Raw genomic sequence first — 281,111 nt, 5'->3', positions numbered from 1 at the left:
ACCACTAGGGGGTGCACCAAGAAAGCATAAAAAATGCGGAGACAAAGAAACAGGACAAAACTGTCAATGGAGGATATTGAGTTCAAAACCACACTTTTAAGGTCTCTTAAGAACTGTCTAGAAGCCGCCGATAAATGTAGTGATATCCTCAAGAAATCTAATGAGACCCTCGATATTATGATAAAGAACCAACTAGAAATTAAGCATACACGGACTGAAATAACGAATACTATACAGACTCCCAACAGCAGACCAGAGGAGCGCAAGAATCAAGGCAAAGATTTGAAATGCAAAGAAGCAAAAAACACCCAACCAGAAAAGCAAAATGAAAGAAGAATCCGAAAATACGAAGATAGTGTAAGGAGCCTCTGGGACAGCTTCAAGCGTACCAACATCAGAATTATAGGGGTGCCAGAAGATGAGAGAGAGCAAGATATTGAAAACCTATTTGAAGAAATAATGACAGAAAACTTCCCCCACTTGGTGAAAGAAATAGACTTACAGGTCCAGGAAGCGCAGAGAACCCCAAACAAAAGGAATCCAAAGAGGACCACACCAAGACACATCATAATTAAAATGCCAAGGGCAAAAGACAAAGAGAGAATCTTAAAAGCAGCAAGAGAAAGAAACTCAGTTACCTACAAGGGAGTACCCATACGACTGTCAGCTGATTTCTCAACAGAAACTTTGCAGGCCAGAAGGGAGTGGCAAGAAATATTCAAAGTGATGAATACCAAGAACCTACAACCAAGATTACTTTATCCAGCAAAGCTATCATTCAGAACTGAAGGTCAGATAAAGAGCTTCACAGATAACGAAAAGCTAAAGGAGTTCATCACCACCAAACCAGTATTATATGAAATGCTGAAAGATATCCTTTAAGAAGAGGAAGAAGAAGAAAAAGGTAAAGATACAAATTATGAACAACAAATACGCATCTATCAACAAGTGAATCTAAGAATCAAGTGAATAAATAATCTGATGAACAGAATGAACTGGTGATTATAATAGAATCAGGGACATAGAAAGGGACATAGAAAGGGAATGGACTGACTATTCTTGGGGGGGAAAGGGGTGTGGGAAATGCCGGAAGAGACTGGACAAAAATCGTGCACCTATGGATGAGGACAGTGGGTGGGGAGTGAGGGCCGAGGGAGGGGTGGGAACTGGGAGGAGGGGAGTTATGGGGGGAAAAAAGAGGAACAAATAAATAATCTGAACAATAAAGATTTAATTTAATAAAAAAAGAAATGAAGTACTGATAACATGCTACAATACAAATGAATCTTGAAAATATGCTAATATCAGTCACAAAATCATATTATGTAATTTCATTTATATGAAGTGTCCAAAATAGGTAAATCTATAGAGCTAGAAAGTAGATTAGTGGTTGCATAGGGCAGGGGTAGGGAGTTATGAGGAGAGACTACTAATGGATACATGTTCTAGAATCGATTGTAATATGGTTGTACAACTCTGTGAATATCCTATATAATAAAACCCTAATATGCAAATTGACCAAACAGTGGAACGACCAGTCACTATGACAAGCACTGACCACTAAGGGGCAGATGCTCAATGCAGGAGCTGCCCACTGGTGGTCAGTGCACTCCCACAAAAGGGAGCGCCACTCAGCCAGAAGCTGGGCTCATGGCTGGCGAGCACAGTGGCCATGGCGGGAGCCTCTCCCACCTCCATGACAGGACTAAGGACCCTGGGGGAAGTGCAGGGAATGGGCTTAGGCTGGCAGTCAGACATCCCCCCACGGGTCCTGGACTGCAAGAGGGCACAGGCCAGGCTGAGGGAGCCCTCCCCCCCAGTGCGCGGATGTCATGCACCAGGCCTCTAGTTTAATATATGTTTATTGATTTCAGAGAGGAAGGAAGAGGGAGAGAGAGATAGAAACATCAATGATGAGAAAGAATCATCGATTGGCTGCCTCCTGCACGCCCCACACTGGGGATCGAGCTTGCAATCCAGGCATGTGCCCTTGACTGGAATCAAACCTGGGACCCTTCAGTCCGCAGGCCGATGCTCTATCTACTGAACCAAACTGGCTAGGGCATGAATATATTTGTAAAAGTCATTGAATCATATACATTAAATGGGTCAATTATGTAATACATGAATCATATCCCAATAAAAATGTCTTTAAACAGGCTAACAACCTGCTTCTAGGCTGCTGTGCTGATAGAGATATTGCACAATATTTGAATGGGGGGCAATATGGCATTTTGCACCCAAAGAAAGTCCCATTTCCCCTCAAATGTCTGCTTGGTGCTCCTCTCACCCCACTCAGGGGCCTCTGGGCACCAATGCCTGGCCTCCAGGGGGCCCAGGGGAAGCTTGTGCACACTGGGGTTGCCTGTGGGGAGCAGAACCTCCCTAGTAACTGGGTGCATCTGGGCCTGCAGTCCCACATTCCCCTAAACCCAGTCTCATACAGAGCTTTGCAGGCATGAATGCGGGGCTCTGGAGAAGGTTGGGGGAGCTGCCAACACAGCTCTGGGTTCAAATCCCAGCTCTGCCATCAACCTGTTCTGTAACTTTGGGCAGGTCACACAACCTCCCTGAGCCTCAGCCCGATACTGATACCACCACTGCCAGGGCGCCCCACGTGCCAGACCCAAGCAGGCTTCATTCAATGGGACCCCCTCAGTGACCCCCACCCCCGGGGCTCATGCATTCATGTCCTCGCTTCACAGACCCTGAAGCAGAAGCTTAGGCCCATGACTGGGAAGGTGTGAGAGCTGAGGCCTCATCCAGAGCCCGCCCTCAGCACGGGCCCTGCTCTAACTGCCATGTGACAGACGCCAGCACTCACGAGGCTGACCGTGCAGGCCCGGCCTCCGGGTCCAGCTGATGGAGGTGCTGGCCAGGCACAGCCTAACAGCCTAACATTTTACATCCCTGCATTCAGCCTGGGAAGCATGCTGGCGCCGCTGTAGAGATGAGGAAGACGGTGCAGTCAGGACCTAAACCGGGCAGTCTGAGCCTTGAGCCCCAGCCCCTAACCACCTTACCATCCCAGCTCTCCTGAGCAGGAAAAGGGGCCTCCTGCACGGGCACCTGAGCTGGGGGCCCAGAGGCGAGGGGGGAGCAGTGCTCACACTCACAGGGCCAGAATGTCTGCGTGGTGCGGGGCCAGGGCTGGAGGAGCAGGTAGCAGGGGCAGGGAATGCAGCAGGAAGCAGGGGGAAGGGAGGGAGCCCTCCGGCCTGAGTGGGCAGGAGGTCAACGTCATAGGAGGACTCAGGAGAGCCCTGGCTCTAGGGACAGGAGCCAAGGCCTCGCTGGGAGTGGGGCGTGATGGAAAGGACAGGCCACCTCAGGCTCAGCGGGGAGGACAGCGGGGGACACAGGCAGACATTTGCCAAAGGAAGAGCCAAATCTACTTGAGTTGAGACAGGGCCCCCTACGAGCTCCCTACCTTTCATTCCTCCTTGGCAATGGGGCTCTCCAGGCAGTGTCCATCCCCCCTCCCCCCCGCCCCCCGTGGCTCCCTGAACTCACTCCCCCACCACCACCCTCCCGCAGCATCTCCTGAACCTGCACCAGGCGGGGCAGGGCCCCAGCAGTGCTTCCTCTGGAGGAGAAGTGTCTGTGGGGAAAAGGCAGCTCGCACTGAGCACAGAGACCTGCCAGCACCGGCCTAGGCACTTCATGTTCCCGAGATTTCACTCCCACCAGGGCCCTGGGCGAGGGGAGCTGTTACTCCTCTTCCTGCGCACGAGGAGCCCGAGGCTCGGAGAAGTGGTGATGTCTAGAGTGGGAGCCAGGTTTGAACAGAGGCCGTCAGGAACCTGAGCTCTTAACCACACTGCGACGTCCTGCGGGGGAGGGCAGGAGGAGGGAACAGCCAGGGCGCGAGAGCCAGACCAAAGAGAAGCACACGGAGAGAAAGAGTCGCCTGTGGGTTTGAGGAGGAGAGTACTCCGGCTCTAAGAGGCAAGCAAGGCTGGCACGTGCCAGTCTGGGTGTGGGTTGGGGGATGGGAGTGAGCACATGGCCGAAGACGGGTGCCGAGCCTGTTTCAGGGGCTGCACAAACATGATTCCCTGGAATGGTACACCCCCGGCAGCAGCCAGGCGGGACAGACTACCCCCACCGCCACCCAGCCACCATCAGAGCCAGGGTGCCTGGGCACCTCTGAGCCCCCCACCCCCGCCTTCTCACGGCTACCCCTGCCCCTACACACACAGGCTCCCCCAGGCTCTCTGGCCTCGGTGTGCAGTTCTGGCCTCTGTGGCTCCAGGCCTACCTCCTACTTATTCCTGGATGTCGGAAACCTCCTGGCTCCCTCCTGGACTCCGCTGATGCCTGTGGGTCCCCATTTCAGTTCTTATTTCTCTTCTGACTCCTCTACTCTCTCTACCCTCCACATACCCCCGACTCTGTGCCCAACACAGGACTTGGCTGGCAAACAGTGAAGCTCAATAAATGTTTGATGAGCTCAATTCACCATCAACTTTAAAGATCAGGCCAATAACTCATAGTCCTTTCTTCAGGCTGCACAGGTACCTGTCACACACACCCTTTCCCCGCCCCAGGCCAGTGGGGACGAGGCCAGGACATTCCCACGGCCTCAAAGAACTTCAGCTGCGAACAGCCTGCCCAGGGAACAGAGGCGCAAAGGAAGACTGGTTCATTCCCTAGGTCTTTGTGCTTCCAGAGAGGAATGGTGGGAGGACCTGGAGGCTCAAGCCTGCTTCTGCTGGGTGACGGTGAGCAAGCCATCACCCTCTCTGGTAACCTCGTCAGGAGAAAGGCAGGGGCCAGGGCAGCTGGGAAGGCGCTGGGCCGGCAGGGGCACGAGGTGGGGCGCACAAGGAGACGCTGATTCAGGGGATTGAGCAGTGGCGGCGGCAGGGTGGACGCGGTGTTTGGACAGCTGCAAGTCCTTAACGGGGATTTCCCCCCTTTTCAACAAATCTCCGTAAAACAGCATTTTGTCCAAGTCAGCGTTTTGTGGCAGCCTGGGCCTCCTCCCGGGCCGGCCAAGGAGGCTGGCTGGGAGCGGGTAGTGCTCTGGGGGTCTTTCAGACCACGGTGGGGGAGGAATAGGTCCCGGGCAGGAAGAAGTGGTATGAATGCAACACGCCCCCCCCCAACTACACACACACACACACACACACACACACACACACACACACACGACTTGCGGCTGCAGGAGTGGACCGGGCACCAGCTAACTGACCTCTCTCCTCCAATCTCCTCAGAGGGTCCTGTCCCGGGGTGACTAGCAGAGGGGGCCCAGGTGACCCTATGGAATTTCGAGGCCCGCATATTCCCTACCCCATTTCACAGATGAGCTCTCAGAGGCCCAGATGATAAAGGGGGCCGGAGGGAGGGGGCTCCCAGTGGACGGTGCAGAGGTGTGGCTGGGGTGGCCCTGGTAGCCCCCTCCTGGGCGGGTGGACGAACCATAGTCCTGCGCAGGTCCTTCAGCTCCAAGCCCGGGACCCCAGGCGGGCAGGCGGCTGCAGCCGAGGGAGCAGTGGGGAGTGCTCAGGCAGCCCCAGGGCCTGGCCAAGCCACAGGTATGTTATGAGACGCTTCCTGTTGTGGAGACATTTCGGCGGGATCGGGATCGGCTGCCCCACTTGCTCCCCGTGCCTTCTGTCTCCCTGCTCTCCCAGCCTGCTCTCTGCTCTCTCCCTGGGTCTCTGCCCCTGATTAATTCCTCTCTGTGTTTCTGTCTGTCTCTCTCCAGCCCTGTCTCTGCCACCTCAGCAGGTGAACAGCATTTCTTGCTCAGTCTCTCCCTCTCTGGGGTCCATCCTGGGAGTCCCTAAGGCCCTGGCAGCCCCTGGACGCCCCTTCAAGCACGGCTACTTACCAGCTGGTGATCTTGGGCAAGTGAATTAACCTCTCTGAACCTCAGTGTCCTCATCTGTGAAAGGATTAACTGAGACAGCACCCCCAGGTGTGCTGCCCTGTCCTGCTACCCTGGTGGCCAGGAAGTTCTATCTTCAGTCTAACCTCAGTTCCTCCTGCTGTAAAGCAACGTCTCCTCCAACTCTTACAAAACTCAGGTGACTTGTTGCCAAAGGCCAGGACCTTGTGAAAGTTCCCTAACATCAATTTCCTGGCCTTCTAGGCCTTTTCTCAGACTACTTCTGAGATGAGACTGACCAGGGTCACATGGCCTGCTCAGGACCAGGATGGAATTATGGATCTTGGAGAGAAACAGAGACACTGCCCTCCTTGCTCACTGGGCAGGATGCCCACCCACAAATGCCTAACCGGGCAGCTCCAGACTTCTCCAGGGTTCCTGAGCCCCCACCCCCCACCTCTCTCCCAGCTTGGGAAATTGGAGAGCCTTTCCCCGCCCTCCTTTACCGAGTCTCAGCTGAAGGAGGTTCTGTCTCCCGCTCAAGGCCCAGGCCCCTCCACACCTCTTCCTCAGGGCCTCTCGCTGTCCATGGGTGCCTCCCTCCCCTCCCCAGTCTCCAGCCCCTCCAGCCCACGTCCGCACAGGCCTAACTCCGCCGCCAGCCCCCAGCCACCCTCATCTCTCGAAAGCATGTCTTTACCCCTCAGTCCCACTCGGGCTCACTCCCACCCTCTGACCCTGGTGCTTCCTTCCCTCCAGCACTGAATTCACCCTGGGACTATGCTCCCCTCCTTCCTGGGAAGGTTCCTCCTGGAATTCCCGTCTGCCACTCTGCAGACCCAGGCTTGCCCCAAGGGGCTGGCTCTGGCCTCATCTCTCCTATCTCCGTGTTCCTCCTGCACTTTGCAGCTCACACCCATCCCACCATCAGGGACTCCCCCATCTGTCTGGGCTGCCACCACTGCCCTGAGCCCAGACTCTGTGCTCAGTGATGAGCGGAGCAGGTTCGCCTGGCCGGCCCTCAGAGACCTGCACCCAAACTGCTGTCACTACTTGCTTGTCCCCTACGCCCAGGTGCCCAGGCCAGACGCCCAGGGGCACTTCTGACCTTCCTTCCTCATAGGGCAGTCAGGAGGCCCTCTTGCCGGTGCAATGCCTTACTTAGCACAACAGGAAAGGCCACTCTCCCTCCTGCCAGCTCAGGCCCCACTCACTGCCGTTCCCGGGTGGCCTGTACGGGAGCCAACTGCACAACTGCACGTGACAGCCCCGTCCCTTCACCCTCACCCCCCAGTCCAACCCGCCTTCCCTGCTTCTCTCACTTCTGTTCCCTCTCCTCTTGCCCGCAGTCTCGGCCCTAACATAGACCTTGCACTCTCCCAACACGCAGCCCAGAGCCTAGCACGTCCCACCACTCCATAAACATTTGTTCAGTGAGATGGCTGCTTCCTCCCCTGGGCTGTCACAGTAGCCGGTCTCCCGCCCTCGCCCTCAGCGGCTCTGTTCTCCCTGACGCATCCTGTAGGTACTGCAACAGCGCGTCTCGAATGTCAGTGTGCACCAGACGGTGGCGGTGGTTTGTTTTGTGAGTCCTCACCCAAGGACATTTTTTCCCATTGATTTTTAGAGAGAGTGGAGGAGAGGGAGGAAGGGGGAGAGAGAGACACATCGTTGGTTGCTTCCCACATGCGCCCAGACCGGGGCCAGGGATCAAACCTGCAACCCAGGCACATGCCCTTGCCCAGGAATTGAACACCGTGACCCTTCAGCGTGCGGCCAATGCTCTAACCACTGAGGCACAGTGTCCCGGGCGCGTCAGACAGTTTTTTGAGACGCAGGTCCTTAAGCACCACCACCCTCCGGACCCTGACTCAGTGGGTGTGGGCCGGGCCCAGCATCTGCATCTCTAACAGCTCCGGCTCCGTATCTGTGGACTCACTTGGCTCTGCGCTGCCAGGCCCCTCGCCTGCTCTGGATTCTCCAGTGGCTGCCTGACACCAACACAGTAAATCCCAGGTTATTCTCATGGGCTTCCTGGAGGAGGAGGCAGACTTTAAACTCTGTAGGATGCGAATCAATTAAGATGGGAGGCGGGTAAAAAGGGTGGAGAGAGACTGATGGTGAGCCCCACAACGCCCTGAGGTCACGAGGGGTGCGGGGGGACACACTAACAGTTATGTGTAAGGGAGCCCTGTGGGTGGGTGACACGCCCATCTGTGTCCCTTCCTTCCGTCTCTGTCCCTAAATCCAGGTCCAGCTGCCTGTGATCAGGCATCTCTTGGTGGGTCTTGCCTCCTACCTCTGTGTCCCGTCCCATTTGTCTGCTGGGCTCTGTGGCCCTGCTTGTCCTTCTTGTCCTCTCCTATATGCTTGTGCCGAGATATCTGTCTGAGTTCCAGGCTCTGTAAACCCCGAGCTGTTGGTCACTTGATGGGACCCTCGGAAAGACAGCATCTATAGCCCCGATGCTTGTGCCACCTTCAGGTCTGTGTCTGGCAGGCGTGGGGAGGCAGCCCCACAAGGTCCGCATGGGGGTTTGTGGGTCCAGTCCCGCGGGATCAATAGGAGACTCTGACCCCCTCAAATCTCAATGTGCAGGTGTGAGGACTGCTCCAAAGCCAAAGAGCTGCCTGGAATCCGGGAGCTGTGGGGTAGGGGGCGGCAGGCTGGGCCAGGGCTGCCTGGGGCCACCTCATCACCCAGAGTTCTCAGCTCTGGGCAGGTGGTGGGACAGGACCATCAGGCTTCACTTCCACCAAGAGTCCCAATGTCCTCGCCTCCCAGACCCCAGGGGACCTCACTCTGGGAAGCAGCATTGGAAGGAGGCGTGAAGGTCAGGTCAGAGTTCAACAAGCTCTGAGGGATGACAGTGGAACGTTTGAAACTGAGAGCAGAGCAAACAGCAGGGCAAGGAGCCTGGGGTGGGTATGCAGGAGGCAGGAACCTATGGGCCAGCAACTTGAGAGAGACTTTGGCTGGAGATAAAACTGGGCTTCACTGACAGGGTTCCTGCAGCCTGGATGAGGGCCATGGACTCGCCCTGGGGGAAACATCCACATTTAGGGGGTGAGAGGAACCCGCTGCACCCGAGCCCCAGCATTCTGATAGCCAGACACTCCAAACTTCGCAGTGTTTCCTTGTACCCGCCTGCCTGCCTTCGCCTGCATGTGCTCCCCTGATTGCCCTTTCTGTCTCTCTCCTCCAGGCAAACATGTTATTCCTCATTTAAGACCCAGTTCAAATGCCTCCTCCTCCAAGCAGCTTTCCCTGCCTCCCTCAGGGAAAACCTTCTCCTCCTAGGCATCTCTCCCCACACCCCCACCTCATCCCTGACTGGGCTTGGCACATAGTAGGTGTTCAATACAGTAGGAGCACAGTAGGTGCTCTGGCTTTAGACCTCTGACTACCCACCTCCCACTTCCAGCCAAGCCTTCAGGGTGACCACTCACAGGGCCCCTTTTTCTCTTCCAGAGTTCTCAGCTCTGGCTGGAGCGGGCAGGGCGGGACCTCCCTCCCCACAGGCAACTAGGTCCACCACCTGGGCCCCAGCCTCTACCAATCTCTGAGACTAGACACCCAACTGACTCCCCTGGGGAGGAGCATCTTGGGGCACCTAAGTGGCCAGGGAGGTAGGAATAACTAGATGAGGGCAGATGACCCAGAAGAGGCCCAGCAGTGGGCAGGACCAGGACAACAATGTACCCTCAGGAGTTGGCCAGGGAACTGGCCCTTCCCTGCCCGGCTCAGGCCTCAGCTGGTGCCATCACTCACTTCCCAGCAGAGGCCCTGAGTTTCTAACCAGGCCTGGACGTTGAAGGGTCCCCCCAGGCCCAGCCACCCCCGGGCCCCAGGCCAGGCCAGGCAGGGCCTCTCCGCTGCCAATCCCTCGCCTTCTGGTTCACATTTGCAGCCTTTTCCGGAGCGCCACCCGCCGCCCGCTGCCTCCCCACGCCTGCCAAAATTCCTGGGCCTTCGTGGCTTCCCCACGCGGTGGCGGCAGCGGCGGTGGCGGCTGGGCAGGGAAGGGGCCCGGCAGGAGCACAGCCAGGCGGCTGCACCCGGGCAGGCCAAGCAAACACAGGCCCACGCCAAGGAGCCGGGGAGAAATAGTTCACAAATGAGAAAAAGCTGCTTCCGAGTTGGGCCGAGATTTTAAAGCCCGGGCCGCAGGGAGCTGAGGTCACCTGCAAGAGGGGCTGCCTGCTGGACACCCCGGGCTGGGAGGGGCTTCCGCGCAGCAGGAGGGAGCAAGCTTAGGCAGCAGCCGGCAATGGCCTCAGCCGCTGGGATGTTCCTGCTGGATGCCCCGAGTCTAGCTTACCTTTCGGGTTGAGGGGCCGCTAAGGTCCCAGCAGAGGCGCGGCCTGAGGACGAAAGAGAGAAACGGTCAGGAAGGTGCCAGAGCCCGGGAAGCCTTCTGCCCTAACTCACAGCCACCCCAGTGCCTGCCCTGGGCGTCGTACCAACAGCCCCTGCTGGAACATTGGCCCCAACCTCAGTCGCTCTCCTCAGGAAGCCAGGAGGTGGCTCCCTTCATTCATTTCATGCATACTTAGCCGTGTGCACAGGGTGCCTGGCCCTGACTTGATGGAGTGCCTCCTGTCCCAGGCCCAGGCTTAAGAAGCCCCTTCTGTGTGCCAGCGTTCATGCTAGAAAAATCCCTACTACGTATCAGGCCCTGGGCTGGGGTGCCCCTCCACAAGCTAGGGTTCCTGCCTGGAGGAGCTCCTACTGTGTGGGGGACCCTAGGCTGGGCTTTGGGACACAGAAATGGCCTAGCCCCATGCCCTGTCCTGCCCTGATTTAGCTGGAAGCATCAGACAAGTGGCCACCACGCAATTGGCAAAGACCTCTGGGCTGCGGGACACAGAGCAGGGAACAGTGCCTCCCCTCTTGGTTTCCCCAAAGGGATTCACGTGGAAGGGACACTGGAGCTGGATCCTGAAGGGTGAGTAGGAGCCTGAAAGGCAGACAAAGTAAGAAAAGAAATGTCTGGCTTCTTGGAAGTAGGAAGCTGCTTGGCAGATCCAGGGAAGATCCAGAAGTGCTGTGGGGTTGAAAGGACAAGCAGCAGCTGAGAAAGATGCGGCAACCTAGTGAGGAGCCTTGAATGCCATGCTTGCATTCCTCGGGAAGGCAATGGGGAGCCATGGAAGGTTGTTGAGCAGGGAGGTGATATGGTCAGGACCTTCAATAGCCAGGTCCCCATTTCTGCCTCAATCAACCATGATGCCAGGTGGTTGCAAGCCCTAGTCCAGGTCACACAGCTGTCCACAGGGGAGCTGAGGCTATAGGCCAGGGCCAGGTGTAACTCATGGGTGGATGGGGAGGGAACACCCAGCCAGCCCACCTGGCAGGAGACCTACTGGCCGCGTCACTCTCTCCCTCAGCTGCTTGCTCGCCTCTGCCTGCCCCCATGGAAACTCTGACATCCTGGCCCCGTCTCTCACTGTACAAGCAGCCAGATGCTAAAGCCAGCAGCACCTAGGCCTTCCCTCCAACTCGGCTGAGCCTGCCTCCCTCCCTACCACTCTGAACACCGTGACCGCACAGGTAGGTCTGAGGGCCCAGTCTGGCTGATGGAGCTGGGTGGGAGGTCCTACTGCCCAACTCATCCCCAGCTTCTCTGGCCCCCACCCCCATCCCACCATGAGGCTAGGGGAGGGAAAGTGACAGATTGGGTCTGGGTTTTTTAAGAATAAACATGGGTTTAAATGAGTGATGACAAGGAGAGGCAATCAGTCCAGGCCATGGAAACAGCATGTGTGAGGGTTTGGAGGTGTGAAAGCTCAGGGTGGAAATCAAAAATAAACAAATGAACTGACTAAACATTGCTAACATTTACTGTGCATCTACTACATGCCAAGTACTCTCCCGAGAGCTCTCAGGGAATTATCTCATTTATCCTTACAACAATCCAGTGAAGTAGCTACTTTGTTTTCCCTTTATACCAGCGGTTCTCAACCTGTGGGTCGCGACCCCTTTGGCGGTCGAATGACCCTTTCACAGGGGTCGCCTAAGACCATCCTGCATATCAGACATTTACATTACAATTCATAACAGTAGCAACATGACAGTTATGAAGTAGCCACGAAAATAATTTTATAGTTGGGTCACCACATGAGGAACTGTATTTAAAGGGCCGGAAGGTTGAGAACCACTGCTTTATACAGATGTGGAAATCTAGGCACAGAGAGGTTAAATAACTGGCCCAGGGTCACACAGCTCATAAGGGGTAGAGTCTGACTCTGAACTTAGGCTGTTGACTCCAAAGCTTGGGTTGTTAACTTCTCCACTATACAGGTGATGTGAGACGAGGAGGGCTGGCTGGGGTCGGCCTGAGAAATGCCTTGAATATCAGGATGAGAGAGCCGGGGCCCAGCTCAAAGCTGGCTCCCCACACCCTCCACCCACGTTAGCCCTTTAAATCCCAAGTACATGTTTTGTACCAGACACAGCACTCGGCATGCTCCAGGCGTTCCTCTGTCACACTCTCCCATTCCCGCGTAAGGCAGGGATCACTGTCCTCTTTTCCTGGGGAGCAGGCGGCATCCATTCTCCAAGATTACGGGACTAGAAAGTACTGGGGCTTGCCCAGCCCCCGAAATGGCCACACCCTGTGCACTCGGGCTTCCTGGAGCCTCTGCTCCAGGTCCTTGTCCCTGCTTCTCCGCCCCCACCCCGTGCTGCCTCAACCCAGATGGCAGCACGGCCCTCAAGGCCGGGAACGGTGGGCAGCTCCCATCGGGGGCTTCAGGGGCCCACTCCAGTTGACCAGGGTTCCCTCCTCGGTCCTACACAATAGGAAGCTGGGGCGGGTTGGTGGGCCAGGGCAGTGCCTGAGCCAACTTCAATGGGACTCTGTTCTTAACCTCCACCCCCAGCTGCCTTCCCTAATCTCCTCCGTGAGCCTCTCCCCTGGCGATATCCCCTCCTTGCACAGAGCCTGCCACCAGCTAAATTCCAGGCCAGATGTGGGTGGGACAGTATGCACCCCCGGCCCCCCCAGCTTCTATGAGCTGCAGGGCTCCCAGGGAGGACGGCCAGCGCCCCAGTCCCGCATCCTCATCCCAACTTTCCAAGCTGAGCTGCTGATGGCCCCAAAGTCGGCCTCTCCCAGAGGGAGAAGTCCCCGCTTTCTGAGTCGCTACCTGGAGCAGGCCCTGGGCTGTCTTGCCTGACAAATCACACGATGGGTTAAGAGCCCAGCCTCATGCGTTCTGCTCCCAGCCCCACCTCTGACTAGCAGTGACCTCACTCATCTGTGCCTCAGCTTCTTAGAGCATCTGTGCGGATGAAACGAGTTGGTTTCATACGGTGGACTTCAAGCAGAGCTTGACATAAAGGAGCGGTTAATAAATGTTCACTAGAATTATATTGCTATATTACCATGACACCTCCCAAAGCCCTGTGAGGTGAGATTATTAACCCCTCTTTTACAGCTGAAGCAACTGAGGCTCGGAGAGAAGTCACGCCCAAGTTCGCCCAGCTAGCCAGGGGAGGATGGTCCCAGAGTTTGGACCCAAGCTGTGAGTCCACGGATGACCCACAGATAATGGGGACAGCCTCCCAGCTCCCTGGAGCTGAGGCATAGTGTGCCTGGGGGTGGGGCTGAGGGTGGGGTCCTCCACACGCCTTCAGCCCCTCCTGCCTCCTCCCAGGTGCGCCCCCACCCACGCCCCTGCTGCCGCTGCAGGGGGGCGCTGTGCATTCCTGGCTAAGCGGGGGATTTGCTGTGCTCCCGGAACTATGAGAAGAATGTCTGCCACGAGCTGAGCCGTGGTCGCCTGTCAGAGGGCGCGTGGCCTGAAGGGCTCACACAGAGCTGCTGGGCGGCCAGGAGCAGCCACAGCGGGAGGAAGGACAGAAATCCTCTGGGTATTGAGGGCTGTGATGTTAGACGTGGAGAGACCTCCTGAGACCTTTCAGGAGAGGAGAAGTGACCCCATCCCCCACCACCTCCGCTGCTCCTCACCCCGGGCTCTAAGGAGAGCCGGGATGGCTTCACTGGCCCATCTCGCAGGCGGACTATGGAGACCCAGAGAGTCACCTGAGGCCACACCGAAGGGACCAGGACCCCTTCCTCCCGGAGGCGGCCTCCCTCCCAGGGCCCACGGGGCCAGTGCCCAACCCTCACTGTTCTGGGCTCTCTCTGGGCCTGACCTTCTCATGCCTGCTGTTCCCCTGTGCCCTCCTCCCCAGAAAAGCCCTTGTGCTGTGAAAGGGATTGGTGCTCTGTGCATGCTCCCCACTGGGCTCCCTTTCCTTTCCCACCACACCAGGCAGGGAGCAGGGACCGGGGGCTCAGTGGGAAGAACGTGAGCTATGCGTGCTCACAGACCTGGGAGTGAATCCCAGTCCGGCCCTCAGCACGGTGACACGTGACCAGTGACCAGCCTCTGGGAGCCTCCACTTCCCTCTCTGTTAAATGGGTCACCAAGCCCCACAGCGCGGTTACAAGGACTAAATGAGACAGGGACCTGGCACACAGTAGGTGCCCAATAAACTCTTATTGGTCCCCTCCCGCAATGGGACAGAGAGAAGAATGGAAATTAGGGAACTTCAGTTGACAAGGTTCCCTCCACCCCAAGTGTTGAGAGGGGGGGCAGGCTCTGGGAGGAAGGGGGCCCTGAGCCCCGGGTCCTGGCCTTGGGACTCAATCCTCCCACTGGCTGCTGAGTGACCTCAGGCAACTTCCTCTCTGAGTCTCTATAAGCCCATCCATGAAGTGAGCCCAGCTCTCCCATGAGGCACCAGCCCTCTGCCACCCCCTTCTTCTGCCCTCCAAGAGCCAGGACTCAGCCCAACCAGGTTACATGGGGCGAGTCACCTCCCAATTAAAAACTTTCCAAGGCCCTCCCCAGGATCTCATCGGAGTGTTTAACACACTGATCAGAAGTCTGGGTGAAAGTGCTGCATCCCGATGACTGCGTGAGCTGGGACGCTCCTCACCCCTCTGCAGGCAAAATGACCCTAGATACAAGTATTAACATTCCCATTTGGTAGGTGGGGAAACTGAGGCACAGAGCTGGAATGTCCCTTACTCAGGGTCACAGGAAAAGTAACCCCGGTCTGTCTGGCTCCCATGGCCATCTCTTCCCCTCACTGCATGTACTGCCTTCACTCAAGGCCCGCTGTCCACACACCACCACCCCGTAAATGACCACAGAACAGTCTGGGCTTTCCTATTGGAGTGTGGCCTCCCTAGCTGATGTCTGGGCAATCATGTGTACACACGTGACCTCCCACTCCCACCTGGGCTTCTGTACACACCCCAGGCCTCCCAGACACTACTCCCCCACCCAACTCATGGCCACACTCAACACCCAGACCCCTGCCCTCCCAGCTCAACAGACTCTTGAGTCCAAGCCCATGCCTCCCTTTCATCTGCCTCCTCTGGGGACAGACCAGTCACCCCAGGCAAAGCTCCTGGCCTGTCCTCTGTTCATCCTGCCAACCAGTCGCGGAGGCCTGTCTAGTCTCTCTTCTTACTCTCCATCTATTTCTTCCTCTCATTCCCATGGCAACCACCCCTTCCTCCCAGGACAATAGTCTCCTTGACTATAAGATCCCCTTTTGTCCCTGACCCCCAAAGAAACCAGAGTGATAGCCAGATTGTACCCCTCTGCAGTTCACAGCCTTTCTCGGGACAAGGTCTTTGGAAATCTGACCTCAAAGTAGTCGTCAGTCCCTCTCACTCACTCCCCCGCTGTATAAGCCAACAGCAGCTCACTGCCCCTGAGAGAACTCTGCAGCTTCCCACCTCCGCGCCTTTGCACATGCTGTTCCCTCTGACTGGAATGCCCTCCCCTTCACCCTGTCCATCCCCTGCACCTGTCAAAGTTCTCGTTCTTGAATGCTCTAGCCAGCTGCTGCCTCCCTGACCACCCCTCCCGCACACGCTTCGTCCTGCATGGTGTACCTGGACGGACACCCTGAGACACGGCTGCACCCCACATGAGCGGTCGCTGTGCCCCAGGTTCCTCCACCCCAACTTGCAAGGGCCTCAGGCCATAGATGGGACCAGTTCATCTGAGGCCCCACTTCCTACAAGGGAAGCCCCAGGCTTGCCCCTGGAGGCTAGGGGTCTGGAGTGGGGGGGCAGCAGGGCAGGGAAGCTGGGGTTCCGCCCATGTCTGGTCTGGCTCAGGCCCGGGGCAGGGGTGGTAGTGGGGGTGCTCAGGATGACGGCCCTGTTTAGTATCTTTCCCTTCTCTCTTGCTAGCAGATACATTCACTTCCATTTTTTCTTTTCCCTTCCTCTGAGCCAAAGAGCGGAAACACTTATTTTCTCTGTGGTAGACAATGTGAAACCAGAGAGAGAGTCCCCGGTGAGCGTGTCTGAGTGTGAGTGTGAGTGAGGGGATGTGCGTGTGTTGTCCTGTCTGAGTCTGTCTGGCAGGGCTGTGCGGGCTGCCATGTGTCTGTAGGAGCCTGGGTGTGTGCCCTGCCGTTGTTTCAGCGTCTTTGGTGGAGTGTGTTTCAGTAGAGCACGTTCACCTGTGCGACTGTGTGTGACTGTCAGTGGGAGGGAGTGTAGCTGTGCATGACTGTGTATGCCTGGTGTGTCCTCACTATCGTTGGGGGGCGATTGTGCGTCCCAGGGTCTGGCGGTGTTCAGCAACCCAGCAGGAGGCCAGTGGGACATCTCCCCGCTAACAGAGATGCCGACTCCCCAGGGTGCCTCCTCAGACCCACCTCCTCCCCTGGGCTCAGGACAGGGGGGATCCGTTCCCAGAGAGGGACCCCAGGCTGCCTGCCCCTCCAGCCACCTCAGCCCCTCGGCCCCCAGACCTTCCACATGTGCCTGCAGCTCCTGGAAGGCTAGGGCTCTCTGAGTGGCCACCGGACGAGGCAGGCCTAGCACCAGGCACGCGGGCAGCGGGAGGAAGGATGTGAGGGCTGCCAGGGTCCCCCTGAGGGAGGTCAGCAGCACTTCCGTGTCAGGACCTCGCACGCTCTCACACACACTGAGGGTCTCGCACACTTACTGACACGCTCATTGAGAACATCCTGGCTGACACTCGCTGTCCCCGCTCACCCCACAAGTGCACACACTGACAGGCTCATAGGCAGCAGCACACACACACAACAAGCAGACTCAGGGGGCCTGCCTGTCCCCAGCTCGAAACTCCTGGGCTCCGCGGTCTGAACAGCATTTCTCCGTCCAGGAACTCCTGGGGCCACTGTGTCTCCAGCCCCAAGACAGACACACTGGGCCGCCGGTCCCCCGGGCTGGCAGCAGCCCCCTCACCCCTGCAAAGTGGGCCTGGGGCTGGGGAGGCCGGAGCCTCCGGGAGGGGCATTCCGCAGAAACTGTCTCCTGTTGGGGGAGGTGCGGCCAGGACACCTAGAACAGGAGGGACGCGGGGACAGAAGCGGGAAGACGGGAAACGGAGAGGTGGCCAGCGGACCAGCCAAGGCAGAGCGAGGCCAGGGGAGGGCTGGGGGGCGTCCCTGCCCACTGGAGGGCGCTCTGAGGCCCCTCGCGCCACCTCTCCTCCACCTGGCCAAGGAGGCTGTGTCCCTCCCCGTTCTCAGGTGGGAAGACGCCCGGAGGCCAGGTGACAAGCTCAAAGTCAGGGAGCCCACCGGGTCGTCTGATGGGGGAGCCCGGCTTCTGGGAGAGGGAGGGCGGAGGGAGGGGACGCATCTGGGGTTCTGCCTGGGCAACTCCGGTGGGGAAGGGGCGCAGGGAGCTGCGGGGGCGCCCTCACCCTGTGCGCATCCAGATCCAGCCCCACCCCGTGCCCACGGAGGCGCCCGCCCAGCCGCCCGGACAGCCTCGGGGCAGCGTGGGCTGGGTCCTCCCCCGGGAGCCCCCCACACCCGGCAGCCGCACCAGCCTCCTCGCCTTTACCTGCAGGGTCCGCCAGGCGCCGCTCCGGACCCTGGAGGGCAGCCCAGGGCGCGGGCTCCGCGGAGGGGGCGTCGTCGGGGTCCGCGCCGGCGGGGCTCCGCGTCGCTCTGCCGGCCGCCCTCGCGGCTGCCGGAGTGGGCGGGCGGGCGGGCGGGGGGGGGCGGGGGGAGGCCGGGCGGCGGGAGGGGCGCGGCGGGGCGGGGCCTCCACCCTCCTCTTTCCACAGCCACGGCCAAGGCCCGCGCCCCGCCTGGCCCGCGCACCCGGGCCTCGACGTCAGCCTCCCTCCCCGAGACCCATTCGGAGACACCCCCAGCCACACCCCGCGGGCAGCTGGTCCCCCGTCACCCCACGCACCGTGCCCACGGGCCCCCGCCCTCTAGAGCTCGGAGGGCCCCGATGCGGCGCGGAGAAGGAGGGCGCGGGGTTTCGGTGCCGGGAAGGGGCCGTCACAGAAGGCTCCCTGCAAATGGTGACCTGGGCTGAGGGAGGAGGGTGGTCCTGATCGGCACGTGGGGGTGGCGGGAGGTGAGGCTGTGCAGGAGGCAGGCAGGGGCTGGAGGCTGCCGAACGTGTAGGCATGTGAAGCTGTTAGGCTTCACCTCCAGGAAAATGGGAGCCACAGAAGACTCCGTAGCAGCTCAGCTTTAGAAAGAGACCCTGCCCGGCCAGCGTGGCTCAGTGGTTGAGCATCAACCTATGAACCAGGAGGTCATGTTTGGATTTCCAGTGGGGGCACGTGCCCGGGTTGTGGGCTCCACCCCCAGTAGGGGGTATGCAGGAGGCCGCCAATCCATGAGTCTCATCATTGATGTTTCTATCTCTTTCTCTCTCTCTCCCTCTCTGAAATCAATAAAAATATATTTTTTACAAAAGATAAGAAAAGAAAGAGCCCCCTGACTTCTGTGTGGGAGAAGATGGGGGCTGCTGGAATAATCCTGACTGGTCCAGGGAGGTGGGGCCAGACGGAAGGGGCAAGTGTGAGAGGAGTTAAGGAGGTGGAGTGGGCAGGATTTGAATGTGGAGGTGAGGGGCCTGGTAAAAGGGAGGTCTGAGGACAGTGCCCAGCCTTCTGGTTGGCCGTGGGGAAGGGCGGACCAGGAGGAGGGTGCTAGGATGTGTTGAGATGGAGGTGCCTGTGGGGCTTGCATGTAGCCACGAGGGAAGTGAGACTTCTGGGCTAGAGATAGGAATTCATGCTGTGCAGAGGGTGCCTGGTGCCCTGGGGGCAATGCCAGGGAAGGAGTGCAGGGAGAAGAGGAAGGCCAGGCCAGGATGTGGGCACGACCAACATTCAGAGGAAGAGGGTCAGCAGAGCAGACCAAGAAGGTGCTGCTGGGAAGTGGGAGGAACCAGGAGACTAAAGACTCAAAGGCAGAGGCAGATGTTGCGAGGGTCAGAGAAGCCCCCAGGGTGAGGTGTCACCGAAGAGCATCCTTTGGGACCAGCAGTTAGGGACGGGTGGGAGGCAGGGGCAGGAGCCAGGCTCCAGGAGCCAGAGGACCAGCCACAGAGGTGGACGTGAGTGCAGTGGGGGAGTCTAGAGGAACTGAGGCCAGGAGAAGGGGGCTGGGAGGTGTGTGTGTGTGTGTTTGACACGTCCAGAAAAGGAGCAGGGAAGGCCCACGGCTGTTGTCTCTGGGTCTGGGCCTACCTCCATTGCCCTCCGAGGGCCTCCCACTTTGCTGTCCCCCTGCCAAGGTACACACCAGTCCCACCACTTCTCAGCGGGGCCTCTCACCCTCGCCCACCTCCAGAGCCTGGGCCCACTCCTGCCCTCCCACTCAGACTGGGGGGATAGAAAGGGGTCTCAGGGTCTGGTCTCTTGGCCTGAGCCAGCCCAGAGGGACTACAGGGAGCCAGGCTGGGGCACTGCCTGAGGAAGGGGAGGGACCTGGCTGCCAGGTACTAAGAGGACACTGACTGGGGTGGAGAGCCCGGGCCGCCCCAAAAGCTGGTGTGAAAACCAGGCCCTGAAGGGGGTCAGATGGGGGTTGAATGTTCAGGGAGGGGCGGGACCTAAGGCCAGAGACTGAAGGTTGATAGTGTGGACTCCAGTTAGACTGCCCGGGCTCAAGTCCAAGAGCCAAAGCTGCATGCCCTTGAACAAGTTACCTACCGCTGGAGCCTCAGTTTCGCATCTGGAAAGCTCTCATAGGCTTGTTGTGAGGATTAAACCCATGAATCCACGTAGAGCAATTCGCTCTGAGGTGAGCGGTTCTCAGGGAGGGGTGGGGAGCTCAGTGAAGGGGAGATGAAGCAAGCAGGCAAGTGAGGGGTGCACTGTGCTGAGGAAGGGGCTCCCACGGGCTCTGCACACAGACACTCAAACATCCTCAGCCACCTCCCCCCCCCCCCCATACTCACTCCCGGTTCTCCTGACTCACTTCATAAATTGTCCTGAGGCCCCTGCCTGGTTCTGGGTGGTGCACACCCTCCCCACCCATCCCTTGTCTTTCCCGGCCGAATGCCCTGCAGGGGCCGAGGGCTCCAGCTCCCTCTCCTTTCAACCAGCCTAGGAGGCCTGACCTATTGTCCTGTGGCCCAGTGTTCACTGGACCCTCCAGGTGGGCCTCAGCTGCCCACCCTCCAACAGAGGCTGAGACACCATGTCCTGAGCCACCCCCCACCCCCCCACCCCCCACAGCTGCCTCTGCGTAGCAAACCTCAAGGCAGGAAATGAGTGTCCTGGAGCCAGCAGTCTGTAGCCTCTCCCGCCCAGGCTACCCCTGGGCTCAGCCAGCCCAGACTCCCAGTCAGGCTCCCCATCCACCTGCCAGGGGCTTCCACCTTTGGTCTGTCTCTGGCGGGGCCTGGATTTCAAGGGTTCGGCTTTGTCTGTGGTTACCTGCTGTGTGGTCCTAGACAAGTTTCTGGTCTCTCTGGGCTTCAGTTCCCTCCGCCACAAGAATCAAAGACTGGCCAGAAAGGATTCAAGATGGTTCGAGGTCTGAGCAGAGGTATCCAATGGGGAGGGGGGTTAAACTGAACCAGATGAGGCATGTAACCTGCTCACGCAGGCCTTGGCCGAGCCGGCGCTGGCACCTGCCCGGTGGTTCCGAACATGAACTGAGGAGTCAAGCCGACCAGGGTTTGGATCCGAGTTCTGTCTCTCTGTGGGCAAGTGACTTCATTTCTCCAAACCTCAAATTCCTCCTCTTTAAAAGGGGGATAATGATAGTCCTTAATGACAGCAGCTAAACCGCGCAGGGCTCTCACTCAGGCACTAGTCTGAGCACTTTACATAAATTAATTCATTTAACACTCACAGCAACCCTTTGACATTGATATTATTATTGTCCTCACTTTGCAGATGGGAAAACTGAACACAGACAGGTTAACTGACTCGCCCCTGTCCACATAGCCAGGAAGTGGGTAAGCTGGGAAACCAGGCAGGCTGGCTCCCTTGTCAGAGCCCTTCCCACGGTGCTCTAGGGCCTCTTAGAAGGACAGCAGCCATAGCCGGGTTGGCTTGGTGGAGAGCGTCGGCCTGTGGACTGAAGGGTCCTAGGTTTGATTCCAGTCAAGGGCATATACCTCAGTTGCAGGCTTGATCCCTGGTCGAGGTCAGGGCATAGGCAGGAGGCAATCAATTGATGTGTCTCTCTCACATCAATGTTTCTCTCTTTTGCCTCTGCCCTCCCTTCCACTCTCTCTCTAAAAAAATTCACAAACAAACAAACAAACAAAAATGGAGAAAACATCCTCCGATGAGGATTAACGACAAAAAAGAGAGAGACAGTGAATAGAAAGGGCTTCACACAAGACTGGCACATAGGAGCAACTAAATAATTGTTATCCCTGTTACCACCATCCTCCCATTCCTCCTCAATTTCTACCTTTGGAGTTTCTTTTTGTTGTTGTTGTTTTATTGATTTGAGACAGGGAGAGGAAGGGGAGGGAGAGAGAGAGAAAGACTGATTTGTTGTTCCACTTACTTATACATTCATTGCATTCGTTGGTTGATTCTTTTATGTGCCCTGACTGGAGATTGAACCCACAACCTCGGTGTACTGGGATAACACTGACTAACTGAGCTTCCTGCTTTCGACTTCTGTCTTGATCTATAGAAATAAGAGAACGCAGGGCTCCAACCACCCTACCCTGGGTTGGAGCCTGGGGAGGGTCTGGATGGAACCTTCCTCTTGCCACCCTTCACCTGCCTGGCAAGCTGAGGGGAGGGAGGGGTGTTTGCACACATGTGTGGCCAGGGGTGTGCAAACCCTCGGGGGGGGGGGTGCTGATAAATTCCTGCTCCACCAGGGCCTTGCTGATCCTGCACCCTCCATCTAGCCCTCCTTCCTGCTTTTCAGTCTCCAGAGGCCTCGCGTACAGGACCAGAGAAGTGAAGACTGCCTCCTGCAGCCGCCGCTCTCCTCACATCCACTCCAGGGGATCTCCCAGCCCCCTCCTCAAAAATCCCAGTAATGCAGTAGAAATTAAAGTTACCTTAAATAGTCTAATCTTATAACAACTTTGCTTCAATCAGCATCTAAATGTGACCACATGTGCCCAGACCACCCAGCAGCCCGGCTGGTGGTTTGGGGGGTGGTAGGGGCCTCGCTGGGGGAGAGGTCTGCAGGTCATGGGGTCCCTCCCTCTGCTTCCTCCTGACCTGCCCACACGGAGCGGCCCTTCCCCTTCCTCACCTTTCCCAGGCAGCCAGGGAGCATGGCAGGCCAGGTGGAGTCTCACCCTCCCTCCTACTCAGCTGGCTGAGGGCTGCGGGGGCTCCGCGGCAAGGAGATGCCAGGCCGCGCCAGGGGCGGGTGGCCTGTGGAGTCACACAGAGCTCCACAGAGGGCTTGGTTTAATACTCTGCTGGGTCAACTTGAAATTTGTAATAACTTATTTCATAGTAATTTTTGAACAAAGGGGCTCTGCATTTTCATTTTGCCCGGAGCCCCATAAATTATGTAGCTGGCCCCAGTGGAGGCCCGCATTGCCCACACACCCCTCCCTCTCCGGGCCCTCCGCACTCCATTCTCACACTCAATAAAAACTAAGTGGGGATCTACTTTGTGCTGAAAACTAGTGCTAGATACTTGGGGGTTCGGTGATGAACAACACAGACAAGGCCCTGATTTCACCCAATTGCCACCTGCACACACTCAGACACTCATATGTTCACAGTTTTACAAGACAGCTCCCCTAATAATAGTCATAGTAACGACCAATTAAGGAATACTCAGCCCATGCCAGGAAGTATACATACTTCATCTTGTTTCATCCTCACAACAGGCAGCCAGGTAGACATGATGATCCCCATTTTCCAGATGGAAAAACGGAGGTTTTGAGTTCAAATCCATTGTCCAGGGTCACATAACCAATCAGCAGCACAGCAAGGACCTGCCCTGGTCTCTCATTTTCAACTTCTCCTCTCCTCCCCCACCACACACACATTGGATTGAAGCTGCCAGCATTTCCATGTCCCCGGCCCCCAGCACAGAGCTACATTTTTTATTAAAGGAAAGAATTCAGATACAGACATACTTCCCAAGAAACATAAGGAAAGAGACACACACTGAAACACAAAAATATATGTCTGTAACACATAGTGTACTGGATGAGAGGTGTCCAGTTCTGGACTATTTGGATTCAAGTCCTGACTCTACTATGTATTAGGTGTGTTTCTGTTTTCTTATCTGCAAAATGAGAATAGTGACAGGGTTGTTGTGAATACTATGAGAAATGCAGGTGAAGTGCTCATACTAGCATTGGCGCAGTCACTCTTCCATAAATGTTAGCTGTTGCCATGAATAACATTTGGGCGCACTCACGCATGTTCTCAAGCCCATCACACCATCTTCCCAACCCTCTCTCAGCTTAGCTCGGTCCAGATACCCTCATGGCTGACAGTCCAGGCCCCAGAGCCAGGAGGGCAGAGCAGCCGCTTCTCCCAGCATCCTCCATCCTCCAGGGCTTTACCTGGGCCCACTCATGTGTGTGGAGGGGGAGCAGGAGGGCCTGGGCATGTGATGCTCCTCACCAGCTCTGGGTCTATCAGAGAAGGCTTCCTGGAGGAGGCCTCCACCCAAGCCGGTTGAGCCAGGCTGAGGCAGGAGGGTGTTGCCCTGTGCCTTGGCTCCCTCCACTGTTCCTCACAACACCCACCCCCCAACCTCGAGGCAGCGCCCTCTCTCCACCCCCTTCCCCACAGTAGAAACTTTCCTCTCCTCCTGCCAGAAGCGTAAATTGCCCCCAGGAATGCACTGCATCCCACAGCTCCCCTGGCAGTGGCCGGCTGCAGTCCTGGGGTCAGGCCTGGCCCTACATCAAAGGCTAGGGATCCATAACAGCGAGGCTCCTCGCCTGCTGCCACCCTCCCCCGCCTCCCACCGGCCCTCTGGCTTCCAGGGAACAGCACATGGTAGCACTTAAGCTCTGGGAGAACAGGGAGGATGCTTTTCCTGCACCACCACCACCACCACCACCCCCCCGCCGCAACCATCCACAATGAACTACTTGTTAGGAGACTATTTTAATTTTACTTAATGCAATTTCTGCTCCTGGGCCTCTGTTGCACCTCCTTCTCAGACCTAGATGCCCAGTACAAATGTAAGGAGGCCAATGCACCAGGGACAGGCACAACCCGAGTATGGAAATATCCCTGGTGGGAGCCAGGCTGGTGCTCTGGTGTGCACTCAGGAGGTAGGGGGTTAGTTAGGGGAGGGCTCGAAGCTAGCTTGTGCAACTCAGCAGTCAGCCTGAGAGTCTGGGGTGTGTACGGGGGCCACAGACTTCTTTCCAATGCCCTGGGCGTAGTAGGCAAACCCTCAGCCTGGCAACCCTCTGAGCTTTGCATTCAGGTCCAGCGGGCATGACTGAAGGAAGGGGGCGCTTCCTGGCTCAGACCAGCTTCTGAGATTTGCTCCATCAGGTGCATCTTCTAGCAAATTCTGAAAACCAGGGGTCCAATGGTCACTTTCTGGAACAGTAAGCAGTGATCTGGAGACCCCTGGTGGCCAAAGGCTACAGAACAAGGCCTTTCCTTAGAGGTCTGCCCAGCCATTGTCAAGCCCAGCAGGACCCCTCCAGCCCCAGAACTCCGCTGTGACCAGGCTCTTTGGGAACCCTCCATAGTCAATCTTCCCAGACACACCCGCCCCCATCTTGCATGCCAGGACATCAAGGAGAATGGGAATCGCCCAGCCTCACGTCACAGCAAAGCACAGGGATATGGAATCTACGCTAGTTAACTCAGGGGTGGGGGACCAGCAGTATGTATGTTTGGCTCATCTGGGAAAGATGACGAGGTGATGTTCCGAATAGCTCTTTCCTTTCCCTCACACAACTGCACATCACACTGTGGGGCTGGAGCTGGGAAAGGCACTAAAGGGCTTTGTTTCCACAGCTTGCAGACCCGGTAAGGTTGCCCAAGATTAACTCTGGGAAAGGAAATATCCAAAACCTCACGCCATACAAACGGCTGCTGGAAAGTAAGTTGTGGTACTGGGAGGGGAGGAAGGGGGAGGAAGGGCGAGGGCCCCCCTGGAGAGGGGAAAGGGTGGTGCAGCTCACTTTTCTTGGCAGGGTCTGGACACCACACAACGCTTTCCATGTCTGGGTCCCAGCCTTCATTTCCTTCACTTCTCCTTCATTCACTCAAAACCTAGTGCAACTGGACCCAGCCTTATACTGCGTTCTAAGAATACAGTTGGCCAAAATGAGGTGCCTGCCCTGGGCCCAAAATTGTACCTGGAGGGAGAAGTACAAACTTAGAGAAGGGTGGGATCCCAGAGAAAACATGAGCCCCCCTATACTTGGAGACACAAAAGTGACCTTTCCTACTCCTGGCCCAGTGGCTCAGTCAGTTGGAGCATCACCGCATCCACCAAAAGGTTGTGGGTTCAATTCCTGGTCAAGGCACATACCTAGGTTGTGGGTTTGATCCCCAGTCGGGGTGTATACAGGAGGCAGCCAATTGCTGTTTTCCTCTCTCTCCCTTCCTCTCTCTAAAATCAATGGAAACATACCCTTAGGCGAAGATAAAAAAAATAAATAAATAAAAAAAAGTGAGCCCAGTCAGTGTGGGTCAGTGGTTGAGCATTGACCTATGAACTAGGATGTCACGGCACATGCTTGGGTTGTGGGCTCCATCCCCAGTAGGGGGCATGCGGAAGGCGGCCAATCAATGATTCTAATTGATGTTTCTATCTCTCTCTCCCTCTCCCTTCCTCTTAAAAGCAATTTTTTATTTTTTATAATATATTTTATTGATTTTTTACAGAGAGGAAGGGAGAGGGATAGAAAGTTAGAAAGATCAGTCAGCTGCTTCCTGCACACCCCCCACTGTGGATATGCCCACAACCAAGATACATGCCCTTGACCAAAACTGAACCTGGGACCCTTCAGTCCCCAGGCCGATGCTCTATCCACTGAGCCAAACCGGTTAGGGCGAAAGCAATTTTTTAAATCTATAAAATAGCCCTAGCCGGTTTGGCTCAGTGGATAGAGCATTGGCCTACGGACTGAAGGGTCCCAGGTTCGATTCTGGTCAAGGGCACATGCCCAGGTTGTGGGCTCGATCACCAGTAGGGGGCATGCAGGAGGCAGCCGATCAATGATTCTCTCTCATCACTGATGTTTCAATCTCTCTCTTTCCCTCGCCCTTCCTCTCTGAAATCAATAAAAAAATAAAAAAATATAAAAAAATTTTAAAGTGAGATGGAAGAGACAGGTCATGTGCAAACTGCCTCTCTTCCTGGTGTTCCAGTCCCTGGTCCTAACCTACAACCAAGAACTCTTCAAGCACAATGCATCATTACCACACCTCATCTCAGGCCTGTCTACTAACCTTGGGGAAGGCCCAGGGGCCCCGTTCCCCAAACCCCAACAACCTGAGTATCTGAACCTTAAGGCCCTAGATATCGCCAAGAAAGGTGCTACCAAACAAGGCCTGACAACTCTGATCCCCCAAGCCCTTTGAAAGCTATCCTAGGCTCTGTAAGGCTGAGGAAGCCACAGGCCTGCTCTCCTCCTCCCACACTGCTATCATTAAGAACGTGGGTTTTGAAGGTTGGCTGGGGCTTTGAACCCTATCATCTCCTCTTACCAGCTGTCCGACCTTGAGCGACTTATGGCCTCCCCTCTACAAATGGAATTACTGTGAACTAGATAATACATCAAGGGTTCAGTGGAGTCTGACACATGGGAAGCACACAATAAATGGTACGCAACACCAGGGATTACGTGGTCTTTTTAAGCCAAAACCCCGAATTGGTGGCCAAGAGCCCAGGGTATGTCTGGGAGAACAGTCTGTTTCTATACTTTACTGCAGAGTAAACCCAAACATGACTCTGAAGGGGCCTGGTTTGCTCCCAGGTTTCCCAGGCTCTCTGGTCTATCAGGACCAGATAAAATCAAGGCAGGGCCCAGGAACTCAGCTGGTCTCTTCGCCCACTGTAACACAATTCCCAGGGCTGAGCAGAAAGAAAACAGGACAGGGTTGGGACTTCACTCAAGAATGTGTCTTTATTGCAGAATTTGTAAGAAAAAGGATGAACCCTCTGTAAAAAGAGGAGATGTTGCCTCCAAACAGCAGGGAGGAATGAGACCTGGGTGGCTTCCCAGAAGTCAGTGTTTCCAGCACAACGGGCTCCCCTCTCCTAGCGGCACTAGACGTGTCACACCATCACTAGCAGCTCCCTCCCACCCTCCCCACCTCTCCTCCCCGCCCCACAACCCTGGGTCCCCCACAGCCAGGTTCCAATGGCTTTCTGAAGGCCCAGGGATAGATGTGCCAGGCTTGCCTCTTAATGGGTGAAAGTGGGTTTTGCTTCAGGAATGTAAAATGGTTGAGCTCTTTCTAGTCCAACTAAGGATGACTACATCCACCCCTTTGAAGGGAAAGGGAGCAAAGGATTTCCCTCCCGAATGTACACACTTGTGGGGTAAGTGGACTATATCACAGTCTAGCAGGAGAATGGAAACAAGGATAGAAGAATATATAACATCCGTGTTCAACAGTCACTGAGTTCTAGAGGGCAGAGGAAGCACTGAGGCTTTCTGATTCCAGCCAGTGCTCCTGCTGGCAGCCCTAAGTCCTGGGGATGGTCATTCCTCTCCAACTGGCAGATTGTCCTCAATCCGCCTGATGAACCTCATCCGGATTTCTGTCACGCCGTCTCCTTTCAGGATGTCCTGGACAAACTTGGCCTCCACAGCCATCTGGACCTGGGGACAGTGGGGAAATGAAGGGTGACTGGCCAGCCACAGCCTCTGGGGAGCCTCTGGGGATGGGGCTATAACTGGCTCCTCCACAGCAGCCAAAACAGGGGGCTGGTTTCCACAGGACAAGACTGTCAATTCCAACGCTCTCCTGCAGAAGGCAGTGGCCCCGGCCCATAAGGAGACTTAGCAAAGACACCGAGTGAGGCTGTTGCCAAATAGGCCAACTGGGAAGGGATGCTCGGGGCTCTGGGTGCTGACAGCCCCGTCTCAGTCTGGCAGGGAGGGTCGCCACCATGTAGAGACGCCCAGCGTGCACCCTACACTCAACAGCATCACCACCCCAGGCAGCGAAGTGCCAGCTGAGCCAAAGGCCTTTCTTCTCTCCCTCTCCCTCTTATTCATTCAAGCATTTTTTTAAAAATATATTTTATTGATTTTTTACAGAGAGGAAGGGAGAGGGATAGAGAGTTAGAAACATCCATGAGAGAGAAACATCGATCAGCTGCCTCCTGCACACTCCCCACTGGGGATGTGCCCGCAACCAAGGTACATGCCCTCGACCAGAATCGAACCTGGGACCCTTGAGTCCGCAGGCCCGACGCTCTATCTGCTGAGCAAAACCAGTTAGGGCTCATTCAAGCATTTATCAGGCCCCTACCACATTCAGGTGTCCCAGAAGGTAAAGAGCTGTACTCACCATCTCCAAAGCTCCCCGCAACACCCCACACAAGAGATTGGAATAAATAAGGGACGAGTGGTTATCAGGAAGTTCTACAAAGTCCACCAAGGGGTTATTTTCCAAAATGAGGGAGAATTCGTCACCAGCTGGGCTCCAATTGGTGATGCTTGGAGTGATGCCCAAGTACATCTTGAATGCCACCTGTCAGGGAACACACAAGAGCACCATGGGAAGAGCAGCAGGGGCTGCACATAGGAAGGTGATGGGCTGGCGAAGGGGAACTAAGTGATTCAGGAACAAAGCTGTGGCTCTGGAAGACACTGAAGCTTTAGGCATTCAGGGCAAAAAAGGCATCTGTGCACAATTCCCTACTCCTCTCTTTCAAGGTATCATATAATCAGGCAACAACTTGCTGTCCACCTGCACTTTGTAGCGGAAGGAAGCACTGGCCTTCTGATTAGGATGCCTGGCCTGAACCAGCATCTGAGCGGACAGAGGCCCCAACCCACCGCCCTGTCCTGTGTCTGAGCCCTTCTTTTTGAATGGGAATACAGGTCACTGGGGCAGAATTACTCTGAAGAGCGCCTTCCCTCTATCTACCCTCCTAATTCCAAACCCTCACAATACTCTCCACTGTCGACCCTCTCTTGGATTTGGGCAAGATAACTGACACTACAATGCTATAGGTGTTTTTTCGTTTATTATTAATCCTAGAGGCCTGGGTCTGGCCAGCATTGGGGCTGGGCTGGCAGGGGGGAGGAGCTGCGGGAGATCAGCCGGCCCCGCCCCCAATGGGGGGGGGGCAATCGGGGATGGGGCCAGCTGGGGGGAGGGGCCAAGGGAGGTTGGAAGGGGCTGATCTGGCCGGTTGGCCATCATAGTGACCAGTTGTTCTGTCATTCAGGTCACCTGGCTTTTATATATATAGATATTATGTAATACTAATATTATTAATAGCAAACATTTACTATACGCACTACATTAAGTGCATTCATTTTTCCATTTACTCCTTACAACAACCCTGTGAGGGAGCTCTTATTTTCTTCATTTTAAAGATGAGGTAACTGGTGATTAAAGAGGTTACAGTAAGTTACCTAAGAACTAATGAATATTCTCTTTTAAAAAAATATATTTGTATTGATTTCAGAGAGGAAGGGAAAGGGAGAGAGAGATAGAAACATCTATGATGAGAATCACTGCCTCCTACATGCCCCCTGGGCATCCGCCCTGACTGGGAATCGAACCTTGACCTCCTGGCTCATAGGGTGATGTTCAACCCTTGAGCCACACCAGCCAGGCCAGGTGTGTCTGTATTTTTTTTTTTTAATTGATTTTTTACAGAGAGGAAGGGAGAGGGATAGAGAGTTAGAAACATCGATGAGAGAGAAACATCATCAATCAGCTGCCTCCTGCACACTCCCTGCCAGGGATGTGCCCGCAACCCAGGCACATGCCCTTGACCGGAATCGAACCTGCAACCCTTCAGTCTGCAGGCTGACACTCTATCCACTGAGCCAAACCGGCCAGGGCGGTGTGTCTGTATTTTTAACTGCCATGCTACTCTGCTACATCTTCACAGTTGAGACCTGGCTCTGATTTCAGTGGGGCTTTAATACACAGGGATCATCCCAACTACTCTTCCCTTTTCATAACCTGTGCCATTCCCAAGCCACCAGGAGGGTTTCTTTGGCCCAAACAGCTGCCTAGATAATCTTGTGGAATGCTAAGGGTCTCTCTAAGGGCGACAAAGAGTGGTCAGCTGTGCCTCCCAAAGACAATCCTTCCACCCAGGATAATGACCTTGGCGATGACATCTGCAGTTTCCCGAAAGTCGTGGCACTTCCCCACATTTGACCGTGCCAAGAAATCTTCAATCAGTCGAACTCCAATGTTATAGCCCCTGGGAAGGAAACAAGAGAACAGACTATATTAGAGAATCTGAGTGCTTTATATCTGTATAAAGGCTTATATCTGTATATAAGGTGGTAAAAGGAAAATGGAGGTAATTCCAAAACATCCCAATAAATGAGCTCAGTGGAAACCAAAATGTTGGTTATAAGAGTGACGACCCTGTTCTGAACGCCAAAGGACCATGTAGGTTCATGTTCGATGGAGCCCCATTCTTGCTGCTCCCACAGAGGAGCTCACTCACATTTTGTCCAGCTGCTTATTCACATCTTCGTCATTTTCATAGTCCTTGCATAGTTGGGTGACCAGAGCCCCATAGGTCAGGGTGAAGAGCTCAGAGCTCTAAAAGAGATTCAAAACGCAGTCAGGACACACACAAGAGAAAGTTTGGTGAGAGTCTGGACGGGCCTCAATGCAACTGTCAGGATTCAAAGGAAGGTCATTGTGTCTGGTGGGAGGGAACGTCCTCCCCTGAGGAGGGGCCAAGGAATCTGGCTCGCCAGGGTCAACGTGGCAGCCAGACCCACTATAAAGGCTGTAAGAGGCACTTTCCAACACACCGAGGTCGGCTTCTGCAAATCCAGAACCCACTACAGCTACCAGCCCTAAGCTCCAGTCACCAGAATCCGGTGTGCGAGCAGTAGTCATTCCCTAGCTCCTGTGAAAGGCAAACCCAAGCAGACATTTACAAATCACCCTCCGTGGGTTGGCAAATGTGACCGAGGGACTCCCACTCCCAGGGCCCCACCCAGGAACAGCAGAGGACCCAAGGGGCCCTCCCCATGGGGAAGAAGGAAGTCTATGATGAAGTCCATCGCATGATGATAGCCCTCTTCCAAGGCATGGGAAAATAATGTTCCTTGTGACACACCGCTAGACTGTTCCCAGGAAAGGGGATAATTCTGAAAGGAACACTCTCTGCTGTGTATCTGCACTGGTTTCTATTATAATCACAGTTAAAAACCACAGACACTCTTTCTCAGATAAAGAATCCTGTCACCTTCCTACCAAGAAACAGAGAGATGTGGAAGGTAACACTTTCAACAATAAAGATAAATTTAAAAATAAATAAATCAATAAAAGAAGTACAAAACCAAAGACTAATAAAAGACAGAATGAAAGCAGCAAGTTGGGGGAAAGGCATTGTCAGAATTAAACAAAGTGAGATGCATGTTAACAGTATATTTGGACCAATGGATTCACACAGATCCGAGGCTAAAAAAATAAGACTGAAGGGAGGCTTGTCAAACTGGGAGCGGAGCATCGTTTTGTCTTTAAGTATTCTGGGGAATAAAGTCCAACTCAAGTTAAGACCCAGGCTCTCAGGACCCAGTGCTCCTCATCTCGTCCCCATGGCAAGAATAATATATGAACGCCTTTTGCTTACATACTGTATTCTATTTTTCATCACCTCATTTTCCACTCCACAATAACTCCATAAAGCAGAGAGGGCAGGAATTAATCTCATTTTAGAGATGAGAAAACTGAGACTCAGAATGGTTAAGGACAAACAGCTCATTATTGACAAAAGTAATTTTGGAGGACAAAAACCAAGAGCTTCTAAACCAATGTTCATTCTATACACTGTTCCCCAAAACAATATTAATAACCCCCCTAAAACAAAACAGAACATTTAGCTGCACTAGGAAGTCAAAGAGCATCAGTTTCAGAACTAGGAAGTTCTTTGAACTCAACTAAAACAGCCAAATCAGGGTATCTCCAAGAGGGCTTTTACCAACTATGGCAATTCAAGAGAAGCTATTGAGGAGGAGAATGATTTTTCTAGTCAGGTTAAGGTTTGGCACTAGAATGACTTGGGCATGAATGGATGGAGACAATCCAGCAGTAACCAGTCCATAGAATTGGCATCGCTGCATTAAGTCAAGAGAGCTTTCCTTCCATTATTAATGAGCCCTTGGACAGAAACGCCAAGAGCCTCAGCCCACCATGATGCCAAGTAACAAGCATATCATGATGTTATCAAGCTCCTTACAGATGCAACAGCCCCCAATTTTACTGATGAGAAAAATCAAGGTCCTAGACAGATCAGTGCGTGGTCACAGAATCAACGTTCCTGGGATGTGGGAATGGGATCCCTGACCCAGGCTCTCTGCACCCTCTGATTTGCAGGTCTGTCTCCATCTCCCATTGTGAACCAAGCCTATTTGCAACATAAATATGTAACTTAAAGGTCTTCATACTTTACAAATAGGAATGGGGCTGTGGTATAGAAAAGAGTCATTCAGTGTTTACTATGTACCAGGCACTATGTAATTGGAGAGAGACAGATAATGAACCGAATAAATAAAATATATGGTTTGCCAGATAGTGATAAGTACTGTGGAGGAAACCGAGCAAAAAAGGAGATTAGTGGGTATTTATGTTCCTGCCAATTTTATTTTATTTTTTGTTCATGTCAACTTTAAATAGGGTAGACAGAAAAGGCCTCATTAAAATGACATAAAAGAACAGGAGGAAGTAAGGATAAGCCATAAAGATAATATCCTGGTGAAAAGTCCTAGGAAAGTGTAAAGGCCCTCAGGTGAGAGTATGCTTGCCATGTCTGAGAAACAGGTAGGAGACTAGTGTGATGAGAGAATCAACAGCCCTGGCTGGTGTGGCTCAGTTGGTTGGGCACTGGCTGTCCTGCGCACTTTAGGGTTGGCAGTTTGATTCCCAGTCAAGGCATATGCCCAGGTTGCAGACTCTAGTAGGCAGCATGCAGGAGGCAGCCAATCAATGTTGCACTACCATATCAATGTCTCTCTCTCCCCCTCACCCTTCCTCTCTGTGAAAATCAGTACTTTTTTTTTTTTTTTTTAAGAAAGAAGTGAACAAAGAGAACTGTGGAGAAGTCAGAGAAATATAAAGGCGTTTGCAGTCTGAAGACCTGGGTTTTCAGTCCTGTGACCCTTGTAACAAAAGATTCCATGGGACCTTAAAGGTCAGCTATTCAACCAGTTCAATTTCTTCACTGATCATAAGCACCACATTCTCCCTCCCAACAGAAATATGAATCTCTTCTGCAACACTTCTACTTTACAATTGCTTTATGTTCAATAATAATGGTCATTAACATTTATAAAACTTTACTTATCCCCATTTTACAGGTAACAGGTTAAGTAACTAAGACTCAGTTTTCTTCTTTTTTTTTTTTGTTTTGTTACTCCTCACCTGAGGATATTTTTCCCATTAATTTTTTAATGGCAGCACTCAGAATTTCAGAGCGTGGAAGGGACGGAGGGAGAGGGGGAGAAAGAGACATTGATCAGTCATGTCCTGCAGGCACCCCGACCAGGGCCAGGGATGAACCTGCAACCCAAGTACGTGCCCTTAACTGGGAATTGAACCCACGACCCTTTGGTGCACAAGACCACGCTCCAACCAACTGAGCCACACTGGTCAGGGCTGAAATGCAGTCTTCTTATAGTTGAGCACTGTCTCATTAAAACTTATGTGACCCTAATCCATTCCTTAATATCTCTGAATTTCAGGTTTTCCCATCTGTACAATGACAACAATACTGTCTGCCCTTCAAGGTTACTGTGAGATTCCAATAAGAGGCTTGCATAGCGCCCGGGGCATAGTATGAAGTCAAGTAGATATTAGATATTTTTAGATAGTAGATATTTTTATTCTTAAACTGGTTCTCTGTGGTGTGGTGTCAGAGAGCACCCTGAATTTTAGGCTCAAAGAGGGAGGTCTTGATCCACATAAAGAACTTTGTAGTGCCCTGACAGATTTGGCTCAGTGGAGAGTGTCGGCCTGCGGACTGAAGGGTCCCGGGTTCGATTCCGGTCAAGGGCATGTACCTTGGTTGCGGGCACATCCCCAGTAGGAGGTGTGCAGGAGGCAGTTGATCGATGTTTCTCTCTCATGGATGCTTCTAACTCTCTATCCCTCTCCCTTCCTCTCTGTAAAAAAAATCAATGAAATATATTTTTTTTAAAAAAAGGACTTTGTAGCAATCAATAAGGCAAGTAGAAAGAATACTGGATTGTAGGAGAAGACCTCCTTCTGGGTCTGAGCTTGCCACTTAGTAGATGTGAGACTTTATGTCAGTCACTTCAGGAAACCTCAATCTCCTCACACAGAAACAGTAACAGGAGAATGTGTCATGCTAGTCACAGGGTTGTTAGGAGGATCTAATGAGATAATGGACTTAAAGGTGCTTTCTTTGCAGACCAACAAACCATAGGAGCGGTTTCACAGAGCCAGGTACTTCAGGTACAACCTGAGCAGAATAAGCTAAGCCAAGCCCTACACTCAGGAGAGCTCGTGCACTTGGTATTTTCAGAAGGTTTTTACTTAGCACCCCCCCCCCAAAAAAACACCAAATCTCCTTTAAGGGGGCTGATTTTTGGAGCTAATGCTAAAAGAGTCACACTTACTATTTTTGTCAAGAGAAGTAATCTAGTGTGACTGCTCCCAGCAGCTGGAGAAGGAAGGTCAGTAACAGGACAGAGTCCACCTCTCTCTTCCTCTCCAGACTCCTGTCATGGAGGTTCTGAGTGCTGCTGTTAAGTAGTAATTCACCTGAGTAGCTGGGGTTGGGTTACTAGCAACACAACACAAAAGAAGGGCAGGCCTGATTGTCCACGAGATTCAAGAACCAAACACTATGCAGACACATGAAGGCTAATATCTTTACTAATAAAAATGCTAGCTGACATTTACTGAGTGTCAACTATTTTCTTCTTTTAAAAAAAAATACTTATTATTTTTTTTTAGAGAGAGAGAGAGAGAGAAAAGGAGGGAGCGGAAGACAGAGGAACATAGATGTGAGAGTGAAACATGGGTCGGCTGCCTCCTGCATGCCCCCCACCAGGGATCAAGCCTGCAACCTGGGCCTGTGCCCTGACTCGGAATTGAACCATCCTGGGACAGGATGCAATATCTATCTCAATTAATACTCAGAACATCCTTATGATATAGATACTATTATTCCTTTTTAAAATTTATTTTAAAGCTGGTGAAACTGATATTTAGGACAATGAATAAACTTGCCCAAGGTCACACAACAAGCAAGCAGGGAATTCAGGACTCAATCCCAGACAGTACTATACTCCTATGTTGGTATTTTTCTGACTTTCTCATAAATTATGTGCCTCTTGAATTAAGGGCTAGGACTGCATCTCTGCATTTCCCCAAACACCTAGCACAGAGCTTTCCATAAAGTTGGGACTCAAGAAAAGTTTGCTGGACAAATGGCTGTTTCTGTTTGCACAAACTAAAAGCAGAGCTCTAGTTACTTGGGCAAATTAAACCATGAAGTCTTGAAAGGTTTAAGTGGGAACACAGCAATTAGAAGACTGGTGATTGCAGCAGATTGGGCCGACAGGGAAGACCTCTGCTGGAGGTGGGGACGCCCCAAGCAGAGAGGAAAGGAGCATGTGAAAACCAGGTGGCTACAAAGAGGATCATGTAGTAATTCACCTGAGTAGCTGGTACAAGCCCCAAGCAGGTACCAGTAGGAACTGAATGAGAGGACACACCAAACCCTCCAGCCATTCATTCAATAAATACAGACGGCCTAGTGCCAGGCATCCTTCAGTTGCCGAGAATGGAGCAGTGAACAAAAATTCCTACTCTCACGGAGGTTATATATTCATGGGGGAGACTGAAAATATACAACTAAATATATAATTTATAATGAAATATTTAACACCAAGTAGACAGTGCTATAAAGAAAAACAGTAGAGTAACAGAACAAAGAACTAATCGTGTGATCAGGGAACGCCTCCCTGAGGAGGTGATATTTGAGTAATTGTGCATGAAGCAAGTTCCAAGCAGCAACAGCCGTTGCAAAAGCTTTGAGGCAGGAGTGTGCTGTAGCCCCTCCATAATTCCCTCACTTCAGAAAAGTTGGAAGTGAAGACTGCAGGTTCCTACTGAACTCATATTAAAGATTTCAATACTGATTTCAGGTTCAAAAAAAAAAAGTACAGCCCTAGCTGGTTTGGCTCAGTGGATAGAGCGTGGGCCTGTGGACTGAAGGGTCCCAGGTTTGACTCCAGTGTGCAGGAATCGAAGGGGGTGTGCAGGAGGCAACCAATCAATGATTCTCTCTCATCACTGATGTTTCTCTCTCTCTTCCTCCCCCTCCTCTCTCTGAAATCAATAAAAATATGTATTTTTTAAAAGTACAAAATAAATGCAAGTTATGAAAACTAAGCAGGAAGACCTTTCATATCTGCTCACACATTAAGGAGGAGGAAACATTTACCATGCCGCCTGCAATTTACACTGAAATCTAATTTAATCCTAGGTGAGCATTATTGTCTCCATTTTTTTAAAAATATACTTTATTGAATTTTTACAGAGAGGAAGGGAGAGGGATAGAGTTAGAAACATCGATGAGAGAGAAACATCGACCAGCTGCCTCCTGCACACCTCCCACTGGGGATGTGCCCGAAACCCAGGTACATGCCCTTGACCGGAATCGAACCTGGGACCTTTCAGTCCGCAGGCCGACACTCTATCCACTGAGCCAAACTGGTCAGGGCTATTGTCTCCATTTTATACATAAGGAAACTGAGGATCAATTGAGAAAGACAGAATTCCAACCAATGCTCACACTTTTCTCCCTGCATAATTTCCTAGCAAAATATTCTCTTTTCGCCCTAACCGGTTTGGCTCAGTGGATAGAGCGTCGGCCTGCGGACTGAAAAGTCCCAGGTTCGATTCAGGTCAAGGGCATGTACCTTGGTTGTGGGCACATCCCCAGTAGGGGGTGTGCAGGAGGCAGCTGATCGATGTCTCTCTCTAATGATGTTTCTAACTCTATCCCTCCCCCTTCCTCTTTGTAAAAAAATCAATAAAATATATTAAAAAATATATTCTCTTTTCCTTCTTGGTTTAAACTACAGTGGGGCCTTGACTTACGAGTGTCCCGACTAAGGAGTTTTTTTAGATACCAGCTGTCTCTCAGCCGATTTTTTGCATTGAGTTGATAGAGCAATTTGAGTTAACGAGCTCCTTAACGAGCTCGGTCTCGGGACGAATTAAACTCGTAAGTCAAGGCCCCACTGTATTTGAGATTTCCTCCAAAATAGGAATTCTTAACCTGTAATCCATGGAGTCTCTTGAAATGTAACTAAATGTCTGTGTATATGTTTTTCTATTTAATATTTCTGGGGAGAAGCTCCATGACAGTTATCATCAGCTTCTCTAAAGGGGTCCGATTGAGAAAAAAAGTTAAGTCCTCCTCAAGAGCAATAGGGTCGGTCTCCGGCGGCACATGCAAAGGTGCGAGGGAAGTTTAATCCTCCCCTCTAGAGCTGAAGATAACAAAAGGCCCCTGACCTGCCCGGCAGGCAACCTGGAATACACAGTTTTTGAGCTGGAAAACAAAGGCAGCATGCGGAACCGGAGGAAGTAACAATATGCCAAAGAAAAGAAACACTTGTCAAGAAGTCCCCTGACTTTGGAGAAAAGTGTCATCTACCTTCCTTTCCAGGCCCAGACCCCATCCTGGGCAAACCTTATGGGGCTCTCTGGTGTCCCGCTGTTCCCAGGACAAGAAGAGAGCCTGCCCCTCCCGGAGGGACACCACCGGGCGCCTGCTGGGCCCACCTGGCTCCGCGGAACACAAAGCTCCTTTCCGACAAAAGCAGCCTCTGCGCATCTCACAGCGCCCAGGCAAGTGCGCGAGCGCACGGCCCCGTGGTCGGAAGCAGAGAGACAGGGGTTCACATTCTGATTCTTCCTAGCTGTAAATGTGGGCGCGTTAGGTAACCTCTCTGAGCTGCAAGATGGCAATAACTGCTTCCATCTGAGGGGATTACTTCGCGGATTAAGTGAGATGATACACGGAAAGCGGCTGGCCCAGGGCCTAACACACAGGGTACTAGGTGCCCACGACTGTTCTTCCGTCGCTGCTGTTGGCCTAGCGCACAGTTGCTCTGCTGCTCGCAGGCGAGGGGAGGGCTCTCTGAGCCACTCCAGCGGCCCTCCAACCGGCCCCGGGCCCGGGCCGCCCCCGCAGGGACGCTCCCCTCTCAGCCCACCAACCTGCGCCTCCTGCCTCCAGCGGAACCACCTCCTCCCGGAGCTCAAAGGAGGACACTTTCCCAACTGCGCTCCACGCCGGACCCCCTTCCCCAGAACGCCTCTATTCTGCCCCGCCCGCCGAAGTCACACGCTCCAAGTTACCATTTTCTTGCTCTCAGTGCCACGGTTCGCCTGCCTCGACATGGTGCCGGAAGCCCCAACCCACCTCGCCACAGGCCCACTCAGCGACCCCTTCTAACAAGGTTCAACCCAGCCGCGGCCCCTCAGCCTTCCGGACTGACCGGCACCGACTCACCGCGCCTGCGCGGCCTGCCGCGAGGCACCACGGGACTCGTGGTCCGGCCGACGAGGGTAACTGACCCCTCCCGCCCAAAAACGTGGGACTACAACACCCAAGAGCCCCGCTGGCAGCACCGCCCCTTTAGTTCAGCTGGACTACAACTCCCAGAGTACTCCGCGCGCGGTTAATTTGCAGAGCCTGTCTTCCCCTAGGCTGCATACAGGCCACTGGGTGGCGTCCGCACCTTACGGTAATTCTGTATCAACCACATACTTCCCCCCTCCTCCCCACACCCCAGCCCCCACTCAGAAATGCTCCGCAAATTCCTCTCTCGCCGGGTTTGGTCTCGCGTACGGAAAGTCCCTTTTTTCAACTAGCTTCTTATGCTGTTGCTGCAATTCAGAGCTAGAAGATCCCAGGATGTCCCAAAAAACTAGCAATGGCTCACATGCAAATCTCTCTCCTTCACTACAAAAATATTTAATGACCACCTACTATGTGTCAAACATTCTGCTAGTGGCTTTCTCTTCAAACTGCCATCTGTCCCCAAACTCCAAACGCAGCCAGCATCTGCATCCTACCACCTGTACCCTGTGATGGACTATCTGGTGTATTCCATAAAGTTCAGGTCACATTCTTCTGGCTCCCTCCCTAGAACAACTGCCTGGCTTCCAGAAAAGACCATCAGTGTTGGTGGCAAGCCACTGTGGGTTATGATTCCAGTTTTGCCATTTTAGGCAAGTTACTGGATCTCTCTCAGTCATGAAGACTGGTGAGCGGCGTATACAGAGCACTGGGACACAAAGTGTGTATTCCCTTTCTTCTCGCCACTCTCAAAATAAGTAAGTAAATAAATAAACAAACAAACAAACAAACAGCCCAAGGAACAGGTCCCAGAAACACCAGGGGAATGTGTTGGCCACACCCGCATCCATCACCAAGGGGAAGTCCTACTGTCCCTGACCAGAGCTCTTTGGTTTGAGCTCCAACAATTCCTCCCTGGCTGGTCATTTCTGAGGGGCAGGGCTGGAGTAGCTGAGCACCCTCTCCTCACGTCGGCCTGACTCTGCAGAAGCAGCATTCTAGCCCCCAACCTTCATCATCACAACCAGCCTGTCCAGACTTGAGCCACCCAGGCTGGGGAAGACTGGTGGGCTCAGCTGCTCAGGCTGAAAGCTAGTGCCCAGGACTCCCCTGTCTCCCCTCAGGGTGCAGGCCAGATTATTATGATACCCTGCTCCCTGTGGCACAGACATTCTGGGGCCTCCCGAGAGGCAGTGCCCCTCGACTCTCCCTCCTGTGTCAGTGCCTAGGGGAGAGGGCCAAGGGCTGAGGGTTTTGGGAGGAACACGGGGGCTGGGGGGAGGCAAAGCAGGGGTCAGCGATCCCCAGAGGCCAGCACGGCCAGAGAAGAGCATCCCGAATTCCCAGGAGAGAGGACAGCTGAGGTGAAAGCTGCAGTTGGCTGGCCTGCCTGTTGGTCTGGGCTCCTCCCTGCCGGCTGCCTTTGGCTGCCCACAGAAACCTGAGTCACAGTCACGGACAGCCACCCGCCCCACCCCACCCAGCCTGCTGTCAAGCAGGGAGGTTCTGGAGAGACTGGAGGTGGAGCCTCTCTCCTTGCCTATCTTTCAACCTCTGGGATTCTTCCTCTCTGCCTGTGAAACCTTTTATTTTATTTATTATGTGTGTGTGATTCCTCCTCTTGGCATCTTTTTTTGGGGGGACTCTTCAAAAGTGTCATCAATCTTAAATTAAGGGTGGGGCAGCGTCCATCTCAGGCTGATCTATAGGGTCTCCTCCTGGCTTACATGAGAATTTAAAGGCTCCTTATAAGCTCTGGCCGGGTAGCTCAGCTGGTTAGAGCATCGTCCCCATATACTACGGACGCCACCCCCACCATCCCACCCTCCCCACCACAGTCAGGGCACATACAAGAATCAACCAATGAATGCATAAATGAGTGGAACAGCAAACTGATGTTTTTCTTTCTCCCCCTTCCTCTTTCTCTCTCTAAAATTGATTTAAAAAATTAAAACTTAATAAGTAAAGGCTCCTTAGCCACTCCAAGGGCTCTCAGTGCCGCTTCCATCATTTTCCCGAATTCCAATTCCTCCCTACCACCCCTCAGGGCCAGGATTTAGGAACATTTTCCCTGAATCCCAATTCCTCCCCACCCTCATCTCCTTCTCCCTGGAAAAGAACACAGCAAGGACAACTTCCCATCGCTAGCAAGGGCTTTAGACAAAGACCTCTTCCCAGGAACCCAAAGGGTTGAACCTATTTAGTCTTGGATCTGAGTTTCTGCCCCTCCCATCCCTCTCTGTTCTTCTGCATCCCAAGAGCTGGAGAGAGGGAGGCCTATTGCAGCTGATATCACCAACATCCTTGAGGACATTCTCCACCCCCAGCGCCAGGGAGTGGGCCCTCGAGGCTATGGCTCCCCAGGAAAGCAGTCTGGGTTAGACCCCCTCATGCAGTAGTACCTTGGGGGTGGGGTAGGAGAATCTGGTGACTGTTCTTCCCTGCTGTCCCCACCCCAAATGAGGCCCCTCCCACTTCCTACTTTGTGGGTGTGAAGGCAGCCTCCAGGGCCTTGGTCCTGATTCATAGCTCAGTGTCAAATCCAGTGATTTCCTTCCCCGCTCCACCAGGCTCATCCTGGACCCTGCCTCACCAAACCTAAGAGGTTGTATAAACTCCTGCCCTCCTGTAACAGGATCAGAAAGGGGACATATTTCTGATCCCCATTCAAGGACCTGTCCCGGAGCCCAGGCTGTGGTGAAGCTAACAGCTCACTCATACCTGTTTCTGTACAGGGGACGAGCCCTGGGTGGTAGGGCAGGCACTGGAGAGGCCACACAGTTCCCTGCCCTCATCTAAGAGTTCGAGCTTTAGCTCTGGATGTTGCAAGTGCCCCATCTCCAGGATGTTTAATATTTGGGGGGGAAATGGGGGCCCTCAGGTACTGTCACTCAGCCCCAAACTCAGAGAGAGATACCCACTCTAAACCTCAGTGGCCAAGGCCTGGGATCTGCCAGGGATCCTGGTCAGTTAGGGGGAGAATGAAGAGAAGTCCACTCCATCTATGTTTTCTGACGACAGCAATCTCAGGACATGTACTTTCCAGACTCCATCCTCCCAGTACTCGCTGTGGAGCCCTCAGCATGTAGGAAGCTGCACCATTAAATCTTGTGAGGGGGTGCAGGTGCCCACGCCCTCAATCTAGGGAAGGGTTCCTTCCCCTTGGCACCATTGATGTTTTGAGGCCTGATGATTCTTTGTTCTGGGAAAGTGCTATGCATTGTATGATGTTAAGTGGCATCCCTGGCATCTAAGCACGGGATTTCAGTAACACCCCCAGTTGTGACAACCAAAAGTGCATCTAAACATTGCCAAGTGTCCCCTAGGGGGATAAATTGCCTCTGATTGAGACTCACTGATGGAGTCTAATACCATACCCTGTCTCTTTGCAGTGAGTTCTGCAAAGTCAGTCTCAGATCATTAGACACAACAGAGGATTTCCAGCTCTATAGCACTGCTTACCCTTCTCCTGAAGAATCTCCATGATCTACATCATGTAGAATCTACATTGTAGATCAAGCATGTCAAACTCAAAGGTTAACACGGGCCGCAAAAAAAACAAACCTTGAATAAACAAGGTTTAAGTTTATGTGGGCCGCAAAAAAAACAAAAGCTTCAATTTTCATAGAAACATAGGTTTATTTCCATAGAGACATGCTGAATATAAAGGGCTGAAATAAATGAGTAATCGTTAACATAAATAAAATAATAGAACATTTTAATAAAAATTAATATTTTTTTCTTGAACATTAACTTACCAGATACTGAATAACTGCGCAAATTAATAAGTGTAATGCAAGTAAACTTATTTTTCTTGATCTCTGAAAGTGAAATATTTCCTGTTGTGCACACCGAACAAGTCAGTTCAAGACTAGTGACATGGCAATTGGCTGCTAAAATATTCACTGCTAGTATTAGTGGAGAGAAATGGTGTGCCTGCGAGTAAGGCGCATAAAGGAAATGAATGCAACACGATTATAGTAATCAGTCATTAGCGAACATTGTAGTTCATTATTAATTATTATGTATAACAGAATATTGTAAAAATTAAGTTATGAAATTTTTATTAAAATGTTTCTTACATACCGTTATATTGGCTGGGCCACAAAAATATTTGTTGTGGGCCGCGAGTTTGACATGCTTGATGTAGATTGTAATGTCAAGCTCATTCGTGCCTGTTTTGTTCAGGGACCCTGTTTCTGTACATTCAAATCCAACCCTGGCCTATCTTTTCATTTTTAGCTACCATTTCCCCTTCACTATTCTTGAGCATAGCCAATGAGGGTATCTTACTACCCCCACCTAGTAGTATATGTCTTTATCCTTGCAGTCAGCTCAAGATCAGAGGTGGGGGTGGGGAAAGATCCATCCAAGAGGGCTCTCCCCCTCTTGGATTCCATTCATGAATTCTCCTGAGTCTAGTTCACTGCTTGGCTCAGGGTGGGCCTGTTCACCTGTGGAAGATGCAGGCCTTGAGGCCTCTCTGACCTCACGAAGGACAGTCCTCATCCCCGCTGTCCACGTGGTCCCCTCACCCTCACCCTGCAGATGGAGTAACTGACAACAACGATGGGGAATCTGCTCCTCATCATAATTTGCTTTCACCTTTGAAGCCCCATCATCATCATCATCATCGTCGTCGTGCTGATTAAGCGTTTCCTATATGCCAGGCTCTATGCTAAGCACTTCATCTGTGTTACAGTCTTTAAGCTTATAACCACCCCATGATACCTCACGATACCATTATTTTCCTGACTTTATAGGTGAGCACACTGGGTTTCAGAAACGTTAAGACACTAGCTTAAGGTTACCAGCTTCATCCACAGGCCTTCTATCATCTCCCAATGATTTGGGGCTGGAGGGGGAACTATTCCTTCTCCATCCCCTCCCCAGAGGGTTCAGGTCCCCAACTACCACTCTTAGGTTGCCCGGGACCCAGAACCCTTTGTTCTCCACCCTCCCCCTTGAAATGGCTGCTCTCTGGAGATGCTCAAAGGAAGGAGACACTGGCGAGAAAGAGGAACAGGAGGACAACTCACGGGGCCTAATCTCTGGACAATGGAGAACTGGAGAACTGACCTTCTAGAGGTCAGGACAAAGGGCAGGGCTGGGGTGGGCAGCCCCGTTGCACCTCCTCCTTCCTCTGTCAATCTCTGCAGCAGCACCTCATCGATCCACCTTCCCAGCAAGCTCCCGGTCTGCCCAGGCTGCAGCCCGACTTGGCTGGAGGCCCCGCCTCAGCTGGCACTAAGAGGAATTGGGGGACCCACTTTGGAGGACTAGGAAGCAGGGTTCCTTGGTGGAGGGGAGTCAGAAGGGGTCCAGTCCTTCCTTCAACAGGCCACAGGGGGAAAAATCCGAGGAGATTCAGGGGTCTGAGGGGGGTGGGGAGTTTCTGGGCCAGGACCACCCAGTTTGGAGCTGGGAGGGACCCAGCGGATTAGAGACCTGGGTAAGCGGCGCTGCAGGCCTGTAATTACCCGAGAGGAGCCGGGAGGACACCGGCCAACCGTAGGATGCTGGAGGAAGGGCGGCGGCACTCCCGGCCTCCCCCATCCCAGCCAGAACGCGGGGAGAGAAAGCCTAGCTCTTTTAGGGGTCGCCCTGTGCCCCCACTTCAGGTCTCCCGACGTCCCCCGGGTGGATTTCAGTCGAGGTGGGTTTGGGAGAGAATTTAGACTTGAAGCTACCGCCAGGGCCCAGGAGCCAGAGCTCCCGGGCTCCGAGGAGAGACTGGGGGCTCCCATCCCCGCTCCCCCCACTCGGAGCGGCGGTGAGTCACAGAGCGCTCCCTACATAGTCCTCGCGCGCCGCGGCGCGTACCAAGGCGCGGCCGCAGGGGGAGGCGGCGCGATGGGGGTCCTCCCGGAGCCCTAGTGGCCCCGCAGCCGCGACCACAGGAGAGGCGTCCGGAAGCTGGAGGCCCGGCGGTGCAGGCGGGGGGGCGAGGCGGGCGGGATGGGCGCGCGGCGGCCCGCTCCCCGGGCACTGCGGGGGTGACTCTCCCCGCGTCGCACTTGGTACGCGCCAGCGGCGAGGCGAGGCCAGGCCCAGCCCGGGCGGTACAATAGGGTTGGGCCGGGGCCGGGACTGGGCCGGCGCGGGGCAGAGAGCAGGATCGCGGCCGGGCCATCAGACTCGGGGCGGCCGGCGACTCTGAGCCTCGCAGGCTCCAGCTGAGCCAGCCTCCGCCTTGGCCGGAGCGCCCCCCACTCCGACCGCTGCCGCCTGGGCGGGCTGGGCGTGATGTGCCGCGGGATCCCCGTCCTGGCCGCCGGCCGCCGCCGCCGCCGCCGCTGAGACCCCGCAAGACACCCCAGTGACGCTGCAGCCATGGAGAGCGGCCCACATGCGGAGCCGGGTGCCGGCGCGCCTCCAGGTAAGCGGGGGGCCACGTGGGGGGAGATGGAGGGGCCTGGGGAAGCCGAGGACAAGGCTGGCCCGCTGGGCGGGGACCCCTCCCCCTCCGCGCCCTCCGCCCGCTGGAAGTTTAAAAATAAAGGTGCCGCCGCGGCGGCGGCTCGGGGTCACCGGTGCATCTTCTGACAGCTACCCCTTCCCCCAGCCTGGCGCTGGGGCGCACTGGGCGGCGGGATCCGCGGGGACCCCGCGCCGGAGCCGTCGGGTGACCCTTCCGCCCAGCCCAGTGCCACCTCGACTTCCCCGCCCCCACCCCCTTCCCATCCACCCGGCCCTGCAGAGCCTCCTCTCCCAGCGGGGCGTCCGCCCGCGCTCTACCCCCGTCGGCACGTGTGACCCCAGCCTGAACGTGTGTGTGGAGGGTCCTCCAGAGTCTCCGGCCTGGAGCCCCGCATACCGCAGCGGAGGCCCGGCGCCCCCCACGCCCAGGCCCGGGCTCAGACCTCGCCCCCACCCCATCCCTCCAGCTGCCGCGCAAAGGGCCTGTTGCTGCTGCCGGCGGGCGGGCGGGCGGGCGGGCGGGCGGGCGGGCGGAGAGGGGAGGGAGGGAAGGGGAGGTCTCGAGCGGCGGCTGCCAAGTAACCCGCCGGATAAAGGCGAGGGGGAGGGGGAGGCAGCATTGTTTGGGGCGAGGGCGGGAGCTGGGGAGTGGGCCGTCTCCCCTGCAGCCGGGCTTACTCCGGAGCCCACCCAGCCCGATACGGGGGTGGGGGGTGGGGGGAAGGGGACAGGAAAATCTGCTCATCCCACTCGTCCTCCTTCCCAGCCCCTCTGGGCCTCAGCCTCCCCCTGGAGAATGAGATGAAGGCTCCAGGCCTGCACTCCGGGGACCTACCACATCTTTCCTCGGCCTGAGGCTTCGGATACATACTCCCTTACACACACATACTCTCTCTCTCTCTCTCTCTCTCTCTCTCTCTCTCTCTCTCTCTCTCTTTCTCTCTTTCTTCTCTCTCTCCAGGCCCCTGACCATCAAAGCTATCCCTCCCCTCACCCCACCAACCACCAGCGCCTTGGACTTCTGCAAATCCCATTCGGATCTGGGAGCAGCTGATGAGGGGGTGGGGACAGATTTCTGGTTGGGCCTGGCGTTGGAGGGAGGGATTTCTCTTTCTTTTTCTTCCTGGAAGGGGAGGGAAGAGCATGATTACTGAGTACCCAAGTTCTGTTCCCACTGAGTCAGGGGGGAGGTGGCCCCATCCGTACACCTCCATAGAGTCCTAGAACCTAATCCCCATGGGCCACCTCCCTGGCCCCTGGGGCGTGGGCCCAGGATGAGACAGTGTCTGTGGGTGCGGAGAGCCCAGGACAAGGTGGAGCCGCTTGGCCGTGGGTGGGCACCTCCCCATGCCAGTGTGGGTGCTTCTAGGGGGACCCTGTAGGCGTGGGAGCTGGAGGACGCAGAGGGGAGGCTATTAGACTGGTGTGATTCGGAAGGTTTGTAGGCTGTACTGAAACAAGGGTACTTGGGTCTGTCTTGGTTCTGCTGAGTCTGAGAAGCGACACCCAGCGAGGCCCAGCCTGGGTCCATTCTTTCTGGTGACTGGCCCTCTGCACCTGAGGGTCCCCATCACTGGTGTGTTCATCGTAGCCTGAATGGGGGTGGTGACTAGGCCGTAGATGAGGGCCTGAGTGGCTGGCTCCTTTATAATTAGGGACATGAGTGGGATGCCCGGACTGAGTATGAGGGAATGGGTGGGTGCTTGACTGTACTGGGAACGTGCCCGGGGCCTGTAGGAAGACCATTCTATGTCCCGGGGTCTGGATGGAGTAACACGAGAACCTGGATCATAATGTTGCCTGTTCCGTACACAGAGAGAAGGCAAAGGTGATAGAGGCCCCCCCCTGAGCCAAGGGCTTCCTAGGAATAAAGGTCCTGCCCACTCCATGTGCCTGTGAGAGTCTGAGACATGGCTGCGTGGCGAGTGCACGTGACACGATCCCTGCCCTGAGTTCCTTTTGCACAGGAGGCAGCCTGGGATAGGGGACAAGTGTGGCACCCGCCTTTGGGTCAGAACCGGGACGGAAACCCCAGCAAGCCATTTACTGGCAACTGGACTGGAGCAAGTGACTTGCCTGCTCCCCACACAGTTTATGCCCCTGAAAAATGGAGGCAGTGTTATCAATCTTGTGGGAATGAGGTCAAGTGAGGGTTAGAGATGAGGTACCTAAAGGGCCCTGGCTCACAGACACCCCCAGGACAGTGTTATCACCATAATTATGGTTATGCTCATTGGAACTGGTGCCAGCAGGGAGGTATGAAATACATATAGGGGAGGAGAGGAGAGGGCAGGAATTGGGAGTCAGTTTACTTAAGAGTGTAGACTCTACAATCAAAGATTGTAAGTCTCCACTTCATAATTTATTACCGTGTGACCTCAGGTTAAGTTGCTTAACCTAAGTCTTCAATTTTCCCATCCATAAAATGAGAATAATGCTAGGAATTATTTCATAGAAACATCATTAGGGTCATTAAATTAGATGAACACATAAACAGTTTTTCTAGGCCAGTGATGGCGAACCTGTGACACGTGTGTCAGAGGTGACACACGAACTCATTTTTTTGGTTGGTTTTTCTTTGTTAAATGGCATTTAAATATATAAAATAAATATCAAAAATATAAGTCTTTGTTTTACTATGGTTGCAAATATCAAAAAATTTCTATATGTGACACGGCACCAGAGTTAAGTTAGGGTTTTTCAAAATGCTGACACGTTGAGCTCAAAAGGTTCGCCATCACTGGTCTAGGCCCTGGCACATAGTTAGTGCTCAGTAAACACTATTAGTTTTCTTGTCGTTATTATTTTTAATTCCTTCGGAGGCCTGAGGAAGAGGTTAATTAGAACTTCAGGAGGTAAATGTGAGACAAGGCAAGGGGGGTAGGAGTTCTAGACGGACATGAGGCAGGGTGTGATGGGGCAGTGGGAGCAGGAGAGGACACGGGAGATGGTGCAGCCCCCATCCAGCACACCATGCTTGCCATGTGCCAGCTCGCTGCTGGCTGTGCTGTCAGCAGGGAAGTGAATCAGACAGAGTCGCTACTGACCCAGTGTGGGAGGCAGATGTGTTCACTGCAGGGAAACCCAGGTGCAATGATGGTGCTACAGTGGCCAGAGGGCTCCACTTGTGGAAGGCTTCACAGAGGAGGAGGCATTTGAGGGGACCTGAAAGGATGAGTAGCCATTGGTGAGGCTGGCACAATGGTCCACATCTCTGCATACTGCAGCCACCCCCGTCAGTGCCAGCACCTCCCACTGATGGCTGGTGGGCCCAGTAATGAGGTCTCTAATGAGCCTCTAATGTGTAGTCACGCAAATGCCAAGGAGAAAGAAAGGGCCCTAGGCCAGTTCACCCGCTTGCCCGCAGGATGGGCATCTGTTGTGAATGGGGCAGGGCTGAGGGAGTGGAGAAGAGAGCTGAAAGCAGGCCCAGAATAGAAGTGGTGGCACTTGAGGGCAGTCAGGACAGGTCTCAGGCCTGACCTGGGCTGGAAGTTAGACCGCAAGCAGCTGGGAGCTGTGTCCTTGGGTCCCCCGCTGGGCCTTGGGGCCAGTGAGGGAGCCAAGGAGCCAGGCCCAGATAATGCAGCTTTGTTGACAGTGGCAGCTCTGCCTGGCACCCCGGGCACAGCCTTCAGCGGCTTCTCCATCACCTCTCAGCTGCCCCCATCAGCACTCCTTGCCACTTATGAGAGCAAATGTGGACCAGTAGACTCCCTGGTGAACCAACTTACCACCTACTCCTATCCATGAAGGGTCTTCTCTGTGCCTGGCACAGTGCTCAGCAGGTCACATGCATTGTCTCATTTGATCCTCAAAATGTAAGTGGAAACTAGCGTTACCTCCATTTTGCAGATGAGGCTCAGAGAGGCAAAGTCACTTGTCTAAAGCTACACGGCTAGGACTCGAACCCAGGTCTGTCTGACTCAAAAGCCTGTGCACCGCACCTCTATGCTGAATGATCATGGCCAAGCTAGCTGGTGACAGTCTGGCCACTTCCCTTGCATGACCTGTCTTCTGTGGGCATCTTGGTCTTGGGGACCCCATGGTCTTTTTTCTCTGGCAGGCAGAGGTAGAGCATGTGCCTCTCCCTCCCCCCACTTCCCCCCCTCCCCCCAAGAACACACATACTGCCAGGTTGGTGTCTGACCAGAGGAGGCCTTGGCCCTTGGCGGTGGTGACAGCCCAGCCAGTGGATCATCCTTAGGCCTTGGCCTAAGGCTGGGCCTCTGCCCTTAGCACCTAGGCCTCAGTGTGGCCGTCCTTGCCGCCCCTGCCGGGGCTGAGGGAGGGCCATGGTGGAGCCGGACTGCGGGATGGGGTCATTTCCTGCCGCCTAAAATAACAGGAAGTGGGTGCTCCTGATTGGAGGCTGGGAACAATGGCCGCCAACCCGGCCAGAGAGCTCCTTCAGCTCCGCAGTCTCAGTTGGGTTCCCGGCTTTATCATGCACAGAGTCCCGTGGCCTGGCCCAGTGTCCTGCCATGGGTCTGTGGCCTCGGTCCTCAGGACCTAGAGCGGGCTGCGCTCCGGCTTCACTCCCTCAGGGCTGGCTCAGCCGGAAGTGAGGCTGCCCCCTAAGGGCCTCTCTGTCCCAGCCCCACCGGCAGCCATCCCCCAGGGTTTGTCCTTCCTGCCTACCCCCATCCTCCCAGCAGACCTCTCCAGAAGGAGAGGAAGCCCAGGAGATTGCCCCTTAGGGTAGCAGAGTGAAAGTACAAACTGTCCCACCGACGCCTGTCCAAACCCCAGCTTTGCTACTCACCCGCTGTGTGACTTAAGCAAGTATCTCAACCTCTCTGAATAGATGTCCTCATTTGTAAAATGGAGTCATGGTGTCCACCGCATAGGACTGTGGTGAAGATGAAATGGACTGATGTGCTTAAAGTGTTCAGTGGTAACTGACACAGCATTAGCTGCTGCTGCTGCTAACTGACGTTCCCTGGGCCCAGAGGGGCAAGGCAGAAGTGACCTGGATGTGGCTGTGTAAATATACTGGGACATTGTGTCTTTGAGAGCTGTGTGGGTGTCTCTGAAGCACATGGAGGGGATCCCTGGCTCTGTGTGTGTGTGTGTGCATGAGCATGTGCGTGTGTGCATGTGTATGTGTGTGTGTGAGCATGTGCGTGCGTGTGTGTGTGTGTGTGTGTGTGTGTGAGAAAGAGAGAGAGAGAGAGAGAGAGAGAGAGAGAGAGAGAGAGGAATGTGCCTTGTCTCTTGCCATTGTGTGGGCTCTGTCCACATGGGGTGTTTCTCTCTGTGGTGTGTACTCTGTCTGTGTGTCTTTGCCCCTGTGTCGGCCTCACTGTCTTCATTTGTCTGGTCCAGTGCTACCACCTAAGGAGCTTCTGTGAGAGCCAGGAGGAGCTCTGGCTAGAGGTGCTGATCTCTGTCCCAATTCCTCTCTCTGCCTCATGCCTCTGCCTCCCCATGCGCTCCCCGCTCAGGGGTGCTATCTGTGCACCCCCTCCCTGCCAGCTCTCCCTGGCTCTGCCCCCTGCAGAAGGGGCATTCTCTCCACCCTCTGCCCTGCTGCCTCACTTCCTGCCTCCTGGTGGCCAGCCTGGGCAGGAGCCTGCCTTCCCTGCATTCTTGCACTCTGAGCTCAGTGCCTGCGGGCCCCACCTGCACCCTTCACCCACCCTTCACCGTCTGGGGGAAACCTCCCTGGGGAACACCGAATCATTTCCTTCTTCAAGGAACAGGCAGGAGCCTGAGGGAGGGGTGATGCCTATCAGCAACAGTGTGACATAAGGGTTTTGTCATCAGCCAGCTTGGATTTATATCCTACCTCTGACACCGACATGAGCAATTCACTTAATCTGTCTATGTCAGTTTTCTTACCTGCAAATCGAGGGCCATCTAATTACTTCCCCTTTAGGGTTGTCATAAGAATTAAGTGAGTGAGGGAGAGTGCCTAGTGTACAGTAGGGCTTCAATAAATTCGTTTATTTCCCTTCCTGGGCTTAGGAGCTGGCAGGGCATACACAGGGCTCTGATATGATCAAGATGTTAGGATTGGAGAGGCGAGGCTTTGGAGCAGCTCGGGGTTTGACTGTGTGCTGGCTAAGTAGCTTTCCGCAATCTGTCCACCCATCTATCCATCCATTCATCTAGGTGTTCAATAAGCAGACATAGAACTCCCTACTCCAATGATGGCGAACCTTTTGAGCTCGGCGTGTCAGCATTTTGAAAAACCCTAACTTAACTCTGGTGCCGTGTCACATACAGAAATTTTTTGATATTTGCAACCATAGTAAAACAAAGATTTATATTTTTGATATTTATTTTATATATTTAAATGCCATTTAACAAAGAAAAACCAACCAAAAAAATGAGTTCGTGTGTCACCTCTGACACGCGTGTCATAGGTTTGCCATCACTGCCCTACTCTGTGCTGGGCAGGTGCTCTATAAGGCATGGGACTGAGAGAAGGATCGAGACCCCCCTCTCTTCTCTCCACGAGCTCTCACACGGGCAGGGAGGCAAACAGAAAAGCCAGACTGAGTGATCATGTTGGGGAATATCTGGCCGGGCAGCAGTTGTTGGGGTGGGAGGAGAGAGGGACAAGAGGAAAGGACTGCCAGCTCCCAGGGGGTGGAGAAGGCGAGTCATGTGACAGGCCCTCTGAAGACTCGGCTGAGTCTTCTGCAGACCCCAGGGTCAGCCCTGCCTGGGGCTCTTGAGAAGACAAGCTTTGTTGACCCTATGACCAGCGCCTGCACCTTTGCCCTGTGAGTTTGTGCCAGGAAAGAAATACAAACTGTCTGCCTCTTATCTAGTTCTTAACAAATACTTCTGGGAGATATCGATGTAGCTGAATAAAACTAACAGTGGCTAAAAGCCCACATTTTGACACAAACCAAACATAAAATGAAGGATCACATTTCAGGATCGACAATGGGGATAACCAGAACTTGGTTTAATCGTACCTTCTAGATAACTAACCAAGGAAATAATTTGGCTTAGTATCATTTGTTCCGATAACACTGTCCCAATGACATTTCGTTCGGGTTGGCATAATTCTGAGGAAAATATTTGTATTCCAGGTCAATAGTCCGCCAGGTCCAAAAAAGAATTCCAAAAGTCCTGTTTGCCTCTCGAGAATTCTTTCTTGTTGAGCTGCTGGAGTAAACACTCATTATTCTAGTAACTTCTACCTGAGTGCCTTTGTCCAGGGAACTGCCCAAACTCAACTGAGATGGAATTGCCTGTTGTTTTGCTTTCCTTCCAGAGTTCATTTCTTTGCAATAAATTGCCACCTGGATTGAGTCTTTGTTAAAGTAAAAGTCTCCTTCTCTATGCACCCGCTTTAGGCAAGGGTGACTTCCACTCTAGCACTTGATCCCCATTCAACAGCCTTTCGTGACTGTCTCCAGGTACCTGGCGATGTGGTGTCTGCTGCTGCAGCAGTGAGCGAAGTAGACATGGCCCAGCCCTTGTAGGGCTGACAGTTTAAAAAGAACCACACGAGCCCTGACCGGTTTGGCTCAGTGGATAGAGCGTCGGCCTGCGGACTGAAGGGTCCCAGGTTTGATTCCGGTCAAGGGCATGTACCTTGGTTGCAGGCACATCCCCAGTAGGGAGTGTGCAGGAGGCAGCTGATTGATGTTTCTCTCTCATCGATGTTTCTAACTCTCTATCCCTCTCCCTTCCTCTCTGTAAAAAATCAATAAAATATATAAAAAAGCAAACAAACAAAAACCTATAATAAAAATAATAATAACATAAAAAGAACCACACGAGGATGTTTAAAATTAAAACAGTCACAGTGCGCCAGACAAGGGGCACATGAAGCCATGACCGTATATAATGAGGGACTTTATCCTGATCAGAGAAGCCGGGGAAGGCTTCCCTGAGGAAACAGTGACTGAGCTGGCTGGGATCTGAAGGGGACGTGGGAGCTGTATAAGAAAAGAGGAGGAAGAGCATGTGCAAAGGCCCCATGGCTGGAGGGAGCATGAGTGGTTGTCTGATTAAAAGGTCAGTATGGCCCTAATCAGTTTGGCTCAGTGGATAGAACGTTGGCCTGAGGACTCAGGGGTCCCAGGTTCAATTCCGGTCAAGGGCATGTACCTTGGTTGCGGGCACATCCCCAGTAGGGGGTGTGCAGGAGTCAGCTGATGGACGTTTCTCTCTCATTGATGTTTCTCTCTCCCTTCCTCTGTGTAAAAAATCAATAAAATATAATTTAAAAAAATAAAAGGTCAGTATGGCTGGAGTGCAGAGAGCAAGTGGGTAGGTGACATGGAGTGCAGATTCAAAAGGTTGCGTGTAGTTGGCGATAAACTATGCCAGCCTTGCAGCTAGGGTTCAAGAATTTTATCTTTATCTTCAGAGCAGCGGGAAGCCACTGGGAGGTTTCAGGTGGCAAGAGCACCCTGATCAGATTTGCATTTGGGAACAATTGTCCTGGCTGCTCTGTGGAGAGCAGAGTGAGAATGGGTGCGGGAGAGCAGTGGGAGGACTTTGCAATCATCCAGGTGAGAGAGATGCTGATGATATCTGGCAGGGGGAGATCATCGATTTATTCATCCAACAGATAGTTGTGGAGCACCTGTGTGCCAGCGTCTTGGGGCCTTAGATCTAGAATGGCTAACAATACAGACACAAATGTGTCCCCTCGTGGAGGGTATCTTCTGCCAATGGAAGAGAGTGTCAAAATGGTGTTAATTTGTGCAGAATAATAGAGTTGGAAAGAAGAAAGTACTGTTGGAGGGAAGGAGCCTCCACTGCAGTTTGTCATTTTATTTTATTTTATAAATATATTTTATTGATTTTTTTACAGAGAGGAAGGGAGAGAGATAGAGAGTCAGAAACATCGATGAGAGAGAAACATCGACCAGCCGCCTCCTGCACATCCCCCACCGGGGATGTGCCCGCAACCCAGGTACATGCCCTTGACCGGAATCGAACCTGGGACCTTTCAGTCTGCAGACCGACGCTCTATCCACTGAGCCAAACCGGTTTCGGCTATTTTATTGATTTTTTTACAGAGAAGAAAGGAGAGGGACAGAGAGTCAGAAACATTGATGAGCGAGAAATATCGATCAGCTGCCTCCTGCACACCCCCCACTAGGGATGTGCCCTTGACCAAGGTACATGCCCTTGACCAGAATCGAACCTGGGACCCTTCAGTCTGCAGGCTGATGCTCTATCCACTGACTCAAACCGGTTAGGCCTGCAGTTTGTCATTTTATTTTATTTTATTTTATTTTTTTTAAAAAATATATTTTATTGATTTTTTATAGAGAGGAAGGGAGAGGGATAGAGAGTTAGAAACATCGATGAGAGAGAAACATTGATCAGCTGCCTCCTGCACACTCCCTACTGGGGATGTGCCTGCAACCACGGTACATGCCCTTGACTGGAATCGAACCTGGGACCCTTGAGCCCTCAGGCTGACGCTCTATCCACTGAGCCAAACCGGTCAGGGCTGCAGTTTGTCATTTTAAATAGGGGGTCAGGGAAGGCATCATCGAGAAGGGATACTGGAGTCAAGACCTGAAGAAGGAGGTGAAGGAGTAAGACCTGCATAATCCAGGGGCAGAGGATCCTTGGCAGAGGGAACAGCAGGTGCGAAGCCCTGAGGCAGGAGTGTGCCTGGCACATTTAAGGAACAGTGGCTGGAATAGACTGAGCAGGGGCAAAGAGACAAGGTCTAAGAGGCAATGGGCTGGAGGGGGAGGATCCTGACAGGCCCCAGAGGCCATGTGATGCCTTTGATTTTTCCTCCCCGGCAGATGGGGCATCTTGGAGAATTTTGGCAGAGGAGTGATTTGATCTGACTTATTTTAAAATAGAATCACTTGCTGCTGTGTTGAGAAATGGCCAAAGGGGAACAAAGAGTAGCACTGGGTGGGCTTTTATAGGGGATGGTAGTAGCTGAAACACTAGAAGTGAAGATAGTAAAAGCGATTGGATTCAGAATATATTTTGCACATTGAGCCAATAGAGATTTATTGAGAGATTAGATGTGGGATGTGAGATAAGAAAAGATTCTAAAATGACTCCAAGGGTTTTGGCCTGAGAAACTGGAAGGACAGGGTTGCCATTGACTGAGGTGGGGAAAACGGGGTGGGGGGGGGGGCGGAACTCAGTTCTGAATGTGTTAGATTTGGGGTGTCTGTAAGACATCCAGGGATATGAAGTAGGGAGTTGCATGAGCGAAACTGGAACTCAAGGGAGCGGTCTTGGCTGGAGAAGCAAATTTGGTTGTCAGCAGAGTGCTGGTATTTACAGCTGTGAGTCTGGATGAGGTCACTGAGGGAGTGCGCGGAGACAGAAAGGAGATGAGGTCCTCCACTGAGCCCTGGGCACTGGGCACTGAGAGCTTAGCACGCTAAGGAGGGATCAGCAAAGAACTCTGAAAAGTCATAGCCAGCAAGAGAGGGAAAATCAGGAGAGTATGTGTCTTGAAAGCCTAAGCAAGGAAGTGTTCAAGGAGCAGCAAGAACCCACTGTGTCAGATGTGGCTGATGGGTTAGATTGAACAATGTGGAGGTCACTGGAGACCTTGAGAAGAGCAGTGTCGTGGAGCAATGGGAGTGGAGGGCTGACCCACCTGGGTTCTTGTGGCGGAGATGGGAAGAGGTGGACAGATTCTATCGGGCGGGTGCCAGACACGATATACCTACTCACCGTCGGTCCCAACAACTTGCCGAGGAAACAGGTTCGGGGTTTGCCCAAGGCCCCACAGCGGAGCTAGGATTCCCCACTCAGTCCTCTCCGACTCTAAGACCTTTCTACTCGGCTGCGTCAAACACCAGGTCCAGGTTATTCAAGCCTCCCTCTCGCCCTCCTCCCCGGTTCCCTTTACACGGCTTATCAGGACCTAGTTGGAGATTCTCTGTCTTGCCTGGTGGGTGTGATTTGCCTAGGTCTAGACAAACATCCGCCTACGAGTTTTCCTTGCAACACCTGTAGCACGCACAGGTGCTAGGAGAATGGCAGCATACGGGCCTCACCCTCAGCCTTCAAGCTTAGTATTTACAAGCCAAGGCCTTTTGGCCCCAAACAGTTCTGGGTTCAAATGCTGCCCCATACTAGTTCTATGACCCTGGCAAATGTGCTCAGTGGGGTAAGCTTTGATTGTCTCATTGTATAATGGGGATCAGAATCTCTGCCTCTCAGGGTTCATGTGAAGATGCAGGATGGAGATACAGAGGGTCTAGCTCAGCTCCTGGTGGGTAGTAAGCACTCACCGGATAGTTCCCACTACAGTAAGTCCTCAACGCCGTCAACAGGTTCTGTGACTTTAAATGAAACACCATACAAGGAGGCCAATTTTACCATAGGCTAATTGATATAAACAAGAGTTAAGCTCCTGTGGTGCCTCATCAATATTATAGCAAAAGGATGTTGTATGAAACTACATTATTCCCGGACCTGCGGTAGTTTTGTTGCTGATGAGAGCTGGAAGGGAGTTTGCAGGTGGCCGGGAAATAGACAAGCCATGACCAGGCAGCCAGGAGCTGGCGCGGGGAGCGCTGGCTGGACTGGCATGGAGTCTCAGGGCTCTTGGGGAGACAGGGCCTCAGCTGAGGCTCTTGCCTGGAACCCAGGAAGCTAAAAGGGGAGGAATGAGGGGAAAATAGCTTACATAATTTCATTGTGTAACATCTATGACCTCATACTGCTTAAACAGAGGCAGGCTGGTGAAATGAGTAAGAGCATGGGTTCTGGTGACAGATGCTGGGTTCAAGTCCAGCCTCCGTCACTTACCAGCTGAGTGACCTCAAATCACTTTACTCAATGTCTCTTTGCTTTACTTTCCTCATCTGTACAAGAGAGATATTTATAGTGCCTCCTTCATAAGTATTTTCAGTGAGGACTAAACTAATGTGTAAAGTGCTTTCAATTTAGGAAGCTCTTGGGAAATATATATAAGCGTTAGTGGTTGTTCTTATCACTAACACTCCTCACAATCCTGTGAGGTAGGGACTTTGCATTTTGTAGAAGAGGAGCTGTGGCACAGAGAGGGTCTGTAACTAGCCCAAGGTCACACAGTTAGTGGGAAAGCCGGAATTCACATTCACATAGTCTGCCTTTACAGCCCATACTCAACCACGGGACACCTGTCTCCTCCAAAAAAGGCACCCCCTCCCAAAGGCGGTACCTTGGGAGTCCCTGCACACACATTGCCACCCATAGGGATGGGGAGTTTGCCACCTCCCGGAAGGGCCAGAGTCCCCAGAAGAGAGAACCTAGTACAGTGAGGGCACCTAATCGGAGCAAGCAATGCTTCCCTAGGTTCACCTTCCCATGGACCCTGGCCCTGCTGCCTAAGCCCGGGTCAGTGGCTGTGTCCCCCACTGGTCCCTTCAGTGCCCAGAGTCGCAGCAGATGGCACTAGGGCTCAACACGCAGAGGCTTCTCTGCGGGAGCTTTGTAAGACCCACGGGGAAAGGGAGGGAAGTGCTGTTTCCTGGCACTTTACTGACATCCTGCTGGCTTGGGATCATTGCCCCATTTTACAGATATGAAAGCTGAGGCTTAGAGGAGTTGATTCACTTGCCCAAGGTTACCTGCCAGGGAAGCGGGCCCTCCCGTCCTGTCTTGGGATACTGACATCAGAATTGGGCCCTCAACTGACGCTGAGGCCTGTCTTTCAGCTGCCCCATAGTGTACATGTGCTCACATGTGTGCATACGCAGGTGCATACCAAGTCATGTGGCTTCCTGCCTTGGCTCTTTGGTATCTTGTACAGGGTCCCTGAAATACTAATGTCTTAAAAGAAGAAATCTGAGGGTGGTTGGAAAAGAAGAAAAGATTACAAAGTGGACATAGCTGGTTGCCCATCCAGTTGGGGATCCTACTTGTGCCCATGTTATATCCCTCCTCTTCTCCAGTCCCATGTGCCCAGCACTGGCACCCTCTGAGAACCAGACCTGGGGTTGGGCACTGTGACCCTGAGGTAAAGCAGGAAGGTGAGGGAGGCAGACGAGGAAACCAGTCATTACCATTTGGTGCGTCAATAAGTGCTACAAACTTCTCAGGTGTTTTTGTTGTTGTTGTTTGTGGGATTTTTATTTTATTTTTTTTTAATATATTTTATTGATTTTTTACAGAGAGGAAGGGAGAGAGATAGAAAGTTAGAAACATCGATGAGAGAGAAACATCGATCAGCTGCCTCCTGCACATCTCCCACTGGGGAAGTGCCCGCAACCCAGGTACATGCCCTTGACCGGAATCGAACCTGGGACCTTTCAGTCCGCAGGCCGACGCTCTATCCGCTGAGCCAAACCGGCTTTGGCGGATTTTTAAATTATTATTTTAGAGAGTGAAGAAGGGGGAAGGAAAGAAAGAGAGAAACGTTGCTTTGTTGTTCCACTAATCTACGTATTAATTGGTTGATTCTTGTATATGCCCTGGCTAGGGATCAAACCCACAACCTTGGTGTATCGGGGCGACACTCAAACCAACTGAGCTACCTGGGCAGGGCTCCTCTGTTTTTCCAACACACAGCCTGCTCCCTTCTGCCCTTTTGCAAACGCTCTTTTTGCCAGAACCCTCTCCTCCTGATTTTGCCAACTCTAGCTCATCCTTCAGAGCTCAGCTTCATTGTTACCTCTTCAGAAAACCCCCAAATGTAGGTTAACCATCTCTGCTATGTTACCCCTGACAGAGTACTTATTCCTACTGTAACTGCCTGGCTCTTTGTCTGCCCTGCCCGAGGGTGGGACCATGGCTATTTTCTCACCATTATATCATTAGTGTCTGGAACAGTGCCTGGTACATAGAAGGAACTCATTGAACATGTTGGGTGAATGAATGAACAAGTCAGTTGGGCAAGGAAAGAACTTCGAATTGAACTGATGGTGCAGATGTACTGTCTGACTCTCCTCTCTTGTGTTGGTGTTCCAGCTATGGCAGCCAGGACGCCCCCAGAGCCAAGACCTTCTCCAGAAGGTGATCCCTCTCCGCCGCCGCCGCCACCACCGATGTCAGCCCTGGTGCCCGACACTCCCCCAGACACCCCTCCCGCCATGAAGAACGCCACTAACTCTGAGCAGCTCCCACTGGAACCAGAGAGCCCCCCGGGGCCAGCAGGGCCTAGACCAGCCCCTCAGCAGGAAGAGTCCCCTTTCTCAGAAGCGAAGACCAGGGGACCCACCCCACCAGCCACAGGCCCACGGGATTCCAGGCCTCCTCGAAGGAGCAGCCAGCCATCTCCAACGACAGGGCCAGCCTCTGACAGCCCTTCTGCCAAGCAAGGTGTGTGTGATGCCCTTGGTCCTGGCCCAGACCCCTTAGCTCAGGGTCCCAGCCCTATTGACACCACCAGAGGGAATCTCTGCCCAGGAGGAGATGGGAAAGGGATGGGGTGAGGTCCTAGGGGGGCGGGTCCCCGAGGCTGACTATCCTTCGGAAGAGTCACTTGACCTAAATCTATTCTTGTTCCCTCTACTAAGATGCGAAGAAGGCAGGAGAGAGACACAAACTGGCAAAGGAGCGGCGAGAAGAGCGGGCCAAGTACCTGGGTGAGTGTTTAGGAAACATCATCATCTTCCTCAACATCCTCATCATCATTAATGCCCTATTAACATTAACACTTCTGGACACTTAATTATGTGGACTGTGCTGAGAGCAGTACCTGCATTATCCCAGCTGATGCTCTTAACCCATTTTGAGGACGAGGAAACTGAGGCTCAGAGAGATGAAATCATTTGCTGAAGTCACGTAGCTCATGGAGTACCCACGATTCAGACCAGAGGCTCATGCTTTTAATCACAGCCCACAGAAATCAGTCCAACAGGCCCCAAAGTCAGACAGGGGTCTGGCTCTAAAGAACTCAATTGTTCTCAGTGCCAAGTGACTGTGAGGCCAGTGGGGGCGAACTAGGCCTCCCATGCTAAGGCCGGAGCCCGTCAGCAGGAAACCCTTTAATTTGAGGGGGAGTCTGAGAGCAGAGGCACCTCCCCACCAAGCAGGCAGGAGAAGACCCAGCAGGGCCGGGTAACAGGGAAGGTCCTCCCTCTGCAGAATCCCTCACACGCCTTGGGCCCCTTTCCCGCAGCGGCCAAGAAGGCAGTGTGGCTGGAGAAGGAGGAGAAGGCCAAGGCGCTGCGGGAGAAGCAGCTGCAGGAGCGCCGCCGGCGGCTGGAGGAGCAGCGGCTCAAAGCCGAGCAGCGCCGAGCAGCTCTGGAGGAGCGGCAGCGGCAGAAGCTGGAGAAAAACAAGGTGCGTTTACGTTGACTTCTGGGCGTGGACCTGCGTACCCGTGTGCGCACACATCTGTACACTGGCTCAGTGCACACACATCTGTGTTTGCGCCTCTGCGTCACCTCTGTCTACATGGTCATATCTGTGTTCACACCTATCACTGGGTCTCTGTGGCTTTGCTATCTGGCCATCTGTGCAACTGCAGACATGGTGGGGTCAGTACTTGCCAAGGTGGGCACCTGTAACTGTGTGCTGTCAGACAGTATTTGTGTGTGTGTGTGTGTGTGTGTGTGTATGTGTTTGCACGCTTGTGCACGCCCTGTGTGTGGGTGTTTGCATGCAGAGATGAGTCTGGGTTAGTGTGCTGAGCGCTACAGGTGAGGAGAGCCTTGGCTTGAGCATCAGTGAGGAAATGAAAGGAAAGCGTGGCCTGGCTCTGCCCATCGGCCTCAGACTGAAAGGAAAACATTGCCTCAAGGTCAGGACCCACAGTGCCAACGGGACATGACCCCACCTGGGAGCCCCAGCAGGGAGAGTCCCACCCTGTGCTCGGAGAAACAGCTCATATGCTCAGGAAATGACTCAAGAACAGTGAAAAGCTCCCCAAGAACAAGGGATCTGCTGCAGATGGTCCTTAATCATAGCAAGGATTCCGTAACCTTGGTTACCTGCAATGAGTCAGAGAAAACTTCTGGGGAAGGGCACTGTCCCAGGAGAGAGAGGGCTCTTCCTCCCAGGTACGATGAAGGATTTTGAACCCAGACTTCCCTCTTCTCGCCCTCCCCACCAGGAGCGCTATGAAGCAGCCATCCAGCGGTCAGTGAAGAAAACATGGGCTGAAATCCGGCAGCAGCGCTGGTCCTGGGCAGGGGCCCTGCATCACAGCTCCCCGGGACGTAAGACCAGTGAGTGGGCTGGAGGGGCTGGTGGGTGGGTGGGTGGGCGAGGCTGGGACCTGAGGCGCGTGGGGGAAGGGAGCAGCTGCAGTGCAAGGACTGGCAGCTCCCTGCAGCAGGTATGCCTTGCTTCGTGTGACTTGTGGCTTCTGGAATGGTCTGTGGACCAAACTGTCCCTTCTCAAGGACCTGCACTATCCAGTCAGAGATAGATTCTCTTCATTTGGTTTGCTCGTCAAACCTGTCATTTTAGGTTTAGCCTTCTTTGCTCCTGACAATTATTATTAGTTGATGATATGTAAAAGAGGACTCTAATGCCCTGTAGACAAGGGATATTTAAAGAAAACTGTCTCGCGCCCCCCCCCCCCCCCTTATGTACCTGTCTTGGAGGGTAGATTTTTGTCTCTGAGTTTCCTTCACGTAGGGCCATCATGGATTTTGGTCTGATTCTTTGCTGGCATGTTTGCATATCTTTATGTAATGGCAGGGTTCAGTGTTTCCAGCTGTGTGTATCTTTCGGTGTATGTGCTCATGGATCTGGGCATTGTGTGCCTTAATATGTTTGCCTTGGTGTGTTCGTGGCCTTATGGACCTTGGTGAGGACTCCCAAGTCAGACAGAATTGGGTTAGGACCCCAGCTCTGGCTCTTGTGGTGTGACCTCTAACTTCTCGATGTCTCACTTTCTTCATCTGTAACATGGGGATAACAATACTACTTGCCTCCGAGGTTGTAGGTAGATGTTTGGGAGGATCAAGTGAGGTAACATGTGTGTGGTGCCCAGCACAGTGCCTGGTACATGGTAAGCATCCAACAAATGTTAGCTGTTACAAATACCATAATTAAGTTGCTTCGATGTGTTCGTGCCTGTGTGCATCTGGGTCTGACATGCTCTCTCTCAGTGTTTGTGTTTCTATAACTGTGCATGTCTGCACACACGTGTGCATGCAGAAGTGCCTATCACTCTATATGCCTGTGCCTGCATGTCTTTTGTGTCTGTGTGAATATGTGGATTTGTGCAAATGACTGTGACTGTGGGTTCCTCTGTTTAGGAACGTCGCTGCCTCGTCCCAGTGCGTGGGTGCTGTGGCCAGAGCGCCTTGGCTGGGCAGTGTCAGCAAGTGCAGCGCTGGGTGGCTGTGGGGGAGAGCTTGCAGCGCCCAGCCCTAGGGAATGGCTTCTGGGCCAGGAAGGCTGTAGTTTCTCTAGTTTTACTCCATCTCCTCCCTCTGTTCCTTCTCCGTCGGCTCCCCCAATACAGGTTGTCCCTGATCACCTACCCCAGCCCTCCTCCCAGAGCCAAGTGTGCCTCCTCCTCCTCTTCCTAGCCTGCCCACTCCTCCCTTTCCCACCTGCCCGCGGAGCGTCCTGCATGGGAGGCCTCAGTGTGCCCGGCTCCTGTGTGGCCCGGCCCTAATGCCGTGTCTTTTCCCCTCTAGGTGGGAGCAGGTGCTCTGTGTCGGCAGTAAACCTGCCCAAACACGTGGACTCTATAATCAACAAGCGGCTCTCAAAGTCCTCTGCCACGCTCTGGAACTCCCCCAGTAGAAGTAAGAGAAGGCCCAGCCCTGCTCCCTCCAGAGTCCCTGTAGCTCCCAACAAGCCTCCAGAGCTCAGCAAGGACCCCCGGTCCCCAGAGCCCTCACAGACGCTAGGTCTCCATCCCCACTCGACCCCTCCTGGGGTCTGTGCCCCTCGGGGGAGCCGGCATTTGGGTCTGGACCCTGAGGACAGAGATGTGCCCTGCAGGGAGGAGAACAGAGACAGAGGGCAGAGAGAGAGCCTGGCAGGGGCCTCGAGAGCAGGTGGGGGTGGGGGTGGGAACGGGCAGGCAGCCGCATCTCCAACCACAGCCAGCTGGCTGGGCCAGCCTCAGGCAGGTGGCCTTGCCCCGAGTACCAGACTAGCTTGGGTGCTATGTGTGTGGAGGGAGCCCCTTTTTCTGGCTCCACCCTAGAGGGTCCATGCAATCCTGCCCTCTCTACCTTAGACCCCCAGCCATGGTCGTGGCTGGCTCCAGAGCTGTGGCCAACCAGGGTGGCATGGCCCCTGCTTCTCACTGCCCTGGTGCTCACATGTGAAGGGCCATGGTAGGAGCTATTTATAAGTTTCTCCAGCTTTTATTTGGTTGCTCTGTTGCCTAGCAACCAAATCAGCTGTTGTACCAAACCCACCTGACTGAGACTTAAAAATAACTCAGCAGCTGAGGGGACAGAGGAGGGTGGCCCAGGGCAGCCAGGCCCCCAAGCAGCCTCACCCTGTCATGGGATGCGTAAAAGTTAGGACTCTCCTGAGTCAGAGGAGCACAAGGACCCTTACTGTCCCAAATCCTTGGGGTCATGCCCCCCCAGCCCTCTGATGGCAGGAGGGAAAGGGCCCTACAGTGGGACCCTTACTGGCAGCTCCTTGCTATACTCACAGTTCAGAGCCCTTCCATCTGCGGGGAGTGGTAGGAGCGGACCCTCATGCTATACAGCGCTTTGTCTTGTTGCCTTGGTCTGCAGTGGGGGTCAGACCTGAGGGCGAGAAGTGTGGCCAGGGTGATCAGGATAGAGCCCTCTTGGGGAGGCTCCGTGGGCTGCCATGGGATGGTACCCGGCCACCCCCTTTTGCATTTGTTTGTTCCCTGCGGCTCCCCTGCGGTAACCAGCTCCTCCTGGCATTCTCCCCCTAGATCGAAGCCTGCAGCTGAGCGCCTGGGAGAGCAGCATTGTGGACCGTCTCATGACGCCCACCCTCTCCTTCCTGGCACGGAGTCGCAGTGCAGTCACACTGCCCCGCAATGGCCGAGACCAGGGTAGGGGCAGCGGCCCTGGGAGAGCCCCCATGAGGGGCCGGGCAGTGGCCAGCCCCACGTGTGGGCCACATCCCAACCGCACTCATCCTTCTGCAGCCGTGCCGGTGTGCCCGCGCTCGGCCTCTGCCAGTCCCCTGATGCCACCATGCAGCGCCCCCCGCAGCAGCATGCACCGCTGCACCCCCTCCTCCGGGGAGCGTGGGGAGCGCCGCAAGCCCAGCTCGATGGGCAGCCCCACCCCGGTCCACCGCAGGCCCCAGTCCTCACCGGTAAGTAGCCGTGCAGGTGGGCACAGGGAGCCCAGCTTGGGACTGTGGGCACCACTCACTTCTGTTCCCTGCCTCCCACTCTCCATCCCCTTCCTCACTAGGTGCAGAAAAAGGAGAAGAAGGACAAGGAGCGGGAAAATGAGAAGGAAAAGAGTGCCCTGGCCCGGGAGCGCAGCCTCAAGAAGCGTCAGTCACTGCCTGCCTCTCCACGCCCACGCCTCTCTGCTGGCGCGGCCTCTGAACTCAGGTGGGCACAGCCTGCATGTCACCAGGCCATTCATTTATTCATTCATTCATAAATATTTGTTGCCGAAACCGGTTTGGCTCGGTGGATGGAGCGTCGGCCTGCGGACTGAAAGGTCCCAGGTTCGATTCCGGTCAAGGGCATGTACCTGGGTTGCGGACATATCCCCAGTGGGGGATGTGCAGGAGGCAGCTGATCGATGTTTCTCTCTCATCGATGTTTCTAACTCTCTATCTCTCTCCCTTCCTCTCTGTAAAAAATCAATAAAATATATTTTTTAAAAAAATAAGTAAATAAATAAATAAATATTTGTTGGTCACCCACCTCTAGAATGAAAACTCCGTGAGGGCAGATTTTCTTTTATTTTTGAGTGTTTTGATCACCGAAGTACCTTAGCACCCAGAACAGTGCCTAGCACCTGGTAAGCTCTCAACAAATACCTACTGAGTGAATGAATGGACCTGCCCGGTACTGTTCTGGGTGCTAGGGACACTTTGGTGAGCCAAACCACACCTCATTCTTGCTCTTATTAATCTTGCTGACTATTGGGGAAACAACGTTAATCAAATGAATGTGTAGCCCTAGCCGATGAAGTTCAGTTGGTTGAGCGTGTCCCATGCACAAAGAGGTCCCCATTCACTTCCCAGTCAGGGCACATGCCTAAGCTGTGGGCTTGATCTCCAGTAGGGGGCGTGCAGAAGGCAGCAGATCGATGTTTCTCTCCCTTCCTCTCTCTTTCTAAAAACATATATATATTTTTAAAAGAATATGTAATTGCAAACTGGGATATATACTCTCAAAGGAAATACTATGGTTATGTGAGAGCATATAAGGTGGGGGTGCTGGCCTCGCCTGGAAGGGGCAGTTCCCTGAGGAATGACATGCCCAGGGTGTGTATATGTATGTGTGGACTCTGTGCCCTCCAGGCTTAACATTTCCCTTTTCTCTCAGTCCCAAATCTAAGGCCCGGCCATCCTCTCCCTCCACATCCTGGCACAGGCCTGCCTCTCCCTGCCCCAGCCCAGGGCCCAACCATGCTCTACCCCCAAAACCACCATCCCCTCGAGGCACCACTGCATCACCCAAGGGGCGGGTTCGGAGGAAGGATGAAGCAAAGGAGAACCCCAGTGCGGCAAGACCCGAGGACAAGAACCAGAACAAGGGCAAGGCCAGTGAAGAGAAGGAGCCTGCAGCCCTGGCCTCACCGGCACCCTCGCCTGTGCCCTCACCCACCCCAGCCCAGCCCCAGAAGGAACAGCCCACAGCCGAGATCCCTGCAGGTGGGCATGAAGAGAGGAGGTGGAAAGGTGGGCAGGGCAAGAAAAGACAGCTTGACCTGCATGGGGGAGGTGGTCAGAGGTGTGGGCCCAGAGATGACTGCGGACTGGGTTTTGGAAGATAGGACCTTCAGCAGGTCATCCCAGGGCACAGGTCAGAGAAGAAGAGCTCATGTCTAAGTTGATGGCAGAAGTTGAATGGGTGGGTCACCCTGAGGTCCAGGAAGCAGGCATGCAGGGGTGCTGGAGGTGCCTGAGCTGACTCCTGGACCTTGTTTCCACTCCAGATACTGCTGTCCTGACCTCACCCCCAGCCCCGGCCCCCCCAGCGACCCCCAGCAAACCCATGGCCGGCACCACAGACCGCGAAGAGGCTACTCGGCTCCTGGCTGAGAAGCGGCGCCAGGCCCGGGAGCAGCGGGAGCGCGAGGAACAGGAGCGGAGGCTGCAGGCAGAAAGGGACAAGTGCGTGCACCCGTGGGACTGAGGGGGACGAAGGGAGCCCATATGGAGGCTGCTAAAGAAGCGCGGGACCGAGCACGAGTTTCCTTTGTCCCCCAGGCGAATGCGAGAGGAGCAGCTGGCTCGAGAGGCAGAGGCCCGGGCTGAGAGGGAGGCAGAGGCCCGGAGGCGGGAGGAGCAGGAGGCCCGAGAGAAGGCGCAGGCCGAGCAGGAAGAGCAGGAGCGGCTGCAGAAGCAGGTGCCCTGACGGCGGGCAGGGCTGGGCTGGGCTGGGCTGGGCTGGGCTGGGCTGGGCTGGGCGCGGGCGCCTCCTGCTGGTGGGCCGAGAGCTGGCCTGGAAGGAGGGCTGGAGTCCAGCTGCTTAAAGCTCACTGGGGTCTTTGGCAGAAAGAGGAGGCCGAAGCCCGGTCCCGGGAGGAGGCAGAACGGCAGCGTCTGGAGCGGGAAAAACACTTCCAGCGCGAGGAGCAGGAGCGGCAGGAGCGCAAAAAGGTATTGGAGCCGGAGCACGGGCTCCGGTGGGCGGGGCTCCGGTGGGCGGGGCGGGGCGGGGCTTCTCGGGGCGGAGCCTTTCTGGGCAGGGTCCCTGTTTGGATTAATGGTACTGGTAGGGTTACGGGAGTGGGCGCTGCCTTGGACTTGTAAAGGGTAGGACACGAGGGTATTGGGGTGAGTTCTCATCCCTGGCCTGTAAAGGACTGGTATGGGCTGGAAGGGCCCTGAGACCCCAGGCCTGGGCCTGGATGGTGGGAGGTTTAGGATTAGGGCGGCGCTTGGGCCTAACCTGTGTGGGGCTTCCAAACAGCGTCTGGAGGAGATCATGAAGAGGACTCGGAAGTCAGAAGCTGCTGAAGCCAAGGTCAGGGTTCCCCAAAGGGCAGCGTAGGGAGTGGGGGTCGGGTGAGGAGGAGGCTGGGGAATAGCATTCAGGGTGGAGGAAGGAGGCTGAGGCAGGCTGCTCAGGCCCTCGGGTGGGGGAGGGAAGAATTCAGCACCTCAGTCAGGTGGGGCCAGATACACCTTGAGTCTGATTGCTCTTCCTCTTCACAGCAAAAGCTGGAAAGAAAGGAGGCAAACACCAACAATTGTAGCCCAGGTAAAGGCCCTATTCCCCTCGCTCTGTCCCTTTCACCACCCATCATCATACCCCCTCCTCTCACCAGCCAGCAACTGATGGCCATTCCTTCCCTGTGATAGACCCTGGCAAAGCCGAAGACTCGCGGTCCTCAGGGCTGCAGAAGGAGGCTGTGCAGAAAGAGGATCTGGCCCCCCAGGAGCCTCAGTGGAGGTACCAGCTCCCAATCCCAGGGTCCGGGCAGGAGTCGGGGGCCGGCTGGAGCTGTGGGGTGCCTGGGCTGTCCTAGGCTGTGAGGTGCCTGAGTGTGTCCCTGCATCCACAGCCTGCCTAACAAGGAGTCCCTGGTGAATGGCCTGCAGCCTCCCCCAGCACACCAGGAGAATGGCTTCTCCCCCAAGGGACCCTCTGGTGAAAAGAGTCTGGGCCGAACGCCAGAGGCTCTCCTGCCCTTCGCAGAAGCAGAAGCCTTCCTCAAGAAAGCTGTGGTCCAGCCCCCACAGGTCACAGGTAGGGACCCCTGACTCCCTGGCCCACAGCCTTCCCTCCCAGCAGCCTTCCCAGGACTCCCCAGCCTTGCCCTCTGTTCCAGCTCTGCCAGAGGCCTTCTCACACTCCATGTGCCACCCCCGACCCCGGCTGGCCTGGCTTGGAGGCATAGTTTGCCTGACTGTTTCCCCTCCTGTTTTTTCCCCAGAAGTCCTTTAAGGGGTTGCCTTGGATCTAGGCACAGCTATGAGGGCTCCTCTGCATCATCTACCAGGATGTCTGGGAAAGAAAGAGACAGAACAAAGCCGGAAGTGGCCTGGGCCCTGGGGGTGGGCCCTCTGTTATTTTTAATCAGCACCTTATAGACTGTTGTCTCTGGCTGGAGCCAGGCCCTGCCCCTCAGTGCATTTGTGTGCTCACACGCTCGGAAACCTCCCACACACACATACACTCACAGCCTCTCTGGCCTCCTTCCTTGGGGAAGGGCCACCTGTAGTATTTGCCTTGGTTTGGTGGGGTACAGTGGATGTGAATACTGTAAATAGCTTGTGCTCAGACTCCTCTGCCTAGAGGGGGCGGGTGCAGGAGGCAGACCCTCCCAAGACTCCCTGGGGAGATCTTCCTCTCTATTTAACTGTAACTGAGGGGGAACCCAGGTTTGGGGATGGGGCCACAGGATGCTGGTTGCTTTAGGGGTACCCATGCCCCTGCCCTTGCCTGGAATCAGTGTTATTGCATCTGATCAAACTTCTCCAGAAATAAAGTGAGAATAATCCTGCCAGTCCTGTCTATCCTTGGGGCTGGTGGTGGGGGTGGTGGCAGGTGACCTCCCGAGTTCTAAGAAGAACTTAAGGAGCCAGGGCCTGTGGATATCTACTCCTGCCTGACAGTAGTCCTAGTGGCCTTCCACTTTCGTCATGAATTCATTCATTTATTCATTCACAAGGGTGGTTGCATCTGCTCTGTCCCAGGCAGTGGGTTACATGCTGGGAATACAGTAGTAGGAAAAGATGTAGCCTTTCTCCGCAGGGAGCAGGTGAGTGTCATGGACACTGAGTTGCCAACTCAACATCCATTCCCATCCCCACTTCCTTATTCCAAACAGAATCCTGACTTTGTTCAGGTGGCCATCTTCCTCTTGGATCCCACTCTGCTCCAGTGGACCCTAGCCCCAGGGTGAATCATGCTTGTAATGAGCCAAAACTGGTGGTCCCAATGCCCTCGTGTGTGATGGTTTAGGTATGGGCATGTGACACAATTCCAGCCACAGACATAAAGAAAAGCCTTCCAAAAAAAGAAAAAGGAAGAAAAGCCTTCTGAGCTTCTAGGAGAGGCTTCCTCACTTTTATTTACTTGGTTTGGGTTTTTTTTAATTATTTTTTTAATCCTCACCCAAGGATATTTTTCCATTGATTTTTAGGGAGAGTGCGAGAGGGAAAGACAGAGAGAAATATTGATGCGAGAGAAACATCAATTGATTGCCTCCTGCACAAGCCCTGACCAGGGCCTGGGCTGGGGAGGAGCCTGCAACCAAGGTACCTGCCCTTGACCGGAATCGAACCCTGGACCCTTTGGTCAGCAGGCTGATGCTCTATCCAATGAGCTAAACCAGCTAGGACTTCCTCACTTGTAAGAAAGATTTCGTGTTAGCCAGCCTCGGTTGACCCTTCGGTGCCCCGCCTCCTAGGGTTCACACCCTGTGTAGTCCCTCCCATGCTGTACCAGTGTTGGGCTGAGTGACTGACAGAATACAACAGAAGTGATGGGTGTCCCACCCAAGATTTGGTCATTAAAGACACCGCAGCTTCTGTCCTGGTGGCTATCACTCTTGGATCACTCCCTCTGGAGGAAGGCAGTTGGTACATCATGGCAGCCTAGTGGAGAAACCCAATCGAGGGACCGAAGCCCCCTGCCAATGGCCACGCGAATAAGCGTGGAAGCGGGTTCTCCAGCCCCAGCTAATCCTTCAGATGACTTCGGCCTGGCCCACAGCTTGTCAATAACCTCCTGAGAGACCCTCTGCCAGAACCATCTGGCTAAGCCACTCCTGGGTTTCTAACCCTCGGAAACTGTGACATAATAAAGGTTGTTTTAAACTGATGTTTTGTGATAATTTCTTACACAGCAAGAGACAACTAAGACGCATAACGATGGGAAAACCCTGCTTGTCTGATATGAGGTCGGACTATGATCCCTGGAATTGCTGCATTCATCCTGCTAACCAACCTGAGGATAGAGCCAGCAGCAAGGGTGGCAGAGCAGCAAGAGGGGAAGAACCTAGATCCACGAGAGCATCATTGAATTAACCAACCTCAAAAACAGTCCTACCCCTGCACAACTTCCTTCTTCTTTAAGCCAGTGGAGTTGGATTTTCTGTTATGGGTGGTCAAAAGCTGCTAATGCATCTAGGGACACAGACAATAAGTATATAAATGTACTTCCATTGTGAGATAGATACAATGAAGGTGTCCTCTACAGATGCAGCAATTTAACTTGACCTGAAGGATGTGGAGGAACCAGCCATGTGAAAGAGTAGGGAGGAGAGTTGCAGGTACAGGGGTCAGTATGTGGGAAGCCCTGGAGGAGTCAGCATGGCATCCAGAACAATGGGCAGAGATGGGTGGGGGAGGAGGGGAAGGTGGGGCCAAGTCACAGGTGTTGGGGATGAGGTGGGGCGGGGAATGGACTAACAGAACAGCTTCTAGGCCCTCTCCATGTGTGTGAGCTCCTTTACACACCCCTCCCACCCCCAGCTCATATTCACAACGAGGCTGAGGCACCAACATGTCCCTGAAGGCAGCACCCTCTGAATACTCTGCAAGGGAATCACTTATTCATTAATTCATTCAATAAATTGTGGAGGACCAGCTAAGCACCAGAGGGATGGGATGGGAAGCAAAAACCAGACCGGGAAGCTCCTGGAGCTCCCTGGTGGGGAAGATGGGCATCAGCCAAATAACCACACAAACATGTAAAACTAAAAATGTGGTCAGGGCTCTGAAGATGGACTGTAAGGAGCAGTAAAAGCATCGAACTCAGGGAACTAACTACACTGGGAGTCAAATAAGCTACCCCTGAAAAAATGGTGTTTGACCGGATATCTGATAGGTTGCTGGGGCAGTCAGGACAGGGAAAGGAGAGAGAAGCACTTCCCAGATGAGTGGAAAGCATGTGCAAAGGTCCTGCATGACAAGGAGTTGTGTTCAAAGATCTGGAGGCTGTGAGACCTGAAGGAGCCTGTTTCACTCACCATTGAATCCTCAGTGCCTGGTAAGACGGGCTCTCAATATCTGTGGAATTAAGAAAGGTTCGTTGAGGAGTTGGAGCTGGGCATGAGGTGAGCCAGACCATACATGGCCTTGTAAGGCTGCGTCAGTAGATTGGATTTTATTCCAAGAGTCATGGGAAGCCACTGAAGGCTATTAAAAAGGGGGTGGGAAGGGTGACATAGTCAGATTGGCGTCCTTACTAGACCGTTCTGGCTGTTGGGTAGGAAACCAGTAGGGACTTGACTGTACACTGGGAGATCAGTTAAAAGTGATTGCTGGGGTCCAGATAGGAGATGATAGAGGCTTGGGCTCAGGAAACACAAAGTGTGCAACATGCAACATTAATTTATTTATTCAAGAATACTGAGCACCTACTGTGTGTCAGGCACATGGTGCAGGAGATTTAGAAGTGAGCAAAAATTGATGTAGTCCTTACCCTCATGGAATTTAGTCTAGTGGAAGAAACAAACATTAATTAAATAATATTACAAACAAAAGGACAATTATAATTACAGTAGTCCCCCTTATCTGCAGGGGATACATTCCAGGACCCCAGTGGATGCCTGAAACTACAGATAGTACTGAACTCTGTATATACTATGTTTTTCCTATACATACACCTATGATAAAGTATAAATTAGGAACAGTAAGAGATTAACAACAATAACTAATAAAATAGAATAATTATCATGAATGTGGTCTCCTGTCAGCAAACTAGCACGAATTTCTTTTTCCTTCAGAGATTCCCAGACAGGTTAGCTCTTACTGTAGATCTCAGCAACCTCAGCTTAGGATTTTTTTTCTTTCCTTATTAAATCAAACACTTCCACCTTTTCACTTACAGGAAGCACTTTACAGCTTCTCTTTGGCATATCTAAATTGCCAGCATCACTATTCTCATGCTTTGGGGCCATTAAGTAAAATAAAGGCTACTTGAACACAAGCACTGAGACCATGACAGTAGGTCTAACCGAGACAGCTACGAAGTGACTAATGAGTGGGTAGCACATACAGCGTGGATACACTGGACAAAGGCAGGATTCATGTCCCAGGCGGACAAAGCAGGGTGGCGAGAGTTCATCGCGCTACGCAGAATGGCATGCATTTTAAAACTCATGAATTGTTTATTTCTGGAATTTCCCACTTCATATTTTTGGACCACAGTTGACCGCAGGTAACTAACTGAAACTGTGGAAAGCAACACTGCAGAAGTGGGGGCGGGGTGGTAACTATGACAGACACATAAAGGAGAAGTATGGGGTGCTGGGAGAGTCAACAATAAGGGGATCTGGCCTGCTCGGGGAGGCCAGGGAGGGTGTCCCTGAGAAAGCAATGCTAGAGCTGAGATCTGAAGGAGCAGGAGCCCGTTACCAAGGCAGCCACGGAACAGCATTTGCAAAGGCCTGTGATGAGCACAGATAGTGTAGTTGGAGCAGAGAGAGAAGGAAGGTGGTGCCAGAAAGGACCAAGCCATTTAGGGCCCTGTGGGCCCTGCTCTGAGTTTGGAAAGGTATTGAAAGATGTCAGCAGGGGGTGAAGACGGGGTTGGAAAATATTATCAGGGCTACCACCCCGAGAAAGGATTAAGAGGAGAGAGGACGAAGCCTGGAAGTAGGGAGTCCAGACAAGAGCACCAGTTCTGGCGAGCGATGATGGCCACGGTCAGTGAGCGGTGGATGGAAACCGAGAGGTGGAAAGAGGAGGTGAAAACGTGGATTGGACGTGGGGAACGGAAAAGAAAGGTGTCGAGGATGATTCCCAGCTTTCGTGGCCAAATAACGACAGGGATACTGAGAGGGCAGATCCTGGCTCTGGCCTGGAAGTGGCTGGAGAAGGTCTGCGGCGCGGGGCGGGGGCAGGTCCCGGCGGGGAGGCGGGCGGTGCAGGGGAGGGTGGAGGCGGGAGCAGGCTCAGGGCTGCGCCGGGGGCTCTTCCGGGAAGCCCCGCGGCTGGGCTGGCGAGAACTGGCCGGGCTGCAGGAGGCGGCCTCCGGCTCTATTTCCAGGTTTTCCGCCGGAGACTTAGGAATGTCCGGTCTGTTCCTGGGCAAGACTGAGGAGCAGGGAGGCGGAGGCAGCGGCCCTGCTCTCCGGAGAGTCCTCCCTTTCTTCATCGCTGCCCTTTCCCCAACAGGCCAGACAAGGCAGGGCCAGAGGCGGCAGCAACTGCCCTTCCCTCGCCTCCCTCCCTCCGCCGCCAACGCTCCAGAGCTGCGGCGCTTACAACACCCCTGCCCCGCCCCCCGACACCCTTTCTTTACCCGGACTCCCCAGCTCCACCGGCCGGCGCGAGTCCCGTGGGCCTCGCTCAGAGCAGTCGCTCCACCCACCCCCGAGCCCGGCTTCCCCAGGAACGTGCGTCCGGCGCCCCCTGGTGGTTAAAGGAGCACATGGCCCGGTCGGCGAGGCCGGAGCGGCAGGTCCAGGCGCGGGCTCTGCGGATGGAGGTCCTGCCGAGGGTCCGGAAGTGCGCGTCCAGGCTTGGCCCACTCGCTCGGTAGCTGTGGGCAATCGCCCTGCCTCTGTGAGCTGGTGAAAACGAGGGCCGGTGCTATGGGCGATCCATTTCTTAAGCTAATGCCTCGAAGAAGCGCTTTGTTAGTTGCGAGGCCCTCTCTCCTGTGCAGCCCAACCCCTGGGTACTTCCTACCAGCCCTTCCCAAACCGCTTCCCTTGGGTCAGCCCCGTAGACACATCCTGTGAGGCCATAACCTTGAGCGCTGATGGATCCCTGCAGCGCTCAGCCTAGAAGCGAAGGGAGACCATTATAATACAACCTAAGAGTTAGGTGACAGAACCAGGCATCGGGTCCTATGGGGACATGCAGGAGAAATATTTCATCCAGATTCAAGGAGGTGGAGAATGTCAAGGGAGGCTTCTTGTGGGAAACAACACCCGAGAAGTCCTTGAAATTGAGGGCTGAGACCTTGAAGGACTCCAAAGGGCCGCCCCTGGCACTCAGCTACTGTTCACGGCTGTGATGGGTCCACAGGTGGAACTGGATTTCATATTGTTGGGAGTGGCTCCCAAGGTCGGGTGATGGCTGGGTCTGCCCCAGTGAAGGGCAGTACAGGTCCATTGTCTGTAGGGAATTTAAGCACCATAACAAAAATGACTAGAAGTGGGTCGCTTTTTATTATCACCATCCATTGGCAATTTTAAACAATGTCAGTCAAAAAATATTTCTCCCTGAAAGAAATATTTTATTGGTCTAAGTTCTAAATTGCTGCTACAGATACTGTCGAGTTTTAGCAAAGAAGTTTCAAATTAGCACAAATTTATTACTTACCTTTTAAAATAAACATTATGGCCTTAGCCGGTTTGACTCAGTGGGTAGAGTATCAGTCTGCGGACTGAAGGGTCCCAGGTTTGATTCCAGTCAAGGACACGTGCCCAGGTTGCAGGCTTGATCCCTAGTAAGGGGCGTCCAGGAGGCAGCCGATCAATGATTCTCTCTCTACCTCTCTGAAATCAATAAAAATGTATTTAAATAAATAAATAAAATAAACATTATGTTCCACAATGGAAGTTAATAAGGAGAAATCTCACTTAACCCCCTCTTCACATGCACAGACTCAGATATACATGTACATTTTGAAAGTAATTTCTTGCCCTGGCTGGTTTGACTCAGTGGTTACAGCGTCGGCACAAGGGTCTCAGGTCTAGGGCATGTACCTGTATTGCAGGTTCAATCCCCAGCCCCAGTCAGGGGTGTGCAGGAGGCAACAAATCGATATGTCTACATAGATATTTCTCTCCCCCCCCCTCCCACTCTCTCTAAAACAATGGAAAAATATTCTCAGGTGAGGATTAACCAAAAACGAAAAAAAAAGTAATTTCTTAATAGTTTGGAATCACTCCAGCTTGCTCTGGGCTCATTTGGTGTCTCTAACTCTATGACCTACATATTTCTGAGTTTAAACAGTAGTTTCAGAATAAACAACAATGACACAATGACTGCAAAGGCTAAGAAACAGAACTTAAGTTATACTTCAATTCTATCATTCTATGTGATCACTTGTGCTAATTCAAAGCTTACAAAACTTAACAACCAAAATTTGGGTTTAAAATTTAAAACAGTGGGAACTGTAAAGTGTAATTTTTGTTTGGAATGTGCAAATTTAATTCAAACACAACATGTTTTTTCAAAATATAAATATCTTTAAAAGCAAAAGTTATCCTTTTATTTCATCCTTTTTTATTGTGGTAAAATATACGTAACATAAAGTTTACCATTCAAACCATTTTTGAAGTGTATAGGTCTATGGCATTAAGTATATTCAAATTGTGGTGCAACCATCATCACCATCAATCTCCAGAACTTTACTATCTTCCCAAACGGAAATTTTGTCTTTATTGAACACTAACTTACTGCTACCAACTCCTTACCTAGTCCCTGGCAACCACCATTCTATTTTGTGTCTCTATGAATTTGAGTACTTAGGTACCTCATGTAAGTGGAATGTATAATATTTGTCCTTTTGTGACTGTCTTCAAGGATTATACATGTTGTGAGGTGCCAGAATTCCATTCTTCCTTAAGGCTGAATAATCTTCCATTGTTTGTAAATACCACATTCTGTTTATCCATCCATCTGTCAATGGACATTTAGGTTGGTTCCACCTTTGACTACTGTGAATAATGCTGCTGTGAACATGAGTGTACAAATATCTGTTCAAGTCCCTGCTTTCAGTTCTTTTGGTAAATACCCAGAAGTGGAATTGCTGGATTATATGGTCATCCTGTTTAGTTTTTTTAGGAATTGCCATACTATATTATTTTCCAAAATGCTATACCATATTTTTTTTATTTTGCTTAAAGTATTACAAAGGGTATTACATATGCGTCCTTCCCCCCCCCCCCTTGACAATCCCCTGGCCTTCCCTACCCCCCAGTGAATGCTATACCATTTACATTCCCAACAACAGTGCAAAAGAATTCCAATTTTTCCACATCCTCTCCAACACATTTTTTTCTAGTCGCCATCCTAATGGGTATAAAGTGGTATCTTATTGTAGTTTTGATTTGCATTTCCCTAATGATTAGTGATGTTGAGCATATTTTCATTTGCTTATGGGCCATTTGCATATCTTCTTTGGAGAAATATCTATTAAAGCCCTTTGTCCATTTATTAATGGGTTATTGAGTTTGAGGAGTTCTTTATATAGTCTAGATATAAATCACTTATTAGATATATGATTTACAAATATTTTCTCCCATTCTATCGGTGGTTTTCTTCACTCTGCTAATAGTGTGTGATGCACAAAAGTGTTTATCTGTAATGAAATCCAATGTATCTATTTTTTCTTTTGTTGCTTGTGCTTTTGGTGTCATAACCAAGAAATCATTGCCAAATCCAATGCCATGAAGCTTTACCCCTATGCTTTCTTCTAAGAGTTTATAGTTTTAGCTTTTCTGTTTAGGTCTTTGATCCATTTTGAGTTAATTTTTGTATGGCAATTCATTTTTAAGGTTGCAGCCTTGGCTTTAGGTGCTAGTATTCCTCACAATTCAGAAGTTCATCTCATCCATTTCTGGGGCTTAAGCTACTGTTTAGGTTTGAGACTGTATGGTGTGCTTAGGAGCTTGGAATCTGGAGCTGGGCGGCTAGGGCTCGAATCCTGGCTCTGAAATGAAGGCACCTCATTGGGTTGTTGTGAGGAATCAATAAGTTAATGTATGTGAAGAACTTAGAAAAGTGCCGCACACCTAGTAAGTGCTCAATAAAAGCTAGGCAGCATGTGTATTGTTATCTTAAGTTGATAGTGTCAAATAAGGATCTGGTCCAGACCTCTTTCCTGAGGTTGACAGCCTGCATATCTAACCGTCTACTTGACATCTGGCTTGGACATCTTGCAAGCACCACCAGTTCATCAAGTCCAAACTGGACTCAGAAATTCCATCCCAAACAATATCAGGATCCACCAGTCTCCCAAGCCAGATAGATCCCTGGGAAGTCACTCCTCTCACTGCCTCGCCTCTGAAATACCTTTGACTTGCCCAGTCGCTGTGGCTCAGTGGTTGAGTGTTGACCTATGAACCAGGAGGTCACGGTTAGATTCCTGGGCAGGGCCTGGTTCGCGGGCTCTAACCCCAGTAGGGTGCATGCAGGAGGCAGCTGATCCGTGATTCTCTCTCATCATTGATGTTTCTATCTCTCTCCTCCCTTCCTCTCTGAAATCAATAAAATTATGTATTTTTTAAAAATGAAATATCTTTGACTCTGTCCCCAGCACCCTCACGCCAGCCCAGGCTGCAGTCAGTTCTGCCATCTCAGGAAGAGCAGCAAGGCCTTCTCCAACCTAGTCTGCCCAGAAGCCACAAATCTGCCCACACACCCTCCTGCTAAATCCCCCTCAGGCCTTCTCACGGCCTCAGGACACATGCACTCGTAGAGCGGCTGCTGGGGCTTCTCACCCTGTGGCTCTCTCTCTCCTCCTCTCTTCTCCGTGTGCCCCCCACCCTGGATTGGTCACTTCTCCGGTCTCCAGGACTTTGCAAGAACTGTTTCCTCGGCTTGGACACTCTCCCCTGCCTGCCCCACCCCCAACCAGCGGCTGGGTGATGACTGTTCAACTCTTAAATATCACCTCTTCCCGGAGGCCTTTTTTGACCCCAGAGCTCTGTACCTACACTAACTCAACAAAGGCTTCATTGTAACCATTTGTCCATTAAATGCTCCTCTGCCAGAACCGGAATCACAAAAGCATGACCATTCAGTCTGTTCGCTGTGTCCGTCCTAGCCCCCATGCCTGGCACACAGTAGATGCTGTCTGCGTGCAATACATGTCTGACAGGGAGAGACATGAGCAAGAGCATGGACGCCAGAACAGGTGGGCGAGTGAGGGAGACTAATAGGCAGGTCACGTTTCGGTGGCGCCATGTGAGCCGGGCTGGGGGGCTGCCAAGTGTCCCGGAAGCCGGACAGGAATTAGGCCCTGAGCGCCGTCTGTCCTGGGTGGCTGGGAAGTTTGTTCTTTCTCCCACAGCATGGAAAACCCACAGAAGGGTTTTATTTTTTTAAAAGTATGTTTCTATTGGTTTTAGAGAGAGAGGAAGAGAGAGGAATAGATGGGAACGTCTATTGGCTGCCTCCTGCATGCCCCACACTGGGGACCAAGCCCTCAATCCGGGCAGATGCCCTACCAGGAATGGAACCGGTGACCTCTTGGTGCATTGGATGGCGCTCAATCCACTGCACCACACCAGCCGGGTAGAGAAGGGTTCTAAGTCAGGAGGTAATCTGATTGGAAGCAGAACACTAGCCAGAGGCAGGTGGGCAAGGCTGCAGGCAGAAGACAGTTTTAAGGCTGTGGCAACAAAATGTCTCTAGAAGGAGACAGAAGTGGGGAAGGGAGCTGGGTGTCGGGGAAACAGGGGCAGTAGGGGCATTTCATTGCATGCTCACTTGTTTTGAATCATGTGACCATATGACTTAGTCAAAACATCATTTTCAAGAGTGGACAAAGGGGTATGTTGCAAAATCTAGGCAAGACATAGAGTCTATATTATTTAATTTTTAATGGTACACGAATGCTGACCCCTTAAAGCAGGGGTCCTCAAACTACGGCCCGCGGGCCACATGCAAATACAAATACTGTATTTGTTCCCGTTTTGTTTTTTTTACTTCAAAATAAGATATGTGCAGTGTGCACAGGAATTTGTTCATAGTTTTTTTTTAAACTATAGTCCAGCCCTCCAATGGCCTGAGGGACAGTGAACTGGCCCCCTGTTTAAAAAGTTTGAGGACCACTGCCTTAAAGAAAATGAGAAGATACATAAAAGTAGAAATAATAAAAATAAAAGTACTATCCCCTGAATTTTCTCCTACCTGAAAGTGAGCTGTGTTAGAAATACTGTTTACTCACCCAAAGGTACTAGAAAAGAACTGGGGTGAGGGCTGGGGGTGAAGCCTAGTCCCTGATTGGGTTGCTGGCTTTTATAAATCAGAATACAGGACCCCTGTTAAAGCCAGATTTCAGATAAACAGCGAATCATTTAGTACAATAAGTAATTTTTTAGTAGACGGATGTGCCAAATATGGCATGGGGCATACTTACATTTAAAAATTTCTTTGTCCTGGCAGGGTAGCTCAGTTGGTGCCAAGGCTGCAGGTTCCATCCCTTGTCACGGCACATACAAGAAGCAACCAATGAATGCATACATAAGTGGGACAGCAAATCAATGTTTCTCTCTCTCTCTCTCTCTCTCTAAAAAAAATCAATAAAATTAAAAACAAAATAAAAAATCTTTGTTGTTACCTGAAATTCAAATGTAGGTGGGCAGCCTGTGTTTTATCTGGCAGCCCTATGCCCTGGCCTTTCTCCTCCCTCTGCCCTTTCCCCAATTTTTATTTTAAATCCTCATTTGAATGAGTCTTACTTTTAAAAGTCACTCACATTTGTTTTAAAAATATTCCCACCAGGCCCTACTGGCGTGGTTCAGTGGTTGAGCATCTACCTATGAACCAGGAGGTCACGGTTCGATTCCCGGTCAGGGCACATGCAAGGGTTGTGGGTTGATCCCCAGCAGGGGGCATGCAAGAGGCAGCCGACCAATGATTCTCTCTCATCATTGATGTTTCTATCTCCCTCCCTCTCCTTTCCTCTCTGAAATCAATAAAAATATATATTAAAAAAATAAAAATAATAAAAAGTAAAAATTTCCACCAGGCTTTTCTGCAGGGTCCTTGGCTCACCCAGTGCCCACTGTGGGTGCTGCTGACCCAGCACACAGCAGCCCAGGTCGCCGGGGAGACTGCCAGGTGACGTGATGGGAGGGGCAGGGATGGCAGGTCTGGCAGCAGGCACTAGGGGCTGGGTCCTGGTCCTGGTCCTGGTGACGGGCATTGGTAATTGAGCCTGGATGCGGAGCACTGGGCTCCAAGCACAGAGGACCATGTCCTGGCTCTGAGTGCTGGACTAGGGCCAGGGCAGAGGCCACTGGTCACTAGGCAGAGGGTTCTGGGCTCAAAAGCAGTCATGAGCCTGGTGTCCCTTACTGCCCAGGGCAGGACTGCAGATGAGGAGCTGCCCAGCCCCCAGTTGTTTTGTAACAGCTGCTGGACGAGGCTAGAGGAGGAATTTAAGAAGCTGGGTGGGGAGGGAGGGGTCTGTGGGCAGGGCGAGGCCACTTAGGCAGGCTGACGTTGGTCCCAGGCCCGGAGGCTAAAGAAAGAGAGCAGGCTGGAGCTACAGGCCTCTGGGAGGCAGGCAGTAGGGCCCTAAAAGTCAAACGCAGGATAGGTGGTGGGAGAATGGGAACCTTTAGGCCCCCTCCCCTTGTCTTGTACCCTCCCCCTTCACCAACCTCCTGGCCCATTTCCCAGACCAAGGCAGCCGGAGTGATTAGTGTGGGCTGAGGGAGGACGAATGCCAAAGGCTTGTCTCATGTCTCAGAACACAAGGACCCAGCCAGAGTCGGTGGCATGACTGAGAGTGAGTAAAAGAGACCAAGAGATAAACAGGAGATAAACTGGGACAACACCAGGGACAGACTGGAGAAGCAGGGCAAGACACAGAATCAGAGACTGAATGACCCACACAGAGAGATGGGTGTCATGGGGAGGAAGAGATCAGTAGCTACCAAGCAGGCAGACCTTTTCTTTATCTCTTCCTAGACCCCACCCCCACATGGTTCTCCCAGGACCTCGGAACTTCTCCCCACTGTGTCTCCTACCCCAAGGTTTCTCAGCCTCAGCACTACTGATGTTTGGGGCAGGATAATTCTTTGATGTAAAGGGGATGGGGGGCTGTTCTGGGCACTGCAGGGTGTTTAGCAGCTTCTGCCCATCAGATGCCAGTAGCACCCTTTCCCTCAAGTTGTGACAAATGAAAATGTCTCTAGACATTGCCAAATGTTCGCTGGGGAGGAACGGCCCCAACTGACAACCTTCCTGGCTCCCACGTAGATCCATGTGCTGAGAAGAAGCAACTCCTGGTTCTCCCATCAGCCTTTGTGCATCGCCTTGCCCCCAGCATGGCCTCGGAAGCCAGAGGAACTGGGGAAATTGCTGAGACTGAGAAGGGCTCCGAGGGCCTGCTAAAGCCGCAGCGAACAGAGCTCCTGCCCTCATGACATTTCTGGTCTTGTTCCATTCAGAAGGCGCCACAGGCATATTTAGGGGTGCTTTGAGAGTGGTGTGCACTCTTATCTCTAACGGAGGAGGAAGAGATGAGCCCCCAAGTATTTCTGGACTAGGTATTTGTAGCAAGTATGCATTTTATCCACAATATCCACCTGTAAGACATGTCTCATTTATTTATTTTTCTAAATCACATTATCTGCTCCAACCCCCGCACCCCCAAAACTCAATCCCAATCACATTTTTGGAATCCTCTACCCAGTGGTATAAATGTTGACAAACAGCTTGGGGGAGGGGGCATGTTAGGAAGAAACTTGATTTGTAGCATTTGCCAATTCCTATGGTGTAAATACACCCAGGGCCAATTTCAAACTGCCAATATGATTTCACTGATAGTTTTCCTGGAAGAGGTGGGCAGCAGGGCACCATTATGTAGTATTTCCACTATACAGATGTGAAAAACCCCAAGAGCACAGATAATAGCAAAATATAGTAAAATAATTAGGAAGTGATGCACTTTGAATGCTATTACCTCTGAATATACATTATTTAGTTTTATGTTTACACAATTTAATTTTTTAAAGATATATTTTTATTGATTTCAGAGAGGAAGAGAGAGATAGAAACATCAATGAGGAGAGAGAATCATTGATCGGCTGCCTCCTCCATGCCTCACACTGGGGATTGAGCTTGCAACTCAGGCATGTGCCCTGACTGGGAATCGAACTGTGACCTCCTGGTTCATAGGCTGACACTCAAGCACTGAGCCACGCCGGCTGGGCCATAATTTAATATTTCATAATGCCCCACCTCTCGGAAGCCCCTGAGGGCTTCTCCAGTCTAGAACACCCAGGGGAGGACTCTGATCATCCGTCAGCTGTGAGCTATGCTCATGGATCTGTGTGGCTTGGCCACGGTGCTCTTTTGCTGTGACTCTCCAACCGCCGCTCTCAGCACTCGCACATCCATTCCCTCCCCCGAAACAGCAGCTACGCAGGCCGATCCAAGGTCCTGGGAGACCCGCGTGGGAGTGGTGAAAAGTTGCTGTTACTCAAGTGAAGACAACAGCAGCAGCAAAGACACCACTTTTTCAGCCTTGGGAAAACTCTTCAAGCCTCCTTTGATGGGCCCACTTCCCCCCTCCCAAGCCTGGGAGCCCTGTGCTCTGGAATAACCCTGCTCCGCGTCTCCTAGAGCCCAACCTCGTAAACAAAAGCCCTCGCTGAGGGCTGTCTTTCAGTGCCTGGCAACCTCAAAGCCTGCAAGAGCCTCAGTCCTCACCCCAGGCAAAAAGGAGGAAACCTACCGATAGCAAGGAGACCAAAATGCAAATTACAACCTCAGTATGTTTCTCAGCAGCATAGTCAGACTATTGTGGTGGCAACAACCTGCTGAGGCACTGAACTAAATAGAAGGAAAAGGAGAGGTTCCAGCTAGACTGCAAGAAGGACTTTCGGACCTTCCTGGAGGGAATTAAACACAGACACTGTCAGGGTAAGTGGTCTCCCTTCCAGCTGCCCCAGCAACCACTCAAAGCTGACACACTTAACATCTTCTGTCCTCTGCTGGCTCCCCCACAGCCTCAGGGGGAAGTCATGTTACCAGCTGAGTGCCTGGACCTTGGAAAGTGGGAGTGGTTCTCTTTTACAGATGGGAAAACGGGCTCAGAAAGAACCACTTGCCTGAAAGCACACAGCCAAAGTAGTCAAGGCAGGAATGTGAACTCAGATGTGACTCTAAAGCTTGTGTGCTCACTTTGTGACCCCCATCTCTCATCTCCACCCAACCCTAATCTACCTCTGCAGCACCCCCCACCCACCACCACCTCCACCATCTCCCCATACAGGAGCTGGGGAAAGGAGAGCAAGTACGAATTTATTGATGGCTTGTAAAACAACAACCTTGTGCTAGTTACTGCTGGTCAGATATTAAGAATATTTTAAAGCTCAATGTTTCTGAATTTTTTCTCTCTAAGCAAGATAAAGGGTTTCCGAACCTTGGCACTTATTGCTGTTTGGGGCCGGATTATTTTTTGTTGTGGGAGCCACCCTATGCATTGTAGGATGTTTAGCAGCATCCCTTGCCTCTGACCACCAGATGTCAGTAGCACCTCCTCATTCCCCCCCAACCTCCTCTCCGGGTTGGGACAACCAAAAGTGTCTCCAGACATTGTCCAGTATCATCTGTGGGATAAAATCACCCCTGGTTGAAAAACGCTAAGTTAAACCAAAGATAAAAAGGCAGCTGTTTCAAAGAAGCATGTCTTAGGAGTAATTAAATGTGCCAATGAGGTCCTGTTCTGTTTGGGAGAGTAAGATGATCAAGGTCCAGGCTTCTGCTTCTGATGCAAGAGGGGGCAGGGAGGGCAGGGGAGGCAGGGGAGGCAGGGGGGGCAGGGGAGGCAGGGTCTACGGCCTAAGCCCCAGTCTGGAGCGGGGCCTGTGTTGATCCTGAGGTCTGACTTGGACTTTCCTGGAAATAACTCTCTTTTGAGTCCAAGAGGGGTCATTGATGTTTCACTTACAGTTACCCCAAAGGGGGACGCCCCAACTGCTGGTGGTTGGTGTTACATCCTGCTTTTCCACAGGACCTGTTCCATGAGCCTCTTTTCCTTCTGTAAGGGTCTGGCTTTCAGTGCCCAGTCTCCATTGCTCTGCCCACATAAGCGGATTGAAGAGAATTGAAGTGAACCCCTTCTCTCTGGTTCACTCAGAGATGTGTGTGCGTGCGGGTACCTGTGTATGTGGGGATGTCATACAGAACAGTCTTCACAAGTTTCCTTGGGGGAGTACAACATCCTCTTGAGTGAACCTATCATAACTCCACACCTTTACCCTTTCCTGGCAACGCCCCTCCCATCCTTCAAGAACCAGCTCAAATGCTTCCTCTGTGGGAGGCCTTCCCTGCCCCTCTGAGGCTGTCGGTCACTGGAGACCCCTGAGAACAGAAATTATACTGCATCTCATCTGTATATTTGGTATCCCTTCCTATTGCGTGAATGGGGCAGGAATTCAATCAAGATCTGAGCAATTGATATTATTTATGTCGAGAACTATGGCAGTCTCTGTGCCAGGGGGCTACAGAGGACACAGGACATGATACACAGTCCAGTTCTGTGAGAAGAGCCCATGACCAGAAGCTGGCACAAATGCTAGTATTAGGATTTGAGAGTGATACTTACATCTCACCTCTTCCCCACCCTCTCCTGAGTTCAGGCCAACTCTTACCCTGACCAAAAAGCTTGGTGTGGATCTTCTGCAAGCAGAGAGGGAGGTGAAGGTACTTGGATGGTCTGAGCAACAGCAGAGGCAACGGCTCCTCTTTTCCACGAGGTCCTTCAAGTTGAGAGGGTCACACATGGTGCTGGTCTCGGTCTGTCCTGATTCCCCTTCCCACCTTCCTTGTTGCCCTGAAAGCCTCTTGTGCACCAAAGATCGCTCCGACCACTTCTCTCTGCTAGTCATGGCTTGAGCTTAGAAGTGACAGAAACCCAACTCAAATGAATTCATTTTTGGCTCATGCATGGAAAAGTCCAGAGGTGTTGCTGACTTCAGGCGTGGCTGAATCCAAGGGCTCAATGGTATTACCAGGAATATGTCTTTCTCAGCTCATGGCTCCGCTTTCCAACTGTGTTAGGCTTCATTCTCAGGAAGGCTCTCTCCAAGAGTGGCAAAGGTGACCAGAACAACCCCAGAAGGAAGACAGGGTCCCTTTCTCAGTGTTCCAGCACAGGTCTCAGGCCGATGCTCATTCCCCTGCTTGCCTGGCTTGAGTCACCTGCCAATCAATGAAGTCCAAGTGATGAAATGTGCTGATCAGCCAGGGTCACCTGATCAGTCTGGAGCCAGGGTGGGGGCAGGAAGGCTTTCTGAAGCATTATTAGAGTGCTGTTACCAGAGGAGGAGGAATGGAAGGATGCTGAGCAGGCACAGCAATAGATGGCCACTCTGTTTTTCGGTTAGAGGAGGAATTGAGGTGCAGAAACCACAACAATGTACGGGAGAATCTGACAAATGCAGAAGAGAGGTTGGTGTCCTACCCCGTTTGGCTCAGTGGATAGAACATCAACCCACAGACTGAAGGGTCACAGGTTTGATTCTGGTCAAGGGCATGTGCCTGGTTTGCAGGCTGGATCCCTGACCCTGTTGGGCATGTGTGGAAGGCAACCAATGGATGTGTCTCTCTCACATCGATGTTTTTCTCTTCCTCTGTCTCTCCCCCTCCCTTTCACTCGCTCTAAAAATCAATGAAAAAATATCCTGGGGTGATGATTAAAAAAAAGTGAGAGAGAGAGAGAGAGAGAGAGAGAGAGAGAGAGAAGTTGGGGTATACAGGAGAGAGGGGGATCCTGAACTGATGAGATAAGCCTTTGATAGGTGGGGCAACTGGGAGGAAGGGCATGAGCTGTCACGAGGAGGCAGGAAGCCCAGAGTACCATCAAGAATAGCACACATGCCCCTAACCAGTTTGGCTCAGTGGATAGAGCGTTGGCCTGTGGACTGAAGGGTCCCAGGTTCGATTCCAGTCAAGGGCATGTACCATGGTTGCAGGCTCGATCCCCAGTGGGGGTTGTGCAGGAGGCAGCTGATTGATATTTCTCTTTCATTGATGTTTCTAACTCTCTATCCCTCTCCCTTCCTCACTGTAAAAATCAATAAAATATATTAATAAAAAAAAGAATAGCACACATGATTGGACCATTGTGTATGGAGGAGCTGAGGCTGGTGAGATCATGGAGGCCAGATGGTGGAAGGCCTTAAGCTTACCCTCTATCCTGATGGCAATGGAGAGCCTTTGGAAATGAAGGTAAAGCTGGAGATTTAGTAAGAGGTTAGACCACATCGGAGATTTCGGGTTTGATCCTGAGAGCCCTGAAGTCAGGGAGCAACACGATCAGAGCTGCACATGAATGACAGCACTCTGCCTTCCACAGGATGGACTGGTTGGAAAGAGGCAGGAGGCAGGGAGGCTGGGGAAGAACTCGTAATCATAGCCAACACTTACATACCACTAACTGTGGCTCAGGCACGGTTTTAACCACTTTACAGTGATAAGACATGAGAAGGCCTGAAAGAGGGTGGTAGGAGATTCAACACATGTCCTGGGGACAGAATACATTGGACTTTGTGACTGACGCCATACGGTGGATGAGGCAGCACGAGGAAGCCAGGATTCCTCGGAGATTTTGAACCTGAGCAATTGGGAGAATAGAGGAGCCTCTATAAGAAAAAGAGAAAGAAGAACTAAGAAAAAGTCCATATGCATTTACTACTGCCAATTCTGTGCCTAGCCCACCACCAGGCCCTAGGAAGGCATGAACAAGCTAGTTAAAAACAGAACAAAACACACACACACAAAAACAAGCTAGTTGTTCCCATTTGAGAGATGGCTCTCTGCGGGAGACAAAGGAATATAATGGAGGATTTCAGTACCTTGTGATGAATGTGCGCAGATTTGCACAAGCACGGCAGGGGAGGGAGGCAGTAATAGTGCTTCCATTCACATAGCAGCTCAAGCTAAAAACCTGGGGGTCAGTCTTGACACCCCCCCCCCCCACCTCTTCCACCCTGTCAATCACCAAGTCCAGTAGATTTGATGCCCTAAATACCTTTTGAGCATCTTTTGAATCTCCCTTTTCTTCATCCCCATTGAAAACATACTAGATCAAGCCACTGTGTCTCCTCATTTGAACGACTGTAATATAATTTCCTAATTGATCTCTTCACTTTCACTCAGATTTGCCCTAATTCATTCTCACAGTGTGCCAGAATAACCCTTTAAAAAAGGAAATCTGGCCTGGTCCGTGTGGCTTGGTGGTTGAGCATCAATCTATGAACCTGAGGTCAAGATTCCATTCCCAGTCAGGGTTCGATCTCCAGTGGGGGCGTGTGCAGGAGGCAGTCTGTCAATGATTCTCTCTTGTCATTGATGTTTCTGTCTCTCTCACCCTCTCCCTTCCTCTCTGAAATCAATATAAATATCTCTTTTTTTTTTTGAATCCTCACCTGAGAATATTTTTCCATTGATTTTAGAGAGAGTGGAAGAGAGTGGAAAAGACAGAGAGAAATATCTATATGAGAGAAACACATCGATTGGTTGCCTCTTGCACGTGCCCTGACCAGGGCCCAGGCTGGGGAGGAGCCTGCAACCAAGGTATGTGCCCTTGACTGGAATCAAACCCATGACCCTTTAATCTGCAGGCCAATACTTTATCCCAGTGATGGCGAACCTCTGACACGCGAACTTCATTTTTTTGGTTAATTTTTCTTTGTTAAATAGCATTTAAATATATAAAATAAATATAAAAAATATAAATCTTTGTTCTACTATGGTTGCAAATATCAAAAAATTTCTATATGTGACATGGCACCAAAGTTAGGGTTTTTCAAAATGCTGACACGCCAAGCTCAAAAGGTTCGCCATCACTGCTCTATCCACTGAGCAAAGCGGCTAGGGCAATAAAAATATATCTTTAAAAAAACATACTAGCCGACACCGGTTTGGCTCAGTGGATAGAGCGTCGGCCTGCAGACTCAAGGGTCCCGGGTTCGATTCCGGTCAAGGGCATGTACCTGGGTTGCGGGTACATCCCCAGTGGGAGATGTGCAGGAGGCAGCTGATCGATGTTTCTCTCTCATCAATGTTTCTGACTCTCTATCTCTCTCCCTTCCTCTCTGTAAAAAAAACAATAAAAAAAAAAAATACCCCCCCCCCCCCCAAAAAAAAAAAAAAGGAAATCTGAATCCCTCTCCTGGTTATAAACCTTTCAACGGCTTCCCATTGCTCTCAGAGTAAGATCCAATATCCCGGACCTGGACTATCTGGCCCAGAAGGATCTGGCTCCTCAGGACCTCACCAGGCTCATGAGCTTCAGTTGCTGTTACATTCTAGCCGTGGGCAAACTACGGCCCGCGGGCCGGATCCCGCCCGTTTGAAATGAGTAAAACTAAAAAAACAAAAAACAAAACCGTACCCTTTTATGTCATGCTGTTTACTTTGAATTTATATTAGTTCACACAAACACTCCATCCATGCTTTTGTTCCGGCCCTCCGGTCCAGTTTAAGATCGAGTCAAAAAGTTTGCCCACCCCTGTAAGAGTCAATGACAGGCCTAACAATATTTAGGATGTGCCAGGTTCCTTCAGACCGCAGTGCTTTCCCGTGTGTTCTTCCTTCTGCCTGGAATGCTCTTCCCCAATTCTTGGCCTGATTAACTACAAGTTTATGGGCCACTTTCTCAGGGAAACCTCCTCGGACCTTCCGACCTATGTCAAAACCTCCAGATTCTATGCCAAGAGTCAGCAAACTTTTCCTGCAATGCTTAAATAGTAAACATTTTAGGCTTTGCCAGTCATAGAATATCACAGCTGCTTTGTATGATAGCAGCCACAGACAATACATAAATGAATTTATGAATGCTGAGCTTTGAATTTCATAGGCGACTTCACTAGGACAGGAATTCCAGCGCACATCAGCCTGTGCCAAACCCTGCTATTTCCGGAGAAGTCTCTTTATCATGTAGATTCCAAGGCTACACTCCCCGGGAAACTTCTGGCACCCATTTTAAGAAGCTTCACAGGACCACACTTTATCGGAAAACCTCTTTCAGGGTTCCCATTGTTACCCAAGGCGGGGATGGGGAGGAGGCGCGGTGGCGGGCGATGAAGCCCATCCCGGCTCCTGGATCTCGGAAGGTCACTATCACAATAAAAACAACTCCATTTTGAATCGCGCTTCCAGGATACCAGAAGCTCTCACGAGCCTTACTTTGTGAGAGCCTCACAACAAGTCTGTGAGGTCGAAATAACGAGTCTCGTTTCATGGGGGAGGAAACTGAGGCTCAGAGCAGGCGGAGGATTTGCTCAAGGTCACAAAGCGATAAGGCGCCCGCATAGAATGAAAGCTAGGAGACCGGATTCTCAGCTCTGAGACTTTCAGCAGCTAAAGCAGGCCTCGTGTGGGTGGGGTCCGGCCCTCCCTCCAGGCTGGTTCCAAAATGGTGCGGGCTGTAGCGTCAGCAACACCTCCGCCCCTTCCGTCCACCTCCGCCCTTCTTCCCCAGGCCACCCAGGTGGGGGGAGGGGACGGAACGGGGCAACCCACGTGACCACCGACGACCTGGCGCGTGACGCAAAACGGCGGGCCTAACGCTTGATCTGCCTTGTGGGAAACGTAGTTCAGCGCACCGTCAAGTGGGCAAGGAAAAGCAGGTCTCCGACTACATTTCCCAGGAGGGAGTGAGGCGACGCTGCCGCTGCCGCCGTCGCCGTCGGAGAGCGGGGACGCGGGCGCGCTGTCGGGCGGGGGCGAGGCTTGGGCCGGTTGTGCCGTTGCGAGGCTGCAGCTGCGATCGCGGCGGTGGGCCCAGGTGAGTCCCCGGGTGGGATGTAGGGCCGTTTGACCGGTTCCAGTCATTTCATCTTTTATCTTTTCCTCGCGGTGTCCGGGTCAGGGTCCCCGGGCTCGCCTGCCGCGGAGCAGCTCCCCGGCGCTTACCCCCTGGCCTCCGAGCGGGCCCGCGTCCTCCGGCTCCTCCCCCTCCCCGCCCTACTGGGCTCCCCTGCGCTCCGGCCTAGTTCCTCAGGACGCTCAGGGCTGCCTTTTCTCCGGAGCAGTTTCTGCCTCCCTTTCTCCTCCTCGCAAGCTGTCTGGGAGCGCCTCCCCACCCCTCAGTCTCATGAACCAGGTTATTTGGTTTTCTTTTCCCGGAACTCTTGCGTGCCCTTCTCCCCCCCTCCTCCCCGATACTCTCCATTGGCCTGGTTCTGTCTTCCCCTAGGGCGCATGTGGCTGGCGCTCGGTAAATGTTAGTACCTCTTCCGTCCTTTCTGCCGCGTGGCCAGGGGAGGCAAGGGCCAAATTGATCTGCCTCGGGAGCATCTGTACGCCCACGTTTATTTCCATCCCTTGAGCTGGAGGTGAGGCCGACTTGACTTGCGTTCCAGTGATAATCTGCGTGTGTGCTGCTTACGTGAGGCAGTTTTTTTGCCTGCCTTCGCATCTAACCAACTTTTTGATCAGCTGTTCTTTTTGCCTTTGTGAGCCTGAGGGGAGGAGCATGGCGGCAGAAGCTGGCGAGTAGCGCTGGCGCCCCGAAGTTGGAAGCCACCAGGGCTAGTACAGTGTTTACGGGGAGGCTGTTCATTGGCCAGAAAGAAAGGCCTCGGGGAGTGTGGGAAGCCTGGGGCGGGGGGGGGGGCGAGCCCCGAGGCTTCTGGTGGCAGCACGAACAGAAATCCCCTAGATTCTGCGCGCCCGCCGTCAAAATTGGGCCCTGCTCGCTTGTGGTTTTAGGTCAGAGGGCTTCGCTTCCAAGGGCCCCGGTTTCCTTATCTGCTAAATAGCGGTGAGTAACGGTGGCCACGTCGTAGGATTAATTGTGAAGGTTAAATTGAAAACCGCTTAGCTCGTTATCTAATATGTATTAAACACTATTATTTTTGTCACCGTCATTTATAGGATTTCTAGGTTGTGGGTCCAGAGTGGAAAGGCGTGTATCACACCATTTTCCTTCCCTTTCAGGTGGTCCTCCCTTTTTTTGTTTGCGAAAATACTGTCTGTAGTAAAAAATAGTGTCTGTAGTAGTCTGTCCTGTTATCTCGATGCTAGACAGCCTTATAAAGAAAGATCCAAAAACGGCTGCTGCCGTGAACAACCTGTGGAGCGAATTGGGCTTAGTTTGTTCTTCACTGGGAAATGCGTTTCATGACCTGGTGTACACCCTGTAGCGATATCAGAAACATTTTGGCAGCTGTTTAGGCTTGCTTGGATTTTGTAGAAGAGGTGAGTTGGAGTTCCTATAAGAAACTAACAAAAAACCTTTATGTCCAGTACAATTCCATCTTTTTTTTTTTTTTTTTAAACCTTTCACAAGAGTGAAAGCTCTTCAGTTTTGGAAACTACAGTCCAGTTTGTAAAAATATATTTCTATTGATTTCAGGGAGGGACGGAGGGAGAGAGGGAAACATCAATGATGAGAGAGAATCATTGATTGGCTGCCTCCTGCATCCCCCCCAATGGGTATCCAGCCTGAAACCTGGGCATGTGCCCTGATGAGGAATTGGACCTATGACCTCCTGGTTCAGAGGTTGACACTCAACCACTGAGCCACACGGGTGGGGCTACAGTCTTTTTTTTTTTTTTAATATGTCTTTATTGACTTCAGAGAGGAAGGGAGAGGGAAAGAGATAGAAACATCAATGATGAGGGAGAATCATTGATTGGCTCTCTCCTGCACATCCTCTACTGGGGATCAAGCCTGCAACCCAGACATGTGCCCTTGACCGGAATCAAACCTGGGACCCTTCAGTCCGCAGGCTGACGCTCTATCCACTGAGCCAAACCAGCTAGGGCTACAGCCCAATACTTTTTTTTTTTTTTGAAGGGCATGATAGTTTATTTTAAAAACCGGTACCACACTGATACAGTCCAATTTTTAAAACTTCATTTTAGCACAGCCATTTTGCTCAGTGTTTGATCATCAACCCATGAACCAAGAGGCCTCTGGTTTGATTCCTGATCAGAGCATATGCCCAGGTGGTAGCTGGATCCCCAGTAGGGGGCGTGCAGGAGGCAGCCAATCGATGTTCCACTCATTGATGTTTCTATCTCTATTCCTCTCTCAAATAAATTAATAAAAATATAAAACATTGTATTCACAGATTTCTTTTAAAAAAATGCATTTTAGAGAGAAAGGGAGAGAGAGAAACATCAATCAGTTGCCTCTCACACGCACCCCAATTGGGGGATGGAACCCGAAATCTGACCCAGAACAAAACCATTGCTATTTTGGTGTACAAGAGGATACTCCAACCAACTGAGCCACTGGGCCAGGACAGATTTATTCATATTTAGCATTCCCTGTAGCTTGAAGTAGAGCACATTTTAGCCAAATAATAATGAGATTATTTAGGAATGTTTATCACTAATTTCATAAGGCACATTAACGTTTTCCTTAGGTCGTAACTGGCAAGAAAAGTCAGAAATCAGAGTTGACTGGATGGAGTTTGTGGCTTAAAGTTCTTTAACAGGTAAAAGGTAGCATGATGATGTGAAAGAACTGCGACACAGAGTCAGGGCCTTGGGTAAATTCCTTTTTTTGTTTTAATTTTATTTTAAAAAGTTTTATTAAGCTTACTGAATTTTTAGAGAGAGTGGAAGGGGAAGAAACATTGATTTGTTGTTCCACTTTTTTTCCTCTGTCCTCCCCATCCACGCCCCCCCCTCCACTTATTTATGCATTCATTGGTTGCTTCTTTTAAGTGCCCTCACCAGGGATCTAAACCTTGGTGTTTGGGCATGATGCTCTAACCATCTGAGCTACCCAGCCAGGACCCCCCCGCCCCCACTTTTTAAAATATATATATATATATATATATATATATATATTTTTTTTTTTTTATTGATTTCAGAGAGGAAGGGAGAGGGAGAGAGAGAAATATCAATGATGAGAGAGAATCACTGACTGGTTGCCTCCTGCACGCCCCCCACTGGGGATGGAGCCTGCAACCCAGGCATGTGCCCTTGACTGGAATCAAACCCTTCAGTACACAGGCTGATACTCTATCCACTGAGCCAAACTGGCTAGGGCCCCCCTTCCTTTTTGGGGGGCTGTTTTTCTCCTGTAAAACTAGGGTTGTGTGAAATATCCCTAGGAGTGCTTCCAGTTCTTAATTCTCTATGACTGTAATCCTAGTCATATTTGTTCAAAACTTTGTTCTGGTTCAGTTTGTTTGCATCTAGATTGGGTTGCATCATGGTCTCTTAGTCACAGGACTCTCTAGATCTTGGATTAAAGCTAGTTGTATACCCCTCAAAGCTATACACCCTATCCATGATCTGAAGATAATGAACTTTCTCTTTATTCTAGCACTTCAAGTCACAATTCTTTTACAAATAACTATTTCAGTGAGATTAGAAATAGATTCATAAAAGTTTTAAGTGTAGACTAGAAGTTGTGTTGGCCAGGTTCTCAGCAGAATATTACTGAGCAGAGATAAACTCCTCTGTTGCATTGTAAGTACCTGGGAGGTTTTCTGATTCATCTTTGTGCTTTCAACAGTGCCCAGTGAAGGAAATTAACAATTAGTTATTATTTTAGTGCTTGCTATATTACTAGGAACTGTAGTCAAATTTCGATGTTCTCATTTAATCATTGTAGCAGCTTCTGAGGTAGTGTTACTCTTTTTTTATAGATTGAGAAACAGGCTTAAAAGAGTAAATGTGTTTTATTTTGTTTTTAATGTCTTTAAAAACTGATTTTAAAGAGAGGAAGGGAGAGGGAGAGAAACATCCATTGGCCTACTGAGGAATGAGCACACAACTTGGGCATATGCCTGCCCAGGAATCAAACTGGTTATCTTTGGGTGCAGGGACAATACTCAACCACTGAGCCACACTGGCCAGGGCAAGAGTAAAAATGTTTTAAATTCGTTTTTCTGTGACACCAGAGCCTATAATCTTGCCTCAACATACCGCTTTACAAAGACATTTTTCATAGAGTGCACTCAATGAATGTTAGCTTAGTGAAATATTTTTAAAATGTTTAAAAATCTTCTATGTGCATTGTTTCAGGCTTTTATGTTAGTATTTTTAGAAGAGAGAATAGCCAGTCCTTACAGGCCAACTGAATATCTTATTAAGAGGACATCTCAAGGCAACCAGTGGTTGGTAACTGTTCCAAAATAAACTGTGTTCCAAAATAAAACATTAAAACCAGCGAGGGGGACTAGAAATTGGGGATAGGGAGGGAAGAAAGAGATCTCTTTATTATATACTCTCCTACAGTTTGAAATATTTGCTGTGTATATTTTTTTCCTTTTTTTTAAAATATATTTTATTGATTTTTTACAGAGAGGAAGGGAGAGGGATAGAGAGTTAGAAACATTGATGAGAGAGAAACATCAATCAGCTGCTTCCTGCACACCTCCTACTGGGGATGTGCCCGCAACCAAGGTACATGCCCTTGACCGGAATCGAACCTGGGACCTTTCAGTCCGCAGGCGGATGCTCTATCCACTGAGCCAAACCAGTTAGAGCTTTTTTTCCTTTTTTAAAACTACATATGCGACAACATAGATGAGTCTTGACATTATGCTAGGTGACATAAGCTAGACATCACAGGACAAATATTGTATGATATGACTAATGAGGTACTAGAATAACATTCATAGGGACACAGTAGAATGGTGGTTGTGGGCAATTACTATTTAATGGGTACCTAATTTCAGTTTGGGAATATTAACGTATTCTGTAGATGAATGATGGTGATGGTTGTGTAAGTGTGAATATACGTAATGCCACTGAACTAAAAACTATGCACTTAAAAATGGCTAAAATGGCCGAAACCGGTTTGGCTCAGTGGATAGAGCGTCGGCCTGCGGACTGAAGGGTCCCAGGTTCGATTCCGGTCAGGGGCATGTACCTGGGTTGCGGTGGGGGATGTGCAGGAGGCAGCTGATCGATGTTTCTCTCTCATCGATGTTTCTGACTCTCTGTCTCTCTCCCTTTCTCTCTGTAAAAAATCAATAAAATATATTAAAAAAAAAAATGGCTAAAATGGCCCTGGCCGGTGTGGCTCAGTTGGTTGAAGCATTGTCCCAGGCACCAAAAGGTTTCCTGGTCAGGGCATATACCTAAGTTTTAGGTTCAGTCCCCAGTTGGGGCACATATGGGAGGCATCCAATTGATGTTTCTCTCTCTCTCTCTCTCTCTCTCTCTCTCTCTCTCTCTCTCTCTCTCTCTCTCTCTCTTCCCTGTAAGCATGTCCTTGAGTGAGGGTTAAAAAATGTTTAAACGGGTAAATTTTGTCTTAGATATATTTTATGATAGTAAAAAGAAACTGTAATTAATTTATTTGTCATTCAACACACATGTATCTAGACCAGCCGTGGGCAAACTACGGCCCGCGGGCCAGATCCGACCCGTTTGAAATGAATAAAACTAAAAAAAAAAAAGACCATACCCTTTTATGTAATGATGTTTACTTTGAATTTATATTAGTTCACACAAACACTCTACCCATGCTTTTGTTCCGGCCCTCTGGTCCAGTTTAAGAACCCATTGTGGCCCTCGAGTCAAAAAGTTTGCCCACCCCTGATCTAGACACTGGGAATCAAAAGAGTTTAATCTGGTAGTTACTACCAATATTAGCATAGTAATATTGCCGGACCAGTAGTTTTCTAGAAAGTAGAGGCTTAAGTTGTAGGGAAATGGTGGTAGCTTATAAAAGTTTTGTAATGTGATTAAAAAGATGATAAATTCAGGGAAGATAGCTGTTATGGTTTCAGATAAGATAGTCTTATCCTCTGGTGGATGACTAAAAGGACTCAAATGAGATGTTATTTGGTCCTGAGTGTCTCTGCATTGTGTGAGAGCATGATTTTAAAAATCATCAGTCTAAGTAGAAACTGTCATATGCACAGATGGCATGTTGATCCTTCTCATGTAAACTGAGAACCTGTGGTACAGAATAATGGTATCATTTAGGAGGCAGACTCATTCAGCCTGCAGTCAAGTATAGGCTTGTGTTTATTACCAGAGTATATTGCTTAAGAGGTTTTGAAGATGTAATAAGCATCATATATTCTGATTCTGCCATAAAACCAAGTTCTGAATTGTCAAGAGAAAAAAGGGTAATTGTTTAATTGACCATACAACTGACTACCCCTACCAGCTGGTTGAAGTCTTTGTCTTTTTTTTTTTTAATAGATTTCAGAGTGGAAGGGAAAGGGGGAGAGAGAAACATCAATGATGAGACAGAATCACTGCTTTCTCCTGCAAGTCCCTCACTGGAGATTGAGCCCGCAACCCAGGCATGTGCCCTTGACTGGAATCGAACCCGGGACCCTTCAGTCCGCAGGCTGACATGCTCTATCCACTGAGCCAAACCAGCTATGGCTTGCTTTGTAATTTTCAATAGAATGGATTTACAGACATCAAATCTGCAGCTTAAGCTAATTTCCATAGTCATTCAATATTCAATAATAGTGTTTAGGGGCCATTCCTTTTGTTCAGAAAAATTTGAGGTTCAGCCCAGAGCTAAAAAATAGAATCACAATAAAATTTTACTGCTGTTAACACCTTATGCGCCATGTTAATCACCAGTGACTGACACTATCTATAGTTTCTGTTTGGACCTCGTCACTCTCCAGCCGCCAGCATATCGGTGAAATTGGATATCGAGGGCTAAGCGGAAAGGAAGATAAAACAGGCTTGGCGCTTAACATGTTAAGCCAATCGAACTGCTCTTTGGTACAGCAGTTTAAGATTTACCTATTATTGACTGATGGTAAAGTCTACAAAATTGAATTGAGAGTGAATGAGTCACTCTTGACAAAACTGGCTCAATATGGGATAGCTTAAAAATTTTTTTGCAGAGTACCTGCTGACAGAAATAGTACAGAATAATAACCATATGCTTTAAATACTGTGCATTTTAACAAGCTTTGTAAATTTGTCTAACTAAGCCCTCCACACATTTTTACCACCATCATTTCTGACACGTTTTAGCAGATCAGGTTGTATTGAATTAGTGTTTTCTCAACTTAACTATATATATATATTAGTATATATATTAATATATATGCATACATGTACATATATATTTCAGAGAGGAAGGAAGAGGGAGAGAGGTAGAAACATCAATGATGAGAATCTGCCTCCTGCACACCCCTTACTGGGGATCGAGCCCACAACCTGGGCATATGCCCTTGACCGGAATTGAACCTGGGACCTTTCAGTCCACAGGCTGATGCTCTATGCACTGAGCAAAACTGGCTAGGGCTCTCAACTTCTTTGAAAAAAATTCTTGCCTGTTGTTGTAACATACAGACTCTTCATAGAGGCTAACTCTTCTGTCACCTCAAACTCAATATTAACGTTTCCAATAAACAACTGAGCAGTATCAAAAATTGCTTTCGGCCCTAACTGGTTTGGCTTGGTGGATAGAGCGTCGGCCTGCGGACTGAAGGGTCCCAGGTTCAATTTCGGTCAGGGGCATGTACCTTGGTTGCAGGCACATCCCCAGTAGGGAGTGTGTAGGAGGCTGCTGATCGATGTTTCTCTCTCATTGATGTTTCGAACTCTCTATCCCTGTCCCTTCCTCTCTGTAAAAAAATCAATAAAATATATTTTAAAAAAAGATACAAGTTGTTTTAAAAAAAAATTTGCTTTCAGATCATCAAGAGCCAAAGAACACCACTCAAAATCATTTGCCTTTTTTTCTTTTTAAACACATGCCTAATTTTGGAACAGTTTCAGATAATCAGAAAATAGTACATGTATACCACCCATGCATTTCCCCTGTTAACAGCAGATAGAGGCCGAGAAGTATACCTATGACTGTCCAAATGACACAGGCAGGACAAGTTGGGGTGGTGGTGCATAAACACTGTGGTGGCAGGAATGACTCAGGGCTTCAGGTGTCTTCTTTTACAGAATAACAAAGTGCCAGAGCCTCATTTGTATCTCCACCCATTGGGACAATGGAAAATTGAAGACTTGTTGGGATGATAAAGTTCTTGCCAATGTCCAGGAAGAGGTTAATAAGAAAGAAACACGATGGGATACTAAAATGGAAGATTTGTGTGTGTTTGGTTAGGATTTTAAGGATGGATGAATTGGAATAGTTCCTTAATTCAGTGAGTTGTAGAGTAAGCAGTTCTCAGTCCTATAACTGTCATCAGGATTCCCCTCAAACTGATGTGAGTCCCTGTGCCTCTGCAGTTAGAAATAGGGAAAGAGGTTTTGGATGCTGTAACCTAGGATGAATTCTAAGAATAAGCTGCAAGAATATATGCAAAAGAAAAAAAGAATATATGCAAAAATATTTTGTATGAGTTTTTGAAAGTGCTTTATTTTTACTGTTTATCAATTAAGTAAAATATAGACCAACACTATCATTAAGTTGGTAACAGGCTGACTGAGTGATAATTTCATCCATATAGAACAGTTTTATCCTGTTAGTTTTAAGGGTAGGTTTTTGTTGCCTCTTTGTAGTGTAAATTACCTGGTTACATTTGGTATAGGTCAAGAGTTTATTGCTTGGGTTATCAGCAGCTGTATCACTGTTAGGAAGATTGACATATTAACAGGTAGAATGAGATGAGTGTAAGGAGAGACATGTCTAGGATAACACAGAAGCAATACCTAACCCAGCCTTGGTAAGCCAGGGACAGCTGTCTGGGGGAGGAGACCCTCATAGGAATGGGTTTGGAAGAGGCTTTCTAAGCTGAGGGTTCCGCATGTACTAAGAGACCATACTTTAAGAAAATACATTAATTTCTTTCCGGGCTAAATAGGCATGGGTTCAGCCGTATGTAAGCTACAGGTTTCAGAAAAAGCTAAGTTGGGTATCCTTAATTGAGTGAATATTAAGTGAAAAAAATTAATGTCAAGCCTGCATCTTTAGATGATTTGAATTTCGGTGCCTTCCTACTTTATAGTAATGTGAATGCGTGATAAAGCTTTAATAAGCTAGGAGTGAAGACATTAACTACATACATGAGCTTGTTGATCTTAGATTTCTTGTTGTAGATAACTGCCTACATAGCTTTGATGTATGTCCATGTTAGTTTAGGTCTGGGAATATTTAAACAACTGGATCAGAAGGGGTTTTTTTATGTTTGAGGGATGAGGATAGGAAGTTATTTTAATTTGAAATGTATTTATTAAATTTAGCATACCTCAGGTAAGTATTTTTGTTTCAAATCTAATTATTCTGAAGTAATTTTCCAGGTTGAATTAATGGTGTTTGTGAATTAGTCTTGCATAATGCAAGCTAACACCTGAAATGTTGCCAGTGAAAGTATCAAGTTATAAGAGGAAGGTTTTGGCTTTCTGTACTGTATCCTTAGTGGAAGATGTTGAATGGGTTAAAACTTCTATGAGAGACAGGCAGAGACTCAGGCCAGTCAGTGTACTTAGAAGCCTGCGTTCACTTGGAGTGAAATTCACGGCTGAAATAGAATTTTTGCTTATAGATTTCAAGTGTTTGCATTTCAAGATGGAATCTGCAAGGATTGTGTAGCTATTTTATCACTGCTTATTTCTTATCATTCCAGAATTGTATCCTGACTTTGTACATTGGAGAAGCCAGCGGCATTGCCCGTGTTTGAGGTAGTGTCTGTTTGGGATCCATTGCAAGTCGAATTATTGTTCATACAAGGTAAATGCATGGTGGTGAAAGGAACTAATAATAACTTCACTGACTTCTAAAGCCAGTCTTATATTAAGAGTTGTATATTCATAAAATTCCTTAATGGGACTTTCTGGGTTCTTATTAAGCAGTGTTTGTTTGTCAGCTTAACCAACTGAAATAAGATGGTAAAGTAGCCAGCTCTCCTCTTTGATTCCTTTCTAAGTTGTAGAATCAGCTTGTGCTCTGACAGGGAATCGAATCTTGACCTTTCGGCGCATGGGAGGACGTTCAACCAACAGCTATGCCACCCAGTGCCTAGCAGTTACATATATATATATATATATATATATATTATTGATTTCAGAGAGGAAGGGAGAGGGAGAGAGAGAGAGAAATATCAGTGATGAGAGAGAATCATCCATCGGCTGCCTCTTGCACGCCCCACACTGGGGATCTAGCCTGCAACCCGGGCATGTGTCCTGCCTGGACTGTAGTTACTTTATTTTTTTTAAAATTCTTTATTGTTGAAAGTAGTACATATGTCTCCTTTTTCCCCCCATTGACCTCTCCTAGCCTGTGTAGTTACTTTTTAATTTTAAATAAGTTTTCAGTTCTTTACACATTTATTCATTTGGAAATACTGAAGAAAGGTCATCTATAAACTTGACGTATGTAATTATGGTTAATGTTTTGTTGCATCGTCTCTTTTCATGCATATGGTACTGGTATATTTGTATGTTTAATTAAGATTGGGATTGCACTGTCCAGGAATTGAACCTGCAACCTTTTTTGGTGTATAGGATGATGCTCCAGCCACACAAGCAACCTGGCCAGTTTCATGTTTTCATGTTTAAATGACTGATGGCATTTCATCATTGATGTGCCGTATAATTTTAACTAGTTCTTTTTAGTAGACATTTAAGCTTTTCTCTCATTTTTCCTTGTCTTAGATAGCTATGTGATGGATATGAATAAATTCATGTATACAGGAAAGGCAAAAGTAGGTTTATAATTTTGAGCAGGCATATCAAACTCAAAAGCTAACACGGGCCAAATAAGATTTAAGTTTATGTGGGCTGCAAAAAAACAAAAGCTTCAATTTTCATAGAAATGTAGGTTAATTCAGTAGAGACATCCTGAATACAAAGGGCTGAAATAAGTAATCGTTAACAAAATAATAGAATATTTTAATAAAAATTAATATTTTTTCTTGAACATTAACTTACCACTGAATAACTGCACAAATTAATAAGTGTAATGCAAGTAAACTTATTTTTCTTGATCTCTGAAAGCGAACTATTTCCTGTTGCCCCCACCAAACAAGTCAGTCCAAGACTGATGACATGGCAATTGGCTGCTAAAATACTCGCTGCTAGTATTAGTGGAGAGAAATGGTGCGCCTGTGTGTAAGGCGCGTAAGGGAAATGAATGCAACATAATTATAGTAATCAGTCATTGGCAAATGTTGTAATTTATTATTAATAAGTAGAGGTCCGGTTCACGAATTTGTGCACAGGTGGGGTCCCGAAGCGGGTGTGGGGGGTGGCCGGGATGCAATTGGCCCTCCGGGCAGGTGGTGGGATGCCCTTGCCGGCTCATGTTCCGGATCCATCCCGCTGACATTCGTGCTGGTTATCAACAGCCAATTGGTGGCCACTTTTATTTATTTATTTATTTTTATCATTATTTTTTAAAATATATATATATATTTTTAAATATATTTTATTGATTTTTTATAGAGAGGAAGGGAGAGAGATAGAGAGTTAGAAACATCGATGAGAGAGAAACATCGATCAGCTGCCTCCTGCACATCTCCCACTGGGGATGTGCCCGCAACTCAGGTACATGCCCTTGACCGGAATCGAACCCGGGACCTTTCAGTCCGCAGGCTGACGCTCTATCCACTGAGCCAAACCGGTTTTGGCTTTAAAATATATTTTTATTGATTTCAGAGAGGAAGGAAGAGGGAGAGAGAGATAGAAACATCAATGATGAGAGAGAATCATTGATTGGTTGCCTCCTACACACCCCCAACTGGGGATAGAGCTCACAACCCAGGCATGTGCCCTTGACTGGAATTGAACCTGGGACACTTTGGTCTGTAGCCAAATGCTCTATCCACTGAGCCAAACCAGCTAGGGCTGGTGGCCACTTTTATATCCTTTCTTCCTTGTGGAGTGTCTAGGGAGGGGAGCGGCTGCAGTGTCTGAGGCCAACTTCCAGGAGGCCAGCGGTGCAGTGAGGGTCGTGCAGGTGGGGTGGCGCTGGTCCATCGGTGCCTGGCCCGTTCTCCAGAGATTGGACCTGCAGGACTACTGAGGGAGTGGCTGCCGCCGGGTTGGTTGGCCACCGGGATGGATATGTCAGCTGAGCGGTGCTCCCACTGTGGGAGCGCACTGACCACCAGGGGGCAGCTCCTGTGTTGTCTACCCCCTGGTGGTCAGTGCGCATCATAGCGACTGGTTGGTTCGTTACTTAGGCTTTTATATATATACTAGAGGCCCGGTGCACAAAAATTTGTGCACTCGGGGGGAGGGGGTGTCCCTCAGCCCGGCCTGTGCCCTCTCGCAGTCTGGGACTCCTCGGGAGATAACGACCTGCTGGCTTAGGCCTGCTCCCGGGTGGCAGAGGGCAGGCCCAATCCCTAGGTGCAGCCCCTGGTCGGGCTTAGAGCAGGGCCGATTGGGGAGTTGGGGTGCCGCCCCCTGTCATACACAGAGCAGGGCGATTGGAAGGTTGTGATTCCACCCTCAGTCACGCTCAGGGTAGGGCCGATTGGGGGGTTGGGGCCAATCAGGGGGTTGGGGCATTTCCCCCTGTCACTCGCAGAGCAGGGTCCATCGGGGGGTTGGGGCTCTGTACCCTGTCACGTACAGAGCAGGGCCAATCGGGGTTGGGGCGCCACCCTCTATCACCCACAGAGCAGGGCCGATCAGGGGGTTGGGGTGCCGCCACTCTCACACTCAGGGCAGGGCCGATGAGGAGGTTATGGCTCTACCCCGTCACACACAGAGCAGGGCCCGTGGGGGGGGGGGTTGGGGTGCCGCACCCTGTCACACAGAGCAGGGCCGATCAGGGGGTTGGGGCGCCGCACCCTGTCACACACAGAGCCGCAGGGCAATCAGGGGGTTTGGGTGCTGCCCCCTGTCACGCTGATCCCGGTGCTGGGAGGCATATTACCTTTTTACTATATAGAGTAGAGGCCTGGTGCATGGGTGGGTGCCAGCTGGTTTGCCTTGAAGGGTGTCCTGGATCAGGGTGGGGGTCCCCACTGGGGTGCCTGGCCAGCCTGGGTGAGGGGATGATGGCTGTTTGCAGCTGGTCACACACCCTTCAGGGTGGGGGTCCCCACTGGGGTGCCTGGCCAGTCTGGGTGAGGGGCTGAGGGCTGTTTTCAGGCTGGTGGGTGACTGAAGCTCCCAACCGCTCCTTTTTTTCTTTTTTTTCTTTTTTAATTCTGGGCCAGCTTTAGCTCTGAGGCTCCAGCTCTTAGGCCTCTGCGCTGCTGAAAACAGGTATCTGGTTTGTTTCAATTCAAAACAATGTATAACTCCAGCTCTGAGATCCCAGCTAGCTGAAAGCTGGTTTCTGGTTTTTTTTTTTAGCTTCTATGTTTGTTAAAATGTTTCTAACTGCAGGCTCAGAGGCCTGCAAGGCAGGCGAGGAAGTCCGTTACTGAAGCAAGCAAGCCTCATGTTAGTTTCAAGCTGCCTGGCTGCCAGTTACTTTGCATATCGCCCTGATTAGCCAATGGGAAGGGTAGTGGTCGAACGCCAATTACCATGTTTCTCTCTTATTAGATAGGCTATAGGATGTCCCTATTTCCCCTCTTTTGCCCCCTGTACCCAGCTCTTGCCCCCCTGGTTCTCCCTGGCCATCACCATACTGTTGTCTGTATCCATGGGTTGTTCATATATTTTCTTTGGCTAATCCCTTCTTTAAATTCACTTCTTTAAATTTTTATTTTCAGATAAGTGCTTATAACTGTACTATTATATATTTTCTATTATATCATTTAGAATTAAGAAATTTTTTAATTGAACCTTTGTAAATTTTAGCACAATTTTACAAATTATGCTGGAAGCAGTTAGATTTTTCATGTAATGCAGATACATTTCAATTAATACTTCATTAATTTTTAATTTTTAATATTTTAATTTGAAATCTCATACATGTAAAAAAAACCTATAAAATACTACAGCATATTATATGTACCCTTCACCCAATTTCTTAGGTGTTAATAATTTAAACATAACCATCATACAACTAACAAAATTTGGAATATATTTCTCTTATAATCTCTTTAATGTTACTTAATCCATTTACTTTGTTTTTGTTAATTTTCACCCAATGATATTTTTCCATTGAATTTTAGAGAGAGTGAAAGGAAAGGGAGAGACACACTGATTGGTTGCCTCCTGCACATGCTTTGATAGGGACTGGGGATCAAGCCAGCAACTGAGGTACATGCCCTTGACTGGAATCAAACCTGGGACCCTTTAGTCCACAGGCTAATGCTCTATCCACTGAGAAAAACAGGCTGCAGCTTAATTCATTTACTTTTAATCTATATGTGTCTTTATATTTAAAGTGGGTTTTGTTTTTGATTCATCCTCATAATCTGTCTTTTAATTGGGTGCATTTATGCCACTGACTTTCAGAGTGCTTACTGATAGAGGTTATTACCATATCCGGTGGCTCCTGGGGCTTCTGGAGCGGGGCTGCCTTGCCGTCCAGGACCCGCCAATTGGGTCCCGGGTGGCAAGGCAGGGGCAGGCCTGCCCTGGATGGCAGCTGGCTGGCGGCTCTCACTGTCCCACCCTGCCTGCAGCATGCAAATTAGCCGCCATCTTTGTTGGTGGTTAATGTGCATATCATGCTGATTAGCCAGTGGGAGGTGTAGCGAAGGTATGGTCAATTACCATGTTTGTCTATTATTAGGTAGGATTATTTTTAATTTTTTAAAAAATATTTTTATTGATTTCAGAAAGAAGGGAGAGGGAGAGAGAAATAGAAACATTGATGAGAGAGAATGATTGATTGGCTGCCTCCTGCACACCCCACACTGGGGATTGAGCCCGAAACCCAGGCCTGTGCCCTTAACCAGAATCGAACCCGGGACCTTTCAGCCTACAGGCTAAAGCTTTATCCACTGAGCCAAACTGGCTAGGGCAGAACTTTAAGCATTTTAGCTATATTGTAAATTTCCTTGGAGCTACCTTCTGATCTGCTCTGTCTGAATGTGTACTCTAGGTAACTGCCCAGCATGATGTTTCCCATCTCTCTCATACTGGATCCCATTTTCTTTTCCCATATCCTTCTTGATTTGATCTCTTGTTCTAGAAGTGCACCTTTCCCACTGGCTTCCTGTGAAAAGGGTATAAAAGGTAAATTTGTATACAGACATACCTAAAAATGCTCTTTTAAAAAAATATACTCCCTCTGTCCCATAATAATAGTAACAGTTGATGAATGTAATTTGTCCCATAATAATAGCAAAACAAAATAAATATAGAACGCGACATTTACTATCAAAAAACTAGATTAAATTAAACAATAAATTAAAAATAGTACTCCTAATTTTTATTTTGAGTGTTCAGATAGTTTCTGGATTTTTCAGTAATTTCATTACTGCATTTTACTTTTTTTTTTAAAATATATTTTACTGATTTTTTACAGAGAGGAAGGGAGAGAGAGAGTTAGAAACATCGATGAGAGAGAAACATCGATCAGCTGCCTCCTGCACATCCCCCACTGGGGAAGTGCCCACAACCCAGGTACATGCCCTTGACCAGAATCGAACCCGGGACCTTTCAGTCCGCAGGCCGATGCTCTATCCACTGAGCCAAACCGGTTTCGGCTCATTACTGCATTTTAAACGTGTAGATAGGATCCCTTGGCTGCGAAGCTTTGCTTTCCCTATATGCGTAAGCTTAAAATTATTTGAGCCATCGTTCTTCATTGCTTCCAGCATAACTTGTTGAAGTGACAGAAACGTATTATTCAGTATTTCGGGAGAAATATTATCAAAGGCTAATATGGTGCCTCTTCTGCTAAGAGGAATATGCCTAAGTTTTTCTCCATAATCTTTGCATTTACGTCCACAGTTTTGTTTTTTTAAAGAATCAAGATTAGCATAAGATTCTCCTTGACAATTATTTTTGGAACCATATTTCCAAATTCTTGATATGGTAATTCTGTTGCACTTAAATTGTTTTGCAGCTAATGTAATTTCACCTTTCTGCAACTTTTCCTTTTTCTTTTGATGCATCAAGAACTGGACAATCACAACTCAATCTTTGCTTGAAAACTCTCTTTTTTTCATCTTACTTTTACAATGGGTTGATATTCAATTGAATTAAAACAATTGATTTCGATCAGCGGATGAAATTCGAAAAGTAGTTATAATTCATAATAATTAGATTAACCTAAAAATTGAAAGATGTGTCAAAACAAATGACAGATGTCGTGAAAGATTGATTTTGATTGAAGGCTTCACAATTTAGCGCTACAACATAACTTACAGCTGCATTCGCCAATAATTCCCGTTTAAATATTCACCTGCTACTATTACTATGGGACAGAGGGAGTATTTTATTTTTTACAGAGAGGGAAGGGAGAGGGATAGACAGAAACATCGATCAGCTGCCTCCTGCACACCCCCTAACTGGGGATGTGCCCGCAACCAAGGTACATGCCCTTGACTGGAATTGAACCTGGGACCCTTCAGTCTGCAGGCTGATGTTCTCTCCACTGAGCCAAACCAGTTAGGCCTAAAAATGCTTTTATTCTATCTGTATATTGATCATTGGTTTGGTTTGGGTATAGAATTCTAGTTTGGAAATAATTTTCCTTCGTAATTTTGTAGACACTGCTCTATTGTCTTTTGGCTTTCATTGTTGGTGAGATGTCATTTACCTTTGCATATAACCTGTATGTAACTTCTGGAACTTTGAAAGTTTTTCCCCCCAATGTTCTGAACTTTCATAGTGATCTGGGAGTGGCTCTTTTCATTTAATGTGCTGATCACTCAGTGGACTGAAATTTTGTTCCTCAGTTCTGGGAAATTTTTAAGAATTATGTTGTTGATTTTTCTTGCCTTTATTTTCTCTACTCTCTCTTGAATTATTGTTTGGGTGTTGGACCTTTTGAAATGATCTGGCACATCTCTCTCTCTCTCTCTCTCTCTCTCTCTCTCTCTCTCTCTCTCTCTCTCTCCCTCTCCCCCTCTCCTATTCCTTCTCTGTATTTTTGCTCTTTCTGAGAGATGTCCTTGGCTGTTTTCTAACCTTTGTTGTAGATATATATATATATATATATATATAGACACACACACACACACACACAAGTTTCTTTATCCATTTCATATTCAGCAAGAATTTTGTTGAATCAGTCCTGATGATTCATGCAACCCTAAACAACTTTGGTCACTGCAAGATAGAGTTATGCCCTTCATACATTTGTAGAAAGTTGTTCTTCTACATTTGCTAGGACAAATTGGTAATAATTGGTTCTTCAAATTTTCCCATGTGAGTCAGTGATTCAAATTGCAATAAATTAAAAAGCACTTCCTCCCCATTTCTCATATAGGCTATTTAATTTGCTAACATCATGGATGATGAGTTATTTATTGTAAGAACACTTAAGATGAGATCTACCCTCTTAACAGATTTTAATTGTGCAGTACGTTGTTCACCATAGATACAACGTTGTACAACAGATTTGTAAAGCTTAACTGCAACTTGGTGCACATTGAGTAGTAACTGCCTATTTCCCCCTCCCCCAGACTGGCAACAAACGTTCTGCTCTTTGAATCTGTGAATGTGTCTAGTATTTTAGATACATCATATAAGTGTAATTGAACAGTATTTGTCTTACTGTGACTGGTTTATTTCACTTAGCATAATGCCTCATGGTTCATCCATATTGTCACATATTGCAAAATTCTTTTTTAAGGCTGAATAGTATTCCATTTTATATGTATACTAGAGGCCTAGTGCATGAATTTCATGCACGGGTAGGGTCCCTAGGCCTGGCCGGGGATCAGGGCCTTCCTTCATTCTGTGCCGCCCCCTGGTGGTCAGTGTATGTCATAACAAGCGATCGAACTGCTAGTCTTTCGGTCGAACTCCCAAGGGGACACTTTGCATATTAGCCTTTTATATATCCTATCTAATAATAGACAAACATTAATTAGCCGTAACTTCGCTACCCGTCCCATTGGCTAATCAGGGCAATATGCAAATTAACTGCCAACTAAGATGGCGGTTAACCGCCAACAAAGACGGCGGCTAATTTGCATACTGCAGGCAGGATGGGACAGCGCCATCCTGCCTGCCCCATCCTGCCTGCCCCGCCGCCATCGGGCCTGCTATTTGTGACCCGGGTGGTGGGCGACCCGACCCACGGCTGGCGGGCGTGACTGCAGCGATCCGCCACCGGCCAAGCCCCCAACTGGCCCTCCCGCAGGAGATCGGGGCTGGTGGGGCGACCGCAGCGGTCCGCCAGCACTCACACCCCCAACCGGCTCTCCCAAGGGGAACAGGCCTAAGCCGTCAGTAGGACATCCCCTGAGGGCTCCCAGTATGTGAGAGGGGGCAGGCTGGGCTGAGGGACACCGCCCCCCCCCCCCCGCACGAATTTTGTGCACTGGGCCCCTAGTATAGATTATAATTTTCTTTATCCATTCATCTGTCGTTCTTTGCACATTTTGGCTATTTGTGTGCTGCAATAAATAAGGGAGTGCTAATATCTTCTAGGTTTTTATTTATCTTTTGGATAAATACCCAGAACTGGAATTGCTGGATATGTGTTCTTATATTTTTATTTACTGTTTAAAAATATATTTTATTGATTTCAAAGAGGAAGGGAGAGGGAGAGACAGAAACATCAATGATGAGAAAGAATCATTGATTGGCTGTCTCCTGCATGATCCCTACTAGGGATTGAGCCCAAAACTTGGGCATGTGCCCTGGCCATGAATGGAACCAGTGAACTCCTGGTTCATAGGTCAACGCTTAATCACGAGCCACAGCACCAGAGCCAAAAAGTATATTTTTAAAAAAGGAGTAATGGTGTCCATATCTCACAGTTTTGAAGACCAAGGTAGACAGATAACTGGGAAATCCCTGCTTCCTGGAAGGGAACCGAAAATCCCAACACACAGTAAGCAGTGAAGCTAGGACTAGAATTCAGATTTCATTCAGTGTTTTCCATAATATGTTACTTCAAGATGTGAGCATAAAAGTGGGTATAAGTGAAGGAATATGCTGAAGCAAATACTCAACCTGAAATGCCCTGTTCCAAGTGGACAGAACCCTTATTGAGTCACTTTATAATACTGGACCAGGTTCTGTTAAGTAGTAGTGTCTTTGCCACCAAAAAAGAACTGGGTTCAAATCTTGGCTCTTCCATTCATTAACTGAATAAAATACTCTCCCAATCTTACAAAAAAGGGACCTATACTTCACAAAACCGGCATGGGAATTAAATTAATATTTGTATGTAAACTGCCTGGCATGTAACAGGTGATCTCCATAAACTATGTTTAGCTATGACAACAGAGAGATTGAGCTTCTCTGAGAGCAGATTTTACCAGTGATTCCATTTTCTTAATATTAGTAATAAGCAATCAGATCTTCCTACACAAAGTGTTTTATACCTTTACTGGCTAAGTTGTCGTGTGCTACACTGAAGAGGTGTATAGAAGCAAGAGGAGGGCATATTCTGAGGTCATGACCTTTGGAGAACAAATCCCTTTGCTGCTGGGTGTTAGCAGGGAAAATCAACAGCAACCTGAGGGGCCATTCATTTGGAAGTCTTCATCACAATATTCCCAGTGCAGGTAACTTGTATCTTCTGAGAATTTGCTCAATTGAGGTCTACTATGCTCAGGATCATCTATGCAATTAAACTCTCATCATTGGAGAAACAGAATGAACCACCTAGCATTGTCAGCAGTTTAAATATCAGTTCACTCCAGACACTCTTCTCCTATATCTCTAGGGGAGGATCTAATTATTTCCTAGGGTAACTTATATGCATACATTTTTTAAAAGGAACAAAACTGAGTTAACCATATTATACATCCCTACATTTACATATTTAAAGCAAGTTCTACCAAATTCCATATAATTCAGTATTTAATTATTTATCATTATTTAAAAAAATTTTATTTTAGAGAGGAAGAGAGAGAGAAACATCAATTTGTTGTCCCACTTATTTATGCATTCATTTGTTGATTCTTGTATGTACCCTGACTGGGGATCGAACCTGCTACCTTGGCATATCGGGATGACACTCCAACAAACTAAACTACCTGGCCAGGGCTAATCAGTATTTAAAGTTTGAAGATTTTAGTACTAAGCCGCATAATTTTTTTTTTTATGCTAAAGATTTGCACAGTTGTTCTTGATTCTGTTTTCTCTCCCTCTTACACAGGAGAGGATAATCTCCTGAGAAAAGCATAAAACAGTAAACATGTTTAATATTTCACCTGAGCTTTGTCTCTCCCCCTTCCCCCCCAACTACCCAGAGGCATACAGAGCACAAGTCGGCCCACTGCTTTGTCTGTAATCCTTTATGAATAGTGAATTTCTTTCTTGGTTAATTTGTGCATCTAATTTTTCTTTATCTTAGTCATTTGTGTCTTTTTCACCACAAGATTTCTAAGGGAACTAGGATAGCCAAAACTGTCCTGAAAAAGGACGAAGTTGGAGAACCCACACTTTATGATTCAAAATGTACTTTAAACCTATAGTAATCAAGATTGCATGACAGATCAATGGAATAAAATGAGAGTGCAGAAATAAATCCTCACATTTATAGTCAGCTGATTTTTGACAAAGATGTCAAGACATTTCAGTAGGGAAAGAGTTGTCTTTTTAACAAATGGTATTGGGACATACAGATATCCATATCTAAAACAGTGAAGTGAAGTTGACCCCGTACCTCACATTATAACACAAAATTTAAATCAAAATCGATCATGGATCTAAATGTAAGAGCTAAAAGTTTAAAGCTCTTAGTTTTCAACTTATGAGTAAATCTTTGTGACTTTGTATAAACCCTTCTTAGACATGACATCAAAAACAAACAAGAAAAAATAAGATAAACAGGACTTCATAAAATAAAATTAAAAAGCCCTTTTGTTTCAAAGTTCAGCATCAAGAAAATGAAGACAGCCCTGGCTGTTATGGCTCAGTTTGTTGGGCATCCTTCCGTGCACTGAGAGGTTGCTGGTTCAGTTCCCTGTTAGGGCACATGCCTCAGTTGTGTGCTGGATCCCCAATAGAGGTGTGTGCAGGAGGCAGCCAATCAATGTTTCACTCTCACATCGATGCTTTGCTTTGCTTTCTCCCCCTTCTTTCCTCTCTACAAAATCAATAAAATAAAAAAAAGAAATAAAATGAGAAGACAACCTAAAAAATGGGAGAGACTTTGCAAAGCATGTATGTAATAAGGAACTTATGTCCAGAATTTATAAAGAACTCTACAGCCCAATAAAAGGACAATCCAATGATTCGAAATTTAAAAGTGAAGGATCTGAATAGACATTTCTCCAAAAGTAGTTGTACAAATAGCCAACACACACGAAAAAATGCTCAAAATCCCTAGTCATTAGGGAAATAAAAATCAAAACCTCAGTAAGATATCACTTTACACCTACTAAGATGGCTGTACTAAAAAGACATAAGTGTTGGAGATATAGAGAAATGGGAACCCTTATGCAGTTCTGGTGGAAATGTAAAATTGTATAGCTGCTTGGGTATAATAGCCTGGCAATTCCAAAGTTAGGCGTAGAGTTATCATATGACTGAGCAGTAACACGCCCAGGTATGTACCCAAGAGAGAGAAAAACATCTCTGCACAAAAACATTACATGAGTGCTCGCTTCGGCAGCATATATACTAAAATTGGAATGATACAGAGAAGGTTAGCATGGCTCCTGTGCAAGGATGACTCGCAAATTCGTGAAGCATTCCATTAAAGAAAAGAAAAAGAAAAAACAAACAAACATGTACATGAATGTTTATAGCAGCATTATGCATAATAGCAAAAATGTGGCAACAATCCCAATGCCCATCACCTGATGAATGAATGAATAAAGTGGGTTATATTGTGGTATGAAAAAGGAATGTACTGATAACAGGCTACAACATGGATGAATCTTGAGAACATGCTAAGTGAAAGAAGCCAGTCACAAAACCCCTGAAGTATCAGGCATAGGCAAATATGTAAAGACAGAACATGGATTAGTGGTTGCCTAGCACTGTGGGGTGGGGGGTGTACATGGAAACCAGTCTACTATTTTAATTTTTCACACTCTATTTTTCTGCCCTTTTCTGATTTATCTTGAGAGCAATGCTGCACTGAAGAGCCTGGTGCAACAGACAAGCAAGAACCATTTTTATGTTCATTTTCTTGTTATTAGTCTCTTGTTATACAAAGCTCTTTGTTCTCTACAATTGGCTGTAGCATTCTTAGTTTAGGCTCTCTGAAATCATCTATAGCAGAAATATTCCTGCTGTCTTTGGCAAGGGATGTGTTTTGCACTGCAAGTTCTGAAAGATTTCAGGCAGAGCCTGTTTTCAATTTTTGCATATGTTATGAGTTAAGAGTTAGGGGTTGGGGAAGAGAGCTGTTGGCTGCTTTAGTTAAGCATCTGGACTCTCCTGGTTCAAGATAATCATGCTTCTGAGATTGATTGATTTTTTTTTTATTTTTAACTGGTCAAATTCACAAGAGACTGATGGGTGGATATACCATGTGTAGCCTGTAAGGTAATAGCTATTCTGACATAATGTCTGTGTTTGAATTCTGAACTTAACCAGCTGTAGAACTTTGAGGCAAATTACCAACTCTAAGTCTTCATTTTCTATTCTGTAGAATAGGTACAGAACATAGTACGTAATGAAGTTTGTGTATATAAATGATATAATGCTGAAGGTTTATAGCTCCTTGTCTGTCACATCTTAGTGTTAGCAATTGTTATTGATAAAGTGTCAGGGAATCAATTTCCAGTGGATACAGATCTACTAGGAAAGCCAATATTTGCCTAGGGTAGTCTTTTCTGGTAGGCAGGTCCATCCAGAGTCCAGATTCTAAGTTAGAAGGTGTTTGAACATAGTCAAGATATAGAGCAAGAGGAGCTAGATGTTCATAAGTAAGTCCATCAAATCAGGGTAGCTAAATTATCCTACTTGAGGAAATTATGTATCCTGGCCTTTCAGGAGAGTCCCAATTTAAAATACTTTTTCCCATTGTGAACATAAATGTTTGATAAACTTTATGTTGGTAGATATTAATGTCACCCCCAAACCCCCAGTCTGTCTCAACCAGAAACAGGTAAAAAATCTTGACTACGTTAACTTTTAGGTTGAAGGTAGCTATTTTTCTTAAGGTAATTATTATGGGTCATTAAATCATAGCATTCTTTTTCTCTGAACTGCAATTTCCCACTTTCAATATTCAGTATTTGTCACTAAAACTTGTGTGTTTATAAACTCAGGTCATAGATGACACACAATTAATGTATCTTAATGGTATTTACATCATAAATTAGAGACCCAAAAGGATTCTGTCTTATGTTGAGATTTTTGTGTTTCTTTTTGTAGGGTTATTTCTTGGGAAGATTTCCATAGGTGATTGTTGTTCTCCATTGTTTTGACCATTAGCTTCCTTTTATTTATGCTTATTATTTTAAAATATATTTTTATTGATTTCAGAGAGGAAGGGAGAGGGAAGGAGAGAGAGAGAGAGAGAGAGAGAGAGAGAGAGAGAGAGAGAGAGAGAAATATCAATGATGAGAGAATTATTGATTGGCTGCCTTCTGCACGCCCCCCACTGTGGACCAAGCCTGCAACCCAGGCATGTGTCCTTGAGCGGAATTGAACTGGGACCCTTTAGTCTACAGACTGATGCTCTAGCCACTGAGCCAAACTGCCTAGGGCCATTAGCTTCCTTTTAAAGGGTGATACTTATTTGTCCTGTCCTGAAATTCTTTAGGCTTAGGTCTTATTTGGGTCTTGTAACTCAAACATTAAAATAAATGTAATATTCCTGCTTCTTTGAATTAACATTTGGCTTTTCTATCTTGATCCCTTGGAAGTTTCGTGATGTTAATGCAGTCTAATAACCTAAGAAAATAAGATAACTTCTATGCTTCATTGCTACAGGGAATTAGATGTTGCTAGAAAAAGAGGCTGGTGTTCATTAGAATACCTTGAACTTCGTTTGGTCTTAAATTGATTGTAATGTGGGGATTGAAATGAGAGTTAACACCATGAGAAATGCTCTGAAAATGCCCTTTAAGGTACACAAGATCTCTTGAAGAAATTGAATGTATCCTGTGAGATAAGTTGTGAGATAAGTTTTGATATTAATGGGAATGAGAAAAGGAAATAAAAAGAGTGATTTGCCCAGCAAAGTCTTGTGCAGGTGTTAACAACAGTGAAGCTATTCAAAACATTTAGATGTAGGGAGGTGGGAGAGGGTTATGAGGGGAAAATGGTGAAGGAGACTTGGGGTGGTGAACACAAAATACAGGTGTATTGTAGAACTGAGCACCTGAAACATAATTTTATTAACTAATGTCACCCCAATAATTCAGTCAAAACAAAACACTTAGGAGTTACTATCAAGATCTCAGAACTATACCATAGGCCAGTGATGGCGAACCTATGACACGCGTGTCAGAGGTGACACGCGAACTCATTTTTTGGTTGATTTTTCTTTGTTAACTGGCATTTAAATATATAAAATAAATATCAAAAATATAAACCTTTGTTTTACTATGGTTGCAAATATCAAAAAATTTCTAGCCCTGACTGGTTTGGCTCAGCGGATAGAGTGTCGGCCTGCGGACTCAAGGGTCCCGGGTTCGATTCTGGTCAGGGGCGTGTGCCTTGCTTGCGGGCACATCCCCTGTGGGGAGTGTGCAGGAGGCGGCTGATCGATGTTTCTCTCTCATCGATGTTTCTAACTCTCTGTCCTTCTCCGTTCCTCTCTGTAAAAAATCAATAAAATATATTAAAAAAGAATTTTCTATATGTGACACGGCACCAGAGTTAAGTTAGGGTTTTTCAAAATGCTGACATGCCGAGCTCAAAAGGTCCGCCATCACTGCCATAGGCATTAGTTCCCTGGCCCATCTCAATTTTCCATATCCTTCCATGGGTTGAGAGAGCTTTAAAAGACTTTGTTTTGAGTTGATTTCACATGTTAGGGTGGCTGTGGGTCTGTTTTATGTTATTATTTTATTTTCAGGTTATTTTTATTTATCTTTATTTTTACTTTTGAGAGTACATTTATTAAAACTGGAGACAGTGAAACAAGGAAGGGCTCAGTGGTTCTCAACCTTCTGGCCCTTTAAATACAGTTCCTCATGTTGTGACCCAACCATAAAATTATTTTCGTTGCTACTTCATAACTGTAATGTTGCTATTGTTATGAGTCGTAATGTAAATATCTGATATGCAGGATGGTCTTAGGCGACCCCTGTGAAAGGGTCGTTTGACCGCCAAAGGGGTCGCGACCCACAGGTTGAGAACCTCTACAATAGAAGCAGCAACGGGAGAGATTAGGTGGGCTGCTTTGGTTCTCTAGAAATGTTACAGGAAATAAATGCGTCTATGGGGGCTGCTTTGGCTCACTGAGAAGTTAAAGAAAAGGGGGCCTTGGAGAAAGGTTCAGGGGGTTGCTTCCCTGGTTGCATGTCTCCTAGGGACCCTTAGAGTTTAGGAGATGCAGGACTGTGAGGGAAGAGGAAAATGTGGGTGTGCTCCTGGCAGGAGGAGCCACCAAATCTATAATAATAAAAGCATAATATGCTAATTAGACCAGACGTCCTTCTGGACCACCTTCCAGATGAAGCTGGCCAGGGCTGCGAGGGAAGCCTGGATCCCGGGTGCCAGAGGGAAGCCGGTGTCGGCAGCTGGGAGAAGGAAGGCCTACTCTTGCATGAATTTCATGCATTGGGCCCTTAGTCTTTCTGTAAAAATAAACAGCCCAGCTGGGTGTGGCTCAGGAGATGAGTGTCGACCCAGGAACCAAGAGGTCACCAGTTTGATTCCCAATCAGGGCACATGCCTGGGTGCAGGCTCAATCCCCTGTGGGGGTATGCATGAGGCAGCCAGTTGATGTTTTTCTCTCCTCGATGTTTCTATCTCTACCTCTCCCTTCTTCACTCTAAAGTCAATAAAAACATAGTTTTTAAAAATACAGTTAGGTATTTTCTGAGAAGACATTTTAGAATATGAGCTTAGTATTTAGGGATTGAAGGGTACTTGCGTAGTTTCTATATAGCCTGGCCATTTAGGCTGCCACAGTTGGAACAACCCCTGGGGTGGTCAATTGAGAGGCTTTATTTGGCACTACTTAGTTTTAGGAACCCAATGTCCTACCAAATATAACCCACAAGGTTCCAAACATGGGGCAAACTGTAGTAAATACTCCCAAAATGTTTGTTGTGGTGAATTCAACAGACATCTACCATGTGCCAAGCACAGTGCTGGCATAACACTAGGGACACTAAGAAGAAACTTAATCTGGAGTGAGAGGGGAGAGGAGTAATTTAATTCTTTCTTATCTTTGAGGGTTTTTGATTTAGAGAAGCTTGCGTTGGCTTTCTCTGCCAATATTCCTTTTTCTTGGAGTTGAAAAATAAGATCTGTGTTTTTAGTGATATTAAAGCCAAGTAATTATATATCTTAGTACCTTTGTTGTGTTTTGTTGTAAGTAAAATGGCATCTGTTCTCCCAAGAGCTATGTTCTTTCAAGGACCGTTGAGATGCTTGGTAATTAGACAAGTGGTGGGGAGGGCTGGTCTTTGAAAGGGTGATGGGTTGGGAAACTCCTCTCAAGTGGCTCTGCAGAATAGTTTGAAGACGAACCCTTGCTCCAAGTGACAAAATTGTATCTGAAATGATTTCAAAAGGCTACACTTGGATTTTAAATAAAAAAGGTGGAGGGATAAAACAACAGTTGTATAAATGTAAGATGGAGGAGTAGGACATCTTGCAGCTGAAGAAAGGTTTATGAAAAAGGACTTCAGGGTTTAGTGACTCAGAGCTCACTCTGAGTCAACATGTAGTGTGGCTGCCAGAAAGAAAAATCTTAAACATACTAGTAGTGTCTAAATAGTTCTATATTAGGCCACATTTCAAGAATCACATCCAGTGTGTCCCAATGAAAGAGAACAAACAGGAATTGATTCCATGGCGAAGAGGGTAATAATGTGAAATATGAAACCATGACATCTGAAGAATGTTGGAAAGTTGAGGATATTTGGATCATACCAGGCTCTTTTTTTTTTTTTTTAAATATATTTTATTGATTTTTTACAGAGAGGAAGGGAGAGAGCCAGAGAGCCAGAAACATCGACGAGAGAGAAACATCCATCAGCTGCCTCCTGCACACCCCACACTGGGGATGTGCCTGAAACCAAGGCACATGCCCTTGACTGGAATCGAACCCGGGACCCTTCAGTCCGCAGGCCAACACTCTATTCACTGAGCCAAACCGGTCAGGGCCATACCAGGCTCTTAATTGGGAGTTTAGGAACTAGGTCGTCTTATATATCTGCATTCTAATGTAATAGATAGTAAGTATTGATCATTACTATCAATAGATATTAAGTATTGGTCATGCCTTTCAAATTGATTACTGGGTGGATTCTTTCATAATGCTGATGTAGGAACATGGCTACCTTACCTTAAGTGTGAGAATCTTTTTGTCCAAAATAGTTGTTTGAGGAGACATGTTTTTACCCCACGCACATTTCATTGCCATGAGCGGTCATACTATTCCATATTATTCTGTAGGGACTCCACTTTTTCATAATATTCTAAATGAAACACCATGGTCAGCCAGGAAGAGTAGGCATTGTTGAAGAAGCAAAACTTACTTTTAGGGAAATTATAGTTTGAACAGAAATTAAATAAATACCAGGTACTTGTAACATGTAAGAGGTGCTAAATTGATTTCCAAGGTAGTACTTGTTTATTTCACTTCCCTTTATATTTTTAGAGCACCAACAATGAAGAAATGTTAGAAATAGGAAAAACTGTATGTATATGAAGTTTGAAGGTCTTCAAAATAGAATTGAGAGTTGTTTTGAATGAATTTTGGTAATTTGATCAGCTGGTTTTAGTTATGATCATCCTTACCTTATACGAATATACACTGAATGGCCAGATTATTATGACCACGTGACATTTGTAGGCAAATTAGCTATAATTTCACACGGAAGTTGCTAGAGGGCCAGACCATTATAAATAGGGAAGCAGGTTGTTTACCACGACAGTAGAAGATATTTTTTTCTGAAGATATGGGTAAACAACGCGATTTAACAGCCTTTATACATACACACACACATACATACATAAACTGAGTGGCCAGATTATTATGGCTGCTCCATCAGTACTTGGTTGGGCCACCTTTTGCCTTCAATACTATGGTGATTCATCTTGGCATTGACTCTACGAGATGTTGAAAGGTGATGCGAGGAACCTGACAACATGCCTGATGAAGAGCACTGTCCAGTTCTGTGAGATTTGATGGTTGTGGAACCAGCTGCCTGATGGCTCTTTTAACTTCTTCCCACAAATGCTCAATTGGATTGAGATCTGGTGATTGTGGGGGCCACCTAAGCAAGGTAAAGTCTCCCTCATGTTCTTGAAATCACTCCTGCACAATATAAGCACAGTGGCATGGCACATTGTCTTGTTGGAAGAAGCCATCTCCATTGGGATATGCCATCAACATGATAGGATGAACTTGATCAGCAACGATATTTAGGTATATTGTGCCATTCGGACGTTGTTCCACACAAATTAAAGGGCCCAAATCATGCCAGGAAAACATGCCCCAAGCCATAACACTGCCCCCACCAGCATGAAGGGTTGTATTCATGCATGTGGTGTGCATGCTTTCATGCTGTTGCTGCCAAATTCTCACTCTGCCATCTGCATGATGCAACTGGAAATGTGATTCATCGGACCACATGACTTTTTTCCAATGCTTGACTGTCCAATCCTTGTGTTCCTGTGCGAATTGGAGACGTTTTATCTTGATAACTGCAGACAGCAAAAGCGTTCGAACAGGCCTTCGGCTTCCACATCCCGTACGATGCAGTGTATGGCTAATTTGCCTACAAATGTCAGGTGGTCATAATAATCTGGCCACTCAGTGTGTGTGTGTGTGTGTGTGTGTGTGTATAATATATATATGTATATATGTATGGCACTTTAAAAGGCTGTTAAATCACGTTGTTTACCCATATCTTCAGAAAAGAATCACTTCTGTCGTGGTAAACAACCTGCTTCCCTATTTGTAATGGTCTGGCCTTCTAGCAACTTTAGCATGAAATTATAGCTAATTTGCCTACAAATGTCAGGTGGTCATAATAATCTGGCCACTCAGATTATTATGTATATTTGTTGAGAGAAGAAACTTCATGTCTTTTGGACACTTCCCTTTTCATGTGACTTGCTCTTAATCTTCAGGTGGCAGCTTAAATACCATCTCTTGACCATACTATCTAAATAACTACCACGCTGCATATATATGCCAACATAGTATTTTCTTTGTCTTCTTCCTAGTACTTACCAGAATTTATAACTACAATGTTGCTTGCTTGCTTATTAGTCTAAGTGCGCCTAGTTTATAAGCTCCATGAAGGCAAGGACCAAGTCTGCTTTAGCTTACCCACTGTCTAGATAGAGTCCTCTTGAATGAGTTAAGTATTTTATTGATTTATTTCCAACTGTTGTTTGTATCATCCAAAGTTATTCCACGTAATTCTCAAGGTATAGTGATGTTTTTACTGTTAGTTTCAATTCACATTAAAGAAGTTCCAGGAGTAGGAGTGGGGATGGTATCACAGTATTGCCACTCTTCAGTGTACTTGTCAATTCTAGTAAGTTTAATATATGTAGACGTATTAACTTTGGCTCTGTATGTATTTAATTGACAACTTTTTCTCTGAATGAAATTAGCTTCTTAATTTTCCAATTTCTGATGGTTGTAATGAGTATTTCCTTTTTCACAAACTGTTGCCTCTTCTTTTTCTTTTAAAGTCTGATATTGTCCACCTGTTGTATAAATGATCTAAAAGGATTTTATTTCTGGCTCAAGCTAAAATTGAAGATTGGACAGAGATGTTGCTAGGCAAGACTATCCCTAAACTTGTAACAGAAGAAAGCCATTCAGCAAGCGTGAACCCAGAGAGAAAATCCCAAAATATGTTGAAGGCCAACTAGCAAAACAAAATGTATTTTCAATATTCAGTTTCTATAAATTGTTCATATACATCTCCACTTCCTATCCCTGAGTAACTTATTCTTCTACCCTGGCTTTGTATAATGATACTGCTGCCAAAAATCAGTTCCAAATTGAAGTATCTTTGACCTTGGTAGAGCACACAACAGTTTGATCCTTTGGCAGGATCAGACTGTAGGTCTTTGGTGTCCTCATTACACAATCTCTTACTCATCACCCTTTGTCTCTGGCTTCCTGGCACTTTCTCGGACCTCTCTAAATTATGTCTGTGGGATTATGGTTGTTTCCTATGAACTGGAGTTATAGTAGCTTCCTGGACTTTTGCCTTTCCAGAAGTTATTAAAATTATGAATGCAATAATTAGAAACAAATACCATCTTTCACTTTTCCTATCTCTTGCTCTTTTACCAGATCCTAAACTTGGTAAGAGCGGAGAAAAGACTTAGCTCTATGAATGACTTCTGCGTGCCAGACATTGCTCTACAGAGGTGGAATAATAGTGGTTGAGAACACTGGCTTAAAAAACAAAAACAAAAAACCAACACTGGCTTGAAGCCTGGTTGGCTGGGTTTAAATCTATAAAATGGGACATAATAATGCCCTCTTTGTGCCCTGGATGGTGTGCTCAATGGTTAAAGTGACGGCCCATTAACCAAAGTTTTCTCAGGTTCAATTCCCTGTCAAGGGTGCCTGGTTTGCAGGAGTGCAACTAGTCAATATGTCTCTCTCACATCAATGTTTTTCTGTCTGGCTCGCCCTCCCTCCCTCCTTCTCTTCTCTCCCTCCCTTCTCCTCTCTCTAAAAATCAATGGGCCCTAGATGGTTTGGCTTAGTGGATAGAGCATTGGCCTATGGACCGAAGAGTCCTGGGTTCGATTCCAGTGAAGGTACATGCCCGGGTTGTGAGCTTGATCCCCAGTGTGGGGCGTGCAAAAGACAGCCTATCAATCACTTTCATAATTGATGTTTCTATCTCTCCCTCTCCTTTTCTCTCTGAAATCAATAAAAATATATAAATAAAAAAAAATAAAATAAAAATGGGAAAAATATCCTCTAGTGAGGATAAAAAAATGCCCTCTTTTGAGGATAAGTTTGTTAAAAAAACCACATTTTAAAGCATTTGTTAACAATCCTATATAATAAAGAGCTAATATGCTAATTAGACTGAACAGCAGAATGACCCGTCCAGATGACCTTTAGGACAAAGCCGAACAAAGCCAGGGCTGTGAGGGCCAGTGCGGGCCTGTGCTTGCATGAATTTCGTGCATTGGGCCTCTAGTAGTTCATAAATAGCAGAAGTAAAACCAGTGAATTACTGAAGCAGTTATTAGTAAAAGTTTATTGTGCACACACCAAAAACACAGTTCATAAACTGGCAGAACTAAAACCAAAACATGGAAGGAGACTCAGGTCTATGTTGTTATGAAGCAGCTTACTATATAGTGAGAAAGCAGTGAATATGATTCACAGTGATTGATTATAATAATAGAATTTTCAGTGATTACTTCCTATTAACCTTGGGAAACAGTTCGTTTTTGTTTATGATTTCCAGAGGCATAAGCAAGAAATGCACATGTTAAGGTAAATGCACATGCAAAATAAGCTAAATTAAGCTTTATTTGTTTGACCGAACAGGTTTTGTTTGCTTAGGGAAATTTCAAAACTGATTTCCCTTTTGTTTTTTATTTTAACACTGTTCTGGGCATGAAGTAAATAAGAAAGTTGAGATTTCTGCTGGTGGAAAGCTCACCTTCTAGTTGGGTAAAGATAGAAAACAAAAAAGTAAGCAAGATAGTTTTCAAGTACTGAATTGAGTTTTCCGAAGGGAAAAAAAAACCAGGTACGGGATTAGATCCTAGAAAATGACTGGTGGCTACTTTTGATTGGGTGGCCAGGGCAAACCCCTGAGCAGATAGCTTTTGAGCTGAGATCTGAATAACAAAATCTGTGAGTAGGAGAGGGTGAAATATTTGTTGATGATTATTTTTCCCTTACAAGCTGGGAGCAGCATCACTTAAAAGAAGTCATTGCTAAGCAGTGAGATGGCGAGGTGTGATGAAAAAAGCCCTGGTGTTTTGGCTATTTACTGGCTTTGTAATCTTTGACAGATCCCTTATTCTTCCTGGTCTTTGGTAGACACATACTTTAGCACTGCAGTGTTTTGTTACTTGGAAGATGCCCAAAGTTCTAGCAGGATATAAAGAGAATAAGTGAGTTAGCTTGACAGTGCACCTTACTGACCAAACCCAGCAGTCAGGGCAACTTTGAGGTTCTCTATTCATTCCTGTAGAGGAGAAAGAAAAGGAAAGACATTTTGTTTTTTTATGGGAGAAAATGACCCTATAAGAAAGTTGATGCCGAAACCGGTTTGGCTCAGTGGATAGAGCATCGGCCTGCGGACTGAAAGGTCCCAGGTTCGATTCCGGTCAAGGGCATGTACCTGGGTTGCGGGCACATCCCCAGTAGGAGATGTGCAGGAGGCAGCTGATCTATGTTTCTCTCTCATCGATGTCTCTAACTCTCTATCTCTCTCCCTTCCTCTCTGTAAAAATTCAATAAAATATTAAAAAAAAAAAAGAAAGTTGATAATAACTAGCTAGAAGAAAGTAATGGATCTTCACTTTATAAATTATTTTAGTCCTATGTTTATGGATTAATATCCTGTATTTTACAAGATGTACATATATGTTGTTGTGGTATTAAAATATTTGAGAACACTTGCACTTTTAAAACCTTTTTCTTGGAAATAAATATTAAGGCTATGCCTCATGACTTCAAGGTCTGGGAATTAGAGAAATGGTCAGATGTGTACCATTTCCAAGATAGACCATAACCAAGATATCATTGCGCATGGTTTATTCTGTTAGAACTGGGAAGCCTGTCTCAGGTCATTTCAGGTCAGCTAACTTAGTTGGCAAAGCTTGTTTGCTTATTGCGAAAAACTGTGCACTGAATATTGTTAGCTCTCCTCATTTTGCCAGTATTTTATAGTGTTACCCAGTTTGTGTGATATGTCAGGTTTTCCATCTGCTGCTGTGGCTTGGGTCTGTTGGGATTGTACTGCTTAGAATTCAAATCCTTGATGACAGGGGAGAGAGAGAGGGAGTGAGTTAATCAGTTATTTCATCTGCATTAAAAAAAAATGTTTCTAAGAGAAGTTCAGGTTTGCAAAGGGACTCATTTATTTGAACCTGTTTTCTTACATTAGGTGTAATTGAAGAGTGACTGACCCTTTCTTCAGAGATGTCAAAAACAAACAAATCCAAGTCTGGATCTCGTTCTTCTCGCTCAAGATCTGCATCAAGATCTCGTTCTCGTTCATTTTCGAAGTCCCGATCCCGAAGTCGATCTGTCTCTCGTTCAAGGAAGCGAAGGCTGAGGTAAGTGAGTGTGATTGTCTGTTGAGATGATAGTTGCATTGGGCCAGATGGGTTTTTGAAGATCTTTTGTTAGATTCTTTCTGTGAAAGTCGGATGGTGGTGGTGGGGGAGCAGGGTTTGGCTTGAGGTGGAGGGACATTGGGTTGTAAGATATTCCAGGTTTCTTTAAATGCTACAAATCTAAATCAGCTCTTCTTGCCATATTGTTTGCCTAATTCCTTTTCTCCTCTGCCAGAGCACATACTATTTCTCATCTACTTTGGAAGAAAGCATTTTGTATTTATTTGAGCTGCTTACTTTAAATCTCTACATCTGATGATTTTTCATTGAAGTGTTTTTGGAGTCTTAGACCAAAGTTTATTTTCATCAGGAACGAAAAGATAGCTAAGAGGATTAATAGTATGATCAACATTGCAAGGAAAAGAAGCCTTAACTCACTAAATAAACCTTAAAAACTATATCAGGAGTTTGTATACACCGGATGTGCCAATTACAAGCTGCATCTATTTAGTAAACACATTTTAAAACTAATCTGAAAATCACTATGTAGACATCACCTGGTCTTCTTACCAAATGTGCAAGTAATTCTTTTAAATTTATTACCAATATTCTTTAATTCAGTCAGTTTTCACACCTTTGGGTGGTATTTCCCTATTTCAATTATGTCCTGGAATAGGATGCCAAACCTCCGGCATCTTTCTCTTAATGTGTTGTGAGTTGGGTTTTTCAGACTTTAAAACTGTTTTAGTTTTCTTTTGTGAATAGATAAGAACCTTTCAGTAGATACAAGTTTCTGTATGTGCATTAGGAAAATATTGATGTATTTAAACCAAAAGGGGAATCTTTGCACAATTTCACTTTTTGTCAGAATTGCATTAGGCAAGGAGGTAATTTCTCAATTTTGCCACTTGGAACCCTTGCTGTTTATTTCTGATAAGTCTTTATAATCCTTTTCTTAAATGAATTGATTATGAAATTTAAGCCTCAGGAAAAGGTGCTATTAAAAGCTTTATTTTTGATGGTTCCATAGTACTTCTATAAGAGTCTTAAACAAATGGTTGGTGGGATTCCCCCCCCCCCCCCCAACAAGAACAAGTTAATTTCTTAAATGGAATCTGTGAGAAGCTACCTGAAAATTAATTTCAGACCAGAGGATGAACAAAAAAGTAGGTGTGCATAAGTATTGATGACTCCAATACAATATAGAACAGGAAGTTACAAATTTTTAGTCTTTCCTCCAAACAAATACTAGATATTTTTTCTTCTTTTTAAAGATAACATTACACCTTGAGGGTAAGCACTCTTAGCCTTTCTCCCTCTCATGTTTTTTTGGCATGCATTTTCCCCCCCAAACTTTGTTCAAGCCCTACCAGTGGTCGGCAAACTCATCAGTCAACAGAGCCAACTATCAGTAGTACTTCAAAATAGACTTGCCCAGGCCGAAAATGGACTTCTGCGCATGAAGTTTCAATTGCACTGTACGTGCGTACCTGCACGTGGTATTTGTGGAAGAGCCACACACAAAGGGCCAAAGAGCCACATGTGGCTCGCGAGCCACAGTTTGCCGACCACGGCCCTAGACTAAATAATGCCTGTCTGTTGCCCAGTCGTGTCAGAGTCTATATAAATAAAATTCTATCCCGCCTTCTCAACTCCTCCAAAAAACAAGAGGGAAAACCCACTAAATAAATTTATATCTACTTTGGGAAGTTACCATCAAGGCCTTGGGACTGAGCAAAGACTCTTAGTAACTCCTACCTAGCACCCAGAGTTTTTTATTTGGGCTGATTAAATCTATTTTAGCCTCTTTGGTTCTGAAAGGTAACATTTTAGAACTTTATTTAGTAAGTAAAAACTAAGTAATTGGTTCAAAAATAAGAGGCTATACAACCAAAACTCAGGGACAAAATAGAACTGACACAAGTCAAATTGAAAAATGTTAACCACCTCTGAGGTATTTGTGATAAATAGAACTGGGAGGATCTGTCCGGACAGATCTCTTCCGCTTATTCTACAAATCATTGGCATGGTCATCAACTTGGCAAATGAGGAAAAAATATCATAGGCAGGCAATATGTGTTGGGGTAGTCTAGAGCCCCTTTATGTGCTATCTTATACCTAGAAAATTATTGTTTTGGAGGAATTTCTCCACTAGAAAACAAGCTTTTAGACCTGATGCTAGTGTGACTTCTCTTTTTAGAAACAGATAAATTTGCCATGGATGTTCAGTTCTTATTTCTGGCTTATCTGTTTCATAATTTTTTTTCTTTTTGTTTTCCTTCTCCTACAAGGAAATTATACTATCCATCCAGAGAGTTTGAGAAACCATGCCTTTAAATTAACTTAATTGCTGAGTTTTATAGAATTGGAGAAAATTGTTTCCTTGTATTTCACAGACTGTATCCTTTTAAGTGACTTTTTGTAAATAACTTCATTTGCAATCTGCAGAGACTCATGTTCCTGCATCTGTGCAGTGACTGCGGGTTTTGGATGCAGTATGCCACAGGGCCGTCACTAGTAATTGGTGACAGAAGCAACAGTAGCCTCTGAGGATGGCAACATGAATTAAATCCTCCTTAGTTTGGTTTTACAGCACCTCCCTCAAGTGTAGTCACTTAATCTGGTCACATTCAGTTGCATAGCCAGCATCTGCCTCTTCCTTCTTTTTTTCTTATATTGTACTGTTTTCGAATGAAAAGTGTGGAAGGTAAGTTTGTTTGTTTTTAAATTGTACTTAAATAGCAACCATTAATGACCAGCATTATCATGCACCTTGCTAGTTGCTCTTGTTCTTGGGATAAAGAACCTGAATAAGTAGTAGAAAACTAAGCCCACTTTGTCTTTATATTAAATTAAATGTAAATTTATTTTTTAAAATGTCATTTTGTTGTTAAAACCTGTCACATTTGCTATAAAATAATTGGTTTCCAGTCAGACCTGCTATGAGGCCTGCTGAGTAACAAGGGTTTTTATTCTATATGTAAAGAAAATATTTTTGGAAAGCGTTTTCTAGCAATTTTACATATTTCTAGCTAACTTCTTATGAGTAGTGGTTAATGTTAATGATGTGTATTATAGTTGACAAGACAGGTGTTATCTAAGAACCCCAGTGGATTTTTACACCAGCAGATACAGTTTTTGGCTTTTTGATCAACTGATAAGCCTGGTATTCATGGACATAAAATTTTTACAAAGTTAGGTTACTGTTGAATACCCGTGATTCTGGAAATGTACCTTTGCCAAGTTAGAGTTCTATATTTTTAAACAATAAAGAACACAATTTAGGCATTAGGTTGACTTGAAAGATGTGCATGGGAAGGAAGGGTTGTTTTATAGTTTCTCTGCTAATCTCCGGTGTACTTGTGTGTCTTACAGTCAGTAGTGCCCTCTTGTGGCACACAGTTAATCTCCTGTAGTTCACAGAAACTGATCTAGTGAGACCATTTCCAAGTCCCCAGTAAAAAATTCATACTTGTATGCCTTGCTGATATGATTTTAGTTAAAAATCTTTTAAGCTTTGAACAGATGAATTTTCTAAGTCCCTAGTTAAGTGGCTTAATTTAGATCTGTTACTGTGTTTTACAATTCCAGGTCTTAGTGGAATCTAAGAAATTAGCCCTGCACAGACAGAGGTGAATAGGATGGGGAGTAAAGTGTTATAACAGCATAGGGGCCAAAGAACCTGAACAGTTAACTGTATGGATACCGTAGTTTGTAGTTCTTCCTTGCTTCCAATGATCTAGGCCCATGGTCGGCAAACTGCAGCTTGCGAGCCACATGCGGCTCTTTGGCCCCTTGAGTGTGGCTCTTCCTAAGCTTTAGGAGTACCCTAATTAAGTTAATAACAATGTACCTACCTATATAGTTTAAAAAATTTGGCTCTCAAAAGAAATTTCAATCGTCGTTCTGTTGATATTTGGCTCTGTTGACTAATGAGTTTGCCGCCACTGATCTAGGCTCTTGTAAAATCCCCTGTGCTGTAGAATCATAAGCAATTAGTATACTATATTAAAATGGCCTTTGTTTAGTTTACTGCATTAAGAACATTTTGCTATTCTTTCACTGCAGAAATATATCTCTACTTAAATGTGCTATACCTGGAGTGAGGGGCAGGGGTGGACTATAGGTGGTCAATGGAAGAAAAAAGGGGACGTATGTAATACTTTCAACAATAAAGATTTATAAAAAAATGTGCTATAATAAGTATTCTTGGCATCTTATTTGTTAAAATGATTCTTATTTGTATTTTTATACTTAACGTGATTCATAAGCAGTGGGATTAAATATTTAAGTGTGCTCCCTTTGAGCAGGAATTTCAAAATGTTACATTTTATTGACAGGTTTTTCAAGAATAAATATGTTTGTGTCAAAATTCTAACATTTCTTCTCCCTTTATCCCCTTTTCAGTTCTAGGTCTCGTTCCAGATCATATTCTCCAGCTCATAACAGAGAGAGGAATCACCCAAGAGTATATCAGAATCGAGATTTCCGAGGTCACAACAGAGGCTATAGAAGGCCCTATTATTTCCGTGGGCGCAACAGAGGCTTTTATCCATGGGGCCAGTATAACCGAGGAGGCTATGGAAACTACCGCTCAAATTGGCAGAATTATCGGCAGGCATACAGTCCTCGACGGGGCCGGTCCCGATCCCGGTCCCCAAAGAGAAGGTCTCCTTCACCAAGATCCAGGAGCCATTCTAGAAACTCCGATAAGTCTTCCTCTGACAGGTCAAGGCGCTCCTCATCCTCTCGTTCTTCCTCCAACCACAGCCGAGTTGAATCTTCCAAGCGCAAGTCTGCAAAGGAGAAAAAGTCCTCTTCCAAGGATAGCCGTCCATCTCAGTCTGCTGGGGATAACCAGGGAGAAGAGGCCAAGGAGCAGACATTCTCTGGAGGCACCTCTCAAGATACAAAAGCATCTGAGAGCTCGAAGCCATGGGCAGATGCCACCACATACAGTGCTGGTTCTGCATCACGGGCATCGGCAGTTTCCGAGCTGAGTCCCCGGGAGCGGAGCCCTGCTCTGAAAAGCCCCCTCCAGTCTGTGGTAGTGAGGCGGCGGTCTCCCCGTCCTAGCCCTGTGCCAAAGCCTAGCCCTCCACTTTCCAGCACATCCCAGATGGGCTCAAGTCTGCAGAGTGGTTCTGGGTACCAAGCTGGGTCACACCAAGGTCAGTTTGACCATGGCTCTGGGTCCTTGAGTCCATCCAAGAAGAGCCCTGTGGGTAAGAGTCCACCGGCCACTGGCTCCACATATGGCTCGTCTCAGAAGGAGGAGGCTGCTTCAGGAGGAGCAGCCTATACAAAGAGGCAAGTATCTTGCTTCCCTGGCCTGGTTGTGTTTTTATTTCACCAGCTGGCAGTTTGATTGTAATGTAATCTAAGTTAGAGCTGTGATTAATGGTAAAGAGATAATCCCCATTTCCTAAACTTTTCATTAGCAAAATTGAAAAGCATCACCTAAGGACATCTTAAGCTTAACTCTAGCTTTCCTACCTTCCTGAATTTGTATTGCAGCATAAAGTTTCTTTAAACTACTCTGAAATGATGTTTTCACATTTAAAAATTTGCCTTGGATTCTACCAATGTAAGCCAGAGAACAGTAGAGATTTGTGGGTCAGCTATCAAAAAAATATGATCTTTGCCAAAATGAATGGCCATTGGAGCTGTTAGACCCGCTAAGAACCACCATCTACTGTGATTGATCTACATCAGCCCATCATGGTGAAGAGCTGCACCCTCACACCCTCCAGTTGAGGAGACTGTGCAGAATGGGAAAGTCCAAGGCTTAGACCAGGAAGGCCTTGTTTTAAAAATCACAAGGTGGGTGTATTCCCAGTAGAAGCCAACTGGGCTGCATGTTAGGAGAGGATGGGACAATGCTTTCGTCTTTATACCTTGGGGGACATGGTGAGTTGGAACCTGAATCTACGTGTGGTTGGATGGATTGGGACAGCAGAGACATAACAGGGATGTTGGCTTGGGACCAGGTTGTCAAGAGGGATTTACCAGGCAAGGGGTATTTCCCTTTTTCTTTTATTATTCTTTGATATCCTGCTGTCCTTTAATTCTGTTTTACCATATTTCTCCATTAATGGTACAAATGAGATGTTAAGAATCTACTTTCCAGCCTGAATTCTGTAAGTCTACTTTAAAATGTAAGTTTGGTTCCTTGCCAGAACTGTGAATGTCTTTAGAAGACTTGGGTATGAGCTCTGCTTTTCCATAATAAAGAGTAGGATGATTTCCCCCCTGCTCTCAATTAACACATGTTTTGTTTTTATTTGTGTTTGCAGTATATTTCATATTTAGATCTTCTAGGTGACTTGAAGCAAATTTGAAGTCTCTTTTGAGACTTGTATTTCCAAATGTGAGTTGTATAAAAGCAAAACAGTCCAAGGTTGAACATTCTATGTTAATTTTGCTGAAAGCAGATTATAAGTGACTGAATGAAGGTTGGATAAGACCTTAATTTTTTTTTTCCTAGAACACTTACAGGTAAGTAGGTTTTTGTTTTTTAGTATCCTAAAAATTACCTTTGTTATTTTCTTTTTGGTTGCTTTTGTAAGACACAACTCCATGGACCATGTATTTTTCCCTTAAATTACTAGAAAGTAGCCCAGGAGAAAGTCCTTTGGTAACACTGGAACCCACGAGACATGTTTATTCAGAGATTCAAAAACCCAAGACCAGTGGCGCTATTTTAGATCGGGTTGCTTAAGAAGCCTCTTGTGTGTCTCCCTTTTGTTTCTATAACTAGGTATCTAGATGAGCAGAAGACAGAGAATGGAAAAGATAAGGAACAGAAACAATCAAATACTGATAAAGAGAAAATGAAAGAGAAAGGGAGCTTCTCCGACACAGGCTTGAGTGATTCAAAAATAAAATCTGATCTGTTTGCTCCCAAAACTGATTCTGAGAAGACTTTTCGGGGTAGCCAGTCTCCTAAAAGATACAAGCTCCGAGATGACTTTGAGAAGAAGATGGCTGATTTCCACAAGGAGGACATGGATGATCAAGATAAGGACAAAGCCAAAGGAAGGAAGGAATCTGAGTTTGATGATGAACCCAAATTTATGTCGAAAGTCATAGCCGGTGCAAACAAAAACCAGGAGGATGAGAAGTCAGGCAAATGGGAGGTGTATGCACCTTCAGGGAAGGAAAAGCAAAGGAAAACAGAGGAGCTGGAGGAGGAGTCTTTCTCAGAGAGATCCAAAAAGGAGGATCGGGGCGGGCTCAAGAGAACCGAAAGTGGGCACAGAGGGTTTGTGCCTGAGAAGAATTTCCGAGTGACTGCTTACAAAGCAGTCCAGGAGAAAAGCTCATCGCCTCCCCCAAGAAAGACCTCTGAGAGCCGGGAGAAGCTAGGAGCCAAAGGAGACTTTTCCACAGGGAAGTCTTCCTTCTCCATTACTCGAGAGGCCCAGGTCAATGTCCGGATGGACTCTTTTGATGAGGACCTTGCAAGGTGAGGTTTAGTCCTTGATCGGTGACCTAAATGGTGTCTCCTAACCGCTCTTCCTGAGGACATTCTGGAACCAGGACAGGCCCCTCTCATATTTTCCCGCTGTCCAAGCTTCAGAGCTGATACCCTCGGGTCCACACCTGTCAGTGGGGAGTGTGTGTCACTGAGCTATTACATGTTGAAGTCAGGGTGGTGAAGGGTGTTTCTTCAGTGACTTTTTTTTTTTTTTTTTTTTTTTGTGTTGGGTCCCCTCTGCTGTTTTCTGGCCCTCTATCCAGCCCCCAGCCCCTCCTCACCTTCCCAGCCTTCATCCTGTTTTTTTGTTTGTTTGCTTTCCCCATGAATTTGCTTAAGGTGCCTTTGGCCTGTAGAGCCATCCAGGATCCAGTTCTCCATTTTCAGTAGGCTCCTAGAGTCTTACTATTACAGGCCTTCACCAAGAAATAATATGGCAGTTTTTAGAGTTGGGGCTGTGGGTAAGAGGAGAACTTCAGGAAAGAGTGGTGATAGCAAGGCTAGTTTTGTTGTTTACTTTTATTAGTATTTATTTTATGTTGAATTTACTCCCAGGCCATAAGTTTTGTTTCTTCGGTTTCTTCTGGAATATCTTTTTCTTCTGTGCAACCTCCTCTTCTGGTTTAGAAACAATCTGCATGTTTTCTATAAGGATCCTCTCAATGAGGCAAGAAAAGCTCCTGTATGGGTTAATATGCCCATGAGCTCTGTATGTTCCACAACACATCTTGGGAGCTTTGTTCACCTGGGTGTGCTCAATGACCAGAGAACCTACATCTAAAGCCTTAAGTTCAGCATTAGAGGCTTTCTGCGTTTTTAAGCATGCGCAGCAAAAATTCAGCACTCTTTTTGGGTCACCGACCATGTATCCAGACCCACTGTTTCACCTGGGCACACCTACCAATTCCACGTTGCAACGACGGAATGACACACATTGCTTCTGGAAAGTGACATCCTTCAGATACTTGGTGGTTTTTTTGGACATGAATACCCTTGATGGCCTGGGCAGTTTCACTAGTGTTCTTAAAGTGAACATGAAGATTTGAACCTCTTGATTTGCATGATTTTGTGGGGGGTTTCTGGGCCAAGTGAATAGCAAACTATTTTCAGAAGTCACCTCTGGCTGCATTCTGGAGGAGGAAGAAGCTAGGCTTTTTTAAAAAAATACATTTGTTTTGTGCTTTTTAAAAAAATATATTTTTATTGATTTCAGAGAGGAAGGGAGAGGGAGAGAGAGATAGAAACATCCATGATGAGAGAGAATCATGGATTGACTGCCCTCCTGCAAGTCCCCCACTGAGGATTGAACCCACAACCCAGGCATGTGCCCTTGACCGGAATCGAACCTGGGACCTTTCAGTTCGCAGGCTGATGGCTCTGTCCACTGAACCAAACCGACTAGGGCGAGGCCAGGCTATTTTTTACTTGGGATAAAAACTCTGCAGCCTGTTGGAAGTCAGCGGAAGCCACATTCCACTCCTGCTTCATTGTGTCGATTCACTGAATGGCTCTGGCTGGCCAAGCTAGTTGATCTTTTAAATACATTCTCATTTGTTGTGTTTGGTAAAGCCAGCAGTGACCCCAGAAACAATCACTGAGGTTTAACATTCATCCTAATTTGTTTCTATTAAAGATTGCCAGTGAAAAAAGGGAAGCAATAGATTTTGGATACCTTTTTCCATAGTTGTGCATTGAGGTTACTTTGAAATTTGGTAGGGAATTAAAAAAAAGGAACTTTGTGGATAAAATTAAAGCTCTTTGAACAAATGCATTGCATTTTTAGGGTTTAAATGTTCTGACTTTCTGTATATCTTGTTATACTGAGCCCCTTGTGGTTTTTTTTCCCTCCAGACCCAGTGGATTACTGGCTCAGGAACGCAAGCTTTGTCGGGATCTAGTTCATAGCAACAAAAAGGAACAAGAATTTCGTTCCATTTTCCAGCACATACAGTCAGCTCAGTCTCAGCGGAGCCCCTCGGAACTGTTTGCCCAGCACATTGTGACCATTGTTCACCATGTTAAAGGTGAGTCCCAACCCCAGTCTGCTCAGGATCCCTTGCCACAGCTTAGCTTCCTCTAATATAGTGGTTCTCAACTTGTGGGCCGCGACCCCTTTGGGGGTCGAACAACCCTTTTACAGGGGTTGATATCCTGCATATCAGATATTTACATTACGATTTTTTTTTAATTTCTTTTTTTTTTAAATATATTTTATTGATTTTTCACAGAGAGGAAGGGAGAGAGATAGAGAGTTAGAAACATCGATGAGAGAGAAACATCGATCAGCTGCCTCCTGCACATCTCCCACTGGGGATATGCCCGCAACCCAGGTACATGCCCTTGACCGGAATTGAACCCGGGACCCCTCAGTCCGCAGGCCGACGCTCTATCCACTGAGCCAAACCGGTTTCGGCTACATTACGATTTATAACAGCAAAATTACAGTTATGAAGTAGCAACGAAAATAATTTTATGGTTGGGGGTCACCACAACATGAGGAACTGTATTAAAGGGTCACAGCATTAGGAAGGTTGAGAACCACTGCTCTATTACAAGCAAAAGGATGAGCAGATGAATAAAGGAGCCTTATGAGGCCCTTCATCTTATTGAAAGGGCCTTTGAAGCGATGGACTGACTGGAAGGAAATCAATTTCAGCGAGGAGTTTCCATTTTTTAATTACAGAGCTGAACATTCTGAATTGTTAGTAGTGGTCTTTGATCATGAGAATAGGTAAAATCTTCCACATGAAGGCTTAAAATGCTTGCAAAGAGAAGTATGAAAAGTGGCTTTACCTGCAACTCTGTCTTTTCTTGTCCAGTAAGTGGAAGCCTCTTGTTGACCTTATGCTGTGAATTTCTTCTCCACCATAAGGGCAAATGGAAGTGGATGGGTTGGGGAATGGCAGAGAGGTGATGTAGAAGCTGGGTTGGTCCAGTTATAGGTCTCCTCTGAAATTTAAACTTAAGCAGGAATTGGTGGTGTGATTCAAATGACAGTAAGCTCCAGGTTTCTCTCTTTGTATCCATGTCCTAAGATAGATAAGGTAGCTACAGTGGTATTCTAGTGCCCAACATTGGATTGTGCAAACCAACCTTTTTTCCTTTCTCTTCGGTATGTTTGTTACATAGATTTGAGTATTTTAGTCACATCTCTGTGGCTGCAGGTTCATACAAAAGAGTTGAATATTATGTCTGCCTTTGATGGCATAATGTGTTTTTCTTTGAATCCCCACAGAACATCACTTCGGGTCCTCAGGAATGACATTGCATGAACGCTTTACTAAATACCTAAAGAGAGGAACTGAGCAAGAGGCAGCTAAGAACAAGAAAAGCCCAGAGATACACAGGTGAGGACCTCAACCTTACATTGGAGGTGGTCATAGAAGACTGATCATCAGATATTAAACTATCCTTGCCTAGCAGTAGAATTTAAGGTAACATCCTGCAGATTCTAGGAAAGGAGTGGGTGTTTATAGTTGTGAATGGAAAGGAGTAGTCAACTCTTGAATGTGTTGTATAGTAGGTAGGACCACATTTGTATAGTCGTCTTGGATTTAGAATCATGCCCTCGTTGTTTCTCCTCTAGACCTATCTCATTGGTGAATAATGGGCCATTACATTCTAATTTCCAAGGTGAAACTTGTTAGTAGGACATCTAGATAGTCCTTAAAAAAACAACAACATAAAACCAATTTCTTATTGATTGATTGGTTTTAGACAGGAAAGGAAGTGGGTGGGGAGAAACATTGATTTGTTTTTTTCACTTATTTATGCATTCAGTTGGTTGCTTCTTGTATATGCCCTGACCGGGGATCAAACTCACAACCTTGGCTTATCAGGACGATGCTCTAACTAATTGAGCTTCTGGGCCAAGGCTCTATAGATAATTTTGATATGAACTTGAAATCATAAGCTTGTCTGTGAGTCTGCCTTCCTGGATGTAGCATTACTGTTTGAGAAGTTTTAGATTTTAGATTTTGTGTGCTTTGTGCATACCTATGGGAGAGGGTAAGAATGCAAAGAATATAAGTAATATGTATGTAAGTTATGAAACATAATAAAAAGGAATGCCTATGATTCCATTACCAACTTATAAAATATTACCTATATTATAGTCACACTGGATATTTAAAATTTTTTGTGTCTTAAATTTTAGGAGGATAGACATTTCCCCCAGTACATTCAGGAAACATGGATTGGCTCATGATGAAATGAAAAGTCCCCGGGAACCTGGCTACAAGGTGAACTGTTGCTTTGATCAGTAATTCCGACAAAATGAGTGCGTTGGGCATGAACTTGACAGAAATGTGTTTGTTTAAATTACTCTCTACTTAAGTTTGTGTTTTTCTTTTAAGGATGGGCATAATTCTAAAAATGAACTACAAAGGGTTAATTTTTATTAAATGTATCAACAACCTTTGTGAAGTGGTTAGAATATGGTAAATGACCCCAAAGTCTATTGAGGTGAGCTTGAGAAAAAAAAAGGAGTTTTGGAACAAGTGCCCATGATGAGAGAAGAAACTTTTTGTGATATTTTTCTGCTTGTAAGTATTATCAAATCAACTATATACATGCACTATTTCCAACCATGATTTAAAAAAGACATGCATGTCAGAGGAGAGTGAAATATTCATATCTTAACTTAGTAGACTGTTTTAAACAGCTAGTCCAGTTTTTCCTAACATTGTACCATATCTGTCATCTGTTGGTTACTGTTACTTTGAAGCTAAACATTACTTTGATAGCCCAGCTACATTTGCAATGATGTGCACGTAAAAACTCTGTTATTAAGAGGTTAAAGCTTATATGCACTCTTTTAATGTGAAATACTAGATTTGAGGCTTTAAAAAATCTTAGTATTTATTGACCTTCATTCACATATACAGTTGAAATTTAAAAATCCGAGATGGTTCTTCCAATGCTGCTGAAACCTTTCTAAAAATTTTAATTAATCTTCAAGTTTTCTAAACAAATTTGTCTTGTTGGTTGAATGTGATGAGAGGCACTTCTGCACAATCTCTGTTCTCTCCCATCCCCTTTTCTTTTTCTCGAAGTGTCCACCAGATTGACACTAACATGTGAAAAGCAAGGTTTTGAAACCCAGAAGACATCTCATCTGTCCCTCACAAAGCCAACTCATTAGAGATGTTGTGTGCACCGCCTGAGGGAGCAGCGCCTGCTTTTGTCTTGCTTTTCTTTAGTCTTTGGAGGGTGCAGAGACGCCCCCCCCCAAAAAAAAAAAACCACCCAAAACAGTGGAGATACAATAAACTTAATACCTACCACTCCTGTTAAAATTAAACTTTTATTTCAACAAAAAGCTTAGTGTAAGTGAAATGTTTCTAATACAGAGTGAACTGTTCAGTTCTTGCTCTTTTAGGGAGGTGTTAGTCCCATGAGACAAAGTCCTAGTGGGTAATGTTCTTGAAATCACCTTGCATCTCTGCTCTCACTAAGTTTCCTGAGAACTGTGGGACCCTTGCAGTGCTGGTCATATTGTCCCTGCCCTGATGGTTACACTTCCTAGAAGAAGATTCTTCTTCTTCTTCCTTTTTTTAATTTAAAAATAACCTTTGACCTCGTTTTGCCACTTTATGAAATTATGGTACTCCCTGCATTATTGATACTTCCTCTCTAGAGAAATTCTCAGTATAACCAACCATTTAGGAAGGCTGTTTAAGGTTCCCACTGTCTGTCTTCGGACTCAGTACTCAGACATGATTCCAAGTCTAGGATAAGCTTGGGGTGGCTGCTACATTGTAGGTAGGAAAAGGGTAACACATGCATTTCTACTCTTGTTGGTGAGTAAGCAGGAGCCAGCCTTAGCCAACCACTTTCTAGCTCTGATTTGGCCGCCTCAATTATAGACTAGCCAGTTCATTATAGGGCTGCGGAGGAAACGAAGCAAGATCAATATAGAGTATTTTTAGAAGGCTACCATTATTACATTAGAGAACTGGTTTGGGATCTGAGGGAGGGATCCTCATGAAGTGACTTCTTGAGACATCTGCATCCCTCCCAAGCTTGGGTGAGGTGCTCACACTCCCAGTTCTCCCTCTGCACCACTCCATTGGAGTAGTAACCACAGTTTATGGGGTGGTTGAGTTGGCAGCCCTGAACCCCAAAAACCTTCATTTTGATTTTCTTTTGGCAGGCTGAGGGAAAATACAAAGATGATCCTGTTGATCTCCGCCTTGATATTGAACGTCGTAAAAAACATAAGGAGAGAGATCTTAAACGAGGTAAATCAAGAGAATCAGTGGATTCCCGAGACTCAAGCCACTCGAGGGAAAGATCAGCTGAGAAAACAGAGAAAACCCATAAAGGATCAAAGAAGCAGAAGTACGTGAGCCCGTCACCTCATTCAGATTCCTGAGTGGAGTCTCTTCTGCCCCCTTTAGGCTCTTCGCCAAACCTATCGAAGTGGGTATGAACCTTCTCTAAAGAAGGCCTGCCCTGGGAGATGGCCAGCTCATTGGGCTGTGGGAGTGTGGGAAATCATTTGGGATTCAAATCTTCATGGGGAGGTTATGTTTTAGAAATGGCTCAAAATCATTATCGGGTAACAACACTGGTCAAAACTGTGTGGAACTAGATAGGACAAGATTGTTGCTCTTAATGCTTTTAAAACTAAGTTAGCAAACACTTCTAAGAGAGGTTATTTGTTTTTCTTTTTTGAAAATGACAAGCTTTTATTTTATTTTTTATTATTATTTTAAATATATTTTTCTTGATTTCAGAAGGGAAGGGAGAGGGAGCGAGAGATAGAAACATCAATGATGAGAGAGAATCACTGATCATCTGCCTCCTGCATGCCCTTACTGGGGATCGAACCCGGGATCCTTCAGTCCTTAGGCCAACACTCCATCCACTGAGCCAAACTGGCTAGGGCCAAGAGAGGTTATTCTTTAAACAAAGGTAGCATTGTTGAACTTCATAGGGCAGCATTTATGCTAAGGTCCTGTTTCTATGTGCATTTTGACGTTCCATGACTTTCTTTTTTTAAAAGTACATTTTTATTGATTTCAGAGAGGAAGGGAGAGGGAGGGAGGGAGGGAGGGAGAGGAACATCAGTGATGAGAGAGAATCATTGATTGGTTGCCTCCTGCATGCCCTCTACTGAGGATCCAGCCCGCAGCCTGCTGCAGCCTGGGCATGTGTTTTGACCAGCAATCGAACTGTGACCTCCTGGTTCATAGGTCAATGCTCAACCACTGAGCCATACCAGCCTGGCCGTTCCATGGCTAATCAATCATGTCTCATTAAATGTAGGCAAGTTGAAGCCCCACACCTTCCCATAAGAAACAATGCCGCCCTAGTTGCTTGGCTCAGTGGATAGAGTGTTGGCCTGCGGACTGAAGGGTCCCAGGTTCGATTCCGGCCAAGGGCACATGCCTGGGTTGCGGGCTCAATCCCTGGTGGGGGTGTGCAGGAGGCAGCCGATCAATAATTCTCTCTCATCATTGATGTTTCTATCTCTCTCTCCTTCTCCCTTCCTCTCTCAAACAAATAAAGAAATATTTAATAAATAAAAAAAAGAAACAATGCCACCTTTGCTGTTTCTGAACTTCAGCTGGCAAGCATTTTTGCATCCATTTGATTATCAAATCCTTTGAGAACAGTTGGATAGTTGGTGTGAAGGTAAAGAAGCTACGCTCGGGACAATTTGTCCAAGATCGTAGAAGTACCAGCTGACATTAAAACTCAAGATCTTCTGTTGTACTTTGTCTCTTTCCAGTGTGTTACTTGTGTATTAGGAGCCCCAGCAGTTTCAGGGCTGCCATAGATAAAGGACCTGCTACTCCTCAATAGGAAATGGAAGTGGTAACAGTTCTCAGGGCTGCCCTGGTGGAAAGGGAGCAGAACCTCTCAAGTGTTTCGGGTTGGTTGGGATTATGGACTGATTCCTTCCCCTGGAACACAAGGAGAGGGAGTGCTAGGATTCAAATCTGGAGCCTTTTGGAAACCTCTTGATTTCTAGAAGTCAGTTCTACCTCTGAGTTATATGAATCCTATGACAATAACTTAGATTTCCTTTGTTATGAGTAAATGCTAGTAGGATTCAAATAGTTAAGTTCTTGAGTTTGTCACATGTGGAAAGTGGGGGAGGGGCAAGGTGCTTTTCCTAATGGAGGAGGATGAGGGAAGGGAGGACAATGATAGGCCACTGCCACTTGGCTGGCTTCTTCCTGTAAGTCCTTTTCCACCCCTGGGAGCCTGGCCTTTTGCCACCTTAGAGGCAACCTCCCCTAGACGCAGGGCTGGCCCTGACCTTTAGTACACAGACAGTGACTCATGGCAGTAGTCTGATTTGCTATAGTCTGTAATTTCCACCAGATGAAGGGTAGGTAGGGAAATAACTGGGAAGAGTTCTGCCAGATTTTGTGCTTAATAACACAACCTGTTTGAGCTCAGTGTGAGGCGGAATGTGGAGCAGTAGTATAATTAGAAGTAGGTTTGAATCCAGGTTCTGCTCAGCTCTGTCACCTGAAAAATGAGGGAATACTACTGAATACTCCGAGTTGCCATTTACTGTGTGCCTGCTATGTCAGTGTAAAGTGTTCGATCTTTAGAGCAACCCCAAGAGATAGGTAGTGTTTGTCCTAAGAGAATAAAGTCCTAGAAAGCTCAGACAGATGCTAATATATGAAGCTTCTGTCCCAGTACCATACACATGGGACTCTCAGCACAGTGTTAGTGTTCTTCTGCCTTTCTGTTTCATGCATATGCATTAACTGAGCTGCCAGAGGCTATGGACTGTTTTGTTCCTTACGTGTATGTCCTATGTTCATCACAGGCTCAAGTGTAGATGCGTCAGTGAACATGACTGACAGAATTGGGACCTCCCCAGGTACCCTGGGTGGGTAAGGTGGGATGAATTGGGGTTTTTTTTTTAGGTTACTCATATCAATGCCTTCATCACACACACATCCCTGATAGTCCCGTGCTTCTTATTCAGGAGGCCCAGCCAAGGGGTTTATTGCTTTTTCCTGGCTCTTCTGTTTTCATAGGAAGCACCGGAGAACACGAGACCGGTCCAGGTCATCATCCTCTTCCTCCCAGTCATCCCACTCCTACAAAGCGGAGGAGTACACTGAAGAAACGGAGGAGAGAGAGGAGAGCACCACCGGCTTTGACAAATCAAGACTGGGGACCAAAGACTTTGTGGGTCCAAATGAAAGAGGAGGCAGAGCTCGAGGGACCTTTGTAAGACCCTGCCGTCACCCTTCTCTCTAACCTCCTGCTCCCACCAATTCTAATTATGTGATTATCAGAATGCCAGTTTGGTTGCCCTTAATATAAGTAATCCAGTCTACAGACCTCAGAATCTGTGGTTCCCCATTACCTAGGCTTTCCACTTGTAGTTATTTTACTAATCGTAATCGCTGAGCTAGACACCAGAAAGCCTCTTAGGACTTCTAGTCTCAGAACTTTCCAACTTATCTTGACTCTTGCTGTGCCTGGAGGCCCTGGTGCCATGTTGTCCTCTGTCTAGGCTATAGACCTTAGGTAAACAGGAAAGGATTAACTAGAAACCAGTAGACCTGCATATTGACTGCAGGACAACTATTCTGTGCCAGAAATGTGCTTGAACAGAATGCAGGGCATTGTTTTTCTCCATCCCTGACATGGTCCTATGTTCCTTTTCCCCTCTTTATGCCACAGCAATTTCGAGCCAGAGGTAGGGGCTGGGGCAGAGGCAACTACTCTGGCAACAACAACAATAGCAGCAACAATGATTTTCAAAAGAGAAGCCGAGAAGAGGAGTGGGACCCCGAGTACACGCCCAAGAGCAAGAAGTATTACCTGGTATGTGTCGGGATAACCAGGAAGGGCCGGGGCCTTTGGCACACATAGTAGCTGATACCAACTTTGGTTGGTATGTTCGGTCTGTTCAGAACTGATTGAATATGTGAGGAGGCATCTTGCACTGGGGGGATGTGTCGAGGGGCAGTAGAGTGCTGGCACGATGAGTATTCTCTAAGAGGCAGCCCTAGCCTCTCAAGGGTTTATCACCTGAGATATATATGGATTCTAGGATAAACAAGAAGGGTTGCTCTTCCCTTTTTAGTTTGTGACTTGTTTTATTGCTCACCCACCCCCGTCTCGGCCTCCTTTCAGTCTCTACTCAGGGATAGAGCTGTAACCCTTCCTTTAAGCCACAGTTCCACTCTGTCACTTGCTGGTGCAAGATGGACAGGAAGACACTTGCTCAGAATCTCTGTCTCCAAAATGAAATGCCACTGGGGCTTCTCTCATCTAGGCTGTTGGTCAGTGTCAGGTACCAGGCACCTTCTGCACCTCGCTCCCCTCCCTCAGGTTAGGGCTCTTCTAGGCTGAAATTCCTGGCTAGTGAGTGAACTCTCTTGGCCTTGCTATGTCAATAGCAGGCTTAGATCAAAGCAAAGAGATGTGCCTCTGAGTGTTGTGATCAAGGTAAACCTGGAGCTGAGTCTCCATCGTCTAGGAGAAGGGCTGGCATGGGTCTGAGTTGTCATTTGCACAACTAGGAAACAGGCTGTTGTGTAGATGGCTCTGCACAGCCACCTTCCCTTTTCTGGGGCTGCTGGGAGCTGCTTTGAGACTCCTCGAGGACCCTTGAGTCTGTATTTAGGGAAATGTTGACTGGGCCCAGGATAGGTCCTGGAGTGGGATTGCTATAGTGGGAGCCCTTTTTCCTGCCCCTATATGCCACCTAAGGGAGCATCACCCACCTGATGCATTTAACCGAGTAAACAAGCAACCCTGGTAGGAAGCAGCTGGCCCTTTCACTGGCTGACCCCCAGGAGCCTACCCATATTGCATGGGTGGGTGGTTCAGACTCTTTGAAGCCATGGGGCTGATGACTTAGCAGCGACTCCTACTTTTCAAAATTCTCATTCATTCTTTCATTGGATGCCTCCTCTCTGGTGAAATGGTCAGAGCAGGATTGTTTGAGATGTAGGTTGTGTTTTTCCTACTCTGCCACACGGCCTCCTTAAGTAAAACTAAAGATGGAAGATACAAGACAGGAAACTGGGTTCTGGTCCTAACTTGGCCACTAAGTCTGAGACCATGAGCAACTCATTGACTCTTGGTCTTGCTGTCTGTTCTTGGCTGAGGGTGGGGTGGGAAGAACTGCAGCGTAGCTATGTGTATTTGAGTGCTGCTTCTTCTGTTAGCTGCCTGACAACCCAGATCAGACACAGTTTAATATTTTGGTGTGATTGGCATTTTCAAACCCATCCTTTGAGGTGGTGTACTAAATAAATAATGAGTTAAAGTTCCTAAGCCTGTTTACTCATTTGCATAGTGGAGGGTGATAATGATAGGGTAGATATAAGGATTAAATGAGATAATGCATGTACAGGTCTTTCCGTGCTCAGTGAAGATTTTATCATCATTATTATTATAATGCCCAAGCTACTGCCTTAGCATTCCCAATGTACCCAACTGAATATTCTGTTGGAGCTGAACAGTAGTGTCTTTGGAGTGGGGAATAGGGAGGAGGACAGAAAAGGGGGTCTGGACATAGGTTTGAGGAAGTCACATTTGGGGGTAGGTACAGACAAGAGGGTTCTGGCTACTTTTAACTCTGGCATTGATGGCAGTTTCCTTTCCTTTTAGCATGACGACCGTGAAGGCGAAGGCAGTGAGAAGTGGGGAGGTCGGGGCCGGGGCCGAGGAGCCTTTCCCCGAGGTCGAGGCAGGTTCATGTTCCGGAAATCCAGCACCAGCCCCAAATGGGCCCATGACAAGTTCAGCGGGGAAGAAGGGGAGATTGAAGACGACGAGAGTGGGACAGAGAACCGAGAAGAGAAGGACAATTTACAGCCCACCACTGAGTAGGGGCCATTCTGATGGGAGCTCCTACCCAGGGGGACAGGCGCTAGGAAATGGCTGGTGAAGAACTAAACAGAAGAGCCCCAAGAAGATTCTGAAAATCCCCCCACCAGCCATGCAGAATGCTACTGTAGCCAAAAGCATCCCTGGCGCAGTGTCCCACTGGACGGAGGCGGCTGGCCATGGAGCCTGGGGTCAGGCCCAGTTTTTGAGCAGAACACAGCACATTGGGCTTTAGCTGTGTTTCTCATTTGTTGTTGGTGTGTGGGGTGGGGACTGGGGCAGGGAGGGGAGAGCGATACTTGGATTTTGGTTTGTTCCCTATTAGAAACCAGTTTTGTTCTTAATTTCGTTTCATTTGGAGCTAAGAGGACTAATTTGATGATTTTTAATTTCTTTTCCTGGTTTTTAAAGCCCTCTTTTTTTAGGCATATATAGTAACATTAGCAGAAAGATTTAATTTGGACAACTTTGATTCTGATTCTTAAAAGAGAAAACAAAGCATGTGAATAAACATTGAAGTGTTCATCTCAGTTTGGGACCAACTGCTTGGATCTTTGTAAAAATTGGTTTTGTATGTAGAGGAGGAGTTCAAGGCTTTTCTGACCACCTTGTGTTCCCCTTTTCTGCGTAGCCATGTATCACATGGTATTGCTCCTAACCACACCCCACGTGCCCCCTCCCCCAATATTTTCTGATTTCTGGGCTGGGCTTCCCATTCTCCACCAGCAGCTCCGGTGTCCCAGTTTTCTAGCCCTGCTGATCTCAGCAACAGTGATGGGAACGGTGACGGTTTCTGGTCTGTTTTCTAAGAAACTTCTGAATTCTATTATCTTTACAAATATAAGATGAGAAAATAATTTTTTCAATATTTTTTATTAATCTTTTTATAAAATGAAAAGAAACTCCTATGATTGATTAAGGAAGGTGGTTATGGCTGGGTGGTTTGTGGGGTTCTCTTTTTTTTTTTTTCCTTTTTAACCTTAAGCTTTAAGTTGAAACATTCTCAGATGTTTGGGGGGGAAAACATCCTCTTAAAATGGGTCCTTGTGCTTGCCTTCTGGGGAGGCGGTCCTGAGCAGGTGAATCATATGGCACTTATGCATATGGTATATGCGGACTGCACCCACCTCTCCACCTCCCCCCCCCCCCCCAACCTTAGCCTCTTGGGTTGTTGTGCTACTTTTACCCTTACTTTGCTACATTTCTATAGTTAAGTTGGTTTTACTTGATTCATGTTTAAGGGGAAACCCCCCTTAAAGATTTGTTTCAACTCCTCCTACAAATAAAAATAAATAAATGAAGTGGCAGATGTAAATGGACTCTGGTCATTGTCGCGCTGTGTGTGTGTGTGTACACGCATGTGGGGGCGGGTATCTCCCATAGCAGCGACAGGGAACCTGGAAGATAAAATGTCTTTGGGGGCTCAACTCAAACTGTAGCCCAGCCTGATCTTCACCAGCCTCACCCTCACTTGTCCTGGGGAGGAGCTTATGCCTGCATTCTCCTCCCAGTGGTTTTACTTTACCCTGTGTGTCGGACACCCCAGGAGAACCAGGTGCTTTCACTGTGGTGTGTCATGCATGAGCAAGGACTTTGGCTTCCAAGGTAGTGGGGCGGTGCCGAGGGGTGTGGATAACAGACGCGGCCTTGTGTTTTCCATTGAGCAGCAAGCTTACCTGAAAGCGCCGGGCTGGCGGGGCTCAGTGCTTGAGCGTGGACCTATGAACCAGGTGGTCATGGTTCGATTCCCAGTCAGGGCACATGCGGGGCTTGTGGGCTCGATCCCCAGTGGGGGGTGTGCAGGAGGCAGCCAGTCCATGATTCTGTCATCATTGATTCTATCCCTCCCTTCCTCTCTGAAAAAAATAAAAATACATTAAAAAAAATACCTGAAAGTGAGCCTAGCCCACATGGGATGGGCACTAGGTGGACCCTACCTTTCAGCCCTTGCCAGCTCTGGGCTGGCTGTAGCCAGCAGAGGCACTGAAAGGAGAATCTGAAGGTGTTTTCTGAAACCAAAGGAAGAGTCTGCGCTCTTCCTCCTCTGCACTAGCCGGGTGCCCGGAGGGTTATCCGCCTCCCAGGGAAAGCAGAGTACACCCGCAGTAGCTTTGTGGGCACCAGAACAACCACCCCTTCCACTCACCTCCTGCCAAGGAGCGGTTCCTACCTGCAGGGGGGACCCCACCCAGGTATGTGCCTCTCCCCACCTTTCCCCCTGCAGCTAAAGGCTTGCCAGCAGGGAGAGGATAGGCCAGGAAGGCTCTGCCAAAGGTGGGTGGGAGCCTCAGGGCTAAGGTTTGGAGGACCGGAGGCAGCTGGACTGAAAATTCAGGTGAGAGCAGGTGGGGGAGCTGTGACCTGGGAGCTGTAACCTCAGCGCTGGCCGGAGACCTTGGATTCCTCACCCCTGGGCTGGGGGCCGAACCTGCTGAGCCAGGCCGCCCCCTCTCCCACACCCACTCTCAGCACCTGGAGCGGGACCTATCCTATCCGCTTGTGTCTCCGCCTCCTTGGATTCAGTCTCAGAGCTCGTCCCAGCCTACCCAGCCCAGTACTCGGCTGCCCGCGGGATCGCTCTGTCCTCCCTGCCCGGCTCTGGAGGGCGTCGCAGAAGCGATGGGTATGTGCGGGAGGTTTGGGGTGGGTCCTCTACACAACCGTGTGGAAATGGCAACAAAAACCTCCACCACCACCCCGCTCTCCCCAACACGAAGCCCGGACTTGCGCCATGGCCAGGCGGCCTTGACTGGGCCCTTCTGAGCCGCGCTTCCGCCCGCAGAGGTGCTGGTCCTGGCCGGATACCGTGCGCAGAAGGAGGGTGAGCTGAGTCTGGCGCCTGGGGACGTGGTCCGACAGGTGTGCAAGGGACCCGCACGGGGCTGGCTGCGCGGAGAGCTGGGGGGCCACTGTGGCTCCTTCCCGGAGCGCCTGGTGCAGGTGAGTCCCGGAGGTCTGCTTGGCGGGGCGTCTCAGCCCTCACCCTCGGGAGCTGACAGCCCCCTCTCCCGGGCCCTCATTTCCAGGAAATCCCGGAGACTCTGCGCGGCGCGGGAGAGGCGCCGAGACCACGCTGTGCGCGCAGCCGAGGTAAGCCCGACGGGCTGGAGCGCGGAGCCATCGCTGTTCGGCCAGCCCACTCTTGCCCTGCGGGCGTCTCTGTGGGCGGAGCTGCTCGGCCGCTCTGTGGCCTGTGATTGGTTCTCAAGCACAATGCTCCGCCCTAAGTGGGCGGGGCTACGCACCTCCCCCAGCTCGGCGGACTGGGGCACCTGCCTCAGCGTTCTCACTCACTTCCCATCCCAGGCCGCCCTGCCAACTCGCGGAGCTCCCCAAAATGGTGCAAAGTGAACTTCAGCTACAGCCCGGAGCAGGCAGACGAGTTGAAGTTGCAAGCTGGGGAGGTTGTGGAAGTGATAAAGGAGGTGAGAGGAGAAGGTGATGAGAGGCTGTGAGGGAGGTGATGGAGGACACCCACGGGTGAGGGGAGGTGGGTGAAGTGATGGTGTGGGTGATGGGAATGGTGAGGGGCGCAGAGATGGGAAAGTGAGGCAGCAAGGATGGAGGGGGTCATCGGACAGAATCGGGCAGAACCAGGAGTGTATGATTTCTAGACTCTTGGGGGCAGAACCAGAACCCCCTGTGTCCTCCCTCTCCCCAGATTGAGGACGGCTGGTGGCTGGGAAAGAAGAATGGGCAGCTGGGAGCCTTTCCATCCAATTTTGTGGAGTTGCTGGACAGTGGGCCCCCCGGTGAGACCGGACCCTGTGACCCCGTGAAACCCTGTGACCAGACTGCAGTCTCCAATGACCCTCCCAGTGGCTGAAGCCTGTGACCCACACATCTTGACCTTGTGACCCCTTTGACCTCTTCTATGACCTAACCTATGAATTAACACACACACCCTCTAACCTCCCTTTCCTTCACCAGGCCTTGATAACCCAGGCATGCCTTCACTCAGCCTTGATCCCCAGCAACCTCCCAAGGTAAATTGGGCGGAGTGGGTAAAGAGGTGGGGCATTGGCACGGGTTGGGGAGGAGGGATTGGAGGTTCAGCTTGTTCCTCCCTCTCCCTGCCCCCACTAGATGAGCAGCCTGACCTGTGACAACCCTCCAGACTACCTGCGGACAGGTGAGCACCCAGCCAAAGAATCCCTTGGGTAGCCCTTCCCAAAGCCGCTTTCACTTCCAGAAGTGAGGATCCAGCTAGGGCCTAGCTGGAGGAGGGATCTGAAGACTGATTTGGGGAGGGGATTTGGCTTCAGAGGACTGACCTCCCCCCAGTCTTCTACCCTGAGACCTACAGGGTCCTGTTTGACTACCAGCCGGAGGCCCCAGATGAGTTGGCACTGAGGAAGGGGGACGAGGTGAAGGTACTGAGGAAGGTATGAAAGGCACAGGCAGGGGAGGGTGTAGGGAAGGGCGTGCTGAGAAGGGATGGGGCCTGGGGAGGAAGGAGCTTGGGGACCGGGCACACCTCTCCCCAGCATCTTTCTCTCCCAGACCACAGAGGATGAGGGCTGGTGGGAAGGAGAGTCTCAAGGCAGAAGAGGAGTTTTCCCAGACAACTTTGTGATCCCACCACCCCCAGTGAGTACAGAGCTAGACACTCAGGTGTGTGCATATGGAGGGAGACGGGACGGACAGGCTACTCTGGACAAAGTCGGGGGTCATGGTGCTCACTGAACACAGCTGGAAGGTCACCCCTAAATGAGGGTGGACCTAGAAATGTGGGGGCTTCTCTTCAGATTCTGATACATCTTTTTTGCACAGATGAAGAAGCTGCTCCCACGAAAAGTGGTATTGCAAGATTCAGGTGGGTGCCCTGGAGGCCAGGGATTGGAGGGGCATTGTCTGGGAGACCCATCAGTCCATAAACACCCACAGCTCCCCAGAGGTCCAGTACACCCACGTAGGAGCTACATCCTGGTGGGTTAAGGATCTGATAGGAATGTATGTAGATCAATGTTTGTATGTATCAATATGTTCGTGTTTCTCTGTATGTCTTGAAAATGCAGCTATCAGTGTATTTAGATCTTTTTCATTGTTTAATAACATGCTATTTAACCTCCATGTGTTTGGATGTTTTTATTGTAGTTGATTTCTTTTTTTGTTAATCCTCGCCCCCCTCCCCCAATTGATTTTTAGAGAGAGTGGAAGAGAGAGGGAAAGACAGAGAGAAACATCGATGTTAGAGAAACACATCAATTGGTTGCCTCCTGCACAAGCCCTAACCAGGGCCTGGGCCGGGGAGGAGCCTGTAACCAAGGTATGTGCCCTTGACCGGAATCAAACCCAGGACCCTTAGGTCCATAGTCCGATGCCACTGAGCCAAACCAGCTAGGGCAACTGTAGTTGATTTCTAATTTCATTCCACTCTGATCTGAGAAGATGCTTGATAGGATTTCAATCTTCTTGAACTTGTAAGACTTGTTTTGTTGCCGAAACCGGTTTGGTTAAGTGGATAGAGCGTCGGCCTGCGGACTGAAAGGTCCCAGGTTCGATTCCGGTCAAGGACATGTATCTGGGTTGCGGGCATATCCCCAGTAGGAGATGTGCAGGAGGCAGCTGATCGATGGTTCTCTCTCATCGATGTTTCTAACTCTCTATCTCCCTTCCTCTCTGTAAAAAATCAATAAAATATATTTAAAAAAAAAAAAAAAGACTTGTTTTGTGTCCTAACATGTGGTCTATCTTTGTGAATGATCCATGTGCACTTGAGAAGAATGTATATTCTGCAACTTTGGGGTGAAATATTCTATAAATGTCAATTAAATCTATCTGATCCAGTGTATCCTTTAGAGTCACTGTTTCCTTGTTAAGTTTTTGTCTGGAAGATCTATCCAGTGAAGTCAGGGGGTATTAAAGTCCCCTACTATGACTGTATTGTTGTCGATCTCTCCGTTAAAATCCTCTAGAAGTTTTTTTTATATAGTTAAGGTGCTCCTAAATTGGGTGCATATATGTTTACCAGGGTTATATCCTCTTGTTGGATCGATCCCTTTAATATTATGTAGTGACCTTTGTCATCTCTTGTGATGGCCTTCATTTTGAAACCTATTTTGTCAAATATGAGTATTGCTACTCCAGCTTTTTTTTTTTTTCCATTTGCATGAATTTTTTTTTTCCCATCCCTTCATTCTCATCCTGTATGTGTCTTCTGTTCTGAGGTGGGTCTCTTGTAGATAGCTTATAGTTGGGTCATGTTTTTGTATTCATTCAGCTACCCTATGCTTTTTTTTTTTTTTAAATATATTTTATTGATTTTTTACAGACAGGAAGGGAGAGAGAGAGTTAGAAACATCAATGAGAGAGAAACATCGATCAGCTGCCTCCTGCACACTCCCTACTGAGGATGTGCCTGCAACCAAGGTACATGCCCTTGGCCGGAATCGAACCTGGGACCCTTCAGTCCGCAGGCCAACGCTCTATCTACTGAGCCAAACCAGTTTTGGCTACCCTATGCTTTTTGATTGGAACATTTAACCCATTTACATTTAGGGTCATTATTGATAGGTACTTATTTATTGCCATTTTAATTCTGTATGCCTAGATTTCTCTCTCTATTTCTTCTTCTCATTACAGCAGTCCCGTTAGCATTTTTATTTACTTGTATTTTAATTGACTTGAGAGAGAGAGAGAGAGAGAGAGAGAGAGAGAGGGAGAGAGAGAGGGAGAGAGAGAGAAACATTAACATTGATCTATTGCCTCCTGTATGCACCCTGACCAGTGATGGAACCTGCAACCTAGGTATGTGCCCTGACCAGGAATCAAATCTGCAACCTTTTGGTACATGGGATGACGCTCCAATCAACTGAGCCACCTGGCCAGGGTAACTTTTTACTTTTTTTTTTCTTTTCTTTAAAGCTCATGGCTTTCTTTCTTTCTTTTTTTTTTTAAATATATTTTATTGATTTTTTACAGAGAAGAAGAGAGAGGGATAGAGAGTTAGAAACATCGATGAGAGAGAAACATCGATCAGCTGCCTCCTGCACACCCCCCAGTAGGGATGTGCCCACAACCGAGGTACATGCCCTTGACTGGAATCGAACCTGGGACCCTTTAGTCCGCAGGCCGACGCTCTATCCACTGAGCCAAACCGGTTCGGCAACTTTTTACTTTTTTGATGGCGTCCTTTAATGCACAAAAATTTTAAATTTTGATCAAGTCCCATTTATTTATTTTTTTCCTTTGGTTGCTTATGGTTTTGGTATCATATCTATGAAACCAATGCCAAATCCAATGTTATACCTCAAATTGATTGAGTTCCCTTCAACCATGACAGTGAACCTTCCGATCCTCAATCTGCCCCACACTCAAAAGTCATTGTGGGCTGGGGAATGGGGAGGAGTCTGGCGGAGGGGAGGAGTAGGCAAGAACCCACCAAGCATAAATGCTTCTCAGATTATTTTAGCCTTTGGTCAATTTCCAGAGCACTGAAATAGTTGCTTTGTCATTTCTGTCCAGTTTTATAGCCGTGTGGGGCGCAAATTTGTCCACTAACTCAGCCATAGTCAAGCCCTGTTTCTATTATCCATTTTTTTAAAACATTGCTTTCAAGTTTTTTACTTCTTGTCTCACGATACTTCTAGTTTACTGATTTTCTCTCTAGCTTTTTGGCTATGTTTGATCTGTGTTTAATTTATACATTGCATCTTATTTCAGGAGTGCTGTTTTCACCTCCAGTAGTTTAGCTTTCTTTCTTTCTCTCTCTTTCTCTCTTTCTTTCTTTCTTTCTTTCTTTCTTTCTTTTTCTTTCTTTCTCTTCCTTTTCTCTTCCCCTCGCTTCGCTTCTCTTCTCTTCTCTTTTCTTTCTTTTCTTCCCCTCCTCACATCTGTCTTTTTATTCCTGACAGCCCTTGGGTGCAGGCCCATCCTTTATTTCTTCAAATATGTTGTACAGGGCTGTGCTGTATTTTCCACCTGGCATTCCAGGTGTGTTGTTTGTTGTGTCTGCCGACTCTGCTCTCACTGGCCTGTCTTCTCACATTTTATGATCGTCGTGTGGGAGCGCGTGACTTGATCTCGGTGTGTGGGAGTCTTGCACGCCTTGGTTGGGAAAGACTTCTTTCAGAGGGGACTGCCTGCTACTTCTGGCCCCAATTTCTCCCTTTCTGTGCCCCTCTCCTACCTCTTTTAAGTCCAACAGTGCCCCCAAATTGTATCCTAAGCAGGATATAATAGCAATTATATCTGGTGGGAGAGCCCCACAGGGCGCCTCATCAGTCATTCCACAGGAAGCAGAAAAGTCAAAGTTACCATTTTAACGGAAGGAGACTTGACTTGGGATGGTGAGCACACCACATGATATACAGATGATGTATTATAGCATTGGACACCTGAAACCTATATGACATTATTAACCAGTGTCACCCCGATTTCTAAAAAAACACATTTTTACCCAGGCATATGCCCTTGATCGGAATTGAACCCTTCAGTCCACAGGCCAATGCTCTGTCCACTGAGCCAAACCAGCCAGGGCTAAAAAAACCCACATTTTTATGAGCTTTGACTGTATGCCAAACACTCTTCTAGTAATTCATATGGGTCAAGTCCTTCAAACTTCACAACAGCCCTACAAGATGTGTACTGTGGTCATCCTGTTTTATGGATGAGGACATTGGGCCACAGGTTAACTTACCTCCCCAAGTTTTCTCATAACTGGCGAGTCATGGAGCAAGAATTCAAGGACCCATGCTCTTGCCTATTGCAACATGGCATCTGGGGATTTGTGCATGTGTCTGTGTGATACAGCACGCGTGGGTAAAACTCCAGGTGGCTGCCTGTGTGTCCGTGGATGTCAGTACCAATGTGTGTGATGGCCTTCAGGTGTCCACTCTGATGTCACCTTAGTGTGGCCTTTTCTGACCACCCCATTTAAAATTATTCTTATCCTTCCTCAATCATATGTCCTACTCTCTGACACACTGCCTGTTTCACTTCTCTTGTTTATGTCTGCTTCCCCAGTAGAACATGAGCTCACTCAGACTGCTGGGGGAAGAACATACCAGAGGCAGGGTGAGTACAGCCAAAGCCCAGGTTGGAGGCCATGGCAACAGTCCGGGTGAAGATGGTGGTGACTTGACCAGGAGTGCTCAGGGGCCGAGATAGTGAAGAGAGGTGGATGTAGGGCGTGTTTTAAAGATAGAGCAGACGGGGTTTACTGAAGGGCTGGATGTGTGCAGCATAAAGGTATAAAAGAGGTCAAGGACCACTCCTCACTTTGTGGTATGAGCAAGTGGGCGATTGGGTGAGACGGGGAACCCTGGGAAAGGGGCAGATTCAGGGAACAGGGAGGTTGGGAAGCAAGAGACAGGTTTTGAACATGTTGCGTGTGTGATGCCAGTTAGCTCTCCAAGTGCAAATAATGGGAGGACAGTCGGATCTGAGTGTGGGGCTCAGGGAAGAGAGAGGAACTAGAAGTGGATACGTTGGAGTCCTTGGCTTATTGCTGGTAATTAAGCCCGCGAGACTGGGTGGGATTTCTTAGGGAGTAAATGAGCTGGAAAGACAACGAAGTTTCAGGGAGGGTGAACTGGAAGGTCTTGCCATGGTCCAGGACAGAAATGAAGTCTGAACCAGTCATGACACTAAGCAGGGACAGGTCTTAGAAAAGCATGGATTGAAGAACTGGCAGTATTTGGAGCCACCTCCCCCAGGAAGCCTTCCCTGACCGCTCTTTGGGGTGCTCCCACAGTTCCCTATGCCCCTGTGGCATGAAGGTGTCAGCTTCCCCAGAGCTCCCAAGAGGTGGAGTCACACGATTCACCTCCTGTCCCTAATCCCTGTGCACAGCACCGGGCAGGGCCAGGGCCTCCCAGGTGGATGGATAAGTGAGAACAAATGCTGCACTTACCTCTTCCCTCCCAGCTCCTGTTAAGGAATCAAAAAAGATGATGCCCAAAACAACCCTCCCTGCAGTCAAGAAGCTGATGACAGCCCACACCGGGCCCAGCAAAGCCAAGTAGGAGCAGGGCGGGGCTGGGGAAGGATGAGGGTGCGTAGGAAATGCTGTGCCTTTCTGATGGGGCTATGTTGCAGGCCACCTGGTGGAGACGGTCAGAAGCGCCCCTCCAGAGACTCGGGTAAGCCTGGCTCCTCTCTCAGTTGGGTGAGGACTGGGTGACCGATGGGGAGAGACTCAGCCCGGGCCCCTGACATGCTGCTCTCACAGGCTCCAGTGGCAGCCTCTTGGCTGGGGGTCCCGGCCACACTGGCAGAAAGCGATCCAGAACCCAGGCTACCCGGCAGCGACCTGCAAACACTCAGGTGAGAGGCCCGCAACATGGCCGGGTGGGAGACTGGGCAGTCTGCTTCCCAGGGGCATGGCGTGTGCGGGTGAAGGATCCCAGGCCGAGGAGAGCCCTCAGCTGAGACCTCGTCCCCATCACCACAGGAGGAAGAGCAGAAAAGCCGAGCAAAGGCCCCTCCTGCGAATAAAACCGCTACTCCGGGCAAGACACTCACCCCAAAGAAGACGCTGCCTCCGCGCAAGGCCCGCATTCCAGAAGGGGTCTTTTCTGCGGATGAGGCCCCTCTAGGTGTCGAACTTGCAGATGAAGCCCTTTACTCAAAGATGGCCTCTTCTGGGGACGAGGCCTCCACCCTAGAAAAGGCCTTGACCTTCGATCAGACGCTCTCTGAAGAGACCTCTTCCGGGGACAACACTCAGGTGCATCCCTCTCCGGAGGCAGCCCCGTCCGAGTCCAAGAGCATGTCTGCCTCGGCCCATAAGCCAGAGGAACACCCCCCTGATGAGAGGGACAGCTCTGACCTCGCTACGTCAGGGTCCCTTGAGAATGTGGTCCAACTCTGGGCAGATCCCACTGCCCTCCAGGAGAAGACGCCTGCGGAGGATGAAACGACCCCCAAAGAGGAGGCAGCCCACAAAAAGGTAGCCCCTGCTCAAAAGAATCCACCTCCCATCAAGCCGACTCCAGGCCCTCAAGGAACTCCCACCCTTCATTCACTGGTCCCACAAAATCCCACCCTCAGCAAAAATGACAATGAGGAGGTGAGGAAGCTACAGGAGGAGGTGGAGTCTTTAAGGAAGGCCCTGGAGCTGATGGGGGAGCAGCTGGAGTAAGTCGGGGAGGGTTAGGAGGGGGTGGGTTAGGAGAGGGGGGGAAGGAGAAGGGCAGGGCTGAGCCACCCTTCCCCTCATTCTCTTGTCTGCAGAAGTAAGCTAATGGACATCTGGGAGGAACTGAAGAGGGAGAGGGAGAGGCGCCGGCTGCTGGAGGTGGGTGCTGTGCGAATCCCTGAATCCCGGCAGGAAGGGGGCTGGTGGCAGACCCTCCCCTGACGCCGTCTCCCCACCAGGTTCAGATGAACCTGAGGATCAAGGATTCCCTGACCCCAAGCTCCAGCCCCACGCAGCAGCAGACGCAGACGCAGACGCAGTAAGGTGGAGCCTGGAGGGAAGGCTGCCTCCGCGCACCGACGTCCTCGCACACAACGTTGGGAAAGCCAAGAAAGTAAACTTTGCTGTGTACCTCACCGCCCGCCTGGTCCTTGCGGGGGCGGGGCCTTCGCGGCGGGCGGGGCTGGTGCTCTGCATTCCTGGCAGTCTCTTCCTGGCACATCTGGCCAACATGTGGCTCTCATTACTGTTCCCAAGGCCTGTGCACGGCTATTTTTACCCACCGGATGGCGGGCGGGGGGGTGGGGGGGTGGGTGGGCGTCTCCTTCGGACGCCAGCGAGCAGGAGGGGCCCGGGCCCAGGCGGGGTCAGGCTTTGCCTGCGGCCGGATTCCGGAATCCAGCTGTGCGCCAGCAGCCCTGCTTTGCAACCCCAGACTCCTCCCAGTTGGCCCCACTGTCCCTTCAGGACTCACAGAAACGCGCCTCAGCTCGGGCACACGTGGTTACACTGGGGCACCTTGGCGTCAAGGTCGGGCTCCCGAGGCCTGGCGTTGGGTGATGGCAGTGATGTGTGAACCCTGGGCACTTGTCGGGACGGGGTGACGTGTGCCCAGGAGCGTGCGAGTAAGGAGTGCATTTGAGTAAGGAATTCGAGTGGTACTCGTTCTGTGTGAGACAAGTGTGCTGAGGACGGAGTGAGGGGGAGGTCAGCCTGGTAAAGGAGTCCAGTGGCTCTCAGCCCTGGGGCCCCTGCAGGACGGGCGCCTGCGGAAAGGAACGTTGGAGGCCGGGATAACAGAGACACGAGTCACTAAGAATGCAGCTTTCATTGGTCACTTCACCTCTGGACCGTCCCGGAGCGGGGGAGGGGACCCTGGGTCCTGCCCTCCCCCCAGGGTCTTCAGGCAGGACTGGGAAGGGCGCCTCCCAGAGGGTGGGTGGGGATCCGCCCAATAGCACCGTGGGAGCCGCGGGGGCGGGGCCGTAGGCAGGTCCTGCGTCAGCGACGAGCTCGCGGGCACGTCCAGGACCCAGCGCGCCCGTGGAGCGAGGCCCGGTCAGTAATAGTGCATGCGGCCCAGCGTGCCCGTGGCCGTGGGGCTGGGCCCCGGCGTGCCCGTGCCCAGCAGGTCCGGCTGCCCCGTGCGCCAGATCTCCCGCAGGATGCGCTCCCGCTCCTCCAGGCGCTGCGCGCGCTCCAGCTCCTCTGCCGACGTGAAGACGTTAATGCCCACGGTGCCATCGGGCTCCGCGGACAGCTCCGGGCCGGGCAGCGTGTCCTCGGGGCCCAGCCGCGTCACGGTGTCCTCCTCGTCTTCCTCCTCGTCGTCGTCCTCGAGGGCGCCACGCGGGTCCCGGCGCCGCGCGAGGAGCCGCGGCCGCGGGCGGGGCGCGCAGGAGATGGTGATGACGAGCAGGCACAGGGTGAGCAGCAGCCCGAAGCAGACGCCCAGCACGAAGTAGAGGCCAAAGCTCTCCGGGTTAGCTGGGGGGCAGAGGGCGGGAGTCAGGGAGGGGCCCCGGCGGGTGGGAGTCACTCCGAATCGAAAGGACTCCCGGCTTTCCGTTTGGGGGGCGAGGACAGTGCCTCCTGTTGGAAGGGCATTAGGTAGCTGCCATCGGGCAGCGGGGGCAGCGAGGGTTGGGGTAACTGGCTGTAAGTGACTAGCTGGGGGGGGGGGGGGAAGGTGGTTTATAATGAAAGGGGTGGGGAGGGAAGGGGCAGGGCGAGGTGCACGCCGCGGGTGGGCGCCCTCACCGCGGATGTGTGCGTAGGCCGCCAGGCTATTGCTGAGCAATTCCATGTCCCTTCGGGGGGCATCCATGCTGCTCGGGGGCAGCTCCCTGGTCCGCCTGCGAGGTGGGTACGATCAGCTCCGACTCCCCCGCCTCGGGCTGACCCCGACCCCGCTCTCCTCGGGCAGCTCCTCTCCCTGGAAGAGCGGCCCCAGGTCCCACCCTGGAAAGCGCGGCGGCCCGACTCCCTCGCAGACTTGGGCCCTGTCCGGGGGTCCTCCCCCCGCACACCGACACCCTCCAACCTGGGGTCAGGGAGGGGGCCGCGGGAGGCCCCGCCCCCCATGAGGTCCCCAAAAGAGGTCGGGTTTCGCGGTCCCGAGAGCGAGATGTCGGAGAAACGCGGTGCCTTCCGCCCTCCCTGGGCGAGCTCCCGGGAGGGGAGGCCGACTCCCTCTCCCATCCCGCCCGCCCCCGGGACCCGCCGGCCCGCAGGCCCGGGCTCGCTCACCGTTAGTGTCCCGTTTCTCCGCGGACCGGCCCCTGCGCCTCCGGCGGCCGCACACCCCGGGGCCCGGCCGCTCCCGCCCCGTCCGGTCGGCTCGGCTCCCAGGCCGCGGCAGCGCGGGCCGGCCACGGGCCGATGGACCAGCCGGCGGAAAGTTTCCTCGGAGGAAAGAGGAGGGACGGGGCGGGGCGGGGCGGGCGGGGGAGGCGGGGAGGGAAAGGGCCGGCGGAGGAAGGGGAGAGGAGGGGGAGCGAGGCCTGCGGGGCGTTTTGTCCCCCCCACCCCCGCAGGAAACTGCAGGGGAGGCGGGTTCCAGGGGCCCGTCCCCGGGCTACTACTAACAACAATAATAATAACAACGAGGAGGATGGAGTCCTGCCTAGGTGCCAGGCCACGGGCTGAATAAACCCTTTACAATATTATTTTATTTAAGTCTTCTGAATCATCCTGTATTGCAGTGTCATCCCCACTTGGCAGATAAGTAAACTGAGTCACGGATTGAAAAACTTGACCACACGGTCAGGATTTGAACCCACTGCTCTCTGACCCCAGAGCCTGGCTGGGCTCCGAACCCTGTCCCTCTGCCTTGCTCTTCCTCCCAGGAGCTTCCCTCACCCAGGCAAGACTGCCTGCCTTGTCAGCCTCCCCCAGACCCTCAAGCCACACCCGAGGGAAGGGACTCTCTTCCCCTCCTCCCAGGGCCCAGCGCTGAGTGTGTCCAGCTGGCTGAGCGCTGGTCAGCAGGGTTAATGAGTGCTGGACTCAGGCTTCAAGCCAGGCTGCAAGGCCAGCCTTGCAGAACCCAGCCTGGGGCCTCTGAGGGCCCCCGTGTTCTGCACCAGAGTGTGGGGCGAAATGCCTTTCCCTTCTGGCTAAACCTGCCCGTGCACATGCGTTTCCACATGGGCTCAGGGCTTGGGCATGCAGTGTGTGGTGTGATCAGTGTGTGGGCCCAGGTCTTCTTCCTGCCCAGACTCCCAGCCCCCCCTTCTGGGCCCCCCTTCCTGTGCTGGGGCTGGGGTGAGGGGGAGGCCTTCTTGGCGGGAGCCTTAGAGAGGAGGAGGGAAGGAAGGGGGGAGAGGAAATTGCAGACATAGCTGAAGGCGCTGCCTGAGGCCTGTGGGCCAGTGACCCCCCCTCTGTCCAGGCTGGAGACCCCCCACTCCAAGTCCTGAGACTGGGTTCACGCAGAGGGCAGATCTAGATGGGAAAGGACTAGCACGGACTCCCCTGGGGGTGGGAGAGGCACTCCTGGGTATCTCTGTGACTGAGTAGTCTGTTTTGTGAGCATGTGGCACTATTTCTGCCTAAATCTGTGTATTTGTGTGTCTATTTTCATGTTGTATCTGCTTGAGTATTTTTGGGGGGTGGGCATGTCTGTGTAGAAATCCATAAAGTCTCTAGTCAACAAATGCCAACCGAGCGCCCTGTTAGCATCTCCTAGCAATGGGAGGTCAGCGGTGAACAGACAGACACCAATCTTTGTCTCACGGAGCTGACACTAAGGTGGACAGACAGACAATGCATGGAGGAGCGATGCGGGTGCTGCTGAGCTCAGAGGATGGCGGAACAGGGCCATGTGATGGGGAGCACCTGGGCAGCTCTCCAGGCGGGCATCTGAGGGGAGAGCGAGATCCTGCGGGGGCAGCCATGCAGGATCTGGGGTGGAGTGTGGGGCTGGAAGGAGGGCGAGGGCCCTAAAGGAGAACGTCTTAGGGTCCCTGGACCCTGTGGAGGAGCTAGATGTGCGTGTCATGGGGAGCCCCTGGAGTTAGGAGAGTGTCATGGTTAGGTGACACCCTTTGGAGAGATCCCTGTAGGGGCTCAGCGTGGGATGGCCCACACAGGCAAGAATGGAAGCAGAGCTGTGTGCAGGCTGGCAGCCCTACAGGCCAGCGGTGGCAGAGGGCTTGGACCGGGATGGGCTGTGGAGGAGGTGAGACAGGATTCATTCAGGCAGCGTTTTGAAGGGAGTGTTAACAGGACTTCCTGCATGGGCTGTGGATGCCAAGGAAAGAGGAATATAGGACAGCTGGTGGTATTGGGCCCACACACGTGAGGAAAGTTTAGGTGGGAGCAGGTTTGGGGCAATCTGAGTTTCTTTTTATTTTTTAAAATATATTTTATTGATTTTTTTACAGAGAGGAAGGGAGAGGGATAGAGTTAGAAACATCGACGAGAGAGAACCATCGATCAGCTGCCTCCTGCACGCGCCCCACTAGGGATGTGCCCGCAACCAAGGTACATGCCCTTGACCAGACTCGAACCTGGGACCCCTCAGTCTGCAGGCCGACGCTCTATCCACTGAGCCAAACCGGTCAGGGCCTGAGTTTCTTTTTAGATAGATTTGACATGTCCAGTAGATTCCGGGTGAGACAGGCGGGTAGAGCCCTGAGTCTGGGCTGGAAATGTGTTTGCGAGCTTAACACCCAAGATGGACTGAACACTGTGGGAGTGGGTGAGACGAGAAGGGGTCTGAAGCCTGAACCCTGGAAACTCCAGCCTTGAGGGGTCCCAAGGAGGAGGTGTCAGGCAGGAGAGACGAGTGACGGGGGAGGAAGACCTGGCCAGGACCAGGACGCCATCAGCCATGTTAAACTGGGCCGAGAGGCGAAGGCGAGGCCAGAATCTTACCCCTGGCTGGGATATTGGTGGGCGTCGTTGGTTGTACCACTGTGCTGAATGTCTACCATCATGAAGATCAATGTGTTTCGGCTGTGCTTGTGACATCCCCTGGGTGTTGGGGATGTGTGCCTTTGCGTGGCACATACGTGTGCCTGTCTCCATGTGTGTCTGTGCCTCTCTGTGTGTGGCAGCTGTGAGACTTCGGGTATGTTTGTGCTAAGCTTTTTCCGTGTATCCCTGTGCTATGCAGATCTCTGGGTGTCACTATCTACAGACAAAGCTGTGTCTGGGTTGGTGGTGGTGTTTGGTGTGGTCAGGTGTGACTCACCCCCGGTGAGGCAGGTGGCCATGCTGGAGCAGAGTGGGGCTGAGATGGTGGCTGGTCCCTTCAGAGAGGGACACACGGCAAGGGGATGCATGTGGCCAAGCCAGGCCAGGGGGAGTGACCGCCTTGCCCTGGAGGGTTGGAAGAAGCTGTGGGCTGCTCCTAGGGACCCAAAGTTTTTGGCCCGTGTGGCCATCTGCACAGTCCACGTGTCCTCCTGGCCACCTGCCTATCTGCTTTTCTGCCTGCCTTTCCCTGCCCACCGGCCCGCCTGTAGGTCTGCCCAGCCACCTGTTTACCCGGTGCACCGACCGGGACCTCTCTGATCTCTGCATGTCTGTCACCTGCCTGCCTGGCTCGCATCCCCTCTATCTGCCTGCTGATTGTCCTGTCTTGAGGGGTCCTGTTGGCCTGTGACTGACCTGCTGCTGCCCACCTGCCCACTTGCTGGCTGCCTCTCTGCCTTCTTGTCGGTGTGAGAATAGAGATTTGTCACCTTGGGAGGCACAGAGAGTGAGCCTAAGATGAACCACGGGAAAGACAGGTCTTGGTGGGAGGTCAGGGGTTGAGAGATCCGGAGTCTCTGGGTGGGGCCTCGGGGGCTGGCATATTCAGGGCCTAATGCCAAGCCGACTGCTCCCTTCCCCAGCAGCCAAGCTGGGGCTGGCCCGGCTGTTCTGTTCCTGACACTGGGGCCTCACACCACTGGGGGTGGGGGGCGGTCAGAGGTTGCCTAGGTCTTGGATGGGGAGAGAAAGGGACTCATTCAAGGGCTCCTACGACCAGCCCATCCTCTAACTGCCTTCCCAGCACCCAGGACCGCTGCTGGGAGATGGGCAGCCTGAGAGTTTACAAAATGAAGAATAGTAATGGCTACTGAGGAACCTCTTGGCACCTGACACTCTGCTAACTGCTGCGCTGCCCACCCCTCACAACCTCCCAGGAACCAGGTAGTTTGTAGGGTGACTCCATTTTACAGTCGAGGAAAGTGGGGTTCAGAGAGGTGGAGTCATATATGTGCGGTCACATAAGAGGTGGGGCCTTAATTCGAACCTCAGAGCCCCGTTCCCAGCCATCTTCGAGGTCACGGTTCTCCCCATCAGCCCCAGCGCTGCCGTGTCACGATCCTTCGTGCCGCCCCTTTTATGCTCCTGAGTGAAATTTATGGCTAATATACCCACCTCCACATCTAATTTAAAATGCACACACACGTATGTCATAATATAAAAGAAATAAAGGGTAACGGTACATATCTGAGACGTGATCAGTTGTGGGGAAGGCGACAGCTCTGAGCGAAGATTAGCTCCTATTGGGATACTGTGGTGGCGGCAGTGTCTGCAGTGGTGACGAACTCGTGGTGAAATTCTGAACAACATAAAGTACAAACTCCTTCCACTCTGCACAGTAGTTGCATTCCTCGAGAATTCAGTGTACGTTATGTGTACACGAAGCCTTTGTGTGTTTATGTGTAAAGTGGAGTTAGATTCTTGGCTCTAGAGATTATAAACAGGTTTTCACCCATGTCGTGCAGGAGGTAGACTAGGGCTGGGCAAACTTTTTGACTCGAGGGCCACAATGGGTTCTTAAACTGGACCGGAGGGCCAGGACAAAAGCATGGATGGAGTGTTTGTGTGAACTAATATAAATTCAAAGTAAACATAATTACATAAAAGGGTACGGTCTTTTTTTTTTTTTAGTTTTATTCATTTCAAACGGGCCGGATCCGGCCCGCGGGCCGTAGTTTGCCCACGCCTGAGGTAGACTCTGCCTTCCTTGTAGGGTTGTCTGGAGTCCCTGGTCCCCACCCTCTCAATGCCAGCGACACCCCCCCCCCCATTGTGACGATCAGTCCCCAAAACCCCCCCGCACCACATGGACACGCAGAGAAGATTCCTGCCTGTGGGAGCTCAACATTCGAGCAGGGGAGACATGCAATCACTAGTCAAATAGATGAAAGAATGTTGGCTGTGCTGAGCACAATGAAGAATAAAGGAGGGTAAAGGGCTACAGACCAGGTCGACGTGGCCAGGAAGGCTTCTCTGAGGAGCTGACATTTTAAAAAAATATATATTTTGTTGATTTTTTTACAGAGAGGAAGGGAGAGGGTTAGAGAGTTAGAAACATCCATGAGAGAGAAACATCAATCAGCTGCCTCCTGCACACCCCCTACTGGGGATGTGCCTGCAACCAAGGTACATGCCCTTGACCGGAATCGAACCTGGGACCCTTCAGTCCGCAGGCCGACGCTCTCTCCACTGAGCCAAACCGGTTAGGGCAGGAGCTGACATTTTGAGCCGAGGGAAGTGAGGGAGGGAGCCATGCCAATCTTGGGGAAGAGCCCTCCAGAGAGAATAGCCAATGAAAGGCCTTGTGGGAGCTGTGCTTGGCTTGGTCAGAAGCAGCAAGAAGGCCCATGTGGCTGGGACAGCGGGTGAGGCGTGAGGGGCTGAGAGGTACGGGGGAGGCCAGGTTAGAGCCTGGCGTTGTAGAGCTTTCTAAGCCTCAGACAGGCCTCTGGATGTCCTCTGGGTGGCACGGGGCAGAGGCCATCAGAGGGGTATGAGGAGAGGAGGGAAATAATCCGTTTAAAGCAGCGGTTCTCAACCTGTGGGTCTCGACCCCTTTGGCGGTCGAACGACCTTTTCACAGGGGTCGCCTAAGACCATCCTGCATATCAGATATTTACATTACGATTCATAATAGTAGCAACATTACAGTTATGAAGTAGCAACGAAAATAATTTTATGGTTGGGTCACAACATGAGGAACTGTATTTAAAGGGCCAGAAGGTTGAGAACCACTGGTTTAAAGGCTCACTGACTGCTGGGTGGCTGGGCTGCCACAGGGAACAGGGAGGACAGGAAGTGAGAGAAGGGGCTCAGCCCTCAGATGGGTGGTCACAGGGAGGCCATGGGGTGTGGGAGAGACCAGAGATCACAGCTGACTTGGCTGGGAGCCTGAACAACTCAGCTGTGGAGAGACGCCATCTCCTCACTTCCTTTCCCAGGGCAGCCGGCTGGCTTCTCTCTGAAACTGCTCCCCCTGAGGGCAGACCAGGCAGTGGCTACAACTGGCGAAGCTTCTCAGTTTGTTTAGGACAGTGGTCGGCAAACTGCAGCTCGCGAGCCACACGCGGCTCTTTGGCCCCTCGAGGGTGGCTCTTCCACAAAATACCGACTTCTGCGCATGGGCCCATGCAGTTTCAATTGCATTGTACGTGTGCGCCCGCATGTGGTATTTTGTGGAAGAGCCACACTCAAGGGGCCAAAGAGCCACATATGGCTCGCGAGCCGCAGTTTGCCGACCACTGGTTTAGGTGCATGAGGCTGTTGACCACACAGTTCTGGCATGCGAGCTGCGTGCCCTTCTAGGTGCTGGGATACAAGAGTGAGTAAGACAGAAAAAAAAAAAAGAGTGAGCAAGACAATCCCTGCCCTAACCGGTTTGGCTCAGTGGATAGAGCGTTGGCCTGTAGACTCAAGGGTCCCAGGTTTGATTCTGGTCAAAGGCATGTACCTTGGTTGCGGGCACATCCCCAGTAGGGAGTGAGCAGGAGGCAGCTGATTGATGTGTCTCTCTCATCGATGTTTCTAACTCACTATCCCTCTCCCTTCCTCTCTGTAAAAAATCAATAAAATATATTAAAAAAAAAAAAAAAAAAAGACAATCCCTGCCTGCCCTAGCCGGTTTGGCTCAGTGGATAGAGCGTCAGCCTGCAGACTGAATGGTCCCAGGTTCAATTCCGGCCAAGGGCAGATGCCCGGGTTGTGGGCTCGATCCCCGTAGGGGGCATGCAGGAGGCAGCCAATCAATGACTCTTATCATTGATGTTTCTATCTCTCCCCTTTTATTTTTAAAATATATTTCATTGATTTTTTACAGAGAGGAAGGGAGAGAGAGTTAGAAACATCGATGGGAGAGAAACATCGACCAGCCGCCTCCTGCACATCCCCTACTGGGGATGTGCCCGCAACCCAGGTACATGCCCTTGACCGGAATCGAACCTGGGACCTTTCAGTCCGCAGGCCGACGCTCTATCCACTGAGCCAAACCGGTTTCGGCTATCTCTCCCTTTTCCTTCCTCTCTGAAATCAATAAAGAAATATATTAAAAAAAAAAAAAAGTCCCTGCCCACATGCAGCCTGTCTGGGTATTGCTGAAGGTAAGCCTGACGCGTGAGGAGATACCAGGCACAGAACGGCGGCTGATCAGGTGGGGACGGGAAGGAGGCTGAAATGGAGCCAAGGCCAAGGTGGCAGCTGGCAGTGCTGGGCTGGGAGGGAGGTGCGGGCAGGGCAGCTCGGCAGGTAGATGTGGGCCAGATGAAGTGGGCAAAGTTCCATCCATGTGGGAGGGGACAGGAAGATGGGAGCCACGTGGATGCTGGGGTGGGTGTGGGCTGTGGGTGAAGGCACGGATGAGGCCTGGGGGTCTGCTCTGAAGTATCTGCAGGGCCTTCTCACATCTTGGAGAGGTACCGCCCCACCCCCACCCCCAGCTGTGTGGACATGGACTGGGAAGGAGCTTCTCCTGCAAGGACCTCTGCTCCTGTTGTGACCTGGCCTGTGTGGGTCCTGGACACAAAGGTAAGAGCCTGGGCCCAGTGGTGGCCTGGAGAGGGGCCAGACTATCTCTAGCTTCACCGTTCCAATGCTCAATCTGCAAAGTCTAAATTTAAGCAAAGGAAGGAAGGAAGGAAGAGAGGAAGGAAGCCCCTTGGCTTTTGAGGGGCGGGTGGGGGGGAGGAGCAGGGGGGTTCAGGAAAGGGCCTGGCCTGGCCCTTATTACCCCAGCTGCCCTGGATGGGCATGTGGGCACATGGGTGGTCTCTGTCTGGCTAAGTCCTCCCCAACCCAGATGGGGTTTGGCAGGGAGAGAGGATCAGTACTCTGCACGCAGTAGCCACGCCTCCTTCCTCACAGGTCCCGGCTGAGCCAGGCCAAGCAGGAAGCTTCCCCTTGGGCACTTTGTGGGAGGCTGGGCCAGCCTGTCGGGAGGATGCTGGGCAGTTCTGGCCCTCCCCCCACTCAAGGCAGTGATGGCCTGTGGCCAGCTGGCTGCCCAGGTGGCAGTCATGGTGGTGGGGGGCTGGAGGGGGGTGCCTATCCAGTGCACCTGGTGGCAGAACCAAGAGCTGCAGGAATCCTGCCCCACTGCTGGGATGGAGGGAGAACGGCTGGCGGGAGACAGACGCAGGTGAGGAGGGCAAGAAGAGCAGACGGCACAGCCGCGGTGGCTCCAGATCAGGAAGTTTTATTGCTGACATGCAGGAAGAGTCCCCATGTAGTACAAAAATATGTCTTTATACAAATTTTTTTGTGACTTTTTCTGTTTTGTTTTCTTTACAATTGGACTTCTCTCAGCGTGTGACAGTCAGTGAGGGCAGACCCAACCTCCTCTTGTCTGCTTTGCTAGCAATGTCATCAGACATGTGGCTGACCTCTGTCTGATAGGGCTTCGTAGACCTGGAGGATATTGCTTTGAAGAGGAGGAGAAAGACCACACGTGGCCAGCAGCCCGGAGGGTCTGGCCGGCTGCTGGGCAAGGGCACAGCTGAGCCCTCACAGGAGGGAGTCACAGGGGCGGGAGCCCTGGGCCAGACTGCATTTCTACTCCCTTAGGAGACTTCTTTTTGAAATAAATATAGAAAGAGGGCATCCCCGACCCCACAGCAGGACACCTGGCCCTCAGCAGCGACGGCTGAGAGAGCAGAGCTTGGTGCCCATGGGGAGTAAGTGCTAGGCTCAGGCGGGCTCCCTCAGACCCACTGAGGCAGAGGCACGAGATGCCCAAGTGCTGGGAGAGGGGTGTGGGGAGGAAGGGGCATGGGTGGCCCTGCTACTGCTGGCAAGAGGTGGCCCCATTTTTTCCAGATGGGGAAACTGAGGCACGAGGAGGTTTGGGAACTTGCCCAAGTCACTCACAGTGAGTCAGCTTTTGGGGAGAGGGCAGCTCACACTGGGAAACAAGGTCACACAGACCTTGGTCACCTTCCCATTGGGGAGCAAGGACAGGCAGGCAGGGCCCAAGGGCCAGGGCTGCCTGGAGGGGACACTTGGCCTTTCCAAGGGGGATGGTGGGGAGGCAGGGGAAGGTCTTGCTTGGCACTGGGCAAGGGGCCAAGTCCAGTGAGGGAGCATGGGACGGGGGCATTCTGGTGAGAACAGCATTTCTGGCAAGACGGGCATCCACTTCAAAATCTCGGCTCAAAAGGGGCAGCAGGGCTGTTCTCAAGCCAGACGGGGCCCCCAGTTCCCACAATTCTTTCCAAGAGCCCAGGCTGGAGTCTGCTGGGCGACACCATGTCTGTTACGAGGCAAGGGCAGGGGGGCGATGTCCCACCATTCTCTGAACAGAGGGGTGTGGGGAGCGAGAGGGCATACCAGCAGGGCACCTGTCCGCGGACAGCCCTGCGCACCCTCCTCAGCCCGCCCCAGGCACCTCTTTCACATCTGTGTTGGCATTACCTCGGTACCGCTGAGGTGGAGAAGGAAACCAGGGTTAATGCGAGTGTGCAGCACCTCAGAGAAGCTACTGAGATGGGAGAAAGAGAACCAAGTCGAGAAAGGCCTCCCCATCACCAGAAGCGAGGAGGGACTGGTGGGCTGGAGGTGGAGAGGGGCCGGCAAGAAGGGGCTTCTGAGCCTAGGGGTGAGGAGGGCCCATCTGTGAGCTGTGGACGCCCTGCTGTCTAGCCAGGCTGGGGCAGGGAGTGACCATGGGCCGAGCCACCTGATGATGGGAGAGAAGTTGGTTTCAGTATAAAAATAAATATATTTGAATTCCACTTAAGATGAGGTGAAGGTTTTCCAAGCTTGGACTGAGGGGCCTGGGGTCAGAGGGGAGGGAGGAAAAGTGACCGTGGGAGGGGTCAGGGAGAGCGGTGGGGAGTGGGCATTCGTTTGGAGAGCCAGCAGCGAGCTGCACTTCCAGCTTATTGGACTGTGGGGAGCAGCTGCCGGGGGCCGGCGGCTGGGGGGCTCCCTCCTCCTCCCTCTCACTCAGTCCAGAGACAGCATGGTTAGAGAGACAGAGGTAGATTAAAACGTCATGATTAAAAGCAGATTAGTTATCTAGGCTTCTCAGATTAAAAAACCAAACAATCAAGCAATCATTCCAAAAGGTAGCTTTGTGGTACCTCTGCTGACCCCATGTGTGACCTGGGCTGTCCCTGGCGGCCCCGTGCCAGCCCGGAGAGAGTCCAGCACTCCAGGGCCCTGACCCGAAGCAGGGCATTCCTTGGCTGGGGGCCGGGAAGAGGCGTCGGGCGGTGGTGCCCGTCGGGTGGTGCCGGTGCCCCAGCCCGAGGCGGCTATTTCCGCAGACAGCGCTGTGCCAGGATGGCTGCGTCCAAGGGGTTCATGGGCTGCGCGTCGTGGCCCAGCCGGCGCACCAGCGGTGCGCTGCCGAACTGCCGCTTGGGCACCCAGCTCCGGGCCTCGTGGATGGAGCTCTTCTCCTCGGCCAGCAGCAGCTGCTGCCGCATGTAGTTCTCAAACTCGTACTGGGAGCACTCCTCTGTCACCTTCGCCTGCGAGGCAGAGGGAGAGAGAGGCAGAGAGAGGGAGAGAGAGAGATAGGAGAGAGACAGAGAGAGGAGTGGGGGTGATGGACAGAGAAGAGCAGGGAGTGAGTGTTAGATCGCCTGGCTCCAGAGGCCCGTCCCCAGGCCCCACACCCTGGGACCCCATCCAGCCGAGGCAGAGTGTGTGGGCCCCTGAAGCCCCTCAGCCGACCTGGACCTCGCCTTGCTGGCCACCCTGGGTGTCACTCCAACTGAAGCAGACCTGGGATCTGAGCCAGATTCCCCTTCCTAACTCACTCACTGACTCTGACATTTTGGCTTCCTCGCCTGCGAAGTGGACAGTAATCTCCCCTCAGAGAGGTTGTCAAGCACCGGGGAGGGGCCGGTGCAGGGCGAGTGTTAAAAAAGAGGCCTGGGGCTGGCCGGTGTGGTCCAGTGGCTAGAGCATCAGCCTGTGCACTGAAGGGTCGCGGGTCTGATTTCTGGTCAAGGGCACATACCTGGGTTGTAGGTATGATTCCCAGCCCTGGTCCAGGCACATGCAGGAGGCAACCAATCAGTGTGTCTCTCTCATATCAATGTTTCTCTCCCCCTCCTTCTCCCTTCCACTCTCACTAACAAATATCCTCAGTGAGGATTAACAAAAAAAGAGGCCTGGGGCAGCAGAGCTTCTTTATCCTGCCCCACAGCTGGAGTGGCCCAGGCAGACGGGACAGACTGAGCGGAAGGTGCCGATGTTGATCAGCTGAGGGGGAAGCAGGGCGATGGAATCAACTGGGGTTCAAGGCTCAGCTCCACTACTTCCCAGCTGTGTGGCTCTGGGAAACCTATTTTACCTCTGAACCTCAGTTCCCACTTGTGAAACGCAAACGCGGATAAGAGCACAGGCCACACAGGCCTGAACGAGACGCGCCATGTGGGCATTCCTCATGTGCCACTGGTGATCACTCTCAGCTGCTGAACAACCTGGGGCCGGTGGGAGCTGGGGGTAGCCTGGGACTCTCTTCCCAGAGCCAGGAGGCTCTGCTGTGGCCCCAGGCTGGTGCCTCCTGGTGCTCCCTGCCCAGTGCATCCCTCCCAAGGGCCTGGCCAACCTCTGTCCTCCAGGGGGCGCCCTAACATCACCCAGAAGCTGCCTGTGCCCAGGTCTCTGCCCTCACTCTGGGCCCAGCACTTTCTCCAGTGTGGGGAACAGAGGAAGAGAGAAAACGGGGAGAAAATGAATCATTTGGAAAATGAAAAGCAGGAAGGCTGAGGGAACCACGTGAGTCAGAGGGGCAGAGAAATGTGACTGTTTAAAGGGCCAGCCCATGGCAGGAAGAGGAAGCTGCGGGAGGGCCGGGCTGGGCCGCTGTGGGCCTCCGCCTCAGCTGCCCTCTCTCAGGCCACAGAACTGCCGACTGAGCTGGACAAGGCAGGCCCCGGGCAGCACAGGGCGAGGACTTCGGTCTCCCTTCCCCACTCTCAGAGCTGGGGCAAAGCTGAGAAGGCCCTTGGCCTGCTGGGAGCTGCCACCTTCTGTCCCTGCCCAGCCTGCCTTCCTTGGAGGCTGGTCCCCCAGGACTTGGGTAGCAGCAGCCTGTCTGCCTTTCCCAACTCACCTCCTGGGAGCTGTCCGCATTGCTCATTTGGTCGTCGATGTCAGGGACCACCTGCAGAGGCCCGCTCAGAGACGACAGGGACTGCCTGCAGGGGAGGAGTCACGTCACACGTCAGCTCGGCTCCAAGCAGCCCCCGGCCCCTGCTCCCCGGTCCTCACTGCTCTAAGACTTGGTTGAAGTCAAAAGACCTGGGTCCCAACTCAGCCCTTTCCTGATGTGATTAACTGCTTCTCCAAACCTGTTTTCTCATCCAATAATGGGGGACAATTTCTACCTCACAGGCTGTGTGTGGTAAGAACTCAGTGAGATAATGCCCTCCATCACTGGCATCAATGGCAGGCAGGAGGTGCTAGAGCCAAGCGCTGCCAGGACCCTCCCAATCTTGCCCCTGGGGAAAATCTGGAAATTGGACTCTGCTTGGCAGAGAAACAGGCCCAACCTCAGGCTTCTTTCCTGGCAGGATGGGCAGGACCCAGCCCTGCACCAGTCCACTCACCACGAAGCAATGATGGCACTGAGGGCTTCCAGGACGTCGGCGGCAGCCAGGCGCTGCTGGGGGTCGAGGACCAGCAGTTTCCGGATGAGACACACGGTGCTCTCAGAAACCCGCCCGTCTCTGATGGGGGAGGGGGAGAAGGGGAGGCTCAGGTCGGGTGGGCTGGCCTGGGTCTCGGACCCAGGACTCCAAACCTCATTGTGTTGTCTCTGCCCCATGAGCCTCCCTCCCCTCCCCAGTGACCCGGACTCACTCAGGGATGGTGTACTCGGCGGCCTTGATCTTCCGGAAGAGCTCCTGGGGGATGCTGTCGTAGAAGGGGAACTGGCCGTAAAGCATGGTGAACAGCACCACGCCCAGTGCCCACATGTCACTCGGCTTGCCCCGGTACGGCCGGCCTATGGGCATACAGATGCACCCACTTAGCACAAACCCCGTAAAGAGACAGCCCTGGGCCTCCCTCCGCTTACCAGCTACCTGCTGAAGTCTATCCAGGGACCCCTCTACCTTACCACCCTCACTCTGGTCACCCTGCCCCCCTTCCTCCCAGAGCAAGCTCTTACCCGGTCCTCCCCCCTCTCTCCCCCCTCTCTGCCCCCTCTCTTCAGGCAGATTTAGCTCCTGCTCTGGAGACCCAGCTTGGCAGGGCGATACCCCACCTCGGGCATGCCTTCTGCCACTTCCTCAAGGCACCAGCCGGGCTGCCAGCTCTCGGCCCAGCTCCTAGCAGAGTGGCTCACAGAGCAGGTGGCCAATGTGCATGTGGAACAAAGCTGTGCGGCTCAGGACAAGTCAGCCACACCCATCATGGTTCCCTCAGAGCACTGAGCACAACCTGTAAGGACCCCTTTCTTTATCTGTTCCCCCGTCTCCCCATGGGAAGGCAAGTTTTCACACGCAGGGGCCTCTGCTTCGCTCCCCGCCGAGCCCTGCACCCAGCACCCAGCATGGGCTCTCACTGGCGAAGGGAATGACTGTCCAGTTGGGTCAACTCTCGGTGCTAACACTGGAAGAAACACTTCTATCTCATTAAACCTCTAGCACAGCTCTGTGAGTTAGATATTTACTGTTTGTCCTCAGAGTAAAATGAGGCCCAGGGATGTGATCTGCCCAAGGTCACATGGCTGATGGAAAAGCCCTGCTTCTCCCATTGCCAGGGCAATCTGTCCATCAGCCCTCAACAGCAGAGCTCCTCCCACACGCAGCCGCTGCCTGAACTGCTCCATACCTAGGATGTGGGAACAACGCCAGCTCTCAAAACGCCCCTGCCGCCAGTGCCTGGGACACCAGCAGGCTCCGCAGCACCAGGTTCCCCGGACACAACTCAGCCCTCCCATGTGGAGGAGACACTGCTGGGCACCAGGCAGTGCCGGGACAACCTCCGCTGGGTCCCCAAGCCTCCTGGGTGGCTGGAGATGCCTTAGGGGTGGAGGACACTGGTTCCCAAGGGCCCCCCTGGGCCCACTGAAGGTCAAGGGATGGGACTGTGCACCGAGGCGCTGTCAGACCTCAGCCTGCGCTTCAAAAGGTACCATGGACCCCCTTCACCACACCTATGACTTCTTCTCTAAGTGGCGGAGAGAGACATCGGCCCCATGAGGCAGCTGAGGCTGGTGCAGCAGGCAGTTGTGTGCAGATGAGCCTCTGCCCAGCTCTCTCACCCTGAGGCAGCGCGGCCCCACCCTTTTCCAACCCCGGATGCTGACCTTTGCTCCCAGGCCCTGCTCCACCAAGTGGGAAACCAACAGAGCCCACTGGGCCACTGCCTTAGCTCTGTGCCACTCCACAGAGGGTACTGTCTCTCCTGCAGCAGCGGGAAGGTGGTCCCCGCCAAGATGCCCCAGGTGGAGCCTCAGCCAAGGAGGGTGGGGAACCGCGCCAGCCCGAGCTGCCCTGGACTGAGATGACAGCCGGGTGCCGCCTCTAGCAGACAAGCTCTGACCAGCAGGCGACCTTTCCCTGAGCTTTGGCTTCTGGGGAAACACTAACCTTCAAGCTTTCCTTTAGTAATGATGATGCCAGCTAATGTTTGCGGAGCCAGACATGAAGTTAAGGCCTCATCTAATCCCACAGGGACCCAATGAAGTAGGTGTTATTAGCTTCCCAACTTTACAGATGAGAAAGTTGAGGTCCAGAGAGGTCAGTAACTCTCCCAAGGTCCCCATTATTAACCAGACCATAAACTCGACGAGGGCAAGGCCATGACTGCCTTCACCCAGCTCCACGCCCGAGGCCCGGGCTGTGCTTGGCACACAGAACAAATGGAGCAGCAGACCTGCAACCAGAACCCACATGCAGGCTTGTACGTAAGCATCACGCTTCATCCTCTGAACCAGGGGTCCTCAAACTACGGCCCGCGGGCCACATGCAAATACAAATATTGTATTCATTGCCGTTTTGTTTTTTTACTTCAAAATAAGATATGTGCAGTGTGCATAGGAATTTGTTCATAGTTTTTTTTTAAACTATAGTCCGTCCCTCCAACGGTCTGAGGGACAGTGAACTGGCCCCTGTTTAAAAAGTTTGAGGACCCCTGTGCTGAACAATGTGGGAGGCAGGGCCGTTTCCGTGAGGAGCCTGAGGCTCAGAGAGGGGGTGAAGGCCAAATCACACAGCTGGTTAACTGGCAATGCCAGTCAGAGCCCGGGCCCTGGTCTCCCAGTCTGGGTCTCTTTCTGGTGCAGTGCGTGTCTCTGTTTCATCCTGCAAAATGGGGATGAGTCTGGAAGGACCAGAGAGAGAAGCCATGGGCAGCAGCCAGTGACTGCTACAATTGGACTTTTGAAGGGGCGGGCGGGGGGAAGGAGCGGGGGCATTCAGGAAAGGGCCTGGCCTGGCCCTTATTACCCCAGCTGCCCTGGATGGGCATGTGGGCACATGGAGGCCACCGTAGCCTGGCATTGCTAAGGACAGTCCTGACCAGAGAGCCCTGCCACCCCCAGGCCTGCACACCCCACAGACCTGGTTGTCCCTCCTGGCTCCTTTCACCTACAGGGATGCTTTGGGGAGTCTCATGGAGGGTGTCCAGCTGGACAGGGGTTGCCCAGAGAGTCCTCCAGCAGAGGCCGAAGGGATTCCAAACCCCCCAGGTCTGGAGAGTGGCACCACTACCCTCTACAGGCGGGTAGCCCTGGCATTCCAGCAGAAGCCTGGGCTGGGGAGGCCTCCACGGGGACTACAGATGCTTATGGTAAATGACAGCAGCCGGCTTCCCAGGAAGGCAAGGACGACTCTGCGACTGTGAGGAGGGGACGCCTGTGTGTGCTGGTGGTTACACACCCGGGGACAACCCTGGGCCTTCTTCACATGGAATAGACAGCAGCTGATATAAACCCTTGGTCCCCTACGGGGTCAGGATGAGAGACCCAATTTGGTAAAGAATGAGCGGGAAAAGGAAAGAAAACCTCCGGTGAAACAGGAGCCTGGGCTTGAGCAGCCGCCGGTTTACGATTAGCTATGACTTTGGACAAGAGAGTTAATCTCTCGGAGCCTGGGTTTTCTCCTCGGCAAAAAGGGAATACCAGCAGAATGAGTGAGTGAATGAGAACGAAGGGAGTGATGTCTTTGAAATGCAAATCGCATCCTGGCACCCTCAGTGAAGACCTGCTCAATGGCTTCCTTTTGCATTTGGAATAAAGGATGACGTTTGTTTCTCATTAGGCCTCCATCAGCCCTTTCATGGTCTGGCCCCTGCCCACCTCTCTGGCCGTGAGCCAGGCTTTTTCTGAGCAGCAACCACAGGGCCTTCAGTCGGTTCTCCTCCAATGTGCTGTGCTGCCTCCACCTAGTCACACTCCCCATGATTCCCACTGATCCTTCCCGTCTCAGTTCAAATGTCACTTCCTTGGGGAAGTCCGTCAAGTGCCTTATTTACACGCACAGAAATCTTCCCTGCCAAGCACTAATCTCAGAGAGTAACTCAATGTGCACTGGTGTGGCCACTGCTGTCTTCCTCCTCCATGAGGCCCCCAGGACAGTACTGGCTGAAGCCACCAGGAAGCCCACAGAGAGGGTTTGCGGAAGGAGCGAACTGCTCTGGCACCGGCTGTGTGCTGGCCTGGGCCCACTGCCCCTGCCCGCACCTACACCTACCGCTGAGCACAGCCGTGTGCCGGCCTGGGCCCACTGCTCGTGCACCTACCGCTGACCACGGCCGTGTGCCGGCCTGGGCCCACTGCTCGTGCACCTACCGCTGACCACGGCCATGTGCCGGCCTGGGCCCACTGCTCGTGCACCTACCGCTGAGCACGGCCGTGTGCCGGCCTGGGCCCACTGCTCGTGCACCTACCGCTGAGCACGGCCGTGTGCCGGCCTGGGCCCACTGCCCCTGCCTGCACCTACACCTAACGCTGAGCACAGCCGTGTGCCGGCCTGGGCCCACTGCTCGTGCACCTACCGCTGAGCACGGCCGTGTGCCGGCCTGGGCCCACTGCCCCTGCCTGCACCTACCGCTGAGCACGTCGGGACTGATGTAGGCGGGGCTGCCCCTCTGGTCCTTCAGCAGGTCCCCCTCGCTCACGAGGTGCTTCCCGAGGCAGAAGTTGGTGATGGTTATCCGATGCGTCCTGGGGGTGGGAAGCAGAGAGTGAACACACCTTGGTCCCCATGAACCCCTGTTGCCCTCACCTCCTGCCCACACCCTCTGCTCCCCAGGCCTCCTGCCTTCCTGGGGCCGTGTGGAGCGTGCCGTGGTGCTGACTCTGGCCACTCACTCTTGGTTGCCGCCTGCTGAGCCATCCAGGCGGGGATCGGACTCATTCTGACCCGAGTGTTTAAGGGGAGCTCCCCTGAACCTGCTTCCCTAGCTGAGTCTAGGGGGCGGGGGCAGCTCAGGGCTCGGAACAATTTGCAGGGAGTCCCCAGACAACCTCACATCACGTCTAGGTTGGGAGTGATCAGGGATAGTTCAACTCCTGCATTTCCACATGAGGAAATGCCCGCAGAGCGCTGGCGCCCACCCTTAGGTGCCACTTTTGTCTCCGTCTGCTGAGTCCTCTGGTCACCCCATGTCATTATCAACCTGCATCACTGACAGTCTGAAAAGCGAACGCGTACTGAGCACTTACTGGCCTCAGTGCCTGGTGATGACTGTTTTCATTCAACCCTTACACGCCTAGGAGGGATTTCAAAGACAATTCAACTAAGGCACAGAGAAGTGCAGGGACTTGTCCAGGGTCACACAGCTAGTGTGCAGTGAACAGGATCCACACTGGGTCTGTCTGACCCTAGGGCCTGCCCTGTAGACTAACCCAGGTGCCCACTGTGTCCTGGACAGTCCCCAACTCTCTCATTCCCCGCCTTGCCCTTCAGATTCTCCCCTGACCTAGAAAGCCATGGATCCCCCATTGGAGTCGTGGCTGAGAGCAGCTCTGGGCTCTGATCCTTTCTGGGAGTTTCACCATGTAAGCAAAATGGCCCAGAGAGGACACCTCACATCCCGTGGGGGCAGGGTTAGGGGGGCAGTCCCCTTCCAAGAGGCCAGGGAAGGCTTCTTTGCCTCACTGGGGACAGCCAGTGAGGAAGGGTGCTTCTCTGCCCACAGACGAGCAGGGGCTACTGCCGGCTCTGCTGGCAGCCGCTGGCAGGGAAGCAGCACAAGGGGCTGCCTCTTGAGGATGGAGGAGAGTCGGCTCAGAGTGCAGGTCGTGTGGGGCTGAGGGCGGAATTCCCCAGAAGCTGCGTCCAAAATGCTCCCGAGCCTTTCAGCTCTCCGGGGAATTCTGCTGGCACAGGGCTTGGTGCAAAACAAAGGCCAGTCTGTGCTCTGCATTCCGAATGGAAATGTCGACTCTCATCTCCACTCAGGCCCGCCCGTCAGATGCCACAGAAGTCCAACTGGTGGCCCTAGGGCAGCTGGAGCCTGAGAGAGCAGGCAAAGGGTCCAGGCAGGGATCACTGCACGTCAAGCCGTGGATGGCTCCCGCTCTGAACCGCCATGTCACTGTCCTGAACGTGAGACTGCCCAGCCTCTCAAGCTCATGGTCCCCAGAGCAGAGCCACTGGGTTTCCTCCCTGCTCAGAGACGGCTTGGCAGCTGCAGCGCCTCCTGCAGGAGTTCTCTGAGGCTGGGGACACTGTGGGCGGACAGCGCAGTGGGCAGTTTGGTGGGCTTGGGAGTCAGATCCTGGGTTCCGTTCCTGGCTTTGCCACTCCCTGGATGTGTGGTCCTGGGCATGCTATTTAGTATCTTGCTAAACCTCAATTTCCTCGTCTGTGAAACAGGGAAAATATTAGCACCTAACTCCCAGGACTGTGTTAGGGTTTAACAAGATAAGAACTTAATCTCAGGGCAAGCACTGGGCCCAGGGCCTGGCGAACAGTCACTGACTACTAACTGCTAGCTCAGATTAGCATGTCATCCCCCGACAGTGGGCAGAAGCTGCCAAAGGAGAACCCTGGGAAAGGCACCATGTCTGAGGGGCAGGAGAGAGGTGCCACTTTGTGTCCACAGGCCCTGGAGACCACGTGCCTCTGCCAGCCCTCTACTAGTAAGTGTGAGGCAGGGGGGGGGGAGGGGGGCTGGGGGGTAGGGTGGGCAGCAGGGTCCACTTGGCTTTCACTGCTCTGCCCGCTGAGGACCCTGGAGCCTCTCCCACAGGAAACCACATGGTTAGCTCCAAGACCTCCTGAAGCTTGGCGACGCTCCCTGCCGGGCCACCACCGCCCAAGTTGGCTGGGTGGTGCACAGATCCCTGGGAGTCCAGACCCCCCAGGCTCATCAGTCCTGGCAGAAGGGGAGGGGGAAGTGAGGGATGAAGGGAGCTCTGTGTCAGCAGGATCCGCTCTGAGTGAGTCACTCTTTAGCTATGGCCCTTTGGGCTACCACAGTGTTATTCTCCTTTTCTAGGAACTTGGTGTGCAATTTGACTACCCAAAAAGAAAGGAGGAAGAGGAACCCACAGCAAACCTCACATAACCCCAAAAGGGGATTTCAGATTTCAACCCGTGCCTTTCATCCACAGCAGGGCGGACTTGCCACTGTGCTGCTTGGCAAACACTTCTCCCGTTTCCTCCCCGGGAGCACCCTCTGCTGTGAGGACCAGGCAAGTCCTCCAGCTGGAGTTAGGGCCTGGCCTGAGGGGCATGAAGGGGTGGAAGCGCCTCCAGGTTGACTTTGAAAGGATGAAAGCAAGGTCTGGAGAGGACAGGGGTGGGCCCTGGACTCTCAGTGTGGTTCTCTCTGCACTATGCCACTCTGCCCTCTTCCAGAAGAGCTGGGAGTCAAGGGAGAGGGGGCCAGAACCTCCGTCTGACCAGCACAGAAGGGATTGTCAGATTAAAGGACTGCTGCCAAGACGAGGGGTCTGAATGAGGTATTGGTGTTCTGCAATCAGAGGAAACACACACACACACACACACACACACACACACACACACACACTGGCATTACTCAAGAGAGGTGTGACCTCTGGACTACCTTCCCCGTATGAAGGGGCCTAGAGAACTGAGAGTTGGAAGCAAATCCATCGCGGAGACGAAGAGGCTTGAGGCATTGGGGTGGTCACAGCGCAGGAGCCCTGACTGTGTTCCTGCAACCCTTGGGGTGAGCCACCAGATCCCTTCCAAGATCAGGGCCCTCTCTCCGGCTGCTGGGAGTGTTGGTTTCTGACTACTCATAGCTGTATACTTCTCGGGAAGGGCCCTTATCCAAAGGAGACTGCCTAAGCTTACGCCCCACCCCGGGCATGGGCCACAGTCAGGACCCTGCACCCCCTTGCCTTTATCTGGGACATCTGAAGGGCCACCTGGCTCTCAAGCTTTCCAGGTTAAGACCATGTCAGGACTGCACCAGAGTTCAGCGTCTGCCTCTGCCCAATCCTGCCCTTTCCTCCCTGAGAGCTCTCCCCAGTAAAACTCCTGCACACATCTGCGTCTGCTTCCTGGGACCTTGACCTATTTTGCTCATCTGTCATTCTTTCACCCATTTGCCCTTGTTTACAGTCACTTACTGAGCACCCACCAGGAATGGCCAATGAATGGACCAGGGAGGATTTCTGCACTCCTTCCCAGAGCTCTGTCTGTGGCTTTGAAGACTCCTTCCTCACATTCTATGCAGCAAGAAAACAAGCAGGCATCCCACCCCCACCACTGGGATTCCTGGGAGAAGTGGGCTGTTGTAAGCCAGAATCCCCCTGGGAATCTGCGGGCATGCGACAGCTGGTAGCTGCAGCATGTAGCCTACTCCAACCCCACAGTTACCTCATGAAGAAAAGCAGGTCTCACCTTTTATTGAGCACCATGTTCCCGAGCTTCAGGTCTCTGTGCACAATGTTTTTCTGGAAGACAACAAAATGGTTTGCACCATGAAGGTGAGTGAGGGCTGGGGGCGGCCCAGCCTGCAAGGTGTTTGGGAAGGTGGGATAAAACTCTGTGACATGCCTTTTAAGGCTCTGCCTTGATTTGTAAGCCCCAGACAGACCAGGACCATTCTAAGACCTCATTAGCCATGTGTAGGGATGGGGTAATAGGTGAGCTCAGGCAATCTCTGCCCCACCCAGGGCGGGTTCCCAGCTTTCTCCCCTCAGGGCAGCAGCCAGTGGGAAAACCCAGTCCTTTCTCCACCTCTATCAAACCTCTTATTGAGAACTAAGCATCTGCCTGGAGCCGGAATCAGAGATGAACTTTCCTGACTCTGGAGACCAAGTCTGCAGGCTTGGCCCACAGACGCTGTGAGTCTGTAAGAGGCTCTCCTAACCTGGGCATTGGGGTACTTGACACCTCCAATCCTAGGAAAAGCTCAGAGGTAGGCTGTGGCCCCAGTGGATATCTCACAGTCAGCACCCAAGATGGGAGGCTCATGTTTAGCTCCTTGCCTGAGAGGGATCCCTGCTCTGGGCTCTGCTCCAGGCCCATTGCGGCACCCCCACCCCAGGATGGTGGGCTGATGCCTGCAGCACTGTGCTTTCCCAGGCATACATGTCATCTGGCCACTTTCCTTCTGCACACTCCCAGCTGTTCCAGCTGCAAGCATACCTGGGTGAGGGTGGGACAGAGGGTGGCTTTCTGTGGCTTGTGGGGCCCAGGATGCTGTCAGGCCAGAGGAGAGGTTGCAGAGGGGCAGCCTCACCTGGTGCAGGGCTTCCACCACACGCACCACGTCGTAGAAGATGACCACGGTCTCCCGCTCGCTGAGCCTCTTCTCCTTGATGACGTAGTGCTGCAGGTTGATCAGGTCGGCGGTCTTGTCGCTGAAGTCGTGCGCACAGAGGCAGTCCAGAACAAGGCAGATGCGCTTCTTTGTCTTCTTAACCATTCGGCTGGATTCTGTGTCCTCAACGATTTCACAGGTACGGTCCTGGGAGGCAAGGGGGCTGATGGAACTGGGGCCAGGGCTTTGGGACTCTCCTCTGGAGCCAAACACAAAGCAATGAGAGAGCCGGGGAGAAGCCTGCATGTGTGTGGGTGATGAAGGCCTGAGGCCTGGGCAGCATGGACCATGGGGCAATGCCTGGCTTCCCATGTACCAGTGCCAGGCCGAGCAGGAGATGAGGTTATAGTAGCTCATGTACAAGATTCATGCTTTGACTCTAATACTAAGGGTTTGGATTAGGGCTGATCATTTAAAGCCAAAGGGTCCCCTGAGTCCAGAGTAGAGGCTGTAAACCCAGGACCCTCGACACCCTCCCCTCCACGGCACTCCAGGGATCCCAGCAACGACCACAGCACACTTCCTTCTAATGTCCAAGTGGTGGCTGTGAAGTGTTTTGTGTGTCCCAGACAACTGTTTCACATGGAAGAGGGACTCATGGGCAGTCTCTGGCTCCTCACCTGCAAATGGGAGCCGGTAACCCCTGCCTCACAGGTCCCTGGGAGTAAGACAACCAGACTGAGTGCTAGTCCCCTGCCCCAGCCAGGGCTCAGTACATGGGCCCTGCCACCAACACCATGGTTGCAAGTTCTGCACCCACTCCCTTGCTGAAAAGACATTTCAAGTAAGAAAAAAACAGGCACAACACGGGGACCTACCAGCGTGAGGAGGCCCTCGGTGTCACCCAGCCCCTGGGAGCTCCCGGGGACTGAACATCCACACCTCTGGTTCTCCCTTCCCCAGAGACCCAACAGTGTCTGGCACGCAGCTGACTCTAGAAACACTAATCACCCAGGTTCTCTTGTCTACAATGATATGGCCCAGGCCAAGCTTTGGAAGCTGGCAGAAATGAAGTACTAAGAAATCACAATCTCCCTCAGTTTGACTTCATGCTTAAGGGAAACACTAGTTTTCAGAGTTGCCTAATGATACAGAGGTGCCTGTAATTGTGCCTCAGAATGAAGACCTTAGTGGGGTGTATGTGTGGGGTGAGAGGCATTCTAATTTATTGTATTTCGGGAAATCAGGCCAACAAGGAGTTTTTACTGCCTGAAATAACAGCCACAATCAGAGTGCAAACGGGGCAGCTCGGGGCTTTGCACACTCATTCATCTTCCCACCACTGAACAAGGTGGACATCACTGTCGTTATCCTCATGTCAAAGATGAGGAATCTGAGGCCAGGGGACCTGAGTGACTTGCCCAAGGTCACACAACCTGAACCCAGGACTGCTGGCTCCAAAACTTGTGTACCCCCTGCCATGCTGCCTTTCCTGTACCAGGTCCGTCGGAGCAAGAAGGGGCCCTGGCCAGTACGGCTGGCTAAGGGCACTGCGCAGGCTCTGCTGAGTCCTGAGTAGGCGGCCTCCTGGGCATCTGAGACGCTTCTCTACTTCTGAAGACACAATTTCAGTTCCGCCCCAAGGAGGGCTCTTTTCAGGGTACACATTGCTAATTAGCACCTTTCCTGAGGGACCTGGGACATCGGGGCACGGGCTCAGGGACACTTGTTGAACAAACTGGAATGCCTGGGCGGACAGGACTGTTGGTGCAAAAACAACTGAGGTGGCTCCAAGTGCCCGTTCTTCCTCACAGCCCTCCCTGGCCAGGCCAATTCCTGACAAAACAGTAGAATGAGCCTGTGTCTTTAAATGACTTCCTGCTTTCCTCTTTTCTCAGAAAATCAGCTTTTCAAAGAAAAGCTGTAAGATGCGAACTGTGTGCCTTCCTGCTAGGCTGTGATCATCACAGCGGGATTGTGGGGCTGACCCAGTCTGACCTCTAGCCCAGTGGTCACCAACCGGTGGTCCACAGACCACTGGTGGTCCGTGAGGTCCGAAAGGTCGGCGACTGCTGCTCTAGCCCGCCCGGCCCAGAAAGTCATGACACACCCAGCACGCAGGGGTCACAAGGATGAGCTGCTCCAAGTACTGGAGTGGCCCTAGCAAGTGCCAGCCCAGGGTGAGGGGTCAGGGAAAGGAGGGAACAGGCAGCCACTCACCTGGAAGAGCCCGTGGTGGTGAACCACGCCATCCTGTGTGTGGAGGAGGGAGAGCAGAGAGTACTCGGTGTGTAACAGCATCTTGCCTTGCCTCTCCTCTTGGCTTTCTATTCCTTGGTCCCCCCTCTCCTCAAGGGTAAGGATCTTTAGGAAGGCACACACACACACAAAAAGAAAAACAACCCAAAAAACCTTACTTTATAGAGCAGAGTGACCAGAACAGGAAAAGCAGGGGGTCACATTCTCCCATGCAATACTTACACACACACTCACACACACACCTACGAAGTGCAACAGTTTTTCTTAATGTGATGGCAATATAATTTATGCACAGATAAAGCTCGTTAAATCAAGAGTTGTTCAGAGAGAGGCTGTGAACTTGATTGTTTCTCGGGAAGAAATAGTGCCACTCTTGCTCACAAGTGGTGCAGGTGTGAAGGGAGAGAAAAGGGAGCCAGGCTGGCAGGATGGCCAAGTCCCCGGGAACCTGGCTCAGGTGCCTCACTTACCTTCAGCTGGTAGAAGTCATCTGTGCCATCTTTCCTCGCCAGACACTGCACAATGCTTGGCACCGGTGAGTTGCCCAGACGGGGACCTGCGGCACAGAGATCAGCTGGCTTACTGCTCAAAAGCCTATCTATAGTGGCACCATCACCACCTGGTCTTTGGCTCGCTCTTCTCCTCAGAGGGCACCACTCAACTCCCCCCACAACAGCTCTCCCAGGGGAGAGTTTTCATGGTCTCCCCTCCAAAAATGGAGGGTATGTGTGCATCTGCCTGAGGTACACGTGGCTTTTACAGTCCCATTCTAAAAAAGAGGGGTTTTCAACAGTGGGTGCAGGCTGGACTCTCTGAGGAGCATGTGTCAAAAAAAGAGCTCCCGGCTGCAACGTGCCCCTCTGAATTAGCAACTCCAGGGTAGAATCCAGGAAACCACAGCTCTGACAGGTTCCCACGGTAGCCTGATATAGCCACCTGGCCCCAGTCCAAGGACCAGCTTTTGGGAACTTGTGTATTTCTGAAGTATACTGCTTGTCCTGTGAGAGCACCCTGCCTGAGCTTTCAGGGCATAAAGCCGATGATGTCACCATGTCACTGCACTGCTAACAACTCGTAACAGTGCTCCACAGCTCTTACTATGCAATCAAAACTCCTTTTTGGACATCCAAGGTCATGCATGATTAGGTTCCTACCCATCTTCCTACCTGGTTGTATTTCTACTCCACTCACCACACTCTAGCTCAGTGGTCAGCAAGCTGCGGCTCGGCAAACCGTGGCTCGTGAGCCACATGCGGCTCTTTGGCCCCTTGAGTGTGGCTCTTCCTCAAAATACCAACTTCTGCCCTACCCGGTTTGGCTCACTGGATAGAGCGTCGGCCTGGGGACTAAGGGTCCCGGGTTCAATCCCGGTCAAGGGCATGTACCTTGGTTGCAGGCACATCCCCAGTGGGGGGTGTGCAGGAGGCAGCTGGTCGATGATTCTCTCTCATCGATGTTTCTAGCTCTCTATCCCTCTCCCTTCCTCTCTGTAAAAAATCAATAAAATATATATTTAAAAAAAAATACCAACTTCTGTGCATGGGCCACGAAGTTTCAATTGCACTGTATGTGCGCGCCTGCACGTGGTATTTTGTGGAAGAGCCACACTCAAGGGGCCAAAGAGCCGCATGTGGCTCGAGAGCCGCGATTTGCCAACCACGGCTCTAGCTACACTGGCTTCTTAATTCCTAAGACATTAAGGCCTTTACTGCCTCTGGGCTTTTGCATTTGCTGTTCCTTCTGTCTAATGCTTTACTCCTGCTTTTCACATGGCTGGCTCCTTCTTATCCTCAGGTGTCAGCTCAATGTCATCTCCTACACAGAACCTTCCTTGTCTATACTATCTCCTGGCCCTTCTTACTCACATCACCTTGTTTACTTCCTTAAAGGCACCTACCGGGCCTTCCAGTGATGATCTTGTGTGTTCTTTACTGTTTCTTTTTGCAACTAGAATGTTAAATTCTGTGAGGGCAGGAACTGGTCTGTCGCATTCACTGCTGCACCCCGGCAAACAGCACAGGTCTGGCCAGAGTGAGCACCACTGACTCACTGAATGACTGCAGCTGGAACTCTCTTGTATCCATAAGTCCAGATGTTGTTCCCCCAGCAAAACTCACACCCAGCCTCTGGCTGCTAGGGAGTCAGGGTCCTCAGAGCCCACCCCACCTGCAACCCTGAGCATAAATAACCAGGACTTGCTGGATCTCTAACATCACGCAGAAGGCCCAGCTGCTCCTCGGGACCACTGGGAATACCCAATTCTACAGGATTTCTGTGCTAACTTTACAGGAAGTCTCAGCGGCTATATTGACCACTGTGTGAAGTTAATTATGCTCTACAAGAGTGGTCCACAAAGTGACTTGGATGGCCCTTGGGATTCAATGCAGCTTGTGTGTTTCCCATGGATGACATCGTAGGGGAACAGATAATCTAGCTCTCAGCTAAGACTGATCTAAGGCTGGTGTCTCTACAACAAAGGTGACAACTCTTGGTACAGGGTAACCTAAAGCTCTGGGTCTCCCACTGCCATAAACAGACTCTAGTTAAGGCGGTGAGGCTGGGCCAGACCCAGGGTTGGTTAGGACCCCACACTGTGGTGGGTGTGACAATTCACTCTGCATGTCCGCAGGTCAGACTGTGCATGCCAGTGCGCCCTGCCCCTGCCCCAGCACCCACTCACCCAGAGGGGAGAGGCTTACCCAGGATGAACGGTCCAGCTCTCTTCGCATTATTTCCAGAAATCCCACTTCCTAGAGCCTTCGCCCTGGCCGACGTTTCCCCAGCCCCTCTGTCTGATGCTCTCCGCTTCATCCTCAGCTCTAGACAAGACAGAAAGAGCCCCTCTCACTGAGCAAGTCAGCGCATTTCCTTACGCTAACCCAGCCTCCAAGTCTCTGACTTGGGGATGCGTCACACAGCTGCTGCTGCTGCTGCTGCTGTCGCTGTCGCTGCCACCTCCTCCCCCTCCCAGAGGAGAACTGAAGGTTCCCGGTGACAAAGAACCAGGGCTCCTTTACTTGGGATTAATTAGGGGCTTGAGGGAGTGTACTGGTTACGGAGGTGGGCAGCCAGCTTGCCTCAAAGGGGCCGGTAAAATGCAGAGAGAACACTGGGCTTTGTGCAGATGCAAATTGGGTTCCCTAAGAGATCACCACAGAGAGGAGAGCTGGCTGGGAATTTACTATTCCCAAAGTAAGGCCTTCCCCCCAATTTCCTATAGCCAGTGGCCTGAGGGCCGATTCCTGGGTTCCACTCCACCCCCAATGTTCTGACCTCTGCGGTGTGGTGGGGTGTGGACCCCGGGAAATGGTGAACATGAGGCCCCGGGGATTCTTATGCCCACAAAGTATACTGTACAGGTCACTACCAAGAATCTCCTCTCTCCAACTCCCCTTGACCCTTAAATCCTCTCAGATGGAAGAACATCCCAAAGTTGTCAATCAGGGGGTGGGGTAGGATGGCTGTTTAAGTTTGCTTTCTCTTCCTTTCTCCTATCTTCAAAATTTTCTTAAATTGCTTTTAAGAAAAATACTGTGCATTTAGGAGCCAGATAAAGAACACCAATGGAGGTCATGATCACTATTATTTGCCTGGTAATCCCTATCCCCTCCAGGGTTAAAACAAAAGGCTGACACAGGAGCTAGATGCTAGAAGATGTACACCTCTAGACACAGATTTTTAATTTGTTTCTAAAATATATTTTTTTATTGATTTCAGAAAGGAAGGGAGGGAGAAATAGAATCAATGATGAGACAGAACCTCATTGATCGGCTGCCTCCTACACACCCCATACTGGGAATTGATCTCGCAACCTGGGCATGTGCCCTGACTGGAAATCAAACCGTGACCTCCTGGTTCATAGGTCAATGCTCAACCACTGAGCCTCACTGGACGAGCTAGAATGGATTTTAAAAAAGGAGTCACTCCTTCTAGCTCTCTATAGTTAACACCTTGGGAATACAGCGTCCTGGAGGTGGGGCAAGGAAACAGATGCACATAGATGAGTTCCACAGAGCGGGCAAAGGGCCACAGGGATGCCCAGGGAAGGCTGGCTGCCCAATCCCAAGGAGAGGCCTTGGCCCGAGGTAGGTGAGGGGGCTCAGGGGAAACTTCTTTGAGGAGGTGGTACTGGAATGGGCCAGGCAGAGGAACCTGGGTGAGCAAACGTACGAAGGTAAGAAATGACACATAAGCAGCCAACTCCAAGCAGTTTGTGTCACTGGAGTACACAGTGTGCAGCAGGGAGTGGAGAGAGGTGACCAGAGGAGGGGCCAGGACCACATCTAGGGGACCCGATGGCCATGTCAGGAGTGAAAACTTTAGAGGTTTAACAATCAGCCCTAAACTTCTGTAATTTATTTCTTCATACAAAAGTAATTGGCATTCCCTGCAGAAACACTAGAAAATACAGATATGCAAAAATAAGAAAGATACCCGTGACCTCACCACCCAGATGTAATCGCTGTTAACATTCAAACAGACTTTCCTGTGTGTGTTTGTATAGGTGTGTGCTTACAGTGTTTTATGGTATGTAAACGCATTAAAGCTGTAAACAAACTAAAATAAAACACCATATTAACATCCCCTCATGACAATATTCTTCTGTAGCATCACTTGAAATAGCTGCACAGTCTCCTTGGTAAGAATATGTCATGATTTATTGGACCACACCCCCATTCATGGACATCTACTCTATCCATTTCTAAATATTTTTATTAACAGCCATACACCTACATCTTGGCGTACTTGTCTCTCTCCCTCAAGATAAACTCTAAGAAGTGGAATTGCAGGGTCAAAAGGGGAGCATGTTTTAAAGGTGCTTCACATATACTGCCAGGCTGCTCTCAGGGAGGCTGAGCCAATTGATATCTCATCAGCGGTGTGGGCGAGGAAGGCCCAGGACCTGCCCCAGGACTATGTCCTTATTTTAAAGACTGCCAATTTGATGGGCAATAAAAAGTATATCGTTGTTTAAATTAATAATTCCTTAGTTATTCATGAGGCTGAACTTATTTCACATGCTTACTGGTTGTATGTATTATTTTTTATGAATTTCCAGTCCATATTTTTCTATTTTTTTATTGTTGTGTATTAGTTACACTGGTTTTTAGAACCTATACATTAAGAATATAACTGGGAACAACAGGGGAGAGAGGTCAATGGGGGGTAAAGGGGACATATGTAATACTTTAAACAATAAAAAATTTTAAAAAAGAATATAACTGGCACAGGATGTCATTTTTCTTAATCTTTTAACTTTTTAAAATGAAAAAAAAAAAAAAGGTTAAACAGTTCTCTTTTCCTTTAGTTTGTTTTGCTATTATTCCTGGAAGCCTGTCTCTACTCTGAGAACAGGTGTGGATCCACTATTCAGGTTACTTTAACTCTTTGCACGCTGTCATTCTGGACCTTCTTCTAAATCCCAGGAGACTGACTCCAGCAGTGAACTGGAAGTAGGAGAGATGGCCTGATGTACTTCTAGCCCCTCCCAGGCTGGCTTCCCGTCAAGCCCGTTTGTTTCAGAGCTGTGTCACTGAGGAGCAGTCCCAGGGTTTCATTATGAGAGAAGCTGGGACCATGTAACTCAGTAGGCCCTGACCGTCCACAGATGGAGAAGCCATGGCTAGGCTCCGCCTTGACTTCTGCCAAAGCTCATGCTGGAAACAGATTCAAAATCGTTCACACAAAAGCAGGGAAAAATAAAACAGCTTTTAGACTTCATAGCTGGGCACATGTGCCTAGAGCAGTGTTCCTGTTCTTTGCCTGGCTAACTTCTATGCATCCTTCTCAATTTAAGTATCACTTCCTCAGAGAAGCCTTCCTGGACAGCCCCACCACCAGTGGGTCCCAGCTAGTCTCACTTGGCTTCCTGTAATTTTCACTTGTAGCACTTTCCATATTTTATGGTTATATATTTATTTGTGTGTTTATATGCTTAATGTCTTACCCCCACCACTAGACAAAAAATTCCATAAGAAAAACACACACCTTTGGACGCCAAGTGCCTGGCCCCGCAGCTACTCCACGCTTGGCTGGATGCCTTCCCTCCAGGTGTGGGTAGTTCTCACAGGTCAGCAGCCCTGAGCTGGAGCTGCCCCCGTCCTGGTAGATAAGCTGGTTTCACGCCATTGTGGCCCTGTCCCCTTTCTAACGGAGCACTAAGCTTCCTCTCTTTCCCTGGTTCCCTGAAGAGCACCTCGGAGGCCTCATCATATCTGTATAGACGCTGCTGAGGCGCCTACGCACAGGCATGGTCTAGACTAGACAACAGTTTGCTGCGAGCAGCTGCAGCACAGACAATGAGTGGGCTCAGCTTGACCCCACCCACCCTACTCAAGATTCAACTCAAGCAAATGGCATGGGAACTGCTCCAAAATGTAGGCAGACAGAAGGATGGGAGCAGACGGGCAGGGAGAGGGAAAAGATGCTGCTGGCAGGGGAGGGGTAGCAAGGCTGCTTTCCTTCCTGAGCATCCCTTCTTGCCACGCAGAGCTGGCGGATGCAAAGGAAGCAGCATGAGGAGGGGCGTCTGGAAAAGCGGAAGCTGCTGCAGGCTCACTAATGAGGTGAGCGAAGCCTGAGGACAGACCCTCCTGCCCCTCAACCCCCACTAATGCACAGGGAGGGTGTGCCCACTTTCAAATCCTCCTGATGTGTCCCCCTTCAGAGGCACACCTGCAAATGGTACCAATGCTCCCTGGGGGCATCCTGCCTTCACAGCGAGATCTGCAACGTGGAAGCTCTGGCTACTCTGGTCTTACAGTGGTTCTCAACCTTCCTAATGCCGCGACCCTTTAATACAGTTCCTCATGTTGTGGTGACCCCCAACCATAGAATTATTTTCGTTGCTACTTCATAACTGCAATTTTGCTACTGTTATGAATCGTAATGTAAATATCTGATATGCTATATGTTTTTTCTGATGGTCGTGACCCACAGGTTGAGAACCGCTGTCTTAGAAGGACTTGGGGCCAGGCTCCTCCAGAGACACTGGTCCTCAGGTGGGGTGAAGAGCCCTGACCCAGCCTGTCTAAGTGGTAGCCGTTTGCTGGTGCTTCCTGGGTGCATTGCTCAGCTCCCCAGGAACTTAGCAATCTTGGCTTGGAAGTCTTTGGAGCTTTAAATCTGCCAACTATTCGTGCAGTATCCTCCCACATCATGGCTGGTTCCCTTAGAACCTGGACTCAACAGGAAGCTTAGGGAGGCAGCAATGGGGCTGAGGGGTGGAGGCTGGGAAGGAGGCATTGAAAGAGAACCCAGCCTGGCAGCCCTGCCTCCTGTAGGCTGCGCTTCTCAACCTGGATAGTGGGAGCTGGGGGGTCGTTTGCTTGGCCCAGCCTAGGGAGAAAACTGTGGGCCTTAGAATAAGGGCCAACTCTGTGACAGCCATCATGGCATGCCCAGAAGAGGGGAGGCCTGCCCTACCCTGTCAATTTGGGGTTAAGGTCATGTCACCCCAAAGCTGCTTGGCCATATGGGCCCAGCTCTCCCAGAAGGCAATGAAGGCCAGGCCACTAGCAACACATAAGGTTCTAAGTCCCATCTAGCTGAGTCCAGGGGTGTAGTGTGACAGGGTACAGCATAGTGGGTGGGGTAGAGCCCGGCAGAACACACTATGGCAGGGCACAGTTCAACATGGTGGACATACCACCAACCCCAAAAGGAGGTGGACTAAAGAGAGAGACGGTACTAAGGCCTCCCAAACTCAGTCTTCCTCAGCTCCAGCCAACTACAGAGCAGCTGACGCCTGGCCAAGGCAAGGAGACCCTCACTCACACCAGAAGCACCCCCCAGCCTTCACACACGTGCAGACGCATGGCCCTAGGCAGGGGACACTCACATGTGCACAGAGCCAGAGCAAACCCCCACTCCCCGCAACATGAAGGGCAGCTGTGGGACCTGCTCCCATGTGCAGAAAGTTCTGCATTCAACCTCATCCTAGGCTTCTTGCTCTGGGTTCCTGGAGACACGTGTGACCTTGCAAACCAAACCGGTAAAGGCAGAGCGCGAGGGCAGTCCCTGTGACCTCGGCCCAGTGCAGCACTTGCTGTGTGTGCATGTGTGACAACAGCAGCTGGAAGCCACAATTTGTCAGCAGCCTCTTTTTGCGCTCCTGCTAGGAGCCAAAGGACTGTGCCTACACTGCAGGATCAGGCTGGGCCGAAGCCATCAATGTTCAAGCCATTCCTGTCAGCAGCCCCTATCCCTACTCCCATGTTTCCTGGGTCAGTCAAAATAAAACAAACAAATCAACAAAAAGCTTCTGAGCTGTACAGGATTCTGTCCTTTGGACTGGACCTGGGGCAGTGCCTGCTGCAGCAGGCCCCACACCTCTGTCCAGCCCACCTGGCACCTGGATGCACACGAACTCCCACCCACCCCTCGCCTCAATCCTTTCTGCCACAGCAGCTCCCAGGAGGAGGCCAGAGTGAGTCTCTGCTCACAGGACACCAGGGCAGCAGAACAAAGTGGTTAGAGCAACGCGTGTTGGTCTTTTACCTGTCAAACAAAGAGGAACTCATATAGCACGTGGGGGTGGAAGGACTGGGGGCTCCAGCTGTCCTGTGGGTGGCCCCATCCTATGCCTCAGGCTGAAGGGATGGGAACTGGATGGGAACCTCTGAGTCAGAGCAAGGATTGGATGAGCCACACCTGGGTTCAAAGCCTAGCACCATCACTTAGTAGTGATGCGATCTTGGACAAATGATTTGCTCTGTATCTGCAAAGTCGTGTGCAATATCTACCTTCTAAGGCTGGTCTAAGGATGGAGTGAGATAGTCCACACAACAGGCTCAGCAGAGTACCAACTGGCACATTGTAAGCATGTGATGAATTGTGCTGTTCGCTTAAAACACAGTAGCTTTGAATTTCTCCTGCCCAAAGAGAAGGGGATAGTTAGGTACTGAGTTAGGAAGGTGGGGAGCAGACGGAAGGTAACCAGATTAAAGGCTGAAGAGACCTTAAACCTGCTGTCTGCTGGCCTGAGACTATAGTCCGGGGGTCTGATGGCCAGCTTGAGTGACATGCTCAACTCAGTGTGGGGGAAAGGAGAGGCCTGGGCATTAACTGCGCTGCGGAGGAGTAGAGCGCTGTGGGCAGGGCCAGGGCATTCTGTAGCAGAGGGCAGAGTACAGTTGCCTTGTGGGCCAAGGGGAGCGCCTACTCTTTTGGGCAGAGGCACACCTCATCTCATCGTCTTGTTTTGTTCATTGATCTACGGGGGAAGCAAAAGCTGGAGCACCAGCTGGCAATTATCAACTCGGGCACAGTAAGGGGCTGTAGGAGGATGAGGCCATCTCAAATGGGTCCGTCATTATGATCCGGTGATGGAATTAAGACCTAGTGCCACTAGTCGAAGATCTCCTGGAGCAGGACTGGGGGAGTGGGACAGAGCACATATACTGGGCCATAAAACTTATACTATCTAAGGACATAACTTTTGTCACTTTCTGCACTTGTCAAAACGACTGAATGGTACAACTAAAAGATCTGTGAAAGTCACTATGTGTAAATAAATTAATAAAAAAGCAAGCTGCAACCTTAACCAAATGGTCAAACTTAATACCACCAATAGCAGAACTGGCATCATGTTACTCCTAATATGATGCACTTAGAAAGATACACCACTTATGTTACTTTTTCTTTTTTAACTAAAAATGCATAAACCACATCTGATCATGAGCCACACCCAAACTGAAGGACATTCAACAAAACAGGCCTATATGCTTCAAAAACATCAATGTTGGGTAGGTTTTTAAAAGGCGGAAGAACTATTTGAGATTAAAGGAGACTAAAGACATATGACTAGTAAATACGATGGGTCATTCTGGGGTGGGAGTAGGGGGGGGGGGCGGAATTATAAAGAATATGACTCGCGCCCTAACCCGTTTGGCTCAGTGGATAGAGCGTCGGCCTGTGGACTGCAGGGTCCCAGGTTCGATTCCGGTCAAGGGCATGTACTTTGGTTGCAGGCACATCCCCTGTAAGGGGTGTGCAGGAAGCAGCTGATCAATGTTTCTCTCTCATCGATGTTTCTAACTCTCTATCCTACTCCCTTCCTCTCTGTAAAAAAATCAATAAAATGTATGTTAAAAAAAAAAAAAAAAGAACATGACTCGGAAGCCCAAGGTTGTGGGTTTGATCCTGGGTCAGGACACATATAAAAATCAACCAATGAATGCATAAATAAGTAGAACAACAAACTGACGTTTCTCTCTCTCTCTGATTTTTAAAAAGTTAAAAAAAGAATATGACTGGGCAACTGGAGAAATTTGAATATGAACTGTGTATTAGATAATAGTATTGTGTCAATGTTAAATTTTCTCAATTTGAAAATTGTATTGTGGAATAGTACAGGACGTAGAAGATTGTCTTTGTTTTTTAGGCGATAGATGCTAGTGTATGGGGGTGAAGGGTCATGATGTAACTTCCTTTCATTTCAGGTGCCTGGAGACAGAGGAGAAAGTGAACCTGCTGAAAAAGCTCCCCAGACCCTGGAGGAATATGCTGTCCAGATTCACAGGTTCAAAGGGATTTCTGGTGGGTACACAGCCCACAGTGGCAGAACTTGGAATCTCATACTTGTTGGGCAGAGCCAGCCTGGCATGAACAGAAGTTCTGTCTTGACTGTTCCCCTTTCTTCCCCACCCCAAACACTGCTAAAGGGATGGGGATGGGGGTGGGGAGATGCCTTTGTGCAATCTCCAGGTCTGCCACCTGGTGGCGTCTTTCTGCAGCTCATCTTCAAAGGGTTTCTCTTGGCACCAGGATGGGGCACTGCTCCCCAGGATGCAGGAATGACTCCACTAGAAGACCCCACCTCAGCTGCCTATGTAATTGGGGCTGGACAAACAGATTCCAGCAGCTGCACTTGATCCCCTGCTTGGGGACTGGGGCTGTAGTATCTGTCTGTCTCTGCTGTGGGGGTCTTCCAATACTCCCGTGGTCTTCAGGAAGAAACAAATTCATCAGTGAGCCTGGCTAGACCCAGGCTACCTCTCCAGTATCACTGTCCTTTTATGCCTCCTACATCCAGCCACACTAAATGACACAATTCCTTGATTGTGCAATGAACAGGTTTGCCTGCCCTCCCCTTTCTGTCTGGCTTGTCTTTCTCCCTTAGTCCTCACTTGGCCACTTTCTGCACTAAGTCCTCAACTCCAGCTCCTAGGGCACCTGAGCATACCTGTCCCCTCCTGCTGTGCTGTACCACTGGCTTACCTTCCTGAATGCCCCTACCCCAGGTTGTGTGCAACCCTTTGGGAGCAACCCCAATTCATCTCTGCTTCTCTGCACTTCACCCAGTGCCTGGAAAACTGCTGAATGAGAAAACGAAGGGTGCAGAACTCTTTGTTGTACACCCAGAAGGCACTAAAGCCCATATGGGGCGGGGGACAGAGCTTGAGATCACCCAACTAGAAGCCAGGGGTTGGAGTGGGACCCAGAAGTATGGATGGTCTACCAGCTCATGGCAGGAGACAGAAGCCAGGATCAGAGAGATGGGGTGTGGGGATGACACAGTGGTAGGTGACGGGGCTGCAGTGGTGCTGGGAAGAGTCTGTCCAGGAAAAGTCTCGTGTCAGAAATGTCTGGGTGCCTGAGGCAAGGCTTTCTAGGCTGGCTGATGGCCAGAGGCTGTGCTTAGACAGTGCTTGCTGCTGGAGAGCAGCCTCCACTGAGGAATGAAGCCCATTCACGGCATGCCTGCAGCTTGGGCCCACCCCTCACAGGCGGGACAGACCAGGCCCCTTTTTGCTGAATTCAGCTAAAAGATCTGTTTCCCGCAGTAAGACGTGGAGCGTGAGAGTGACAGCCTGGCCTGCCCCTCCCACCAGGGACAGTCTTCCTGGCCACTCCAGGTTTGAAGTGTGAAGGTTCTTCTGCTGGTCAGAAAAATTCCTACCACTCTTACTTTCCCCAGAAAAGAGAACTTCTGGCCCAGCTTTGTGTTTAGCTGACTGTATTGCAATGAATGATGAGACTTGAGGTGAGCAGGGTGAAACCTGAATACAAGATCCAACTAAGATGATCTGTGGATCCATGCTTTATAGAGCAGACCCCTCCACATGAGAGGGAAAACAGTTCCCTCGAAAACTTCCTGGGCCCCTTTCTGGATGGTGAATTTTGGGCTCAGGACATACTGGGAAGCCCACACCTGACATTAACTAACTTTGTACAAGGCTTTATAGCTTACAATGCACTTTCAGACACACTATTGTAACTAACTGGCCCCGCCCCCAGAATATAGCCTATATAATAAAAGGCTAATATGCAAATCGACCAAACGAAGGAATGACTGGTCGCTATGATGCGCACTGACCACCAGGGGGAAGATGCTCAATACAGGAGCTGCCTCCTAGTGGTCAGTGCGCCAGAAGCTGGGCTCATGGCTGACGAGCGCAGTGGCGGTGGTGGGAGCCTCTCCTGCCTCCGTGGCAGTGCTAAGGATGTCCGACTGTGAGAGGGTGCAGGCTGGGCTGAGGGACAACACCCGCCCCCCACCCTGCATGAATTTCGTGCACTGGGCCTCTAGTGTTCTAGAAAAAGAAACTGAAGCTCAGAAATACTGAGAGACCTGCTTAGTCTCCTGCCTAGTTGTTGAAAGAGCTCACCTATGTGAACACAGGTTTTCCAACTCTGAATCCCACATATTTCTACTTGACCACACTGCTTCCTTAGCTGCTTTCTCCACCTGATGTCTGCTGTGGTTCTAGCATGCCAACCAGAGAGGACAGCACCCTCTGGACTTCCTTACAAGCAATCATTCTCCTGGAATCAGGGAGCTGCCAAGCCAGAAAGCATCAGGTGAGCAGGGAGAGAGGGGTCATGCTTGCCCTGGAGGAGGTGCATTTCAGGGCCCCCCTGGAGAAAAGGGCTGAGTCCAAGGCGGGGTTACTAAACACATCCTCCCACCAGACAACAGGGCAGTGTCCTACACCCCTCCCTGACTCACACACTCTGGGAGTCACCCTCACCGCACCTCAATATTCACGCATAGGTGCTTCTACCAGTGCCACCATCTTCCCTACAGGCCTATTCTCCGTCTACAAAGCCAACCCAGGGAACCAAGAGGAGTTCACAGAACCAAGTGTTTCAGATGATGGACCAGTCACTCACATGCCAGATGGGAGAGCAAGGTGGATTTTGGGGTCAGGTAGGCCTGGTTTCAAATTTCAGTTTGCCTCATTCACTTGCTTTGTGACCCTGAAATAGTCACCAGTCCTCTGTGAGAGTCACCTCCACTCCGTGGGCCTCAGTTCCCTCATCTCTAAAGTGGGATGACTGAAGGATCAGACGGGATGTTGCGGCTGGTGGTCTCGAGGGCTATGTTGGATGAAAGGTGAGCATTCCCTGTTCCATGCTGAGCAACCTTCCTGGTGACAAGTCTCCAAGCAAATACCTTTTAAACTATCATTTAATGGGCGTCTACTGCTTGCCAAGAACTGTTCTTAGTGTTCCTGAGATTTTCTTCAATTCTCACAACTTTATGAGGGAAAGATTTCCCCCTTTCACTGCTGACTGAGTCAAAGCCCAGAGATCCTGGTCCAGTTCACCTGCCTGGAGGAGGCTGCCTGCGGCCTGTTCTCTACTCCTGCTAGCTTCCTGGAAGGGGGCTCTGTCTGAGGGCTTTTCCTTTGAGTTTGAATGACAGCCATCTCTGAAGCAGGCATGAACCTTTTCCCAGGCAGCCTGAAGGCCATAAGCAATCTCCCCAGGAAGCCCCTGGAAGCCATTTGCTTCTGCGCTCAGGATGGATGCTGGGGGTGGGGAGGCGGATTAGTAATCCCTAGGCTACAGCCAGGACTCCCTGATGACAAAGATTCATGCCTGTGCTGTCATCTTCACTGTTCCAAAACAGTGTGATGATTTTGTTCCTTTTTAAAATGCAGGATATGTATAGCTCCAATTTGTCAAGAATATATAACATCACATCATTCTTCAATGCAGTGCTTCACTGCCTCGGGGTATGGAGTGCACTGCTGCGTTCAACCAGAGTTCCCTCTTGTTGCTCAGGGTGAACCCCACCCCCTAAAGCCCTGCTCTCGGGCCTGGGGGTGAGTACCTGCAGCAGCCAGAGAGGAAGTGACTCAGCCAGTGGGAAGTGGGAGGGGCAGTCAGAAAGAGGGCTCTGTGCCCAGCTGCTCCCCCTCAGTCCTCGGTTACTGCCTTTCCTCATAGGACTACAGCATGCTGAGTTCAGCAGTCCTGGGGGCTTGCCGGGGCCTGAAGACCCCGCCGCTCACAGGAAGCCCAGTGGCTGCTGCTCACGGTCCAGCTCTAGTCTCCTCCAGGAGGCAAGGTTATACAAACAAGGAGACTCCATAATCAGTGATGTCCGTCTTTACCCCACTGCCCCGAGGAAGTCCTCACTGGGCTCCTCTGTGATTTCCATGAAGGCTGGGGGGACAGACTGCTGGAGGCTAAAGGCCCCTGCCCAGGAGAACGTGTCTCAGAGTGATTCTGGGAGAAAAGGCTCCAGGGCTGTGCACACAGAGGTGGAGCCGTAGACCCCTCTGGGGAAAAGATAAACAGCGTAGGAAACCAGTTCCTGCAGATGGGTCACAGGACCTCACCAGCAGCCACTCAAAAAGCCACCAGAGCAGAATCCAGGACAGCATCACCAGCCCTGCCACCAGCTCACCCCGCCCAAGGGCCTCCGGAAGCAGCTGATGTGACAACAAATAATCCGTCACTGTGAGTGGGTGTCAGAGGAGGAAGGAACAGACTTAATAGCTCTTTCTGAGCTGTGCTGCCCTGGTATCTCCCTCCAGCGAAGCAGCCTGGGGAAATGGCGAAGAGCCCTGTCTTGGGAGACATTCCTGGCGGCCTCTTGGCTCTGCAGGGGAGGGGGACTTCTGCCATGAGCAGTGATGGCAGACTGGGTCACTGAGAGCCCTCCCCAGCATGCCAGCCTTCCTACAACTAGGGGACCCTGGCATGAACAGATGACAGGGAGGTCCCTCAACTCAAACCATCACTTATTACTTTGTGCAGTGACTCAGCCCAGCAAGAAGGCCTGCCACGGGGTCCCATGTGGACTTCAGGTTCTTGCCACTCACAGTGGTCCAAATCAGGCAAGAGAATGTAGCAAGCGACTAAAGGAGGGCTGGCTGAGTCTGAGGGCCACCTCTGTGTCCACTGTGTGACCTGGACACGTGTTTCTCTGCTCCTCAGTTTCCCACCTAGTGAGAGAGACAGTGATGCTTCACACAGGTTCCCTGAGGACTGCTGGGAGCCAGAGTGTGGGAGGCACTTGACAAATGCTAAGTTTCCTTCTACCCCAGATTTCCAGAGCGACATACGGGAGAGCCCAGGCCTGGCCTAGGTGCAACGATTCTCTCTCTTTCTACTGTTTTTAATAGCAGAAATCACTACAGTCATCCGGTGAGAAAGGCAATTAGGACTGGGGCCAGCAAACTGCCTTTCCTTAACTGCCTCTATCAAAAATTAAATTCAATTAAACTCCACAATTTTGACAATGAACAACACAGTTCACTTTCTGCGGTTTTACTGAATGCTGCTGGCTGTGGCTGCTTGGAGGGCAAGATTACAGAGGCAGACGGCAGGCCTGGCCATCAGAATGCCCCTCAGTGGGCCGTTCAGCGGGGTGGGCCAACACGAGGGCCTCACCTGCTCTGCCTCTGGGAGGCCAGCCATGGCCAATCCCGAGGGCCACAAGCCTCCATGGACAGACACTGGCAAGCAAACACTCCTTGTATGTCTGCTCGCCTGTGTCTCTCGAGAGGGTGAGCTCCTGGAGGCCGGGCCTGGGGCCTTGTCCTCCTGAGAACCCTGCACAGGCCCAATAGGTGCGCAGAAGACACGCCTGAAATAACAGCCAACAAAGTAAAAGAAAATGCACACGCCTGGGGCCCAGCACTGCCAGTTCTAGGGATTTATCCTACGAATATACTCACACCAATTCACAAAGATTAATTGCTCCAGGGTCTTCATGTGTAGCAATAAAAAAAATCACAAGACAAAACCACACACACACACATACACCCCTCAGACAGGTTCACCAAGAAGGGACTGGTTCACTACATCATGTTCCATCCAGACAATGGAATACTACACAGTCTTTAAGACTAAAGCCACACCTGCTGATAAAGATGTCTATGACACACTACATTTTTAAAAAGCAAAACACAGAACAATTTGTATAATACAGTCCCATTTGATTAAAAAAAAAAAAAAGATTATACACCTCTGAATATACCTAGGAAATTTCTAGAAGAAACTTAACAATAGATACTTCCATGCAGTGCAACTAGGGGCTTGAAGAGAGGAGGGAGAGTGTTATTTTATATGCTTCCATAACTATTCTACCATAGACTATTATAATAATAATTTTTAAAACTCTAAAAATTTTCTGAATCCATTAAAATTGTTAAGAGCAGTAATGGAATCGGGGGAGGCTGGGCCTCCAAGAAGGCACACAGAGGGAGTATGTATGGTACAAGAACACGAGTGTGAGAGTAAGTGCCCTAAATGTACAGGTCTGTGTGCTGACCCCAGGCTACATCAGGAGAGTGGGGAGTGGAAGGAACAAAATCACCCCTGCTGGTAACACTTAAGCTCTCCCAGGTAACTTGCAAACACAAGGAACTTCCTGCTTGCCACCTGGTACCCAAAAGGGCTGGGAGGGCCACCAAACGGTTTAAACAGGAGACCTGGAAGCTGGCTCATGACACGGCTTTTGGGACAGTTACAGACCTGCCAGCAAAGAGCTCATCTGGGCCTCTCACTAGAGCTAGCTCCTGGGTGCTGACTGCAGGCCAGGCACAAGCTGAACCTGCTATAGACAGTAACACTCGTGTCTACCTTAGCAGCAAGAAGTATTATGTCCATTTTATAGAGGAGGAAACTGGGGCTGGAGATAGGAAGTGACTTGTTCAAGGTCACTCAACTGGCAAGTGGCAGAACTGCTGGTTGACATGGCTGAAAGTCTCCCAGACCCACTACTCAAAGGGCTGTGGCAGGGGGTGGGGGTGGGGGGGGGCAGGTGGAATTGTCTCCAGGCAATGGCAGTTTCCAGTTTCTGACAAAGAAAGGATTCCTTCAGCTTTGTCAAGGTCCCTTCCAGCTCCACGGCTCTATGAGTCCAAGGTTCCATGTGGTTGGCTCCCTGGGGCCAGGGTCTGGCTAGGATGAAGGAATGGGATGGCATGATTCCAGAGTCACACAAGTGTGGGCTGGCTCTTCCTTGCTGGCTGTGTAACAGTGTAGAGGTTATTAAAGCCCTTTGAGCCTAGGGGTTGTCCTCTGTAAGAGAAATAACTCCTTCTTCCTTAAATGTGAGAAGAATTCAGTATGTATTGCAGAGTACTTAGCCAAGGACCTGGAAGATGTGGGGATCCTTCCTTTTTGGCTGTTTTCCTTTGTTCCTTCAGGAGAGACCACCTTGAGAGCGGAGTCAGAACAGAACACACCCTGTGGAACTTGCCCCAAACACAGTAATGCCAGGAGCTCCTTATCAACTGCAAAACGGAGCAGGACTCTTGCCCCCAGAGTTGGCAGATGCCAGCAGTGGGGTTCCAAAAGTCCCACAGAATTTTGGGCTACAGCAGTCCAAAGGTCTCCCAAGGGGATGAACCCGTGCCTCTTCCCAAAGCACCTGCTGTTCCCTGATCACATCTCAAACCAGCTCTGCCCTGAACCCAAAGACAAATGAGGGCACACCAGTCCTGTCCTTGACACTTCCCATGGCAACGTCCAGGCCACTTTCTCTTCCATCTGGTACCTGAGGTCAGGGACTCCCTAAAGGCTAGAGATCCTCTAACTTTTTTGCCAAGAAGACAGCAGTGTATCAACATATTTAGAGGGGACAGCTTCATTCTGAATGACAAGAGACCTCAGTTTTGCTACCTTTATGCCTTCGGACAATTAGAGTTTCTTTGGATCATCAGGCCTGTATACTGCTATATTAGGGAGCCTAGACTCACACCCAGGACAGACAGCCATTAGCCCAAAGAGAATGACTAGCACTGGGCTGTAGCCCCCTTAGGAAGGAGGACCTCAACCCCAGAAGTTTACTTTTGCTTGCTGGGGGAAAGCAGGTTGCTTCAGCTTATTAAAAGGGGCCCAGGGAGCATTTTCTCAACCCATTGAGATTTTGCTTCCTGCAATCATTGTCATTTTGGCTCAAATAAATTCTAAAAATCCTTAAAAAATGGGGTGGGGGGGCTAGAAATTCTATTAATAGTCTATATATATATAAAAGCCTAAGCAACCAGCCAACCAGATGACCACCCAGTAGCTATGATGCACACTGACCACCAGGGGGCAGATGCTCAATGCAGGAGCAGAAACCACAGGCATGGAAACATGGAACAGACTGATGAATCTCAGAGGGAAGGGAGGCATAGGGGAGGGTGGGAAAAGATTAACCAAAGATCTTATATGCATACTAGAGATTCGGTGCACAGATTCATGCATCGGTGAGGTCCCTTGGCCTGGCCTGCGGGGATCGGGCCCAAACCGGCTCTCCGACATCCCCCGAGGGAGTCCCGGATTGTAAGACCTCTTTGAAGTAGCAACCCCTCTTCTAGAATTTATTCTGCAGATATCTAAGCTGGGCAAGATCACATGTATACAGTCACTTCAGCTTTGTTTGGAGAGCAAAAGACAGAAAATAACCTAAGTACATCAGTAGGGAGCCTGCTGAATAAATGACACACAGATGAAGACAATGTAGCCTCAAATGATCCAGACGTGCATGTACCAAAGTGGCACCATCTTTAACATAGTAAGCAAATCAAAGCAAGCAATAGCATCCTTTCTCCTTTGGGGGATATTGATTACAAATCCCAGAGGATATGTGGTGCTCCTGTGGGCCGGGTGACCTTCAAAGCCACAGTTTCACCTGGGCAGGTGGAGGAGAAAGATGTGCTCCTATTCAGGCCACTTTCTTTTCCATGCCACAAGTGCAAGGAGAAATTCTGTGGAGAGCTCCGCAATTCCAAAGGGCCTGTTTGAAGCCTTGCAGACCAGCACATCCTTCTCCAGAGCCCAATCCCATTCAGGTCTAGCTCTACACTCCCCTTGAGCTCAGGGAGATAAGGGCACTTCCCTTCTGGCTGAGTGAGTCCCAGGGAGCCTCTGGCTGACACCTCTCCTTCCTGAGAAGAGGAACTGAGTCTGCTGACCCAGCCTCTGGAGTAAATGCAATCTCAGAGTCTCTTTCTGGATCAGATCTCCAGGGAGCTGGGAAAGCCATCCTTCCCTGGGGGTAGCTGCTGTGCAAGACCTCATCAGTCGGTCCTTTGCTGAATTGTGTGGATGGCGTCAGACTGAAGGGCCATTTGAAGGCAGAAGAAATTATGGGAGTTTTTTAGACTCAGCCACTTGAGTTTCTGAAACATTGAAGAGTTAACCTCCCCAGGCAAATCGGCATGGAGGGAAGGGGAAAGAAGGGAAGCTGCCCTTCTCTCAGGCACTGACTCATGCCAAACCAGAGGGAAGCCTGGCCCAAAGCCAGACAGGGTGCCACAGGCTTCACAACTGATCCTGTCCCGTAAGAGTGTGCGCAGGGCTTACTGAATAGAGCTGGCGGGTTTCACTGGTCATTGTCTTCTCCTAGCCATCCTATCTCTACAGTATTATTCACTCTGTCACCCAAGCCAGGAACCTCTGAGTCACCTGCCACCATTGCTCCTCCCTTAATCATCACTTCCAAATACTCCCAGAGTCTAGCTGATTTCCCCCCAAACAGCCCTGTTCTCTGTCCTTCCTCTCCATCCCAACCGCCTCTGCCCTGATCCAGCCCCCCACTAATCCTTGCTTTGAATATTGCAACAGCCTCTTACGGGGACTCCAGACTTGCTTTCTCCCCAATCCATTCTCTACCCACAGCCAGAAGGCTTTTGGGAAGATGCAAGTCTAATGTTTCCTCCACTTAAAGCATCCCATCACCAAAAGAATACTTAGTTCAAGCAGTTTAGCCCTGGTGCCTACTCCGCCAGCATGTCCTACAGCCAGGTGCCTTCACACCCTGTGCTTGAACCTCTGTGGTTCCTAACGTGCACACACACCAGCACACAGCCAGGCCTGTGCCCTGCTGCTCCCCTGCTTGGAGTGCTTCATGCGCCCTCAGAAAACTCAGCTCACCCTTCAAGATCCCGTTTAAGCTCTAAGGACTCTCCAAAGTTCTCCCCAATCTCCTCATCTTCCCGGGGAATCGGTCTTTCCTCTGGGTTCCCACTATATGCGGCACAGACTTCTGTGAGAGACTTGCCAAGCTCTATGCAAGTGTTAGTTGGTTAGGAGCTTGCCCTGTCCCTGCTGCTACCGCTCTGCTCTCCTTCTGCCCCCATCACCCCTCCACCCTATACCTAGCACATCCTCAGCAACACATGGGAGCTTGTGTGTGTGGACCCGAGAGCTGGATTTGGAGCCATCACACACAGCAATATGTTTCCTGCTGACACTAATTCAGACACCAGACTAGGTCACTAATAGGGACACACATGGAAGAAATTCTAATACTTTTTCTCAGCATTCCTATTTCTATTTTTAAAAATGGTTCTTTTAAGAGCCAATCATTCGAATGGCTCTTATACGGACTGGGTAACCCCCCCCCCCCCCCGATTTTCTGTTCAGAAAGAATACAATAAAACTGATTTTGTGATGCCTTAGGACACTTCTGACAGCTCATTGAGACAGTACTAGTTGCCACTAATTGCATTGACTAGTTCGTGGAAGTTCTTTTCTGCAGCCGTAACAACAGCTAACACTCGGTGTGTGTTAAACGCTCAACCTGCCACATCTTACTAACCCTCACCACTGCCCTGCTAGGGAGGGGCTCTGACTGTCCCTATTTCACAGATGAGAAAGCCAGGCATGGAGAGAATAAGTAACCCTCTAGTGACTGGCAGGGCTGGAATTAGAACCCAGAGATGACTGCAGAGCCAAGTAGGCTCTTCACCACTACAAACTGCTGCCTTCCCCAAATGTCAAATTCAAGGCACAATGGAGCAAATGCAGGACCCCTACAACTGGCCTTCTGAGAGGGCAGCTCACCTCTCCAGCTGCTCAAGCAATCTGCAATCCCAGGAAGAGAGGAGCACATGTACCAGGCACTTCTGTAAAGCAGAGCAGTCCAGTGAAGGGAGCTTGTCACCTGCCACTGGTAGCACAGAGTGCTTTCTCAGCAAAGACCTACCACCCCAGCACCACGTCTCCACTCTGAGGCCTGCAATGGCCTCTGAAGAGGTCTCCAGTCCTTTAGTCTCTCCTCTTCCTCTTCTGTTGGGACTCAAGGGAGACAGTTCTAAAACTAGATCCAATTATGACACTCCTTTGCTTAAAACCTTCTCACAGGCTCCCCATGGCCCTTGGCACAAAGTCCCAAATTGTTAATGTGGTGTTCTCTTGTCAACCTATACTGCTTTACCTTGCATCATGTTGACTTTCATGCCACCATATGGAACAGCCTGAGGTTTCTGGAATAAACTATGAGTGTACTTGTCTCTCTCTAAGTAGAACACCTTGCTTCTTCACTCTCACCTGGCTAGGACATCCCATCCGTAAGCTCCCACGTAGTCACTTTGGCCAAACCTTCCCAAGACCCTCCCCCTACCCAGGCTGAGCTAGCAGGTTCCTCTGCTGGGTTCCCACAAGCCTCTTGTTCCTGCTGCTACTAGCTTTTTCATACCACACTTCAACTACCTGTCTATAGGGCAGTCCCCTTTACCAGATCATAGGCTTCTTCAAATAAGAATAATAGCTAACATTTACTGAACTCTTATTATGTGGTACACAGTGGTTCTATGTGTTTTACATGTGTTAACTTTTTAAATCTTCCTAACAACTCTATGTTATCACCTGTTTTAGAGATGAGAACAACCGAGGCACAGAGAGGTTAAACAAACATGCCCAAGGTCGCACAGCTAGAAAGCTGCGGAGCCAGAATTTGAATTCAGGAAATCTGACTCCAAAGCCATCTCTTAAAAAAAAAAAAATAAAAATTATTTATTAATTTTTTTTTGAGAGAGAGAGAGAGGAAAAAAGAGAGAGAGGGAGAGATTTGTTGTCCTACTTATTTATTCAATCCTTGGTTGCTCCTTATATGTACCTGACTGGAGTTTGAACCCCAACCTTGGCATATAATGAGGACACTCTAATCAACTGAGCTACCTGGCCAGGGCTTCCAAAGCCCACTTTTAACCACTATAATATAGGTTACTTGCCTCTCCAGGCAAGCTTACTGTTGTTGTCTTGTGGGGAATGAATGAATGAATGAATGAATGAATGAATGCGGGCTATCTCCAGACTGTCTAGATCTAACCCACAAACAGCTGGCACGGCAGGGCCGTCAAAGCGCTGAAGCAGCTCACAAGCACTGTTTACAAACAGTTACATATTCTGCTCTTCCTTATCTCATGAAAGCTAAGCCAAGAGGGAAAGGAGCCCAGCCCAGAGTGACTACCCTCTTCCCCGCTGCGCTCAAAACCGAGCAAAGCCAACCGGTTTCCTCCCGTGACTTAAAACAGAGCAAAGTCTATCCTGCCACAGAAGGCGGCTGTCATCTCTTCCTTCCGCCAACAAACCGGCATCAAACCTACGGAGTGGGGGTGCGCAGAGAAACCCAACGCCCCACCTACTGGCTGGAAGGTGAGGCCAAGTGGCGTGGGAATGGGCGGGCCTGACCCAGCAAGACAGGTGAAAGAGTGACCACAGCACTCTCCTTGAAAAAGGCCGACCGAAACACAGCACTGGCGAGCAGGTAGCTCTGCCCCGCACCTGGACGCCCCCGGGAAGCGAAAATTCCCCAGCAGTGGTGGTGCCCGTGCCACGGGTGCGGGCTCCCGGAGGAAGCCCGGCTGGCTCACCCTGGGGACTCGTTCTAACTTTCAAGTCACTCTCGGATCAGGAGCGAAGCATGGAGAGGCAGAGGGATCTCTTGGGGAAAACCTGGCTGGTTCAAACGCCGGTGCCTTCACTTACGGGCGGAGTGACTCTGGGCGAGGCTGGCAGTGCCCACCTCCCAGGCTTCCGCAGCACTAGGGTCCCCGAGGCCCCCGGCCCCGGCGCGCAGCAGCTCCCGCCCCCGCCGCCCGGGAACCGCAGACCCCAGCAGAAGAGGGGGCATTCTCTGTTGCCATTTCTGTCACAGCCAGACGGCCTCGGGCTGTCACCACAGTCCCATCACCTCAGCCGCCGAGGCCCGCCCAGAAAACCCGCACCCTCCGCCCGGCTCCCCGCTCCCGGACCCCCGCCCTCACCTTCCCCCGCTGCTCAGCGCTGCTCGCCCATAGTCCGTAGCCCAGAGCCGGGACTGCTCGGAGCTCCGTCTCGGGGGGGCCGGGCCGGGGCCGGGCCGGGGGCGTGGGACCCGCTCACCGCCGCCTCCCAGCGCAGCAGCCCGAGCCGCCGCCGCCGCCGCCGCCTCGCTCCATGGCTGCGGCGCCGCCACCTGACAACGGAAGTGACGCACAGCCCCCTCCTACCGGCCCTAGCCGCAGCCCCGCCCCCTCTCCGGGCCCCGCCCCTCGGCCGTGTCTTCGGCCTCACGGCGTTGGGATTGGGTACTATCATGACGATGGGCGGAAGCCTTCAGGCAAGAGGCCAGATTCCAAATGCGGATTGGTTCGGGGTGGGGTCCGGGACGAGACCTGTGAAACGATTGGAGGCTGAGATGCTAAAGGGGCGGTACTTACCGCTTATCTAAGTCTGCGTAGAGGCTGGGCCTGAGGCACCGCCCCCTCCCCGACTCCACCGCACCTCGCGTGCCCTACAGTCTCGCCGTGCCAGGTTTGGAGAAGTCTCCAGTAGTTGGCCAGCTGTAGTGTATTTATCAGAAAAATGGTTCTTCCTAGAACCCCATTTCTCGGTTTCTGGAGTTCTGTGCGGAGAACGCTGCGGTTAGATTCAATAAATGACAGGAATTCCTGTCGTAGCCCTCACAATTCCTTTTCCTCCGGGCCCCTCGCTTTTGTTGACGCCCCGCTTCCACCTGAAGATCCCTGAAGCCTTGACCAGGAAGGTTTATAGTGAACAGTTCTATTAATGATTCCAGTCATCTAACCTCAGCCCCTCCTGTTGCAGTTTCGGTCCCTTTCTCCACCTCCTCCAGCAACCACGCCCTCCATGAATCAGCTTCTTACACCAGCAGATGAGCCCTTTAAAGGGATTGATTGCATCAGGCTGGTGACTCACTGGGGCCCTCTGAGAGCCTGGCTTCCCTCCCCTGGCATGCAGAAGCAACTAAAAGGGCTCAGTGGCAGCAGCACCCGCGACCATGGCCATCACTTCTTTGTTTCAGAGGACGTGCGCTGGGGTGCTTGCTGCATATGACTGCCTGATTCCTGGGTGTCTTGCCAGCTGTCCCTTGGGTCACTCTGCATCCATGTGTGGGCACACGTGTCCAAACCTGTGTGCACTGCTGGGTTTCACTAGGGCAGGTGGCCAGGCACTTACCTGTATGTGCATTTGTCATCTCTATACAGGCAGTGCCAGGACATGAGAGTTGGTGTATGAATCTGACTGCCTCCTCCTGTGTCTATCTGAATGTCTGGTGTTCACTGAGCTGATGGGGCTGAATAACAACAGTCATCAAAACAGCTCCCGCTGTGTGTCACAACCCGTGTCGAGCACTTTAGAGACATCAGGTTAGGAGTCTATTTACAGATGAAGAATCTAGATCTCTGAGATGGGAAATAAGCTGTTCAAAGACACACAGCTTATAATGGCAGGGCTGTGATCTGAACCAACTCTGGCAGATGGTGAAAATATTGGATTTGAATCCTTACTTCACTCCTTACAAGCTGACTGATGAGTGTAAGTTCCTTAACCTTCGCCACCTGTCAAAACAGGGATAACACTTCATGGGATCACTGTGAGCATTCAGTGTGTGGAAACGGCTTCTCGCAGGACCTGGCGAGTAAGAGTGTTTTATATGCACCTCAGTTACAGAGCTCTGATGAAGTGGATGACAAAATCAGGCACAAAGAAGCCAGCCCCTGCCCCCAAAGATTTCATCTCTGACAAAGGGAAAAGCCTAGGGATTCCGGAAGCCCTGACTCTGACAGGAATGAGTTTTGGGTTTTCCAGAGCTCTAATTATCAGCTAGATGAATCACTAGGAGCTGACACCACCCCCCTCTACCCCCAGGAGACTTCCAGCTGATTCAAAATATAGGATTTTAACAAAGGAGAGAAGGAGGGAGAGAAAGTGGGGAGGAGAAGAGGTAATGAATAGAAACTAAAGGTGCCAGCCAGAGGAAATGAAAGGACATCAATATGAGACTTCTGTGTGTCACACACACACACACACACACACACACACACACACACACCCGGTGACACACTCTCCTGCTGGCTCTCCAACTCTGGGCATACTGGCAGACAATGCTGCCAAAACAAAGTGATGCCTATGACAATAGCATGAGATGGTTGCTTGATGAGGTATAGGCAGGCCTATCACAGAAGGAGAGGAGGAGACCTTCAACCCTGATGAGCTTACTCAGCCTTCTTAAACCCAGCAAATCCTTCTTACTGGGTGTCTTCTGGCTTCTCTTTGTGGCCAAGCCCCAAGGCCTGGGTATGGCAAGTTCTGAGTGCCAGGCCCACACTTGGTGACTGGGAACCAGCACTGAGATGAGCAGGGCACTGCTTATCTTACTCTGTCATCAGTGTGATGTCAGGAGTGCTGGGGAGCAGAATAATGTAGTGTAGTATCATGGAGTTGGAGTCATACAGACCTGAGTTCAAATCCCACTTTGCTGTTCACTAGCTCTTCGACTTTGAGCAAGTCACTTAACCTCTCTGGGTCTGTTTTCTCAGCTGTAAAATGGGGCTATTAATATATCCCTCCAGGGTTGTTATAATGATGAAATAATTCTTTCACTGCACAAAGATTTATGGGGGGCCTGCTAGGTGCAAAGCACTGAGCCAGATACTAGTGATCCAGTGGAACCGAACAGACTACATACAGCTCTGCTCTCCTGTAGCATGTAGGGCCCTGGCACAGGGCCTGGCACACAGTGAGACTCAACAATCCATAGCTACTTCTGTTGATCATCTTGGCATTCTGCCATTAACTTAATCATGGGACCTGAGGAGAGTCCCTTCTCCTGAGGAAACTAGGCCTGTTTCTTCAACTGTAAAATGACAGAGTTACCCACAGGAAATACAAAGGTGAGGTTCCTACCTGCAACTGTGGGCAACAGGGTCAGAGTTAACACAGTGGAGTCTCAAGAATGTGAATGGCCCGGCTGGTTTGGCTCAATGGATAGAGCGTTGGCCTGGGGACTGAAGGGTCCCAGGTTCGATTCTGGTCAAGGGCATGTACCTTGGTTGCGGGCACATCCCCGGTGGGGGGTGTGCAGGAGGCAGCTGATCGATGTTTCTAACTCTCTATACCTCTCCCTTCCTCTCTGTAAAAAAATCAATAATAAAAAAAAAGAATGTGAATGGCCCGGCTGGTGTGGTTCAGTGGTTGAGCATTGACCTATGAACCAGGAGGTCACAGTTTGATTCCCAGTCAGGGCACATGCTGGGGTTGCCGGCTCTATCCCCAGTAGGGGGCATGCAGGAGGCAGCTGATCGATGATTCTCATTATTGATGTTTCTCTCCCTCTCTCCCTCTCCCTTCTTCTCTCTGAAATCAATTAAAATAACATATTAAAACAAAAATGACTGCATTTGCTAGGTTCAAAGTACAACAACAATCAGTCTCATTCTTTAAAAATATATATATATATATATATATATATATATATATATATATATATTGTTGATTTCAGAGAGGAAGGGAGAGGAGAGATATTGATGGGCTGCCTCCTGCACACACTGGGGATCAAGCCCGAAACACAGGCATGTGCCCTGACTGAGAATCAAACCGTGACCTGCTTACTAGTAACAACTGAGCTATACTGGCTGGGCATGCAATTAATCTTTTAAAGCTGTTTCCTTTTGTAGTACAGTGGGGCCTTGACTTACGAGTGTCCCAACTAACGAGTTTTTCGAGATATGAGCCGTCTCTCCGCTGATTTTTTGCTTTGAGTTGCGAGCTAAAATTCGGGTTACGAGCCAGCTTCAGATATCCCACTGCTAGTTGGTGCAGCGAACATCACAGTGAACGCCACAACATCAGCCCAGCATCACGTGTCTCACTCGTTCACTTTATGATTTGACATACGAGTAATTTGAGTTACGAGCTCCGTCACGGAACGAATTAAACTCGTAAGTCAAGGCCCCACTGTACTTGTTCCTGGGTACTGTTAAAGTTTAGGTTGAGCCAAAACCGGTTTGGCTCAGTGGATAGAGCGTCGGCCTGCGGACTGAAAGGTCCCAGGTTCGATTCCGGTCAAGGGCATGTACCTTGGTTGTGGGCACATCCCTGGTGGGGGATGTGCAGGAGGCAGCTGATCGATGTTTCTAACTATCTCTCTCCCTTCCTCTCTGTGGGAAATCAATAAAATATATTTAAAAAAAAAAAAAGTTTAGGTTGAGAAAATACGTAAAGTAAAGCTATATTGAGCATCTATCACACACAAAAATGACAGGGTGAGACAGGATCAGTGGTTTCCAACCTTCTTCAAAGCTTCTTTTAGTATTTTCTCTCTGCAAGAGCCTCACTTTTGGCAAGATTTTGTCTCCTGTACAACCTACAGCAAGTAATTTCTCTTTTTTTATTAATTAAAGCCTCGTATCACAGCCATTAGAGCTTGTGGTCATGAGGAGCAAGCCAGGTGACCACCATATTGTTGGTGTAATTCCAGCCCAAAGCAGAGACCAAGCTAGCTCGGTTACCTTTCACTTACTCTGTACTGTTTCTCTGGGTCCCTCTGGAATATTGACAAGAACTCAAGGGACCCCTACTGCCCTCAGGGATCCTTCAGCCAGGGATGCCAGACTGGAACTCATGGAACTGGATGTTCTCCTTCAAGTCCCCTCCAGCCAAGAGCTGGAGCTGTTGTGTCAGGGAGATGTGAATGTCAAGCTGCCTGCCCACCCAGCTCTCCTCTGAACCACGGTGATTGTCCCCGCCCACCAATGAGAGACCCCTGTCCTCTTCTCTCCAGGAACAGGAGAGGGAGGGGACATAATGTACCACCTGAACACTCAGAATTCCTGAGAGCTGTCATCAGTGAGGACACCACATTGATGCACATGTGGGCTTGCACAAAGGCTACAACATGAGTCGCACAAAACCCAAACTCCATTGGGGTGATGACATTTGAAATATGCCTTTTATCTTTTCCTTGGTGTCCTCGGGCCTTGCCTTTATGCAGCTAGTTAGGTTAATCTGCATTCCTTATGTCAGGGAACAACTGCTACAACAGAATGCAGAGTTCATTTTTAGCTTCTGAAGTCTAAAGGCCTAGCCTTCGGGGAGGAATGGGAAGAATCTGAGCAGATACAAATTTAGAAAACTGTAACAGGGGACCTGGGAGCCTGGCTGGGGGGCAGCAGCCCCTGAGAATAAAGATTCTCCTCAGCCGTGTAGCTGGAGGGGATCAGCTAGGTCTCAGGGCCTGGAAAGCAGGAAGAGTTGTGCCCCTTTTCCTGGTGGAGTGCCAAGAAGTAACACAACCTCTGAACAGCTGTATGTTGCATTTGGGCACACAGGGCCTAACTAATGCGAGACCTTAAGAATTTAGGCCTGGGGGTGGGGAGCAGTGGAGGGGGTAAGGACACATATGTAATACCTTAATCAATAATAAAAAAAAGAATTTATGCCTGGCTGGCCTGGGAAAAGTGGCATAAAAATCTGAACATTGAGAGGGGGATGGGTTACATTTGAAGGGCAAGTCAGGAGGTCTTTTGGTCAGGGAGAAGCAATTCAACAGCAACCTGAGTGGGCTGATGACAAAACACCAGAACAGAACCCTTGTGGACCTATGCAACCTGAGTGCATTGAAAACAAAAGGCCAGAACAACACGGGCCATCTCAGTGGATGCTAGTGTGACGGGGTGACCACCAGATCAGACTACCTTTCCCATGCATTGGCATCTTAAAAGGAAGTGCCCTAGAATTCAACCAATTCCAAGAAAAGTGGTGGTAGTGGTATGTGTGTGTGTGTGTGGTTCTGATGAGGTAGTCCAAGGACAACACTTTGACAAAGACTGCTGGAATGGGATGCAATGACCTTGGGCTGCTAGTGCCCAAATGAACACTCCTATCAAATCTCCCTCAAGAAATAACAGCATCTTAAGGTGAAGGGCCCTGCCTTACTCAACTCAGACTGGATTTCAGTTTTGTGGTTCTTGACCACCTCTTCCATCTACATATATAAAAGCCTAAGCCACCGTTTGACCGGTAGCTATGACATGCACTGACCACCATGGGGCAGAAACTCAACACACACGCATGGAAACATGGAACAGACTGATGAATCTCAGATTTGTGCACCGGTGGGGTCCCTTGACCTGGCCTGTGGGGATTGGGCCGAATCTGTGCACTGGGCCTCTGACATCCCCCAAGGGGTCCCAGATTGCGAGAGGGCACAGGTCAGGCTGTGGGACCTCACCAGTGCATGAATCCGTGCACTGGACCTCTAGTTAGATTATAAGCCCCTCTCCTGAAAGGACCACATCTTACTGTCAATGTGTGCTCAGCATAAGGCCTGTCCCACAGCAGCTGCACTGAGGTTTGTTTGATGAAGACAAACTCTCTAGTGCAGTGTTTCTCAACCTTGGCTGCACATTAGAATCACCTGGGAATCTTTTTAAAATCCTGATTTCTGGGCCTCAGGAGTTTAAAAAGATTCCCAGGTGATTCTAATGTGCTGCCAAGGTTGTGAACCACTGCTCTGGTGCCAAGGGACAGAGTTGTTTACTGAGATGGTTGTTTGCATGTGGGAGGGCTGGTATGGTTGCAAAGCAGTGACAACAAAGACTTGGCTTCTAATTTCCAGAACCCCTTCTTCCCTGAAGACCCAAAGACTCCTAGAATTGGAGCCTGATTTCGTGCTGTTGTGGGATGAGTTCCCACACTTGAGGGGAGGGCCCAGGATTACTCCAACTTCTCCACCTCAGGAAACAGCAATGAGACTAACAGTCCCCTCAGCAGGGAATCTGAACAGAAAAGCCACTTTCTGTCTAACCAGACTGAGGGACTCTCCTATCACAATTCTCAGACTTTGCTATTAGTACTGTGTGAGAAACTTACAAAAATCCAATGCCCAGGCCATACCCGATACCAATGAAATCCGAATAGATGAAGGTGGGACAGGTGATTCCAATGTGCAGCCAAGTTTGAGACCCAGCACCCTAGGACACAGGACCAACTGGGAGCCCAGAATCATCAGGAAATGCATAAGGAACACACTTGTTTTTGTCTAAGTTTAATTCTATAAGAAAAAAGACACAATTGCAAGAAAACTGGGGACACTTAGGGTGGCCGAGGTTGAGCACATTTAATAAACCTCACCGGGAGAGGGTTGAAAACAATTGGACAGATTCCCTGAATCAGTAAATCATCGACTCAGATGCAAATGGTCAAAAGGGGGTATTATCATCTACCCCAAGGCCACAGATAAACAGGATTGTGCATCCCAGGGTGAGTCTGGGAGGTGTAACCCTGTGAAAGGCAGCTGTGATAGGTGTTGTCTGCCAGATACCAGTTTCTGGGCTGGCCCTGCTCCCTTCCCAGGTTCTGGGCAGGGATGGATGGCAGGCAGTTGGCTCAGTAGAACTCTGGAGGAACCTGAGTGGTGACTAGGGCTTGCCGAAGGGACAGGCTCATTTGTGCTTTTTGGTGGGAAATTCCCGCCGGCCTTGCCCCAGGCTGCCAAAGTGGCGCACACGATGGATGATCTGCAGCTGCCGCTCAATGGTCTCGGTGATGTTCACGTCATCTGGGATGTGGACATAACGGACGTTTCGGCCTGTTACAAAGAGGTCATCCAGCTCAGCCTGACGCCCGTCACGGTCCGTGTAGGTGACGTTGGCTAGGCGGATGTTCATGAAAGCATCAACGTTGTCTATGCGTCCGTGGGCCACGCTCTCATCCCGCAGGTCCACAGTGGTCACCTGGCCCTGCAGGCCCTGCAGCAGGATGATCAGGCTGTTCTCGGAGATCGTCCGTTCCTTCATCGAGTGGCTCACCGCCATTTTCCCACACTGCTGGCTGCTGGAGGGAGGAGCACACAGATGGGAGCTTTAGCAGGCTAGGAGGGTGCAGTTGCCAACTCACCTCCATCAGGTTAATAGTATAAAACCCCCAGCACAGATTTCCCCGTTTGCCCACCTCCCCAATTGGTGAGTCCAGAGTGCCCTTATGAGCCAGGTGCTTCATGGACACACCGCGGAGAATCCTCTCACCAGCTTGCAAGCCAAGGATTACTTATATTCATTTTATAAACAAGGAAAATGTGGCCAGGAGAGGTTAAGTCACTTACCCAAGGTCAAAACAGTTGATAAATGGAGGTGCTAGGATTCAAATCCATAGCTACCCTATTCCAAAACACGCCAGAGGTTCTGAACCCTCACCATAGCTGAGAATCACCCAGTGTGTTTTTACCTGACCGCTACACCCCAGAGGTTCTGATTCATTTGGTCGGGGGTGGGACACTAGTATCCTATCTTTTAAAAGCTCCCCAGGTAATTCTAATGTGCACCCACATTTAAAAACCACTGCTCTAAGATGTAGTTTATACTCTTGCTATATTCAAAGTACGGTCCATGGACCCGCAGTTTCAGGATTACCCAGACAGTTGTTAGAAATGCAGAATCTCCCGTCTCTCCCAAGACCTTCTGACATGCATTTGAACATGAACCCTGGGTGAAATCGTCAATAGTTCTCAAACATCAGAATCACCTGGAGGACTTATTCAAACATAATCCTGAGCCCCACTCCCAATTTCTAGCTCAGAGGGTCTGAGGTGGGGCCCAAGAATGTTCATTTCTAAGTGGTTCTCAGGTCTACACAATGCAGCTGCCATATAAGTAGAAATTTGGCTCATTAATTTTAAAAAGGTAGCACATAAAGCCATAGGTTTTGAAGGCTGCGAAATCTAGGCTGGGATCTCTACTCCACCCACAAACTCTGTAAACCTAGGGCTGTTACTTAACCCTTCGAGTGCCGGGAAGCGCAATTGCGCTGTTCCTGCAGTGTCCGGTTCTAAGTCTGCTTTTATTTGTGATGATGATATTGCTAAATATGTCAATTCTTGCTGTGAAGATGACGATTTTGTGGAAGATATTGAATATGTAACTTCATTTACTTGCGATTCATAATTTTTTTCCTAAACTGCTGTAAAATCAGCAAAAATGCCTTGGCAATTTTAGAATAGTTCCTAGGATATTGGTTGGCACTCAAAGGGTTAATGTCTCTGAACACCTGTTTCCACATCTATTTTTTTGTTGCTGTTGCTAATCCTCACTCAAGGCTATTTTTCCATTGATCTTTTATTTTTAATTTTTATTTTTTTAAAATATATTTTTATTGATTTCAGAGAGGAAGGGAGATGGAGAGATAGAAACATCAATGATGAGAGAGAATCATTGATTGGTTGCCTCCTGCACGCCCCCTACTGGGGGTTGAGCCCACAACCCAGGCAGGTGCCCTTGACTGGAATGGAACCTGGGACCCTTCAGTCCGCAGGCGACTTAGCCAAACCAGCTAGCGCTCCATTGATCTTTTAGAGAGAGTGGGAGAGAGAAACATAGATATGAGAGGCACACATTGATTGGTTGCCTCCTGCAAGCGCCTTGACCCGGGAGGAGCCTGCAACCAAGGAAGTGCCCTTGACCAGAATCGAATCTGCGGCCCTTTGGTCCGCAGGCCGACGCTCTATGGACTGAGCCAAACCGGCTAGGGCTGTTTCCACATCTATTAAGCCATAGGCTAAATGAGGCCAACAGAATCTCACCACATTGAATGGGCTTGCCCTTGCTTTCAACATGCCCTGATATTTTATTAATGTGCCTTTGCCTTCCTTATCCTTACATTCAGACTCTGAGTGGAAGGTGGTGGAACTTTAAGACCTTGCTCAGGATCCCGATAGGGCTGGACAGGGTGGCACTGTGCGGCAAGCCAGCCCACGCCGCAGAGGAGGTGGGCTTGGAGCTGGGCGGGGAGGGCCTAGCATCCCACCAGCTTCGCCAGGAGCATGGCCAGGAGCATGCGCCCGAGCACACACGCCCGGGCTGCACAGTGACTGCAGTCAGGCATGGGCTCTAGGACGGGCTCTGCCGCTTTCCGGAAGGGAGACCTCTCCCAAGCCACTTAGCTTCAAGCCAGTTAGCTCACTGGTAAATGGGGATGGTGAAGAGCCTTTACTCACAGAGCCGTGGGAGTGGGCTGGAGAGGAGCTACGCTCCGCAAATCGGCAAGACGCTGCGTCCGCTGCTCCCCACAGCCCTCCGCGGTTCCGTATACCCTCCCCTCCGGCTCCGCCCCCGGGTTCCCCGGACGCACCTCGCGGGATTCTTTCCGTTTCCCGGTCCGCGTTCTAGCGGAAGCTAGCGGGCGCCTAGCAGGGCTGCCTTCCTCCGGCTGCGGGATTTAGAAACCATAGCAACAACTAGGCCGCTCTGGCTCCTGGGAGCATAGATAGCGCTCAGTGCGCAGGTCCGCGCCACCGCGGGCCGAGCTTGAACTACAATCCCCAGAATGCCCCGCGAGCGCCGCGCGACTCACGCTTTTGCAACCCCTGGCCTACCTCATTGGAAGGTCTCCTTCATTGTATTCATTCATTCATTCATTCATTCATTCATTCATTCATTCATTCATTCATTCATTCATTCATTCATTCATTCATTCAACTAATATTCAGTGAGCCATCACCCTGTGTAAGGCTCCTTCCAAGGCTCCGGACATAGTGGTGACCAAAGAGACAAGCTTCCAGATCTGTTGACCCTTAAATCTACTGGCAGGGGCAGGGAGGGAACATTATGATAAAAGTTCTTCAGAGCATTGAAATACGGTAATGTGATAAAGACTAGGTGGCCTTTTATTGGATGGTCAGGGGTGTCCTAATAAGGTGACATCTGAACTGAGATGAATGACATAAAGTCAACCTTGTGAAAACTAGCAGAGGAGCATTGCAGAGGAAACGGTTTGTGTGAAGACGTGGTGGAAATGAGCTTGCCAACTTGGAAAAACGGAAAGGCCAGTAAGACTGGGGAGAGTGATGTGACAAGAGATCACAGAGGAAGATGAGAGCCAGGTGTTCAGGACTTTGTAAGCCAAGGTAAGGAGTTTGGCTTTCTTGGTTAGGCATGTAGGTTCTGGAGGCAGTGCCAGGGTTCAAATGTGCTCTTTGCAAATGGACTTCAGGCAAGTTAATTATTCTCTCTGTGCCCCGCTTTCTTCATCTATTACTAGAAGTGCAAGGATAGGCTATCAAAGGGGAGTGACAAGATCTGATTTACATTTTTGAAAGGTCACTCTGTATAGCCTTGGAAAAGTTGCTTGTCTTCTCTCAGCCCCCACTTTCTTATTAGAAAAGAAAAAACAATGTCGATTTCAGAGAATTGTAAGGTTTGAGTGGCCTTGGACGACCAGGCTTGACAGCACCTGGCACAAAGGAGAAACTCAGTGAGTTAGGCCTGTTTGATTCCTTCACTCTCATACAGAAGCTTCACTATAAGCATGGAAGCTGGCTGCTGCAGAGAACGCTGAAAGCCAGCTTTGATCTACAAGAAATGCCTATCTTAACACTGGATGTTAATGAAGACGTTAAAGACAAACTGTCTGGTTGAAAAGGTCAAAGAATTTTTGAGCACTTGGTGATCTTTCTGAAGACTACAGGCAGCAAAATGATTCCAGATACTTCAGCTTTGTGTATCTTCCCAGCTCTATATTCATACAAGTCTCTTTAGAAAACTCAAGTTTTTAACCATTTTCGTTCCAAGAAAAAAAAAACATTTTAAAAATTAATCTTATATATTCCCGGCCAGTGTGGCTCAGTGGTTGAGCCCCAACCTAGAAACCAGGAGATCATGGTTTGATTCCCAGTCAGGGCACATGCCCGGGTTGCAGGCTCGATCCCCAGTGAGGGGCGTTCAGGAGACAGCCGATCAATGAGTCTCTCTTATCATTGATGTTTCCATCTTTCTCTCCCTCTCCCTTACTCTTTGAAATCAATAAAATATATTTTAAAAAATAATAAAATCAGGGGGGTAGGGGAGGCAGGGGGAAGGTCAATGGGGAAAAAAGGAGACATATGTACTACTATTGACTGAACAGCAGAATGACAGGCAGAACGACTGGTCGCTATGATGCGCACTGACCACCAGGGGCAGACACTCAACGCAGGAGCTTCCCCCAGCCTGCAGGCCCCAGGCCAGCCAAGGCAGGTGCCAGAGGGCCCGTCCCCCAACCCCTTTGCCCCGCTGGTCGCCCTGCAGAGGGAGGCTACCAGTGGTGGGGGGTGGGGCTGGCGAGCGTGCAGAACCAGGCTGTCGTCCAAGGCAGGTGCCAGCAGGGGCCTCCTGATTGCCCCGCTGGTCACCCCACAGATCAGCCCTGATAGCTGGCCAGGCCTAGGGACCCTACCCGTGCACGAATTTTGTGCACCAGGCCTCTAGTCTTATATAAAAGTTTATGATCAGTTACTTTCTTCTCCTTCTCCTTCTCCTTCTCCTTCTCCTTCTCCTTCTCCTTCTCCTTCTCCTTCTCCTTCTTCTCCTTCTCCTCTTCCTTCTCTTCCTTCTCTTCCTCCTTCTGCCTTTTTGGTTACAAACAACAACAAACCAACCCAAAGGCATTTAATTATCTCTCATGGCAAGGAGTCTGGAGGTGGATGGTTCCAGAATCAGCATAGTGCCTAAACTATATCATAAAGGATCCTCCCTCCTTCTGTCTTTCCCCCCAGTTATCCTCCTCAGCAGGTTGGCTTTTCCCCCTGGTGCTTCTCATCTCATTGGTGACTGTTTTCTTGACTGGAAATGTAATGTTACATAGTGAATGGTAATGTGCCCTATGTGAATTAGTGCAAAATGCTGATCATGGAGTTTATGGAATCTCTAGGAAAAAATAAGTTTTAAGTACTTTTGACCAGTGCCTCCCCTTCCATCTTAATTTGTGTGGAAGATAAGACCAAATTTAGCATTTTATCACTTCATTGACATTTATTAGTGTGTCTATGACACATTTAATGAGAGCAGGCTAGACTTTGTTCCCGGTTTGTAGTGGCATAGATTTTAGAGAGAGAGGAAGAGAAAGGGATAGAGAGATAGAAACAGCAAGTCACTGCCTCCTGTCGGCTGCTTCCTGCACGCCTTCTTCTGGGAATGGAGCCCAAAACCAGGCATGTTCCCTGACTGAGAATTGAATTGTGACCTCCTGGTTCATAGGTCGATGCTCAACCCCTGAGCCACACTGGCTGTTTGGGCCGCTGTTTTTAAGTCACACATATCTACTTTGAGAACTTTGTGATTATTCTTTGATTCATAGTTTACTTTGCTTTCTGTAGGGTTATACCTTAAGATTTTTACCTCCCCCAAAGAGAATTTATTACTTTTTCTTTAATATATTTTTATTGATTTCAGAGAAGAAGGGAGAGGGAGAGAGAGATAGAAACATCAATTATGAGAGAGAATCATTGATCGGCTGCCTCCTGCACACTCTCTACTGGGGATTGAACCCGTGGGGATTGAGTCCAGGCATGTGCCCTTGACTGGAATCGAACCTGGGACCCTTCAGTCCGCAGGCCAGTGCTCTATCCCCTGAGCCAAACCAGCTAGGGCTAAGAGAAATTATTGATAAAAATGATCTTGCTTTATATGCTATATATCTTGAAGGCATTATCATTTAAAAATATATATTAGAAAATATATTAATGAAAAAGACAAAAGGGTAAAATAGTTGTAATTTTAAAAAAATCTGCATGGATTCATTTTAGTTCTATATATCATGAAATATTTTTTTCAAGTTTGTTTGGGGGAAAAAAGTGCTGAAGCACATATGAGACTCTAGCTGTCTTCTACCGTATGACAGACATTGCAAAATATATAAAACAATGTTACTTCTCACTCAATTTATTTTGGAGAAAATATTACTACTTTTAGTATAAAATGTGAAAATGAGTTTCTTATTGTTATTTTAAACTGAATGAAGGTTTTTGGAGTTTCCAATATTTTTTAAGATTACAAAGGGTTTCTGACACGGAAAAGTTTGAGAACTGCTGCTTTAGTCTGAGGATTTTCACATACTTTCTCACCTCACTGTAATCTGGCTTCTGTTCCCAAGATTCCACTAATATCTCTGGCAAAGATTACTAATGATTCTGTGTTCATGAAACTGTTAGTTCCTTTCTTAGGTCTTATTTCCATGATCCTCCCCATTGCTTGATCATATTGCCCATCCTCCTCCTTGATTTTTTTTTTCTGGGGCATCATATCATCTCCCCTCCCCCATGTTTCCTGATGGTTTCTTCTCCATTTCTTTCTCTTTACCCCACCCCGCTCCACTTCATTCTCCTGCTCCCAAAGGTGCTTTCTCTGGGGCTGTATTCCCAGCCCAGATGTCTTCATGGTCACATATATCTCCATGCCATCAACTACTACATGCTGAGTCCCTTGTCTAGGTCTCCAGCCCAGACTGCTCCACTGAGCTCCATTTGCCATCTGTCTGTTACTTATTCCCATATGTCTTACTGGTACTTGAAACTCAGCATGTCCACAGGCAAATTCACCAAGTCCTTCCCAAATGACTTGCTGCTCTGGATTTTCTTTTTATCTTTATAATTGCTACCACCATTTTTCAGCTACCCACATTGGGCACCTTGAATAAACTTGGCAACTTCTATCAGCTTTTGATTCTCCCACACCTGTTAGAGCCATTGAACCCTGCAGATTCTTTGAAGCCTGTCTCCCACCCTTCACCTGCCTTTTTATTCTGACTGCCACCATTCTAGTTGAGACCCTTTTTTCCCTCATTTGATCATTATAAAAACCAACTTACTGGCCTTTGTGTCTCATGATCCTTTCCCAACAGATTCAAAATACATAGGTATGATCTTATCATTTATCAGCCGGCAGAATAAAGCTTCTGATACTGACATGTAAGGATTTCCATGATTTGATTCCACCCTACCTTGCAGCTGGATCTGCTTCAGGTTCTCTGCACAAACTCTCCAACCAGTGTTTTTCTTTTTAAATTATGTTTTTATTGATTTTAGAGAGAGGAAGGGAGAACGAGAGAGATAGATAGAAACATTGATGAAATGAGAAGCACCGATTAGCTGCCTCCTGCATGACCTCTACTGAGGGCCTGTAACCTGGGCGTGTGCCCTGACCAGGAATCAAACTGTGACTTCCTGGTTCATAGGTCGACTCAACCACTGAGCCATACCAGCCGGGTTTAACCAATGTTTCTTAAAGTGTGGTCTGGGAACCAGTTGCCTCATTGTTACTTGGAAAACCTATTAAACCCAACGCCAGACCTACCGAATCAGAAGTGGAGCCCAGGGAATCTGCACATCTAACAGTACACACAAAAATCTGAGACCCACTGTCCTGCTCTCTAGTCAGACTCAGCCACTCAGCAACCCCCAGACAGACCCTACACTCTTGTCTCTGCCTTTGCTGTCCTGCCTCCTCCATCTGCCTCGAGTCCTCTCTCATTTAACTTTGGATCTTAAGTCCAATCCCTCCTTCAAATCCCGCCTGTCTCAATTGGTCTACTTTTCTGAAGTCTTCACTGCTTACTCCAGTTGGGAGTAATATCTGTCCTATGATCCCTAGAGTTTATTGCTTGCTATCTGTTTGCGTGTTGCATGTAGATTCTTGATAGTTATTTGCATAAATCTTACCTCCCCTACTGGTGTCCTGGGTGTTGTTGGGACAGAGAAGCCTTAGGAGGCCCCACAGATGTGCTCCATACTACCAGCCACAGTTGCATGAGGAACCCCGGTTTCATGAATGTGGAGAGAAGATAGGGATCTGAATGAAGGCAGCAGTGGGAATGGAAAAAAGGGGTGAATGTTAAAGACCCTGAAAACAGCTAATCAGTGTGGGTGGTAAGAGAAGGGATCAATGATTTAAATGGTAACACTGGGTAGCCAAGGAGATGGTGGCCCATTGATAGGAGTGAGAGGGTTGGGGTGGGATGGGGGTCATGCCTGTGGAGGAGACCTCATTTTTTGGCTACTCAGCCACTCAATTCCTTTCCCCATGTTTGAGGAAATCTGACATTCTGTGAATTTCAGTGGCAGGTGAGAATCGGCTTCCCACTACAGATGATTTAAAGGTAAGATATTGTCTCTGATTCTTGTGAACAAGGCCATGTGATCTAAACTCAGACGTTATCCGACTTTAAATCTGGAGCACGCGGCACAAACCAGCAGGGACTGTTTAGGCTTTCTCTGTCCTGGTGTCTGCGTCATTCAGGGCCTCATCCCGGGAAGGGGGTGCTTGTGCTGGAGTCCTTCCCCACCTGCCTACCCTTCCCTGGTTCCTGGCCATTTTCTCATGGTTCTCCCGTCTTCCCAACAACTCTGTGGGTTGCCCGATCCCTTTTCATAAACTCCTTCTCTACTTCAGTAGCCAGAATTGGTTTCAATTTTTTGTAACTGGCCACCCAGACCAGTACAAGGCCCCCCTGAACGAAGTTCACTTCAGGAGACTGAATTTCTCGTCCCCTTTGTATGAACTCAGTGGTGCTTCCAATGGTCAGGATCCTGAATTAGTCTCCTGCTTCAACTTGCCACCCAGCGCCCAAATCCCCTCCACAGTACCTGTGATCAACTCCAGCAACTCGTTTCTTTGCTGGGTTATTGACTCCATTGTTAGGAAGTCTTTGGTATCCTTCACTTTCCGTTCTTTTCCATGGAACACTGTGATATTTCCTCTCATATTTAGGTTCTTTCATGCCTTTTGAAAGTGAAGTACGTGTACTAAATAAAGATGACACTGATGTGTGAGGTGACATGGGACATCCCAGGGAAAGTGAGCCTGCAGCCCAAGTGAGGGAGGTGCAGGGATTTGTGAGTCAATAGTAATGGTTGAAAGTAATGGACTCTCTGGGAGGGGGGGTTGTGGGGGGAATGCAAAACAATTTGCAGAAAAATGCAAACTAAGCACTGAGGGGCACATAAAACATCTGGGCAGTAGTGGGGTCAGAGTGAGGGAGAGGGTGAGGGTGAGAAATGGAGAGTGAGAGATGAGATCAGGATGAGGAACAGGAAGAATGCCAGGGATGAAATAAAGGTCATCTGGCAAATGACCCGGCCTTTTGACAGGCTTTTAAAAATGGCTGCATCAACATCTGTATCATACAGGGCAACCCCCACTCTGAAACCACCGAGGAAGGGGGGGGGAGTGTATTCAGAAAGTGGTATGATTAGAGCCACCAGGGCCGAAGGGTGAGAGGGTTTTAGGAAGACAAGGGTGTTAGGGAGGGCCTAGGGCAGTGATGGCAAACCTATGACACGCGTGTCAGAGGTGACACGCGAACTCATTTCTTTGGTTGATTTTTCTTTGTTAAATGTTATTTAAATATATAAAATAAATATCAAAAATATGTCTTTGTTTTACTATGGTTGCAAATATCAACAAATTTCTATATGTGACACGGCACCAGAGTTAAGTTAGGGTTTTTCAAAATGCTGACACGCCGAGCTCAAAAGGTTCGCCATCACTGGCCTAGGGCCTTAAAAAAGCCAAGGAGAATGGGAGGAGAAAAGGCTGTGGGATCTAGTAGAGTCGGGGCCTGGAGACAACAGAATTGGGGGCTGTGTGGTGACAGGAGCTCTAGGGTGTAGGAGGGGGTGGGGAGGTGGGGGGGAGCAAGGACGCCTGGAGGGCTGGCGAGCAGCCAGAGGAGTGAGGATGGAGAGGAGCGGCCCTGGAGAAGCAGAGGTTGGAGGTGCGGGTGAGGGCGGGTGGGAGGAGGGGAGCCACTGGGGTCAATATCTGAGGTGCAGAAAGGAGGCTGGGTGCGACTGAGGAGGGGAAGAGTGTAAAAACCATAATGCTGAGGCAGCGAGATGAGGGAGGTCATACAAAACTAGTTTTATCTCCTCAATGATAAGTGAACCCGACAGGTCGTAGGGCTATCCAGACACCTGGTCAAACGTTCTCTGCTGACACCACGACTCCCTGGAGGGAAAACCTGAAACTGGGGTGGCCCAGCTTCGAAAGGAAGCGAGGGGAGCTTTATGAAGAGGAGGAGCCCTGGGCGCGGGCCCTGCTCCCTCCGGGCTGTGCTGGGGGTGCGGGTCCATGCGGTTTGGGGAACTAACAGAGAGGGAGTGTTATTTTTGACAGCAGAGGCACCACTGCCCAGAAACAAAAAGAATGCAGTGTGTGTGTGTGTGTGTGGGGGGGTGGGGGGGGAGGTGGGGAGGTGGTTAAGGTAATCAGATAACTCAAGGAATTCCCTTGGTCCTTGGAATGCATCTTGACATTCTCATTTGAAAAGGGGCGCGTTATGATCTGAGAAGCTACTTCTCACCAAATGCCGAAACTGTGCAGGGAAGGCTCAACTGTGGAGGGGCTTCCCGGCCGCTCCCTGTGAACGCTGATCAGCTGTCCAGGAAGTTAGCAGCTGAGGAGGAGTTATCCAGGGCATTATGTCAAGGGAGTTAGGGGGAGGTAACGGGACTATGAGTTTTCAGATTTTCATTTGGGTCTTTATGATGAGTTATTGTGATCAATGTTTTCTAAAATTTGCATTTCTCTTTCTGAGGTTTCCTGTGGCTCGAGTTGGTCTCACGGGATGCAAACCAGAGCCATAAACCAGATGGAGTGGGTGAGGGAGCCTGATCCTGGTTGGACGTGGGGTCTCAGGGTCTGGTGACTGTGCTGAGGTTCGTTCCTTGCCCACCAGCATCTAGATCTGTACAAGGCAAAAAGTGAGTTCACTTTAAAAATTGTTAGATACCGATATGGGCTCCATGGGGTGACTTGCCTCTTACAACTGAGGGCTAAACACACTTTGCCCCCTTTTGTCTTCCCTCTTCCGTCTCAATTTTTATTACATCTTTCTTCTGGGAATCATTAAAGAATTTCTATTCCGAAGGCTTTTCTAGAGTTTTGCCTGCGCAACTCTGTAGGGCATTCCGACACGGAGCGTCACAGTTTGAAATTTAGTTGAGAAGAGATTAGCACAGAAGAGCTGAGAGAGAGCAGACAAACCCCCGAAGCATGGAGCTGGGGCCAGCACGGGCAAACATTCCAATTCCCAGGTTCCCCCGGAGCCAGGGCCTAGGAAACTAAAGTCAGTGACTTGCGTGGGTGAGCCTGCCCCAGCCAGTGAGCTAGTTCCTTCTCATTCTTACGGATGGGGCACTGAGGCTCAGGACGGTAACTGCCTAGGGCACATGGGGAGTTGGGGGCAGGAATGGGACCAGAACCCAGTGTCCTGCCTCTGACCACGGCATGCCTCCCCTTGAAGCGCGCTGGGCACTGTGTGTGACACCCTTGTTCCCCGTGGCCTGGTTTTATTTACTTTTTAATATATTTTTATTGATTTCAGAGAGGAAGGAGAGGGAGAGAGAGATAGAAACACCAATGATGAGAGAGAATCATTGATCTGCTACTTCCTGCACATCCCCTACTGGGGATCAAGCCCACAACCTAGGCATATGCCCTGACTGGGAATCGAACCGTGACCTCCTGGTTCATAGGTCGATGCTCAACCACTGAGCCACGCCGGCCGGGCTCCCGTGGCCAGGTTTTAAACGAACCTGATGTGTTGTTGGTACTCAGTCCGCACACTGGCCAGAGTTTCCCTACCTCCTTTCTTCTTTGCCTCCTCCCGACTCCCCTGCTTTTTCTGGATGCCCTGAGCCACCATGCCAATCAACTTGTTTGTCTCAATATTTGTGCAAGTCTAGAGACATGAAACTCAGATTGCCTCATCACTAGGCTGCCTTACCAGAGATCCGTATCTTGTTTATTTACCGAGGGGACAGATACATTTGAAACCCTCGGCATTGCTCTGGAGTAGGTGGAGGGAGGAGGCTGCTGCCTTTCAGCAGCTGGTGGCAACCTCCAAGTCCCGGGACATGCTCAGAGCAGACAGTGAAGTCCAGGTTTGTGGCAGCGCGGTGGAGCCAGACCCAGAACTGGACAGAACCTTCCCTTTCCTCTGGCACCCGGATTGCTTGGTAGAGACTGAAGGAGAAGGCAGTTTGCAAACCTGTAACAGGCGTTTTACAGCAAACGTCTCTCCTCCCCAAAGGACCTTTTGGGGGCGTCTTTGTAGGCAAGGAAGTGTAACTTCACGGGAAGGCAGCAAATTACATTTATTTGGTGATTTACCTGTCTGCGATCAAACACTACGCTGTGGCAAGCTAAAGGACAGCTTCCCGGGCCCTCAGATTCCAGAAGTGTTTGCCTCCCCTCTTGCCAGGGTGCGAGGGCCTGAGCGTTCCCTGTGGTCGGTTCAATCTCAGGCGATGACCGACGCAGCTCTGTCGTCCTACCCTCTGCCGTCCTGGAGGTTCCTTCCACAGGGCTGACTGGGCCTGGACCTCTGGACATGAGGTGGCCCTGAGCCCACCAGTTACTCAGTCCCAGGCCTTCCTGGAACAGGGAAGGCAGCCCCCCCCGGTCTGATAGCCAAACTACACTTGGCATCATGCCAGGGAAGCAGCTCCTCTGGGACACAGAAGGTAAAATGACTCACCACGTGCGCCTCCCATGAATCCAGCTTAAGGCTCTGTTTGGCCCCGGGGGGAGAGGCAGAGGAGCCGGTGTCCTGGTGCACCGTGCTGGGTGTCTTTAGAAGGACAGTAGGTGGCCGAGGAAGGCTCTGGGGATGAAGCACTATTTCCTTGGTGCGTGTCTCCATGAGGGAGAAGCCCCCACCACGTATGGATGGAGAGCTGTGCAACAAACTGCAGGTGCCCACGTGCTCTGTGGGGGACCCAGCTGCTGCTCCCGTCACACGGCCTTGCTTCCCCTGCCTCTGCGGTTACAGTTCCCAGGGTGCCAGGGAGAGGAGGGCTGTCTAAACTGAGCCCCAACTGCGTGAGGCAACTGCCTTTTCCACTTATTTCAGACTCACAAGGCAGGAGCCATCCCAGAAAGCTCTGAAGTTTGGTGACGATTCGCAGGCATCTGTGAGCTGGAGGCCCCCACAGGAAAGCAGGGATGGAAGCGCCCCTTACCAAGTCCGAGGCTTGAACCTGTGGCCCAGGATGCTCTGGAGGGCTGTCATTAAAGCAGAAGGACAATGGGAATAGATGTGTATGTGCGTGCCTTCCGGGAGTATGCTTCCCGAGAGACTGGAGCAGTCCGTCCCAACACGAACGGGAACAAGAGGTAATGCTTCTTCACTCAGCAGAGAACGAGCGGCATCCTTCTGCATCCCCCAGGGTCCGCGTCAGGCAGCCTCTCCCACAGCGGAGGGGTGTGCCTGGTCCGCACAGCTATAACTCGTCCATCATGGCCAGCAAATCATCCCCCTTGCTGGCACTCCACCTTGGCTGGTCCATGACCTCGAACTCCCCCATGATCCGAGCCAGCTCTTGGTTCCTTTGCTGGTCCTGTTCGAGAAACGAGACATGCAGTTGGTATTTCATTTTTATCCCACCACTGTGATGCATTTCAGCTCATCATACTGATTAGAGTGGTGGTTCTCAACCTTCTGGCCCTTTAAATACAGCTCCTCATGTTGTGACCCAACCATAAAATTATTTTCGTTGCTACTTCATAACTGTAATGTTGCTTCTGTTATGAATCGTAATGTAAATATCTGATATGCAGGATGGTCTTAGGCGACCCCTGTGAAAGGGTCGTTCGACCGCCAAAGGGGTCGTGACCCACAGGTTGAGAACCGCTGGATCAGAGAGAAGGTACGGCCTTGGAAGGTCAAAGTTATTACAGGATGAGGAGGGGAATAAGATTTGACATGGAGTCCCCTGGACACACCTGAGTAGCTTGTATGTTGACAACTTCATGGGATAACTCTTCTGGCCTGGTTAGCGCTGCTTGTCTGCATGAGATGGTAGAGAAATAGGTCAAAGGTTAGAGTTCTCTCCCTGCCAGCATGACAAACTGGCACTTGATAATTGGGCAACCTATTTCTTTTCTGCCTCATCTCCTGCCATTTCCCTTCAACTTTGTTTCCTACGTGCCCAGCCAATGCCCCCCGCACTCCAGAAAGTCACATTCTTTTATGTCTCTGTGCCTTTGCACGTACTAAACTCTGCCAAGAATGCTTCCCCCTTCCTCTGCTTGGCACATTCCAAGACCCAGCTCAGATGCCAACTCTTTCAATCTGCCAGTGCAAGTAACCACTGTGTCCTCCATTAGCACATTTATGACCCGGCACTGACATGACCTGTGTACACATTCACTCTCCTGCTACGCGGGGGCTCCCGAGGGCAGGCCCTCGGTCAGACGCTCCATCTTTGCGTTCCCAGCACTTACCATCGCACCTGCCACACAGACATGAGCAAAAGAAGGCAGTTCAATGGATAGGGAAAGAGAAGGCACCCCCACCCCCAAATATTTGGTTCTGAGGAGGATCACATGAGATAATGAATGCAAAAGTGCTCTGTAAACCGTAAAGCACTATAAATCTCAGTCAGTTACTACTGCTACTGGTTTTGGGGAGGCTATCTAATCTCAAAGATATCATTCTTTGACCTCCCTCCTCTGGCTTCTAAACAGACGTTCCTTGATTTGATTATCTTGACTTCTAATACTTCTCGTTCAGCTGTGCTGTGAACAAATCCAGCGAGTTCAGGCTGTTTCACACTGGGGGGCTCTTCTTAACCAGGTTATTGAATTGGCTGGCAGTCATTTGTGGTCTTTACACTTGTATTTATAAGTGTTGCTGGTTATGGTGGTCACTTTTTTGGCTTAGCACACTCAGGATTTTTCTATAGGTCTTTAAAGAGACAGATTTAAAACATACTCTTCCTCTTCGTCGGTGGTAAAGAGATTCAACCGGAATCCTGGCTCAGGGCCACTGGTTTTCTTAATCTCCATTCCTCCCATCAGCTTGGCCAAGAAATTCAGCTCTTCTTTAGCAAGAGGGTTTGGAGCAATGCTTTGCTGCAGAAAAAATGTCATGATTTTTAGCCACATGAAAGTGATCATGTTTCCTGCTGAGACCCAGAGACCCAGGGTGGTATTATAAACCCAGGCAAAGCAATAACTATTTAAATTATTTCTGGGAAGAACTGGGTCCAAATAAAGCATAGAAAACAGGCTTAAACAGGCTTAACCAACAGAGAAACAATCTGCGTCAGAAGCAGAGGGACTCTAGCAGGGCAGCAAACCAGAGACCTTCACACTTTCAGGACGAGTGGAAGGCCCCGGGGACCCATTGTCCTCAACTACCTCCCTCCTTGAAGAACACTGCTTCCTCTTCAGGCAGCTTGGTGCCCTCACACTGAGGGCTCCCGGTCCCGGGGCACCCATTGCGTAGGAGCTACCACACTGCCCTCTGGTGGTGACCATGGTGCACACACCCTGCGTCCATTCCCTCGCTCAGTCTTGCCCACTTCCACCTTACCCTTCTAACATGGCTCTCTAACCCCGCCTTCCCCTGCTCGGCCTCTTCGGTCACTCTGCCGCCAGTTATCTAAAACACAGTTCTCTTCTCACCTCTTCCTTGCAGGAAATAAACCCCTCCGTCTCCTGCCTAAAGGGCAAAGTCCAAATTGTTTACGCTCCTTCCTACTCAGGCCCCGAACGGGTGTCCCTGTACAGCTGAACCTCTGGCCACCTGCCTCAATTAGACCGTGACCGAGTCTTGGGGGAGAGGTGCTGCCTCCCTGCTCCCCCAAACACTATGCTCTCCTGCCCCTTGGCGCCTTTGCCCAAACTGTCACCTGGGTCTGCACCCCCATTTCTCCTTCCGGCTGCTGAGTACCTTATCCTCTCCAGAGCTCCACTTGAATGTCACCCCCTGAAGAGCTTTCCTGATTCAGCCCCCTGCTCCCAGCCCACTGGACAGAACACACGGCACTTCGTTCAGAACCTCCCCTGTGTGAAAGTTGTTTGTTCTATCGCTGTCTTCCCGACTATAGAAGCCCCTTCAGGATGAGACCCATCTAAGCCAGCTTTGTGTCCCTGGGTACCCAGCCCATAGAAGCAGTTCAACGAATGTTTTCTGAGTAACGGAATATTCCATGATTTGTCCTGTGGCTAGCTGGCAGTTAGTTTAGTGAGAGTCTGTATAGATGGAATCCAGAGAACCTAAAACCCCATGTTGAGCTTAGCTATCGCAATAAGGGGAGCACTGAAAAGGGACGTTTTAATGATAAGGTGCTGAGGTCAGCAGCCCTGGACCTGATGGCACTGGTTTGGTGCTAATTTCACATGTCCTGCTGTGTGGTTCCCACTTAATTATGGTGATTGAACCAAGCCTAAAATTACCTAATTAGTCAGATCACTGGAGGTCTCCATGGGAAACTACAATTAAAAACCTGTGTACTTATAAGGCTGCATCGAGAAGATTGCGAACAATGAGGGAAATGTTGGCTAGCTTTGAAATCCAGAGTTCCCACCCTTCTCCCCATCTGGACTTTTGTATCTAGAAGTAAGCTCAGAAGATAAATACAGGAGGCAGAGGCTCACCTGTGCCTGTGAAGATAAGTTCTTTGATGTTCCAGATGTATGGGTTTCCACAGGCCGGTTCACACTGTACCTGGTTGTCAACAGAAAACTGTGAAAACGTTGTTTAGCCCTTTAAACTGATTTCCTTCTAACACCTAAGTATAGCTCATGGCTTTTTTTTTTTTAAATAACATTTTTATTGATTTCAGAGAGGAAGGGAGAGAGATAGAAACATCCATGATGAGAGAGAATCATTGATCGGCTGCCTCCTGCACGCCACACACTGGGGATTGAGCCAGCAACCCAGGCGTGTGCCCTGACCGGGAATCAAACTGTGCCCTCCTGGTTCCTAAGTGGATGCTGAATCACTGAGCCATGCCAGCTGGGCTAGCTCGCGGCTTTTGTTTTGAGATGTTTAAAAGCATCCAGAAAGGTGCTGGGAGTTAAACATACAAGTAAGTGTTTGGCAACTGCTCAAATTTTACTTTTTCCCCAAAGAAAAGTACCTGGGAAGCTGTGTGGAAGCACCTCGCCTTTCTGAATTTCCAGGGCCACTTAAAATTATTTATCTTTTTAAAAAATATATTTTTTATTTATTTCAGAGAGGAAAGGGGAGAGAGAGAGAGAGCGATAGAGGGAGAGAGAAACATCACTGATGAGAATCATTGATCAGCTGCCTTCTGCATGCCCCCTATTGGGGATCGAATACGAAACCTAGGCATGTGCCCTTGACCAGAATCAAACACGGGGCCCTTCAGTCCCCAGGCTGATGCTCTATCCACTGAGCCAAACCAGCTAGGGCTTAAAATTATTTATCTTTTAAACCTAGAGTGACCTGATGTCTGGAAATCTTAGGCGCCCTGTGGAGGTGGGGGGCGCGGCATGCACTGTGTCTGAGGGGAAACCACTGCAGGTGTCAGCAGGATTTCAGGGTCGAAGTCAAGCTGGCTTTCTAAACGAGGTGACTCCCTTGGACTTGAACTCACTCAGGGAGGGAGGATTTGCTTACATATTAGTTCCTAGTTTCAGGACTCGGTCTCCATAAACTTCAAAAGAACCTTCCTTTGGCGCAGTGACATAGCTTCCACCGTGCGGGAATTCCACCCTCCTCACTTCTTCGCCTTTGTTGTCGAACATTCTGCAATACAAAGTATGACATGATGGAACGTTCTCCAAGCCTGGGTAGTCCTGGAGGCGTCTTTATTCTTTGTACTGTGGGACAAAAAGGAATTCATGTGCCCTTTCAAGATAAAGGTGCTGGTTGTGGTAATAATATTGATGCAACAATATTTATTGAATGCATGTTATGTGCCAGGTGCTCTGTAAGCATTTGAGAGAATCATTATCTTATTCATCCTCAGTCTGGGAAGACAAATGATGAGCCCATTTGATAGATGAGGAAATGAATGCTGGAGGATGGGGTGGTTTGCTGTGAGTGTCTGCCAAGTGGCAGAGCTGGGACTAGCGCCTGACCTCCTAACTCCTGTGCTTTACTGAGGAAAGGAAGGGCCCACCGAGCTGCATTCTGTGTGGAGGCCCATACTGGCTTCCCAGAACCCCAAACCCTGGTCTGACAATTATTGTTGAGAATTCACCTGATGAGTCCGGGAACTTCAATTCCCCAGGGAACAGGCCCAGACACTGGCAACACAAAGCGACCATTGGAATTCTGAACTTTGTCCTTTAGAAATAGGGACACCTGAAAAAAACAACAAACACTTATTATCATTTTTCCTGGTAGATTTTCATAGACGTGAGCACTGTGAGGATGGGAAGCTGCAGTGGGTTGGGAATGTTACCTAGTGGGTTATAACAATAAGAGGAAAACTCACCATAGCTAACATCTGCAGAGTTATAGTGTTTTTTACGAACAAAACTCCTTTTGAGCCTCATAGAAAATCTAGGTGAGGTGCATTACTCCCTCCCTCCCTTTTTAGCAATTATTATTTTAAAATATGCTTCCGTTGATTTTTAGAGAGAGAAGGGAGAGGTAGAGAGACATAGAAACATCAATGAGAGAGAAACACTGATCGGCTGCCTCTTACACCCTCACCCCCCTGGGGATCGAGCCCACAACCCACAACCCACAACCTGGGCATGTGCCCTGACTGGGAGTCGGACCAGTGACCTCTTGGTGCATGGGCCAATGCTCAACCACTGAGCCACACAGTCTGGCTTACCCCCTTTTTAAAGATGAGAAAGCCGAGGTCACAGAGTAAAGTGACTTGCCCAAAGAGAACAGTAAGAGACAGGGCAAGGACTCGAAACCAAGGCTGACTCCAAACGCCACACCCATTCCTTGGTTCCTGGTTACCTTTCCATAAAGTCTGTTCTCAGAAAGGCTATAACCCGACAGTGCTGTAAGAACGTCACTATCTCCACTTCACAGGTGAGGCATCGGCAGCTCAGAGATTAAGACACTCACTCAAGGCCAGCCAGCTCACAGGGGCAGAGCGGAGGATGCAAGCCGGCCCTTGTGTATCTGACCCTGGAGCACAAACTCTTAGCCCGGGCAGGATTGGTGACAAGAGGCTGGAGAGGGAGAATCCAGCCGGCAATGGTTTGAAGGTCCTTTATGTGCCTGAAAACACCATATATGCTTATGTCTACTCCTGGGTTTGTGCACTCTGTATTGAGGTCTTGGTCAGACTAAATCCCATAAACACTGTAGCAGTTTTGTTGGACCTTAGCTTCCTTATGTGTGAAATAAGTCCTTTATATTTGTAATATCATCAAGGATGTTGTATGCCAGGCAGTGAAAATGCAAAGTGACAAGAATTTGTAAGCTGCCAGTTTAGGCTCTGACGGTGGGCTGCCTAGGGTACATCTTAGCTGGGCCACTCCCCGGCTCCTGGTTTTTGGTAAGTTATACACCTTCCAGTCGGCCCCCGATCTTCTCCACAGCCATGCTCCTCCGTGAACCCCATGCTCCAGCCATACTCAACTGCTTGCAGCATATCCAACTGCCTATTTGATATTGCTACTTGGATGCCTAACGGGCACCACAGTTGCTTAGGACAAAAACTTAGTATTCGTTCTTTATTCTTTTTCCTCTCATTCCTCTCTCTCTCTCTCTCTCTCTCTCTCTCTCTCTCTCTCTCTGCCTTTATTGAATTTATCGGGGTGGCACTGATTAACAAAATTATACAGGTTTCAGGTGCACAATTTTACTACACATCATCTCTACACTGCATTTTGTGTTCACCACTCCAAATCAAGTCTCTATCACAATTTATCCCCCCTATACACATCTGATCTCTTAGTAAGTCTTATTCATCTTGCTCTGAAGGTATATCCTGAATGTGAACATGTCTCACTGTCTTAACTGGTAGCACCCAATCCAAGAACTTTCGTTTTTTACCTAATTTCCGCAACAGTTTTCCAACTGCTGTCTTACCTCTGCCCTGATCTCATATAGCTCATCTTCCAGAACACAAATCAGATCACCCTAAAATGCTTCAAATCTTTTCTTCACTCTTAGAATAAACTACTTACTGGGGTCTAAAGGTAAGTCAGCTGTAGGGACCAGCTTGTGTATAACTGGCACCTGCTATGATTAGCCAGTGCCCATGCTGCACAGGCTGTAAACTTGGACCATCATTCCGGCCTCGACATGGTTCGTTCAGATTGGCTTTCTCCTTGTCCAAGGAACACTTTATGCTTTTTCCCATCCATGGGCCTTTGTACTTGCTGTCACTTCCATTTACAGGCCCCTTCCTGAGATCTCTGCTGTTAGTCACAGTCTCAATTAAAACAGGGATCTAGGACTTTTCCGTCACAACAGAAAGCTCTACTGGACGGTGCTGGCCTGATCGACATCCCATCCCAGTTGCCTTTGATAACTTAACCCTGTGTCGCCGTCTTCCTAGAAGTGGTCAGAACCAGAATATTATTGACTTGTCCTCTCCGTCTCTTCCCGCAGCAGAGAACCCCCTTAAGGCAGCGCCGCCTCCTTGCTCACTTATCTCCAACACTGAAAACAGTGCTGGCATAGAGTAGGCACTTAGGAAATATTTGTTAGACTGGTTTTCCAGGCATGAAACATTTCCAAGAGGAGTGGATAGTGGAGTGGAGGTTTAAGGAACATTCCAGGACGAGGCGATGATATTTTCCAACCACGGAAGCAATGGAAAGAACACAAGAAAAGTGCACGGTGGAAGGATGTGTGAATGGGAATGAGAGTGGGAGAGGGTGGGGGACCTGCGGGGCCCACCCCGTAGGAGGCAGCCTTGGAGGAGTTCTGGAGGGCTGAGAGGGGTTGCTCAGGATTCCAGATGGAAGTGGTCTCTGGCCAGGCCCGAGAGCAGAGCAGGGCAGGGCCTGGGCCGCATCAGAGCACTCCAGTGACTCATGATATTGCAGAAAGCTTTGGTTGTCAGATGAGGAGTTTGGGTTAAACAATGAACAAGGAAATGTTAGTCAGAGCTGTGTTTTCTTTGTTTAGTTGGTTGGCTTTGCTAGCAAATCTAAAAACTATCAAGACGGCTGAAAACAGAGACAATCTGTATAGGGCATAGGCAATCACAAATTGCAGCTGAGCCGAATACCATTCAGACTTGGAAAACCAGCCAAATGCTACAAATCAGTGGCTGAATTCTGCCAGGAGGTGGAAGTCCTATTTCTCTTAATGAATGTTCTGATGTTTTACTGCATGCCCATTTTAGCAAGTAAAGCTTAATATATTTTGTGGTTTAATATATTTTAATCATTTTGTTATAGACTTATTATTAGGAATGTCTTTTCATTATAATTCATTTGATCTTCTCAGACTTGAGAAGTCATTATGGCTGCTATGTTACTACAACGCATAAAATAACACCCAAGCATGCACAGTCTTGATAACATGATGCAGTTTTCAATAGTTTAAAGCAATGCAAAACTTAATCATATTTGTACTTTCATATTTTTATTTTAATCAATGACTATTACAGATCTTAATTTATATGGATGCTATTATTGCTCCACCCATAGCAAATATAATTTTTCATGAGGATTAATAATAAAATTGGCCTCAGAGTTGAAATCTATTTGTCTTTCCCAGTCCATGGACGTGAGTTTAGGTACAGACATGAAATTGTAGGCACGGGTGGGCATCCTCGTGGGGAGTTTCAGGTGGAGATGCTGGTCTCGATGGCAGGGCTGGGGCAAGGGTGGGGTGGAGGTTAGACTCCGGGTGAAAGGGCTGGAAAGTGGGGAGGGAAGCGATTCCTAAAGAGCAGGGTGTGGGTGGAGGGGAGAAGGTTTGGTGACAGGAAGAGGGAGAGGAAGGTGAGAGGCGCAGAGATGGAAAGGGTCAGGGAAGGCCAGGATGGCGTGGTGCCCGACACCAGGGAAGGCGAGAGCTTCCTGGAGGAGGGCAGCCTCGCACAGCCTCAGGGACTGGGGAGTCCCCGAGACGAGAGGTCTGGGGGAGGCTGTGCGATTCAGATCAGGCTGGTGGCCCTGAGAGCACGTCCTCTGGAGTAGGGAAGACGCCAAGGAGCACAGGTAACGGGAGGAGGCAGTCTCGCTGTCTCCCTTGGTCCATTTAAAAACTGCTGAGATTTGCTATCAGAAAGCTGATCATTTGAGGCAGCATGGAGGGACCTGGGGAGTATCGTGCTAAGTCAGTGGTCGGCAAACTCATCAGTCAACAGAGACAAATACCAACAGTACTTCTTCAAAATAGACTCGCCCAGGCCGAAAACCGACTTCTGCGCATGGGCCACGAAGTTTCAATCGCACTGTATGTGCACGCCCGCATGTGGTATTTTGTGGAAGAGCCACACTCAAGGGGCCAAAAAGCCGCATGTGGCTCGCGAGCCGCAGTTTGCCGACCACCGTGCTAAGTGAAATAAGTCAGTCAGAGAAAGACAAGTATCACATAATCTCACTCATATGTGGAATCTAAGTAACAAAATAAACTGATGAATGGAGTGGATCCAGAGATTCAAAACATGGAACAGAGTGCGGAATGTCGGAGGGAAGGCGGGGAGGGTGGGAGGTAATCAACCAAGGTCCTTGTATGCGTATATGCATGGCCCATGGACACAGACAATGGGCGTGAGGGTGAGGTCCTGGGGTGGGGATGGGCTGGAGGGAGTCAATGGGGGGGGGGGGGGGAGGAGACATATGTAATACTTTCAACAATAAAAAATTATATATTTTTAAAAAGATTAAAAAAAAAAAGTTGATCATTTATGGAGCCAAACAATGAGGACACCACTAACTGGGCAAGCTCAGCCCTTGTCTGCGTGACTGTGTGGGACCCCATTTCCCTAGGACAGCAGTGGCAGGGTGCTCCTGGGCCTGCCACCACTCACCCGGATGTGCAGGTCCTGGAAGAAGGTGAGGAGCGTCTGCCGGATCAGCTGGAACTCCCCCGCGGAGAGGCCTCCGTATACCTGCAGAGGCAAAGCAGCAAGAAGCAATTCACTTTCAGAAGTGAGGTGAGAAGTGCAGACAGGTAGGGGTAGGTGGGTGCTCAGGGATGGGAGCCATAGCAAGGCGAGGACTCGGCTGCTGGGGCGAGAAGGGCAGCAGGAGAGCCACCACTGCCCCCTCCCGGACCCCAGCACACCACACCAAGCAGGGCACACCACCTCTCCTGTCCCCCACAGACCCAGAGAAGCCGTTCCCCAAGATTTAGCAGAACATCCACCACCAACCCCTTTCCGAAAAGTTAGGAGAAAATGCCAGGCTCTGGATCATTGCTTTCCCAATTTCGAAGGCAACAGTTAAGAGGTCCTAAGGTGATAATGCCTCTTGTATGACCAAAATGGATACTTGGAGATTTTTAGGGTTTTCAGGGAGAGTGGCAGGTTTTGCCATTCCTCATCCTGTTCTCTCTGCCATAGAATCTTTCCATTCCTAACAGAGGAATGAGAGCAAGTATGGGGCTGAGCGGTGATAAACTGATGGTGTCTTACTTCAATCAGCTGCCGGAGAGTCTCATCCACTAGATGCAGGAGGGCTGGGTTGTCTTGGATTAGTCCCTTGATGGTATCTAAATGGTTGAAAGTGACCAGCAGCACATCCTTGGGACGGGGACACAGCAGTACTTGATATTTCAAAGCCATAGTCATCAGGTCATAGAGCTGCCAACCCATACGTGGACAAAATAAATGGGATCATAAAAGCAGATGTTAGAACCTCCACACAATGAAGCAGTCAAGTGTTTACTGAAAACCAGTACTGGGTATATTATACAGCTCAGTGACTATATCAGTTATCCCTCAAACCAAGATACTTTAAAAAATATGTATGTTTTTATTAACTTTATAGAGAGAGGAAGTGAGAGGGAGCGAGAGAGACAGAAACATTGATGAGAGAGAATTATCGGCTGGCTGCCTCCTGCATATCCCGTACTGGGGATCGAGCCTGCAACCTGGGAATCGAACTGGTGACCTCTTATTGTATGGGATGACGCTCAACCAACTGAGCCACACCAGCTGAGCAAACCAAGATACTTTTGAGAGTAAAAGGGGGTGATATAATAATTAAGCCAGAACAACAGGGTTAGACCAGGACATTCCTGGGCAAACCAGGATTTCTGGTCAGCTTATTGCTGATGAAACATGTTTGAAACAATATTGGCAGCTGGGGGGCCCTAGACTGGGTGCTGGAGTTGGAGAGCAAAATCCCTAAAATAAGCCCTCCATTGTCACTGACTAGGTGAATGGGCCTGGTGAAGTCTTCTCATCTCTCTGAGCCTGAGTTTTCGCATCCACAAAAAATAGTCTCAAGCCCTAGCTGGTGTGGCTCAGTGGACAGAGAGTCAGCCTGCGGACTGAAGGGTCCCGGGTTTGATTCCCGGTCAGGGCACATGCCCTGGTTGCGGGTTTGATCCCCAGTGGGGGGCATGCAGGAGGCAGCCAATCAATGATTCTCTCTAATTGTTGATGTTTCTATCTCTCTCTCCCTCTCCCTTCCTCTCTAAAATCAGTAAAAATATATTTAAAAAAAAACAACACAAAACAGTCTCGAATGCAGCTAAAGAAGTGCTCAGAGGGAAATTTACAGCAGTGGATGCCTGCATTTCCCCAATCAACACCTAGCCTTTCACCTTAAGAAACTAGAAAAAGGGAAGAAACTAAGATGGCGGCATAGATAAACACCGGGAAATTGCTGCCTCCCACAACAATTGAAAAATACCGCAAAGGACAGAGCAGACATCATCCAGAACAACAGGAAGCCTGGCTGAGTGTAAATTCTACAACTAGAAGGAAAGAAAAGCACACTGAGAGCCAGAGGAGCTGCGGAGGTGAAGTGCAGAGGTACGGAGGCTCGTGCGCGCGCGGAAAGGGGGTGGCACCTGAGGACGCGGCTGTTTCTTTTGAATCACAAGCTCCCGACTGCTCTGAACTCTGGTTCCGGGAAGTCTCTGGGGACCCAGGACTCATATGGGGAGAAGCTGGACTGTCGGGCAGTGGGCAAACTTGAGTGCGGCTTTCCCTCAGAGGTGCTTGCAGCAATTATCGGGTCACTGAGATGCGCGACTCCTTAGGAGAATCAGACATAGCTGCTTTCTCCGCCCTTTGACTCCCTGAGACCCCGCCCCACCCAGGCTGCGGCAGAGGCTTTTGCATGTGAATGTACCTAACTGCAGCCGAGCCAGGCAGACCCGGAACTTCCAAGAGAAGGCCCAAGGCCCCGCAGCGGCTTGCATTGCTTCACAGCTGAGTCTCTTCGTGGCTCCTGCTGTGTGGCCTCAGGCAGAGGCTGAATTAGCACCTCCTTAGATCCAGGAGCCACTGTACCCAGTGGTCAGAGGGGGACCATCCAGATTGCAACTCCTCAGATCCATAAGGGACACACTCAGGGAGCAGACTCAGTGAGCACCAAAGCCCCACTGAAGCAAGTCTTGCCCCAGAAGGCTGTCTTCAGCACAGAAGTTCTCCCACTTCAGACACAGCTGATTCTCACAGCCAATTGGCCTGGAGGTCAATTCCTCCCAGTGATCCTACAACAACCAAGGCACCAAGAGTGCACCAAGAGTGTCCACCCCAGGTAACTGGGGAGGCTGAGCCACTGGGCCCTACAGGACACCTGGCGCGCAGGGCCACTCTATCAACACAGGGAAGCAGCCAAAATGCAGAGACAAAGAAACAGGTCACAAATGGCAGAAATGGAGGAAAGCAAATGACTGGATATAGAGTTCAAGGCCACGTTTATAAGGTTTTTCAAGAATTTTATGGAAACCGCCGATAAATTTAATGAATCCCTCAATAAGTATAGTGAGACCATGGAGGACATGAAAAAGGACCAACTAGAAATTAAGCATACACTGACTGAAATAAAGAATAATTTACAGCCGAAACCGGTTTGGCTCAGTGGATAGAGTGTCGGCCTGCGGACTGAGAGGTCCCAGGTTCGATTCCGGTCAAGGGCATGTACCTGGGTTGCGGGCACATCCCCAGTAGGGGATGTGCAGGAGGCAGCTGATCGATATTTCTCTCTCATTGATGTTTCTAACTCTCTATCTCTCTCCCTTTCTCTCTGTAAAAAATCAATAAAATATATTTAAAAAAAAAAAAGAACAATTTACAGAGACCCAACAGCAGACAAGAGGATCCCAAGAATCAAGTCAAAGATTTGAAATACAAAGAAACAAAAAATACCCAACCGAAAAAGAAAAAAGAAAAGAGATTCCAAAAACATGAAGATAGTGTAAGGAACCTCTGGGACAACTTCAAGCGTACCAACATCAGAATTATAGGGATACCAGAAGGAGAGAGAGGGCAAGATATTGAAAACCTTTTTGAAGAAATAATGACAGAAAACTTCCCCTACCTGGTGAAAGAAATGGACTTACAAGTCCAGGAAGCGCAGAGAACCCCAAACAAAAGGAATCCAAAGAGGACCACACCAAGACACATCATAATTAAAATACCAAGAGCAAAAGATAAAGAGAGAATCTTAAAAGCAGCAAGAGAAAGACAGTCAGTTACCTACAAGGGAGTACCCATACGACTGTCAGCTGATTTCTCAACAGAAACCATGCAGGCCAGAAGAGAGTGGCAAGAAATATTCAAAGTGATGAATAGCAAGAACCTGCAACCAAGATTACTTTATCCAGCAAAGCTATCATTCAGAATAGAAGGTCAGATAAAGAGCTTCACGGATAAGAAAAAGCTAAAGGAGTTCATCACCACCAAACCAGCATTATATGAAATGCTGAAAGGTATTCTTTAAGAAGAGGAAGAAGAAAAAGGAACTCTTACCATTTGCCACAGCATGGATGGAACTGGAGAGCGGATAAATACCACAGGATCTCACTCATTTGTGGAATATAATGAACAACATAAACTGATGAACAAGGACTGATCCAGAGATGGAGAGGAATTGATTGGACTGTCGGGCCTTGGAGGGAAGGTAGGGGAGGGTAGGGGTAAGGGGGAAAGATCAACCAAAGGACTTATATGCAAGCATATAGGCCTAACCAATGGACATGGACAACGGGGGGGGGGAGGGGTGAGGGCATGACCTGGGGGGAGGGGGTAGAGGGTAACGTGGGGACAAGGACACATATGTAATATCTTAATCAATAAAAAATATATTAAAAAAAAAAGAAACTAGAAAAAGAAGGTCAAACTAAATGCAAACCAAGGAGAAGGAAGGAAAAGAATGTTTGAAGCCGAAATCAATGAAATGAAGAGTTGAAAAACAGTAGATAAGAATCAATGAAACCAAAAGTTGGTTCTTTGAAAAGACCAACAAACCTTTAGCTAGATAATTGACAATTATTTACTTAGGCTGACCAAGAAAATATGAGAGAAAACTAAAATTACTAAAATCAGAAATGAAACAAAGGACATTATTACTGACTGATGGAAATGTTCTCTAATTAGATAGTGGTGATGGTTATACAACATTATGAGTATACTAAAAACCACTGAATTGTACACTATGAAAGGGTGAATTATATGTCATATGTTATACCTTAATTTAAAAATGGCAAAAAGATATTACAAAACTAGCTGTGGAAAAGACATTAACGAATAAAGGATTTTTGTCCTGGCTGGGTGGCTCAGTCAGTTGGAGCGTTGTCCATGCATCAAAAGATTGCTGGTTCAATTCCTGGTGAGGGCACATGCCCAGGTTGCCAACCCCAATCTATATAGGCTTGGCTCAATCCCAGGCTGGGGTTTCTGCGGGAGACAGCCAATTGATGTTTCACTCTCACATTGATGTTTGTCTCTCTCTCAAATCAATAAAAACACATTTTAAAAATGTATGGACTTAACTTAAAAAAATCAGAGTGCCCTAATACTTTGTTCCCCCAAAAGATATATATGTCCCTGTTATAAGTAAAGACTGAGCAGTTTTGAATTTGCTTCAAAAACTTCCTGGTTGTCAGAGCTGAGATTCAAGAATGAAGCAGATTTAAAGTCTTTAGGGTTGGGCTAAGGTGTTCATAAATATGGGCATGAAGATCAGCACTCTCTTTGGGCAGGTGGAGTGACATAAACAATAGAGGGACTGGTGTGGATGATGTCTGAGGTCCTTTCCAACTCCGAAACTCAACAACTAATATTTACAAGGCCATTTTTTTTTTACAAGGCATCATTGCTTACATCATTTCATCTGATTCCAGTCTACAATCATCCACCAAAGATACATGACATGCAACCAAGGGGCTAGAGGCAACTGTTTGCTCACCTTATCCATGCTGGCCTGGTTCAGTTTCATGATGGAGGCATGAGCCAGGCGGTCATAGATGGTCCTGAGGGCCTTCTTGGAGTAGAGCTCTTGGGGTTTTAACAATTCCTCTATAAAACTTTTATTGAACATGGTTAAGATGATGTCATGAAGAACTGTAGAGACAAGAGAGAATATACAGCTAAGCAGGGTACTGGAGGAAGCTTAATTCAGGAAATGCTCTGTACAAATGTGATGGACGAGCCAGCCTACGCAGAGTGGGATGCTGATGTGCTTGGTGAGAGCTGCTCCCTGGGGAGAAACTGCACAGATGTTCCAATAGAAGGCGGGGTCCAGAGTGCCCGATGAGGCCATCTCAGGGCTAACATACATGTGACAATGTACAAATGTGTCATGAGAGGTTACAAATCACTTTTACATACTTCTCTCACTTGGTGATAGCAGAAATGTTTCTTCTTTCTTTAAAAAATGTTCCTATAAACATTTTAGATTAGATCTCTTCCTTAACATGAGAAACAGCATCACTCTTGTTGTTTGTTTAGCAAATCTATAACATTTTACTTAAAATTACATTTTATAAAAATGGGACCAATAATGGTAAGTTGACTATTTTTGGTAAAATATTTTATGGAAATTGACAAGTCTACCCACTGGTTAGAAATTAAAATGTTTCTAATGTTTCTACAAGACATGTACTTCAGATCAGTACCATTTTAGAATGTCTTAATTTTTACATTTGATTTATAATGTTGATATTACACTGTAGTGCTATGTCTCAGACTATTGCTCAAATGGAAAACTTTCATCTAGTGAGAATAAAAGGTCCTAAGATGTGTGCAAACCAAAGTGTCTATAAATCTAGTCCTTCATTCACTCATTCATTAAGACATTTTTGCTACTCTAATATCATTAGTTGAGGGCTAGGAAAACCCTCTGGTACAAGAAATAGAAACAAGGATGGATGAACACAGATTATTCTTAATTAAACCAGGTATATTCTTGCCTAAAAAATATACATTCATAGTAATTAAAATTTGAAAGAAAACTGGTTACTTAAAATAATTATACAAAATCAATTATTAATCACGAGTGATTGTTGCTGAAAGATACAAATGCCTCTTTCTTTTTCCACAAAAGGACACACCAGGCATTGGCTGTGGCCAAAAATCTATGAGAGTGAAGGCAAGGTGAGCATTGAGGTCGAGACTTCAGGCCCCCTCTCTACCTTTAAGTAATTGATCGGAGTACCCTGAAGGCCCAGACCGGCATTTTTAAGCAGGTCCAAGAGCATTTTTTGGGGGGTGGGCAGGGGAAGCTCAGGGCTGGTTGTATTTAAATCTTTATTTTTTTATTTTTGAATTTATTGGGGTAACATCGGTTGATAACATTATATAGGTTTCGGGTATACAATTCTATATGTATTTAAATCTTAATGGAAGAACTACAGAGAGAGGAGGAAGGGGAGAGGGGAAAAGGACCTTGACACAGAAGAACTAACACTTCTTACTGACGCTGAACTCACACTTGCCCTTGGACTTTATGCTGGACTCCTTCCTATTTGTGAGGAAGAACCAGCTCCATTCCAAAGCAGGGCATCCCTCACATCCTACCATTCCAACCCACCACAGCTTGCCCTTAATGCACGCTAACCTGTCCCCAGTGCGGACAGCTTGGCGACATAACTCTCCCGGACTTGCCTCATGCATAGCCTTTTACCTTTGACCTAAACAAGCAAGGACTGCGGTAACTGGATTTCCTAACCTTTTCCTTCCTGCAGCCTATATGAAACACAGAATTGGCAAGGAAACAGGTGCAACTGAAAACCCACACCCAAGGCCTCAGAGGAGAGAGTCTGAACTTTCCACAGGTTTCTGTAGGCCAGGGAGGAGGTCCAAAGAGGAAGAACTCAAAGAATCACACCCGCTCTGACAGTGTTAATGCTACAGAGCGCTGCCATCCGCAGTGGTGCTGAGCGTGTCTTTCAGCTCTTAGCAGGATCCAGGAAAACAGCTTCCCCCCAATAAGTCAGTGCTAGAAGAAAGAAAGTCGCGAGGAGACTGCTGGCCACTCTAGCAAAGTAAAAAGCAAAACGAGGCCTTTCCCCCTGGGAAGGGAATAAGCTGTATGTCACCACGGCTGTTCGCACAGGAATGCCCAGGAAGCTCACTGGTTGGAGAGAGAGCACAGCAGGCCCTCTCCCTGTGGGCAGAGCAGTGACCACAAATGTCCCCAAGGAGAAAAGGGCAGTTCTACGGTTGAGCCCCAGAACCCAGGGTCCCTCCCCCCATACAATTCTTTGGAAAGAATGTGGGGGCCTCAAAAGAATATGGGGAACAAGCCTTCATCTCACAACATTTCACCTCGCACTTGGATGAGGCAGGCTACTACGTCCCAGACACTGAGATAAACACCAGGCGCAAAGAGGAAGGACATGGTGTCCTTCACCTGGAGAACCAGTCCTGGTCCTATTTCAGTGAAACCTGAGAAATGGGTCTGACCACACCTGTCGGTCTATCTCAGTGAGTGTTTAGCAGTCACATGAGGCAGGAATGTTCTAGGTGCCAGGCTCCATCAGGAAAAGACGAAGGCCAGGAAGTGAAGTGACTTCACAGGTGCATCCTGAGGTCAGATGATGAAGTTCGTTTTTGCTCATTATTTTGGAATGCTTAAGTTAACACTGACTCCAGCGATTCAGTTATGTCAGGGGTCCTCAAACTTTTTAAACAGGGGGCCAATTCACTGTCCCTCAGACCGTTGGAGGGCCGGACTATAGTTTAAAAAATGCTATGAACAAATTCCTATGCATACAGCGGCGGCAAAAACACCCGGCGGGCCGGATAAATGTTTTCAGCAGGCTGCATGTGGCCCGCGGGCCGTAGTTTGAGGACCCCTGAGTTATGTATACAAAAAGCCCTCAAAACCCACACTTCTCATCTGAAATTCTGCCACACATGAAGAGGTGGGCAAGAAACTGCTCAAGAGAAGTGGTCAAAGATGGTTGTGAAATATAATAAAAGCATATCAAGCACTCCTATTGGGCTTTTCTTTGAGCCTGGCCTGAGTATTTAATACACCCCTGTTAATTGAAACCTCTGTTGTTTATGGGAACATGCAATTTGGAACCTAGGGTAAAAGAGAGAAGCTATTACTTCTGGATGGTTACAATGCTTCAAACTCTTACCATGTTCCAGGCACTGGGCTTAGAACCTTCCATGCATTATCTCATTTAACCCCCCCAAGACAACTCTGGATTATTATACTTATTCTATCAAGGAGAAAAACTGAGTCTTATAGAGAGGTTAAAGTCCAAGGTCACACAGCTAGTGCTGGAGTTGAAATTAGAATGGGGCTGTTTGATTCAACTTCCCTTCCTCTTAAATCTTTTATGTTATCTCCTCAGCATACTTGGTGTGGTGAGAGCATTTAAAATACTGAGGACGATGGCTGATGACATGCATAAATTGCACCCAAATGCCGAATGATGAGAGCTACTCATGACACTTAAAGAGGAGAAAGGCTAAGGCTTTGCTCTGAGGAACTGGCAACTTTTTCAGGTTTGCTGCTGGTTGTAGGTGAAGGAGAAACTGAAGATCTGGCATGATAGGCCATACTGCATGCATGATATCATGCCTCCTGCCCACAACCCTGGCAGCCATGCAGCCACGTGCTTCCATTTTCCTCAGTTGCTCAACAGATACCTCTGTGTGCTAAGGAGAATGGTTCAAGGAAGGCCACTCATGTTGAACCACAATTCTTTGGTAACATGATACTATCACAGAATTGCTTTAACCTACCCAGGACAACCTACCCAGAAGTGTAACTACTGCCCCTGAGGCCCCCACAAAGCTTAGAAGATGAAGAGAGAGAAAAGTACCTCAGGTGCAATATGGCCTTGTGCCTAAGTTTGCTTGGTTTTTATCTTACATGCTGTTTTTACACAAGAGGTTCAAATATAGTATAACCAATGTCTTAGCTAAAGAGAAACACATGACTATTTTCTTTAAAACCAGAGGCCCAGTGCACAAATTTGTGCACGGGTGGGGTCCAGCTGGCCCAGCTCCAATCGGGGAGGATTGAGGCTGGGCCTGATGGGAGGTTGGCCAGCCAGCCCACCCTGATTGGGTGATTGGCCGGTGGGCCCCACCCCCGATTGGGGTTGGGGAGCCGATTAGAGGTGAGGCCGGCCAGGGGGAGGGGCTGCAGGCCCATCAGGATGGTGGGGGCCATCAGGGGCATGGCCGGCCAGGGGGAGGAGCTGCAGGAGGTTGGCTGGTCAGACCCGCTCCCTATTAGGGTGGTGGGGTGTGATCAGGGGAGGCTGGCCAGGGGGAGGGTCTGCAGGCCTATCATGGTGGGGAGGGCTGATTGGGGGCGAGGCTGGCTGGGGGGAAGGGAGGGGGCGTTTGGCCAGCCACCCCGCTCTTGATCAGGGTGGGAGAGTCCCATCAGGGACAGGCTGGCAGAGGGGAGGGACCGTGAGGTTGGCCTGCCAGCCCCACTCCCCACGCCTTGATCCGGCCGGTTTGCTAGTTTGGTCATGACGCCGTTATGGCGTGACGGCCACAGGCCTTTTATGATATAGATATTTAGAGTGGTCCCACTTTAAACCCAATTGATAGAGGACTGGCTGAATTGTGGATGCAGACTGAATACATGCAACCCAGAGATAGCATACCTCGTTTTCTGTCCACCTCTGTCCATTCATCTACACGAAGCATACAAAAAGAAAACACCAGTTCATGAAGCGAAAACATCATTTTCAAGGAAGCTTTAAAAATACCAATGATCTATCTGGTCTATGAAACGTTGTCATGTTTGCATCAATGTCTAATGTGAATACTCTACCTTCCATGTGAAACTTTTAAAGGGATGATGGATAAAGACGTTCCAAAAAAGCCGTAGAGGCTCTAACTTACAGAGTGTGGCCTAGGAGGAGAGGAAACTCAGATCGACTAGCTACCCTGGGCTTTGTCTTGAAAGACTCAAGAAGTCATCCTCTCTAATGCCACGAGAATACATATTATTCAAAATAAGGCATTCAAAACACACTAGCTTCCACGAGGAAGAGTAATTCCAAGAACAGGTAGACAAAGGAGTTCCTTTACGTATAGCCTGATTTTTTTTATAAAGTAAGATTTCCCTTTCTAGAGCACAGACAGAACTGCTCAAATTAGAAAACATGAATTAAAAAGAAAAAAATGTCTATTTGTTTCTGACTTACTTTTTATACAGAGACGTGTGACTTCCAGGTAAAAAGAGGGGAGTAATGATGGGGCCACTGTAAAGAAAAGTCTTGAGGACAAAAGCAATCAGGGGATGTCAAAAGGAATGCAAATAATGGAAAATGTACTTGTCTAGAGAAATCTGTAAGAGCTAAGAACCTTTATGGGTTGAGACCTGGCTCTATCATTTACTAGCTATATAATTTCAAGCAACTTGTTTAACCTCAGTTTCTTCATCTGTAAAATGGGATCATAACGGAACCTACCTCATAGGGTTGTGGGGATGAAATATGAAATATCAAGCACTTAGCTGGCTTCTCTTTTAGTTCCTCTTTCTCTACTGAAGGACACTGGACACTACCCATAAAGAATGAAAGATGACTCCCCCCCACCCCCCTTTATATTTTGGGGAGATTTCAATCTAGAAAAACCACTGCCAGATAAACAGAATTCTACACACACCCACATTTAAAAAAACTTAACTAATGGTCCCCCTTGAAAACATCTGCCACTAGCTTGTTTCAAAGGTAATTTCTGCAGTTATAATAAAAAAACATGTATGTGTCTTCAATGCACAATAACAATAGTTCCTAAGAGACCAGCCTGGAAGCACAGGCATGCTGAGCCCTAACTGTCTGCAAAGGGCTCCCTTTGTAAGATCAGTCTCCTCCGGGAAAATTCACCATCATAGGTGTTTGGAGAGAAAACATTGGGGAAGCAGCACCAAGAGTCAGGCCTTCTTAAAGCAGATACCAGCTGCGGTAGCATAATGCCCACATCTGCTATCTTGCCGTGGCATTTAGGTTACAGGTGGTCTTGCCTAATAGGCTGGTGGGAATTCAGAAAGGTGGAGTTTTGACCCTCGTGAAGGTGTGTTAGAGAACAACGGTGCTGCAAGGGGCTCATCTACTCCAAGGGACAGGGACTCCGGCTGCTGCCGAAATGAAGCTGGCAAGTGCATGCCCAGGGGGAGGAGGCGTTCCCACAGGCAATGAAGCTCAGCTCCGGCAGAGGCCCCTGCAGTGCTGTGCGCTCTGGGCTCCTGTCCACTTGCAGATCCAGGGGAAGTGAAATCATGTCCTCTTTTTCCATCATTTCTCCAGAAGACTTGCTTGTAACAATCCCACTTTAGTTATATCTTGAGTGGGAGGCATGCCCAAGGCTATCCAGAGCTGCCTGTTCCATTGGAACTAGAAGAATAAAAATAGAACCTCAACCATTTGGATCCAATATGTGATCTTCACGTATTGGAAAAATCAATGAATGGCTCCATGCCTCAGTTTCCCCTTCTGCAAAATGAAGAATGTAAACAAAATGTAATAAGGTCTTATTTCTGAGTATTTTTAAGAGGATGGGAATGAGGCAAAGGCAGGTTTTATTATTCTCACTATTGCTTAAAATGTGGGACAACTCTCAATAGGCAACACTCAGAAGTTGCTCCACAGAGAGCACTTCCTTTCTGTTGAATGCCAAGCCAGAGGCTGCGATGTGGGGGTGGGGGGTGGGGGGTGGGGGGAGGACTGCACTATCTGCACTGGCCCTGTGGGAGCAGGATGGCCTCCAGGACGCCACTTAGTTGTGTAAGATAATGGAAACATCTAGAAGAAACATGGTTTCCATTCAAAGCTTCAACGAAGACTAGCTTACTGTGTCGGGTGTTTTATAGGTCTCCATGCACAGGCATCTGTCACAGCGGCTCCTGCTTCCTGTAGCTACACCATCTCTACAGTGGCATAGATTAGTGTTGCTCAACTTTGAATCCCAAACTGTCAACCCTGCTTTTTCACTCTATCTTCTACAAGTCCCCAATCAGCCAACCAGGATACTTTTTATCATTTCTTTTAAAAAATCAGTTGGTATACTGGATATATTTTTCTCCAAAACCTCTCCCTTTCCTCCTGACCTTCCAACCCCCACAACGATTCTGGTACAGTAACCATCAGAGATGGAAGTGTAGTGCAGTGCCTAAGAGTATGAGCTCTAGAGCCCGATGGCCTCGGTTCAAATTCTTTACTCTTCCTCTTACCAGCTATGTAACGCTGGGCAAATTAGCCTTAGTTTCCCCATCTGTAAAATGGGGATAGTAGTATTACCTACATCAGTGATGGCGAACCTCTGACACCTCTGACACGCAAACTCATTTTTTTGGTTGATTTTTCTTTGTTAAATGGCATTTAAATATATAAAATAAATATCAAAAATATAAGTCTTTGTTTTACTATGGTTGCAAATATCAGAAAATTTCTATATGTGACACGGCACCAGAGTTAAGTTAGGGTTTTTCAAAATGTTGACACGCCGAGCTCAAAAGGTTCGCCATCACTGACCTACTTGATAGGATAGTTGTGGGGATTCAGGGAAGTCCTCATTTCATTGGAAAGTGCTTAATAAATGTTTGTTGTTGTTGTCATGAAGAAGCTATGTCCTCTAGTTTTTAGAATCAATTACTGAACCAGACTGATCAAAAGCACTACTTCCAGTGAAAGTGCAGAAGGGCTGGATCAGGCTCCACTCAGCATCTCACGTGTCATCTGACACTCATCCCAACTGTGGAAGGAATTAGTCTGTGAACGTGAATGACCAAAGCTATATCTAGCGAACCCCTAAGGGCTACCTCTCCTGAAGACAAAGAAGCCAGTCCCCCAGTATTCACAGGTCTTGTCCAGACCTCCTCTGGAAAGACAACATCTGCTACTTCTTATGCTAAATATATTGAATACATACATTATCTCATTCAATCCTTACGACTTGGCTAATAGGATGTATTATTATTCCCATTTTATGGAAAAAGAAACAGGCTTACAGAGGTTACATTCTAAGGTCGTACAACTAGTTAAATGGCAAAGCTGGAATTGGGATCCATATCTGTATGACTCTAGAGAGCATGCTCTTAATTGCTAATTTACACCGCCTTCCAAGATGTAGACTACCCATCTAAGAGCTGACTGCCAGCTCAGTAATGACATTCACCCAAATGAACACACACAACATAGGCGCCAAGGAAAACGGAACCTTCTAGAGCAGTGGTTCTCAACCTTCCTAATGCCGCGACCCTTTAATACAGTTCCTATGCTGTGGTGACCCCCAACCATGAAATTATTTTCGTTGCTACTTCATAACTGTAATTTTGCTAGTTATGAATCGTAATGCAAATATCTGATATACAGGATGTATTTTTATTATTACAAATTGAATATAATTAAAGCATAGTGATCAATCACAAAACAATATGTAATTATATATGTGTTTTCCGATGGTCTTAGGCGACCCCTGTGAAAGGGTTGTTTGACCCCCAAAGGGGTTGCAACCCACAGGTTGAGAACCACTGTTCTAGAGGAAGAAGTGGCAATGTTACACAAAAACAATGAATTTAAATAATCAGTTCAACATTTACTGAGCACCAATTTATTCTGGTCTAGGTATACTAGGGGCTGGAGTACAAAGATGAATAAGACAATCATGGGGGTGGGGGGGAGACACATACATGGACCAATACAGGGTAATATGGTCAGTGATAAGGTAGAGGGACACGGATGGGTGCTATGGGAGTATGTGCGGGCCCTTTCCCATGTGGGAAAGGAAATGAATCTTAAGCAGAATAATGCAGGACAAAAGGAGACTTACTAGCACAGAAGTGGGAGATTTGGGGTTAGAATGGAGATTACTAGCATGGAAACAGGAATGAACATGCTTTAAATGGAGACCCACAGGCAGTTTGGTATTAATAGACAAAGTAGGAGGCAGGCAGGCAGTGGTGGAAGGTGGGACTTCAGAGGTGGACAGAAATCAGATCAGGAAGGGTCCTGAAATGTCCTGACAAGGACTTGGCCTCTGCTCAGACAGCAGTGGAAAGCTGACAAAGGGTTTTAAGCAGCAGGGACTATGGACAGAGTTACATGTCAAAAAGCGCACTGGCAGCAGGGTATGAAATGGATGGAGGGGTGTGCTATAGGGAGCTCTTTTTCTCTCTTTATGAATGGACTTGGACTCAATAGCACAGACCCAATGGTGAATATCTGAATATGTATGCTTAACGTCAACTGAGCATACAGATACTATTGAAGGGAATAAATGTTTTAATTGTGACCATGTCAGTTACCTTTATATCAACTTTTCTTCCTCTACCTTGAAATATAATATGCAATCCCAGGAAAGTTGGTGAAAACAATTGTTGTTTGAGAGGGAGGAAAAGAGGGAGAGAGAAAGGATGGCAGAGAATTCTGGGTGGTCCTTTCTCTGGGGATTGGATGGGGTGTAGATGGGAGACAGATTTTACATTTTAGAAGCTGTCACATAATTATTTCCACAATTATATTCTCTTCCAACAATTGGGATGGGAAAGAATTATACTTTTCTTTTGTTTTCTAATTTATCTATGTTATCTCAGGACCTCACCTTTCCAGGAATAGCTTCTGAAATTAGTAAGATTGGCTTCCAGTTTAAAAAGGAGGACACCACACAGAGGAATGGAGAGTCAGAACCTGTCCATGCGGGGAAAGAGGGTGCTTGGACCAGCAAAGAGGATGACACCAGGTATTTGGTAGGGACTGGATGTCAAGAGAGATTGGGAAATCACTTCGCCAATTAGGGGAGGAGGGAATTGGGGGAGGGGGCATGAGGTACCGTAATAACATCCAAAGAGGGTATTAAATCCCTCCGCTGTGAAAAGACCTTTTGGGGAATTTGGCTCCTGAGGTGCCCTGACTGGATGGGACTGTGGACGTCGTGAGAAGAGTCCCCGGTTATAAGAGCGCAGTGTGCAGGGGTGTTGGTCAGTCTATAAGGGGGCTGGCTGTGCAGGCCGGGCGTCTCTCACCTCTGCGGGCCTTGTCTCCGGGGATGTTCTGGGCCCGCAGCCGCTGGTCCAGGATGTAAAGCATCTCCCCGCCCAAGTTCAAGAAGAGCAGCGGTAGCGTCCGCACCGACATGATGCCGAAAGCACGGAGAGCTGGCGAAGAGACCCAAAGCTGGGTCGCTGGAGACCTGAAGGCCCAACCACCGCGTCTTCGTAACCTGGTTGCCAGGGCAACGCAGCGGACGGCAAAACTAACCAATCAGCAGGCCCCTTGTTAGGAGGCGCCCGGGGGAGTACGCTTATTGGGCTTGGTGCCCGAGACCTACGCGGCCGATTGGTCCGGGCCGGAGGCGGGCCCCTGGCGGGAGCGCTGGTTTTGACTTTCGGAAGCTGCACGGAGGGGCGAGGGCCGGGCCAGGCTGGTGGGCGACAGGGGCTGGCGCCGAGAAACGTGACACCCTCACCCAGCCGGGCGCGTGCGCAGGTGCCCGAGAACGAGGACAACCCAGGCGAATCTTTAGAGCAGTCTCCGAGCCGAGGGTGCGAGCGCACAGCCGTGTAGAGGCGGAGCTTCCTTTTTCTTTTTGGAAGTAATTTCTAAACAGTTTTATTTCAAATCTCTTTTCACCCCTCCCCCAAGACATGGGTCAGTACAGCAATCATAAAAAGGAGATACAAACACAAGAGTCAAATGCCTCCCGCACTGACACAAAAAACTGGGAACTGTACATGGGGTTCCAAACAGGACCTGCAGCAACTAATGTCCCTTCACAAGTCAAACATGCCTATTACTACAATATATACAGACAGCCCGTTCTGGACCTAACCTACAGGGACATCCCAACCCACCCTCTAGCCCCAGAAAAATACCAAAACACACCCCAAGTGCATTTGTTTTGTTTATATCAAAACATCTTTGCCCACCCCACCCTATTTAAGATTGGCCTGCAAGTCTATTTTAACCATTTAGTAAGAAGCTTCCTTTTTCTTAAATTAGAAAGGACACCCAGCATATCAGGTTGCTGAAGAATCAGTGAGATCATATCAAGTGCCATTAAAGCACTAATGTAACCGACTCTTTTAGATGCGGCAAGGACCAGAAGTCCTTGAATTACTTGCATGTCCTCCCTAATGCCACTCGGAGTGGAGCCCACTGGCCTATATCCCAACCCTGTCTGCTCGCTCCTGGAGGTTGTGCTGGGGACCCCAAGCGCCCCTCCTTCCATCTGCTAAGCAGCTTCCCATCCTTCACCCCCATCTTGCCTTCCAGGATCACCTTTCCTTCATCTGCTGCACATTTTTAAGTTGATGAGCAACCATTTCTGTAAAATTTCAATATTTGTAAAACCTACTAATCATCTTTCCTTCCAGCCACTCAGACTTGAAACCTGAGCCTAGGCTTCCAACTCTGTCGCCCTGGGTCCTATTATCAGTCACCAAGTTCTGCTTTTTCCACCAAAATATTTCTATTTTCCTCTATTTCTTACTCTGTCTGCATCGCTAAGGTCCTCCATATTACTGCTCCTTTCTCTCCTCCAGCCGTACTGGCTGCTAGGCTAAATTTCAGAAGACACCACTTTCAACAAGACATATCTTCAGCAGCTTCCTGCTATTTGATAGATGGCCTTCAGGGCACTCCAACTACCTTTCTAGAGTCATCTACACTTCCCTGGCCTTCTCACCCAGCAGCCAGCCAGCATGCTGCCTCTGCTGCTGTGGTCTCACCTCCACTGAAATACCACCTGGATGACGGAGTTGTGCATGTGTGAGGTGCTGTGAGAGTGTGTTCTGCCTGATGCGCGAGGGCAGGGACTCTGCCTCAGACAACCCTGGGATCCCAGAGCTGAATGACAATGAATGAGTGAACTCCTCCGGCGACAAAGAGCCCCACCTTCTATTATTCTTCAAGACAGAAAGATAAAACTTCAACAAAATTTATTGGTTTTCCTTGACTGCCTCTGGTTCAGCTTTGGGAGAGCTTATTGGGTTCATCAGGTGTTGTTTCTGGGCTGCTGCTGCTGCTGCTGCTGCTTTTAAGGCCCTTTTTTGCTTCTTTAGCTTTTGAGTCTCCTGGTAAACCTGGAGATTACAAAAAAAGACTTTGTAATTCTATGTAAAAACTCTGACTGGGAGCAAACGGGCTGGGAACTGACTCCCCTAGCTGGTGAACACAGCCTTTCTCCATGGGGTTAAGGCCTTGGCACCAGTTCCATGCCTTTATCAGAAAGTGACAACCCCTCCCTTTTGATCTTTCCACCACAGTCCCAGAACGGGACCAACCAAAGCAGCAATTTGGACTCATACCCGAATGCACAAAGCCTTCTTGGTCACCCAGCGGCGGTGGGCTTTTCGGTAGTACATAGGGGGGAAGATGTACTCAATCCCCAGGTCCTTGCACGTCTTCTCAAAGACACTGTAGTTGGTCTTACGGAGGTTTTTGAGCATCTTTTGCCTCTGGTCAATGCTCATCATCAGATAGCGCTTGAGAGCTTTGTCCTGTAAGAAGGTTGGTATCTCTTTCAGTATTATATAAATAAGTGGTGTGCCACTTTATAGTAACAAAGGATAGTAATTTCATCATCTCACTGAAGTCTCCCAACAATCTCTTGCAAATACTAGGGCAACTCTGAGGTAGGTATTGTTATTCCTATTTTACAGATGGGCAAATAAAGGGTCAGCAATGTTATCAGGTCTTGAATATTGATATACTCGTCTCACTCTAAATTTCATGCTCTTTCCCTACACTACTCACTCAGCCTCTCCAGAGCTCAGCAAACTTTCAGATGGAGCAGAGAGGAGGGAAGAACTTGCACTCTTCTTGGAGACCCCTACCCACAGCGAGGTACTGCTCCATGAGAAAGTTCTGCAGTGCGGCTGGTGTTCCACATTCTAGAACAAAACTCTGACCTCCGAGGAACAGGCTCAACCAGCTTCCGGAGAACACTGAGATGCCAGCCTGGAGCTGGACCGGTCTGCATTCACAAACTGTGTGCTTGTTAAAAATACTAGCAGCTGCCTAATGCAGCAGCTCTGTGCCCGACACTGTGCTGAGATAGGGCATAAGGGTTAAGAATATGGGCCCTGGAGTCAGACCCCTTAGTTTGAAGTCCTAGCACTCACTTCCTAGTGCTGTGCCTTGAGAATAACTTAACCTCTCCATGCCTAGATTATTCCTCTGTAAAGTGGGACAGGAAGATGGATTAAATGAGCTAATGCCTGTAAAATATTTAGGAAGAAGCCTAAATACTATATTTGCATCATGTTGGCTGCTTTTATTTTATATAGTCCTTGCAATCCTGTCAGTAGATATTATAATTCCCATTTTACAGACAGAACTGAGGTTCAGACATGTAAAGTAACTTTCCCAGAATCACCTAACTAGTTAAGTGGAAGTGGCAGAGCTTGGATTTGAACCCAGAGCAATCTGACCCTATTCATGCATTCAACAAATATTTACTGAGCATCCACTAGGTGCCAGACACTGTGACCATGGGTGACATTCAGCACAGCCCTGAAAGGCTTCCATTTCTCTACTGGAGTCAGAAAGGAAATGTTTACCTCACTGAGGAGTGGGCACTCTGGTGCTGTAGCCTCCTGGCATCTCAAGCTGACCTTTAGGACCCAGAGCCCTTTACCTCTTAGACTCCTCTGTCTGGCCCAGTTGCTGGTGTTTAGCTGTGAGTGATGCTCAAGGCTTACCTTTCGATGTTTCTGCATGTGTTCTTCATAATTGCGGATCTTGACAGTCAAGGCAACAACTGAAACCACAAACCACAGAGGATGAGAGCTGGGCACAGAGGAAGGAACGGCCTGGGCCTGGGGCCTGGGGCCTGGGTTATGTATTAAGACCTCAAGGAATAACAATCACCAAGGCTTTTGTACAGCTCTCTGTAATTCTAAGATCTCAAAAGATTTTGGATTATCTTTGCTTTAGCAAGCAAAGCCTAAGGAAGGGAAGCTCCTTAATCTTATATCCCCAAACCATAGCAAATCGCATTTTTACAGTAAAACTTTAGAGCATTCCTATTAAATTCAGGAATTAGTTTAGGATGCATGCTATCATGGCTAATGATTCGACACTGCACTGGAGGTCCTAGCCAATGCAATAAGATGAAATTCCCGAACTGCCAAGGGTCTGCTCCTTGCCTCTCCCCTTCCAGCTACCACCCTTATCTGTTTTTAACAAATGAGTTTTCAGAATTATCAACTCCCACTCATCTCCTAAAGCCCCAGAATATCCTTCCTCAGGTATCCTCTTGTTTGATTCCTGCAAAGGTGGGCAAAGAGAGAGGGGGAGGGAGAGGGGGAGGGGGAGGGGGAGGGGGAGGGGGAGGGGGAGGGGGAGGGGGAGGGGGAGGGGGAGGGGGAGGGGGAGGGGGAGGGGGAGGGGGAGGGGGAGGGGGAGGGGGAGGGGGAGGGAGAGGGAGAGGGAGAGGGAGAGGGAGAGGGAGAGGGAGAGGGAGAGGGAGAGGGAGAGGGAGAACGAACTTGGGTTCCTGAGGAATCCTGCCTGAGCTCACAGAGAGCTATGAAGCAGGATCTGGGCAGTGACTCCACAGTCACACAGCTCAGGATACACAGTCCAGTTTCATTATCCATGGTTCTTTCTTTCTCTCCTTTAATAAGCCACATCTAATCCCTATGTATTTGCAGATGAGGGCCCTGGATCAAGTACCAGCTAGCAGCCCCCCTTAACCCACACTCCCCAAGGGCCCCCTAACCAACTTCGAGCCTCCAGGGATCTGGTGTCCTCAGGGTTTGCCACAACCTTGTTCATCAATTGTTCTTTCTTGATTTTTAGCTTCTCCTTCTGTTGAAGATAGAGAGAGTCTATGACGTCTGCTACCCCATCATAAGAACTGGTCCTCACACCCCCAAGGCCATGGGCTTCAGTCATAGCAACGAGGCCATAAAGCTCAGGGCCTGACTTCACTCTGCTACCAGGGCCTGGCCTCTGCCAACCACTTGGCTATTCACATCTAGGTGAGCCCAAGGCCAAGGCTACTGACAGGAGAAATGGCTAGTTCGATGAATGTCCCTAAAGCTTGCTCATTCATTCAGACATCAGATCTTTATTGAGCACCTACTGTTTGTCAGGTGCTAGGGGTAATGTGGGGAACAAGATTGTCACTGCCCTTAAGCGCTCAGTCTCGAGGTATTAACAAGCAGACAGAGTGACACCGGTATACGTGCTGCTACCTGAAAAGCATGGGATGGGAGGTGTTACCAGGATAGGAGGGAGTCCCAGAGGAGAGGAGTGAGGGAGGCCAAGGTTTGGCACAGGCCACTCACCTGATTCCCCATTTCCAAAGACAAGAGTCTTTTCACGACATCATCAACCCTGTGGAAAAGTCATAGCAATGAGAGAGAGATGTTAGGGTAGAGGAGAAAAGGGAAGCAATGCTGTTTTCATTTTAGTTGGCAAAGCAAGGATGATTAAAAAACTTCTTTTACAACAAATGAGTCTCTCTGGAAGTCGGGAGCCATCTCCCACAGATTAGAAGTCAACCCGCATCTGATCTGCTGGGCTGAGAACATGGAACGACGTAATAACTACAGAAAATTGAGGCTGTCAGCTCGAGTGTTCCAGGATCGCCATAGGGAGGTAAAGGAGGATTTCCGTTTTAGCTAGAATATGCTTCAATCTGTTTTGAGACACTTCAATTCTATAATCATTGTTTCTCTCTCAAGTCACACTGCACAGTGGGAGGGGCAAGAGGGACTGCCCAGCTACCACCGTACAACAGGCCGAGCAGGAGGATCCTGGCCTTGGTGGTGTTTGGCCGGGGATTCAAACCCTAGCTCTGTCCCATTGGAGCTGTATGACATTGGGCAGCTTGATAATCTATAACATGAGGATAGTATGTCTTACCTTACAGAGATTTTTGAGAGGATCAAGACATGAGAGATTTCTAAAAAAAACCTGAGGCATGTTACCTCCTTGGTATCTAATAGTATAGGGCAGTGGTCGGCAAACTGCGGCTTGAGAGCCACATGCGGCTCTTTGGCCCCTTGAATGTGGCTCTTCCACAAAATACCGACTTTTGCGCATGGGCCATGAAGTTTCAATCGCACTGTACACGCACGCCTGCACGTGGTATTTTGTGGAAGAGCCACACTCAAGGGGCCAAAGAGCCGCATGTGGCTCGCGAGCCGCAGTTTGCCGACCACTGGTATAGGGTCTTCACCCAGAGCACAAAAAAGTCATCAGTTAAGCCCCACAAGCTCCACCTGTCCCGGCTGCCCACTCACCCTCATCATGCTTGGGCTGCTACAGTTCTCGGCCCCATTCTATAATCAAGCTTCAGATAGATCAGGCTGGGTCTCGAAGCCACTGTCTCCCCCCTCTCCTTGCCAATCCTCCCAGGGCCCCCTGCTTCACCAAAGAGATTTTTTTCCTGCTTACTTCTCAATTCCAGGGACGTCCTGGTAATCTTTGAGGAGCGTGGAAGGGGGCGGGTCATCTTCTTGGCTGGGACGGACTGTCAAGTGGAAGGATGGAAAACACCCAGAGTTAACTCTCATTGCCCATCCTCCCAGACTTCACTCTTCTCACCAGCTCTATCAGAGACACCCAGGGTCTCCAGCAAGGTGTGGACATCTGTGGGCTCGGTTTCTCCTCTGCAAACTCCCTGGGCACCTGCCCCGATATTTCACGCTGGGAGTAGTTGGCCTTTCCTAAGACCCTGTATTGTCACCTCTCACACCTGTCTGGCTCTACAGTTATCACATCCCCAACAGGATGTGGACTGAATGTAACTTCCTTTGAATCCCCCCTCCCACTGCCCCGAGTCTGATCCATAGCCCAGCACGGAACAGGCACTCAACAAAACAACTGCCCGCTGACTGCGTGAATGAAGTAAGGGGGTTGAGGAGGGAACCCTAGCTTTGGGACACTTGTAAGCACCAAATACAGGAAACCCTGAGCCCTGGCGTGTGCATCCCTGTCTTCGCTTGGAGGTGAGGGAGGGGGAGAGGTATGGGGGAGAGCAACCTGTCCCCTCCGGTCAAACCCTACTCTGCCGCTATGCAAAGAATAGCAATAAATACAAATACATACTACCGTTTGTTGCACACAGTACTAAGGATGCTTTTCATGTGTCATCGAGTCCCAACAACGATCCGCTCAAATAGATACTCCCACACTCATTTTAGAATGAGACTGAGCGAGGAAGCGATTGCCCAGTATCACTAACTCTTCAGCGACGTGCAGACTGCCTCGGAGGGGAAACCCCCCTGCCCCTCGGAAGGGCAAGGGCTGGCTGTCTCCTAGGTAGGCCTGGGGAGGCCCCCCTGCCTGGCTCCCTCCCACTCTCACCCGGGCGGAAGGTTCCTGCTCCCGCGCCCCGGCTCCCCCCGCCCCGCACGCGGGCTTCAGGCCGAAGCTTTGCGACAAGGTGGACGCGGTTGTTGTAGGACCTCGGGCCCACCCCACCTCGTGGCTACCGAGCCGCCTCCGGCCTCTCCGCCACCCCAAGCCTCCGGGGCACCCTCTCTTCCGCCCCAAGTTCCGCCCGCGTCCCGTCCGAGAGCTCCTACCTGGTCTCCGGATGGCATAGCCGCGGGCGGCCGGGAGGAGACCTGTGCAGAAAAGAGAGGCTGAGGCCATCGCCTTAATAGTCCGGCCTCGATTCCTTCCTACGGCCCTTCCTCCAAGGTGCCTGCACCCTGCGCCTTCACGCCGTCCATGGCTCCGCACCCCTGCGCCTTCACGCCGTCCCATGGCTCCGCACCCCTGCGCCTTCACGCCGTCCCATGGCTCCTGCACCCCTGCGCCTTCACGCCGTCCCATGGCTCCTGCACCCCTGCGCCTTCACGCCGTCCCATGGCTCCTGCACCCCGCTGCCTGTGTCTCCCCCACCTCGTCACACTCCTTCCCTACCCGCCACCCTCCCTCTCTCCCCTACCCGCCCCCACCTCCGCCGAACCCTTCCCCTACTCCTGCAGTCCCGTTTCTCAGCTCCTCACCGCGGGGAGGGGAGGGGAGGACCCGGGGGTCGGAAGGAAGCCGGGCGCACCCTCCCCCCGGCCGCCCGAGGACCGGGGCCTGGGTCCGGACCGCACTCAGCACCCTCCGCGCCGCCCTCAGCATGGTGGCCTCTGACCCCAGCGGCGGCGGCGCCGTGGCCTTCGCGGTGCGGAGCGGGTTACATGGGCGCCGCCATGCTGGCTCAGGCTCGACCAATCGAGTGCAGCCGCGAGACCGGAGCAGAGGAGGACCGAGCGGCTGATCGCAGGGGCGGGGCTCGGCGATGACGCGGGCCGGCGCGAGCGGGGAGGTGGGGTTAGCATTCGCCCCAGGTGGGGGACTTGGTGGTTGCCCGACCGCGTTAGTGGGGTGCGGTGCCATCTACACTCTAAGATGCCCCTTTTTCTCGGGCGCGCACCCCGCCCTGAATCCCACTCTGCGTTTCTCATCTCGGCCCCGATTATTTTGGGGGCTTCCGTGGGGTCTGTTGTAGCCTTCTCTCCCGAACCTAATGTTCACCCTTCCCTTCCCCACCCCCCAAGTGCAGGATGAGGCCCTGGGTATCAGCCTCCTCTCTGGCAGCTTCGTAGCCTGGTGGTTAAGGTCGCTGACTTTGGAATCAGACAGCTCTGGGCTGGAATCCTACCTCAGCCTTTTACTCGCCATGTGATTCTGTGGACAAGCCACCCAGCCTTTCTGGGCCACGGTGTACTCATCCATCAGAGGAGGATGGCAGTAACAGTGTCTATCCTTTAGGTTGCTAGAGGGTTAATTGAGGCAGTTGTGCGCGAAGCAGCTGGTATTTAGTGAACATTCAATAAGCAGTAGCTGTGATAATATTTGTGAAATGTAAGGACAAATCCAAATTAAAAGTAGGGAAAATAAAACTTAATTCTCCCCGTGGCAAAAAAGAGAAAAGAATACTTGTTGCCGAAACCGGTTTGGCTCAGTGGATAGAGCGTCGGCCTGCGGACTGAAGGGTCCCGGGTTCGATTCCGGTCAGGGGCATGTGCCTGGGTTGCGGGCACATCCCCAGTGGGAGATGTGCAGGAGGCGGCTGATCGATGTTTCTCTCCCATCGATGTTTCTAACTATCTCTCTCTCCCTTCCTCTCTGTAAAAAATCAATAAAATATATTAAAAAAAAATACTTGTTAATTGTGAATTCTTTCTGCCCTTTTGAAATGTGTGTACATTTTTTTAAAAGCTAAGTAAGCCTCTTGCCAGTTTTACAACCCAGGAGTGCCTTTCTCTAGGACAGTGGTTCTCAACCTTCTGGCCCTTTAAATACAGTTCCTCATGTTGTGACCCAACCATAAAATTATTTTCGTTGCTACTTCATAACTGTAATGTTGCTACTGTTATGAATCGTAATGTAAATATCTGATATACAGGATGGTCTTAGGCGACCCCTGTGAAAGGGTCGTTCAACTGCCAAAGGGGTCGCGACCCACAGGTTGAGAACCGCTGCTGTAGGACCTCGGAGCCATCTCTTTGAAATGCAGTCATTAAGGAAGATCGTGCTCCTATCTCCCTCCCAGTTTCTGTGGGAGGCAAGCTAGGAGCCTAACTTCAGCTGGTGCCTAGCTCCAAGTTGCAAACCTATGTCCTCTCATAAAGATACTAGAGGCCCAGTGCACAAGATTCGTACACTTGCGGGGGGGTTGGTCCCTCAGCCCGGCCTGTGCCCTTTCCCAGTCAGGGACCCCTTGGGGGATGTCCACCTGCCAGCTTAGGCCCGATCCCCAGCACTCAGACATTCCTCTAGCAATCCAGTGCTCTCACAGTTTGGGACCCCTCGCTCCTTACCGCCTGCCTGCAGCGGAGGCAGGAGAGGCTCCCGCCACCGCCTCTGTGCTCACCAGTGGTGAGCTTGGCTTCTCGCTGAGCAGCACTCCCCCTGTGGGAGCGCACTTACCACCAGGGGGCAGCTCCTGCATTGAGTGTCTGCCCCCTGGTGGTCAGTATGCATCATAGTGACCGGTCGTTCCACCATTCGGTCGATTTGCATGTTATGCTTTTATTATATAGGATGAGAAATTTATTTTTCTTTTGGATAAATGCAGTTAGCAAATACAGGTGACTACCCCATTTATCAGGTGACTTTAGAATGACCCCTGTGTGACAAATGATGCTGTCAGGTCTTCTTGCTTAAGAACTAGTTATTTATCTTGAGAAAATATATGTATTAAGTCAGATCCACTTGGCTATATAAAAGAGTACAATTTCTTTTTTTCTTTTTTGTAAATATATTTCTTTATTGGTTTCAGAGAGGAAGGGAGAAGGAGAGAGAGATAGAAACATCAATGATGAGAGAGAATCATTGATCGGCTGCCTCCTGCACGCCCCCTACTGGGGATTGAGCCCGCAACCCAGGCATGTGCCCTTGGCCGGAATCGAACCCGGGACCCTTCAGTCCGCAGGCTGACACTTTATCCACTGAGCCAAGCTGGCTAGGGCACAATTTCTTTTTAAATGTATTATTATTATTTTTTTTTTATTGATTTCAGAGAGGAAGAGAGAGGGAGAGAAAGATAGAAACATCAATGATGAGAGAGAGTCATTAATTGGCTGACTCCTGCCTGCCCCACACTGGGGATATGCCCTGACTGGGAATCAACCGTGACCTCTTGGTTCATAGGTCAACGCTCACACACTGAGCAGCACCAGCCGGGCAAGAGTATGATTTCTTCTTGTCTCTGCAAGCCCTTTAGCTAATTGCCTGTGGTGCACATCACATTCTGGTTTAATGCTCGTTCAGTAATAAAACTGGTTTCTTCATTTTCTGCCTTTGTAGAGAAGTTTTTCTGGGTTGGCGGGAGATTTTGTTTTGAATTATATTTCCCCAACAGAAGTTACTTTTTTCTGAGGTCTGTATTCCTATGTTGCACTCTGTGACTCCCTCCAGGTAACCCTGGCCACTGGGTCCTCGTGGTCAGTTTTCGACTCTCCAATAAAATGGAGCTCTCTGAGAATGGACTACTAAGCCAAGGCATTCTTGAGTCCCTGCTGCCAGTAGGGTTCTGGTTGAATGAATGAAGGAAAAAAATCAACCAACCAACAATTCTGAGAGGTACAGACCCCCGCCCCCAAATGCCAGGGTCCTGAAAAGGAAAAGAACAGAGACTCAGGCACACAGAAGAGTTTCTTAAAATAAAACCAAGTCAAATGGAACCATAGATCAGTTTAAGAGATGGAAATGACAGGAAGTAAGTACAGAAGGCACTGTAGTGGACAGGCTGGGGGAAGCCGTTCCTGACCTTGGCAGTGGGAGGGCCCAGCCCATGGGTACTAGGCACATGGGGAGGGGTGCTGGGGGCCTCAGACAGTGGGAAACCGGCAGCCTTCCTGTCTGTCCTGGGGCAGGGTGGTTTTTTAGTGACGGGCCTTCTGACCCTCGCCTCCTCTCTGATGGCCCCAGCCTTTCAAGAGGCAGACCCAGCGGGGGAATCCCAGGAAGCCCTAGAAGCCCCCTAGCCCTTCTACCCCATGGACCTGGAGCCCCTGCAGGAGGGGGAAGTCAAGCAGTGGCCCAAAGACGCAGTCATCCTCCTGGTTGGGGCCTAGAGGCTCTGGGGTCCTTTGTGGGCTGGTCTGGAACCAGAGGTTCTCATAGGACTTGGGGCTTGGGGTGAGGCCCCCCAAGAGGGGCTGAGTGGAGTCGCAGCGGATGTAGTCCACTGGTCCCGAGCGGGAGGGGCTGCCCATCACTTGTCCGTAAAGGACCTGGTCACTGTTGCCTGACTGGGCCTGGGGCTGGATAGTAGATGCTCTTGGGTCCCCCTGGAGCACATAGTCCTGGACCAGGGCGGGAAGGCCACAGGTTCCTGAGCTCTCATGGGACTCCCAGGGCCCAGGCTTCTTCTCTTCCTCCTCCAGCACCGTGATCTTGGTGATGGGTGGCATGCTGGTGTCCCAAAGGCTGGGCAGCTGGAAGATCTCCTGGAGACAGGGACATGGGGCGAGGGCACGATTCATTTCAGATGTCTGCCCCAGCCGCTGTCCCTGCCTGAGCTGGGTCAGTGTGGGGACCTTTCTGCGGCTGTCGGTTGAAACTCAAAGATTTGCACCTGCAAAGCTCCTCATATGTTCGTGTTATGTGCTGTGTGCTGCTCAGACTCATCTTGGTGAATCTCTCCAACAGTTCTGTGTGGGATTGATTAGTCTCATTTCACAGGGGGATGTCTGAGGTTTTGAAATGGGTAGAGCTGGGATAAACTGGGTAAACTCAGGTCTGCTTTACTCCAAAGGGAGTGCATCTTGCTAGGAAGTGAAGGGAAGGCCTGAGTACTCATCCTCAGAGGGGCAGCTCTTCACTTTGAACCTGGGCCCACACCCCCAGTCCGTTTCCCTCCTCCTCCAGGGTTCTCACCTCCGCAGGGATGCTAGGCACCCAGGAGCCCAGGCTGCTGTGGGCTGGGTCTGGGACACTTGGCCAGAGGGAATTCTTCCTGCTGGAGAAGGGGCAGGTAAAGGTAGGGCCAGGCATGCCTCCCCCCCGCCCCCTGCTGCCCCCCTCCCCCCCCACCGCCCCATCTTTCCAGCCTGTCTCCCACCCATCCCCCCACAGCTGAAGGCATGGCTGCTTAGTGCAGAGAGGAGAAGGTGGAGGGCCTGACTCCCAGACACGGGCCCTGAGGCCTGAGAAGGCTGGGGGGGGGTGGGGGTGGGGGGGCTGCAGTTCCTTGTGGGGAGGGGTATCTGGGTGTCAGATCTCTGGATTCACCTGGGTCTGCAGCAGAACCGGGTAGCCCCACAGAGGCAGATGAGCGAGAGCAGGAGGCCGAACAGGCCCAGAAAGATGTGCAGCTCGAACTCCCCTGAGGTGAGGGGAAAGCCAGGAGAGATTAGAGCAGCTGTGGGCAAACTACGGGCCCGCGGGCCAGATCCGGCCGGTTTGAAATGAATAACACTAAAAAAAAAAAAAGACTGTACCCTTTTATGTAATGATGTTTACTTTGAATTTATATTAGTTCACACAAACACTCCATCCATGCTTTTGTTCTGGCCCTCCGGTCCAGTTTAAGAACCCATTGTGGCCCTCGAGTCAAAAAGTTTGCCCACCCCTGGATTAGAGTGTGTGCGAGTAAGGCTCCTCCTCTCTCAGACTAGGATCCAAGGGCAGGGCTAGGTCTCTTCCCTCGGACCTGGAGGAGATCCAGGCCAGCCTTGTCTACTCTAAAAATGAAGATCTTTTGTCTGAGGCACCCTCCCAACAGCCTTGTCTGGCCAGCCCCTTCCTCCCCTTACCTGGGGCTAAGGTCATCAGGGTGAGGCTTGTACTGTTGGTGGCCCCCACCTGGCTGGCAGCCATGAGGTGGACGTGGTACAAGCTGGCAGGCTCCAGGCCGGGGAGGACAAACTCATGGGAGGAAGCATTAAGGATGGTGGCTGGGAACAGAGGAGAATGGTCGGCTGGGCCCCGATGCCAAGGCTCCCTCCAAGGCTGCTCCCTCCCGGGTTTTCTGGGGCTGAGGATAGACTCACAGAAGGACTGGCCCTGAGCATTGGTCCAGAAGATGGTGTAGTGGGTAAGAGGGCTCCTCCCCAGCTCAGGGGTTGGGGGCACCCACTCCAGCTGGGCCCAGGTCTTGCCAATGTGCTTTAGATGCAGCTCCGGGGTGTAGGAGGGGGCTGCCGGAAGAGAGAGGTGCAGGTTGACAGGGGCCGGGTGGAGAGCCCGGCTGGACTTCTCGTGGCTCCTCAGACCCAAGAACTGGGACACAGTGCGAGGTGGGTGACATCAGAGAGTCCGAGGGGATGCCCATCCCAGCTTCATTGTCTCAGGAACTTGGACCGAATCCCATTTACTTCTAATAAGTGGCCCAGCCAGGATCTGCACCTGGTTCTCTCTGACTCCAAAGCCTCACTCCCTGATTCCTCCCAGGCCTGAATCTGGCCTACTCACTATTCGATTTCTGCCCCTCACTCTCTGAAGCGATGCCAGGCCCTCTCTCTATTTCTATCACACGTGACACCTTATTTCTGTCAGGACAATGGACTGAGTTTTGCCAGACTTGCTCCCTGCATTCCGACAAACCCACTGCCTAATTTCTATCACCCCACCACCTGACTTCTTTGTAGCCACAGGGGGCCAGTGTAAGCCAGGGGTGATCTTAGGACTGGGGGGGACCCCTCCTTGGGCCAGAGGTTGGGGAAGAAGGAAATGCTTCCTCCTAGTGCTGGTGGGTGGGGCCTAGGCAGGCCTTGAGATCGAGGAGATTCTGAGGAGGGGCCTGGTGGCTGGCGAACCTGTCTCTTGGGAGTAGGCGTAGATGCGCTGGGAGGGTCCCACGGTGTCTTGGTACAGGGCGGTCACAGTGATCTCGTAGAGCTGGAAGGGCCTGATGTTCTCTGTGGAGAGAAAATGGGGAGGCACCCTGGTTAGGGGCAACCTCTGCTGATGATCAGGAGCTAACCTCAGACCTCTAGTCGGGGCTAACCTGGGCCTAGCTTCTTCTTCAGATCGTTTGGTCGGGGTAAGGGGAAACAAGTGGAAGAGAGAGAGAGCTAGAAGGGTGGCAGAGTCAGAGCTGTAGCAAGAGAGGATCCAGTTAGACTGCAAGAGGAACTTTCTGATTCTGCGGATATGAGGTGAGACCAGTGAAGGATCAAGAAAGACTTGGGAATCTATTTGTCCAGGGTGGTTCAGGTTGCCCCTGGCCCACTGCCTCCCCGTCTCCCAGGCCTGCCTCACCTTGTAGCAGGGTCCCTGCAATGCTTCCATTATGCTCCATTTTCCAAGTCATATGGCTGCCGCTGGGGCTGGGGGGACCCGGGCCCCATTCAATCACATAGCCCCGAGGCCGAGGGCTGGGGGGTTCCCAGCCCACCCAGAGGTTGTGAGGGTCTCGGGCCATGGTATGGAGTCTGCTCAGCGGTGGGCCTGGAGACAGAGTAGGAGAAGATGGGATGAAGGTGAAAAGAATGCAGGCCCTAGAGCAGTGATGGCGAACCTATGACACGCGAACTCATTTTTTTGGTTGATTTTTCTTTGTTAAATGGCATTTAAATATATAAAATAAATAGCAAAAATATGTCTTTGTTTTACTATGGTTGCAAATATCAAAAAATTTCTATATGTGACACGGCACCAGAGTTAAGTTAGGGTTTTTCAAAATGCTGACACGCCGAACTCAAAAGGTTCGCCATCACTGCCCTAGAGCCAGAAGCCTGGGTCCAAATCCTGGCTTTGCTCCTTACAAGTCAATATGTGAGCCTCAGTTTCCTCATCTGTGAAATGGAAATGATGATAAAAGTTCTTCCCTTATAGAGTCTACAGAAGCTAACACTATGGAGTTCTTGGTATGTGCCAGGTAGAGTCCTTGGTGTCCGCTAACAGTCCCATGACAGGGACACTACTACTGTCCCCGTTTTATCAATGAGAAAACAGACACAGAGAGGTTAAGTAACGTCTGAGGTATGCAGCTAGACAGTGGGAATATTAGCTATTGCTGTTGTTAGTCACACCTTGTGAGGACCCATGTTCCGAGGAACCTGGGGGTGGTGGTGGCTGGTCCCTGGAGAATAACCAATCAATTCAGGGACCGTGTTCCAGTTGGAAAAACGTAGGGCTTTCTCTACCATCTTCCTTGGCAGAATGGACTGTGTGTGTGTGTGCGTGCGTGCGTGTGTAGGCACCACCATAGCTTAACCTGGTTCTGGTTCCTGATAATAATAGCTAACACATACTGAACAGTTACTGTGTGCCAGGCACATGTCTTAACTCGTAATCGTCACAACAACCCTTTGAGGTAGGTGCTGTATCACCCCCAGTTGCTAGATGAGTAAGCAGAGGCCAGGGAGGTTAAGTAACTGGCCCAGGCCACACTGTTAGCAAGTGACAGGACTAGGTTTGAACCAGGCAGTCGAGCCTTCAAATGTACATGCTTAACCACCATGCTCTACTAGCTGCCAGCCCCTTACCTGTGCTCTCCAAGAAGACCACAGGGGTGGGGCGGGAGGTCCCGGCGGTGTTGTAGGCCACAAGGACCACCTCCCGGACTTCCGAAGGCAAGTGAAAGGTGCAGTTTAGCTCGGTGGTGTTGCAGAGGGGTGGGACTGCTCCAGCCTGGCCCGAGGGTCTCCAGGAGACAAGGTACCCTTGGATCTGCCCGCTGTCTTCCTCCACGGGCATTGGCTATGGTGGGCAGAGGAGGAAAAAGATAGGGGGATGCACATCTCATCTTGAGTGGGGGAGAGCTTCTCGATGGGGTGGATGGACCGCAGGAGCTGAGCCCCCCCAGGAAGGCCAACCTTCCTCCCTTCCTCCCTGCTTCCCTCTGTTGCCCTGTGCCAGGTCCTAGGAGGGAGAGAAGGAAGGAGCAAGTTGGTGCGTGCAGCAGGCACTTAACTATCCACTGAGCCAACCCTTTGCCCTCGGTGAGTCCTGCCTTAGTATGTGCCAGGTAGACCCTTCGGTGTCTGCTAATAGAGACTTCTTCAGAAGTCTCCAAGGCACATGCAAAGTGCATGCAAATCACACACAAATGCATCCAAGCCATCCAGAGCTGGTGGAGTCCTGAGTCCCAGCTCACAGGGGACTGTGTGGGTTGAAGGAAGCTTCAGGGGTGGCTTCAGAGGGTCACCTTCCAGAATAGCTGCATGTCCACTGTCCTGCGGTCCAGCTGCCTCTGCCGCCACCACGTGTCCAGTCTGACATTGGGGGCTGTGGATGGAGTGAGAGGAGGGGGTGCTGGTCAGGGAGGGCTTTCGAGGTGGGACTGGGTCCTGGCCGTTCCCAGCCCCTCACCACCCGCTTACCCTGTTGCGCGCTGGTCAGCTCCAGGCTGGGGCTCCAGTCGCTCCAGTGGCCAGGCAGGGGCCAGCGGGTGCAGCGCATCTGCAGGGAGTAGGCTGTGGCTGGGAGGAGCCCGCAGAGCTCATGCTGAAGGGTCTTGGAGGGCAGGGGGCCCACCTGGGGGAGGAAGGCGTGGCTCTGAGCCTGGATTCCTGTGCCCTTCAGGGCCAGCTCAACGTACCCTCCCCTCAGCTACCCCCACCCCAGGCTCTGGAGGTTGCCCTCCACCTCACCAGGGTCCAGCTAGCTCCTCCAGGCTGTGGCTGGTGGCGCAGCTCACACTTCTGGTCTATGTACAGGGTTGGCTTCCATGACTCCCAGTGCAACTGCAGGCAGCCTGGCTGGGGTGGGGCCACCTCAGGGCTGGGGTCCAGGGCCCACAGGGTGGGGGGCTCCAGTTTTACTGCAGGGAGAGGGGTTGTCAGACCCTTTCCCTCCCCCATCTGATAGGCCCTGCCTTAGCTCCCTCTTCTCCCTGTCTGTGGTTCCATTTTTCTCCCTGGGTCTCCATCCGTGGGGTCTTGTGTCTTTCTTTCTTGCTCTGTCTCTTCATCTCTGTGTTATCACGTTTCTGCGGGTCTGCCTCTGTGTATGTGTCTGTTTCTCTCTGGGTCTGTTTCATACTCTCACCCCAGGGGGCACTGTTTGTTCCCTGGAACACTGTCCCTCCACAGACCCAGTGTCTTGCTCCTTCATTTCCTTCAAGGATCTTTTCAGATGTCACCTTCTCAGTGAGGCCTCCCTGACCACCTTACTGAAATAGCAGCTGCTCCCCACCCCCAGCCCTCACACCCTTCCCCGCTTCAACGTCCCCATCGCACTGATCACCAGCTGACAGCCTATCTTATTTATTTTGCCCACTAGAAGGTAACGTTCTGAGGCAGGGTTTTTGCTCTTTTGTTCACTGCTGCATCCCTAGCACCTAGAACAGTGCCTGGCACCCACTGGGCACGTCAAGAATCCTGCCCAAGGAATGAATGTGTCTCCTTGTGTCTGTGTTTCTTCCACGTCTCTGTGTCTCCATAGCTCTGTCTCCAACTGCATCCCCCTTGGTCTCCATCTCTCTTCTCTTCCTCCATCCCTAGGTCTTCCAGTGTCTGTCTGTCTGTCTCTGGGTCTGGGTTTCCCTCTCTCTGCCTCTCTGGGTCTACCCTTTGTGGGAGCCTCTTCCCTCCCCCGGACCCAGGGCATCACTCACCAACGTCCATGGGATCCAGGCACAGCGGCGGGGACACGCTGGTCCCCAGCACGTTCTCTGCCTGCACCCAGAGGCCCATACTCTGGTAGAGCCGCAGGTGTTTGCGTGGGATGGAGCAGCGGCTCTGCCCGTCCTCAGGCACGCAGTCGGGGATGGCTTCCTCCTGGTCCTGGCAGTTGCCCCGGCTCCTGCCAATAGGCCAGGCTTGGGTGTCAAGCAGAGGAAGACAGCAAGGCTCCCTTCTCCCTCCCATCTCTGCCTCTGTCTCCCCCAAACCCACAGTCCGACCTGTGCCCCACCCCAGGATGGCTCTGGAATAGAGACCCTACTCACTTGAAGCTTTTCAGGGTGAAGTTGGTAGGCAGGTGGGTGTCAGGTCCTGGCTCCCACTGGCAGATGAGGCTCTCGATGGTGAGGTTCATGAGGCAGGACAGGTTGTGGGGTGTGGCGGGAGGGTCTGTGCACAGGGTGGGGAGAGTGAGGGCTTTGGGTAGGACACTCAGAAAGCTCCCACTGGGACCAACCGGCTTGCTTCCCTGCTCTGGGTCATTCCCTCTGGGGCCACTTTGTTTATTTGCCTGTCTCTGTGCAGCCCGGGGCGGGGGGGTGGGGAGGTACACCGAGGTGCAGGAACGCACAGGGACAGGCTTCACAGAGCCTCAAACCCCCTCAACTCCACCCCCTTTAACAGTGACAGGTAGTGTCTGGGTTTCACTCTGGTTCTGCCACTCATTAGCTGTGTGATTTTGAAGTCACTTAAGGGCTCTGTTTCCTCATCTGTAAAATGGGGGTAATGGTAATGTACCTGTCCCCTAGGTCTGTGGTCGGCAAACCGCAGCTTGCAAGCCACATGCGGCTCTTTGGCCCCTTGAGTGTGGCTCTTCCACAAAATACCACGTGCGGGCGTGCACATACAGTGCAATTGCAACTTCGTGGCCCATGTGCAGAAGTCGGTATTTTGTGGAAGAGCCGGTATTTTGTGGAAGAGCCACACTCAAGGGGCCAAAGAGCCGCATGTGGCTCACGAGTCGCGGTTTGCTGACCACTGCTATTGTGAAGGCCGAATGACTTTCTATGTAAAGTGCTCAGAGCACTATTTTGATTCTTACACAAGAACCATGGTCTGTCTTTGTGCATTGGCTTGGCACAAACTCCATTCTTTGCCACTTGTGCAGAAGCCTGAGACTGGAGTGTTGGGCTTACTCGGCGGCCATATAGAGTAGCAGTTACTACACTGGTTCTCAGGCCACGCTGCCTGGTATAAATCTTCGCTCCATCCTTGTTAGTTTGTGACTTTCATTCGGCATGTTACTTACCCTCTCCGAACCTCAGATTTCTCATCTGTAAAACGGGGCCAAACAGCACTATCCACTGGTAGGGAAGATGACCTAATATCGAGCCCATAAAGTGCTATTGGGCAAGAGCTCAAGAAAGAGGAGTTCTTATTAGTATCTCAGGGGGGCACTGGAGGCAGAGCAGGAGACTTACAGCCTGCCTGCAGCTCAGCCTGGTCCAGGATCTGCAGGCTGTTGCCCCAGCGCAGACAGCAGGAGAGAAGGGCCCGAGAGTCGTTGAGGTGGGGCAAGGTGATGGTGGATTCCTGGGTCCCATCTGGCAAGCGCTGCTGCCTCCCCCCGGGATGAAGCTCTGTCCCCAATTTCCACACAATCTGTGACTCTGGATCCAGGTGGCTGCAGGTCCTGTTGATGATGCAGGAGGCCGTGATGGCATCTCCCAGGTGGACGATGGGGGCTGAGACGCTGATGCGCCCGCACTCCTCCAGGCCTGGGGTGGGGCAAGAGAATGGGCCACGAGTGATTCCTCTGCCATGCAGAGCCAGGCTACATGCTAAGCCTTTAGACTCAGGGCCTCCCCCCCTCCCAAAGTGTGGGAGCTGGAGTGGGGGGCCGCGTTTGGGACTGTGAGAGGCTCTTGGGGAGGAGACAGAGACAGTGATGTGTGCATAAAAGTTTATCAACCGGCTGTGCAGAGAAAAACCCATCCTGATTTGTAGTACGGCTGCTTTCCCTGGTGGAATATTCCTCCGTGGCTGACTGCAAGCTACCAGTGTGACATCCCTGAAATCCCTGAATGGGAACTTGGGGAGAGTTGTGCACATTAGCTCCTGCAGGCCTGCTGCGGCTCACCACTCGCCCCCAGGGTGGCGAAAGAAAGCAGTGATTAGAATGATAAGAGCCCCGCAGCCACAGCCCTCTTTTCAGAATTCAGATCTGATGGTTTCTGCACCTCGATCTCAGCATTGCAGTGGCACGTTATTGCTCCGAAAGGCAGTGAGGTTGACAGGTAGGAGCAAGGTTGTTGGAACTAGACTGCCTGGGTTTAGGGCCTGATCCTACTGCTTGTTAATTATGTGACCCTGGTATGGAAGCATTAGGTGTGATCACGTGTGTAAGGCACGTAGAACAGTGAGTGTTTGCTGCCAGGATAAAGACCCAGAGCCACGCGCAGCCCGCGTGGCCTGGCTCCTGCCTAATCCTCCCACTTCCAGCTCAGACCTCCCTCTCTCAGCTCCATCACCCTGGCTTCTTGCAATTCCTTGAAAATGCCAGGCTCTCTCCAATCTCGGGGTCTTTGCACCTGCTGTTGCTTTTTGAGGGGCTCTTTTCCTCCCACCTCTCTTTCGCCTGGTTAACATTTAGGTATCTTGGACGTAACCAGACCAGGCCAAGCCCCCTGAACTTTCCCAAAGCTCTTATTATCCTTCATAATTATAGCCAGGTGATTATTTGCTTGTCTGTCTCCCCAGCTAGACCAGAGGTTCCGTGAGGTCAGAGACCTTGCTGTTTTGCTCCCTGCTGTATTCCCAGCACCTAGCAGAGTAGCCCACGGTGAACATGTATTGAATAAAGTGTTGTGCTTTGCCCGCCATACCCTCTCTCCTCTCTCAGGTGTCCTTCGGCCCATTCTCCTGATGGGGATGTCGAGGCCCGAAGAGGAGGAACAATTTGTCCAGGTCACAGAGCAAATTTGTGGGACTCCTAGCACTTCACAGACTCAGAACTTCAGACTGGAAGGAACCTTGCAAAACTGTTTACTTCAAGGCAACACCTGATGCTACGTCTTCTACAGCAGGGCCAGGGCCCCCTGTTTGGGTATGGCCTGCCAGCTAAGAAGGGTTCTTACATTTTTAAAGGGTTAAAAACAACCAAAACCAAATAAGAACATACAATAGAGACTGCCAGTGGCCTGCAAAGCCTGAAAGTTACTGTCAGATGAAGTTTGCCAAGCCCTGCTGTGCAACATCCCTGTCAATCCTGGCCTCAACTTGGATGCCCCCAGAGATGGGAGGCTCTTCACCTCTCAAGGCAGAGTTTCCGTAGTAGGAGGGCTCTGCCTGGGCTTCCTTATTTCAGGAGGAAACCTACCTGATCCCTTTGTTGCCTGTGAAGACTGCACAGAAGCCAGAGGTTCCTCTGACAGCCTGGCAGAGATTAGCAGGAAGATCTGCCACCCCCGACCCCCGGGCTTTTCCAGGCTGACCAGCTCAGGTCCCCTCACCATTCCTCCTGGGCGGCGGCTTGCAGAAGTCCGTGAGGGGGGCCCAGCTACCCCAGCCCTGTGGCCCAGTCTCATTCTCTGGGGATTCTCTAGGATCCCCAGGGGCCGCGTGGCAGCGCAGGAACATGCTTCTCTCCTCCAACCCTGAAACCTCTCCCTGTAGCTCCCCTCCCACCACAGCACCCACGCCGGCCACACTCACTTCTGGGGAGCAGTAGGATGATCAGGGCAGCTCTGGCCAGGCTCCAGGTTCCCAGCCCCACCACCATCGCGCCAACTTGCTGTTCACCTGGAAGCAGAGGGGCGCGGTTAAGGCCTTGGACTTCGGAGTCAGAGCGGAGCTTAACGCTTTTCTGCTGCAGTGTGGCTTTGGCCAGGTTACTTGACCTCTGTGAGCCTCAGTTTCTCTGTCTGTAAAATGGAGGTAACAGCCCATACTACTGCACAGGGCACATGGGAAATGACTGTAAGTGACGGGCACTGTTATTATTGTCCTGCCTTCCAGAGTGAGCAGGGAAGGGAGCAGCAATTCCCCCTGCCCTTCTTTCTTAGCTGGGTTTCCCCCTCCCCCCACAAAGAGGAGCCTGCGATGAGGCTCGCATGCAGGTAGTTTATTTTAGGAAGATCCCAGGAACAGAGCAAGGGAGTAGGGAGAATGAAACAGGTAAGAAAGGAAAGGACATGTCACCTCTGTAGACAACTAGGATTCAAGCCTGCTGGAACTTTCCAAGGAGCCGTGGACATGCCTCAGAACTGTCCACCCAAGGGACAGTTTACCCTTTGAACGGGAGGGAGGATGGGAACACTTATGCATCGACTCTCGTCCCCATTGGTCAAGGGATGTCCCTTGGGGTATTAACTGCCCGGCACATCCAGGTTGCACATGCATGAGTGTGAGGCAGGTTCTGCTGGGTGAGTCATGCCAGAAGTGTCAGAGATGTCCCCGGGCGACAGTGCCTGGGTGGAGGGAGCATTAGTTCCCCTCTCAGGAAGGGTGCCAGGTGGGCTTCCAGCCTAACCCTCCACTTGATCCCGTTGGGGTCTGGGGGCCAGACACCTGATCCTCCAGCGCTAACTGACGCTTGGTGGCAGGTCAGTGGGAATCGCTGACCAGCCAGCGTGTGCATTCATAAAAACATAGGTGGTGGCCCAGCAGATCCTCTGAGCTTCTCTCCCTCCCACACAGGTGTGACTAACAACTGCCCAGGTACCCAAGGCTCTTTCCGCTTATAGGGGCCTTAAGACCCCCAGGCTCCCCACATAGTCACAGTATCAGGATACCAGGTGGCTAGCCCAGAAGTTACTTTCCCCCCCCCCCCTCTAATCTGGACGCAGCCCACACTAGGACCTGGTAACTGGAGAAGAAGCTGGATTTCAGCCTCCGCCTGCCCCTCAGCCCTGTAGCGTTGTGTACAGCTGTTCAGAGCGCCCCACTCAGTGGTTGGCAACCTTCTTCCTAGAGCATATTGGTTTCATTACCCCCCTCCCGCCACACACACTTGTTGGGGGAAGATTTATCCTCTTTGGCCCAGGTTTTGGGACACTGGTGTCCATCTCCATGTGCTACCCAGCCCTGCTGCCCTAGCAGGGGCAGCTTCAGGCCCAGCCTGTGCCCGGTGAGGGACCACTTCACCACTGGCTCATGCTCAGAGTGGGCAACCAACCCCCAAGCCCCAAGAGGCCAGTCATCCTCCCCGCTGGGCTGCTGGGTACTGGGACCCTGGCATCGGTCCCTGGTCCCTCACGGCAGCCCGGGTGCCTCCCAGCCGCCGTGAGTGAGAACTGGGGCCTGTGGGAACATGGGCTCCTCTCTTGGGGTCAGTGTGCAGAGAGCTTGGGAGCCCAGCTGTGCGTCAGACCAGCTGGTCTGAACCACAGCTCTGCCACTTACCAGCCTGGTGACCTTGGACAGGTTACTTTCTGAGCGTCAGTCTCCCCATCTGTGAAGGAGGGATAAGAACAGCATCCTCTTCTCAGGGTTGTGGTGAGGATGAAACAAGACGACCCTGAGAAAAACACTTGGCGCGGAGCCGGAGCCGCCAGGAGAAAGAACTCAGTCACCAAGTTATTTTCACCACCTCACGGAAGACAGGAGGGCTCAGCGCCTCTCCCGCCTGCAGGCTGCGTGTCCACCGCCTCCTGGGACGGCCACCTTGCTTTGTCTGTGTCATGCTGCATGGCTTCAAGGCCTCATTTCTGGGTCCCCCACTTCCAGCTCCTTGGCCCCCAAGTCTCCCTTTCGCTCCAGCCATCTCCGCTGGGCACTTTTTGGCTCTTTCTGGGTCCCAGCACACCCGCTGCCCCCCCCCCCCCCGCCCTGAATCACACCCCCTCTTTCCGCTTCCCTCTCCTCTCCCTCCACTCCACCTTCTCCAGTTCCCGCCCCGCTCCCTGTTCCTTCTACTCTAGTTCACCTGGCGGTGTTTCTACGGCAGGAGGATGGGAGGGAGGAGGGCGCTGGGAAGGAACAGAGGGAGAGGCCTTCCCAGGGGCGGTTCAGAGAGAGATCCAGGCAGAAAGGGTAAGAAAGTGAAGTTACGCAGGGCAGACCCACACGATGGAGACAAAGTCAGGCAGGGGAGCCGCTGAGAGTCAGGGAGAGACGAGCCCAAGAGACAAGGATGGTGTTGACACAGAGAGACTGAGGCACTTGGAGGCTGAGAAGCAGTCTGATACCCACGAGAGTTTAAGATTTAAAGACAGGGAAACGCGAGAGACAGAGAGAGGCTCGGAGCCCCCGGCAAGCCAGAGAGTGGCTGGGGGGGGGGGGGGGGGAGAGGCGGGGGAAAGAGAAACGGAGAGCGAAACAGACGGAGGTGGAGACACACCTCTGAGAGGCAGAGGCCTGGGAGGGCTAACAAGGAGGCCCTTCCCTGAGCCCAGCTGTCTGTGATGCCCACCCCCAAGCGGGGACATCTCTGGGAAAAGAGACTCAGTGCTTAGGGTCCCTGGTCCAAGGGACAAACCATAAAGGCAGGAGCTCTGGTCCCAGGCCTAGGGGCCCTGAACACTGGCACTTGGCAGAACTGGGGGGCGGGGTGGGCGGGAGGGGATGGCCTCGGCACTCCAGGCCCCCATCAAGGCCAAGGCTCAGCTCTCCTAGGGGCTCCCCTACTCACCCTGGAGCCTGCAGCCCCGCAGCCAGCCGCCGCCGCCGCCTGGCCTCCGGGTCTCCGCTCTCTTCTGCAGGCAAGTTCCTGAAAACAGCGCCTCTGACTTCTCTCCCCAGCCTGTCGTTAGTGGCTCCTGGCCTCTGACAGACCCAGGGGCTGTGGATTGCAACACCTGCCCAGCCTCCTTCCCTCCCTTGCCCTGTTGCTGCGGCAGGCAGCCCCTTCCTCCCAGGAAGGAGCCTGGGAGGGAAGCTGGTGAGGCTGGGCAGCCTTCCTGCCCTGGGGGTCTTAAAGGGGCTGGGGGATGTGGCAACGATGTCCCCTCCTCTGTCTCCGGATTTCCTGACCTCAAAGCTTTGAGGCCCAGCCAGGCCCAGGCTCCAACCCAGCTGGGTGCCATTCCCCTGTCCCTTGCCTTGGGGAGCATCGCTCAGAACAGACCCTGGCTGGAAGGTTCGCTCAGCTCTGAGCCTCTTTTTGGCACCAGCCTTGGAGCCCTGATCCTCACAATACTCAGGGCAGCCTCCAGGTTACAGGCATTTAGTCATGCGGCACCTTCCTCACCGCTCTGCTCCTACCATTGCCTGTGGCCAAGCAGAGGAGAAATGGGGACTCTGGGACCCCAGAGGGAAGACCTGTGAGGTTCAGGGTCTTCAGAGGATCGCCAGAAACTAGTCATGCTTGCTCACAAGGATTCTGCTAAACGGACATTTTCTGAGCGAGTGGAACAGACTACATCTTACGTCTTTCATTGTCTATATCCACGATTTCCCTGCAATTGTTTATAATTTTCTGTGCATTTTTCTGTTCATAGTTTATTGGATTTATGACCCAGGAAGGTTAGGTCCCACCTGACTAGCAGAGTGTCCCTAACATATAACCCTTTTAGAAAAAAATGGGCTCTCTGAGCCTGGGGTGAGGGGGTCGACCTGGGCTGCAGTTTTGGTTCCAGATCGAAATACCCAACCATCTGCAGTTACTTCCCCGAGATGTCCCCTAGGCCCCTGCAGGCTCAGCGAATCCCACTGATTCTTCTTTCGAAATAGAACCAGAATCCTGGGTAGACAGATGCTCACTGTAAAGCTCAGCGTGGCTCTGTTTGAATATTTTCATGATAAACAGTTGGAGGATGTAAATATCACACAAACCTAGATGACTGCCATGGCCCCCTCCCAGGTCTCCTACTTCCGTTCTTCTTCGTCCCTCCACCTGTTAATTAAAGGTCCATCAGCAGCCAGTGCGATGCTGATCAAACAGAAGCCGGTTCCCAGCATCCACTGCCCAAACCCCCCAATTGGTCCCATCTCAGCATCAAAGTCAAACCCCTGTCAATGAACTGCAAGTTCCCATTCCACCTGGAGCACCCCCATTTGCTCCCCGATCCCTCTCCTATAGTTCTCTCCCTTTCTGCTCCGCTCAGCCATTCTGCTTCCCTTGCTGTTGCTTGAACTGGTTAGGCTCTTTCCTGCCCCAGGACCTTTGTACTTGCTGTTTCTTCTGCCTGGACTCTTTCCCCCAAAATACAATGATAAGGGTCATTCCCTCCCCATTTACAGGTCTTTGCTCAAATATCACTTTCACATCAAGGGTTTCTCCAACCACCCTCTCACAAAATTGCAAGCCCTACTCCTTACTTCTTTCCCGCTGCATCCCTTTTCACCATCTGACATTGGTTGCCCCTGTCCTCATCTCCCATTACAATGGAAGCTCCATGAAGGCAAGGGTTTCAGTCTGTTTTTTTAAAAACATTATCTGTTGTGTATACCACACTGCCTGTCACACAGTGAGCCCTCAGTTCATATTTGTTGAATGAATGGATTGTCTGGATGAACCTTCCTTTACTTCACCAAACCTATTCCCAACCCCCATGTTCTTCATCTTGGTAAATTAGTCCACTATCCCCATCCCCCCAAGTCACCTGACCAGGGGCCCAGGAGTCATTCCTCACACCTCTTCTCCACACTCCCACATCCAATCAGTTCAGAATGAAGGAGAACGGGCGGGCCTTTTGGTTCATCATCCAGAAAGCATGGCCTAGAGCAGGTGCAGGGGTACAGTGATGTGCAAAAGCAGCTCTGGTTCCTGCCTTAATGGAGCTCTATCTTGTCCACATCGTGACTCCATCTCCCCTCCTTGCCTTTGTCAGGTCTCTGCGTCCTTCGCCTGGATGTGCCAGCTTGCCCGCTGGGCTCCTCCAGCCCTGCCTCCCTCTGCTGCCTTATCTGCCTCCATTTCCCCAGGTGGACACTTCATGCTCTAGTCATGCTTTTCATGCAGAATTTGCTTGTTTCCCTACCTGCCTCAGGCTCTGGAACACTGTTTGTTCTTGCTGATCCCATCACCTCCAGCCAGGCTAGCCAGTCCTGCCTCTGTCACAGCTCAGACATCCAGCCTGTGCTGAGCGTCCTTCCCGTGAGCCTGCAGTGGGCCTGGGCTGTCTGCCTCCTCCATTAGACCGTGAACTCCTGGAAGGCAGAAACCATATTCTCATCTCTGCCTCCAGCCTCTGCACAGTGCAGGCCACACAGGGGATTCTCAGTGCATGGCTACTGGACTGCGGAATCTTGGAGAAGTTGTTTGCCCTCTCTAAGCCATATCCTTATCTGCCACAGGGATAATAACTCCTCCTGCGGGTTTTGTGAGAATTCAATGAGCTACGGGAGCCTTGCACATGAACCAGCATATAATAGGTGTTCAATAAAAGTCTTCCTTTTTTACCCCCTGTATACATAGTTCAATATTTCAGAACGAAATTTTACTGATCTCATCTGTGCTTCATTCTCCACTGCTGACCTGCACCAGGAAATGGAGCTGCAGCAGCTCAAGTGAGAGTTAGATGTAAGGAAGAACTTTTTAAAGGGAGCGTCATTAGTATGTAGAAAGGTTAAGAGCAGAGGCTAAGGAGTCAGTCTGCTTGGGTTTGCCACATACGAGCTGTGTGACCCTGAGCAAGTTGTTCAACCTCTCTGAGCCTCAGTTTCATCATTTTTAAAATGACGATAATAATAAAACCCGCTTCATGGGATTCTTGAGAGAAATCGGTGACATTATGCCCGTGAGGCCCCGTGGAACAGAGCCAGGCACATAGTAAATGCTCAATAAATGTTTACTCTGGTGAGCTGAAAAGCAGGAGGCGGATGTGGAGTCATCCCCTCCACACCCCTCCAGCCTGGATACTTCCTCCTCCACCTCTTCTGCCCCACCCCCTCCTCCGTTGGACAGGGTGTCCTCTGTGGGCTGGAAACCCCACAGAGAGGCCTGGGGAGGGAGCCCCATTCTCATAGCCCTGCTGAGGGTCAGATCGTTTCAGTTTCTGTTATTGCCCTGATGTGTGGGGCTGCTGGGTGGGTCAGGGCGGGGCGGGGTGGGTCAGCCAGGGTGAGTACCCGGAAGTGGTGGCTGTGCTCATCCAGCAGGGGTTGGCCTGGCTGGGATACTCTGTCGGCTGAGATTGTGCAAACAGGTCATTGTGCAAACACGTCCCTGTGCGTGACCTTGATTGTGTAAACAGGTGTTTACTGGAGGCTGCCTGGCTTGGGCTGCCAGCTTACAAAAAGCATCCGAGCTGTTGACTCAGAAAGAAACCAGAATCTAGACATTCATTCTTCCTCGAACACCCCCTGAACCTTCTGCCTCCCAGCACAGGCTGTTTCCTCTGCGGGGGGTGCTCTCCCCTGCCTCGATCTCTACGGGTTGTAATTTTATCCATTCTTCAAGGTTTTCTCCATAAGCTTCTTCTCAGGTGCAGAGTCAAGGCCTTTGATACACCCCTGAAGTTACTGGTCATGTTTTACCTATGACCCTTTCTAGACTGGGAGCTCCATGGGGACAAAGGACTTCCTTTATTCTCCTTGGAAGGGGTAGGAAACTGAGGCCCCGAGAGGGAAAGTGACCTATCCCACGTCACACAGCCAGCCTGCAGCAGCTTGGGCTGTAAATCAGATCCCTGCACTTGCTGTCGCAATCACCACCTCTCCCTTACACCCCAGCCGCCTCTGACCCTGGGTCTTTACTCCAGGCTCCGGGGTGGGCTGGGACTCCAGCTGGAACCTGAGGGATGGGCGGGATTTGTACAGAGGAAGGAAGGGAATTCTGGGCAAAGGAACAGCAGGAGAAAAGGCATGGAGGCTGGGATGGGAAGGGTATGCATGGAGGCCACTAAAGAGGCAGGAGGAGGAAGCACAGGCCTGGGAATGCTGGGGTGGGGATAGGTAGGGGCAAGCCTGCATTCCAGACCCAGAGATGACATTGACCCTGCACGACCTTGGGCAGCCCTGCCTCTCGGATTCCCATCTCCCCCTTGGTACTCCACAGATAACCCAACCCAAACAGACCCCCAACTGAGCTCCTCCACATTTTCTCCTGAAAACCTGCTTTTCTGTCCTGGCGAGTGGGATCTGGAAACCTCGACTTGACCTGGACTTCTCCCGGCCCCTAAGCCCTGCATCCGGCCCGTCGCCCTCCCTGAGGGTGCTGCCCCTCTTCTCCCACCTCAGCGCCATCGCAGCAGGCAGGCCGCCATTGGTGTTCTTCAGGGTGACCCAGGGCCCTCTCCTGATCTCCCTGACTGTGTCCCTGGGACACCACCCTTGCTATCCTCAGCCGGAGAGCGTCTTCCAAAACACAAGTCCTAGCGGGTCACTGTCCAACCGAAAAGCCTCCATTGGATCCTCGCTGCCATGGGATAAAGTTCCGGTCTTCCTCGTGGCCTTGGGGCCCTTCAAAACCAGCCCCTAATCCTCCTGATGCTGGGGCCTCATCTCTCCCCACTCCCTTTCCCAGCCTCCCCTTCCCCTTCCTTCCAGCCATTCCGTGTACCATCACTGTCCAATCATGTATGTGCTCCTTTTCCTGGCTTCAGGTCTTTCCCACACTGTTCCCTCTGCTTGGAGTGCCCTTCTCCTTATTTCTGTGTCTTTCATCCTCGAAAAACCCAGCTGAATGCCACCTCCTCTGTGAAGTCTCTCTGGATTTCCCAGGGTGGGTTAGGCGCTGCTCGCTTGGGCTCCAAGGTGCTCTGTGAAGGCAGGGACTGGATCTGTGGCCCCAGTACCCTGTGCCTGGCGTGGAGGAGGTCTCTGTGAAAGGGTGTTGAATAATGTGGATGTTAGACTTCAGGCCTGAGGGGTCCCCAGGGGCCATCAGGTAACCTGCCAGGAGGTCTGGAGAAGTCTCTTCCAACCACTGGCCGCCAGCACCACACTCCCCTGCTTCCCTGGTGCACAGACGGGCAGGTTTTCTCTCTTTGATGGGTGCCCCCCAAATGAGAGATGAGTCAATTAGGATGTAATCAATGCTGAATGCTGGAGGGTGAAAAGCAGGCCCCAGGCTGCCAAGAGGCTGGTTTGGCTGCCCAGATGTGCTCTCGGGGCCTACCGCTAGGGGAGGAAGCAGAGCCCTAGCTTTGGGGGGCGAAAGGGAAGACCTCCCAACCTCCGTCTGTGGTCCGCTAGCCAGGAGGGCCTTATCTCTGCTCCCCGGGCCTGGCCTGCCAAGGTGTGGCTGGAGAGGGGGATGGTCCTGGTGGTGGTGGGATCAGAGGCTGAGGTGAGATAAAGCTCAGATGCTTATCTTGGCTTGGAGGAAGCCTCTCTCCCCTGAAACCCTGTGGCTGGCAGATGGGGTGGGGGCAGCCGATAAAGCGAGAGCCCCCAGGCCAGGCCAGCCTCTGCCCTGACCATGGGCTTCCTTTGGTGAGGGAGCCAGATCCAGGCAGCTGGTTCATGTCCCCATAGCACTGAGGTGGGCAGGGGGAGGGAGAAGACAGGGGCATTGTCCCTAAAAATCCCACCAGGAGTAGTGGCCAGAAGTCAAATGACCTGCTTAAGGCAAGAGGGGTGAAGGCAGGCCCATAACTTCTGTGATGACGGGTTGGCATTCTCCCCGGCTCCTGAGGTGTCCAGCCTGGGTCTTGAGAGGAAAGGGGTCCCCAGAGGTAGCCAGTGCTCCCTCGGTCCCATGTCCCCTGCCCTCCAGTCTAGACCCAGGGACCACAGATAGGGGTTTCTGCCCACAGATAAGCCTTTGGGCTGAGGGGCACCGGGGAGCAGAGAGATGGTGGGTTTTGCAATCTCCTTGTGGTTATAGCTGTTCTTATGAGTGGCTTAGACTTCTGGGGCAAGGCCCGATATGTTATCTCTACCACCTCTCTGACTTCCCAGGCTGTTCTCCTACGTTTCCTGGAATGTCCAGTTTATTAAATGTATTCATTTACTTATTCGCCCACCCCATTGCCCACTTTCTCACTCTTCCTTCCATTCATCTTCTCACTCACTCACTCACTCACTCATCCATCCATCCACCCACTCACCCATCTATCCACCTACTCACCCATCATCCATCTACCCACCTATCTATTCATCACAGCCACCCACTCATTCATCCATCTGCCACCCATCCGTCCAATGACCGACTCATCAAACCCAGCCAATATTTTTGAGCGCCTCCTATCAATCAGACCCTGCACTTGGGGATGAGGAGAGTGTGTGAATAAGAAGCCAGGTTGTGATGGTTTCTCTCTCTTTTGTTAATTCTCACCCGAGGGTATTTTCCCATTGATTTCAGATAGAGTAGAAGGGAGGGAGGGCGGGAAGAAGGGAGGGAAGGAAGGAGAGAGAGAAAAAAAACCATCCATGTGAGAAAGACTCATCGATTGGTTGCCTCCTGCACACTTGGACCAGGACTGGGGATCAAACCTGCAATCCAGGTACCTGCCCTTGACTGGGAATTGAACCCACGACCCTTTGGTGTACAAGCCATGTTCTAACCACTGAACACACCAGCCAGGGCTGGCTTCATTCTCTTAACTTGGATGCCTGCCCCACAGTCTTCCTCTCCACTATCAGCCTGACACCACTTGGGGGCCTTAGCAGCCACATGGATAAGGCGGCACACCCTGGTTGTCCAGCTCTTTGCCCAGTCATCTCTAGGGGCTTCTCCATTTCAGCGACCCATCCCGTGGTAACAACATGGACCTCACCATCAACTCCCATCTCCCTAGCAAACTTCACCGTCATTTCTCCCCCTGCTTTTGTACTAACGGTATCTATCACAACTTCCTCTACTGAGCGCTTCCTGAGTGTTATGCACTGCTTTGAGCCCTTTGCATTCATGAACTTACTGTTGATGGCTGCTCGATGGGGTAGGGTCTGTTGTCATCCCATAACAAAGATGGGAAACTGAGAGAGCTGGAAAGCAGCACCGCCTGGCTCGGAACCCTGGCAGCTTGACGCCGATTCTCTGTATGCAGAGCCATGGGGTCTATCCCATGGTCCAGTTCTTCCATTCCTTCAACATAATTTCCTTTTAGGTACTGCCCTGTCTTTTTCCTCCCACTCAGCCAAATTACTGTGAAGTGTCAGCATTTGCCATTTCCCCTTCCTTGCCACCCCATCTGACCTGGCTTCCCCCCATCTCTCCATAGGAACGTGTCTCTCCAGGTGACCCACCTTCTCTTCTGATGACCACCTTCGTCTCAGCCCTTACTCAGCTGGCTGCTGGATTGGCCAGTCAACCTCCCGTTCCTTTTG

The 281,111-nt window shown here is 50.1% G+C and overlaps 10 protein-coding genes across 22 annotated transcripts; 3 read left to right on the top strand and 7 right to left on the bottom strand.

The window, feature by feature from the left end:
• Positions 1-27,144: 27,144 nt before the first annotated feature.
• On the bottom strand, positions 27,145-38,770 carry TRAPPC3 (trafficking protein particle complex subunit 3). The gene is made up of 5 exons (XM_081087944.1): positions 38,611-38,770; positions 30,701-30,798; positions 30,349-30,448; positions 28,567-28,749; positions 27,145-27,872 (listed from the first exon to the last, which is right to left on the bottom strand). The coding sequence occupies exons 1-5, from the start codon at positions 38,650-38,652 to the stop codon at positions 27,753-27,755; spliced, it is 543 nt and encodes a 180-aa protein (XP_080944070.1). The 5' UTR covers positions 38,653-38,770; the 3' UTR covers positions 27,145-27,752.
• Positions 38,771-44,897: 6,127 nt separating this feature from the next.
• MAP7D1 (MAP7 domain containing 1) lies at positions 44,898-70,025 on the top strand. 8 transcript variants are annotated; one of them, XM_081087507.1, is made up of 18 exons: positions 44,898-45,212; positions 59,120-59,470; positions 59,668-59,736; positions 60,273-60,436; positions 61,209-61,314; positions 62,752-62,862; positions 63,987-64,109; positions 64,206-64,378; positions 64,480-64,625; positions 65,574-65,902; positions 66,187-66,364; positions 66,461-66,599; positions 66,749-66,853; positions 67,167-67,220; positions 67,412-67,457; positions 67,559-67,649; positions 67,762-67,946; positions 68,134-70,025. In XM_081087507.1, the coding sequence occupies exons 1-18, from the start codon at positions 45,167-45,169 to the stop codon at positions 68,142-68,144; spliced, it is 2,427 nt and encodes an 808-aa protein (XP_080943633.1). In that variant the 5' UTR covers positions 44,898-45,166; the 3' UTR covers positions 68,145-70,025. The 8 variants fall into 8 exon arrangements, with proteins under 8 accessions (XP_080943633.1, XP_080943632.1, XP_080943637.1 ...); XM_081087506.1 differs by having other exon boundaries at positions 61,209-61,323; XM_081087511.1 differs by lacking the exon at positions 62,752-62,862.
• Positions 70,026-89,548: 19,523 nt separating this feature from the next.
• Positions 89,549-143,689, top strand: THRAP3 (thyroid hormone receptor associated protein 3). Its single transcript, XM_081086255.1, has 12 exons — positions 89,549-89,645; positions 99,340-99,443; positions 122,905-123,076; positions 127,484-128,386; positions 129,837-130,544; positions 132,408-132,580; positions 133,792-133,903; positions 134,713-134,797; positions 136,711-136,898; positions 139,568-139,763; positions 140,223-140,366; positions 142,164-143,689. The coding sequence occupies exons 3-12, from the start codon at positions 122,940-122,942 to the stop codon at positions 142,383-142,385; spliced, it is 2,868 nt and encodes a 955-aa protein (XP_080942381.1). The 5' UTR covers positions 89,549-89,645; positions 99,340-99,443; positions 122,905-122,939; the 3' UTR covers positions 142,386-143,689.
• A 273-nt stretch (positions 143,690-143,962) lies between these two features.
• SH3D21 (SH3 domain containing 21) lies at positions 143,963-153,999 on the top strand (the record flags this gene model as incomplete). The annotated part of the gene is made up of 18 exons (XM_081086086.1): positions 143,963-143,987; positions 144,906-145,025; positions 145,165-145,322; positions 145,409-145,472; positions 145,689-145,807; positions 146,044-146,134; positions 146,313-146,368; positions 146,469-146,514; positions 146,667-146,767; positions 146,886-146,972; positions 147,156-147,198; positions 151,353-151,400; positions 152,253-152,346; positions 152,424-152,467; positions 152,557-152,651; positions 152,779-153,464; positions 153,561-153,624; positions 153,705-153,999. The coding sequence occupies 18 exons, from the start codon at positions 143,963-143,965 to the stop codon at positions 153,786-153,788; spliced, it is 2,025 nt and encodes a 674-aa protein (XP_080942212.1). The 3' UTR covers positions 153,789-153,999.
• A 556-nt stretch (positions 154,000-154,555) lies between these two features.
• On the bottom strand, positions 154,556-156,135 carry EVA1B (eva-1 homolog B). Its single transcript, XM_081086546.1, has 3 exons — positions 155,995-156,135; positions 155,506-155,600; positions 154,556-155,232 (listed from the first exon to the last, which is right to left on the bottom strand). Exons 2-3 carry the CDS (start codon positions 155,570-155,572, stop codon positions 154,805-154,807), a joined length of 495 nt encoding a protein of 164 aa, XP_080942672.1. The 5' UTR covers positions 155,573-155,600; positions 155,995-156,135; the 3' UTR covers positions 154,556-154,804.
• Positions 156,136-164,173: 8,038 nt separating this feature from the next.
• STK40 (serine/threonine kinase 40) lies at positions 164,174-203,318 on the bottom strand. 2 transcript variants are annotated; one of them, XM_081086544.1, is made up of 11 exons: positions 203,136-203,315; positions 182,610-182,729; positions 180,381-180,466; positions 179,872-180,015; positions 177,631-177,858; positions 176,787-176,839; positions 173,013-173,128; positions 168,817-168,961; positions 168,564-168,683; positions 168,068-168,152; positions 164,174-166,472 (listed from the first exon to the last, which is right to left on the bottom strand). In XM_081086544.1, the coding sequence occupies exons 2-11, from the start codon at positions 182,719-182,721 to the stop codon at positions 166,254-166,256; spliced, it is 1,308 nt and encodes a 435-aa protein (XP_080942670.1). In that variant the 5' UTR covers positions 182,722-182,729; positions 203,136-203,315; the 3' UTR covers positions 164,174-166,253. The 2 variants fall into 2 exon arrangements, with proteins under 2 accessions (XP_080942670.1, XP_080942671.1); XM_081086545.1 differs by lacking the exon at positions 182,610-182,729 and having other exon boundaries at positions 203,136-203,318.
• Positions 203,319-210,189: 6,871 nt separating this feature from the next.
• Positions 210,190-224,156, bottom strand: LSM10 (LSM10, U7 small nuclear RNA associated). 2 transcript variants are annotated; one of them, XM_081085734.1, is made up of 2 exons: positions 213,146-213,244; positions 210,190-210,990 (listed from the first exon to the last, which is right to left on the bottom strand). In XM_081085734.1, the coding sequence occupies exon 2, from the start codon at positions 210,969-210,971 to the stop codon at positions 210,600-210,602; it is 372 nt and encodes a 123-aa protein (XP_080941860.1). In that variant the 5' UTR covers positions 210,972-210,990; positions 213,146-213,244; the 3' UTR covers positions 210,190-210,599. The 2 variants fall into 2 exon arrangements, with proteins under 2 accessions (XP_080941860.1, XP_080941861.1); XM_081085735.1 differs by lacking the exon at positions 213,146-213,244 and adding an exon at positions 223,441-224,156 and having other exon boundaries at positions 210,195-210,990.
• Positions 223,041-249,191, bottom strand: OSCP1 (organic solute carrier partner 1). The gene is made up of 11 exons (XM_081085733.1): positions 249,006-249,191; positions 243,643-243,672; positions 238,968-239,122; positions 234,236-234,403; positions 233,630-233,710; positions 228,923-229,026; positions 228,337-228,465; positions 227,349-227,418; positions 225,679-225,818; positions 224,688-224,751; positions 223,041-224,302 (listed from the first exon to the last, which is right to left on the bottom strand). The coding sequence occupies exons 1-11, from the start codon at positions 249,115-249,117 to the stop codon at positions 224,186-224,188; spliced, it is 1,170 nt and encodes a 389-aa protein (XP_080941859.1). The 5' UTR covers positions 249,118-249,191; the 3' UTR covers positions 223,041-224,185.
• Positions 249,192-250,902: 1,711 nt separating this feature from the next.
• On the bottom strand, positions 250,903-257,171 carry MRPS15 (mitochondrial ribosomal protein S15). Of its 4 annotated transcripts, none has more exons than XM_081085237.1 (8): positions 256,953-257,171; positions 256,524-256,565; positions 255,391-255,466; positions 254,277-254,325; positions 253,710-253,794; positions 252,684-252,742; positions 251,289-251,480; positions 250,903-251,063 (listed from the first exon to the last, which is right to left on the bottom strand). In XM_081085237.1, exons 1-8 carry the CDS (start codon positions 257,074-257,076, stop codon positions 250,920-250,922), a joined length of 771 nt encoding a protein of 256 aa, XP_080941363.1. In that variant the 5' UTR covers positions 257,077-257,171; the 3' UTR covers positions 250,903-250,919. The 4 variants fall into 4 exon arrangements, with proteins under 4 accessions (XP_080941363.1, XP_080941364.1, XP_080941362.1 ...); XM_081085238.1 differs by lacking the exon at positions 256,953-257,171 and adding an exon at positions 256,788-256,914 and having other exon boundaries at positions 256,524-256,685; XM_081085236.1 differs by lacking the exon at positions 256,953-257,171 and adding an exon at positions 256,796-256,872 and having other exon boundaries at positions 256,524-256,691.
• A 2,024-nt stretch (positions 257,172-259,195) lies between these two features.
• On the bottom strand, positions 259,196-267,384 carry CSF3R (colony stimulating factor 3 receptor). The gene is made up of 13 exons (XM_081085303.1): positions 267,284-267,384; positions 266,951-267,138; positions 265,986-266,155; positions 265,716-265,869; positions 265,541-265,620; positions 264,879-265,092; positions 263,650-263,838; positions 263,205-263,306; positions 262,440-262,586; positions 262,203-262,343; positions 261,679-261,772; positions 261,325-261,406; positions 259,196-260,894 (listed from the first exon to the last, which is right to left on the bottom strand). Exons 1-13 carry the CDS (start codon positions 267,370-267,372, stop codon positions 260,415-260,417), a joined length of 2,130 nt encoding a protein of 709 aa, XP_080941429.1. The 5' UTR covers positions 267,373-267,384; the 3' UTR covers positions 259,196-260,414.
• Positions 267,385-281,111: the final 13,727 nt, after the last annotated feature.

Source organism: Myotis nattereri (assembly GCF_964212035.1).
Source record: "Myotis nattereri genome assembly, chromosome: 3".
NCBI classification, from domain to species: domain Eukaryota; kingdom Metazoa; phylum Chordata; class Mammalia; order Chiroptera; family Vespertilionidae; genus Myotis; species Myotis nattereri.
This window is presented reverse-complemented; position numbering and strand designations above follow the sequence as displayed.

What these genes read in the sequence shown, in the direction of transcription:
- LSM10 (XM_081085735.1), bottom strand. Translation starts at nt 210,971, where the DNA reads ATGGCGGTGAGCCACTCGATGAAGGAACGGACGATCTCCGAGAACAGC.
- MAP7D1 (XM_081087504.1), top strand. Translation starts at nt 45,167, where the DNA reads ATGGAGAGCGGCCCACATGCGGAGCCGGGTGCCGGCGCGCCTCCAG. An exon ending in CAGCCCTTCTGCCAAGCAAG is followed by an intron (nt 59,471 to 59,667) that starts GTGTGTGTGATG and finishes CCCTCTACTAAG; the next exon opens with ATGCGAAGAAGGCAGGAGAG. An exon ending in CACAGCCGAGATCCCTGCAG is followed by an intron (nt 65,903 to 66,186) that starts GTGGGCATGAAG and finishes TTTCCACTCCAG; the next exon opens with ATACTGCTGTCCTGACCTCA.
- OSCP1 (XM_081085733.1), bottom strand. Translation starts at nt 249,117, where the DNA reads ATGTCGGTGCGGACGCTACCGCTGCTCTTCTTGAACTTGGGCGGGGAG. An exon ending in AGAGGTGGACAGAAAACGAG is followed by an intron (nt 239,123 to 243,642) that starts GTATGCTATCTC and finishes TTGTCTCTACAG; the next exon opens with TTCTTCATGACATCATCTTA. An exon ending in CTGAAACTAGGAACTAATAT is followed by an intron (nt 227,419 to 228,336) that starts GTAAGCAAATCC and finishes GTTGACAACCAG; the next exon opens with GTACAGTGTGAACCGGCCTG.
- STK40 (XM_081086544.1), bottom strand. Translation starts at nt 182,721, where the DNA reads ATGAAGCGGAGAGCATCAGACAGAGGGGCTGGGGAAACGTCGGCCAGG. An exon ending in ATGACTTCTACCAGCTGAAG is followed by an intron (nt 180,016 to 180,380) that starts GTAAGTGAGGCA and finishes GCCTTCCTAAAG; the next exon opens with ATCCTTACCCTTGAGGAGAG. An exon ending in AGTGCCATCATTGCTTCGTG is followed by an intron (nt 168,153 to 168,563) that starts GTGAGTGGACTG and finishes CCTCCCCTGCAG; the next exon opens with GCAGTCCCTGTCGTCTCTGA.
- EVA1B (XM_081086546.1), bottom strand. Translation starts at nt 155,572, where the DNA reads ATGGATGCCCCCCGAAGGGACATGGAATTGCTCAGCAATAGCCTGGCG. An exon ending in GGCCTACGCACACATCCGCG is followed by an intron (nt 155,233 to 155,505) that starts GTGAGGGCGCCC and finishes TCTGCCCCCCAG; the next exon opens with CTAACCCGGAGAGCTTTGGC.
- TRAPPC3 (XM_081087944.1), bottom strand. Translation starts at nt 38,652, where the DNA reads ATGTCGAGGCAGGCGAACCGTGGCACTGAGAGCAAGAAAATG. An exon ending in AATAAGCAGCTGGACAAAAT is followed by an intron (nt 30,449 to 30,700) that starts GTGAGTGAGCTC and finishes TTTCCTTCCCAG; the next exon opens with GGGCTATAACATTGGAGTTC. An exon ending in CTGCAGATGTCATCGCCAAG is followed by an intron (nt 28,750 to 30,348) that starts GTCATTATCCTG and finishes GTTCCCTGACAG; the next exon opens with GTGGCATTCAAGATGTACTT.
- THRAP3 (XM_081086255.1), top strand. Translation starts at nt 122,940, where the DNA reads ATGTCAAAAACAAACAAATCCAAGTCTGGATCTCGTTCTTCTCGCTCA. An exon ending in GGAGCAGCCTATACAAAGAG is followed by an intron (nt 128,387 to 129,836) that starts GCAAGTATCTTG and finishes TTCTATAACTAG; the next exon opens with GTATCTAGATGAGCAGAAGA. An exon ending in AAAAGCCCAGAGATACACAG is followed by an intron (nt 133,904 to 134,712) that starts GTGAGGACCTCA and finishes CTTAAATTTTAG; the next exon opens with GAGGATAGACATTTCCCCCA.
- CSF3R (XM_081085303.1), bottom strand. Translation starts at nt 267,372, where the DNA reads ATGAACCTCACCATCGAGAGCCTCATCTGCCAGTGGGAGCCAGGACCT. An exon ending in GCTGACCAGCGCGCAACAGG is followed by an intron (nt 265,621 to 265,715) that starts GTAAGCGGGTGG and finishes CTCCATCCACAG; the next exon opens with CCCCCAATGTCAGACTGGAC. An exon ending in ACATGCAGCTATTCTGGAAG is followed by an intron (nt 265,093 to 265,540) that starts GTGACCCTCTGA and finishes TGCCCACCATAG; the next exon opens with CCAATGCCCGTGGAGGAAGA.
- MRPS15 (XM_081085235.1), bottom strand. Translation starts at nt 256,776, where the DNA reads ATGGGACGGCGTGAAGGCGCAGGGGTGCAGGAGCCATGGGACGGCGTG. An exon ending in CTATGCCATCCGGAGACCAG is followed by an intron (nt 255,467 to 256,523) that starts GTAGGAGCTCTC and finishes TCCACTTGACAG; the next exon opens with TCCGTCCCAGCCAAGAAGAT. An exon ending in CAGATCCCTGGAGGCTCGAA is followed by an intron (nt 252,743 to 253,709) that starts GTTGGTTAGGGG and finishes TTGTGGTTTCAG; the next exon opens with TTGTTGCCTTGACTGTCAAG.